Below are 274037 nucleotides of genomic sequence, written 5' to 3'. Positions count from 1 at the left end.
TAGCCCTCTTGTCAACTTTTGCTCATATTCCATATGGCTGCCATCTCCCACTGCTTTCAACAGGAGAGAAACAAGGCTGTCTTCAGTGAAGATTGCTGGCCCCTGTTCTCAATACATGGTGTGAGTGACAGCGAGGGGACAGGGAAGTACTGTAAGTGTGTAGGATGTGGTGATCTGGACAGTGATGGGATAGCAGGAGGGTTAGGGCAATGTGAAAGGCAGAAGAGAAAGAGAGATGAACAGGGAAATGTGGGGAGGAGAAGGACAGTGAGAACAGCAAGAAGGCAGAGGAACATGAGGCGGCACAGAGGGAGGAAGTCCAACAAGAAACAGAATATTATGGGGAGCAAAGACAGAAAATATGAGGGGGCAGAAAAATGAAAAGAAAGGGAGGAAAAATGTGAGGGACATTTGAATCTAAGGGGCAGATGGATGAAAGAGGAGACTGAAGTAGAATGTGTAAAAGGGAAGAGGGCAGGAGGGTGAGAAAGAGCATCAGGGGACAGAGAAGCATGAGAATGATAGGGGAAGAGGATGAGGAGAAAAAGAATGACCATTCCTCCAACTCAGAGTTTAGAAAAGTTGCTTGTGATGGTGAGAGCCAAGGCTCAGCAGCCTCGAGCGTCACTTCCGGTTCATGTCTTACGTTCCTAAGAGCTCATGCTCCAGAGCTTCAGCCAACTGCCTGCAGGGGTCAAGAATAGATTTCCGCCCTCCCGCACCCTCAGTGTATTCTGGGGTTTTTTTGGTCGCCTTCCTCTGAAGCATCCAAGATGGCCTTGGCTGGAGATGGGACATTGGATGGGGTGGGCCAGTGTTCTGAGGTGGGACCAAGCATTCTCTCTCTCAGGTGCTGGCTGGCTGGTTCTTGTTCACATGCTCATGGTCTAACCGATCATCATATGTGAGGTTGGGAAGCAATTTTCCCCAGGTCTGATTGACAGTGACCTTGGGTTTGGATTTTTGTGTGTGCCTTTTTCTGCAGCATGGTATGTGGGTCACTTGCCGATGTTAATCTAATTTAATTAATTCCTTCTCATTGCAGGGGCCTTAAGCACTGGTGCACCTCAGTCCCTCCTATTCTCTCCTTATGGTACAGAACAGTGTTGTCTCCTGTAGGCTGTAATACTTGGTCTAATTTTGGTTATTGGGTTTAGTGTACAGGTGATTGGTGGTGGTGGCCTGTGTAAGTGGGGTCCCTGTCCTGGTTAGGAGTTAAGGAGCTTAAAACTCAGAAGGCAGACCAAAAGACAAAGCAATATTTTTCAGTATGATTCATGATTTTTAAGCATTTTGTAACTGGCAATATTTCACCAGATGCTGGCCCCTGCGGCGACCAGTCTGGCAGCATAAGCCAGCTTTGTGGCTCGTTTAGTTAGCTCTCAAGGATTCATGGCCCTATGCCAGCCCATCCACCATTTCTCTGGCCTGGTGGCATTTTGGGCAGCTCTTGTGGCCACAGGGGAAATTGGAGCAGTTAACTTGTGCTAGCGTATAAAAGGGCCCCCAAACCAGTCCTAGAAATGGAAAGGCATAAAGGGAGCATATCACCTTTGACCACCATTCTCTCTCCCTTGGGTGCTGTACCAAGCAGAGACTGTGGCAATGTAAACAACACAAGGATTCTGCTACACTGCAGTATTCTAGTCTCAGTGTATTTTCTAAAATAAGGAGTGGTCTTAATTAAATCCATAACCATGACACTTGCCATATGAAGCCATACATCACATTTTCATTTCATGGATTATTTTTGTGCCAAACACAATCACATAATTACTAGAGAGGCCCGCAAATAAATAATAAATAACTATTCAGAGCCCAGAAAAGGGGAGGGGAAGGGGAGGAGAGGAAGATACTCACAAGAATGCAGCCTAAGGGGGAAAGGTGCCCATTAGCCAGAACATTTGTAATTTGAAGGTACTATAAATGTGTGTCAGATATCAATAAAAATATTTCACACACATATAATGTAGAATTTGTGCCAAATGTACTGAAGCCGGTGCATGTGTCTCAAAGTGGGAACTGAAAAGATAAGGCACCCAAAAAATTAGCCATTTGAAAAAGAATCTTGGCCCCAATCTTCGGACAGACTTTCTACCACCAGAGTTTATGCCAGTGTAAGGCCTGAGCGAATCTAGCATGTTGTCTTCAGCCTCCAATGTGTGTTACTTCTACTTTAAAGAATAAGTTTAATGTTAAATTATAATGTAATTGCAAACTAATTGTTAAATAACAATTTGTAAAGAAATCACGTGAAACGTGGTTGAGCAGGTGAAGATACCACATACAAAAATAACCCCATTTCGTCCAAAAGGATTTTAAACACAGCAGAAAAAGAAAAATACACCATGCAAGACACCTTTTCATTAGAAATATTAGAAAATGCAGGAGTGTTAGTCAAAAGTATGTGAACAAGAATCCTCCAGTGGCAAAGGAATGTATTTTCCATGTATGATTTCTATGAATCTAGGACAGAAAATCTGTAAAACACAGAGAATTAGATCCACATTAGTCAAGGAAACGTGAAATTGATAATGGACATCTTTCCATCTTAACCATGGATACAAAATAACTCTAATGAAACTGCTTCACGCTTTTGAAAATATCACCTGAAGTTTTAACCTAACTCTGCTCTTTTTGAGTCAATGGAACAACTGTCACTTATTTCAATGGGAACAGAGGAAGGCCAACACTAAGTGGTTTTGAAAACACCCCCCTTAATCTGTAGATTTCAAAGTGCTTTAACAAATGTGAGTATATCATACAGAAAAAGTTAGTGAATTAGGACCCTTTTTCATCTACTCCTGTTTCAAATGGAGTAGATCAAAGCTCGCTAGCAAACTTTTAGTGTGCAACAGAAGGATCCAGATGGACAGTTAGTGCATGGCAGACTAACACAAGGTAGACTTAACTCCCAGTTTGCTGCATGCTGTTTGTCTACACAGGCCCTCAGACAATATCTAATAACTGACCTCCATTTTAAATGCACAAAGTCCAAACCAATTTCAATATTCTGGGGTACACCAGACAGAATCACTGACAGGTGCAGCTATAAGAAACAGCAATTATTTAAAAAATATAAAATATCACTTGAAATGTTGTTATAGGCCATTCTGAGGCCTCAACATTTTGCTTTTGTGAAATGGAGGTTTCTGAAGTGAAGATTGTGAAACTGTGTTTTGATATAAAAATCGATCTTCAGAATAAAATTTCATATGTTGAAATTTTGAAAGCTTTCATTTCACTCAAACATATGATTGTTTTTGACTGAAAGTGAATTTTCACTCAAAAACGGTCCCAAAAACTCATGGCATTTATTGATTTTGTTTGCTTTGCAAAATTATCTCAGTTATCCCCAAGTAAAAAAAAATATGGAAACCACAAACGTAAAGCTTTTTAAAATTTAATCGTGAATATTTCACAGGGTCTTACTGACAAAAACAGCAGCTGGGAGTAATATTTTCAAAAATAAGTAAGTTACTTCGGAGCTCAAGCCCCACTGGCTTTCAGTGCGACTTAGGCTTCTAAGTCACTTAGGCCCTTTTGAAAATGTTACCCTAGGTCCTTAGCTCAGAACTTAATTCGAGCAAACACAGAAAGTCACTTTTGGTGGCTAGAAGGCACAGTGAATAATCAGATTTCTGGTGCCAGCAACAAGTTTCTCCCCATGCTGATACAAGCCATTCTGATTATTCTCATCAGGTTCCCACAAGAAAAAAACTTCACCTCCAAACACCCACTTTAAGTGAAATGCCACAGTGTTACAGGACAAGAGAGAAGAGAAGCAACAGAGGTCCCACGGCCCTGGAAATAAAGACATGCTATACTCCCGAAAAATGCAGCAGTCTCACATTAATTACCCAGAGGACCAGCTGTGCTCTAATAATCAGGCGCATATGGGAAAGTGCTTCCTAAGCACTCCTAGCTCTGTACTCAAACCCTGATGGATGGATTTGTCTCCGTAACAGAGAAATCAGAGTTTGATTGCTGGTGCAACTGGTTTCTCACTGAAGGTTAAGCTATGTTCTCAACTGTAAAACGAAAAAATTAACGAATAAATCTCTACACATTTTTAAAGCATCTGGATGTTTCAAAGAGAGATTGTGATAAAACTCCAGTTTAGCGCTCTGCTATTTTATATCAAAGAATTTTTTTTTTTTTTAAAAACAACAGCATTGATTCACTTAAAACTAAAGGGTGTGCTGTCATCTCAATTCAAGGTAACGTCAATCAACATGCTAATGAGAGGAACAAATGCACCGAGGAGAGAACAGAACCCCAAATGGCCACGTAAAAATATTTCAATGCCTGCATTTTTAATCCTTTCTTCCATCACACACACAAACAAATGGCATAGAAGCATTCTGCTCTATAGTAAACATGGTTTTCCTTCAATTCAGGATTACTTTCATGAGAGCTCTCAGTTTGATATTTAAAACAGCCCTTTTTCGCTCGTTTGAAGCTACACTGAATCTGCCCATACATCCTCCCTCTCATGAGGATAGTTATTGATTAAATGGAATCAAGAATTTATACACCCGCTCCCATGTGCTCCCCCCACTGTGAATGATGAAAAACTATCTGGGTTCAGTGCATTGAGGTTTTGCATATTAATAAGCTTGTTTCCATCACAGATATTCACATGCTTGTATTATTAAATGTTTTCATCTGTAGCACAGAAAACGTAATCATTCAATGGACCTATTTCTCAATGTGTCTCACAGGAGAAGTGGTTTAGTGCACTAGCCTGGCTGAGTTTGCAGGTAAATAGGACTTTGGTATTTCTAAGATTAGCTCCTTTTAGTGCATATTTATCCAGAACCACAAATCACACTATCCCAGGAAGGACCCTGGACTCGTAGAGCACGGATGTTAGAACTCAGGAGCAAGGTAAATTCGCCCAGATGCCCAGGGAATTTTGCAAAGCAGCTGCCTGCTTTCTGCTAGGCTCCAGCAGTATCATCAGTCCTTCACTTTCATAAGCAACAAAATTCATCAACTTCCACAAAAGACAGATATTTTGAAAAAAGGATGGGTTTCTTCAACAAGACAGTTTTACATTGTATTATGCCTTTTAGTGCAATGGAAGTTTTACTTATATAATTTGCTTTAAAAAAAACAACCCGAAAAAAAAACCTGTTTATTTTTTAACCAGGAATGTAGCTATTTAAAAGTATGCCAGTGTGTTTCATCACTTCTGGAGAACACAAAATATTTCTTTAACAGGCCTATTCCTTCAATGGGTTTTTTTCGACTTTCCTTTCCTTTTTCAAAAGGGGGTTCACTTGTATTTATCACCAAAATGAAGGTAATTCACTGGCTGAGAATTTTATACTATCTGCAATGACTCCTTTGATGGAATTCTAATGAGTTTTTCCTCTACTGTTGGGTAACCTCTCTCTCATCTCAAATGACTACCTATCTGGGAAACCTGATTGCTTTCTCCTTCTGTGTGAGAGGTCAATAAGATGATAAAAGGGATCACTTCCCAAAGATACCTGAAGTAAGCCTGTGGAAATTTGACCCCATTCACCGTGTGTCAAAAACATAGCAACCTAGAAATGCATCCACCATAATAATTATTCCATTTTAAAAACTTAGTTTGAGAACATTGAGGCTGCACAGTTATGCACCTAAAGGTCAGAAAATGATAAAGTAAAGTAAAGGTTGCACATGCAAAATTTAAGTGGCTGTGCACATAAAGTTTTCCACAAGAGCTGGGGAGCGCCTGGAACTTACATTTCCCTACATTGTGGAAAACCTAAGGCAGGGCACAAAGTTTTCTGTGCTAACCAGTCTTCTGCCTCAATGGCTCCCACCCAAATCCCCTAGCTTCCCTCAGTTCCTGGGGCTCAATCTCCTCTTTTCTGTTTTTTTCCCCATCAGCTTCTCTTCTGGACCGGAGTAGAAGAAGAGCTTAAACCATTCCCTCCCCACTGATGAGTAGGAAAACTTTATTGGGTCACTGTCATCAATTGCTGCAGAATGTAAGTTTCAATTGGAAAAATAAAAAAAAAAGTTTCTGTGGACTCTGACACAATGACAAACAAATGGGGAACAGGAAAAGGAGAAACAGGTGCAGGAAAGGAGGAAACACACACTGAAAACAAGGCAGGTAGAGATGTACCAAGATCAGTTATAGGGAAAAGAAAAGAATTAAAAATGGAGTGGAGAAAGAAAGGGAAGAAAAGGTGAAAAAAAAAGGAAAAGAGATGTTGTAAGTTAGATTTTAAATATGTATTAAATAGAAGGTTAATTGACTGTTATAATTAAATGCACTAACACAAAAGTAATACAGAACTGCTTTATGCCTTAAAAATTGCAGAGGGCTTGCTGGCACATGTACATTTAACCATGACTTTCAGTTTTAGACCATAGGCTAGTAGGTAAATTATTCAAGTCCTGTGCAGGAACCCTCTTTTCCAAAGGCTGAGACAGTGAAATCCTGGCCCTTTTGAAGTTTTGCCACTGACATCAATAGGCTCAGGATTTCACACAGAGGCTAAGTGACTCCTTGACTCAGATCATATGCACCACAGACTTCCTTAGCTGTGAACTTTACAAGCATAGGAAGACCCCACTCAAAATGTACTATGCACACATTGAGAGTGGTTTTCACTAGTCATAACTGAAATCAAAACCAGTTTTCATCAGAGCACTTAAAGGTGGTACTTCTCAGCGAATGCTGTTTTCCTGCCAAATTTCAGTTTTTATCCTCAGTGATTTGGGGCTGCAAAGCTCTTGATAAGATTATGGAAAAAGTGCATTTTCTTATACACTCAGCTCACTCAAAAACAGGTGACCCATTTTTGCTCAGAACTTTCTGAGAAGAGTCATCTTTGGGCAAGCACTGAAAATGTCATTAAGATATAATGAAAAGAGGCAGAAACCAATTACGCAACCTTAACTACAGAGGTTATTCCCACTATTATCTGTGTATGCATGCATGCATGCATGCGTGTCTATAAAATATGAACTTGCTGTCAATGTTATTCCTTAATGAATCCTAAAACAAATAAAAAACCACCTATAATTTTTTTTTTAAAACAGAGAGCACTTTAAATCCATAACCCTGTGCATTAATTTTCCTGACACATTTACCAATTATAAGACAGCTCTGCCCTCCTCCTACTAGACTCTGCAGTCATAATGTTAATCCTGACTGACCTCAGTCATTGCACACTTTCCATTGAAACCGAAGGGTGTTCCAACACCTAGTGAGAGTGGTATAATGGTCCTTATCTGAGACAGCATTACTGCCAAAATCGGACTCTGATGACTAGTACATGATCAGCGTTTTGGCAAAGCTCTCATTAACTTCAATGGGACCATGTTTTCACTTCATGCCTTAACTTCACAGGGAGGCAGGGACACACACACACACCCCCCCCCTCTGAATACACAAAAAGGAGACAAAATTTGGCAGTGGAATATTCAAAAGATATATGGACGAATGATCCTTCAAATAGCGAGCGATTTGAATGAATCCATACAGGCCTAAATTGGTACATGCAAGAGAGAAAAGCATAGCAAAATCTGGCCGTTCCCACAGGAAGGTAAGCTGGTATCTGGGCCTAGTTAATGACTGGTAATTTCCACATAGATAATATGGTATACACTGTATTCATAGCTACTGAGATCAATATGCAATAACAAGAAAGTGAATTGTACCGGCTGCACTGAATTAGGAGTGAATTGAACTATTTGTAACATACGTGTAAATGTTTCAAAACACAAACTGCACTTAAAATTCCATTTCCCCACTCATTCTAAGTCTATTTTGACTGTAACCAGGGTATAAAATTCCATGGTGGGAAAGGTTACTTCCAGTGATAAGATTTAGCAGCAGAGTCCCTAGAGAACGTGTCACATGCTAACCCTTAATTAAAGGGAATTTAAATTGAAATCCAGGCATCAAATTTAAAAATGACTGCTTAGACCTACTCCTACAGTCTTGTTTTGTTTGTTATAATGCTCATTCAAATGAAAACAGTATGAGTCACCCATCCCTGCTCTGTAGTGCAGAATTGTCAGGATTACAGCTGCGGTGGATAATGCAGTTCCTGGGTTTCATCATGTTTGTACCAACTAGCATTTTTCACAATCGGTTTAAGTTTTACACATTTGCTGGTACTTCAGCCTGCATGCTGATCTGTTTGACAATCCAGACTCGCCCTTCTTGTTGTTACAGTTCAAACGTATGCTCATAAATGCATCTACTGCATCTGATAATCTGCTTAAATTATTTAGAGAAAGTTTAGAAAATACTGGTTTGTTTGAGCAATTTCTCTGTACCTTTGTAAAGTGCAAGCAAAACAGCATGAGGTAGAAAGGGAAGATATATTAAAATCACAGCCATTTTCAAATGTAACAGCTTATTAGAAAGATAGACTCTTCAATGCCTATACAGTTCAACCCTAGCCCCTTTTAATATGAATTTAGAGCAGGTGAAAGGAACCAGATTGGCAACGCCGACTTCACAAGGCAGTATATCAACTTTTAGACATTTAATCATTTTGCAAACCTGCTGTAAGCCTGTGACCAAAAAGAGGCAGCTAAATAAAATGTCCAAAACAGCCGATGCTGGTACAAGTTTGCCAGATCTGAGTAGCTGATTAAACTGTATGCTATGCCAGTGCTTTTTCAGCAGTAAGGTTGCTAGTGAGAGTCAACCTCAGAGACAGAAGCTACATTTTCTATTTGTGCTGTTCTTTTTTTTCTCCCTTTTTGTGTGTGTCTGTCTTGTTTTGTCTTTTTAGGAAACGGGACTGGACTTCAATGACAGCTCCAGAACATCTCAAATTACTGTCAATTGGGGGGGGGGGGGAAATAAGTTGTTACCAACTTCAGTACCATCTAAGACATTGTCAAAGAAGGGATTTTTTTCCTTCTAAAATCTTTCCTGCTAAATGGAAAAGGAACAAGGGATGTTGTTAAAATGAAAGCCTTAATCTGAGCAATAACTATGTTAATGTTATAAAGAAAATAGTATAAAGTTGAATACAATTGGGGTGATCAGTAATAGTTGTGTTCTGTACTTTAAAACAGAGGAAATAAAGGACAATAAGAGGGGAGTGAGGGGATTTCAAGGTTGGAGGAGACTGGAGAAAATAGAAAGGAGAAGTGGAAGAGCCTTTAAGAGTTTTCTGTAAACCCTCTCCTCCCCCTAACTCAAATGACCAGATGGCAATCCATCCCTAACAGAGAGCCTCAAGGTCCCATTGGTGGAGAATGTACCTTGCTTGGACTGCAAGAGAAGCAGTCCAAGTGCTTATGGGGAGAGTACAGGGGTTTGGGGTTCAGCAGAGCACAGTCCTTTGGGGATTGTTTTACATATTATGCTGGTAGTTCATTTGTGGATTTAGAGTAAGGGTAATGCAGAAGAGAGGAAGGGAATTTGGAGGCAAGGGAAGATTAATACAAGAATTACATATGAAAGTTTACAAACAGAAACCAAGCCATATTTTGGTTCAGCTAAAACAAGAAAAAGAGAGTGGGCATAATATTTGCTAAACATGTACCTTTTGACAATAAACATAAATTTAAGGCTAAGGAGAGACAATTTGTATTACTGAAGGGCACAATTGCTGGGTTATTAACAACAGGTGGCTCAGTGCATGCTCCCAACCAAACACAAAACACTTTTTGAAGGACTTCTTTACAGCACTGCAACGCTTTGGGAAAGGGAAAATTATACTTCGAGGAGACTTCAGTTGCACACCAACTCCTTACTGGGACAGATAAAAAAAGACATGGGAGATAGGGAAGCAGGTGCAGCATTGACTTCTCCGTGCCAACAATTCAACCTCTCAGATTGTGGGAGAGAACTACACCCTGAAGAAAGAGATCACACATTTTATTCACACCCTCATCAGTTATATACTAGAATAGATTTAAAGCTGATCTCTAAATCCTTAATGAAGCAGACAGGATCTGCAGAAATTGGCACTATTACAATGTCAGATCACGCACCAGTGGAAGTAATATTCGATAGCTGGGTTGGGTCCCAAAGATTACTTTACTGGAAAATGAAAACATGGTTACTAACCTTCCGTAACTGTTGTTCTCTGAGATGTGTTGCTCATGTCCATTCCATATTAGGTGTGTATGCTCACCGAAAGTTTTTGCCTCAGTACTATCTGTAGACTATCTGTAGGATACTATCCTACTATCTGTAGGACTGGCTCTGGCACCCTCTGGAGTGGCACGCCACCCTCCACTCAGTTCCTTCTTGCCAGAACTCCGACAGAGAGGAAGGACGGCTGGTCATGAAATGGACCTGAGCAACAATCTCGAAGAACAACAGTTACGGAAGATAAGTAACCATTTTTCTTCTTCGAGTGCTTGCTCATGTCCATTCTATGTTAGGTGACTCCCAAGCAGTATCTCCGGAGGCAGGTAGGAGTTCATGGATGTGTTGATTACAACACAGCTCTGCCAAAGCCAGCATCATCCCTGGCCTGTTCGGTGACGGCGTAGTGGATCATGAAGGTGTGCACCGACAACCACATTGCAGCCCTGCAGATATCCTAGATAGGGACTCATGCCAGGAAGGCTGCTGACGACGCCTAAGCTCTGGTTGAATGGGCCGTCACTATCGGTTGAGGTACAACCTACACCAACTAGTAGCAAGTACAGATGCTGGTAGTAATCCAAGATGAAAGCCCCTGAGAGCCTATCTGACATCCAAGGTGTGCAAACTCCTCTCCTCGTTGGACACATGAGGCTTTGGGCAGAACACCAGAAAGAAAATGTCCTGGTTAACATGGAAAGGCAACACCACCTTTGGCAGGAAGACAGGGTGGAGAGACAACTGAAAATTGTCCTTGTAGAACACCATGTACGGGGGCGCCGACGTCAGGACTTTAATCTCAAAGACTCGCCTTGCTGAAATGATAGATCAGAAAAGCAACCTTCCACAACAGATGTGAAAGAGAACAGGAGGCCAGAGGCTCAAAGGGAGGGCCAGTGAGCCTAGAGAGGACTAGGTTAAGGTCCCATTGGGGCACCAGATCCCAGACCGGTGGGAGAAAGCCTTTCAAGGCCCTTAAGAAACCTGATCGTCATTTCATGTGCGATTACCGATCTGCCCTGGACACGGGGATGAAAGGCAGAGATGGCTGCCAGGTGCACCTTGATCGAGGAGAAGACTAGGTCCTGACGTTTCAAGTGAAGCAGGCTGAGATGGGGAGATCCTCCACTCCAAAGCCCAGCAGGAGAAGCGCTTCCACTTTGCCAGGTAAGTCACTCTAGTGGAGGGTTTTGTGCTCTCCACCAGAATGCGCTGGACTTGACCAGAGCAGGCCTGCTAGTCTGGGTTCAGCCATGCACCATCCACGCTGTGAGGTGAGAGAGGTGAGGTTCCTGTGATCAAGAGAGAGTAGATCTGAGCATCTGGGAGGTATCCACGGGAGTGCTGCTGCCAACTCCATGAGCATGCTGAATCAATGCTGGCAAGACCATGCTGGGGCAATCATGACGACATTGGCTTTGTCCCTTTTGATTTTTAGGAGGGTCGGCAGGAAGGTATATATCAGGTCGCCTGCCCAAGACCAGAGAAAAGCATCGGAGAGCGATCCACTGTCAAGCCTCTGGAGGGAGCAGAACCAGTGGCACTTCTTGTTCCGTCTGGTGGCAAAGAGGTCAACTTGGGGCGTTCCCCACCTCTGGAAGATCATTCTGGGGACCTCTAAGTGGAGGGACCACTCGTGGGGAGACCAGAATGACCTGCTGAGGCGATCCGCCAGCGTGTTTCGGACACCAGGGAGATGTAGAGCCTCGATATGTATGGCGTGCAGGATACAGAATTCCCACAGCCGGAGGGCTTCCAGACAGAGGGCTGAGGACCATGCTCCTCCTTACCTGTTGACATAGACTATAGAAGCCATATTGTGTGTCCCACCTGATGGGATAGTTGCAGGAGGAACACTTCGCAAGCCAAATGGATGACCCTGAGCTCCCTTACATTGATATGCGGCAGGGTGGATTTCATTTAAATCAAATTGATTTAAATCACTAGTCAGGAAGACTCAATTTAATCGCGGATTTCTACATAAGAGTGCATTCTTGTTGACTGTTATAACCTTAATACATATTCTTCACAACTCAGAGATAGATGTAGGTTTCATTTTTAGAAGTTACACACTATACATTTTTAAACAGTGATTTGTTTTGAAAACTTTTCAGATTTGTTTTACAGCTATATCAGAAAATGAATGCTTGTTTGGTTATTTCATTTACCAAAGGTAATTGAAGCAGATATTTATGAAATCAGTTCACCTCCCAATATCTCCAATTCAACAGGTTAAGCATTAATATTTCGAGGATTCTCTTGCCATGCTGTATTAGGAGGAGATCATCATCAGACAGACATTTAAATTGGTTTTATTTAACTAAAACAACAACATTATGTATTATGGATTTTTTTCTTCAACAGCAAACATATAACATTTTAACAAAACAAGCTTATGAATTTCTGAATTTAGTTAAATATACAAGTTTTTTAAAATCAAATTTTTTTTTGCTAAAATTGTTTTAACTAAAATAGTTAAATGAAATTTAAAAACAAAACAAAAAAATTAAATAGACTACGTCAGCCAGGTCAACACGAGAAACTTAAAATATTGGCTTCTGCAGCTAACTCCGTTGTCTTCACCTTCATTTTCCTGTTTATCAATAATCTGGAAAAGAAAAACCAGCTTTCCTGCTTTTTTAAGTCCCAAACGATTTCTCAATTTGGAATGAATTAGTCCAAAGGAAGAAAATATTCTTTCTACTCTGGCAGATGAAGGTACTGCTGTTAAAAGTGAGATTATCACTTCAACAGTCTCTGAATCCAAGTGCTTAAGTGACTTCCACCAGTTCACTGGTGTGACTTTCTTTAAAACATCATCAGCAAACATATATTTCTTGAATGGTTCACTCTTAGCTCTGAACTTTATTATAGTTGGCAATATGGAGGAATGATTGCTGGATGTCCATGTCATAGCCAACTCCTCTTCGTCAGCAATTAAGGTTTGACCTTGGTACTGAGTATTGAGAATATTTGCAAGAAAATGAGCTGGAGATAGTGCCTGTCCCATTTGTTTTCTTAATGCTTGTAATTTAACTCTGTCACTGCATATTTCTTTTTAAGATCTCACTCAGTTCCTTCCAAATTTCAACAGCATCAGCAATAAAACCGCTATTTCCCTGCATTTTGTTCAAGGCTACAGAAATAGGCTTCAGGGTACTCAGCATGAGTTCAGCATTTCTCTTAAGCCCAATGTTGAGAACTCTGGCTGTGACAGAGCCATCTATTTTTTCATGATTTTGTTCACAAACCGTCATCAGATTAGGCCAGTTCTTGATACAATGCTCAAAACAGTCCACTACTGAGTTCCATCGCATGTCTTGTGGGAGAGTTAGCTTGGTTCCTCCCACTTTTTTCAGAGCAGCTGCTGCAAAGTGGTTGTTACAGACATATTTTGCAATTTCAACAACGTTAGCCTTTATTTCTGGAACACTGAAGTTTTTGGCTAGGAGGTGCATCAAATGAGCACTGCAACCGTATGTTGTTAGCTTGGGACTCTCTTCTAAATCATTTCTTCTCATCTTGGATACATTTGGAGCATTGTCTGTGACCAAGCTGCGTACTAGACATTTTAATTTTTTTTCACAGTTTGCTATAGCTTTTACTGCTACTTCTTGGAACTGTTCTGCTCTGTGTGCATTTCCTGATGTATCAGTTTTTCTACAAGGAAGACGTTGTCACACAAGCACATACAACAGGATCATTGTGGACATTGCTCCACCCATCAAGACTCAGGTTAACAATTTCACCCTCTAGACCTTTTGCACACTGCTCAATTTCTCTTTCATATACTTTATCCAGCAATTTGCCTGCAGCATCTGCTCTGTTGGGTGGACTGTATCCCGGTCTTAATGACTGACCCATGTAAAGGAAGTGTGGGTTCTCAATCATACGGAAAAGAAAGCTTGTGGCATTAACAAAACCAGACAGTTTTTCATCAGTTTTTCTTATCACAAACTTATCTATGGTTGTTTCTGGATGATGGAGGGTTTTTTTTCTTTTTGCTACAGGTGATAGATATACTGAGATATGTGAGATACATGATGTGACTGAAACATGATCCTTGGCAGATAACTCTGAAACTATAGAAATTGATGATGATCTTCAAGGTGGATAAATCTTCAGAATCCTGTATGTTGAGGATGGATTCTCCTAAACAAAATAAGTCAATGCAGTTATTTAATTATTACCATACTGCTCATTTAGTATTACTCACTGCATTCGCTGACACTCAACAGTACTTTAAAGGTGAAATTGTAAAAGGAAGATCTGCCTATTTCAGCTATTTATTTTTTAATCACAACTGCATCTAAAATGATAGTACCATAGAGTAACAACTATATATTTTGCTCAAACATGAGAATTCATGAATAGCCCAGAAGAAAGACAGGCAGGCCTTAAGAAAGAAGTATGAAATAAAAAAAGTTTACCAACCTGAAGATCCTGCATGTTCAGACATGTTTCTTTCATTATCTTCAACGCAACTTCGTCCTGAGAAGGAACACAGAGCTTGGCAGATTGGCAATGGTATACCTAGAGCTCTGGGATCTCAAAGATCGGTGCCATGAGTCTGGTGATCTGCTTCTCAGCACCAGGTGACCGGTCTCGAGGTCCCGGGGATCGGCATCGTGGTCCTGGTGGACTTCATTACCCTGAAGAGTGATGCTCCTGCTCCGGCGACTGGTGCAATGATTCCAGGGACTGGCGGCGTGCTACGGCTTTGCGCTGACCATGGGAAGAGCGATGCCACACCTCGGGGGACTGGTACCAAGAGTCTGGTGAAAGGTGCCAGGAACTCAGATCGGTATGGGCAGATCGGAAGTGCATCCCCAGGGATCACTGCTTCGACATCAACCCCAGTTCATGAACCCCAGTGCAGGCTTCCCTCTAGAGATGACTGTGTCTTGATGGGGTGTCAGTGGCACTGGCAAAGACATGATGTCTTTTGCAGTCTGGAAGGCCTCCGGCATGGATGGCACCTCCATGTGCCAGGGACCTTTGCCACTACCCGAAGTGGTTGGTGGGTCCCAACGAGGGCTGGATATCTTAGCCAGCAATGGAGGTGCCTGGTTGGGCTCCGGAGATGTACTGTCTTGCACAGGCCTATGCTGCTCTCCAGACGGGGAATGCCCTCTCCCGGTGTACTTCCTTTGCTTTTTAGCAGGTACAGGGGACTGGGATCAGCTTCAGGAGGCCAGTGCCAGAAGTGCATTTCGAACCGATGTCACTGTGCTCAGAGCTCGGAGACTAGTGCGAGGGCCAACTCCATGAGGAGAACTCTTGGTCTTATAACCAGCTCCTTTTTAGATCTTGGCTTCAAGCTCTTGCAGATGTGACACTTATTGCTAATGTGGGTTTCCCCCAGACACTTCAAGCAACTTTGATGAACGATAGGAAGAACTACTGGGTAGGAGCACTTGCCGAAGCAAGGAGATAGTCCCGCACCGTCACTGGCGGTAAGAAGGAACTGAAGGGGGAAAGGGGGTTGCCCCTTATACCAGCGCATATGCGCACCACTCCAGAGGGTGCCAGAGCTGGTCCCCTACAGATCCACTGAGGGAAAAACTTCCAGCACTGGTGCACATGGTGAAAACACACTCCTAACATGGAATGGACACGAACAAGCACTCGTAGAACCACCGCTTCCTTCTCCAAGACAAAGACCAGGTGGGTTGCAGCAGTTAAGACAGACATTATTCAATACTTACAGTTCAATGATATAGACAAACTTCTCTAGAAGGCAGGGAAAGCAGTATTTGGGGGTAAGCAGATGAGCAGAGCCTCTCAATTGAAAAAAGAAAGCTCAAGAATAAATAGAACTAGAACAGGAGATAATACAGGTTCAGAAAAAATATCGACAATTAACTAATATTAGAGAGGAAGTTGAACATGTTGATAACAAACGCCACCGAAAAAGCCCTTACAGGTAACAAAGCAGAAGTTTTAGGAAAAAGGAACTGAAAGTGATAGGCTATTGGTTTGAAAGCTTAAAGAGATTCAAGAGCTATGTACTATTCCACCAATTAAAAATAATCAGCAAAAGATACATGCCCTAATGAAGTATGTGCTACTTTTGCTACGTATTACAAAAATCTCTCTCTACCTCAGATTCTGCAAGCTCTGAAGTTATTCAAAAATATGTGGAAGGAGCAGACTGGCCAAAGATAAGCAAAACTGATAAAGAAACTTTAGAGAAAGAAATAACAGAAGAAGAAATCCTAGAGGCAATAGGAAGTATGAAAAGTGGTAAAACTCTAGCATCCGATGGCTTTTCAACTGAATTTTACAAGCTATTTAAGGAGGTATCAGTGAGTCCCTTGAGAGGTTCCGTCAACGCTATCTAGTAGGAGAGGAACTTCCATAACCTATGAAAGAAGCTACTACTATTGTTCCCCCCTAAAGATGGAAAAAACCTTACATTGTGCAGTTCCTACAGGCCCATATCTGTGTTGACTGTATTTTAGCAAAAACACTAGCTAGCTGATTACAGTCTACGCTCTCAGCTTATATAAATTCAGATCAAACCGGATTCATTAAGGATAGACAAATGTCAGACAATATTTGGAGAGTAACTGGAATCATTCAGATAAAAAAAAAAGCTCAATTTCTCTTGTTATCAATAGGCGCAGAGAAAACCTTTGATAGAATAGAGCATAGCTTTCGGTTTCTAGTCCTGTCCCATATGGACTTTGGCCCCCTGTTCCTTAAATGGATAACCGCGCTTCACACCAGCCCAAAAGCAGCTGTACAAATTAGTGGGGTTAAATCTCCCCTTTCTGAATTACGCAGGCTGGGATGTCTATTGTCTCCTTTACTTTTTGCACTAGTCATGGAGCCTTTTGCATAGAGGAAGAATGGATTCATCAAAAGAATAAAACTTTCACGAACATATCAGAAAATAGCATTATATGCAGATGACATACTATTATTTTCATCTAAATCAGATATTTCCCTAAAATTAATTTGTAAAGAAATCCAAGACTTTGGGAAAGCATCTGGATTTGCACTAAATTATGCCAAATGTGAAATGCTAGCTTTGCCAGACTCTGAAAAGTCACTCCTCCAGAAAACATCTGGATACAAATGAGTGACAAATTCCAAAAAGATACCTGGGAATTCAAATCTCAAACAGCCTAGAAGAGTTCTATGATTTAAGTGTCAAATCACTAATTCAGCAAATGAAAAAAAGATGTGGCGTGCTGGGGGAGGTAAGCAATATTTGGTTGGGAAGAATAGCCACAGTCAAAACAAATATTCTTGCCAATCATGTCTTTCTTATTTCAAAATCTTTCTGTGATTATCCCAGATAAAATCCTGGAAGGAATACAGGAGATGTTGTTAGAAATTATAATGAATAAACAAAGACCAAGAGAGTGAGAGCAGATACTTTGTACAGATCCATTAAACAGCGCGGACTACCTGTTCAAAATATTCTATGGTACTATCAAGCCAGCCAGCTCAAAGCAGTAGTGGATATAACCCAGCCAAACACTGGATCTTTATTGAACAAGAAAATTGCTTTGGTGAGCTATTACCAGCAGGATAGTGAGTTTGTGTGTGTGGTTTTTGGAGGGGGGTGAGGGGGTGAGAGAACCTGGATTTGTGCAGGAAATGGCCCACCTTGATTATCATGCACATTGTGAAGAGAGTTGTCACTTTGGATGGGCTATTACCAGCAGGAGAGTGAGTTTGTGTGTGTGGTGGGGTGGAGGGTGAGAAAACCTGGATTTGTGCTGGAAATGGCCCAACTTGATGATCACTTTAGATAAGCTATTACCAGCAGGACAGTGGGGTGGGAGGAGGTATTGTTTCATGATCTCTGTGTGTATATAATGTCTGCTGCAGTTTCCACGGTATGCATCCGATGAAGTGAGCTGTAGCTCACGAAAGCTCATGCTCAAATAAATTGGTTAGTCTCTAAGGTGCCACAAGTACTCCTTTTCTTTTTGCGAATACAGACTAACACGGCTGTTACTCTGAAACCAGTGTAAACACTGCTAGACGACCACGGATGATTTAAAAAAAAAAAAATCATGCCCTCCAGAAATTTACGCACATCCTTTAGCAAAGACTACTCTATGCATTTGGGATAGAACTAGAGATACGGTCAGTTCTTTTCCCTCACCAACAATACCCATTGCAAACAATCCAGATCTTAACCCAAATCACAAACCAGAGAGCTTCAAAGATTGGGAGAGCTATGGAATACACATGGTTGGTCAGCTATTCAGTAAAGAAGCTTTTCTGGAGATCAAAACTAACTTTAACTGGCCCACTCTCTCTTAGTACCAGTACTTTCAAGTCAGACACTAATGTTTCTCAACTTTCTAGCAAACTTGCTTTACACAGCAAGCTAACCTTAACAGAAGCAATGGCATCTGGCCAATTAGAAAACAAAACAATTATAATGAATTTACATCAATCTTTGCAGATAGCTTTCCTAACAAAATAGGGTCCAAAATAGCGGGAAAGCAGTGGATGTGATATATCTTGACTTTAGCAAAGCTTTAGGTACGGTCTCCCACAGTATTCTTGCCAGCAAGTTAAAAAAGTATGGATTGGATGAATGGACTATAAGGTTGATAGAAAGCTGGCTAGATTGTCGGGCTCAACGGGTAGTGAACAATGTCTGATGTCCAGGGCTCAACGGGTAGTGAACAATGACACTCAATCAAGCGGGGTGTCCCAGCGGTCGGTCCTGGGGCCAGTTTTGTTCAACATCTTTTTCAATGATCTGGATGATGGGATTAATTGCACCCTCAGCAAGTTCGCAGATGACACTAAACTGGGGGGAGAGGTAGATAAGCTGGAGGGTAGGGATAGGGTCCAGAGTGATCTAGACAAATTGGAGGATTGGGCCAAAAGAAATCTGATGAGGTTCAACAAGGACAAGTGCAGAGTCTTGCACTTAGGAAGGAAGAATCCCATGCACCGCTACAGACTGGGGACCGACTGGTTAAGCAGCAGTTCTGCAGGAAAGGACCTGGGGATTACAGTGGACAAGAAGCTGGATATGAGTCAGCAGTGTGCCCTCTCTGCCAAGAAGACCAACGGCAGATTGGGCTGTATTAGTAGCAGCACGGCCAACAGATCGAGGGAAGTGATTATTCCCCTCTATTCGGCACTGGTGAGGCCACACCTGGAGTACTGCGTCAAGTTTTGGTCCCCCCACTACAGAAGGGATATGGACAAATTGGAGAGAGTCCAACGGAGGCCAACGAAAATTATTAGGGGGCTGGGGCACATGATTTACGAGGAGAGGCTGAGGGAACTAGGGTTATTTAGTCTGCAGAAGAGAAGAATTAGGGGGGATTTGATATCAGCCTTCAGCTACCTGAAGCAGGGTTCCAAAGAGGATGGAGCTAGGCTGTTCTCAGTGGTGGCAGATGACAGAACAAGAAGCAATGGTCTCAAGTTGCAGTGGGGGAAGTCTAGGTTGGATATTAGGAAACACAGTTTCACTAGGAGGGTGGTGAAGCACTGGAACTGGTTACCTAGGGAGGTGGTGGAATCTCCATCCTTAGAGGTTTTTAAGGCCTGGCTTGACAAAGCATTGGCTGGGATGATTTAGTTGGTGTTGGTCCTGCTTTGAACAGGGGGTTAGACTAGATGACCTCCTGAGGTCTCTTCCAACCCTAATAGTCTATGATTCTATGATATATGACACGCCGGGAAAAGGACGTGGATAAACAAATTACCACAGTGAAATGGGGTTTGATCTGGAAAAAAAGAGGACCAGACAACCTTACAATAAAAGAAAATTTCTTTAACACACTGTTTCAATAGTACCTCACATCAGTCAGGATAAATGTCGGAGAATTTGTGTTGAAAGAGAAGATTTTATGCATACATGGCGGACATGTCCAGTCATTAGAGAGTACTAAGATGCAATCCATAACCAAATATCACAAACTGTTGGATATTTATTATCAAATGATTCTTTGGTAATCCTCCTGGGGCTTCCTAGTAGAAATGGTTACAGGAAAGGGAGAATTAATCTCTCATCTGCTAGTAGCTGCTCAATTATTGGTAGCCTGTCATTGGAAAAATGCAGACTTTTTAATGGTGACCACTGTATGCAAAAGATAGTGCCTCCTTATATTAATAATAATGAAATACAACCACCACATACATTCATATTGGTTAAAATTGTAATTTCTTCACCCCCATGCCTCTCCACATAAATAATATGCTGGAGAACACTGAGCTCTAAGCGATTCTAAAAGAAACTCTCCACTTTCATTTAGGTGACATTAATGGTCGGGTGAAAGATGTTTTAGTGAAAGCCCTGGACAGCGAAGTCCTGTTTCTACAGGAAAAGTGCACGCCACACCTATGTAGTTTTCTTCATGCTGACCCAACCGTGTACATCAACCCTGATCTGGAGTGATAATAAGAACTGTCTCCTATCTCCATTCTAAGTCTCTGATTTTTCTTCCAAAGCTACCCATAAGACTTCGGTTAGCATCAAAAGTGGAGGCAGACTTATTTGGTCATCTGTCCACTTGGACAGAGACTCTGCCAACTGCATCCATGTCTACCATTGAACAGTCACCATCCAGCAATGATTTTTGGTCACAACTGAACTGGACTACAATTCATCCAGTGACGAATCTATGAGAAACTCTACGTTCTATTATCAAACCCCTGAGCCATTCAGTTCTCCCAATTCTGTACCTTTAACAAAATTACACAGAGAAGGGAAACCCTAAATCAGTAAATAGCGTTAGGGAAAAAATACACACACACAGTCTCATTTTTTGACCAGTTCTATTTGCCAACAGCCAGAGGGAAAGCATGTCTCCCAGGAGTACTCTCTCAGCAAGGGAAATAAAACAGTCCTCCAAGATGAAAAGTAACATCTGAATAGACAACCTGGCTAAAAGCACTATAAAAAAGGAATTTCTCCATAAACAACACAGGCCAGCTGGTTTCTTTAAAAACACCTTCCTCCACTGGTGACTAACCAAGTGCAGGAGGCACCAGAATACAGTTAGTTTTAAGGACATTCTCTCAAAAACATGCAAACCTTGACAGCATCCACGCCACAATCTGTACTAGATACAGAATGTGATAATCTGGTGTCATAAGTGACAAAGACAGATAGCCCTCTGGATGCTGCTAAGACCAAGTCCATAAGCAAAGAAAGCTCTGCCAAAATATGTAAGAAAGAACTTCAGCAGGTGAGTAGTAGAGTGGAAAATTACAATATTAGACTGATCAGGGTCCCTGGGTTGAATGGAATAAGTGGCTCAATGCCATTCTTTGAAAGCTGAGTACCTTACATTTTGCAATTGGGTACAGAGTAGACAATCAAATATACCAACATGTGAATGAGGGAGAGCAAACATGCAATGCAGGGTTAAAAGAACCTTAAGGAGGAGTTCAGGAATTCATTTTTATTTTGTCAGAGACAAAACTTGTGACAATGAAATAATTTTAGCAGTTGTTAGGCAAGTGATACCTTCTGTACAAAATGCGACTGAGTCTTAGCTTTCCCAAAACTTAAATTCAGGAACACAGGCAAAAAGGAGTGAAACTGACCCTGTTAGGAAAGCCTTCGAAGACAGGAACATTGAAACACCAATACATTTCCTTGATACACTCTGGGTCAGACATTCTGTAAAAGAACACCTCTTTCAGGATATTGGTTGAGCATGCGGACTTCATACTAAGTTTAATAAGAGGGGATAGCACAAGGATTCAGACGATTATAAAGGCAATTAAGATCTGATTCTCCTCTCACACCAGTTTAACACCGATTTAATGCCACTAATTAGAGTGGAGTTATTCTTGAATTATTCTGATGAAGCCAATTAAGAAAAGACAAATATAGAACTTCTTTATCTTTTGTGTTTTAGTAAATAGTTAAAATGTCCTATTGCCCGGAAATTCTAATACTCAGATCTACAGAAAAAGACTTTACAACACAATATAACCTTAATCTATGTACTGATACATATGTGACTGCACTTATCCAAGCCATAAAACAAGCCCAAACTCTTAAAGACACTCAACATAAAGAATATTAAAAAAAACAAAATAAAGCCCATTTCAAGGACTTGCTTAAAGCCCAGAAAAACAAGCACCTCAAAATAAAAGTCCAGCCACTCTTATTTTAATTATGTTTACATTTAAGCACATACTCAAAAACACCGTTTTTGTTAATGACTCTTTCTAGAAAGCCCTGAAAGGGCTATGTATGTAGGAGTGTGGAAAATAAAAGTATAAGGGAAAGAAACTGATTAGGGACAAACAAATCAGTTCCTTCCCTTTCTCCCTCACCCTTCAAACAACAAAAGTAACATTTCCTTGTTGTCACAGCTAGAGCTCCTTTTCAAGGATCTGACATATGGTTGGATTTATGTTGCCGAGACCCAGGTTTTAACACTATACGATTTCTCTCTCACTTCAGTGCCAATAAGACTCAAAGGTCTGAGCATGTCTCATCCACTGAAACAACATAGGCAAATGAGAGCATTTATGTTTAGATATTTTTAACCCTTGAAGAGAAAAGATTAGAACTCTGAACTGGAGCCCCAGTCTCTTTATGTAGCTCAATATGTTCATGAACAAAATCTCTCCATTAAAAGCCCAACTAACAACAAAATTAGATTTATAAAAATCGTGTTTTAATAACTACTTTACAGTAGCTTCAAACTCCAAGCTTTCTAGAATTCAGCATTGTTGGGAAGATCTGATTCTGCCTACATAAACTCTCACTCTTAGTGCCCGCCCCCTGGAAGGAACAAAGAATGGGGAACAAAACACTATATGCAAAAAAGGGGAAGGGAGAAGATCAGACTAAAAGGAAGTTACAATGTCTAGCTCCTCTTTATAGTCTCTCCCGCTACTCTTATTGCTGTATTTTATAGTCGAATTTTAGCTGTTATTTCTTTATTTCAGATACACCAATCCAGGTCTAAGGGGATCTGCAGATCAATCTTCTATAACCTCTTCCATCTCAAGGACAAGCTGCTGACTCCGTCTGCATTAGAAACCCCAGATGTGCTGACTGGTTCATGTGACTAACCAAACACTTAAAATGGACCTGATCTCCCCTACTAAATGACAGTTGCACCCCATTCTCAGCTTTGGGGAGAACACACCCACTATAAGCCATGTACAATCTTCCCAAAATGCCATATGAAGTGGTCAGGAAAGAAATTAGCAGCTGAAAACACACTTCATCCATTTCTGCCACAATCTGGCAGCGTAGCTGTCATTTGCAGCATCAGATGCTATGCACCAGCCACCAGTGCACCTAGGATTTTCAACTGCAGGTCAGCAGCAGCAATCTTGTTTCACCTTCATGTACCACATTTTTGCTTGACCCAGGCACCAAACAATAGGATTTTCCCTCAGTGGTTTACTAACAATTAATTTCAGCATCCTGAGTGTAATTCCACAGGTGAAAGGCACATAAACAGGTTCATTTTCAGAACTGATTAGGAGAGGAGACAGAGTTCTTCAAACAAGGACGGAAGTCAATAGATGGGTACATCATCTTTCTCTCGCAATAAGGAGGTTCTTGATCCAGATCTCTTTTTCAATACAAAAACCAGTCGATTTTCTGTTGGTGGAATTGGTTGCTCAGACACAGCTAAACACCAAATCTGTTCTCTCTCTGAAACTAAAACCTTAATGAAGACTGGCATTTTCCACATTTGCAGCTTATACCAGAACTGAACGGTATTACTGAACGTGCTGTGCACAGTCAGGGCACCAGATTCATCACATAGATACCACAGTTTCTTCAAAAGCAGATAGATCAGAGGGAGGGGCTGACAGGTTAATTTGCTCGCGCCCCCCCCGGCCCCGCCCCAACTTCACCCCTTCCCCGCCCCCATTCCAACCCCTTTACCAAAGTCCCCACCCCAACTCCGCCCCCTCCCTGCCCCATTGGACCTCGTCCCCAAATCCCCACCCTGGTCCCACCTCCTCCCCTGAGCCCGCGTTCCCCCTCCCTCCCAGCCGCGCGAAACAGCTGTTTCACAGCGCAAGCACTGGGAGCTAGGGGGAAAAAGCGGGCACTCCCTCGAATGATCAACATTCACTCTCTTTCTTCTTTGGGGAAAAATAATAATGGCAAAATCCTGTACGTTTTTAAACATTTAAAAATTCCTCCCAGACGGCGATTTAAGAACCAAAAAGCCAGACATGTCCGGGAAAATACAGACATATGGTAACCCTAATGTTAGAGAAGCCTCTGGCAGCTCTAACTTGTGCTAGGAGCCAACTGAACCCCAGAATCAAATGACAGAAATTCACCTATTCCCCACCCCCCACATATCATCTGAAGATCTTGCCCAGTGTGTCAGGATTTAACTGGATGTGCACATACATAGATAGAAGTATCACGAAATTTTAGCTTAAGCAAATAGGAGATTGTTGAATATGATTAGGCTTGGAAGAATCTGATTTTTAGTTGGTCAATGTTGGTAAATGGGCACACACAAACTGATGAAAAATATTTCCATTGATGATAAAAGAAATTCACAGATAGGCATAGTAAGAAAAATGCTGCTTGAGATCTTATTAGAGTTTGATTTAAGGATCTTTTCTTTGTATATTTTGACATGTGATGCTGACAATTTGTGTTTTGATGGTTATAAAGCTTTCACTTTTTGAATCTCAATGTCTACTGTCATTAAATAATTATTGCCTGCCATTTTCAGCCTCACAGCGGGAGCCTGAGTCAGTTGACCAAGGCTCTGAGACTCGTTGCTGCAGGGTTTGTTTGTTTTTTATCCTGAGACAAAAAAGGTTTATAAGGTCATCTCCCTGAAAATGCAGGATTCTTTCCTGCAAGACATGTTCCTAGGTTTTGTCCAGGCTAGTTTTAATAATTTTGCACAACTCTGAAAATGTAAATAGATTTCAACTTTTTAAAAGTTTAAGAACAAACAATATTATCCATCAAAATTATTTAAAAAAACCAAAACTATGAAAAAACAGTTTGCCAAGCCTAAATATGATCAAGGTACACACAGAAGTAGCTACCTCTCCAAATTATGAAATTCTGAAAGAAACATAGGCGTGGCAGTGGACAGAAAATTAGACACAAATTTGCAGAAGTAATATTTTCCCTTCTCTCTATGTCACGATCTTTAATTTCTGTTAGCAGGACAATCTGGATTATAAAAACACCTTTATAACAATTTTTAATTTTTACTAAACCTTGAGGTGGATAGTTATAAGGCAAAATATATTTCAAGTGTGAACTTAAATGTTGAATAATATAACCTTGAAATGCTTTACTATTTAACATTAATACCTACATATTTAAATAATTTAAAGATGATAATTGTTTACCTTTTTCCTGATTTTTTGGTTGCAGAAAGGTTCAGAATCAATAGCTACTTTCACAGATCCTCAACAATTATTAATGAGTAGGGCCCTACCTTGTAGGGCTATGAAAAACACGTCACAGACCGTGAAATCTGGTCTTTTGTGTGCTTTTCCCCAGTACTATAGGGGTTTCATGGGGGAGATCAGCATTTTTCAAATTGGGAGTCCTGACTCAAAAGGGAGTTACAGAGGGGTCAGTTGTAAGGGGAGGGGTTCAATGGTTATTGTGGGGGGGGGGGAAACTGCAGTATTGCCACCCTTACTTCTATGCTGCCTTCAGAGCTGGGTGGCCGGAGAGCGGTAGCTGCTGGCCAAGGGCCCAGCTCTGCAGGCAGCAGCACAGAAGTAAAAGTGGCAACACCATACCATGCCATCCTTACTTCTGCACTGCTGCTTGCGGTGGCTCTGCCTGAAGGCAGCGCTGTCCCCAGCAGCAGCACAGAAGTAAGGGTAGCTGTACCACAACAATATCCCCCCAACAATAACCTTGCGACCCACAACTCCTTTTAGGATCAGGACCCCTATAATTACAACACCATGAGATTTCAGATTTAAATAGCTGAAATCATGAAAATTATTATTTTAAAAATCCTACGACCATGAAATTGACCAAAATGGACCGTGAATTTGGTGGGCCCTATTAATAAGCAAACATTTTAAAAGAAACCCATGACCCCTTTTTTCCCTCCAAGAACTGAAAATCTTAATTACTTTGCTTTATTATGTTTCATAAAGAGAAAAAGAAGAAGCCTCTTAACAAGGTTCCATTGAGTCTGGATGAAATGGATATTATGGAACTAGAGAATGGTAAATTTAAGACATTTTACTTCTCTTTTTGTTCTTTTTCCAAGAAAGGATCGTCCTTTCTACCATGCCTCCTTTCTTTCAGTCTCTAAACTTAAACACTGTTGAAACTTTAAATTTGTATTCTCTAGTGGCATTTAAACTCACATGAAAAGCCATGCCTGGCCTCTTCTCTGTATTATATGCAAATCTACCATTCACCCTCTCTTTTAAACATTTAACCTTTGTCCAAGTGTGACTTTATAAAAATTCTTTCATCTGATTCCACCTCTCAGTCTTCTTCCAGTGTATTAAAGCACCTACTCTTTTATTTTTTAATTTTAAGGCAAATTAATGGGGATGTGATGTATGCCCTATGGAAAACTGCTCTTCAATTTATACAGGGATACCATTAAGAGGTTTCTACAGAAATTAAATAGGTTTCTATAGAAGCTGCTCCAAAAAGCTATGAATGTAGTAAGGAATTATGTATTTTCTATGGCTCTTTAACCAACCTAGAGAATTGACTAGAGATTATATCCCTGCTCTCGAATACTATTGTTTGGTTTAAAATTTCTGTAGAAAGGTTACCATTCCTTATTAAATTCTGCAAGTCTTTTCTGTAAGTGTCACGCTTATGAGCGTAAAAGGGCAACTGTTAGAACTAGACAGTGAGCCAAATTTTCGAAGGGCAACCAGGACACAATTTGTACACGTACAAGAGTTGCTTGTGCAATTTTTGAGCTCAAAATAAAACAAATAGAGTTTGTATTTTGAAAATGTAGCCCAATGTGGCAGGCAGATGTTTCAGAGACTTCCCCACTACCCTACACTGCTCTGTTAATGCACAACAGTCATGACCTGGGAACACTCCTGCTACTTCAGCCACATACACTAAGCAGAGACTTTTCGATTTTGATAATTTATGAGCAATCCAGCAGTATGGAAAAGCTAGGCTTACAAGGAAGATTGGATAATGTGCACCCAATATTAGCAACTGACTATTTCCTTCTGCAGTCCAGAACCAATGAAAAAGGATGTCCATAATTGACATTTACAGAAATAAGATAGGAAGAAAAAAATAAATAATATTTGAGGCAGACATGTTTTTGCGTCTGTTGAAATTGTTAACTGAATCCTTCCAACTCTAATTATATTTCTTTCATTGCCTTCAGTATTTTCCAGCCAGAAGCCTGCAATATTCCATTAACCACATTCAAAAGGGGCCACAGCATTAACAGGTTCTTTTTATTAGAACTGTGCCAGCATAATACTTTATTTATGGTTGAGAAGGCACTTTCATTGTTTACTTTATGAACAAAATTACCTTTTGAGCTGAAAGCTCTTATTAACTGAAAGGTAAGCTTTATTGTGCATGTATGCACACAGAGATTTTAAGGCCAGAAGGGACCATTACAGTCATCTAGTCTGACCTTCCACATAATACAGGACAAAGAATTTTACCCAGTAATTCCTGCATTGAGCCCATGTTGAACAAGAGCATATTTTTTAGAAAAAAATCCAGTTTTGAGTGCAAGACTCCACATGATAGAGAATTTATCACACCCCTTGGTCAGATATGGACAAATTACCTTCACTGTTGAAAACAGCCTCACCCAAAAAGTTCTTGAGCTCAATGGGCGTTGGATCCAGCCCATAGTTAGGCTTCTACTGAGAAAGCTGAACATGGGAAACCTAAGTGCTTCTCACTCTTTAGGAAAATTTTAAGACACATTTGTGTGTTTAGAATATTCAAAACCAGCTTCCTTTTTAGAAGGCGTAAATTGCTTGGCTTTGGTACTGAATACTGCTGCAGACCTTTCTACAGGACTAGGCATGCAGAAGTTTGAAGAATCAGGCCCTAGTTCTCCATGGTAATAACTGCCTTTGAACTATTGGAGGAAATGTTTTAGAAATAACTGTGTGTTAGAAAATTTTTTCACAGTACATGCATATGATCCTACATTGTTTGTAATTTGCCCTTTTTAAAGGGTCTGAGCCTTAAAACTTTTAGCAGCAAGCATGGACTGTAAGTCCCTCAAGACAGGTATTGTCTCTTTGTGGAGTGTTTGTAGAGCCCCTGACACAAAGAATCTGTGGCCTAGAACTAGGCTACGGCAAAACAAATAATAAACACACCACCACCACCACCACCATCACCACACAGTGCTTCCTCACAGTGAGACAATTAATGGACAGTAAGCACTACACTCACAGGCAGGGATTTCCCTACACCCCTCCTGAATTTCCCCAATACCCCCCCCAGTGGTCAACCATTACATGCAGTTGCCAATTTAGTCATTGGTTGGAAATTTGAATTGAAATTGAAACATTAAAATGCTTAATAAATTAATAAAACATTTAATAGCATATGCAGTATATGATAAAATACTTGTACCTGAGAAAACATAATGGGTTTGAAAAGTATGAACAAAGACTAGTTTCCTCATAAAGCTGTTGTTTATGACAATGTCGGCACATTTGTTTTGGCTATATTGGCCAACCTAATAATTTCAAATTATGATTTGTAAGCAAGGCCTGAGTGAGCTCTCCCTTGACAGCTAGTGATGAGCCGGGGGTGGATGGAAAGGCTTCAGGACCAGACTGTGTTTACATAAACACACCTACTCTACCTAGGTATCCAGCAGACAGAACTGTGTTGGCCAAGTGTTGGGTTACCAATCACTTTAGTATTGAATATGGGGGTCATGAAATGTTATCTTTATTGCATGAGTAAAGGGCAGCAGAACTGTGCTTAGCCTGCTGGAATGAGGGGGTCTCCCTCAGTGGTTAATTTGTGCTAGGGATTGCCAGGGCTGAGCCCCAGCACCTCTAGGCTTGGCAGTTCATAGCCCTGGAGCCTCTGGGCTTCCCACATCAGTTATGCAAGTAACAGACTTGCTTGAGCCCTGGCATCTCTTTCATTACAAATTATGCACTGGTCACCCTCAACTGAACTGCACTCCCTAAGCAGGAGGTTCAGATGCCAGATCCTAGTGGAGAAAGAGAGAAAGGTGTTTTGCTTGGTGGTGTGGGCTCTGCCTAAGAGGCACAGGCACTATTTGACCTGCCACTCTCCCCTGTTAAAAGATAGAGCTGATAGGCTCCATAGAGAGTCTTTTAGTTTAAGTGACCACTGGAGCTGAAATCACTGATCATCTGGTCTAAGAGCTTAGACCTACTGCGGGACAATTTTTCTGTGGAAGAGACAGCCCAGCCTGCACTAGCAGTGAGGGACCCCCACTGAGAGCTGAAATCACTGAAAGCTCAGTGGAACTTCGAGAGACCGACTCGCAGAGGTCACCGTGGCAAATGGCTGCAGAAGGTGACATTGCAGGGCCACTGGGGATGGAGCGGTGGAGTGAATGGTGGCACAATGAACAACAACAGCCAGAGCGAATGGCCAGAGCAAGCGGCGGGGTGCTGGAAGAACGAGCAAGGTGCCTTCTCCTCCCCCAGCACTCAGGGTGGGAGGTGAACTTATGTGAAAGCTGTGACATTGCACTCCGTATGCCTTATGCAAATATGCTTATGAATGTGAATATGATGTAACTGGAATATGCTTTATGCAAAAAATCTCTTGTAAGGTATCATTACAAAGCTTATACTCTACTGAGTGTGTTTGCATATATTATTTCTATGTCTGGAGTCAGGAGAATAAGATATAGATTTGTATTACTGATGTAAACATATTCAGTGGAAGCAATTAAGGGTGCTTCAGAATCAATGAACTGTAAAGGGCTCTGTTTACTTGCAAACCTTCCTGTGTACATGTAGGTCAGCCCAGGAAGAATGGAGGCTGGGGTCTCAAAGGACATGTGCTGGAGAGGTAACCTGCTGAGCTGTTTTTGGTTAAAGTCTGCAGCTTTGCCAGCATGGTCCAGACCCTGAGTTGGTGTTGCAGCAGGCTAGCGTGTCTGGCTCAACAAGGCAGGGTTCTGGAGTCCCAAGCTGGCAGGGAAAATGGGCTCAGAGGTAATTTCAGCACATCAGGTGACAGTCCCAAGGCAGTCTCTGTGACCGAACTGGTCACAAAAGCATCTCTGTACTCTGGGTCTCCACTGACCGAGGACAACAACTATGAGTGGGGTGCAGTGGAGGGAGAAGAGAATAACGGATTAAAGGAATATTTGTTTGTTGGACTATATTTTGACTTCACTCCAGAATGCTAGATTTGTGACTGAGAAACATATATAAATATATGTTTCCTAATAGACCAACATGTTAAAAATGCATTATTTGCCAAGGTCGTTATCTCACATCATCGCTATCTCGAGAGGTCGTTAATTTGGGGAGTTTCTGTACTAAACTTTATCATAATTTAATTTTTACATAAGAACCACCATACTGGATCAGACCAATGGTCCATCTACCACAGTATCCTGTCTTCTGACAGTGGCCAATGCCAGGTGCTTCAGAAGGAACAAGCAATCATCGAGCGATTCATGCTTCACCCACTCCCAGCTCCTAGCGAACAGAGGCTACGGACGCTCAGAGCATAGTGTTGCATCCCTGCTCATCTTGGCTAATAGCCAGTGATGGACCAAACCTCCATGAATTTATCTAGTTCTTTTTTGAACCCTGCTATAAATTTTGGCCTTCACAACATCCCTGGCAAAAAGTTCCAAGGCTTGACTATGTATTATGTGAAGAAATACTTCCTTTCATTTTAAACCTGCTGCCTATTAATTTAATTGGGTGACCCCTAGTTCTTGTGTTAAGTGAAGGGGTAAATAAAATTTCCTTATTCACTTTCTCCACACCAGTCAAGATTTTATAGGCCTCTATCATATCTTCTCCGAGTCGTCTCTTTTCCAAGCTGAAAAGTCTCACTCTTTTTAATCTCTCCACTTGTACTCCACTATGTTCCATATCCCTAATCAAATTTGTTACCCTTCTCTGTACCTTTTCCAATTTCAATATATATTTTTTTGAGATGGGGTGACCAGAACTGCATGCAGTATTCAAGATGTGGGCATATCATGGATTTATATAGTAAATGTGGAGGAGCTTGGTTTGCCAGACTGATCAGCCAAGCCAATACTGACAACCTACATGAAAAGGCTGCAAGACACCATGCCTCTGGACTGCATCGACATAAAGAAAGCCTTATAAACCAGTCACTGTCAAAGCCAATTTTAGAAGTACTTAATGAGGCTGTTAAGAATGCTAGAGAGACAACACAGTTTATGTGAACCAACATGGCTGTTGCATCATACCTTCTATTTAAGCAAGAGATACCACACACTACAAACTGTAGGCCAATGTTAAGTGCATTGTCACTTGTTAATCCTGAAGTTGGACACTGGTTCTGAACAAAACTGGCAAATGCTCATTATCTTTCTGCAAAAAAATCAGCTGACTGGCTAGAAGCATGTGGTTCAACAGTGAAAGACTCAGTAGTTGAAAAAGTTAAAAACTGCATTCAAAAAATGTGAATACCTGGCTAAATAGGCATCAGATATTAAGTCATTGCGTACGTTATCTTGTAGGCTAGTAGACGCATTCTAGATGTTCAGGTTATAGATGACACACCAGCTGCATCTGTGACATCTTAGAAGAGCTAAATGCTTATAAACTGAACCCCAAACAGATGGCTGCTTGTGCATTTGATGGAGCTGCAAACTTCTCTCAGAGAAGAGCATAACTCTAATCTCTTCTATACACACTGCAGAGGCCATCTACTCCAACTAGCACTAATATGAGCTGCAGAATCTTCAAAAGACATTAAAAAGCCATAAATGTAATGGCTGTTATACTCTTTTTTTCAGAAAGAGTCCAAAAGAACTGAACGTCTTGGAAAAAAAGAGAAGATATTTTTAGTTCAAATTAGTCCAACCTGGGAAAACCTGCTGGCTTTTCTCATGAGCGATCCTTGGCTGTTGTCTTAAAATTACTGCAACCATCATTACTGGCTTTGGAAAGTATCTACGGCGATAGGCCAGCTCTAACTAGTGCAGCTGGCAGACTACTTTTGCTACGGAGTTCAGAGAAGACTATTGCCATTCTCTCTCTTGTAAGTCTACTGTTGAAACCACTTGGGACATTAAACAATGCCATCCAGGAATCTGCTACAACAGTAGTAGATCTTTGTCCAGCAACAGAAGCTACTCTTGGATCAATAAATCAGAGAGATATCCATTGAAAACATACTGGAAGAAGCAAAGACTTCACTACAGAAGTTGACTAATGAAGGTATTTATACTGAATCCTTAAGTGAAGAGGACAAGAAAGTGTTTGTTAAGCCAGCTGAAAAAGTACACTGACTTGATTCTTACAAAAATACAAGAGATTTCTGGCTTCTACTCAACCTCTACGTAGTTTTTACAGATACCTATCTTATAAAACACCTACAGTTGAGAGGAGTGAGGTAATACCAGCAATGAGGCTGCTATGTGATCAGGACAGAATAGAGAATTATGAACCCAGAGTGGAGTATCACATGACAAACGTACCAAGATTTAACTTCAACTTCTTCTTCTTCATCACCACTAGTGGCTCGACCCAATCTTTGTGCTGTTTCCTGGGATGAAAGAAGTAGGAATTCATCTCTTGCCACTCCCAGTCACAACAGCTACAGTTGAGCATTCTTTTTCCTTATTGAATAGGATTTTGAGGTCTGAACGAAGTCGCCTTCTGCCTGATCAGGAGCATATCATGAAGGACTGGAAGTAACGGACACACAAGAAGGCACCAAATATGAATGCACTGCATTCAAGAAGTTCAATAACAGAGTTGTTCAAAATTACAACAAGAAAACAAGAAGGATGTAGATGAAGTGCTTCACAGTAGGCTTGAGTAGCCAACTTTAGTTTCTGTGAGGATTTTAAAACACGAGTTATATATTTAATAAAATGGTCGTGAAACATTTTTCAGTTTTTACTATGATGCCATACACCCTACCTTTGCCTGCATGGTCTCAACCCTCGTCAGCCCTCACCCCCATTTGTGTATATTCAAATACTCCCCCCCAATTTCATTTCTTGGGGAAAACACTACAAGAAAGTGTTCTTAGGAGTAGGAGATTGAACGTAGATTGTCCTTTTTCATTTGTCAAACACTGCCAATTCTGCATTTGCAAAGGGGCTAAAACTGAAATAGATCTGTTTTTTTCTTTCCTTTGTTTGCACACAAGTATCCAGCACATGTTAAAAATGTTAAAAATACCAGCACAGCTCTGTAGATGCAATTTGTTAGTTAACTGGCACTCGCTCTGCTGGCTGCTCTACATAGTAGACCACAACACACTGTAAGCTTTCCCTATATAGATAATGGCTGTATTTTAAATTCTTCATTGACAGAAGAAGGGGGTTCTTTTTAAATTAGATGTTTACAGTGCAGAAGCACTGGAAAGACAAATTAAATACATCTGGCCCTAAGCTATCTAAGAGTCTCCCTTTAATTTCAGTAACAAGTTGGATTCTCAAACTATTTTTCCTTTATTCCTTTCTGATGTTTCCTCCTTACTTACCATGACAACACCTGAACAGCAAAACCAATGTCAGTATTTTCACACTTAAGAAGCACAACAGTGCTGCTCAGTCTATACCTTTCCTTTCTAGGCACTCCATGCACATGACATTGGGTCTTTAGCCTGTACTGACCCTGGGGCCTGCAAAACAGCCTGCTTTTACTTTTCAAAGAACATTACAGGAAATAGATGCCCAATACTGAAACTTGGGTATTATGAACATCACAGTAACTCATCAACCTTTAGGTATGCAATGTGCAGATGTTATGCTGCCTCTTAAGCAATGAAAATAGCTACAGCAATTCATTATGCCAGGATCCCACAGGCTCCACTGATTCCTTATTTGTTGCAGGATACAATGCAAGGTTCTGGTTGTCAGAGCTGACACTAGGCATGAGCAGAATAAGCAATTGCTTTGGGCCCCCTCTTAATATGTTTTGGAGGGAATATTCCTGTGTAGGGCCCCCAGTGGGCTAGCACCAGGAGTGCTGGTTGTAATCTCTAAAAGCTTTTTTGGGCCATGTCAGGGCCATTTAAAAAATGCCTCTCCATCACTCTAAGATAGTTGTGATCAACAGGAATGCTAACACTGACAGTCCAGTCTTAAGCTCTTGTGAGTAAGGGGAAGAGCATCCTTGAACTTGAATTCCTTACTGGGAAAACCAAATTAAACCTGATTGATTTCACAGCACTGTGGGAAACCCATCACTTCCAAAAAACCTCTGGCCAATAATGAACATGGAAGAACTAATTAAAATCATAACTAACACCCACAAAACACAACACGAGTACTTGCAGCTGAACCTAGGAATTGGTGAAGACTACTAAGCTGCATTGCAGACAAATCTAATATTTTAGTCATTGATTTTTACATTTGGCAACTGGACAGGATGACTAATGAGGAGCATTCTCAGAGATGCCTAAAATAGACAGATGTGCCACGCCACCTGGATACCATGAGGTTCAGTCACCAACTGCTAGTGAACACACTCGTGACACATTCTACTCCCACTGAAATCAACATGAAAACTGCTGACGTCAGTGGAAGCAACATCCTGCCCACAATTCACAATCTCTCTCAACTCTTATAGAACCTCAGCTTTTAACTAGCTTAGATAATAATGCAAGCACTTCAAATATATTTACTAATTAATGAATACTTGCATCCTCCAACGATATAGGTGGTGTTATCCTCATTTTACAGATGGGGAAAAAAGAGGTACAAAGAGGCACCAAATGACTTGCTCAGTGCCATATGGTGGGAACCAGTGGCACAGCTGGTATACAACTAGGGAGTTCCTGACTTGGCCCAATCCTGCCATCGGTGAACTTCATCACATTGTTCTCTTCTTTTACTTCAATCATTAACACTTACAATCCCATCAGAACAATTTTACATGCATTAAGGCATTATTTTTTTCACCCAAATTTTATACAGAATCTTTTCTTTGACTTATGTTTTTAATTCTTTAAATCCTTATACAGGATTACTGATGTAGTTTTGGGAAAGCAAGGAGGGGATATTTCCTTACAGATATACAGTAGCCTACTTCTTGTCTCATAAAATCCCAGACAACAAAGATGTGAAAGAAATTAATTGAGAAGTCTTCCCTCGGTAATCACAGAGGAGGGGCAGGATGTTCGTTTCCTGCTAAGGAAAACTCAACCTCCTACTTCTCCACAGTTTTCAGATCTTGAGGCAGAAAGAAAAAAAATTGTAAGAAATTCCCATCACTCCAACGATGTCATTTTCTTTCCTTTTCATGGTACCAAATGCCAGAGGATAGAAAGAGAAAGGCAGGCATTTGAAGAAATGCACCAATATCCAACATAGTCATGCTCACCTTTGAACTAACTGCATAAGCTTCTTCCGGCACTTCAGACCCACACACAGCATTCGGTGGGGAGAAAGGCTCTTGTCACTTCTGCAGCACTGTGCCAAAATCAAATTATTTCCATTATGTCATCATCAGACAAAACTATTTCACTCGTGAAACTTCAGCTCTTTCTTTAAGTATTTTTCCTTTCATTCATCTATCAGTATTTTCTGTCTTTTCTCTTTGTTACTAAGGCAACAGCTGCATGAAAACAGAATCTGTGTGTTGTAAAAATTCACAACTCAATAATCTAAGTGGGATGTCACAAAGAGGCTGTATATTCAGATGTAGATCATACAGGAGCAGATGAGTGCTTAAAGCAAAAATCTCTCAATATTGTCTCAAGCAACTTTATGAAAAATGTGCATACTGTATCAAAAATATCAAAGAATATAGGCAGAAATGAATGGTCTCTAAGTCACATAGGCCAAATTCATGGGTCAGTAAAGCACGAAATTTCCTAGAATACATCAGCAGGGGCTTAAACACAGGACCAGTTACTTTATAGCACTGTGTGATTTTGCGGGGGAGGGTAGGGGCAGGGCACTCTATGTGGGACTTTGAATCATTATTTACCAACTAGTGCAAACATTTTCCTTAAGCGAAGTAAAAACTCAGTTGTTGCCAGCCAGGGTTATAATATTGTTTGACCAGCCAGGATGAACAAGACCAGTGTTCTTGTCTTAAGGGCCAAATCCTGAAGTTCTTTATCAGTTTTTACTTAGCCTCTGACCTTGAGTAGGGACTGAGTAAAAAGTGAGCAGGATCTCAGAATTTGGGCCCTATCTGAGATTAAGCATTTTTCAAAAGCTCTCATAACATTGTATGACTCCATGCACACTAGCTGTTCAAATTGTGTGATAAAGTGTATGGCAATGTATGTGATAAGCATGACAGCTAAACATACCTGAAAGCCCAATGTAGACAGGACCTTAAAACTTATTAAGGATGGAACATGAAGAGGACAGCAAAACTCTGATGCACTGGTTTAAATTCAATTTAGTAGAAACTGCAGATGGTTCCCTGTCTTGGTTATTCCCAAACAGTCAGAAGTAAAGACCGCTGCAACTACTGGTGGTTCTCAGGCTGATGAATAACAATCAATGTGAAGAAAGAAAATCTCTAGATAATCAATTTATTTCTGGTGAAGCTGTGTTTCCTGAATGGTAATCCCAATAATCAAAGGAGAAGATACTCCATGTCAATCTAAAACCATTTATTTGATCTTTAAAAATCGTTATTTTCCTTTGTTGAGAACTTTTATTTATATGGACACATTGCATGCAACCTCATACCAGGTTTCAACACAGACTGTCAACATGATGGTTGAATCCATGGTAACTATGAACACAAAACCATGTTCCAACCAGGACCATATTTGAAAATGGCTTCAAACACAGTTCCAAGCCTCAGTGTGAATCTGGGCAACAAGTCTAAGCTAATTTAGAGGCAAACAAAAAATCCATTGTTGGATACAAAGTGGTTAATGTAATACCACAATAAAATACAAACACATCATCTGCTCTTGGCAGATGTTGGGAAGACACTAATCAATCCATATGACATTAGAAATCTATTTTAAGGAATGAAATGAGAGAAGAGTCCCAACAGCACAACCTGTCTTTATAGATCAGAAAGAGAGTGTGCAGATCAACCTGAGGGCCAGATCTTACCATCCCACAGACCAGCCATCTCAAGAGAGATAGAGATCTCAAAATTTTCCTGTAAACGCTCTCATTATGGGGGAGGAATTTTGGAGGGTGAAGAAACAGCATGGGGTGGAGATGCCAAATTCAAGAGATCCCTAGAATCCACAGGAAAAGGAACTATATATTGCCCTGCCCTTCTGATCTCTTGGCTATTCCTGGAAAGGCCTTGCCACACTTATGCCTTCATGGAGTAGAAAGTTCCCAGCAAGAGTTAATGCTGCTCACAGCCCCAGCTGTGTGAAGTTATTGCGGAAGTGGCAGGTTTGAAACCACTTTCCCCACTGTTCCTTCCAGGACTTTTCCATCCTGTGTCAGTCTTCTTTGCTCCCTTGTATGTCTCGCATCAGAGAGGAGGATATGGCACCAGGTTTTTGCAGTTTCTCTTGCATACTGCCAGAGTAGACAAAGGAGGTGTAGTGATTATTAAACCAAGACTGTCTGGAAGCATGCAGCAATACTTTGCATCAGAGGTATCATCTGAGGTGCAAAGTCATAGAGGAGAAGGCAAATTAGCACACAGACTGAGAATTCTCTCCAGAGAAAAGAGTGTAAAGGTACATGAAAATACTACATGCTTGAAAGAGGTTACATACAGCAACTTGCACAGATCAGTATAGGAATCACAGCTTTTTATCCAGTATATGGGAGGCACAGCAGAACAAGCAAAAGAAACATTGCAGAAAGAAGGATATGTGAATAGCCGGGTGAACAAATTAAAGACAACTTTATGCAGATAAAACATAGGAAAAACTCAGGAGCAAAAACCAAACGGAGGGCATCTGCACTGCATGAAAAGTTGCTACTATGGATTTGAGTCATTATAGAAATCCCTTTGTTTCATGAATATACAGCTGTGAGGAGGCAGGCTTACAGGACACAGAGCTGCTTCTTTGTTCTAGAATATTTAACTCTTTGTTGTTTGGGAATCAGACTTCAGGGAAAAATTATTGGCACATAGCAGGAGGAATGTCAGGCCCACAATGCAGGTAATGAAATATGGTGAGAAGCTAAAAGCCTTATTTACAGTATTTCATAAATAAGACATTTGTAAAACTGACAGTGATAGAAGAAGCATGGAGGAGGGTCTGGCATTGTGTATAAACACATTTTGTAAAGAGAGGTTCATACAGAAAGCTATGCAAAGTAAGATATTATGGTCCACAATAAACAAAAACAGCCAACCTATAATCTCTATTCAAGATATACCAATGCAGACAAAATCATCTGTCAAGATCAAAATCAAAAACAATAATCCACATTCACTGCACATGCTCAAACCAAAGAAAATATGAAAGTGGAAAAAAGAATTAGTTCAGACCCCAAAATAAACTGTAACATTTAAATGAACACAAAAGACAACTAACATCAAAAAGGCTCAGAGCACTGAAGATCTGATGGTGTCTTTGGCTCTAAGCCATCACCAGCATGCTTTAATCCCTACTTCATAAAATCCATATACAACAGAACCTCAGAGCTATGAACCCCTTGGGAATGCAGGTTGCTCATAACTCTGAAATGTTCGTAACTCTGCACAAAACATTATTGTTGTTCTTTCAAAAGTTTACAACTGAACATTGACTTAATACAGCTTTGAAATTTTACTATGCAGAAGAAAAATGCTGCTTTTAGCCATCTTAATTTAAATGAAACAAGCACAGAAAATTTCCTTACCTTGTCAAATCTTTTCTTTTTTTTTGTAGTTTACATTTAACACAATACTGTACTTGCATTGGCTTTTTTATTTTAATTTATTTGTTTATTTTTGTCTCTGCTGCTCCCTGATTGCATATTTCCAATTCCGAATAAGGTGTTGTTGACTGGTCAGTTTGTAACTCTGGTGTTCATAACTCTGAGGTTCTACTGTAGGTCCTACAGGAGCAAATTTCCTCAATGACATTCTATAATATCACATCCCAGGCTGGTTCTTGAATTTCAGCAAATTCAGATGTAGCTTCACTGAACAGAGGAAGACTGGTGGTTTAAAATCCTTCCCTTCCTTCAACCCTATAATTTCTTAATATTACCATCCCAAATACAATTAAACCCTTTGCTGTTTGTTCTGCTGAGATGGACCCATACTCATTTAAAATTAAAAACATTGATTTCCCTTTTCTTGCCAGTCAGTGATACTCCTGACTTTTGGCCAGGTATAAGTGGTGTAAATTTCGCATTTAATGGGCAGGATTTTTTGTGTGTGTCAGATTTTAGGGGCAGTAAATGAAGAAGCCACAGCAACAGCTTACACGGAAAAATATGTAAGTCTTTCATACATTTTTTGTTGTCTCTAATGCAACACAGCAACCGGGGACAGCCAAACTCCTGTGAGCAGCTTACTCCCTGCAGACCAGGGTGGATAAAAATCAATGATTTAAAAAAAGAAAAAAAATCTAAAAAAAAAAAATCTGATTTTTTTTATAAAATGCTTTTTGAGGAAAAAACCCATCTAAAGATAGTTTTAATTAAGACACATTATAGCTCAAAAAGAGATCTCATTATGGAATACGGATTATAAATTCTAATTTTATAGTATGAGACAATATAGTCATGTAATATTTAAGAAACACTTTGTAAATGAGTTCCAACAGTTCATGGATTAGGGACCCAATTTTATGGGGTTCCAGGGGCTTCTGTATAGATTAACCTAAATAATCTTTCTATCTACGCAATGGGACTCAGTGCTCAGTCTAGAAGATACCATCAGAGATGCTTAGTTTTGCAGTTCTCAAACAGCAGATTTGGGTCTCCAGAGAGAACATGTTTGTTAACAGCAAAAATGTTTTTAAATAAATGTATAAAGGTGAGAAATAACAGACCTCAACCTTATTGTCCCTCTGCAAATTAGTGTACACAGAGTCAATCCCTTACCTCTCTCTAAAAGTGGAAAGTTTCAAAAAGTTCAATAAATAGAAGATTGTTGGGGGTAGAACAGATCCGGGCAAGAAGAAGTCTGGAGATAAATGTGTGAAGGGAGGGACAGACAGTAGAAACAAAAGTGAAAAACTGTTTGAGCAGCATATTCCATAAGTCTTGAGGTCTTTCTGAGTGTAGCCTTCATTGATTTGAGATCTACCATACCATTCTCTCACTAAAAGGGAAAACCTGTAATGGCAGCAGGCCCTAAAAGAGACCCAGTTTGGGAATATTTTAATGAAATTCCTCTACCTGCGGGTAAAACAGGCATGCGTGCAAAATGCAAACAGTGCAACAAAGAACTGCAAGGCCTGGTTGTCCAAATGAAACATCACGAGAACTGTTTCTTCTCAGGAGGAAGCTGCGTTGAAGATAATGAAAGGAACATGTCTGAACATGAAGGATCTTCAGGTTGGTAAACTATTTTATTTCATACTTCTTTCTTAAGGACTGCCTATCTTTCTTCTGGGCTATTCATGAATTCTCATGTTTGAGCAAAATATACAGTTGTTACTATCATTTTAGATGCAGTTGTAATAAAAAATAAATAGATGAAACAGGTAGATCTTCCTTTTACAATTTCACCTTTAAAGTACTGCTGAGTGTCAACGAATGCAATGAGTAATACTAAATGAGCAGTATGGTAAGAATAGTTAAATAACTGCATTGACTTATTTTGTTTAGGAGAATCCATCCTCAACATACAGGATTCTGAAGATTTATCCACCTTGAAGATCACCATCAATTTCTATAGTTTCAGAGTTATCTGTCAAGGATCATGTTTCAGTCACACCATGTCTCTCACATAACCACAGTATATCACCTGTAGCAAAAAGAAAAAAAACCCTCCATCATCCAGAAACAACCATAGATAAGTTTGTGATAAGAAAAACTGATGAAAAACTGTCTGGTTTGTTAATGCCACAAACTCTCTTTTCCGTATGATTGAGAACCCACACTTCATTTACATGGGTCAGTCATTAAGACCAGGATACAGTCCACCCAACAGAACAGATATTGCAGGCAAATTGCTGGATTAAGTGTATGAAAGAGAAATTGAGCAGTGTGCAAAAGGTCTAGAGGGTGAAATTGTTAACCTGAGTCTTGATGGGTGGAGCAATGTCCACAATGATCCTGTTGTATGTGCTTGTGTGACAACAGAAGAAGGGAATGTCTTCCTTACAGAAAAACTGATATATCAGGAAATGCACACAGAGCAGAACAGTTCCAAGAAGTAGCAGTAAAAGCTATAGCAAACTGTGAAAAAAAATTCAAATGTCTAGTACGCAGCTTGGTCACAGACAATGCTCCAAATGTATCCAAGATGAGAAGAAATGATTTAGAAGAGAGTCCCAAGCTAACAACATACGGTTGCAGTGCTCATTTGATGAACCTCCTAGCCAAAAACTTCAGTGTTCCAGAAATAAAGGCTAATGTTGTTGAAATTGCAAAATATGTCTGTAACAACCACTTTGCAGCAGCTGCTCTGAAAAAAGTGGGAGGAACCAAGCTAATTCTCCCACAAGACATGCGATGGAACTCAGTAGTGGACTGTTTTGAGCATTGTATCAAGAACTGGCCTAATCTGATGACACGTATAGTGTGTACCTTCTAAAAATAAAACCTACACCTATTTCTGAGTTGTGAAGAATATATATTAAGGTTATAACAACCAACAAGAATGCACTTTTATGTAGAAATCCATGATTAAATCGAGTCTTCCTAACTAGTGATTTAAATAGTGATTTAAATCAATTTGATTTAAATCAAATCCACCCTGATTAGAATGTAGAATTGTTGTTAGAGCCAAATTTGACCTAACTACTTTACCATGTCTCTTTAATAAAACTTAACCATCCAATCTTTTGCTAGATGAATCTTGCCTTTTATTTAAGTGATAAAACCTGATAAGAATAATACAATTTCTGTCAATTACTAAGGAGCTTATATACCAGAGTCCAGTCCAGTTTATGTAATAAGACCAATATTTTTGTGAATTAGTTGTTACTTATCAGTCACTAAGCCAGTCAGAAAGCTACTTTTCATTAACGCTACAGTGAACAGCTGTCACTCTGCTGCACCAGAAACCATGTTAAAGCTTCATATAAACAGGAGCCATTTGATGCACTGAAATAAAATCACTAATAAAATCTTGAAAAATAGACAATGCCCACACTGAAAATTAACACCTCAGCTTCTCGTGCATTTTCAAACAGCTTACACCTTGGCCTTCATTTAACAATCAGACCATTATTCTGGGGCAATTTTATATTTCAGTGACATCATTGCTAGAGCCCTGCGCAGATAAAAAATTTGCAGTCCACAAAAGTGGTCCGTGGATCTCCACATCCACAGATGCAGATATTTGTGGGTATAAAACAAATATGCACAGATTTGCAGGGCTCTAATTATTGCTTCAGTAAGGTGCAGCTGCCAAAACGTAAGTTCTGAGACACCTTATTCAGAATTATACCCTTACAACAGTTGTGGCCCATGTACCATTTCTTCAATGAGCTCTGCGTGGAGGATCCCTGCACTAGTGCAGAGCCCTACTAACCTCAGTGGGGTTCCATGTGGCCACAGCAGTCTGTCAAGGCAGAGCCCATTGCAGGACCAGGGCTCAGGTCTCCACAGCATAAGTTTGCAGAGGAATGAAGAAACTCAAGCCAGTGTCCAGGAAATCTGAAGAGCATCAATTGAAATTAAATTATCTTTGTGTTATCAGTCACAACATGGGATAGGTAACGTTTTCAAAAGCACCTAAGTCATTTAGGACCCTAAAGCTATGTCTACACTGCAATAGGGGGACTACGGAGGTGTGAATTGCAGGGTGCACCAAAGTGCTGCACTGTAACTGCTCCATGTGTACACGGCTGGCATGCACTACAAACACAGAAGAGTTACAGCGCAGCACTTTGATGCGCAATGCAATTCACACTCCCTTAGTCCATACTGTGGGGCCATGTGGACAAGCCCAAAGCCCTACTTTCAAAGGCAATAAGCAGATATAGAATTTACTTGGCTACTGGGACTGATGCAAGTATTAATTAAGGAATTTTGGAATCAACTTTGAAGATGAAACACAAAATTTGTATAAGGTATTCTTAATGACGTAGTATTTTCCCCATGAAATATGATTGGGGAGAGGAAGGGAAGCAGTTAATCTGAAATAAAAGCAATATAACCAGAAGGAAGAGTCACACCATTATTTCCTAAGACTATTTCATTTTTGTAGCAGGGACAAAGTGACTTAAAAGAAGACAGTCTGCTTGAATTTTCAGTTTCGGAATAACAAGATGCCGTCTCCCTAACACCAGTCCTCTTCTGAAGGCAGTCAGGAATTTGTTGGAAATTTATTCTTGGCATATAAGAAAAGCTTGACTACAACAGCAGCAATAATTAAACACCATTCAAGCACCTTAATTATGTGTGATGTAAATTTTTTCATTGCTAGTTAGACACATCATGGTTAATGGAGACACTTTGTCTATATATAGAGACCATGAATTTAACTATAAAACATTCTGTCAAATTCTGTGTCTTTTGTTGTTTTGGCGGGTTTCTTTATTTTTGTTTTAAAAAAACATGGACATCTACTTGAAATCTTGTATGTTTATAAAGTCATGAGAGATGTCAAATGGAAAACAATAATCAGGAGAAAGTTATATGTTGTGACGCAGAGCTGAACACCTCCTAAGTGTCATTATTTTTGAGACCTTGGAGCAAGTTGTAGTGGTATCACTGTTCCTTCTTTAAAAACAATGAGGAGTTCTTGTGGCACCTTAAAGACTAACAAATGTATTTGGGCATAAGCTTTCGCGGGCTATAACCCACTTCATCAGATGCATGGAGTGGAACACACAGTAAGCAGGTATAAATATACAGCACATTAAAAGATGGGAGTTGCCTTACCAAGTGGTGGGTCAGTGCTAACGAGGCCAATTCAATTAGGGTGGATGTGGCCCATTCCCAAAAGTTGACAAGAAGGGGTGAATATCAACAGAGGAAAAATTACTTTTTGCAGTGACCCAGCCACTCCCAGTTTTTATTCAGGCATAATTTGATGGTTTCAAGTTTGCAAATTAATTCCAGTTTTGCAGTTTCTCATTGAAGTCTGTTATTGAAGTTTTTTTGTTGAAGAATGGCGACTTTTAAGTCTGTTATTTAGTATCCAGGGAGATTGAAGTGCTCCCCTACTGGTTTTTGAATGTTACAATTCTTGATGTCCGATTTGTGTTCATTTATTCTTTTGCATAGAGACTGTCCAATTTGGCCAATGTACTTGGCAGAGGGGCATTGCTGGCACATGATGGCATATCTCACATTGGTACATGTGCAGGTGTCGTTTATGTGGCCACACTCATTGGGTAAACGACAAGGCTTCTATGTTCATAGGGCTCCTGGCTATTTCACTGGACCAAATGCAACCCTGACGTAACTCCACAGAAAGGAAAATACAGCAAGTCTCAGGATGGGCATGTTGGTATAAACGCAATTTTTTATATATTATAGGAAAGATTTTCGAAGGTTGAAAGGGCAATTAGGCATTTAATTCCCACTGAAAGCCAATGGGAACTGGGCATCTAAATCATATTTATGCCTTTGAAAATTTACTCCATATTAGGTCCAAATTTTTGGTTTGGCAAGTGTCCTACCCATATCACTTGACATTACCAACACCCTCTTAGAATGGCTGAACCAGGCATCTCTTAGGCTCCAATAACGCACTGAGATCCCTCACTGGCAGTCCCCACAACTTATTCAAAGCCCTACTAAAGTTCATTCAAGCTCCGTCTGAGCGGAGAAACCTGTTTGTACAGAACTCATTGCAGGATCAGGGCATCTGAGTTCCATTAAGAATATCAGTTGTTAGATAAAATGTAGGTGGGACTTTGCCAGTAAACTATCTATAAATTGTATTATTTTTGGAAGCTAAGAGAAGTGATCACTTCTTTTATATAAACAAACAGATTTTGCTTGTGAAATGTTACTAATATGAAAATATTTTTATTCTTGGATTAAAAGATTTAAACAGTGTTTTTAGTTGGGAGAAAAAAAAAAGCAGCATTCAATTTCCCTGTACTAAAAATAATTAAGATGGATCTCATTCTCAAAAAATATACTACACAGAACCAATGTACCCTATGCTGACATCTCCAGTAAGAGATCAGGGTTTCTTTTTAATAAACACTATAGTTTTAGTGCAGTGGTCCCCAAACTGTGGGGCATGCCCCTTAGGAGTGTGGAGGAACGTTCGGGCGGGTGTGGTGGGACCTGGGCCAGCCCCCACAGGGGTGGGGAGGAAGCACCACCCAGCCCTGCTCTGCCCCCAGCTCTGCCCCCCAACCACAGCTCCTGGGGGGAGGAAGGGTAGACAAATTCCATTATGGGTAAGGTGTGTGTGTGTGTGTGTGTGTGTGTGTGTGTGTGTGTGTGTGTGTGTGTGTGTGTGTGTGTGTGTGTGTGTGTGTGTGTGTGTGTGTGTGTGTGTGTGTGTGTGTGTGTGTGAGAGAGAGAGAGAGAGAGAGAGAGAGAGAGATAAAATGTTTGGGGACTACCGTTTTAGTGGCTAGTACTTCTGAATCTCCAGTGAATACAAGATATTTCCATAAACAATAGCAATAGAAGGCTGCTCTGTTCTGAAGGCATACAGGCCAACATAGGGCCTGACCCAAAACCCACTAAGGCTCTGAGTTTTGTCCTGCAGCTACTAGGCATTGAAAAACTCCCAGCATGTGGAGTAGCCAAAGGTTTGGGTCCCAAATGTGATGCTATGCAAGGTGACTTGATGTTTTAAAATGTTTTAAATGCCACACACTACGCATTTTTTCCTTTAGAAAATTACTTTGGAAAATGCTAACACAATCCAGACGAGACTCCTTTTCATTAAATTGGTGTCAATAACAGTGATCTATTAAGACTAATAGTCTATTTAATTTGAATAGGGTAACAAACAAGGAGAAAAGATGATGAGATTGAGATTCCAGTCATAGGATTTGCTTTAAACATCTTGAATAGGGGAAAAATAGTTTTCAAGATGGGACTTCCCAACCCCAAAAATCTCACTAACATTTTAGTTGCCAACCACCAGAGGCCCATTTTACAATTTGAAGGTTATCAGTCCCAGTGTCACCTACCTTAAGAAATATCTAATTTTTTAATCCTTTTCTTTGGATCCTGAAAAATCTATCACTCTCTTTCCAAATAAGGTCTACAGATAAAAATCTATTTCCCAGATACTTGACATAATCCCAGGACACTGGTTTCTGCATATCTGCATATGTCTGCCCCCATTCTTTGTCAACAGGCAAAGTAGAAACTTGTACGAAATTTCTCTCTCTGAAGTTATATTTCCTACCGTGCAAAGTGATTAATACCATGTGTAGGTACCTGCTGAAGGTAATGTGACAACTCAAGGAGCAAGCCAATAGTCAAAGCCAATAGCCAAAGCAGTAATTTGCCTGGTAAGTCTAACGTCAGTACCGGGCAAATTAGTTGAAACAATAGTAAAAAATAAAATTGTCAGACACATAGAAGAACATACATTGTTGTGCAAAAGTCAGCATGGTTTCTGTAAAGGGAGATCATGTCTTACTAATCTATTAGAGCTCTTTGTGGGGGGTCAACAAACATGTGGACAAGGGGGATCTATTGGACGTAGTGTACTTCGATTTCCAGAAAGCCTTTGACAAGGTCGCTCACCAAAGTCTCTTACGTAAATTAAGTTGTCATGGGATAAGAGGGAAGATCCTTTTATGGATTCAGAACTGGTTAAAAAACAGGGAACACAGGGTAGGAATAAATACTAAATTTTCAGAATGGAGAGGGGTAACTAGTGGTGTTCCCCAAGGGTCAGTCCTACGATCAATCCTATTCAACTTATTCATAAATGATCTGGAGAAAGGTGAGGTGGCAAAGTTTGCAGATGATACTAAACTGCTCAAGATAGTTAAGACCAAAGCAGACGGTGAAGAACTTCAAAAAGATCTCACAAAACTAAGTGACTGGGCAACAAAATGGCAAATGAAATTTAATGTGGATAAATGTAAAGTAATGCATATTGGAAAAAATAACCCCAACTATACATACAACATGACGGGGGCTAATTTAGCTACAACTAATCAGGAGAAAGATCTTGGTGTTATCGTGGATAGTTCTCTGAAGATGTCCACGCAGCGTGCAGTGGCAGTCAAAAATGCAAACGAGATGTTAGGAATCATTAAAAAAGGGATAGAGAATAAGACGGAGAATATCTTATTGCCCTTATATAAATCCATGGTAAACCCACGTCTTGAATACTGCGTACAAATGTGATCCTCTCATCTCAAAAAAGATATACTGGCATTAGAAAAGGTTCAGAAAAGGGCAACTAAAATGATTAGGGGTTTGGAATGGGTCCCAAATGAGGAGAGATTAAAAAGGCTAGGACTTTTCAGCTTGGAAAAGAGGAGACTAAGGGGGGATATGATAGAGGTATATAAAATCATGAGTGGTGTGGAGAAAGTGAATAAGGAAAAGTTATTTACTTGTTCCCACAATATAAGAACTAGGGGCCACCAAATGAAATTAATGGGTAGCAAGTTTAAAACAAAAAAAAGGAAGCTCTTCTTCACTTAGTGCACAGTCAACCTGTGGAACTCCTTGCCTGAGGAGGCTGTGAAGGCTAGGACTATAACAGGGTTTAAAAGAGAACTGGATAAATTCATGGAGGTTAAGTCCATTAATGGCTATTAGCCAGGATGGGTAAGGAATGGTGTCCCTAGCCTCTGTTTGTCAGAGGGTGGAGATGGATGGCAGGAGAGAGATCACTTAATCATTACCTGTTAGGTTCACTCCCTCTGGGGCACCTGGCATTGGCCACCAATGGTAGACAGGATACTGGACTGGATGGACCTTTGGTCTGACCCAGTATGGATATTCTTAAGTTCTTGTGTTAAAAGTTAGAAGGATCAAGTTGTGACTCTGTGCCCACATATTCTTCACAGAGATATTGTTATATGAGAATGACATAATTATGATGTATTTTGTGCAAGATAAGGCATGTGAGATATCATTGGAAAGGTTATGATTTACTGAACATGATTATCCTATTTGTATGCATGTATAATTTCTATATCTGAAGTTAGGAATATTGACTATGTATCTATTACAAGTGTGTTTACACCTGGGAAATGCCCACCAGACAGAATGCAATCAGTCTAGATGGCTTGCTGTGCAGAAGAGCCATTAGAGACAACAACAGGTCTTTGAAGATGCTAATCTACCACCTTCCTGGGAAGTCTTCCTGGGGACACTGCAAACAGCCTCTGAGTTATGGCTGCAGGGACATGTGACCAAGCCACCTGGTACAGGACACCATGATAATACTAGTATTTTTCCACTGACTGGCGTGGGAACTAAGTTTGGAAACAAAGGGTTCCCGCCATATGCAAAAACTAAAGCAGGGGAGTGACATCACTGCGGTTCGTTCTTCTCCACTGACTCCCCACCCAAGACGACCACTGTAAATGCCTAAGAAACAAAGTCTGAACTGGGGGAGAAGGGCTGATCCCAGGCTAGAGGGTTGTCTGGCCTGTGAAAGAAATACCTGGAGTTTTAAGCCACAAACAAGTATAGCTTGCCTTCAAGAACCTCTGCAATCTGCCTAAAACATTTAGGGTGAGAATATACTACTTATAACCAGTTTCTTTAGTATATTAAGCTTTGCTTGCGTGTTTGTTTTATTTGCTAGATAATCTGCTTTGATCTGTTTGCTATCCCTTATAATCACTTAAAATCTACCTTTTGTAGTTAATAAACTTGTTTTGTTTTGTCTTGTCTTAAACCAGTGTATGGGGATATCATAACTGGGGCACAAAACTGTTTATATTTCTCTCCACATTGAGGGAGGGGGCGAATTTCAGGACCTTACGCTGTACAGTTCTCTGTGCAGCACAAGATGGTGTAATTTTGGGGTGTGCACTTGAATATCTGGGCAGTTCCTTAGCTGAAGCCTTCCTATGCAGGGGCTAGTTAGAAAGCCTATTTGCATGTTACAACAGCTGGGTGTGTCCCTACCTTTATGTGTGCTGGTGAAAGTGAAAGACCGGGAGTTTGTCTGTAGCTTGTCACAGCATTACAGGGTGAAAGGGAGACCAGGCTGGTGGGTAAGTTCCAAGTGGCACCCCCGGGGGGAAGGGAACCCGTCACACAAGTTCTATATTTCAAATAGAGGGCAGTACAAGGAATAGATGGTTTAGGAATTTAGGGTAACAGCATTCAGAGCTTTCATTTCTAGGCTGCCAGTTAAAATCCAATTCTAGTGGGTAGTGATTAAAATTAACCAAATAATATTCAAATAACTTATTTAACAAATTATGTGATATTTATGAATACCATGTTTGAATCCCTCCTGCTCCCCGCCTCATTCACCCAGTTTACAGCCAGTTGAATAATTCTAAAATATATTAAATTGAATAATTTACTCCATAAATTTCAAAGTTTTTAGGAAAAAAAAAAGTTCTGTCCAGAATTTGACCAACACTAGTCATGACCCAAAACTGTGAGCATTTGATAGTCTCCAGGGTCTTGTATGAAATAAAGTGGTGATCTCAATCCAGTTCCCAGTAGACAGGTGACAGCACCTCAGTGAAACCAGGACAACTAGCATTCTTACTGGCATTCTCAGCAGAAGGGCCAAAAGTGAAATGGATATGGGGATAAGGAGACTGAACTACACTTTCATCTCTAGAGGCGATTATGAGGTAGAGGCATACTATCAGGATACCACAGGAAAGCTTACAACATGGCTGTCTGTGCTATACCTATTTTCCTGGTTTAAAAAAAAAAAAAAGACTTCAGAGTCCAGGACTGTCCATCTCATATCTTTCACAAACACTACATTCACAACAAAAACAAACAGCAAAGTCACAGTCTGACCCATATTCTGACAAGGTAAGGCCCCTAATCCTACAATCCTGCAGGTGGACCACTGTGCCATCTTGGAGCCCTGTGGATTTTAATGAGACTCTGTATCTGCATAAGGATCTACTCACATAAAGTGGATTGAGCATCAGGACCTAAATCTTTAAGAGCCCAATTCTGCCAGCCTTTTGTGAAGTAGTACCTCACTTTGCAAACAGTCCCATTGGGCCTACTCACAGAGCAAGATACTAAACAACGTGAGTGAGGGTGGCAGAATCAGCTCCTAAACTAGTGGGTCCAATTTTAGGCATATCAGTTTCAGCAATGTACCTTTCAAAGACTGATGAGATTGAGGAATACAACTTCTCAGACTGGAATATTTTTTTTAATAAAATACATTTTTAAATGAAGTAACTGAAAAATATCATATTAGTGATGATATAGTCACTGTAAGGTTTTATTTATTTCATATGTTTTACTATTTTTTTGCTTAAAATAATTTTTGATTATGCTGTTTTTTGTTATCACAACAGACGCTGTTTTTCCATTAGGTTGTTTTATTTTTGAGGCACTGGTCTGAAGTTTATAGCCACTGCAACAGAAGATAGCTGAAGATCCAGAGCTCAGACTGCATAGCAGGGGTAGTAAGGATGGAGAGGATAAGAATGTGAAAGGAAACCAGTTACACTAACTATGCAAAAGGGATACGGTCAAGATAAAAATCCTCATTAGATTATTAAAAACACAGAATTAAAAAAGATGGATTTTTCATCATTTATGCTGTTTACTTTTTGCATCTATTTCAGAAATACTTCTACTAAACTTTTAAGCTTGTGCAGCTTGTGAACTGTAGAACCGTATCTGTGTGCTAAGAGGGCAGCACAGCTTACTTGCCTCTGTCTGTTTTGGCAGCTTTGGGTGCATTTATCTGGCTGTGGGAAGGGTTCCGTATCTTTAATTCTTACAAAAATAGGTCAGCGGATAACCAACACCTATGTCTACGTACAGGCATGCTTACTCCTTGCTTTACTCTATAGTACTATGCACGTCATTTTGTTTCTCCAGCCCAGAATGTGCTTCCCAGTCAAACTCTCACAGTAACCAAGATCAGAGCCAAAGAAAATCCAGCATATGAGCAAGCGATACAATTACATAGGATTTCCCTCATTTCTCACACCTTGTCTCATTCTTCATTGTTGTAAACACCATCTAGTACAGCTATATATACCATCTTATAACTAATAACACAGGTTAAACAGAACATACTGCAATATTTTGCAACACATAGTACGTCTCTGCTAGTAAAAGGCATATCTCAAGCTGGCTTTTCAGCTGTCACATGTCACAATTTATCAGGTGTGCCACAAATGAAAATACAGTGTTTTTCAAATGGTAGGCTATTTAATTCACCGAGACACACATCAACATTCCTATACCCACCAATCAAGTACAGCAGGGCTTCTCAAACTTGTAACTACCAACACCCATGTTTTGACTGTCAAAATACTCATGACTCCGATGGAGTCTTATATTTGGAGCAGTGACTATCAAAAACACTGGGCCAAATTCAGGAAGGCTCTCTCAGCCCAGCTAAGCCTAGTGTGCTAGAGTGGAGACTCACTCCTGTACAGAAAGCCTAAATTTTGGGGGATGGAGGTTTATAACTTGTCTTTGTGTACGTGGCTATTCGACAGGTCTGTCTTATAATGTCATCTTATTCTGATGTGTCAGAGCGTATCTAATATTTTGGGTATCCGTTTTCTTTGTAAAACAAGAAATGAAAATCAAATCAATTGGGCAAAACATGAAGCACAATGAAAAACAAAGGTGTGAGGCAGAGTGAAATAGCAGGGGTCATGGTTACAAAAAAGGGCTACCCGTTAGTTAAGGGTGATAGTTAGAAACTGAAGTGCTCATGCTCAGAGCTCGTGGCCATGTTTCCCATTTGGTTCAACTGTCAGCATGACAAAGGTATCCCCCTCACATACATGCTGATATAGCCATAAACACTCAAAAGTCACCACTTACCAACAGTCAACCACTCCATGGTATCTGAGATAGTTCCATGTACAACCATGGGTTGTAAGGAAATGTGGTCTAGATTAAATTACTATAAAGGTGGGCACAAGACTAACTGAAAGATCATACTCAAAGAGTGGTTGTCAATGGTTTGCTGTCTAACTGGGGTCCCATACTATTCAGTATTCTCATTAATAACTTGGATAATGGAGTGGACAGTGTGCTTATAACGTTTGTGGGCGACACCAAGTTGCTAGCACATCAATGGGGTAAGCACCAGGGGAAGCAAAGAGCTATTTAAGCTAAAGAACAATGTATGCACAAGAACAAATGGATATAAACTGGGCATGAACAAATTCAGGCTGGAAATTAGAAGGCATGTAACCATCAGAAGAGTGAGGTCCTGGAACAGCCTCCCTATAGACATTGCATGAACAGGCAATTTAGTTTTAATAGAGAGCTGGATAAACACATCAGTGCAATTGTATGATGGTGTTGCTTGTGATGATGGCGGGCAGGGCTCAGCAGCCTTGGGGCTAACTTCTGGTTTATGTGTTATGTTCCTAAAAGCTCATGCTTCAGGGCTACAGTCAGCCACCCGCAGGAGTCAGGAAGGGGTTCCTCCAGTGTCTTCTGAGGGGGGAAGAGGCTGTCTCAGAGACAGCCATGACTAGAGATAGGACATTGGATGGAATGGGGGCACTGAATATTCTCTCAGGTGCTTGGCTGGCTGGTTCTTGCTCACATGCTCAGGGTCTAACTGATCACCATATGTTGGGTTGGGAAGGAATTTTTCCCCAAGTCAGACTGGCAGTGACCGGGGTTGGTTGTTTTTTTGCCATCCTCGGCATCATGCGGGTGTGGGTCTGTTGCCAGGAATATCTACGTAGATCTGAATCATTTCCCTGCCACTGAAGGGGCCTCAGGCATTGCCACACCTCGGTCTCTCCTAAACTCTCCCGGTGGCATTTAATAGTCTAGTCTCCTAGGGGCTGTAATCTTTTGATCTAATTTCAGTTTTTGGGTTTAATGTGTAAAGTCTGTGTGGTGTTGGGGGCCTGTGATATACAGGAGGTCAAATTAGATCATCTGGCAGTCCGATCCGGCCTTGAACTCTATGACTCTATGACATTTTGAAGGACAGGATTAGAATTCAAAACAACCTCGACAAACTGAAGAATTGATTTGAAATCCACAAGATGAAATTCAATAAAGACAAGTGCAAAGTATTGCACTTACAAGAAAAAAAAAATAAAATGCACAACTACTCAATGGGAAGCAACTGGCTGCACAGTAGTACTACTGAGAAGGACCTGGGGCTTACAGTGGATCACAAATTGAATATGAGTCAACTGCCATGTGACTGGGATGTGGGCAACCCTAGTAGTTGGAGCAGGAATCACTCCCAATGGTCAGAGTGAGAGTCATGCCTAGTGGTTAGAACAGGAGTGGACAGCCATAAATTGCAGCCCAGGATCAGAACTGGAGTCAGAGGCCAGATGCCAAAGACAAGGGTCAGAGCTGAAATCAGAGGTCAAGAATTAGAGCCCAGGGTCATAACCGGGTTACCTGGAATGAGGCAGGGCAGGAGCAGGGCTGGAACAATGTAGGAGCAAGGCTGAGAACAAGCAGGCACTGGAGCTATCATAGCCCTGGGCAAATGCTTTGGGCAGCCACTGAACTTCTGCTGACTCTTCCAACCAATCAGGTAGTGTAGCCTATCAGGCAGCCTACTACAGGCCAGCTGCACTTTTAGGTTGCCAAGAGACAGGCTCTGCTGCAGACCCTGATTCCTGACATCAATGACATGATGCAGTTGCAAAAATTATTATTATTCTGGGATGTATTAACAGGAATGTCCTATATAAGACACCGAAGGTAATTACCAGTGCCAAGCAGAGCAAGACAACGCCTCAGCTGGAATACTGTACCCAGTTCTGGATGCCACATTTTAAGAAAGTTGTGGACAAACTGAAGAGAGTCCAGAGGAGAGCAACAAAAGTGATAAAAGGTTTAGACAATTTGACCTATGAAGAAAATTTAAAAAAAACTGGGCATCTTTAGTCCTGAGAAAAGAAGACAGAGAGAGACCTGACAAGTCTTCAAATATCTTAAGGGCTGTTACAAACAGGACGGTGATCAACTGTTCTCCATGTCTACTGGAGGTAGGCCAAGAAATAATCAGCTTACTCTGCAGCAAGGAAGATTTAGGTTAGATATTAGGAAAAAACTTTCTAATTATAACGATAGTTAAGTATTGGGAAAAGTTTCTAAGGGAGGTTGTGGAACTGCTGTCATTGAAGGTTTTTAAGAACAGACTGGAAAAACATGTGTCAGGGAGGGTCTAAGTTAACTTGGTTCTGCCTCAGTGCAGGAGGCAGAACTAGATGACCTCTCCAGCCCTACAATTTTTAGGATTCTATTATTCTACTGATGTTGAATTTCCAATGGTCATTCACTTTATCTGCATAACTGTGTGTTAGGCTTCTATTCTTTGTGAAAACTGAAAGTATCTCATTTGAAACACTTCCATAATTTTAACTCCATGATCCTCCTGTAAGTTAAAACAACCCTGACACCCAGTTGGAGGCAAGATGTCTCAATACCCAACTTGGGAAACACTGAAGTTCAGCATCTAGAATTGCTGAAAGATACTAAGCATATTGGTTATGAATTAACTCTAAGACAGTCCAACACTACAGAGATGGGCTCAGTTTAAGAACCTGAGTAGAATAGAGCATGTAATTTGTGTCTGAAAACCAGCGCTCAAAACAACGCAATTCACTCTCACTTTCTGCACGCACAATTTCCATTTGAGTTCTCTTACGGAAGCTATTATCAAACAGCTAAATGAAATGAAATTTTTTTTAAACTTCTATTTGTGACATGAATTGAAATATACTGTGATTCTTTACTACTCAGGGATCTGACAGTATTTTGCACTGAACCCAACCTTTTGTAAAATTCTTCATTTCCTCTGTGAATCACCCTGGACATTTTCTGTAATATACAATCATCAAGGAGCAGAAGGTGAGCACAGAACAGAGCTTTGCAGCGGCACCTGAGTCAGTGAGTGACAGTGAAAACAGCCTACAAAGGTTTTTATTTTAAGGCTACATTTTGGGGTTTTGACATTTTAATTTGTAGGAATCTATGCTTTAGTCTTAAACTAAATCACACAACCTGAAGGATTCACAAACAACTGTGAAAAAAGCCAAAATCACAACCCACTGACAGGTTTCAGAGTAACAGCCGTGTTAGTCTGTATTTGCAAAAAGCAAAGGAGTACCTGTGGCACCTTAGAGACTAACCGATTTATTTGAGCATAAGCTTTCATGTAGCTCATGAAAGCTTATGCTCAAATAAATCGGTTAGTCTCTAAGGTGCCACAGGTACTCCTTTTCTTTTTGCAAACCCACTGACAGCAAGCCTGTCCTCTCCCAATCATGCGCCATGTTTCACACCTACACACCAGACTACTTACTTAATAGCCATATTGTATCTGTGTCAGGTGAAAACACTACATATGTGGAGAAGTGAAACTGACTTAGGCTCCCGCAGGGAAGCTCACATAGTTTCATAATGTCCTGGAATTTCATATTTAGATGAAAAACGTATGAAGTCGCATCTCCCTAGAGCCTAGGAATATGAAGACGACGTTTGTATGTGTTATGTTTTCTAGCCAATATAAAAGATGCCTAGCATTCATGAATTAGGCTACAGATAGCAGTTATTTGTACTGTGTATTAGGGTCTAAAATTTACCTATGGAGGGCTTAAAATTTCCACTATTAATCATAACAGACTTTTTTCCAGGCTCCTCAAGTACTTTTGACATGTATGCATGTGTCCTAACTTGCATCTTGGGTATTTCTAAGGCACTTAACATAGTATCTGGGGGCTTGTACATACGTTTAAGTCGCTCAGCAGTGTGAATAAGCCACCCCCGTGAGTGATGCAAGTTACACCACGCTAAGCGCCAGTATGGACAGCGCTATGTCAGCAGGACAGCTTCTCCTGCCAACATACCTACCACCTCCTGCATAGGTGGTTTTACTATGCCAACAGGAGAGCTCTCTCCCATTGGCATAGAGCATCTTCACCAGACATGCTGCAGCCACGCCACTCTAGTGCTTCTAGTGTAGACTAGCCCTAAGTTCTCTGTTGCAGATCAGCACGAGACAGGCACAAGTCTTGGGCAGAGGAAGCTGCTATTCTCTCAAATCCCGGTGTTATTTCAGTCTTTTGTGCTAGGCATGTGCAAACAGGGTGACCAGATGTCCCAATTTTATAGGGACAGGCCCGAAATTTGGGGCTTTGTCTGATATAGACACATATTACCTCCCACCCCTTGTCCCAATTTTTCACACTTGCTGTCTGGTCACCCTATGTGCAGATCACATATCCCAGTCAAGTCCATATGGAGGAAAAAACATCGATCAGGAAGACAAAACGACCAAGAGTTATGCAGTTAGTGATAAATAAGATAGCAACATAGATAGCAGTCCTGTGAACATGCTGTAAAATATTTTGGATTATTATTCATACATTTTAACAAATGGGCTGAATTCAACCCTGCTGTAACTTCACTCAAGTCAATGGAGTTACAACAGGGATTAATTTAATCCAGTGACTATAAACATATGACTCGATAAATCCATAATTAGGTTTGCAATACTGATTATGTGGCAGTTGTTACTCTAAGGGTAAAATAGGTTTCTGTTTGGTATGTTTTGTAGTATTCTTTCCGCAAATGTATTGCTCAACTATAAATCAACTATGTAGATCACATACTAAATTGTTCTTGGGAATCCCCTGGAAATCTAGTGGAGAATGTAAAGTAACTCCTGTGAGAAAGTATTACCATTCATTTAAATCTGAATAAACCATGATCTGAGATCAGCAAGATTTCTAGAGACAGCTTTGGGCATAAAGTGTCCTGACTCACAGTGTGCAATTTAGAGGCAATAATGAGACTGAAAATTAGTTTCCTAACTGGGTCCTAGGTCTCTTGAGTTCTTACAGCGTTTCTCAAACACAGCCTCTCCTAGATTTAGCACCCTCTGCTCTTTTTACCTTGCAGAGCATTCCCACCACACTTCATTCTAGGGACAGTCAACTCCCTTCCCTAATGGAGTTCACCCAAACTTCTCACTAGGCATAAGCACTGAAGAAGAAATTTAAAACAGAATAAAAACTGGTCAACTTTTTTCCGTCAAAAAAATAAAAAAAGCAGGTAAAGAAGCAGAAACAGTGGTTGCTACAATACCCAGGACAAACATACTTACCTATCTTCTATTACACAAGCAGGGAAAAGTCTAGAAGTGTAAATAAACTAATCAATCTTTAAAATAAATCCATCCCTCAACCAGAAGGAGAATGATAGAATTAATTTTGGACACTAATTATCCTTGAAAGATCACAGAAGAAGAATAAAAATGAATAAAGTTATATTGGCAAAATTTTCACACTACTTTAAAAAAAAAAAAACACGCTCTTGAATTACATGATCTCTTCACCTTTATCCTGTGTTTCAAAGTCAACCCTTCAATTCACCATCAACATTATCTTAAACTAGTTAACATCTCTCTAGCTTAATAACAACAACCTTTAAAAACATTAAGTCCTATCAATGTAGGGCATAAGTAAATTCACACAAATTAGATCTGGCCAAATTTGAGAAATCCTATCCTTTAAAACCTCACAAATGCAAATATTTTTGTTTATTATCATAAAGAGAGGATTCGTTACTTTAGTATATAGGAACATTGTTAGGGGGCTTATTCCTTCACCCACTTACTTCCCTGGTCCTTCTCGCATGAACAGAGAGCAACTATACCCAAAGTCCAAAGGTGCAAACAATTCAATGTTTATTGGGGTGAACTTCCAGCAAGCATGATTCTAGTTTCCTTCTTTAGTGTCCCCCTTCCCAGCTCTGACACCACAGAGACTTACACCTGTGTCCCTGTTCCCATTCCTGCCCTTAGCCAAACATGATTCCAATTTCCTTACCCCTATTCCCTGTTCCCATTTCCCCCACACCCACTCACTTCCTGATTGACTGCAGACTATATAGTAAAACTTGAGTTCTGCTCACTATACCTTAACCAATCATTTTCCTGAAATTTAACTAACCAATCCTAACATATTGTAACATGATTATGTAACCAGTTATATCCCACCATCTTAATTAGTTTACACCCAGCAAAACTAATTATACAGCAGACAGGAACAATCACAGAACCAGACAGAGATTATACAGACAAACAATAGCGAAGTGGGAACTATAATGACAAAACAATACAGAAGTGAGGATTTCACATCCCATTATTGATAAGTGAGTTCTTGCCAGACAGGATGCTATCAAACTAAGTTTCCTTTTACATTTTCTAGGCACTTCCCTTTCTCTGGAGTTGATAGGCATTATTAGGACAGGACTGTATTCCTAACTGCCCAATAGCACCTTCTTTCAATGTGACCGGTTGCTTCCCAGCTTATGGCTGCCTCTGCTGCTTAGCCAGAGGCCTTAGCCTAAGACCAAGGCCTGAGCCTGTCACAGTGAGAGAAGGCCCTTACACCGGCAGACAGTGATTTTGATTCTTTTTTTTATAGCCCTAACTAGCCAAGTGATAAGAATACACCTAAATTCTTAAGAGTACAGGCCTTTACAGACAGGCCTGAATATCTATATCCTAACAAAAATTATACAGAAAACAAACACTAATTTATAACTGCTAGCAATACCATCATTAAGCAACCATCCATCAAGACTTATCTGTCAAGGTGAGGCAAAAACATGCATCTTGCATGTGTGTTCTGGTGGTTAACTCAGGCTCTGACAGATTATCTGAGAGAGCATGTTACACAGGTGGGGATCCTCCACTAAGTATACCGTGGGTGAAATCCTGGCCTCATTCAAGTAAGAGGCAAGACTCCCATTAACATCAGTGAGGCCCGGATTTCATTCCTTGGCTCTAGCTCTCAAGAACGGACACCTAGGAATGGTCAACAAATACAGATTTGTTGATCATAGTTTACAGAGAGTTGTCTCTCTACAGTAACCAGGTCCCAGACCACACAGGGCTATACATTTGACAAAAAACGACCTGAACTATACCTGGAAGTAGATGGGAAGATAGTGCAGTGCACGGAACACACGTGTAACATGTTGATACCAACCTGCTCAATCGGTGAGATGTTATTTGTGAAGCAACCTTGTGTGCTAGCTGAAACTTTGGAGCAGTTTAAAGGTATCCCCAAGATTAATGAATTAACATAGTCCAACATGAAAGTCATAAAGTTGTGGATGATTGCAGTAAGGAATGCTTTAGCAAAGGAAAGCCTCAACCGCTTTGTTAAGTACGGATGAAAACAAAATCTAAATAGAGCATATCAAAACATTTCAGATTTTCAAATTTAATGAAAGACACTTTTTAGACAACATTTTCTTGAAAAATTCTTTTTTGACCAACTCTAGGTACAAGCTACTGCTGCTGCCTAGTACTCCAACAACAGCTGCAAGTCCAAAAGCCGCCTGAGAATGCAAATTTATTTGACAAGGGGTGGCACATCAATACTATCAATGCTTTCTTCTCCCTGCCAAAATTATTCTCATCTTATCGGTTCATTTGCTGCCTGGATGGTTGAAAAAGGAGACAATATCAGCAAGCTAATGGTGAAGTAGCCCCTAAATGCATCATAATCCTCACTGTACAGGAGGGATGTGGGACCGAGAACTTAATCAAGAGTAACCCTCAGGATGAATGAGCAGTACCCAACACCACCTTTCCAGAAAAGACGACGCCAATCCACCCTTTCCAAATCCGAACAGGGAATTCAGCAAGACCCCTTGGTAAATGGTATTAAAGGCTTCCCATATCATGCTGATAGGCCCAATACAATCATCATAGACCTCTAAGCTTTGACTGCTGCCAGAAGATCAATTGTATTAATGTAGTCTCCTTATCGTACTACGGCCTCAAACAAGACTAATAGGGGTCTAGGAATGGTACCTGACAAATGACAAGTGGTAACTGACAAGGTCATTAACAACAAATGATGGTTTATTGAGATGACCTATTCACCACTTGGGTAAGAACAGTGGGACACAGCAGCCATTTTGAATAAAGAGGGTGGTAAAGGAGGGCGGAAATCTACAGGTAAACCCAAGTCTTTCTGAGATCACAAGCAGTTTCTTTGTTCTAGATTCATGATGATGTTGCAAAAGTTGGCAAGTTATAGTGTGGATTCACCAAGCTGCTCACCATAGACTTCAGAATGCCTACCCCATTTCGCTGACTGCTGCAATAGAATTAATACTGAATAATTAAGGATTTGTAATCACAATTGCTCATTAACCACTTTTATGGGAACAAGGGCCTGCTCCTGCTCACATATAAGTCAAGGGAAAAATTCCTATTGACTTAACTGGGTACAGGGGATCTTGCCCAATATGTGCGAGCTGGCAGATAGCAATACTGCTTGCAGTAGTAATGCTGTCCTATCCTTTTTATCCTGAGGATACACAACAGGCTATAAATGCAAAAACAAAAACAAAAATAAATCACACCTCTTAAAGAACATTAAGGATGTGATGCAAACCAAACTCATGAAAAAACAAAAATTAAGTCTTAAACTCTGCCCTCAATCTGCCCTGTTGTAATTAGATATCACAGCACTTGGTATAGATCAGACACTGAACTGAAAATTCTGCATTGCCTGTGCAAAACAGGTCAAGACAAAGATGGTACAGAAAGCTAAAAGGTCAAAGTTTCCAGTATAAGTTTCCAGTATAAATATATTCCTATGTTTAAATTACTTCCTCCAAGAAAAATCTTAGGACAGAATTCTTGTAAATTTCACTTTAGAGTTTACATATATCAGAACAGAGAGGCCAGGCGCAGGGAGCAGGAAATGCTGTCATGTATCGTATGAAAGGGGCATTCATGCTGAAATAATATTCACTAGTCTGTTATCTAGGGTGAAAACAATGTAGGCAATAAGATGAATATCGTGAATAAACTGATGTACAGTATTTACTGGACTACCAATCTTGACAGTGAGTTCTGGACTGCCAACTCCATAAAGTAAATAAAATGCAATATAAGCTTATGAGGGGAAGGGGGAAAGACACATGAAGAGCAAAGATGGAACAGATGCAGAAACATGAAGAAGCCCAATCATAGCTGCTCTGGAATGAAACTTGCAGAGACGTCCCTCTTGCCCAGAGTGGTACCCAGGTGGAAATGTAGAAGATAAGGGTAAGGTTTATGGAGCTGGATGATGGATACCATGCATCCCATCTGGCACTGTGCCCAGCCCAGCAATTCCCTTCAACTCCATCCAGTCTCCCTCAACATGAACACCACATGTGCAGAAAGGGCTCTGCTAGGTTCTGTGGAGGAATAGTGCCATGAAGGTAGCAGAGCCTCCCTTAGACACAGAAGAGGAAAGACTTGCCTGTGAAGAACTCCTCTGCACAAGGATCAGGTGAGAACAATCTGATCCAGCAGCAGATAGCCCAGTTATTTACCAAGTTCCATCATCGGGCTTGGTGTGGTACAACCTGAGGAAGACATGGTCACTGCCAAAGAAGCTCACAATCTAAGTGCCAAAGTCAGTAAAGCTGGCACACACTGTGGTGCAGGTCAGAAAGGTACAGTAGCACAATCTCCATTATGCTGAGATGATTGCTGGAGACTGATGCAGCTCAGCAAGCCAGTGGCACAAGCCATGAAGGGGGCACAGCCAGAGACTGTACAGACTTAGGAATTTCACTGGGTCATTCACAGTGAGTGATGGGAGCAGACAAAGTGCTCTCCCTCCAGTGGGAGTCAGAGGAGAGGGCAGTGATGGCTGACATCCTTGGAGTAAAGGTGCAATTAACCACGCTCTGAGCCAGATCTTCTGAATCTGAATTCCATCTTAAAGATTTTGATCATTTCTGAATCTGGCCTGGTATAATATTAAAGGGGAGTTATCGAAAATCTGCTGCTTTATACTCCTGCATGCTCATTTTCTGTATGACTGTTTCATTAGAGAAATACAAGAAAAACAAAAAGGGGTTGGATACTTGAAGTCAATGGAGCTCATCCAATTTTAAACCAATGTAACCGAGATCAGAATTTCACCCATTGCTTTGACACAGCTATGATGGATCTGGGACAGCGGAGGATAAACAATATGAGTGCTGAGAGCAGAGGCACCTCAGTCAACTATACAGCACATTAGGTTATTTGTACACCTTAACCTTACTGATTAAAAGGTTAATTAAAGAGATTTTGTAAAAATGCTAAGCTTGCACTGTTTAAGATGTCTCATCATTTGCAGAATGCAGCATACATCTTACTTTAGAAGCCATTTCTTTCATAAACTACTTCACGGTGTGGCTTTAAATTGAGGATGGCTTCTACTACAGTTCATTATTTCCCAGCTGAAGCTTATAGAGAAACAGCAATGGTACCAAACAAGGGCAAACTGTGTTAAAAACTGTCGGCTAAATGTGGGGCAATTTCATGAAAGCAAGTTTCTAAATAAATAAATGCAATATGGATAGACTTAAAAAGGGACAATTAGTTGATAGCAATTCCTTCCCTATTGACTTGTCATGGCCACCAGTCGGAGTACAAGGTGGGCCAAGGAACAGGACTAAAGATGCACTCCCTGTAATAAACATACAGGATTTGGCTATCTGACAGCCTTATACAATTGCAGGTTTTTACAGTGTTATATTTTACTGGGTAATGTCTTGTCCAGGAAAGAAATAGGGTACATTTTCAGAGACACCTCTACTTGCCCTCCACATGTGCATTCAAATTTGAACACAGAGTTTGGGAGACTGGTGACTGAAAATTTACCCTGCACTATAAGGAAATGGACGTTACACTAGTCCAAGTTTTAGGGCTTGCCAAATTAAATCCCAAACCTATACCAAAAAAGTGCTGCTAGTTCAAGCAACCAGCAACAACTGTAAAGGTCCAGGTGGGGAGGGATAGCTCAGTGGTTTGAGCATTGGCCTGCTAAACCCAGGGTTGTGAGTTCAATCCTTGACGGGGCCATTTAGGGATCTGGGGCAAAAATTGGGGCTTGGTCCTGCTTTGAACAGGGGGTTGGACTAGATGACCTCCTGCGGTCCCTTCCAAACCTGATATTCTATGATTCTGTGATCAGCAGGGCTAGAAACAAATCCTGAAAAAGGTGGGTCTTCTAGTTTTATAACTGTATATAGCGTTTGCTGCCAGTCATGAAGGTCTTAGCTTACAACCTGCTAATTTAAAAAATTTTGATCAGGGTGGATTGATTTAAATCAAGGCAATTTAAATCATGATTTAAATGACCAAGTGGAAAGCCTCCATATAAAACATTGATTTTAATAAATTTTTCCATTTATACTTCAAAGTACATTCTATATAGTATAGTATAACTATTAAAACATGTTGATTTACAACTAAATAGAGCCTTTATACTAGATTTGGTACATCTTTTTGCTACGTATGAGGGTACACTATAACTACATACATTTATTTAAGCAATTATATAACTTAATATTTTCAGATTCTTATTAATTGTACATTTTAGTATGTTAGAAAATGGTGAATTATATACTACTAATTTACTAAATAATTAACTTTTGTTCATGATCTGTTTCAAGCTGCATTAGGGTGGTAACTGGAATTTAATTAAATACACAAAACAGCATATAAAATTTATTTTTATTAAACAAAACAATCTTAAATGTTTTGGATATATAAAAAACTATCCTCATCAAAACATGTTGCACATTTACAACTACATTACAAGTTTAGGCCTTAACATATTTTGTACTGAATTCAGATTTCATTTTAAACTGATTTATTTTTAAAAAGAAAAATGTGTAATTTAAATAACAAAATCAAAAACACTGCATTTTTAATTTTTTTTAAATCATCAATTTTTATCCACCCTGATTTTGATTAAATTCTTGTCTCTATCTCCCATTTCCATCATGATTTTAGCAACCAATGTAACCAACTACTAGAGTTAGAAACTAGTGTGTTAGTTTCGGCCACTGAAAGGCCAACAATCCAGCAATTCACATTCAGGAGATGCTACATAACTTCACTGGGTCCGATGCAAAGAAAATGCCGAACTTGAAGAAAAAAAATGAAGCCCAATATTTTTTCAATATAAAACTTGAACGGGCTCAAATTTTAAATTTAATGTGAGCGTAACAGTTACACTTCTACCTTAGCTCTTGACCCCAGTTAAACAGTCTCATGCTATATCTGAGATTATAAACAGTTCCATTTCCACATTTGAGAGCTGTTACACACACACACACAATGAGATTATGGGGAGCAAATATCACAGTACATAAAAGTAAGAGATGAAAAAGTTATCCAGTCCATTCCTCTGCCAAATGTACAATTATCCCCCTACAATATGTTTTATAGGACTTAATTCTGTCTAGTTAAATGTGCCAAGTGACCATGCTTCCAGAACTTCACTATGTCACAGTCTAACAGATCTCACTTATAAGAACTGCACACTAATACCACTGCCCCTGCCCAACAGACAGCATTTTCTCTTTCGTAATTACATCCACTTTCTCCTAGGCACCTCTGTGCAGGACAAATGTAGCCACTCTAAATAGGAAAAAAGAAAAGGAGTACTTGTGGCACCTTAGAGACTAACAAATTTATTTGAGCATAAGCTTTCGTGAGCTACAGCTCACTTCATCGGATGCATTCAGTGGAAAATACAGTGGGGAGATTTATATACACAGAGAACATGAAACAATGGGTGTTACCATACACACTGTAACGAGAGTGATCAGGTAAGGTGAGCTATTACCAGCAGGAGAGCGGGGAGGGGGGACCTTTTGTATTGACAATCAAGGTGGGCCATTTCCAGCAGTTGACAAGAACGTCTGAGGGGGGGGTGGGGGCAGGGAATAAACATGGGGAAATAGTTTTACTTTGTGTAATGACCCATCCACTCCCAGTCTCTATTCAAGCCTAAGTTAATTGTATCCAGTTTGCAAATTAATTCCAATTCAGCAGTCTCTTGTTGAAATCTGTTTTTGAAGTTTTTTGTTGAAATATTGCCACTTTTAGGTCTGTAATCGAGTGACCAAAGAGATTGAAGTGTTCTCCAACTGGTTTTTGAATGTTATAATTCTTGACATCTGATTTGTGTCCATTTATTCTTTTACATAGAGACTGTCCAGTTTGACCAATGTACATGGCAGAGGGGCACTGCTGGCACATGATAGCATATATCACATTGGTGGATGTGCAGGTGAACGAGCCTCTGATAGCGTGGTTGATGCGATTAGGCCCTATGATGATGTCCCCTGAATAGATACGTGGACACAGTTGGCAACAGGCTTTGTTGCAAGGATAGGTTCCTGGGTTAGTGGTTCTGTTGTGTGGTGTGTGGTTCCTGGTGAGTATTTGCTTCAGGTTGGGGGGCTGTCTGTAAGCAAGGACTGGCCTGTCTCCCAAGATCTGTGAGAGTGATGGGTCGTCCTTCAGGATAGGTTGTAGATCCTTGATGATATGTTGGAGAGGTTTTAGTTGGGGCCTGAAGGTGATGGCTAGTGGCGTTCTGTTATTTTCTTTGTTGGGCCTGCAGTTGTCACAGAGTCCCTGGGCGATGCTCTGGAACTGCTCTCTACGAAGCCAGTCAGGACTCTGGGGAAGTCTCCTTTCTGTGAGCAGACTGTCTACAGGACACACAGCTCACACAACTTCCACCTTCCTGGGTCTGACCTCGGAGCATTCAGCATCCTCTGCCCCTCCATGTGCTTCCCACATCAAGTCCGCGGGAAGCCAGAGGGTCCTGCACCCCAACTTCACAGTCAGACGTGACTCTCAGACAGCCAGTAAAACAGAAGGTTTATTAGACAACAGGAACATGGTCTAAACCACAGCTTGTAGGTGCAGAGAACAGGACCCCTCAGCTGGGTCAATTTTGGGGGGCAATGAGCCAGACAACCCCGTCTGCACTTCACTCCTCGTCCCCAGCCAGCCCCAAACTGAGCCCCTCTCCAGCCCCTCCTCCTCTGGGTTTTGTCCCTTTCCCGGGTCAGGAGGTCACCGGATTCCTTTGTTCTCCAACCCTTTAGCTCTCACCTTGCAGGGGGGAAGGGCCAGGCCATCAGTTGCCAGGAAACAGGGTGTCGGCCATTCTCTGTGTCCAGACCGCTGCACATACCTGCCCTTTAGGGCTCTGCAACGATCATACACCCTTATCCCACCACCTAGATACTTAAGAACTGCGTAGGGGAAACTGAGGCACCCCCACAATATTCAGAGGAAACACTAAGAACAGTCCCACTTCATCAAATCTCTCCCCCCTTCGAGACCAAACTGAGCGAGGTCACTTTAGCCAGTGACCTGGGGAAGTTCAACCCCACCAACGTTTCCATGGATGCCCCAGCATCTCTCCCATTCTTTAGCATCGGCTTGCATCAGCCCCGCACCCAGCCCTGTGTCTGAGGTGTCGGTGAACACTATAAAGGCCTTGACAAAGTTGGGGTTTACCAGATTTACCGGGCCCTGGATTAGAGCCTCCTTCAATGCACAGAGAGCCCTCTGGCACTGCTCGGTCCAGACCAGCTCGTCTGGCTTCCCCTTCTTACATAGCTCAGTGATGGGGGCAGCTAGAGAGCTCAAGTGGGGTACAAACCTCCAGTAGTACCCAGCCATCCCAATAAAGGCCTTGACCTGTTTCTTGGTCTGGGGAACAGGCCACTCTCTGATTATCTCCATCTCACACTTTTCAGCTTTTACCATCAGTCCTGCCTCCTAGAGGCAGCCCAGCACCCTCTTCACCTGGGACACGTACTGTTCACTTACAGAACTAGCATGGAGACATTCCTTTCTCAATAACCTTGTCTCCCCAACAAGCTGGCCAAACACAGCCACTTGGTTATAGGACTGTTTAACTTTCTTAACAGCTTTCACTCCATCTGAGACCTTCTCAAAGCTATCCACACTGGATCTTTCAACAGGAAAGTCAGTGGCTTCATTCACAACCGAAAATTTCTGGCTGTTAGGAACTGAAACTTTCTTGATTAAATCACTTTCACACCCTTCCTTTGCAGTAAACTGCTTGCAAAGACTATCATGAGGATTTCTTTCCCTAAGGGCTTTTCTGTGCAACAATTCACCCTTCACAGAAATTCTGCCCTTGCCCTCTCTCCTAGGGCTTGCTCTAGAGGAACACTTTACTGAGTAACAACAGACTCTTTCTGGGTCTCACTTACATCCAGAATTACCTCTGGCTCATCAGGCAGAATCCTACACAATCCCCTTTCAGGCAAACTTACAGACTTCCTAGATATAAGGTTAGAAGCATTCTCCTTCCCTCTGCCACACACAAGTTCAGGAATCTTTTCCTTCTTGCTACAGGTTTCCACAACCTCAGTAGGTAACACAATCAAATCACCTTTATGCTCTCCTTATGCCCTGGCTAAGATCTCACCCTGATTAGACAGAGTTGCTACAGCCTTTCCCAACAACACACTAGCAACAGGCAAAATACAAGCACCAGAATTATCTGGGCTCTGGGATTTTGCACAGACACTAACTGGATGCGACCTAGTTACAGGGCCATTCTCCCTAGCAGACACAAACTTAGGACCATTCCCTTCCTGGGCTTTAGTTGAATCCAGAACCAACTCTGAGACAACTGCACTACCCTCAACCATCAAAGGCCCCTTCTGTCTGCTCCACAAAGAAGAGCTGGACACACTTTCTCCTTTACCAGACACACAGCTTGGGATCTCATTCCCCTTGTCCCAGCACACAGGGCTGTTCACAGACAACTGCTTGGAGATCAGGGTAGCTCCCTCCATAGGCAAGTCAATACCCCTGACAGACACAGGCACATACTGGAGGAATAGTTCACTGGGCTCTCTAGCAACCATCTTCCCAGACAGAAGAGCTGTGCAAACAAGGCAAGTCTTGCACTGTGCTCTGAACATTCAAGCTCAGCTGATATCATGGCACTGGGAGGTCTACAGCCAAAGACACCCTGCTTAGAATGCTTTGTCACTTGCCCTTGAAAGTTTCACCCCCACAAAACTGCCTTTTTAGGATATTTCCTTGTAAAACTCCTGGTATCTAGAATGTCACAGAAGGATGCATTCCGGGATCTCTTCAGCCAAAGAGAAAGTGTCAATGAATTTCACAGGAAAGGATTTTTTTTTAAAAAAAGATCAATTAAAAGCTTATTTCTGTGCTGAATGCTTTCCCACTGTACATACACAAGAGCTGGTTGAGTGAGAATATTCAGCACATAAATCTGGGTTTAGCACAATTTTCATGTTAGCTTTATAGTTAACCTTTAACTAGGGGGAAAAAAAACATGTTCCTTCAATCTTTAATAATTAAAAATAGCCTCACGGAATTCTGCCAGACTCTCCCAAACTCTCACCATTGGATGGAGAACAAATGCGAGAAGTTCTTTGTTCTTTGATGCACATGTGTTTTTTAAAATGTAAAGGTATTTAAATATACCTTCTCAAAGCAGCAATGGTATACTATATACCTTCTCAACTAGCATAACAGTATAATGAACACCCAAACCGAGAATATTATAAGGTTGGATTTTTATCTCCAAGTTCTGGCAGCACGTACAAAGCTTCTTTCTCATGATGCCTAGGGTTAGCATAAAACAGTTTTCTTGCTGTATGGCTGGGCACAATATATGGCTATAGATCTAAACAGGCTATGGTACGTTCTCTACATTACATAAATGAAGGGGGCAGGTGGGAAAACCCTATATATTTTAGGCACCTCAGAGGCTTTACAAAGATGTTAAAGGATAAGCAAATAAAATAAAATAAAATAACTTAGATAAGTTAGATTTAAATCAAGTGTCTGCAAAACTGAAATTATCTTAAGTAGGAATGGCTAAATCCAAATTATAACGCTTTTCCCCACCTAAGTCCTTATAGATATGATCCAGCTCTAAGTCATATTTTCTACATCCTCCAGAAGATGGTTTGACCTTTGCAGACTGTAATATTAGGCAAGAACAACTTTTAATTGTTTCTAATGGAAATGTTTCAATGTGTTGTTTTTAACCTAGTCCCACTCTTGTCAAAAATCAACAGAAAAACTCCCACTGACTTCAAAGACAGCAGGATAAGAGCCTAACTATACCACACACACTTATAGACATAACAGTAAATGAGAGAGAAAGACCAGTAATAGGGTCATTTTCTCATCTTTGAAAAAGAAAAGAGACAGTTTATAAACAATCCTACTCATGCAGCATAAATTTCTCTTCCCTCATTATTTATTACTAAAGGCATTGGTACTAAATTGCATATTTGGTTCTTAGTTCATCTCTTCCCGCATCTTATACCTCTGCACTTGCGGTCAAAATCCTCTATTTTTGACCCTACAATCCAGAACAAATTGTGATGCCAGAGCTATGGGTCATTTTCTGTTCCCAGTTACATTACTGTAAATCCACAGTGCAGGTCCATTGAGTCATTTGGATTTAAACTTAGAGCAGAATATGGTCCTATGGCTTCAAGTAGAAATGAACTAAGAAACAGATTCTCTTTAAAACCAATGTACTTAAGTAATGAACTACAGGAAAAGAGAAGCCTAGAAAGTGACATAGTGGAATTGTTTCCAAATAGACTACTGTTTCTAAATAGAATATTTTTCAGAGAGATCTTCAATGTCAGTGAAATTTCAATTTAATACCCTAATAAGGTATCTGATAAGCACAGAACAAAGAACATGTATTAAATACTATGGGATATATTATTCTAATGGCTTTGATTGTCAATTGACATAGCTGCAATGAATTCAACATAGCTTTCAGTCACTGACATAATTTCAGGCTGGAGTGCAGGCTCCGGGGTGGGGCTGGGGATGAGGGATTTGGGGTGCAGGAGGGTGCTCCAGGCTGGGACAGAGGGGTTTGGAGGGCGGGAGGGTGGCTCAGGAGTGTAGGCTCCAGGCAGCACTTACCTCAAGAGGCTCCTGGAAGCGCAGCATGTCCCCCCTCTCTGGCTCCTACACAGAGGTGCAGCCAGGCGGCTCTGCTGCGCTCTGCCCTGTCCACAGGCACCGCCCCTACAGCTCCCATTGGCCATGGTTCCCAGCATGCGGAGCGGAGCCCCCTGGCTGCCCCATGCGTAGGAGATGGAGAGGGGACATGTCGCTGTTTCTGGGAGCTGCGCAGGGTGGCCCCCGACCCTGCTCCCCAGTTGAAGCACCGGAGCGGGGCAAGCCCCAGACTCCACTCCCAAGCTGGAGCTCAAGGGTGGGATTAAAATGGCTGGCGAGCCGGATGCGGCCCATGGGCCATAGTCTGGCAACAATGCATTAATGCAGGGGTGGGCAAAGTTTATAAACTTGGGGTCATCAGGAAAGAAATGTTACTTAGGGCAGAGTTAGCTAAATTTAGAACAAATAACATAGATAATGCCCTTCACTTTCACTAATTTCCACCTCAATGCTTCTGGATGTCATTGCTTAAAAGCATAGTCTCCGCTGCTATTCAGAACCCTCTATGATGTTGTGCACTGCTGGCCTGTTCATTACTCTGAAAATACTAATGCATTGAACTCTGTGGGGCATTTCTACCAGAGCTTCTAAAGTAAGCAATTAGTGAAAATGTAAACAGAAAATACGTAATAATTACAGTCCAAAAAAACCTAAATGTTTACATGTGGGACATTACCTTTAATTTCAATTATTTTAAAGCAAAATCAACTAACTGTTTTCCCTAGATGTTAAATCACAATGCATCTTCAACTCATTGCTTATGGGTTTTGCTGCACAAAGAGAAAAATTAGCCAGAGATTCCTTGAAAATTATTTTCATTACCTACATCCAAGGGCTATGTAGTATTCTCACGGTGATACTACATATTCCTCAGACTTTCTGCTTGTAATTTTGAATAGGGATGTAAATAGTGTTTTTAAAAAGTAACCGTTTAAACTATTAAAATTGTATTGGTTAAACGTTTAATTGGTAACAAGTTCACAACACAGGCACAGGAACTACGGGTGCAGGGGGTGCTGCAGCACCCCCACATTTTATGTGGGGCTCCGCTGCCGGCCCGGCACCTGGAATCCCAGCTGGAAGTAGGGCGGTCTTCACAGTAGTCGTACTAGCCTCAGCCCCCTTACCGTTTACTGAATACATTACCAGTAAGACTGATGCTTATCGGTTAACCAGTTAACATTTCACATCCCTAATTTTGAATACACTGAACCTCATTTTTAGACTAATAGACACCATGAATCTGAAATTTAATAAGTTCTAACAAGTGAGTTTCAAATATTGTACCTGGCTGAGTACTCCTGCCAATTTTTGTGGCTTTACAGTCATTTTCCTGTTTTTAAATATGTTTTTCTCTCCACTGTTACTGTGTAAAAGACCTACACAAACAGGTAAAACTGACTATATACAAAGTGCTGTCAAATGCACTAAATAAAACTGAAAAAAAGACCCATGCATATCTTTGAATGATATTAATCTTGGTTGTTATGCATAAACAAACAAACAAAATCAATCATGCATTTTCAGACAGACAGGGTTTTGGAGTTGATAATGTACCCAATGGTGTTTTTCAATCACAAAATACTCATAGAAAAAAATGGCTAATCCTACAGTGCATGATACATGATGGGTTAATATGCATAACCCCTTTAAGATTTCCAGAAGTTGTATACTGAACAAAACTGTAGGCCACACCTTGATTTTCCAGACTTAACTTCCTCAATTATGGACCATAATCTAAGGAAGATATGGCATGTGTGAAATACGACTGAAAGACTTAATATTGTCAATAAATAAAAATATCATATGAAACAAGTTACTGCATTCTCAGTGAACAGACTCCCACATCACAAAAACCACCACCACAACAGGTGGCAAACTTGCTGGCAACCTCAGTGGAGGGGCCCAGGACAGCGTGGGCCAGGGAGACTGAACTATCCTCTCCAACCTAGACGTGATCCCTCCAACGCTACCAATAATGGGGAAAAATTTACCCTACTACTTCTGTCTCCAGTTATTTGGTTTGGCAACCTAAATAATTTCCTACAATGTTTTAAAAGGCAAAAGTGGAGATTTTAAACAACTATTCCTGTGTTATTTGCATACTCCAGATTAATTCTGCTTTGTTCTGAAGTATGCAACATTTCACTCTCTGTTGCCTTGGAACATGCAACACCCTCTTCGGTGCATAAGAAGCAAAAACCTTATCAGAATTTTTGTTAGATTACTACATGCTTGAAGAACAGGGAAGAAAAATCAAGTTGCTCCATTTTTTAAAATGTTTATGGAATTAGCTAATGTAGTAAAATGCTCTAGAACAGTGGTTCTCAAAGCCGGTCCGCCGCTTGTTCAGAGAAAGCCCCTGGCGGGCCGGAACAGTTTGTTTACCTGCCGCATCCACAGGTTCGGCCGATCGCGGCTTCCACTGGCCGCGGTTCGCTGCTCCAGGCCAATGGGGGCTGCGGGAATGGCGACCAGCACGTCCCTTAGCCCGCGCCACTTACTGCAGCCCCCATTGGCCTGGAGCAGCGAACTGCGGCCAGTGGCAGCCGCGATTGGCCGAACCTGCAGACGTGGTAGGTAAACAAACCGGTCCGGCCCACCAGGGGCTTTCCCTGAACAAGCGGCAGACTGCCTTTGAGAACCACTGCTCTAGAACTATTTCCTAATTTTTTACTAGACCTGGTGCCAAGCCAGCAGCTTAGGTGTAGTTCATTACTTTAACACGCAATAGACCTGAGCTTGATGCTTACTAACTATCTTTTAAGCCTGGACTAATAGGGCTGCAATTGCTCCAAAGATAACGTACTCTGCTCCAGGAGCTTAGATACTATGGTGATAGGTAGCTGCAAAACAACCAAAATAGACAGATGGCAGTGGGAAACTGCCACAAGTCACTCAGCGGAGAATCGATCAAGATGATTAGCAAGAGGCAGTGATAGACTCCAAAGAAATCTCCATAAGGCTTGGTTACCTAGAAGACTTGGTCGCCAGAATACCAGAGTTTAAAGGGGTGGGAATAAGAGGAGGTGAGGTGCAGCAGGAAGTGGCAAGGGAGAAACTCAGGGCTCCAACAGAATGACTAAGAACTGTCTGCAGGGATGTGAAAAGACAATTTGGGTTACCTCTCAACATGATGAAATTATTAGAACTACTCAATGTATTAAAAAATTAATGCACAAAACACAAAGACAATAGTGACAAACTGAACATATTTAGTAAAATGTACTGTCCCCACCACCTGAAGAATGCCCATAGGATCAGAGAGGCTAGGGCCAGCAAAGCTCTCAGCTCATCTAATCTGACCCCTTGAGCCCTACAAATCATTTCCCAACATAAACCCTAGTACTGTTTCACCTAATCTAGTTTCATTATAACAATTTCTCCAAGTGTCTAGTATGATACTCTCCCCATTTTCAGCTTTAGGCCATCATTCCTTGTCTTACCACATTCAGAAAACGTGACTAATCCCCTTCCACCCTGGATATTATTTCCTTGAAGGCATTTGTACAGTATTATCATGTCTCCCTTTAATCTCCTTTCATCCAGTCTATGTAAATTAAGCTCCCTTAGTTATTCATTGTATGTCCTCTCCTTATCATTTAAATTGCCTTTCTATAAATTTTAAATTTTCCCATACTTAAAAAAAATGGGGAGGGGGAGGAGACAAGAGGTGCACACAGGACTACATATATGAGGCCAACAGGTGTTTATAAAAATGTTAGCAACACACACACACACCCCGAAGAATGCCACTGATTTTTTTACATCATCATTGCATTGCAAGATCCAAAATCCCCAATTAGATATCTTTCTGACCTATCTGTACTATTGCAATCTCCCTTAGACAGAATGGAAAGTCCTAGTATTTTACAACAACAAAAATAAAACAAATCACATCTGCACTTGGATTCTAGAAGCAAGCAACCAACATTGTTTCAAGAACAAAACTAAAATGGAAAATAATTTACGAGATAACAAAAGGCACGTAATTCATGGAAAAACCCAACAACTGCAACTCTGTATTGATATCTGGTGACAAAGGTCTTATAAAAAACACAGTGAAATCATCCCTGATTACAGACAGCAGAGATGGAAAAGACCTATTAGGTCATTCAGTTGAACACTGTTCTTTATAGTATTTTCTCCAGTGGTCTGTACAGTCTCGTATTAAATTCTCTAGCAAATGTTGCTTCAACCAATTCCCTAGGGAGATTATACCACAGTCTAATACATCTCAGTCAGGATGCTTCTTCCACACCCAAATATTTTTTCTTTTCTGAATTTCATCCCACCATTCCTAATTATTTCTCCCCTAAACATGTCCACAATTAAGTCTTCCAATCCTTTTAGCAGTAGACTGGGACTTGGGGGGAAAGGAGATGTGCCTATTCAGCCTAAACCAGGAGTTCTCAAACTGGGGGTCATGATCCCTCAGGAGGTCAGGAGATTATTACGTGGGGGTCACAAGCTGTCAGCCTCCACCCCAAACTCCACTTTGCCTCCAGCATTTATAATAGTGTTAAATATTTAAAAAGTCGCACTCAGAGGCTTGCTGTGTGAAAGGGGTCACCAATACAAAAGTTTGAGAAACACTGGCCTAAACATTCATTCTTCTCATACATGATTTAGAACCACCCTATCCTCTAAACAGATTTTAGAAGAATATTCCCATACAAAAAAAATGTTATAAAGATACAAACCAAAGGTTATGGATACAAAAGAATACATCCCTTTTAAAAAATTAAGTATTAATAGAATGTTAAAGTTTAATGCAAGACAATTAGAAAGTTTGTTGTTAAAGTTCCAACACCAATTTTAGCTCAGCCCCCTCTACCCTTGGCCACCTTTCATCTACAAGCCAAACACGCCCAACAGTCGATATGTAAAAAGCCCCTAAATTTACCATAAGTCTGATCTATTGCATATCTGAATTAAAAGAGTTGAACAAAACTGCTTCTTTGTTGATGTTCTAACCTAACACCACCTTTCCAGGGGCAGGAGGAACTCCAGCATTACTGGAAGAGCAGTAAGGCCTCATGAGCTAGGTATCTTGTTTATGTAGGGGTTTTGGGAGAAAGTGGTGCTCAACTTGTCTGGAAACATGGGAACTAACCCATTCTGTAAGGGTCAAGAGAACAGAGTTGTGGTTTCCAGCCCATACTGGGAGCATGCACAGTGCAGTGTTTTATTTTTCTCAGCATTTATGCAACACTTACTGCCAAAGTATCACTTTACAAAGATTTAACATAAGCAAAGTAAAAGTCCTTCACATAGTCTGATTTGCTGCTTCTTTGCCCAGAGACACTTAGAGGGCTATTCCCCCCTCCTCCATGCCCTCTCTCTTCCACCTTTCTTTCCAGTTGTTTACACTGATTATTTTGGGAGCACTAAGCTTAAGCAGCAAGTTTTACAATATGCAAAGGCAAGACTCTCTTTGGCCAAACTACTGTCCAACAGGATGGGGCTCAGCATGATAGTCTCTCAGCAGAACTGGAGGAAGGTCCAGCATCTGGGATGTAAACAATCAGTGAATGGCAGTTCATCTGCCAGTATATATGGTCTAAATCATGATAGTCGGAGTCTTTGGATTGAAGTGGAAAGGTAGACAGAGAGAACAGGTGGAAACATGTCAAATGCCTACAGGCAGATTGTTGCCAGGGATCTAGGAGGTGATTGATATTAGAAACTTAAGTACAAATGTTCTGACTTTCCAATATTTAGTTTCTGTTTTAAGCTATATCATTTTGCGACATTATTTTTTGTGAATTTCACTTACGTAAGTAGGAATAATATTCCAAATTCTGCTCATGACCACTATTATTCTCTTCTAAAATAGTACAAAATACCCAAGAGGAAAAAGGAGGTTTAGTAGACATTGATACGTCACCAGAATACTGGTAGCAATCAATAAAATCGTGCCCACTGCAGTATCAAGCACGTACACAACCACAGTAATAACAATGAAGGAACTTCCTTCATTTACCTAATAGTGCAACATGCCACATAGTTAGCATGATTAGACGACAACATTAGAAATGACGTTTATGTTTGTCACAATGGGATTCTCTTTTTCTACAAAGTCACTGAAAAAACGTCCTAACACAGAAAAAGTTCACACCATCTGATTCATCCAACACCCAAATGTGTACACGTGCTGTCCAGCTGGATATATTCCTCATTATACCAAGGAACAGACTCTCTTTTATTTTGGATAGCAAAGCTTTACAGAGTGACAACCGCACGCTGCCAACTCTTTGGCATGAAAAGGGACAAAAACATTCATTTAGACACATTAAGCCAGTGGCTCCCAAATTATAGCCCACGAAGCAGGGCTTTTGTCACCATGGTGAAGTTTCTGCCAATCTTTAAGCACTAATGTTTCTGTTAGCTGTAACCCAGTCCAGGACTCTTATAGGATTTCCAGGAATTTTTTTAAAACCAATTAAATGTAAAAAAACAAAACAAATACAACCAACCACCTCCACACACTTCTCTGAGATCTCTACAGCTTCTTGTGTCTTCCTTTGCCTAACTATTTCTCACATCCCCACTTCCTAACAAACACACTCCACAGGGAAAGTTTCCTACTTAAAAGTGGACATTTCAGGTCACATAGACAAACTAGGAAGAAGTTCAAGAGGCTGGAATGAGGGTAAATGAGGAGAAACAAACATCCTCTCCATGATAAAAAAAGGAAAAAGGAAAAAACAATGACAACGCTTTACAATCTGGGGGTAAAATTCTGGCCCCATTGAAGTCAACGGTCTAAACTCCAATTCTGAGGGTCTCAATACATTATGCAAGCATTTAAGCCTCCGAGAACCCCTGCAAAGTAGGTAAGCAGTACCCCCATTTTACAGATGAGGAAAATAAGGCACAGAGAACTTAGCTGAGTTGCTTAGGTCCCAAACGATATCTGTGCAAAGCCAGGAACAGAACCCCGATGTCCTACCTACCAGTCTGCTGATTTAGCCACTATACCATCCTTACCCTACCAGCAACTTTTTCACACTTTGTTTTGTTCCTGCTCTAATTCATATATAAACTCTAGCCCTAGCACTATACACTACAAATTAATTTTAAGTACTGTTTCTAACTTTCCTGGCTCCATTTAATTCTCTAATTTATCTATCTCCTCTTATATCTGCTGTCCTAATATCTCTGGAGTACCTACAATGATGTTATGGTTCCAAATATAAGAAATGTAGGATAAAATGTGAATCTGTACTGCCTTTCTACCCCTAGTAGGTCACGGGCATTCTGCACATTTAAATGCTGTGATCATGTACAGCAATGGCTAGAAGGACCATTTGAAACATTTCTAACCCATTTCTGAGAAGCAAACTTGACAGCCAGTCCAAAGGAGAATACCGTGAGGAATGAAAAGTCAGATTTTTCATGCCATATCACTGGGTAAGGAGGAATAAAACTAGAGAAATAGAAGCTATGAGTAACAGATTTGTAGCTCTACTTTTGTTTTCTAAATAAAGGCTAAAAATTAAGGGACCAAGACTTCCAACCTTACCGAGCCTACCAAGAAGGGCCCGAGGAGAGTGAAATTCAGAGGGAGGCTTGAAATCACTGCTGGTGGATTCATGAAAACTTTAATCCACCAGAGGGAGGACAAGTTGGAAGGAGGTCAGTAAAAGCTGAGGATCATGCTGCCCCAAGGCTACAGTAGCAGCTGAGAGGCATCTCTCTGTCATAATAGGGAAGATTCCTTTGTGGACGGTTTTAGTGAATGGCAAGTTTACTGTGGCTGTGCACCTAGATGAGGATATAGCCTTAACAAATATCTGGTATATAATGTCTATTTATTACATTATAGCGCTGTGGCTTACAAGCAGAGATGAAATTATGTCAGGCAGAACCTGAAAAAAAAAATAATCAGCTCATCTAAGGCAAGTAGGAACTTTCCCTTCCAGGCATCCGAGTGTGGGAGGAGGGGGAAGAAGAGGAGACATTATTAATTATTATTATTATTATCTTAATCTTGCAAATATGAACCAATTCAGTGCTGTTTTCCTGAGTTTGCAAACAGAACCCTAAACTACTTCTACTGCTGCTCCTATTTTCTCCAGCAGCAGCAGTTTGAAATTGGCAAGTTTCTGGTCAGTTCCACTCCAGCTATTCAAAACAGAGTGGGCACTAGTGAAACAGCTAAGAATCACACGAATTCACTTTCCTGTTGGTTGGTGAAGATGTGAGCATCAGCAAGAACAGGCACTGGAACTATCAATCCAGAGGAGAACCCAAAACACCAGAGGCTTCAGAAAGGTCAGAGTTCCATATTCCTCCCATTATCTGTCTCTTACCACAACACAGATCCTATTTAGCAGACAGAGGAAATAGGAAGAGCTCAAATTTATCTGACACCTGCTAGCCAGGGTTTATCACGAAAGGGGGAGATCTTCATTAGAAAACAATCCAGAACGCTGCAACGGAGACTGGGTTTCAGCTTGGTGCGTTGCCCCTGCATCTCACGGAGAGCCCATCCACTTTATTTGTATACCAGATTCTAACTAGAGGCTTACTCCTTGGCAAGTCAGGGTGTGGGAGAGCTTTTTGCATTCTGATGTTATACCTGCTCAAGATGGCCACAGATTCCATTAATTTCATTTTTAAGAAGTTGTAGCCATGATGTTTGGGATTTTCCCCAGGAGACTCAGTGGGTGAATTCGACGGCAAACAGTTAAACTTCAGAGTTGTAAAGTTCAAGCCTAGGATGTATACTCCATGGGGCAGGGACTGTGTCTTCCCGTATGCTCCAGCACTGGCAGTGTGTCTGGCGCTGTATGATAAACAGGCTTGGCAGATTTGATTTTTTTTATATTTGACAAATTGATAAAAATGCTTAAGAATAAACTATTACATTTTCACAATTGCAGGAAATTACACGGGGTCAAACAATTATTTAATGACAGCAGATACTGAGATTAAAAAAGTTAAATCATTATAACTATTAAGGAAGAAATTGTCATCATGTCAAAATATACAAAGTAAATAACCTTACATCTAACTCATAAGTTCTCAGACAGCATTTTTCTTACTTTCACTACTGGTACTTTTCCATTATCATGGATTAAAAATAAATAAATAAGTCGAATCCTTCCAAGCCTAATGATAAATAGCAGCAAGTGTGGGAGGTAGTAGTTTACCAGAACACCACTATGGCAACCAAAAGGAACAGATAGAGGGGGTTGATTACACAAGGAGACATGACGCTTCTCCTAGCCCCATTTCCAGATAATTTTTATATTTTAACTTGGAGAGCAGGGTTGGATTAAGAGAAGCAGGTCCCAGAGTGGCAATACCTATGCTCAAAACTAAACACAGTTATCAGAGCACAGACACTCTTCTGGTTATTTGTGCTAAAAATTGGGGGAAAGGTTTCAGTGTCTGAAAGATAATGACCTTTGACCTAATATTTAAAATTACTGCTTTGCTAAAACTCTTGGTCTTTTTACCATGATGAACACAGAAATTTTGTATAATGGGATTTAGACAAAATAAGGTTCAATTTTCAATAGCCTATTCCTTTTTTCAGTTTCACTCTTTTCTTTCCTTCAATAATACCCTGAACACAAATGATCTTCAATAGCACTGACCAAGTGAGGGACCCACATCAGTGTTTTATTCCATCTGAATGTAAACATTCTAGTTGCAATGCTATCGGTAAGTACTGTAGAAACACATATAAAGCCTTGAAAGGTCACTGATGTTTTACCCATTAGTAAAGACAAATTCTCTGGGTTCTACCTGCTTACTTTCTTGAAAAGAAAGTAAATGAAGAGATACACCACACAAAATATGTTCTTATGATAGGATTCCCCTCCACAGAATCTGCAAAATACTGTAGCTGGACTGATAAACCCCCAAGCCTAATTTTCTTCCCACCAAACTACATTGGTGCTTTACCTCTTCTTCACTTGGTGACACTAATGGAAAGCCCCTGGGAAACCAGCATAACTAATGGCAGGTTTCAGAGTAGCAGTCGTGTTAGTCTGTATTCGCAAAAAGAAAAGGAGTATGTGTGGCACCTTAGAGACTAACAAATTTATTTGAGCATAAGCTTTCGTGAGCTACAGCTCACTTCATCAGATGCAGTCAGTGGAAAAGGTATTATGCTCAAATAAATTTGTTAGTCTCTAAGGTGCCACACGTACTCCTTTTCCTTTTGCAGCATAACTAAGTTGCTAATGCAATTGTCTAGAGAAGTCTCTTCTTTGTACTATTCATCTTTTCTCCATAAGCAGTATATTCCCTCTTTCCATAAACTCATTAACATTCACTTGTTTCTTTCACGCTGTTCAAACTGAGAGTAAATGACTTTACAGCATGTCACTTAAATTGTTACATTTTTGTACTGATGTACTAAGGGATGCAAATTTAGCATTACTACTTTAGGTAAACTAGGCAATGTTTGTACCCCAGATATTTGAATGCTACTGGGAATCACAAGCATGGGAAATTTAACAGAAGTCTCTTGTCTGATGGGTGCCTAGGGGCACCTCTTCTGACCTGGCTGTATCTACAGTCTTCTGAATTTTTATGTTTTTCCAATGGCTTCCAAACAGGAATTGGACAATCTTCTCTGTTCAAGGGAATGATGGAGCATGTAAAGTATTCAATTCACTAGTTTATAGTGTAAAGATTTACACAACTCACTGAGAAAACCATTTTGGTCCTGGAGATTTGCCATCTGGAAGGTTTCTCATAGCATTTTAAATTTCATCTGTTGATATCTCTACTTCAAACTGTACTTTTGTCCTTTTATAGTCAGCAAGATTTTTAAGTTATCCAAAGAACTGTGTATTTGTGTTACAGTAGGAGTTCATCTGTATATAATACAAATTTTAAAAATGCATTTGACACACAACGATATCCTGGACAAACCTTATTGAGTGAGGTATTTTAGGAGCTCATTGTACAAAAATACCAATGTTTTGAGGGATTGTATGTATTTCCATGGAGGAGTGGGACCACAGCCCTCCAGGAACTAAGAACAGTGAGGGGTGATTAGGCCCATTCACTCAAGTTGTAACACCTCCAGAGAGCTACCGCCACTTCCAGCAAGGCTTGCATATACTGTTTTAAACCAAATTCACTAAGGAACAACAGACAAAGAACGGATTTTTGATTAAACAGCCCGAGTTAAAACTGACTCAGGGCCTTCCTTCTGATCCAGCAAAAAGACAAGACCTCTGGGGGAAAAGAGGGCCCCAATCCTTAGGGAGGAGTTGGAAGTTTTTGGCCCATTGAGACTTCATAGGACTTGCATGCTGGTTCTGAGCTGAAGCGGTGATGAACTTGTGATCACAGAATAAAATCCTTTGTGTGGTCTGAAGGACTAATCACCAACCAGAACTCCTATTGGAGTTTGGGTGATCTCTGGTAAGCTTATTAACATGGACATAGGCTCTTTTATTGTTGTAATAAGTTTTCCTCTGTAATGCTTTCACTTTAAGAATAAATGTGTTTGCTTAGAAAGAGTTGTGTGGTGACTTACCACTGGCACTGTCTTTTGAGGGGAGAAGCAAAAAGGCCAGTTTAGGACAGTCTGTCTTTTGATGGGGAATAACACAGTAAAGGCAGGGAATTGTTCAGTCTGGAAATACCCCAGGCAGAAGGGAGAGAGACGTGTGTCTCCACCCAAAAGAGGTGACGGTTGAAGAGCCTAGAGCCTAGGCTGGGTGTCCTTGCTGGAATATAGAGGGTGAATACAGATGCAGTTGTCCTGAGTTGTGAAAGCATCTATTGTAGCTTTTTTTAAAAGTCAGTTCTTATCTTATATTCCTTTACTACTACAAATACAATGGCCAGGACAGTTTTTTTCCCCCTCCAAAAAAATTTTTTAAAAAAACCTGGGGTGTATGACAGCAGACTGTTCCCTAAAGGCAATAATGTTGTCCTCATGCAACTGAATTTCTTCAGCTTGAGCTTTATTTTATTGGGAAGTACCACTGATCATTTTTTTGCTGCAGAGATTTCAATTTCCTTTTGAAAGATGCCTGCTCTGCTAGAAGGGCTATTTCGGATAGTTTTCATTCCTCTAATGCACACTTTCTACTACAACTGCGTAGCAACTTCCCTACTGTCACTTAATTCAAAATATTGCTTAATATTATCCAAAATGTGTGGATACTTTATCTAATTTGGGCTTTAACACAGCACTAAAATCTCCTTTAAGAAAGAATTCATTGTGTATTAAATAAGAGTAATTAGTGAATAAATCTGATAGAAAAATCAAGATATGCAGGAGGGGCATAGAGATAATGTCCCTTCTCACCAACAATGAGGTAACCACCCCAATGAGAACGAGTTGGTGAAGGGAAGTAGCCATAATAATACATCAAGTAGCATAGTATACAGCAAATACATGTCCCAGACCCACTCAGTCTTTAGGAGGAAATGTAAAGATAAGAAATTCTTAGATTCCCCTCCCACAGTTAAACTGCTGAATAACCAGTATGTTGCCACCTGAATGATTAAATGGAAAAGAGTCTAAATTTAATGTTTTTCACACATTAAAACTGTATACACTACCCTGCTGAGGGTAAAGTAAGAAGACTGGTTATTATAAGGTCATGGTTAAGGACAGAACAGGAGTCCAGGCATTAAAACTATAATAGAACCAATATTATTAAATGTACAGTAATACTTTCTTTGTAGTTCCCAGCCGATTGTCAATAATAAAATGAAGCAAGCTAAAAGACAGCTCTCTTTCTCTCTTCTTTTCCCATATTCTTAGTATATTTCTTGGAAAGGAAGTTTTTCAAGACTTATGAAATGTGCTCACTTTGTTTAACATTAAATAAAATTAACCATGAAAAAAAAATCTGAATTATGTCATTGGAACCTTTTAAATGGTAGGCATTATCAGCAAGGAAAGCCATGTCCTTGAGTGTGAGGAGAAATCTGAGTTTAGTCCTACTTAGCAGTTTTAGTCAGGTAGAAAGATCAACAGTAGGGAACATCAGGACCATAATGAAAGCATAGGATACTGAAAATGTTCACTGAGTTCTATCTACATGAAAAGGATATAAGTGGTATTTTGTATAGATCGCCTTATTCAGTACATAGGCTATATGGACAGCATAGGCTCCTCTCAGGTCAGGACCATAAAAAGTTAGGTACTCATATAAATATTACCAGAGAAGTTCCCTATTAATTAAAATGTAATCACTGAAGCTAAGCATATACCACATAACTAATAGAAGGATTAACTGCTTAAATCCTTCATTTAACAAATAGCATTGTAATTTTAATTTCATACCAGCATTAATTTAATACAAGAAGTTGCCCAAAGACTTTTTTTAACTGAGTTTTTCTGTTCTTAAGTTCTTGCAAAATTCAAAACTTCTTCAGGGTTTTTAAACATGAAAGTTGATGTTTCTTTGAATCATCATGAGGGTTACTGAGACTAAGGTAATAAATCTAATACCCTGAGTACCTTTTTCTGTGTTCTGAATGCAGTCATCCCATTAGTTTAAGAAGGGATTTGCCAGAAGCTGGGATTTGGCAACAAGGGATGGATCACTTTGGCAACAAGGGATGGATCACTTTACCTGTTCTGTTCATTCCCTCTGAAGCACCTGGCATTGGCACTGTCAGAAGACAGGATACTGGGCTAGATGGATCTTTGGTCTGACCCAGTATGGCTGTTCTTATAAAAATCGTGGGGAAATGTTAGCTTTTTCCTTTTGAGTAAGTAAGCTTTTTGTTTCTTTCCCCCTGGCAGCCTGTAAAATAGATGGCTTATCTTTACAGTTTTGTAGGCTGATAATTATAGGTCAGAGGTGAGGGCCACCTCTCACAGCCACATTTAGCACTTTCTGGGCTATATTTTTAAAGCTTTTACTTGTTGTTTTGGAATCCATTCAGAAAAAGCAGATCACTGGTTTGGGATTTTCCATTCCTTCAATGAGGCTCAGAAGTCCTGTATACTGAGGTCTTGGCTACACTTGCGAGTTACAGAGCAATAAAGGAGCCCCAGGCGCACTAGTTCTCTACCCGTCCACACTGGCAAGGCACATAGAGCACTCTGACTCCATGGCTTCAGCGCTGCTGGTACTCCACCTCGGCCAATGGAATAACATTTGCTGCGCCCCCACTGGAGCACCGTGGCGCCAGTGTGAACAAGGCGTTGCATTACTGCGCTCTGATCAGCTTCCCGAAACGTCCCATAATCCCCTTAAGTCAAGTGGCCACTCTTCTCATTGTTTTGAACTCGCTGCAGGAATGCGGATATGCCGTTTGAAAGCTCCATTTCTGACAGCTGGCTGCTTATCTGCCCCGAGACAAAGCAACCATTAGTGTGGAATGCTGTGTGTGAGAGAGAGGGGCATGGGGGGGAGGTGTGGTCTGCTGCTGTCTGAACTTACAGACAGCACGCTGACATGCTCTCAGCCCCCCAAAAACCCACTCTCTCTCCCCCCACATACACACAACACACACCCTGTCACACTCCACCCCACCCACCCCCCATTTGAAAAGCACGTTGCAGTCACTTGCATGCTAGGATAGCTGCCCATAATGCACTGCTCCCAATGCCGCTGCAAGTGTGGCCACGGCAGTGCACTTGAAGCTGTCAGTGTGGACAGACTGCAGCGCTTTCCCTATTGCGCTCTACGAAGGCTGGTTTAACTCAAAGCGCTCTACATCTGCAAGTGTAGCCATGCCCTGAGCGTGTCTTCTATTTTCATTATATTCACCTTTATCTTCAAAGGGTTTATCTAGACTAGGATAAAAGGTGCATTTTAAAAATGTATTAGCAAAAAAGTGTTAACAACCTAGAGTAGACAGTGTGAGTTGTGTTTCCCCCTGCTAGGGCTCACCTTGACCAGATAACACATGTCAAAATAAAACTTGGCTTTCCTACCCTAGGGTTTTAAAACATGTTAAAAATGTAAAATGCTCCTTTTATTCATATCTACACAAAAGCTAAGTAGTTGAATTTGGGTTTTCCATGTATTGTAGGCAGGCATCTATTGTTTTTGAGCTCTTTTATATATTGCTGTTAATTGATTTTAAAATCCTTCTGTTATTCCAGTTAGTTGGTCTAAGGAGGACTGATTATTATTTATATAGCTGTTGCACCTCAGGTCCTATCTGAGATTAGGGCCACTTTGCATCAGGCATTATACAAACCCCAACAACCTTACAACTGAAACAGCAGACCTGATTTAAAAAAAAAAAAAAGTATATTTCATCAAAACAAATTGAAAAAATATGATTTTTTTTTGTTCATTCTAAAATTTCAGTGATATTTTTCTTCCTTTTCTCTTTTTTGACTAGCTGTACCTATGAGCAAACATTCCTAACAGATAAACAAGGAACCAAGGACAACATGGGGAGGGTCAGGGACATGACAGCTACCTACAAGTACTTGAAAGCAGGGCTGGTGTATAGAGTTCCTGGCTATGGAGCTAATGTGATTATATCCTAGTAATGTCATCACATCAGCCTGGAGCCCATGAAGAGCAGACTGCCCTAAAGCAGGACACATCTATTGCAGGACCAGGAGATATCCAGATGGGGCAGCCCTTCCCACAGCAGCTCTGCTCACCTTAGAGAGATGGGGGTGGCTCTGGCTCTTCAGATAGCAGTGGGTGCAAGGCTAACCACCATCATTAATCTTCCGGTGGCTCAACCTTCAGGTAGCCACTACTATTTGGGCAGCAGTGGAAGAGGAACTTCAGCTGCTGCTGCTCCTCCCCCTCCTCTTCAGGCACTGGGGAGAGCAGGCCTGGCTGCCACTGCTGCTGGTAGGGTGGCAATGAAGGGAAGACCCCAGCTACCACAAGGGAAGCCAGAATTGGAAGGGGTCTACCATAACCTCAAAGCAGAGGGCTGTAGGGGGGGACCTCAGCCACCCCATTAGAGGACTCTGATAGGGTGATGGTAGTAGGGTGACCCCCTACTCAGAGCCATCTGTCGAGGAATTCAGATGAGCCACCCATAGAGGGCCTTCTGCTGTGGTGGCAAAAAGTTGGGAGCTCTCCTACACACAGGGAGAGTCCTGTACTTGGGACAGAGGGACTCACATCCTGCATCCTTGGGACAGGGAGTGATAGGCAGGGAATGATGGAGGTTCCAGTCCGTCCAAGGAGCAGCAATGGCAAGCTGTCTGCCCCCAGCAGGTGGTTCTTGTGTAGGTGGGTCCTGTCGCCACCACTTCAAACGGGAACAGGGCCACAGCGGGGACAAGACAACATGGGCCTTGCGAGGGGTCTGTACCTTGGACCTTGGATTGTCTTAACTTAAGTTTCCCTGAAAGGTGTCAACTTCAAGAAGGAAGCAGAATCTTTACTGGCGATAAAAGAAGTTAAGTTAGAGTGGTACAATGGAAGTGAAGCTAAGAGTAATGATGTGAAAGTAGGAGAAAGATCACTTAGGAAGATAGGACTGCAAGACTGGATCTGATTCACAGTCCATCTGTTGCACTATCCTGTCTCTGACAGTGCCTAGCAGCCAATGATTTAGAGGAAGGAGCAAGAAACCCCATTAGGCAGGTGTGAAATAATGTGCTCCCCACCTGAAAACTCTTCCTAAACCAGTCTTTAACCATTAAGGATTAAGCTCTGAAGCAGGAGATTTAGTATCTCTGCCAAAATGTATGTAACCACTAGCTCTGGATACTCTTGTCATCCATATTGATGTTCAATCCTCTTTTTGAATCCTTCTAAGTTTTTCATCTCAATGACGTTCTGCAACGAGTGCAACAGTTCAAATATGCATTGTGGGTAAAATTATTTCTTTTTATCAGTTATAAATTTATCACCTTTTAATCTCACTGAATGTCTCCATGTGCTTTTGTTATGAGACAGGGAGAACATTCTATCATTTATTTTATATATTTTTATCTTGTCCCTTCTGATCAGTTTCCTTTCTGAGTTAAGTCAGATCTGTTGGAAGAGTTAGCCACAGTCAAACAGAAGTGGGGAAAGCCCTTTGACTCAAGACATTCAAAACCAGACTAGATAAAGCACTAGACAATGTATTGTAGGGAACAATCTTGTATTGGCAGCAAGATACACTATGTGATCTACAATGTCTTTTTCCATCCCTCATTTCTATGACTCTATAATGATATTTGTCCTTGTTTCAACTTCAGTAAAATATAGGAAGATCGTTTTAGAATTAGGAGAAATGCCATCACCATCATTCAAGTCTCCATATGAATCACTCATGGAAAATGCAAAAGGAAAATCCTTAATTTCCATTTTAGAAGCAGCACACAAGGACACTTCCCCAGGCCCTTCCAGTAAAAATAACAAACATGCAGCCTTGTATGAGCATAATTTCTCACAGTGAAAATAGAAAAATACTGTTACACTGCTCTTAGCTGCTGGTTCATCAAATCGATCGATACTATGAAGCAAGATTAATCAAACCTTTGTTTTTGAACACTCCTAACCCCCAATACCATCTGCATCACACACAATCTATTTTATTCCACTTTGGAAGTGAATGAACAGACAGTAGCCTACAAATCTCATATTAATTAAAAGACTTGCAACTTTTGTACAATAAAACCACTACCACAAAAATATGCTCCTATAACATTAAGAGTCTAACTTAAATCCAAAAGTAGCTAGGAGCCAGAGTTAAATCTCTCTTAACTAACTACCGTAATACTGACCCTACATACTTCAGTACATAGGATATATATGATCATCCATTGTTTGGATACACATAGTAGGGCCTGGTTCCCATCTCACTTACTCTTGATTTACTCTGGGTTAACTCCATTAAAATCAATGGAGTTAGTCCACTATAAAATATGCATAAGAGAAGGAGAATCTGATCTGCGATACCTGGGTGTATAGATGTGAGTTGAAAGCTTCAGCTTTCATTTTGATTTTCCTTGGTTTTGTCATTTTGAAGACACACTATGAACTTGAAATCTATAATCATTGTAAAAAATTCAGAATTAGTTTCAGGTTCTAAACCTGCCCTCAAACTTACACAGTACCACAGTGAACTTAGTAGGGTTCACTGCCTCCTGTTAACTTTTGTAGTTTTACAATCATATTTTCCTGATTATATCTGTCCTGTTGCTGTGTTAAAGACCCACTCAGACACAAGGGAAAACTAAAACAGTGAAACTGAGTTTACATAAAAACACTGTCAAATACACAAAAAAAAGATGAGAAATAGTTTTCTCCTCTCATCCCTTTCAATTCTAGTACTATTAGGTATTACTTTTAACAACAATAGGTTAAAAATTTTTGAACAGAACTGTAATTTTTCAAGCTGACCAAAAACTTTTTCAAGTTTGTTGTGGGTTTCATGGTAAATATTATTTTATGCTACAGACATGTATTAGAGCCGATATCAGAAAAATCAAAAGCCTACTCCTTGTCCCATTGAAGTCAAAGAGCCCTGAATTAACTAACACCACTTAGAGATAAATCAGACTCTGGGTTTCTCAGAGTTTTCAATCAGGTCCCCACATATTTTAGCCAAGGAGACCAAGGAATAAACAAACATTCTCTTGCTGAGAGTGTTATGGAATCTTTAATATCCACACAGAGCACCCAAGACCACCATTTTTAATGTTTCATCCTAAAGATGCATTCACTGTGAACTACATGTAATTCAATTTATCTGTCTCAGAAGAATGAAGCACTGAACTGAACATTCCAGTCTTTTTCACCTTTGGTTCCAGGGATTCTAGTGATTTCAAACACAACCTGACCACATTACACCATTGCATCAAGTGTCATAGAACATAATGGCTCCTTCAGAGCTATTAATCTATAGCGAAAATACATCCTGAGACCATTTTAAAAACAAATACATTAAACAGATCTCCCCCACATCCTCCTGAAACATGAATTACAAAACCCATTATAGCTAGATATCTGGGGGGGGGAAGTCACTAAGTACAGAATACAGTGGAATTGGTCTTAAGTTAAGTAATTATGAAACAGAAAGAAGGAAGCCTAAAAAAGGATTTCTGCTTCTCCTCCTCCTCCCCTCTCAAAACAGCTCTCATTCCTAGCTAACCAGCACCTTGCAATAAAATCTACTTCTCCCGGCATTCTTTCACTGTATAACCAAAGGGTCAATCTATGGATATTTCTTCTTTAACAGCCTTCTAAAAGGCTGGCCTTTGCATCTGCTAGAAAATGGAATAATAGTCAGAATGGCATTACTTCTATTTTAAGAAAAGACAGCACATTATTGCAAAATAAATGTACTGCTACAAGCTACAATCAAAAAAAAAGGGACAATAACTCAGGCCAGTGAATTACAGGATTTACCACTAGCCTTGCCTACCCATTACTTACCAAATCAATTCAGACTCACAGCTTCCTTACTTGATGCTTTTTTTTCCAGTAAACACAGTGCTGCTCTTCTGTCTTTCAACCAAGTTCTCAGTATACTTTATACTTGCTAATTAGAAATGAATTTTAAAAACTCAAAATGGATGAAAAATGCTTTATTTATTGCATTTGTACAATTTCCCATATTCCTTCATTTCAGTTACTAGAAATGCAACTTCTCAGCATACATACACATACACACACACTAGTTGGTTGGTAAACAATGCTTTAAAAAAAATAGACAGGTTGCTCTTAAGTGGCAAAGAAGAGCTTCAGAAAGGGGAAAAATAATGACTATTTTTTAGATTATAGTTTTAGACAATTCCACAGAACTAGCATAAGAACACAGACCCAACATTTAAAAGATGGCATCTATATAAAATGTATCCCTAAATCTTTGATAATTACACACAGTGACATTTGAAACAAATTCCAAATCAGAATGAAAGAAGCGTAGGAGAGGAAAAATAAAAGTTATGCTATGGATTGACTGGGCAGAGAAAGCCTGATCTGAAGCACTGGAAATTAATGAAATACAAAATGATAATAAGCAGATTTCTGACACCCAGAGTTTCTAAACTGACTCTCAGATTTAAGTACAAATGACCCTCACTTTTGGATATCTATAAAAAGATTTTACCCTTTATTTCTCAAACATTGATGATGACAATATGTTGTGTATTTGTTTCTGGAGGTATGACAGCCACAGGCTGCAAAGATACGGGGACACAGTTCAGATTTTGACAGCAATGCAGTGGAATTTAAAGTATTGTGACTGGAATATTTTCAAAAGCATGTTAATTGAGACTGTATGAAACATGTTAACAAAGAGGTATTAAAATACTTATGGTACTATGTGTTCTCATCACCTGGTATAAAGTAATGTGCAACGAGGGTAGAATTTAATGACATGTCTCATTTTGTCCCACACCCCCTTGTTAGCTCATCCTTAATATATGCAGAGCCAGGCAAACATCAATGCCTTCAGTCCATTTTCTGCACCATTGCTTTAGTTCATGGGCCGTTATGACAATCTTAAAGATCTGTAGTGCACATTATAGTAAGCTGAAATCCCCCATTGTAATAAAACCACAAGAAGTGGAAAGGCAGGTCATTTTTCTGGAAGCTCAGGCCTAAGTCCCCAGTATCCTACCCAAATACAGATTTCCACATGACGACAGCAAAACAAGCCTCAGTGAACTGCTACTGGCAAAACCAAGCCTCCCAGAAAGAAGGTGAAAGATACAGATACAGATCTGCGATGACTGAGAGTGTGATTTAACCAAGCCACAGCCTGACTGCACCAGGATCTATGAAGATACTGCTTAGGACAAGAACAGATCAAGAGGGTTCTGCTCCCTAAAAGTGGTATTCAACAATATCAGTTTGTCATCCCCATCCCGTTTCGGACACAGAGAGCTAGAGAGGCATGTGTCAGACCCTGGGATGCACCAGGGATGGGCTCAATCTCCTATTCCTGGAAACTCCTTACAAAACAGGAGCAGTGAGGAGGAGACCAGCAACACCTTCTGCAGGAGGAGATGTCATCTTCACCCACTGTTCTGCCAAGACCATGTGCTGCCCGTTCAGTTGCTACTGTCTCCTCTGCCCCTCCCCCCCATCTTTTCCCACACTCTCAATCAAAGGAAAGTAATCTAGTAGCTCCAGGAACAACACACACCAACATAAAAGGGTTCATAGAGCAATACATTCCCCTCACACAAAAAAAAAAACCACTTATAATTACTACTGTTATTGACACTGTTTGCAGCAAGACCTGGCCCCTGGGGCATTAATATATCTGTGTAGCTTTCATTGCAGTTTAGGGAGACATGCAAATCTCACTTGCTCTCTCTGACACGCTCTCTCTCTCTCTCTCTCTCACACACACCCCTAAAACCTGCTGTCTCCCATCCCCCCACCCCACTCCCCCTGGTGCATGGTGCACACAGCAAGTGCCTGCCACAACACTCTGCACTTCTGATGCTGGCGGCTGCCACCACCTCATTTTTTCAGTCGCAGCATCCTCAGCTGCCAGCAGATCCCGGGGGGAGGGGAAGTATCATGCCATGGCCCCCTGTCTATCTCACTCAGGTTAGCTCACATCCCCTGCTCCCCACACACACACTGAGCCCTGTGCAGCCCGCCAGGCCCTCCTGCAGCCAGGCTTCTAAGCGAGCCCTCATCCGCAGGCGGGCTCAGCACCTGCCCTCAGCACCAAATGCAAATTCCTTTGGGGCCAGCCGGATTTCTGCCCCTTCCTTTATTTCCCCTCACTTCAGCCCAGCCCCAGCATCCCCCTCCCACAGCCGGCTGGGGAGCTGGCAGGGAGCAGCCCCTTTACCTTGGCTGGAGTCTGCGCAGGCCCCTTCAGCAGGCAGCGCGGTGCAGCGGAGCCCGGGGAGCCGGGCGGGGAGCCGGGCGGGCAGCCGGGGGACGAGCGTTCACTTCAGCGGCTCCTACCTCCAGCTCCACCATCTTCCTCCTCCTCGCTCCTCCTGCCGCGGCTCCCTCCAGCTCTGCAGGCACCGGCACGCAGCGCCGGGGCCAGCCCCATCCTGCTGCTGCTCCGCCCCTGCCCCGCCTCCCCGCGCCGTGATGACTGCCCGGCGGACAGACGGAGGCTCGGGCTGGCCCAGCCAGACAGGGAGCGGGAGGGAGGGAGGCAGGCTGGGGTGCGAGCGGCTACTCCTCCGTCAGCGGCCGATGCGCGGGAGCAGTCCCTCCTGCATCAGCGGCAGGGGTGGGCAGGCAGCTGCTTGCACATCGAGAGCAGAAGCAGCAGATGCATCCGTGTTGCAACCAGGCCCCCTCTCTCATCCACAGCACAAGCATGCACCAGCCCCTCTCATCAACAGGAGCTGCCGATGGAGATAGGAGTAAGATAGGCAGCGAGCCACGTTCATATCAACAGCAACCCCCTACACCAAATTTCCACCTCTTCCCCACCAACACCCTCTCCACAATAACCTAGGTTGCGTTACAGACTAATGGGGGAAATTTACAACTATGGGGCGGATTTGCTTCAAATTTTTTTTCCAAAACTCCATCAATAATTGTGCAACTAGATTTGAGCCTACACTTGCTTGAGTTTGGTGCACAAATCAAGTAAACGTGTCTTCAATTACTTGTAAGAAGCGCCACTAGTTATTTGCATTCACACGTACCGATTTGCACGTTTGCTCACATTTAATTGTGTTTATAAATGTGGCCTGATATTGTGGAAGTGGTGGGAAAAGTGGTGGGAAAAGTGGTATATGCGCATTCATTTTTTCATGTCCAGGTAGGTCTCTGAGACTTTCATTATAAATAGAAGTCTTCCGTTTTTTAAAGGAGGGAGATTTTTAAAGATGCTTGAAATATAGTACAAAATAATAATAATAAATAATTCCCCATCTGCCACATAGGCTATGATAATTAAGTTGTGTTTGTAAAGTGCTTTGAGATACTTGGAAGAAAAGTAAATTAACTACTCAGTACCTATCTAGGAATAGAATAGTTTACTGTGCTAATGTTAATTCAGAATTTAATCATCAGCAGGTATAGAACTTCATTTATCCTGCTCCGATGCATCGACTATTAATGGAGACTCTCTGTTAATTGGTAGTATTGCAGTGCCTATGACACACAGTTGAGCCATTTTGATTCCATCCAGTAAATGGCCATTATAGGTGTCCACCCTAGTCTGTTCACTACAGTATCCTACAAATGTAAAGTGTATAGTAAAATGCGCATAGTGCAAACGTGTATGTTGTACAATAAGGCAAAAGGTCCAATTTTGCAGAGAATGCTTCTAAAACCTCCTGAATACAGCGCTGTGGTGCTTAGATTATCGCTGTCCCAGCTTTTCTCCCCCTCTGCTATGGAGAGCCCTTTTTTTTCCATTTCATTTTTCACTCTTGCTTGCTGTCTTTACTCATCGACTTAATGTGCCTGTTCTTTCTTTCTCTTCCTCCCTCCTGCAGACGTCTACCAGCTCTATGTACTCATAGAGAGAGAAAGAATAACTCCTTATGGCACTGGGCACAGGTTGGAGCAGAAGAAAGATACGCCATTTGGTGGTATACTTCATCTTCTTCTGCTCTTACAACCTAACACTATTCAGCAATGGCAGGGTGTGCACGTAAGAGCCCAAAGCTTAAACTGTTATATCAAATAAAACCATTCAATTCTCACAAAAAAACAAACAAAATGCATTCTTAGATCCCAGCATGAAAAGCAGTATTTCAGTGTTGACTGAACAGCAACCAAAAAAAAAAAAAAGACTCCATATTCTAAATGCCTCCCTCTCCTCTCACAATTAGGACATGAATGGGCCTGTAAGGCTCAGGTTTTCTGTGATACTGAGGAGATGCTGGTACACGCACTTGACAGTAGTAGCACTGCAGTAAACTGCACTGGCATTGTGCTGTAGGCCCCTGGGTCTGACCAAGGCAAGGAGAAAGTAGTGGTAGTGGCAACCAAGTTACTACTGTACCTACCCAGTTCAAGCCATGCAGCTGTACAGCAGAACCCGAGACAGCATTGCGGATTTGCTTGTGTAGCCAGAATGCCACTGCTGCTGTTGTTACTCCACCTCTCTCCCTTGTTTGGTGCACAGGAGAGACATGGGGTGTCCAATAGTACTTCCCATTCTACTACATGAGATTAAATTAAATATTGGACTTTAAACTATCATGATGAGCACTAACAGTAGAAATCTGCAATGGATTCTCAGCCCACATCAGCAGTACTGAGGTTGGGGTGGTATTAATTATTATTATTATATCCATAACAATTGTACCTAGAGAATCAGAAGTATGGGGCCTTTTGTGCTAGGTGCTATACACACATAATGAAAGGACAGTTGACACCCCAAAGAGTTTACCAACTATGCAAGAGATTGAGTCTATACAAAATCTATGTAGTTCCTGCAGAATTGTGTTTGTTTTCTATTCTAGTTGGCCCTATTCTTAGATTTTAATACCAGCTATCACTGGCAGACATATGGAGAAAAATGTTAATATTTTCAGCTGAGAAATAATATGCTTTAAATAAGCAGATTTTTTCCTGCATTACTAATATCAACTTCTTATTTCACATTTAATAATCTTTTATATCTCCAATTTGATTGTCACTATTTATGCCCTTTACTTACTTTTTGAATTTCTCTCAATTAGGACAGTGAAAATCCATTAAGTCAGCTACAATTTTGTTTATAGTCAGTTTCATTTTAGTTTAAGGTGCTCAGGTTCTTCATGCAGCAATGTTTGGGTTTTGTTTACTTATGTAAAAATATTTCCACTAGGTTTTTTTTAAATGTAAAAGCATTTTTTAAGTTTTATAGAGCCTTGCTTCTACAAAATTTAATTTTCTGGACAAATGTAAATTGATATTGTCCCTTTGAACTGAACAGAATGGTATGTAAAAATTGTAAATATAACCAAAGCCAATAGAAATCTGCAAACTTTGCAGAACATTAGATTAACACCTTTGAGCGCTCCCACTTCCTAATTTGCTTTACAGGGAAGTTGGTGAGAAATGCAAATAAAGACACTTGACAAATCTGAAATATTCAAACACTCCTGATCTGTAAATAATGCTAAGCTACTGTGCCCTTCATTTAAACACTTGTATGTTATTTTACTGGTTAAAGCTGCAGCCCTATGCACTTCAATTTAAAAACTGTGTGTACATTGTACGGTCAGTTAACAACATTAAGACTCAGATCCCCAGCTATGGCCTAGGTATGCACTGCTCAGCAGAGGCAAAGGAGCCTTTGCATTCCACAAATCCTAGGCCAGCTGAATACCAAACTGGTCATTTGATGTCACTGTCAGCAGCCTGAAGCGATTATATATTATGCTGGCTGCTAGTGGCCCCAAGGAACCAGTGTGGCAGTTGGGAATTGTCAAGGTGTAAGGAAGCCTGGACACATCTCTTTTCCCCAGCCATGCCTAATACTAATCCTCTGGTGGCACAGAGCAAACATAGCAGCTCCTGGAGCACCCCCATGCCTGCCACAGGGAAGGAGTGCGGTAGAAAAGCTGCTACTACTGCCCTACTAAAGGATCCCTTTATATTGCTAGAGGATCCCTTTAAATTGTGGTGATCTTTTAGGAGCCCGTTATGCCAGCCCATGTTGCACAATTGCATTGCAATGGCTGGGACTGAGGAAAAAAGTAAATTGAAAGCGTTTCTTTTTTCTTTGCGGAAAAATTTATACCCTGTAAAATGTGTTAATTGGATTCAATCTGGCTGTGTTCCACATCTGCTAATACACCCATTAACCTAGATAAAACCTTAGAAATGGCAGTTCAGGCATTTTTTGCTGCTTATATCCACTGAGCTGGCAAATAGGCAACCTGTAGGTAGTTTGGGGGGATTGAAAGTTACACTGCTATTTTTGGGCTTGGACCAATCAACAAAAAAACAAAGAATGGCAAGCCCCGATAGACTGAGGTGACCAGGGTAGACCAGTCACAGTTTTAAGGTCAGATAAGCTCAAGGGACAGAAATGAATGCTTTATACAATCTGAATGATATGGAATTCCAGCTTTCAAATGTCATAAAGTATTAATCTCCAACTCAAGTGGTCTGTGAAATGCCTGCTGCTAGAATTGTGTAGAAAAGACTGTTGCAAAAGTGCTTAGTGGCATACTAGTAAAAATGCTCTCGGAACTAGAAACATTTTCCAAGCTCTGCTATTGGACCAATGAGCTGAGAGCTGTTTTATTAATGAGCCCTCCAGGCCTCAAACCAAAACTACACCTAACTGTTATAGTGTTGTGTTTCAGCCTTTGGCTGCTGCTCAGAAGTAGGGCTGTCAATTAGTCTCAGTTAACTCATGCAATTAACTCAAAAAAATTAATTACGATAAAAAAATAAATATCAATTAATTGCCCTGTTAAACAATAGAATTTCAATCCATTTGAAATTTATTAAATATTTTTGGATTTTTTCCTACATTTTCAAATATATCGGTTTCAATTACAACACAGAAAACAAAGTGTACAGTGCTCACTTTATATTATTTTTATTACAAATATTTGCACTGTAAAAATGATAAACAAAAGAAATAGTGTTTTTCAATTCCCCTCATACAAGTAATGTAGTGCAATCTTTGTTGTGAAAGTGCAACTTACAAATGTAGATTTTTTTTTGTTACATAACTGCACTCAAAAACAAAACAATGTAAAACTTTAGAGCCTACAAGTCCACTCAGTCCTACTTCTTGTTCAGCCAATCGCTACGAGAAACAAGTTTGGTTACATTTACGGGAGATAATGCTGCCCACTTCTTAATTACAATGTCACCTGAAAATGAGAACAGGCGTTCACATGGCACTGTTGTAGCCGGCGTTGCAAGATATTTACGTGCCAGCCTAAAGATTCGTATGCCTCTTCATGCTTTGGCCATTGTTCCAGAGGACATGCCTCCATGCTGATGATGCTCATTAAAAAAAATAATGCATTAATTAAATTTGTGACTGAACTCCTGGGGGGAGAATTGTAGGTCTCTTGCTGTTTTACCTGCACTCGGCCATAGATTTCATGTTATAGCAGTCTTGGATGATGACCCAGCACATGTTCTTCATTTTAAGGACACTTTCACTGTAAATCTGACAAAACGCAAAGAAGATACCAATGTGAAATTTCTAAAAATAGCTACAGCACTCGACCCAAGATTTAAGAAGTTGAATTGCCTTTCAAAATCTGAGAGGGACAAGGTTTGGCATATGCTTTCAGAAGTCTTAAAAGAGAAACACTGATGCAGAAACTACAGAACCCAAACCACCATAAAAGAAAATCAACCTTCTGCTGATGGCATCTGACTCAGATGAAGAAAATGAACATGCGTTGATCCGCACTGCTTTAGATTGTTATCGAGCAAAACCTGTCGTCATCAGCATGGACACATCCTCTGGCATGGTGGTTGAAGCATGAAGGGACATATGAATCTTTACCCCATCTAGCATGTAAATATCTTGCAACACTGGCTACAACAGTCCAATGCAAACGCCTGTTCTCACTTTCAGGTGATATTGTAAACAAGAAGCAGGCATTATCTTTTGCAAATATAAACAAACTTGTTTGTCTGAGCGATTGACTAAACAAGAAGTAGGACTGATTGGACTTGTAGGCTCTAAAGTTTTACATTGTTTTATTTTTGAATGCAGGGTTTTTTTGTACATAATTCTACATTTGTAAGTTCAACTTTTACGATAAAGAGATTGCACTACAGTACTTGTATTAGTGAACTGAAAAAAAATATTTCTTTTGTTTTTTACAGTGCAAATATTTGTAATAAAAAATATAAAGTGAGCACTGTACTCTGTATTGTATTGTATTACAACACTGTATTCTGTGTTGTAATAATTATATTTGAAAAATGTAGAAACATCCAAAAATATTTAAATAAATGGTATTCTATCATTGTTTAACAGCACGATTAATCGTGCGATTACTTTTTTAAAATTGTGCAATTACTTTTTTTAATTGCTTGACAGCCCTAATCAGAAGATTCTTGAGTTCTGACAGAATTCTGCTCAATAACGTCATTTCCAGTAATAGGGATGTGTTCGGACATCGTGCTGGATGTATCCAGACACCCTGGAGAAGTATAGAAGATGGATGTATCGGGTATGGTATTGAGCACTGAATTGGTGTTATCAGTTAAGATGACATTAGAAGACCACAAAAGGTTTGAATTTATTTTTTATTTTTGACAGACTTCTTCCCTGTCCCTCTTCTTGACCTCTCCTGCCATCACCCTCAGAAGGTCCTATGTTAGGATGACCCTTCCTTCTTCAATCAAGCAGCCTGAACCCAAATCCATTTCAAGCCTGTTAGTGTTGCTTCTTGCATTGGCCTGAGAGCAACACAAAATGCTCTTTTTCCCAAGGAGTTGAATGTGCTGCCCCTGCAGGACTTCCACAAAACCCCAATTCGGATCCCAAGTCACCAAGCGGATCCCCAGATCTTGGCTTCCACCAGGCAGGATTCCATTAAAAAGAATGGGACAGCTCACATCTGTCTTATTGCTGTTGTTGCAGTCTGTCTGCCCAAAGCCTGCACAAGGCAGTATGTCCATTTACAGTGTTAGCAACTTGAAGGGGTAGAACTTTCCTAATTTTCCTTTGACGCATTCATGGTGCCTGGAGGGCTAGAAATATTTTCTTTTAAATACATTTTTATTTTGAACAATGTTAGCATAATCCATAGCAACATTGACATATTTTGGCAATGAAGAAGAACTCTGGAGTGTATTAAATGAAAATTGCAGCATAATATAACATAAAATACATCCTAATCACTACATTTAATTACAAAGAAGAGTAAATCACTAAAAACAGTAAATGTCTTAAGTATAATAAAAGAATAAATAATCAGATAGGAATCTGCCACCTTCACAGTTTCATGACATATTTTAGGACTCGGATAATTCAGCTTTGAATTTCAATGCATGGCAAAGAAGGCAGCTTTCAAAGTTGTAGTGAGGTATATTAAAGGGACACAGTCATCTTAAAATTCACACCTAATCTAGTATGCATTTGGCAACCCTTTGTGTATATATGGGTTAATTTTTTTTCTCTTAAATAGTGAATTTGTCTCTTTCCCCAGTAGTTTGTGTCTTTCACACAGCAACAGGGGATAGAAAATCATTTGTAAAAAATAAAATTTAATTGTAAAACCACAAAAATTGGGAGCAGGGAAATCAATGGCAGGAGCAGTAATTTTTAAAAAAAAAATTCTGTTACGTGACTATATTTCAAGTTGACAGTGTTCCTTTAAATGGAATTGCTAAATTAACCAAAGTATTGTCTATGTTTGTTTCTAAAACAAACAAACAAAAACAAAAAAACAATAGCACTTACCTTATATAAGCATCCCTTGTATCGTACTTCAAATTCCCTCCTGAATTCCCAAATACCTCATTTGTAGCTGCGGTAGAGGCAACAAGAGTTATTTCTCCTCGATGATAACACCCAGAAGGACTGTTCTGGTATTCTGAACAAAGCAGTAAGCCCAAAATATCTCCTTTCAGGATCACATTCAAGTACTTATCCCTTTGTTAAATTTGCCACCTACACTATTTTGTAAATAACATTAGCTAGATCCAGACCATTTTGGCGGCTTTTATTGGGAGCAGTGTCGTCTGAACAGGAGGGTGAACTTACTGGGCTAAATTAATTCAGAGATGGTGCCTAAGATGAGAATGTCCTCTTATGCTTACTATGCCCTGCTTAAACTTACTGACACCTGCTCTAGGACCACATACAGTTGTCTAAGTTAGTGTAACTTACATACCAAGGAGCTAGGAGGAAAGGTAAAGTTAAAGTTGGGTGGGTGGTACTTTAACTTACCTTTTCTTCTAACTTCTCAGTGTTAAGTTACTCTGACAGATCCCCTTACACGTGGAAAGAGTGATTGTAAGTAGATCTAACATCAAGGGGTCTAAGTGACTGTGAGTGGGTTTAAACTCCACCTCTGTATCTGGTTGGCTGCCTTCATTGTTGGAGTTTTACTAGGGAGTGCTATAGGCTATGACCTGCAAAATGCCTTGCCCCTGATGACTGCAAGCCTCTCTGGAGGAAAGCAAAATATTGGCCCCCTCTGACAAGCAATCATTAGGTCCTTGTTGTTTGACAATAAATGACCTAACCAATTACTACTTCTCCTTGAAACTTTTCTTTCAGCATAATGTCAATGTTTGGTGGTTGGAAGACAAACAGTTTAATTTGAATTTCTCTAGTTTGCCAGTAGTCTGGTTTTAGGTCTTGGGATGGCATGGAAATTGCACTAACTTCTGTTGTAATAATTGGGCCTACAGATTTACTCTAATTGTGAGCTCAACTGTAAAAAGTATGTGAAAGTTCATAAGATGTTCATAACATAAGGTATGAAAGGGTGACAGAACAACTGAATTAGTCCAAACAAAAAGACCTGCTGATACAACTCAATGACTGTGTGAAGAACATGCTTGGTAAACAAGAAAGGTGTGGACCCACAATTGGTGTTTCGGAAACTAGGCCTAATTGGAGGACAAAATAATAAGAGAATGGGCTATTCGACACATCACTCCCTTTTGGGATCCTTAAAAAAGAGAGTTTGGGGGAAAAATTGACCACTGGAGTGAGCGTCACCATCAGAAAAAGAAGCTACATTTTCTGTCTTTGCTGTTCTTTTCTCTCCCCCTTTTGTGTGTGTTGTCTTATTTTGTCTTCTTAGGAAATGGAAGTGGACTTTAACAAAACAGTCCAGCCCATCTCAACTAACTTCTCTTTGTCCCCCTCCCCACCCCAAAAGGACATTTACTACCATCTTTAATACCATCTAAAAGACTGTCAAACTTGGTGGGTGGGGACCTTCTAAAAATTCTCTCCAGCAAAAGGGAAAGGGAGCAAGGTATATAATTAAATGGAAACCTTACTTTACATTTCAGTGCTTTAACCATTTTTTTCTTTCTTTCCTGTTTCTCTCATAACTAGTGTGACAAAGTTCCTCCTCTGCCTTGGTGGGTTCTGCGCTTTCTGGCAGATTTCCTTGCCTCAGAGGTTCACGGCAGTCCTCAGTTTGGCTCCTTTTGTTAATGGCACAAACCTGCCCTTCACTCAGCTAACCTCATCACTGGCCAGCATGAGGAAATGGAGAAGCACAATCCCCGCAGTCTCTGCTGGCCCACCAAATCAGTCAGGGGACAGGCCAGAGTCCTTCCCCTCTGGTGGGATCCACAGTCCAGCTCAACTCCTCATATCAAATAGGGAGTTAGGGGGAATGGAGGGGAACCTGGGCCCCCACTCTACTCTAATGCATCTGGGCTGGATTGCATCAGTATCTCCTGTAACAGCTGCGTGCAGCTACAATTCCCTGGGCTAATTCCCCATGGCCTCCTCCCAACACCTTCTTTATCCTCACCACAGGACCTTCTTCCTGATGTCTGATAACGCTTGCACTTCTCAGTCCTCCAGCAGTACGCCTTCTCGCTCTCAGCGTCTTGCACGCCTATTGCTCCCAGCTCCTCAAACACATCTCACTAACTGAAGTGAGGTCCTTTTTAAAACCAGGTCCCCTGATTAGCCTTCCTGTCCTAATTGAGTCTAGTAGCTTCTTAATTGGCTTCAGATGTCCTAATTAGCCTGCCTTAATTGGTTCCAGCAACTTCCTGATTGTTCTGGAACAGCCCATTATCTTATTCAGTGAAAAGGGACCTGCTTAGTCTGGGGCTAATATATCTACCTTCTATCACTCTCCTGTAGCCACCTGGCCTGACCCTGTCACAACAGATAAAAGGATTTTCAATGGTGTTTGCCAGGGTAGTAACCAGCTGAAGTCTCTGTATACCAAACCCTGAACCTTGTTTCAGAGTAGCAGCCGTGTTAGTCTGTATCCGTTAGTCTGTACTGTGCCACAACTACTCCTTTTCTTTTTGTGAACCTTGTTTAACACTGTTAAATGTTGGACAGTGACTGGTTTATATTAACACTGTTAACTTCCTGGGCCCATGTATTCCATCTAAATTAAATACAACACTTCCTTGGTGGTAGATCTCCCCACCATCACGCCAAGGTCAGGTGTCCAGGCTCATTTTATTAGCTCTATCAGAGGCTGTTTCACTGTTGATTGTGAGGTGTTGCTGCTGACTTGCCTCTGACATCTGCATGGCCGATGGGATAATTCTCCAATACCTTGGTTTCTTTCTTTCTGAGAGTTGTCAGTGGATAGAGCCGGGCCATGACTCATCCCTCCCCAAGGACCCTCTCGGGTGGGGATCCTGTAGCCTCCAAGTCTACAAGTCTGCTATAAAGGGGAGAGTATAGAGAAGGAAGCAAAGAAGTGACAGTTTGAACCAAGCTGCCTCCAAGAAAACAGCCAGGCAACTGAAGCAGACTGCAAATCCTAAAATTGATAGACCCAATTGGAAGTAAGGGCTTAGGACATGCCCTGGCTGAGAACAAACTAAGGACGACCAGTCAGGAGAAGCAGAGACCCCTTGAAAGACCACACCAGGAGATGATGACAGACCCATTCTGTATAGATCTCTTTTTAATTTGTGGGTGCACAGAACATCTCTATATGTAAGTTGATACATAGACACACACGTACTGTTTTTAAAAAATTCTCAACAAAACAACTATATTTTTCTCTCTTTAAGCAGTTAAATAAGACAACAGGGACAGACATGTTTACAGATATTTAAAAGATTTATTAGTGTGCTGCAGGCAATATAGACAAGAAAAACAAGGTATGAGCAAAACAGTTGTTTTCTTTTTAAAAAATGTTGAGGATAATCCAGGGCCATAACCTGCTGTTAAATGTTTGTTGTATGTACAGCACAAGATTTTAGCTAGAGGTACATGTTGGTATTTGTGGTAGCTTCTGTGATGTGTTATTATAAAGGTGCTGGGATGTGGGCCTATAGGAATAATATTGAAGTATGTATAAGGGGGGCGGGGGGAAGATGAGGAAAAAATATTTTGATTTTTCATATATAGGTTTTCATGAAAATAAAAAGTGTCCTTCAGGCCTATATTGAAAGCATCTGAGTACCCATGGATTATACTCTGCACACATATTTAATGCGAAGTAGTGAAACGCCACTGAGTGAATAAGCACGGAATATTTGACATTAACTGTTCTAATATATAACTAATGCCATGAAAAGGCTAATTGAAAAATGTCATAAATCATTTGACACTTTAACCTTTAAGTGTTAGAGACTTTCTTCAGCCAAGGCTGTCATGCAAATAAAAATGTTCAAAGATTCATCTTGTGGGCAGCGTTAAATAAAAGCAACTTGCATTAGGTGCATATTTTTGCAGTCAAATGCCATTGACCCAATGTCTATGCTTCTATAAGCAACAAATAGTTTCACTCAAATAAAACAGTAAACCTAGATACTATAGTTCACATACAGTAGATCACAAAAATGTAGTGTGAGCAGCTGCTGCAAAGAATTTAGCATACTAGTTAACCTAATAATTGGGGGAAGATTATGTCAACTGTTCAGCCTGTTGCCAATTCACCAACCACCTCTCATTTTCATCTCTGAAAATGGCCATTGACAGAATTAAATCTTTGGTCTTCGATACATTTACATCTTTTTACATCTTTGTATATATTACATTAAGATTACCCAGTCAAGCACCCAGAAGTTAGGAAATGCCAGAATTAAAGTCACTGGTGCAACCTTTATTCAGCCTCCTTGTGCATACACATTATGAGACAGTCTTTAGTTACATGCTCACAGGACCCCATAACATTTAATTTAGTAATATATTTTATTTTGATGTATTTAACTTTCATAAAATTTACAAAAAGGATACGGAGTCATATTTTTTTCCCAATAAGCCACATGGGCCAGAAATATTTAGAATCTGGATGGATATCAGCCAGTTCCCCTAGGAGCTCTCCCTCAACTAACCTTTGGTTCTCACATGAGAATAAAAAAAGAAAAATACTGACAAATTACTTACCCAGTTAGCACAAACCACCCTGTGCACTCAATGAGACAGGGGCCCTGTGGAAAAACTAGTATGGGACCAAGTAATTAAAGATTATATCAATTGCATATGCACAAGAGGGGTAGATGGGAATTAAGGTAGTACACACAACCTTAATTCTGGCATTTCTCAACTTGAGTGCTAGGCTTTGCAACCTTAAATAGCTTTTTGGAAGTTTACACACACTTGGATTCATACATATGTGTATATCATATACATACACATGGTCCGGATCTCAGAGCTATGGATGAAAAGCACTAGAAGTGCTAAATATTATTAAAAACCACATATAGTAGATCTTTGCTATTCACACTTAACTAACCCATAAACTATAATTCATTCACACTAACCCAGCAATCTTGACCTATAAAGCCACAAAGATTCAATAGTACTGTAGAGTGGTATAGGTTTCTTTACCATGACTTCATTACTTTTATAAAGTATTATATAGCGCATCTATTTGTATACTAGAAAATATCACAGTTTAAATTACAATTTAAGATACCATGATAAAAAATGGTAATGTGTTTTTTCACTCACTAATTCACAAAATTCAGTGAATCACACTGGTTTCAGTCAGTGAGTTAGAGAGGCTCTGCTATAACTTCCTACAAATCACTCTCAGTTTTGCTAGGTGGTATTTTTCTCAGTGAATATGTGCTGAACTGCATTAAAGGCCTGATCCATCTCCTATTATAGTAAATGGAAAGATTGCCTCCAAATTCAGCGAGAGTTGGCTCAAATCCTGAATGTCTTTCATGTAAGTTGACTTGTAGGATTGTAAGGTAACCACAAAATTCTAATGTTTCTCTCTTTCTTTGAAGCCAGCATAATTTGTTCTGTGCCTCAGTGATCCAGCAAAAACAAAATAATAATATTGTTCAATATGGTTTTTTACACAATGGGGAACACACACTGTTAATTCCTCCTACTGTAACTATTTTGCAATTAGCTTTTGGTAAAAGCAATGGGGTCTGATAACTCTTTGTGGGTTTTTTAGTGCCAAGTGATAGTATTGAACACAAAGAAAGATTCTCAAAAAAGCCCAGCTCCTATTTAGGAACCTCACTGAAGTGGCCAGATTTTCAGAAGTACTGGGCACCCAGCAGCTCGCAGTGTTCTCCAAGGGACACGAGTCTGGTGACCTGGGCTTGAGCTGCATCCACACTGCAAAATATCTGGGTTTGGCTCCACATCTCATGGGACTTGGATTTGGACCAATGCCCCTGGCTGGGAAAATGGGTCTCAGGGCTTTCTGGGCTGAGTCAGACAGATTTGTATGTGGACAGTAGGAAGGCTGGGAATTCCACTGAGCATGACAATCTGTTGAGCAATGATGGTGCAAATTTTGGTCAAAAACCAAAACCTTTCAGCCTAAATTCACAAGATGTGGAAAAAAATCAGAGTTCAAGAGATGATGCATGTCCAGCCAAAGATGTAAGCTGTAATAAATGCACAAAATATGGAGATTCTGAAGCTAAGTAATCAGGGAATTTAATATTATAGACAATCAAGAGCCACTGTTTCTGGGATCTATCACATGTGATGACACAGATCCTTCCTGGAGAGTGAAACTGAATATTCATGAAAGACTACTGACTTTAAAATTGACTCAGGAGCAGATGTCACAGTCATCTCAGAAGGAACTTACAATAACCTTCACTCCCTCCCACAGCTGAAGTTACCTGAACGGCTGTGACTAGCCCTGGAAGTACTCTGAAATGCGTCGGCCAGTTCACCACAGAAACAACTTATAAAGACAAAATCTATACATTCAGAGAGCATGTGATCAAAGGCTTGCAGACCAACAACCTTCTGAGTTGTAGTGGATGGACCTAGTGAGAAGGGTGGAAGAATTAAATGGAATATTTGGTGATATTGAACTTTAGAAAGGAGACAATGCTGAATCATATAGTGTACATACATCTTGCGGGATTTCCATCCTGTTATTTCATAAAGTGGAAACTGAGTTAAAGAGTGTGGAGCAGATTGGCATAATCAAGAAAATCTCTGAGCCAACAGCAAGGTGCGCCCAAATGGTACGAGTTGTAAACAAAAATGGAAAAATGCAAATCTGTGTGGATATTAAGAGGTAATGAAGTGGTTGTGAGAGAAAAATATATCCTCCCAACACTGGATGACTTCCTCCCCAAAGTGAAAAAGGAGCTATGTTATTCTCCAAGCTGGATGCCTCAAGCAAATTCTGGCAAATTCCTTTAATCAAAGAAAGTGCTAAACTGACTACATGATCACACCCTTTAGGCGATATTGCTTTTGAAGAATACCTTTTGGGATTACCAGTGTATCTGAAATTTTTCAAAGAAAGATGGCAGAACTGTTAATGAACTGTGACAAAGTTCCTGCTCTACTTTGGTGGGTCTTGCGCTTATTGGTGGATTTGCTCGCCTTGGAGCTTCACGGCAGCCCTCAACTTGGCCGTTTTTCTGAATTCACAGTCCAGGTCGACTCCTCCTGTGTCTGACCAGGAGTTGGGAGGATTTGGGGGGAACCCGGGCCCGCCCTCTACTCCGGGTTCCAGCCCATGGCCCTGTGAAATACAGCTGTCTAGAGTGCCTCCTGGAACAGTTATGTGACAGCTACAACTCCCTGGGCTACTTCCCCATGGCCTCCTCCCAACACCTTCTTTATCCTCACCATAGGACCTTTCTCCTGCTGTCTGATAATGCTTGTACACCTCAGTCCTCCAACAGTCCGTGTTCTCACTCTCAGCTCCTAGTGCCTCTTGCTCCCAGCTTCTCACACGCACACCACAAACTGAAGTGAGCTCCTTTTTAAAACCCAGGTGACCTGATTAGCCTGCCTTAATTGATTCTAGCAGCTTCTTGATTGGCTTCAGGTGTTCTAATCAGCCTGTCTTAATTGTCTCCAGAAGGTTCCTGATTGTTCTGGAACCTTCCCTGTTACCTTATCCAGGGAAAAGGGACCTACTTAGCCTGGGGCTAATATATCTGCCTTCTATTACTCTCCTGTAGCCATCTAGCCCGACCCTGTCACAAAACACCAATGGAGCTGTAGTTTTCACACACAATATTTTGATACATGGGTCTTTGATGTACAAGCACAAAAAAAAAAAAAACCACCTCAATGAAGCCTTAAGCTTAATCAGTAAGTCAGGACTGAAGCTAAACAAGAAAAAGTGCATTTTCTGCTTAACAAATTGAGTTTTTGAGACACACAAAGATGGAATCAGTCCTAGCCTTTAGAAAGTAAAATGAGAAAGTAAAATTTGAGAATTGAATGTACGAACTAATGTACCAGAACTGAGATGCATGCTGGAGATGGTAAATTATCTTGGTCAATAGCTATAAGACCTTTCCACAGTGACAAAATCACTGATTGAACAATTCAGAACTAATAGATCATGACTATGGGGGCCAAATTAAGAAATTCCCTTCAAAAAGGTAAAAGAAATAGTCTCAACAGCTCCAGTTCTCAAGTACTGTGATATGAACAAACCCACAATGATCAGTATGGATGAAAGCAATTATGTCCTAGGTCATGTATTGTTGCAACAAAATGGCTTTGAGTGGAAGCCAGTTGCATTTTGCTCTCACACATTCACAGAAGCAGAAAAATAATATGCATTGATTGAAAAGTTATGGGCATGTGAGAACTTTTCAGATATCAGTGAAAACAAAACCAGTCCACACAGATAAGACCATAAATAGCTTATAACCCTCATCAGTGGAAAAAACCTGGATCAAGCACCCCTGAGGTGCCAATGTTTCTTGATTAAGTCAATGTGATTAAACCCAATTGCTAAATATATTCCTGGGAAAAATCTGGTAGTAGCAGACACTCTGGCATGGAGATCAGCATTGCACCCAGCTACTGGTGAGCTCAAAGATGATGTAAAAGCCTATGTGGATGCATACAGACCAGTATCAGAAAAGAAACTACACCGGCTACACCTGATACTGTTACTCACACCTTCTTGTCAACTGTTGGAAATGGGCCATCCTGATTATCACTACAAAAGGTTTTTTTTCTCCTGATGATAATAGCTCACCTTAACTGATCACTCTCATTATAGTGGGTATGGCAACACCCATTTTTTCATGGTGTGTGTGTGTGTGTATCTATCTATATCTCCTCCTACTGTAATTTCCACTGCATGCATCCAATGAAGTGGGTTTTAGCCCACGAAAGCTTATGCTCAAATAAATTTGTTAATCTCTAAGGTGCCACAAGTACTCCTCGTTCTTTTTACCATCATGACTGACACTCCCTCCATCTCCCTATTAGAATGGAATTACTTCATCCTAATCATGAGAAATGTCCTGATCAGGCCAGGCCAGAGTGAGGATGCCAGATGACATCACCACATCCACCAGCTCCAGCTAAATCCCAAACACCATTTGGGATGTGAGTCTCTCTCTCTCTCTCATACACACACACACACACACCCCACATTCTTTTCCTTCCTCACCTTACTACTTCTTATCCTATGCCTCTTCTTTTGCCCTCTGTCTAATAAGAGACTGGCTTAGATGGCCAGACTTTATATTTTTCAAAATTGCTGTGAGTCTGTAAGCCAGAAAGAGGCAGCTAAAAGCAATGTCCTAAACAGCCCAAGGCTGGTATGAATTTGCCAGGTCTTGGAGTGGCTGATAAGACCCTCTAGTTTTCCAGCAGTGAGGTTTCAAGTGTGTCAACAGCAGAGGCAGAAACTATATTTTTTATCTTTGCTGTTCTTTTCTTTCCCTCTTGTGTGTATTGTCTTGTTTTGCCTGCTAGGAAATGGGAGCGGCCTTTAACACCAATAACTCCAGCCAGTGATGAGCTGAGCCGGTTTGCACAAACCGGTTGTTAAATTTTGAAGCCGGTTTAGAACCAGTTGTTAAAGGGGTGGGCAAAATCCGGATGTGGCCCACGGCACCATCCTGTCTGGCCCACCTGAGCTGTCGGCTGGGGAGGCCCCCCGGAGAATCCGGTTTTTAATTTTTACTCACCCGGTGGCGTTCTGGGTCTTTGGCGGCATTTCTGCAGCGGGACCTTCAGTGCCGCCGAAGACCCTGAGCAAGTGAGAGAAGTGCCGCCGAAGACCCAGAGCGACTGAAGGAACCAGTTCTTCAGCTTTTGGCAGCTCATCACTGGCTCCAGCCCCTCTTAACTACTTTCTTCTCTTTTCCCCACCAGGACGGTATTGAAGGTTGTAATTACTATGTAAGAGCCTGCCGGCCAAAGGGGCTCTTCCTTCTAAAGAATCCCTCCAGCTCAAGGAGAAGGGAATGAGGGATATTGTTAAAATGAAAGTCTTACTGAATGCTTTACATTTCAAATGCTTTAACTATTTTTCCTTCTTTTCTGTATCTTTAATAAAAGATTTAAAAAGGTTTTTAATGGTGTTTGTGCCATGGAACTAAGCAGGCTGAAGTGTCTGTGTACCAAACCCTGAACCTTGTTTAATATTGGACAGCTCCAGGCTCATTAACACCCTTTATTCCATCTAAATACAAATAAGTCTCCAGCCTGAGGTCCACTGCCACCTTTAACTCCTACTCCAGCCCCACACCCTGAGTTCCCTCCACACTATCGTGTTTTGCAGACTGAACAATTCAGGGGTTGGCTGACCCATGTCATGGGTGATAAACAATAGTACATGGAATGGTCAGATATACCCTCTGCGTTCCTTCACTCCAGTCTAATCATGGCCCACACATGCAAAACACACTAGAGTCTGATTATTGTGTTGTATGTTTGGATGGCTGCCTTCCTGGTTTTTACATTGTCATTTTGTATTTAAATAGGTTTAAAATGAAGTGCTGAATTTACACACAAGGCTTTATTAGCAAGTTTTGTTATACGTAATAAAATGGAATTTCATCACAATAAACCATAAACTGTGGATTGAAGTACTTGGCCAGTTTTTATAAAGTGCATTAAAAAAATCTCCATACATTTCAGCATAGTCCAGTACACAGTGGATACAAACACAGTAAAAATGTTCACAAAATTCAGAATATATAGTACAAATTCTTTTTAAAATGTCTGCAGAGCTTCCCTGTTCCCAGAAACTCCACACTTACAACTACCATTTCATTCCCCCTCATGCATGGGACCATACAAACCCCATTATGAGGCTACACGAAGCTCTCCTGATTTCTGTTGCAAGTGTGGATCCAGCCCCAGTAATGACAGATACATTTTCTGGTTGTATGTACTGGTTCAGCAATTCAGAAGTGTCTAGAGTCCACTTCTGTCAAAAAGGTTCTCCTTTGTCCTTGCAGAGACTGTGGCTTGCTGTGTTCTGCACAATAATATGGTTGGCATTGACAACACATGCATCCAAATGGCTCAGAAAACCGTGCTAAAGGGATGTCAAGTTGCCAAATGCACAGTCCATCACCCTCTTACAGCTGAGTGTGTAACTGACCCTTCTTTTGGCAGGCCCTCTGAAATTAGGGTATGGTTTCATAAGCCATGGCAAAAAGAGGAACGTGGGTCCCTAGAACAACAGTGGGGACAGTGACTCCATTTGTAACAATGTAATTCAGTGGAAATAATGTCCCAGTCTCCAGAAAACCCTGGCATCATGCAATTTTCTAGTGCATCCCACCTTAGTGTCCACCTCCGTGGTTGACTGGGGCCTGTGTGACAATGGAGTAGTACCCTTTGCAGTTTATGTACTCATATGCTCCTTGCAACATTAAGCATGAGTCCCATCAATAGCCTCAGTGTAGTTTGGAAACCCCATTCTCTCAAAGCAGCAATTAAATCAGGAACATTTGTAAAGCCCTTTGGATAAACTACAGTCCTGATCATCTCAGAAACCTCTGCCACAAGAACCCTCACAGTTGGCTTGCCAACTCCAAACTGGTTAACTATGCACCTGGAGCAGTATGGGATGGCTAGCATCCAGAAAGGTATAGCAACCCACTTCTGGACTGCCCTTGTCTCCTACATGTGTGTATCCTTGCACTGGAGGGTTGGGACAAGCTGATCACAAACCTCCAGGAAGGTCAGCTTCTTCAAGCAAAAGTTCTGGAGCCACTGCTGGTCATCGTAAGTCCATATGATGACTTGATCCCACCAGTCTGTTTGTGACCCTGCAACAGAACCATCAGTCTACATATGGAGAGTAAGCAGTTAGGGCAATAGGCATGAGTAGCATCAGCTGGGTTTCAGAGGGCATGTCCCTATCACCCTCAAGTGGTGCCTTCGGTAGGTCAAATATCACTGCCAAAATGTCCACCAGCATCTCATAGGTGCTCTGACTGATTCCAAAAATAGGAGTGAAAGTGTGAGCTGGGGAAATTCTTCCACCAGGTTTGGTTTCATGTTGATAACTCTGGCTGCTGGTAATGTGTGGACCCAAGAATGGCTTGGCTGCATGTGGTGGTGGGCTCAGACCACTAAAATCCTGCAGGATGGACAAATTCTCCTACACTCCATGATGAACCAAGCCCTGGAGTGGATACAGCTAGGAACCCTGGTAGTATGTTGGGATATGCCCCTAGCAGCAGGTCTGACTCGACTCGGCACAGAGCAGTATTGCATCAGCATGGTTGTGAGGACAGGGTGAGGCCTGGATTTTCAGTGCAGTGTGAACACTCAAGGGCAGACTTGGAAACACCAAGTCTGCAGGTATGGGTGCCATAGATCTGGGTTTACCAGGCAGTGTAGACATAGCCAGATTCTTCTGTTTATCTACAGATCAAGTACAGACTGGGCAGTGACAATGCAGTCCTTCCCACACTCCTCTAACAATTTGTTTTTTCTAACTGTAGGCAATTTGCTTGTTCTGTTTGTAAGAAAGACCTCATATTCTAGGCAACACATTAGACCTAAGTTACCTGATTGATCCATGATGCATAATGTGGGGAGAACCTGAGTTCTGTGTCTCCAAGACCTGTCTCTAGCCCTTCCCAATGTATTGGCACTCTAAGCCCAGGAAAGCATGAGACCCAGGAGAACGCTACTACTGTGCATCTTAGTGGGTGTGCAGTGGGAAGTGTGTGGCTAGTCAACAGACCTTCTGCCACTGTAGAACATGGCACATTCCTACACGGTGCTTGAGGCTACAGCTACACTATGAGCTAGGGGTGCGATTCCTCTGCTCACGTGCACAGTCATGCTAGCTCAGTGAGAGCTATTGTCAATATAAATAGCAACGTAGCCATGGCAGCGCGGATAGTGGCAGTGGAGGCATGGATGAGCTGTGCCGAGTACAAACCTGCCTGAGGTCAGGAACCAGGAGTCACACCAAGCAGAGGAACAGGGCTGGAGCAGGGCAGTAACAAGACTGGAAACAAGGCAGGCCCAGGAACAATTGCAGCTGTGAATGTAAGCATTGAGCACCCACCAGCCAAGTAGTACTGCTGGGTTTAAGATGAGTCCTGGCAATGCTGCTCAGCCACTCAGGCTCATTAGGGGCTTCAGCTGTGGTTAGCTAGCTGATCCCAGGCCTAGCTGTAGGGCTCATTCCTGATAGATGGTACAGGAGTGAGGCCCTCTCTCTCTCTCTCTATGTCCACCGGTGTGCTGCCCTTCTGGAAATTGTATAAACTCAAGTTTTAAAAAGGTGTTTAGCATAGAAAAAAAATGCAATAAGTTTTCATTGTTATTTAGTTTGATATTAATTTCACATTATTTCACACTGCCACCACACTTATTTTCAGTGTGCTAGAGATTTGTGAGCTGAAAATGCTCAGCTGCATTTTGGAAGTTGGAGAGAGGAAAAAACGATTACTTACCTCTTGTAACTGTTGTTCTTCGAGATGTGTTGCCCATCTCCGTTCTTCGAGATGTGTTGCCCATCTCCGTTCTTCGAGATGTGTTGCCCATCTCCGTTCTTCGAGATGTGTTGCCCATCTCCGTTCTTCGAGATGTGTTGCCCATCTCCGTTCTTCGAGATGTATTGCCCATGTCCATTCCAATAGGTATGTGCACGTGCTGCGTGCACGATCGCTGGAAAGCTTTTATCTTAGCAGTACCCGTCGGGTCGGCTGTTGAGACCCCTGGAGTGGTGCCTTCATAGCGGTGTATATATGACCCTGCCGACCTGCCACCTGCTCAGTTCCTTCTTGCTGGAATACTCTGACAGTGGGGAGGCAGACATGATTGGGAATGGACATGAGCAACACATCTCAAAAAGCAACAGTTATGAGAGGTAAGTAACCATTTTTTCTTCTTCGACTGATTGCTCACGTGCATTCCAATAGGTGACTTCCAAGCAGTTGCCCAGGGGGAGAGGTCAGAGTTCACCTGATGGCTGCATGTAGGACTGCCCTACCGAAGGCAGCATCATCCCTCACCTGCTGGGTAATGGCGTAGTGTGAAGTGAAGGTGTGGACGGAAGACCACATTGCGGCCTTGCAGTTATCCTGGATAGGGACCTGCGCCAGGAATGCTGTGGACGCTGCCTGCACTCTGGTAGAGTGTACCGTAACGGAGGGGCTGGAACTTTAGCCATGTCATAGCAAGTTCTGATACAGGATGTGTTCCATGACAAAATGTGCTGTGATGAGATCGGAAGCCCCCTCATTCTTTCTGCGATGGCAATAAAGAGCTGTGGTGATTTACGAAACAGCTTAGTGCATTCAATGTAAAGTGCCAAGGCACGTCTAACGTCCAGGGAATGGAACATGCGCTCCCTGTTAGTGGCATAGGGTTTAGGAAAGAACACAGCTAAAAATATATCTTGGTTCACATGAAACTGGGATGCAACCCTAGGAAGAAACGCAGGATGAGGGCGTAGCTGCACCTTGTCCTCATAGAATACCGTATAAGGAGGTTCGGAGGTCAGTGCTCTGAGCTCGGAGCCCTTCTAGCAGAGGTTATAGCCACCAGAAAGGCCACCTTCCAGGAGAGGTAGGACAGAGGACTCAAAAGGGGGCTCCATGAGAGAGGACAGGACTAGGTTGAGGTCCCACTGGGGAACGGGCTGACGTATAGGGGGATAAAGTCTGTCCAAGCCCTTAAGAAACCTGCCTACCATAGGGTTACCAAACACTGACCCACCCGCCATTCCCGGGTGAAAGGCCAAAATGGTGGTGAGGTGTACCCTCAGGGATATCATCCCTAACCACTGATGCTTGAGATATAACAGATAGTACAAAATAAGGGGAATTGGGGCTTATTGTGGCTCAACTCCTCTTTGTCGAGACCAAATGGAGAAACGCTTCCACTTAGCCAGGTAAGTGGCTCAAGTGGAGGGTTTCCTACTTCCTAACAGGACCTCCCTCACTGAGTCCGAGCACTGAAGCTCAAGAGGGCTCAGCCATGCAGCTTCCATGCCATAAGGTGGAGGGACTCCAGGTTGGGGTGTTGCAGATGGCCGTAGTCCTGTATGATTAGGGTCAGACAGACAGGGAGTGCTACTGGTCTGACCACTGAAAGGTTCAATAGCATGGTGAACCAGTGCTGGTGAGGCCACGCCGGCGCTATGAGGATCAAAGAAGCCCTGTCCTGATGAGTCTTGAGGAGCACCCTATGTATGAGGGGGAATGGCGGGAATGGGTATAGCAGGTGACCTGTCCATGACAGATGAAAGGCGTCCAGGCTGTGGTTCAGGAAGGAGCAAAACCTCTGGCCCTTCCTGTTGTCCCATGTCACGAACAGGTCCATGTGGGGAGAGCCCCACCTCTGGAAAATCGAGCGAGTGATATCCGGTCTGAGGGACCATTTGAGACAGTGGAACGAGCGACCGAGTCGATAGGCTAGCTCGTTTTGCACCCCTGGAAGGTGCAACGCCCGTAGGTGTATAAAGTGGGCAATGCAGAAGTCCCACAGTGCAAGGGCTTCCTGACATATGGGAGAAGAGCGAGCACCACCCTGTTTGTTTATATAGAACATTGCTGCAGTATTGTCTGTAAGCACTGATATGCACGTGCCCTGGAGGTGGGTCTGGAACGCTTGAGATGCTTGGCAAACCACCCTCAGCTGCTTTACGTTGATGTGCAGCGATAGTTCTGTATGAGACCAGAAGCCCTGGGTTCTGATGTTGCCCAGATGTGCTCCCCAACTGAGCGCCGAGGCATCCGAGACCAGGGAGAGTGTAGGCTGGGGTTTGGCAAAGGGTACTCCCACACACACCAGCTGTGGTTGTAGGCACCAGTGGAGAGAGTTGAGAACTCGAGGCAGGAGGGTCACTACTGAGTCCAGTGGGTCTCTGTCCTGTCTGTGCACTTGTGCTAACCATGCCTGGAGGGGTCAAAGGCGCAGCCTGGCATGCTGTACTAGGTATGTACAGGCTGCCATGTGGCCCAATAGTCTCATGCAATTTCTGGCCATAGTTGTGAGAAAGCAGTGCAGGGTCTTGATAATGTCCGTGAGTGCTTCGAAGTGCAGTTCTGGAAGAAACGCCCTCATCTGCGTGGAGTCCAAGAGAGCTCCTATGAACTCAATTCTTTGCGTGGGAGTCAGTGTGGACTTGGGCTCGTTCAACTTAAGTCCCAGCCTGCGAAACATCGCCCTGGTCAGGGACATGTGATCTGCCACCCATTTCTGGGAATCGGCCTTGATGAGCCAGTTGTCCAGATACGGGAATACCTGCACCTGGCGCTTGCGGAGGAAGGCCACCACAACCGCCATACACTTAGTGAACACTCCAGGGGTCGTTGAGAGGCCAAAAAGGAGCACCCTGAACTGATAGTGCCGACCACTGGCTACGAATCTGAGGAAGCGCCTGTGGGCTGGGATAATGGAAATACGCATCCTTCAAGTCGAGGGCAGCGTACCTGGATCCAGGGAGGGAATGATGGCAGCCAGAAAGATCACGCGAAACTTCACCTTCTTTATGAAGGTGTTGAGGTCTCATAGGTCCAGGATAGGCTGAAGCCCGCCCTTGGCCTTGGGGAAAAGGAAATAGTGGGAGTAGAACCCTTTGCCCCTGAATTCCTGAGAAACCTCCTCTATTGCCCCTAGAGCTAGGAGCAACTGCACCTCCTGCAAAAGGAGCGGCTCATGAGAGGGGTCCCTGAAGAGGGACGCGGAAGGGAGGGGGGAGGGAAGGATATCCCGCCCCTACTGTCCTGAGGACCCAGCAGTCTGACATGATCAGAGACCAAGCATGGTAGAAGCGGGAGAGTCAGTTCACAAAGAGTGCGGGGGAAAGATCCAAGATGGCCACTGGTGCATTGTCCTCAGGCGCATCTTCAAAAGCGTGGCTTTGGTTGAACCCTGGCTTTGGCCTGAGGACGACTCTGGAGGGCGCCTCCTATTATTCCTGCCCCTTTTCCTTGGTGGATCTTGCCTAAGGGGCCCCGGGTAGAAACAGGATGGGGGCTGAGGCCTAAAGGGCTTTCTCTGAGGCGCTGGGGTGTGTAGCCCCAGAGACTTCAGAGTTGCCTGCGAGTCCTTCAGGCTATGCAGGTGCGTGTCCATATTTTGGGCAAACGGGCCCTCACTGTCAAAGGGGAGGTTCTGTATTGTGTTTTGGACCTCAGGTGAAATCCCCGAAACCTGAAGCCACGCACTGTGCCTCATAGCGATGGCGGTGGCCATGGTTCTAGCCACAGAGTCTGCCGCGTCCAGGACTGCCTGGAGGGCAGTTCTAGAGACTACTCTACCCTTGTCAAGGAGTGTGGCAAATTCTGCGAGAGTCGACCGCGATTAACTCCTGGAACTTAGCCAACAAGCTCCAGGAATTAAAAGCGTAGCGACTCAGCACTGCCTGCTGGTTCGCTACTCGAAGCTGGAGCGCCCCACTCGAATAAACTTTACAGCCGAAGAGATCCAGCTTCTTGGGGTCCCGTGACTTAGGAGTGGGTCCTGGCTGTCCCTGGCGCTCTTTGTGGTTTGCCGCATCAACCACCAGAGTCCCCGGCTGGGGGTGGGTAAAAAGGTGCTCATAGCCCTTCTGTGACACAAAATAGCATCTCTCGATCCCTTTAGCGGTATAGAGCCTGGGGTTTGCCAGAGCACCCTAGTGTTGTTCTGAATTATCCTTAGGCGGAGCAGGGCCACTCTAGAAGGACCTTCGGGAGTGAGGATGTCCACCATCGGATCCAAGTCCTCCATAACCTCCTCTGCCTGGAGGTTAAGATTTACGGCCACCCTCCTAAGCAGGTGCTGGTGGGTCTTGGTGTCCATTGGTCGTAGGGTGGTGGAGGTGCCTGCCACCATCTCCTCCAGCGAAGAGGAGGAAGAGGCTCCTGGGACAGGGTCTTCCTGCCCTTCCAGTTCTCTGGAGGTTGGGCCGGGTACCTCGGAACTCCCTGCAACCAGAGATGGCTCCAGTGTCACCGACATTGCTGCAGAAGGGGCTGCGCTTGCCTGTGGTTGCTCAGCAGCCCTGTCCCTTATGAGGTCCTCAGGGGCCCTAGGGGTGTAGCATGCCAGTGACGTCGCTGATGGTGGGGCACGGGGTGCCGATACTGGCCTGGATCCCTGACCCTGAGCTTGGTGGTAGGCCTAAGGGGTCCAGAAGGGCCATTGGACTAGGCCCTGCCACTGGGGTGGCCAGGTGATGGCTGGTCCAGTTGCTTCGCTGGCCTACGGTGCCAGAAGCAGTGGTGGCTATGCCAGGAGACAAAAGACTCGGCCTCTGACTCTGATGAGTACTCTGTACCTGACCAAGGGGGCGCGGAGCAAGACGGTGCCGGGGAGCGGTATCGCGGGGACTGCAATCGGCGCCGCACCATCATGGGGTTCCCACGATGATGAATTAACGGTTGTGCCGCCATTGGTGCTGCCGCCATTGGTGCCGCAACGGATGTTGGAGCCGCCTGCAGTGTCAGGCTCGACGCCAGTCAATGCCGTCACCGGTCCCACTGGCAGTGCCTGCGTTTGCGAAGCCGGTCCCTGCTGTGGTGTTCTCTGTTCCTATTACCATTCCTAAGGGGAGGGCCGGGGGGGCGTGTGCAGAATTCAGGTTGCACAGCTGAATATTGTGTAAAGTAGCACTTTAAGTTTGTATTTCCTGTATTTCACAAGGTGGTGTCTCTTTCACTGATGCAATTACATTCTCTCCCTCAGGAAGGGGTTGTTTAAGATTTGAGAGAAAATAACTGAAGGCAATCTGCTTTCCCTGCCATATGTGAAGCCAACTGAGAAAGACGCAAGACCTGCACAAGACAGAAAAGGAAATATTCTGTTTGTTTTGCTCTCCCTTCCCTTTTAGCCCACAGGAAATTACTCACCTCTGCCACCCACCTGCCTCCCTCAGATTTCTCAGCTGGAGCGACACTGCAGTTTCAGTGGCAAGGGAGTGCCACTACAGATGGGGGAGTTTGGAAAGCATATTTTAATTTCTGTATTCATTCAAGTCAAGCACTACTAAGATGACGAGGCCGTGTTTAGGGGGATTGCAGGAACTGAGCTGGAACCAAGAAATCTGTTCCTCTTGAAGGCTTTTGAAAGCTGTCGGATTTTCAGTCACACTGAACAAGGGCTGAGGCTTTACAGAATAAGATATTGTGGGATTCTATAAGCCTTCCCCACCTCTGGGTAACATTTTCTCTTTCTTGGAAACAGCCAACTTGTTTCACCACAAACAAAAAGTTTTTTGGGAAAAAAGTTCACCTGTGGGTGAACATTTTCCACAAAGCGATCACTTTATATCTGACCTATCGGACCAGGGGGATGAGGTGGATGAGGCTTTCTTCCGGCAGCTCGCGGAAGCTACTAGATCGCATGCCCTGGTTCTCATGGGTGACTTTAATTTTCCTGATATCTGCTGGGAGAGCAATACAGCGGTGCATAGACAATCCAGGAAGTTTTTGGAAAGCATAGGGGACAATTTCCTGGTGCAAGTGCTAGAGGAGCCAACTAGGGGGGGAGATTTTCTTGACCTGCTGCTCACAAACCGGGAAGAATTAGTGGGGGAAGCAAAAGTGGATGGGAATCTGGGAGGCAGTGACCATGAGTTGGTTGAGTTCAGGATCCTGACACAGGGAAGAAAGGTAAGCAGCAGGATACAGACCCTGGACTTCAGGAAAGCAGACTTCGACTCCCTCAGGAAACGGATGGGTAGGATCCCCTGGGGGACTAACATGAAGGGGAAAGGAGTCCAGGAGAGCTGGCTGTATTTCAAGGAATCCCTGTTGAGGTTACAGGGACAAACCATCCCGATGTGTCGAAAGAATAGTAAATATGGCAGGCGACCAGCTTGGCTTAACGGTGAAATCCTAGCGGATCTTAAGCATAAAAAAGAAGCTTACAAGAAGTGGAAGGTTGGACATATGACCAGGGAAGAGTATAAAAATATTGCTCGGGCACGTAGGAATGAAATTAGGAGGGCCAAATCGCACCTGGAGCTGCAGCTAGCGAGAGATGTTAAGAGTAACAAGAAGGGTTTCTTCAGGTATGTTGGCAACAAGAAGAAAGCCAAGGAAAGTGTGGGCCCCTTAATGAATGAGGGAGGCAACCTAGTGACAGAGGATGTGGAAAAAGCTAATGTACTCATTTATTGCTTTTTTTGCCTCTGTCTTCACGAACAAGGTCAGCTCCCAGACTGCTGCGCTGGGCATCACAACATGGGGAATAGATGGCCAGCCCTCTGTGGAGATAGAGGTGGTTAGGGACTATTTAGAAAAGCTGGACGTGCACAAGTCCATGGGGCCAGACGAGTTGCATCCGAGAGTGCTAAAGGAACTGGCAGCTGTGATTGCAGAGCCATTGGCCATTATCTTTGAAAACTCGTGGCGAACGGGGGAAGTCCTGGATGACTGGAAAAAGGCTAATGTAGTGCCAATCTTTAAAAAAGGGAAGAAGGAGGATCCTGGGAACTACAGGCCAGTGAGCCTCACTTCAGTCCCCAGAAAAATCATGGAGCAGGTCCTCAAAGAATCAATCCTGAGGCACTTACATGAGAGGAAAGTGATCAGGAACAGTCAGCATGGATTCACCAAGGGAAGGTCATGCCTGACTAATCTAATCGCCTTCTATGATGAGATTACTGGTTCTGTGGATGAAGGGAAAGCAGTGGATGTATTGTTTCTTGACTTTAGCAAAGCTTTTGACACGGTCTCCCACAGTATTCTTGTCAGCAAGTTAAAGAAGTATGGGCTGGATGAATGCACTATAAGGTGGGTAGAAAGTTGGCTAGATTGTCGGGCTCAACGGGTAGTGATCAATGGCTCCATGTCTAGTTGGCAGCTGGTGTCAAGTGGAGTGCCCCAGGGGTCGGTCCTGGGGCTGGTTTTGTTCAATATCTTCATAAATGATCTGGAGGATGGTGTGGATTGCACTCTCAGCAAATTTGTGGATGATACTAAACTGGGAGGAGTGGTAGATACGCTGGAGGGCAGGGATAGGATACAGAGGGACCTAGACAAATTGGAGGATTGGGCCAAAAGAAATCTGATGAGGTTCAATAAGGATAATTGCAGGGTCCTGCACTTAGGACGGAAGAACCCAATGCACAGCTACAGACTAGGGACCAAATGGCTAGGCAGCAGTTCTGCGGAAAAGGACCTAGGGGTGACAGTGGACGAGAAGCTGGATATGAGTCAGTAGTGTGCCCTTGTTGCCAAGAAGGCCAATGGCATTTTGGGATGTATAAGTAGGGGCATAGCGAGCAGATCGAGGGACGTGATCGTCCCCCTCTATTCGACATTGGTGAGGCCTCATCTGGAGTACTGTGTCCAGTTTTGGGCCCCACACTACAAGAAGGATGTGGATAAATTGGAGAGAGTCCAGCGAAGGGCAACAAAAATGATTAGGGGTCTGGAACACATGACTTATGAGGAGAGGCTGAGGGAACTGGGATTATTTAGTCTGTGGAAGAGAAGAATGAGGGGGGATTTGATAGCTGCTTTCAACTACCTGAGAGGAAGTTCCAGAGAGGATGGTTCTAGACTATTCTCAGTGGTGGAAGAGGACAGGACAAGGAGTAATGGTCTCATGTTGCAGTGGGGGAGGTTTAGGTTGGATATTAGGAAAAACTTTTTCACTAGGAGGGTGGTGAAACACTGGAATGCGTTGCCTAGGGAGGTGGTGGAATCTCCTTCCTTAGAAGTTTTTAAGGTCAGGCTTGACAAAGCCCTGGCTGGGATGATTTAATTGGGGATGGGTCCTGCTTTTGAGCAGGGGGTTGGACTAGATGACCTCCTGAGGTCCCCTCCAACCCTGATATTCTATGATTCTATCAGTCCTCATCCTCAAGGGCAATCTGCCTGGGAGCTCAAACTCATAACTTTGCTGGACACTAAAAATCATGGTCTTAATAAAGGCACTGGATTTGTGGCTTTTTACAACATTGTTACCCACTAACTCTCCTTTTTTTCCCCCCTATGGCCACCCTGACTAGTCCCTTAGAATGTGTGCTAACTACTTATGCTAAACTATTGGTTAGACCTTGTATTTAGCTGTGACACACCCAGTACCTTTCCCAGACCTGAGGAAGAGCAGTGTGTAGCTCGAAAGCCTGTCTGTCTCACCAACAGAAGTTGGTCCAGTAAAAGATATTACTTTGTCTGTCTGGGGGAAAAAAAGTCATGTTGCATTGTTTTAAATGAAACAGCAACCCAACTGCTTTGGAAAGGGTAGGCAGGTAGGTGCAACCACTCCACAACTTGTAAAATAAATAAGAGCTAGTTCGCCACCAGTTTATCCCTAAAACAAAGGATCTGTGGGGTCTATTCATTTTTTTATTTTTTTTTTAAGTCAGTGATAAGCATTGTTGGCCATGCCCCTCGCCCTCCTCTCCCCAGCACACCCTCTTTCAGATGATCTTCATAACAACTGAAGAGCCAGAGTTTTCTCTATAGTCTGCTCCCAGAACTGTCTGCTCCCAGAACTGTGTCTATGCCTAGTCTGCAAACAAAAAAGCACCACTTTACCTAAAGGTGTGATTTTAAATCACTACAATTTAATGTTTGGGGACTCGTTAGTTTAAACCAGGTTTAAACTGAGATTTAGTTTGCTTCTGTAATTTATAAACCAGATTTAAATTAATAGAAAAGGGTCTATAGGTTTTAAACCTGGTTTAACTTAAAACTAGGATGACAACTGGGTTTCTGCAAGCCCTACATTGGGGAAGTTTGAACCAGTGTAACTCCAGGTACATCCACACAGCAGTTGGGGGTGTGAATGACAGCTCATGTAGATATACCATGTTACCTGTAATCTAGGTAGCTCACTAAAAACAGCACTGAGGACACCGTGGCAAGTGCTCCAGCACAGGCTGTGCAAGCACACCTGAGCCCTCCGGCTACAGCTAGCTTGTGCAGCCTGCGCTGAAGCAGGTTGTGAGGGTGGTTTAGATGGGCTTGTCAACCAAAACAAAAGACTCTCATAACTCATTTCACACAGGACAAAACAGCTTTCTGCTGCGGATTACTTTTGATCATTGGTAACCTGCACTGGCTTTGAACTAGAGACCGAAAGCTAGAGGATCTACAATCCCTCAAATCATCCAGATTTGCTTTTTTCTGCTTTTTACATGTTTTACTGCTATAGATTATTACACACACAAATGAAGGAATATGCGTTTGGCCTGGTACCATCGTGGTATGGACTTATATCAATACAGTCCAAGGAAACAGCCCTCAAACTGTTGGTCTTAGGAATAGTTTTGGATTTTCAGATGCACTTTTAACTAAATTGAAAATAAAAAGCCCTCTGCTGATAAAGTCAATTACAATCAAATTTGAAAATGCTAAAGTTTGGTGGGTGAACAGAGTTTTAACCTTTTATGTTTGCTGGCAAGGAAAACGGCCTGTCAGGAACTTAGACACCATAAACAGGACCCCATTTTTCTACGTGCTTAGTAGCTGTACCGAGGTAGCAATGAAGGTGTCATCACGTTTATTAGGACCAATCAATGAATCACAAAGCATGGATGTGGGATGTAACCAACAGCCACATCCATTGCATTTAAATCCAATTTATTTGCATTTGTCTATTACTTTTTGATAGTAACGTGGTATGTATTTGACAGTCTTAATACCAAACAAAGGATGATTATTCAAGGGATTGGTACTGGAGGAGAGAAGCATCAGTATTTGAGAATTACTGGCCTCAGGTTATGTGAATTGTAATTTTCTAATTCAAAATGTGATCGCTTATCTTTATGAAAAATCTGTTATATATGTTGTTATACTGGGATTGCCTAATAAAAATCATAGCTTAAAAGAAAAAAGTCCAGGAGATTGTCCAACAAAGTATCCTGCTAATATTAATAGCACATAGGAACTGTGGTAACGTCAGTATAATTGTTACCATACTGGAATGAAAGTATCATTTAAACAGCAATTGAACTGCCCTGATTTGCCAAGGCCTGGAAACTATACTATTGCATCTTTAAATCTAATCTATGAATGGCACTTTAACATAAAGGACAGTATACTTGTGACCCATTTGGGAGACAAAATACATTTTTTTTAAAATCCAAAATTATAATTAAAATTTGATGAGCATTGTAAACATATACCTATAAAACCAGGTTTAAGTGATCCAAGTTTTAATCCATGTGTATTTCTAGAATTACTATGTTAAAAGAGTGATATGCACACCTGAAAATATTTTCATGAAATTCAGATAGTGGGGTCATCTGAAGCCTATTTATCATGTATTTTCATCAAGTTTACGCAGCAGAATGTGTTACATAAAAAGACAATCAAATGGGATCAGGGCACCATACTTTTATATTATTCCCTATCTTTAATCTGAGTGAGGCAAAGCACATTCTTAAAAAGAATTAACTGGTTTCATGTTTTGGATCTGGGAACTGATTTGCATTAGATTATAAACAAATAGAGTTATGGACCCAGTGCTAATTCTTTTGAATGTGGCATAATCTAGCATAGTTGACAGTTTAGATTTAAGAAAGGCCAAAGGCTTCAATAGGAGGCATGTTGCAGATCAAGAAAGAAACACTAGCAGGTCGGAAAGAGGGTATGCGAACAGGTGCTTGTTTTAATTATATACAGTTTCATACATGGCAACTAAACATACTAACTTGAAAGTAAACAACTAAAGTCTCTTTGTTCTTCACCAATCTGTCAGATATTTGGATATGAGGATAGTTTATAGGCTATGTCTGGGCTAGATATGTAACACTGCATTTGAAAATTGCTTGTGTGTAAACAGACTATTTACATAAACTAAACAAGTTTGTTTGACACCATTTACAGATATATGGCAAAATATGGTTCCTACATCACAGAATTTACAGTCTCAATCTAGATTACTACTGATTAGGGAAGACTGTTTATCTCTGAACACAATGAATTTGGACTGCAGTGTGAAATATGTAGTCAAACAACAGATTTTTAAGAGATGAAAAGTTTATTTAAAAACCCGCCAACATTTAGCAAAAAACAATTTTACACTATTTTCAATTTTCTACAGAAATACAATAATTTATAGCTGCGCTTAGTATATTCTCTCGCTAGTACATATAAAAACAAGTCTACAGATAAATACGTGGAAAATTCATTCTGCCAGCCACTACCACTAAAATTGTACCTGTAATTTTGGAAGACATCTGCATAGGATGGGTTAGAATTCCATGGGTGGTATTTAATATATTTTTGTACTACTGCGATAATGTTTAAAAAAAAGTTATATATAATTAGCATGCAATACAAAATAGCTGAGAAAAAGCAAGATATAATTTAGTGTTCAGAACTGGAAAACAATGGTTGGATACTGTCTTATGTTTCTAACCAGACATCATTTTACATAGTTTAGAATTTCAACTTCTCTTCACAACAAAGCTCAATGTATAAGGGATCTGAATTTATAAGGAATTAAAATTTATACCCAATGGGATCCTCTTACATGTAGAACACATGAAGAAGGTGTGTTGGGGCTAACCGCAGTGGAAGAAATTATCCATTACTAGATTCTTACAGTATGATTCAAGTTCTCAAATGAACTTGAAGTAGCTACATTTAAAAAAGAAAATCACCACTGTTACCTAATTGAGTGATTATGAGATGACAAGTACAAAGACATCTGTGCAGTTTATTATTGCACCATAAAATTAAATATTTACTGTGCACTTTAAGAACAGTAAAACTAAAGCCAATCAACATTTGCTAAAATCCCCAGCAGCCAAGATAAAATCAAAGGTATCTAATGCCCAGGACCCTCTATACATCCAACTTCCCACAGCATGCATTTAACATTGAACTCGGATGTCAAGCTTTATGCAGTCCATCAATAATACGGTCTTAAAACTAGGTTTAAGACTCATACTGCATCTTACTCTAAGATTCACACACATGCATACACCACATTTCAGTTTCTTAACACTGATGTCCACAGTGAACTCTACCATATGCCTAGCAGCAGAATGTGACATCAGAGTATCCCTAAAGAAGAAGTTTGGCAAGATGTCAGATACAACTAGCAACTACTGTCCTAAAGATACTTATTACTGTTTTTAGCTCAGATTTTCAAATTACTCCCCTTTCCCTCTTGGCAATCCCAGGGCAATTGTCAAAAACCCTTTCTCTGCTATTAAAAACTAACAAAATTTAGTTGCTTCTACAGCTGTTGCATACGGGAAGCTTCCAGTACCCCAATCCCTCTCCAGTTGTCTTTTAAGAACAATAAGAACTAGCAACCTTAATTTTTTTCCTTAAGGATGATACAAACTGATAAATACCACACCAGGAACAATACTGTTTTCCATGAGAGCCTGGTTTACGAACATGCATAAAACAATTCACTTAAGACAGCTGAGACATTTATAATGCATCACATTAAACATTTTACTGTCACTATCAGGTAATGGTTTATCATCTTTTATCTCCAGTATGGGCCCAACCCTGCACCATTAAAGTCAATGGGAGTTTTGCCATTGGCTTTAAACAGGTACAGGAACAGGCCCTATTTGCAGTAACAGATTAAGGACCAGATCCTGCCATCCGTATTCACATGACTGCAGTTTTGCAGGATCAGGCCTAATATAGCTTTTATCCAGTTATTACGAACCCTTAAAAAGGCCTCAAGTTTAATAATGAACCCAAAAGTTACGTGTACCAACACTGCACTTACACATTTACAATTTCTTTCAGATCCTCCCAGTCTCCCTTTTCAGCAGCCAAGGATGGGAAGTCTCCAAAAAGATTTTCAGAAGGTACTCAACATTTTCGTAAAACCAGGCCCTTTTAAAGGAAGTTCTCAAGCTCAGTACCTAAAAATGGAGGCATCCAAAATCATCGGCACTTTTGAAAATCTTGTCCAATGTGTTTTGTTTTGTTTTTTTTTTTAAAAAAAGCACCCATTAGAAAATAGCAAAAACTAAGAAGTACAGCACCCAAAGATACTGTTTCATGGATGTATTCAATCACTCACAGTAACTACTTAGTTGCCTTTCCTCCACAAGAGGAAGCAGAGGGGATTATGCAAGAGAGTTTGTAACCACAGATCTTGAAGCACCTCATTCACAACATGCCTCTCTTGGAATGCTCTCCAGGCGTGCTCTTTGGGATTCCAGGTCAACAGATGGGGGAGGCTTGCCAAAAGTCCACCAGATTCACCCATCCAAACCTCAGAGCCCAGTCTGCAGTAATTTATGCTCTTTGCCCCTGCCTTCACAGTTTGGAACAATCTCCCAGGGCATCCAAGGTTGGCAGTGCCCTTATAAACAGCTCCTGTAGAAGCTGTGCTGTTCAGGAACTTGTGGAAGTGAGATGGGTTAGACAGCAGTGGCAAAAGAAGGAATCTCTGAGAATGCCCTTTACCTTCAGCAATCCCTGAAGTTGGCAGAGATCTTGGAAGATTTACTGGCATGGTGAAACCCCCAGTTTCTTCTGCAGGGCAGCAAACAGCCCCTATGGAAGAACTGCCATTCACAAAGCCTCAAGTACCTTATCCAAGAATAACCCAAATGTAGGAGAGTTGGGCCCTTCATTACAAGAAGGGATTTATGCTGGGCACAACAGTCTTCTCTTCCTAGTTACTGTAGCGCACATATCATGGATTATTTATTCACAACTGGCTTCTTACTTCTGACCGTGTTCAAGGAATCTCTCTCTTTACTGATCTACAGTGGTATTCTCTTAAAGGAATTTATCTTGTAATAAAAAGGTAAGCGCTGGAGGAAAAATTACTTTTTTACATTTATTATTCTGTGGAACACTAACAATTTATGTGCATTGTTTTATTCCCACCATCATACTATTTAAACTGTTTTGTCACCATGTATTCCTAGTGCCATCAACCTTATTTTTAATCTAATTTATCTGCACCAAACAATCAATGTGCAGAGTATTTAAGACAATGATAGTTGTATATCCAACAAATATGAAAGTTTCTGATAAAATGCAATCTTTTGGCTAAAAGTTGCTTACATAAAAGAACAGTATTTTTTCTAATGATATGACGGAAAAAAATTCACTTTTATGGCTATCTCTGTCTCTTAATTAGGTTAAAATTTTGTGAGATCAAAGTGATCGCTTTGCTTTATAAAATTATACAGCAGTTCACACAGGTACTACAATACTGACCTACATATCTGCAGTACCACGGATTCCATTGTTACCTAAAACCATCTCTCATTTTTCAACATTCCCAAGCACACTGTTACAAAATGGGAACACTGCATTAAATGTAGCCACTTCACAAAGTAAAAACCTGGACAAATGGGAATGGTCGCAATATGTATTTTTTGCCTTGGAAGAAACTTTTTTTCTGATATTTTATGTCACTTATGACACTTGAAATACTAGACAATGAGAATCTATACTATATATTTATCTATTCATAATGCGTCTGTATAGGAAACCAATCCGTAGTATCTAGGCACTAACATTCACATCTCATGTGAATGGTTAACAGTCTTCCAAGAAAACCTACCTTGCCTCACCTTAATCCTATTCATTCAGAAAATTCAATGTGCACAACATACAGATATGTTAGTGTTTGTTTTTTTTTAAACCATCTATTTACTAGGATTATGAGCAGGTTCCATACAGTACAGATAAAAATGCTTGAACAAACAGTTTTCTGTAAAGAGTTCTGCTTTTTAGTCAAGCTGTAAGGTACATAAACATACAATGTCTAACTGATAAATAAAAATCTTTTGCCTCACAAAACAGGTTTGATTCTAGTGTTCAGAGTCAAAGCGGGGTTTAGAAAAGTCAAAATATATATGTCAACAGATACAAAATAGACACATTTACCCTGGTTTTCTAAAGCCTGGCCCTGTGAGGTGCTGAGTGCCTTCAACTCCCATTCACATCAATGGGACATGAGTGCACTTGGGAGCTACACAAGAGGTACCCAGCAACTTTCAGGATCAGGCCCACAGTTTCCTGATAAATCACTACAGCAAGTTAAGATACAGAGTAAAGTTTGTGTACAGAAAGTGAATATTGGGGGCAAATGGGAAAGGCAGGCCTAAAGCAGGTACCTAGCTACAGTTTTAGCTAGTGACTATATACAATACTATTCTAGACTAAAGTGTTAAGAGCTAGTTTTACGTTTATCGCTTATGCTTTTTATTAACCATTGACTATAAACTGTAAAAATGTGCCCTAATTCACAAAAATAATCTATGCCCTGAGAAATAACGTTACACACTAAGTAAAAGCCAAAAGGAAATATCAGGTTTATAATCACTGACTGTAGTAACATTTTGAAAGCATAAACTGACTACAAAGAATTTTCTTGGAAGCACTAGTTTCTTCCATTTGACTGCAATACAGTGCTCTGTCAGAGGAAATAGTTGATGAGAGTCTATGCAAATTATATAGTTTTCCAACTTTCAAAACTACTTGAGTTATTCTATTTTCTCTAGATTTGTTTAGTTAAAAAAACAAACAAACAACCAACCAAAAAAAGCCCCCAAAACTCGTAAGGGAAACTAAATAACCTAACAGATAAAGCTTTTGCTTTTCACCTCTGAAATGAGGATCTGGGTTTAGCCTGAGCTTCTGAATGAGCCTGATGAACACCACTTAAGGGCACTATCAGAGCATTTTGGGAGGTAGTCAAAGTTATCCTTATGTTAAATGAGGCCACCTCCCCATAGCTTCCTTACATTCTTTGTTAGTTGGGGAAAAAGGGACAAGCAGTTCAGAATGAACCATTCTCTGAGCACAATGGGAAAGAGAAGGAAAACCACTGTAGAGAATACAATGGCCTTGTTTTGTTACTAAACTGCATTTTAAGAGCATTTGAAAATGATGGGGGTTTTCTTCTGATAAGACTAAGTTGTAAGGAAAGAACCTCAAATAAAGGGGAAAATAGCAAACATGCTAGTCACATCTGCCTTTCACTCCATTGATCTCAAGGTCTCTATAGAACAGGGGTTCTCAAACTGGGGGTCGTGACCCCACAGGGGGTTGCAAAGTGGTTACATGGGGATCCTGAGCTGTCAGCTCCATGAGGCTGAGAATCCTGAGCCCTCAATAAATTAAATTACCCCCCACCCCCATTCTTAATTTATAAGGGGGGTGTGTCACACCCCGAGGCTTGCTGTGTAAAAAGGGTCACCGATACAAAAAGTTTGAAAACCACTGCTGTAGAAGATGTGAGTCTGACAGTTTATTTTTTAAATTATAGTATAAAGGACCAAAGAGCTCAGGATCACTTCTGTAATGTGGAAGCAGCACTACAGGCTTATAAGGGAAAAAAAGGCCTTGTCCAGAAGTTTGATCATGAAATCCCTGCAACCCAAATGTTAAATTATCCGACAATTGCTGTACTTTGTTCATTTTTAAAATACACATTCTTAAGAGATTTGATTGCTGGATTTGATTGTCTAGACAAGGCCTCTTCAAGACCCTTTGATTCTGGTTGTCAAGATTATACAGTACTGTTTAAAGATTCATTAAATGACTTACTTTAAGGTAAAGAGTGAAAAAGTACTCCTATGCATAAATTTCTAACACTGAAATGCTTTAGCTAGTTTCAGTTGAAAAAACAGAATCCAAACTTTCTTACTGTTAATTCTTCACTATGCTCTTTTATTTTATAAACCAGTGCTATATAAGGTAGCTATACAAGGTAGCTATACAACTAGTCATAAATTACTCATTGGACTGAAAATTCAATTGTCCCCTATTAAAACAATGAAAATATTTCTAAGATTATAAGCATTCAGCCAAGCACTGTAGTCATCCATCACTACAGTCATCAATATGTTTTGCCCTACTGATTACACCAGAAAAAACAATTGCTGATGCAATACTAGGTAATGCACATTACAGCAGAGAACACTACACATCATTTAAAAATGTGATTGTTCATTTTGACTTGATTGAAAATGAAATTAACCACTTTTAGAGTTCCAAATGACATTCATTTCTCAAAGCCTTCAATTCATCTTCAGTGCAAAGATGTTGCTATAAGATTGAGTCAGTGCACGAAAAAGATTTGTACCAATGTAAATGCCATACAATACAATAAAGGACAGAATTAACAGTTACTGAAACTTAAAAAGGACACTGACAGTTTACTGCTGGATAAAGCCGGATTTATCTCTGTATTACTCATTCTTATGATTCTTTTAAAGGGTAAGTGTTTGGTGCTGCATGGCTGCAGTCAGGTGTTTCACCAAGCAAAACCCTCATTAAATTATTGAGTTAGAATGTTCTGACCTATGACACAGTAAATGCCGAATACAGTGTTACTTAATACTGAAGAGCTGTGCTCAGTAACTTTTATGTATGTTAATCACCAATGGCCTGAAGTCTAATAATTTTTACTGCTATTTACTGTATTCCTCCTTCCCCCAATTAGGACTTTAGGGAAACCAGTCAAACTAAATTAAGTGGTCATGTTTGTGAAAGTTCATGGTTATAAGACATCACAAAAGTCTAAATTTGAAAATATACTCCCAAGGAATTACTTTAACCACTTCAGAGAAAAGGCTAAGGGGCACTGACATCTTAAACAAATATTTTTAAAGTGAATATATTTCCTTTTTCTATGTTTTTACCACCACCCTAGGTTTTCAAGATGAAAAGAAGTTTTAAAAATGTATTTTCTTTTCACTGTGAGACTGTTGGTTTAGTTTTTAGATTTCTCTCAACTTGAAAAAAATGCAACCCATTGAAGTCAATTTCACTTTTGCCTATAGTTTCCCCACCCACCAACCCAATGTTGGGTCCTCAATACTGCAAGGTTTGTGTAATGCAAACCTGCAGGAAATGGTTATTTTGTTTACTAATGTAATTGTTTTCTTTGGAATTTTAAAGCAATCATGGAAATATTTTCATCAGACTTACACTTTCTGAAAAAAAAGTTAAAAAAAATCTACAATTTCAGTTGACAGTATCCCTTTAAAACTTTAAAAAAAACCCCACCACAACAAAAAAAACAACAACACTTTACTCCAAGACCTATTGGAGCACCTTTAAGGTGTGAAAATGCATATAGTTCTATAAGGACCAAATTCTGTCTTCATACACATATGCATAATTCCCAGTGACATCAAAAAGGAGTTGCACACAAGTATCAAAGGACAGAGTTTGACCTTAAGTGTTTATGATGATGGAAGGGCTATCAAATTCAAGATCAGAATATTTCCACTATATAGCTCTAGGGAGCTAACTGTGACTTCAGTCCAACATAAATTTATAATGGATTTCAACTTATGTTCTATCACCCACCCTTGATAGTCTCTCCCCCGCCCCCTCAAATCTTACACTATGATACAAGCAGAAGACTGCATTCTCCCCGCAAGATAATAAATTTCTACTTCACAAGGCACAAATTCTCCTTACTTTTCACCCTCCTTCAATACCTTTCTATTAAACAGGTAATCTGTGAAAAGATAAAACTGAAAGAGATAAAATTAAGGACTTTAAATGTAATTTTAGGATTGACAATATAATCTGTAATAAACTACAGGGGTAGGCAGTGTCACACTTTCTGGGCACCCAGCAGTCACCAAGTGTCTCTATGAACTTATTGTAGCCACAGAGTAGCTATGAACAGAAGCTCCAAGTCATAGGAGGCAGCAATCTCTGCAGAGTTTAAAAATACAGGAGGAGTTTAAATTTAGAGACCTTGTTTAAACAATGCTTGCTGTTTCCTGAATGACCATATTGGTTGACCTTTTCTCAGAAGGTCATTAAATTCAATCACATCGCTAAAGCCAAACATACCATACAAGGGGTCTATTTCCCCTTTGACATGCAAGAGTAACTCCAACAATGGGAGACTCAAAAGGGACATGGGACCACAGGAATCCTGTAATATTCCCAGTGCTTTTCTACTGCTCATAGTATTCTTTGAGCAGCAAGAGCAGCAGCATGTTGGGGAAGCACTTGATGCAAGGCAAGACAAACAAACACAGGGATTGTGGCAAAGGATCTCTCCTGAAGCTATGGATCCTCTTAACTAGTCTGCTCTGTTTGAAACAGGGGGTAAAAAGTTGCCTTAGTGCAAAGGTTCACTTTATACTGGCATATGCTTCTACGCGAGGGCTTTGCACTGGCAAGATTACACTGATGTAGCTACACTGGTACAGAAGTCCGTCATGTAGAGTAAAGTTCTGAGAAAATGCCAGTACAAGTATTTATACATAGCTGCATTGGTAGCCAAAAGGAAAGTCAGGATCAAAACTACCCTGAAACTGTTTAAATTGTCCTTCCAGCACACATACACTTGAGGGGTTGAATGGGAAAAGGTCCTCTGACAGAGAAGAAAAATGAAATTGATGCCCTGCTTCGTGGGAGGAAGCAATGCACAAGCATGGAGGGGAAGAGACCCTGCACATTTTAAACAGTACTAAAACTGTCAGCATAACTCCTTTTTATCCCATCATCTAAGATACTCGTATGTTCTTAGTTTTTCTATACTTTTTAAAGTGTGATTTAGTGGGCTTTGTGGGACTCTGTAGTGTACATAATACATTCAGAAATTTAAATAGTGTTTCTAACTCTGGCTTATTGAGGTAAAAAATAAAAAGTATGACATAAGTGAAAGAACTTTGCTAATAAATCCTGCACACTTAGCTTTAACCATACTTCTTCACTGTGTGTGAGAAACATGTTCATTTTCCTGCCTCCTCCAGTGGGTATCTGACTTGACAAGGTAAATTTAGTAGGCTTTGATATCAACCACGTACAACAGATGTATGAGGCAAATAAAAGACCACAGACAATAGCAAAAAGCACAATTCCAGTACTGTAGTAATATTCGCCCTTACAAATAATGAAAAGGGGAACTGAAGGCAGAAACACTGCAGCCTGATCTTTGACAGATAGACAGCAATTCAGAAGTAATAATTCTTATTGAAAAACCTGACTCCACCGTCTTTGCTTAAGAGTCATTACCAGCATTCACTGTGGTAGAGAAGAATAATTTGGAAGGTGGTTCATGTTACAATGAAAAATCCACCTATTTGTTTTCCAGACATTCCATTTGGATCAAAATTTTAAACTTTAAAAAACAAAAGCCCCATTGTTCATAGTTAGGGCCCTAACAAATTCATGGTTCATTTTGGTCACTTTCAGTCATAGGATTTTAAAAATCATAAATTTCATGACTTCAACTGTTTAAATCTGAAATTTCACGGGGTGTTGTAATTGTAGGGGTCCGACCCAAAAAGGAGTTGCAGGGAGGGGACCGCAAGGTTATTGTAGGGGGGTCTGCGGTGCTGCTACCCTTACTTCTGTGCTGCTGCTGGCAGCGGTGCTGCCTTCAGAGCTGAGCAGCTGGAGCGTGGTGGCTGCTGACTAGGAGCCCAGCTCCGAAGGCAGCAGTGCAGAAGAAAGGATGGCATGGTATGGTGTTGCCACCCTTCTGCACTGCTGTTGGCAGGCTGCTGCCTTCAGAGCTGGGCGCCCGGCCAAGACCCACCACTCTCCAGCCGCCCAGCTCTGAAGGCAGCACAGAAGTAAGGGTGGCAATACCGTGATCATCCTAAAATAACCTTGGGACTCCCCTGCAACTCCCTTTTGAGTCAGGACCCCCAATTTGAGAAAAGCTGGTGTCCTCCGTGAAATCTGTATAGTATAGGGTAAAAGCACACAAGAGATCAGATTTCATGGTGTGTGACGCATTTTTCATGGGCGTGAATTTGGTAGGACCCTATTCGTAGTCCATGTTAAAATAAAAAAAAAGTTTAAGTAGGACAATGGTATGATATGAAGATGCCACAAGTAAAAATATAAATTGTTAATTTTTTAAAAAAGGATTAAAGAAAAAAAGCAAACTACATTTGTTTAATAAAAAGCTATGCCAGATTTTTTTTAATAAATAAAATGAAATATTACTTTGTATATGAATTTTAGCACTGACCACAAAGAAAGGTGAGAAGCACATGGGTAGCCAACACTTGCAACCATGACATGCACGTGTTTGATAAGAGAATATTGCACTAAAAGAGGAACCCTGAAGGTTGTAAACTTCCTTCATGGACCTAGAAAAGTAACTAGCCATTTCCTGTATGCAGTAGCAAACCTGGCCTGCTCTACATCTCTGCAAGTTGCTAAAATATTATCAATGAACCTGTATTCCATTTCCAAGCCAAGAGAGTCCTGTATAGGGGCACGCTTCAGGCGTTTGATTTCTTGAGTATAGCCTTGTTTGCCTGAATCATTTAAACCATCAACATCCATGGCATGAGTCACATGACTGACTGCTGTACTGGGGTGTGAATTATTCAAAGTTCCATCACTGCTGTCCACAGATGTCAACCGTACATTTGGAAGAGGAAGTTTGTTGTTTAAATGGTGCTGAAGATAGAACACATGCCGTCTTCAAAGGAAGATCAGGGGAGGGAAAAAAAAAAAAAAAGTTACACACTAAAAAATAAAATAAAATCAAGCTGCTGCCACAACTAAAGATATTAAAGTAATTGAAATTACATTTCAATGTGCCCTCTGAGCAAACCCCACCCCAAAAATCAGCTTATTTTGCAAAGGTGGGAAAAAAGGGATGACTTCCTATTAGGCAATGGAATATGAAGCCTTTCACTTCTCTATGATTGATCTAAATAGTAACCAAAAATTATTACCGTTCAACAGCTGGTACTTGACATACCTCTCAGCTGAGTGGGTAGCTTCACGTCACTTCCTTGTGATGCAAACATCAGAGCACTATAACCACCATCACAATTGACATTTTGAGCAACAAGCTCAGCAGACTTCAAGCACTGAGAATTCAGACTGAGTTCCTTAAGTCCAGGTGGAAATACATGCTTCCTTTCATTGCCCATGCAGTGTTCTGTTGCTGCCCATGTTGTACCCATCCCCAAGTTAAAACAGAAGACTTCTGTCTCCAGGAGACTTCTGTTAATCTAGTATCTTCACTAGCATCACTTACCAAACCCCACAGCAGGTGTGCACTTGTAACCAATTAATCAGTGCACGTGTTCCACTCTGTGCCAGATCCACAGAGGATATGGGTCTCTTACAACTTTCAGCTAGAGATCCCGATTCTTCAGCTCAAGCAATAAAAAGTCATGCTTTCAGGTCAGAGGTTCCCAGCTCAAAACACTAATGTCAGGATGGAGGTTGTCACAAACATAAGCAGGGATTTATTTTGGAGAAATGTCTACACATACACAGTAACTTTTTTCAACAATTTTCCATATTTTCAGTGCAATATGAATGTGATCTCTTCCATTAAATTGATGGAGGAAACTAAATATTTAGGTTTTTTTAAAAACAACGATTTTAGTGTTCATGACAGGTGCCAGATCAGTAGCTGCAGTGCAAGATACCCTAATTGTCCTACCAATGTGCCTCAACAGTGTCTTGTTTCATTTTGTGACTTCTGAGCTTTTAAAATGAGCAGTGCACTACCGATAAGGGGGGGAGGAGGGGACGCCAAAAAATAAATCAGTCAACAACAATTTTTGCTAAACTTTTGAAGCTTTCAGAAAGGTTTTGGTTCTCCTGGGTTTCAAAATAGCAATATTTGAAAAGTGAAAAATTGGTCTATTACCACATTTGTCTGCATTTTCAAAAAATAAGATTTTCTAAAGTAAAATTCTTTAAAGTCCAGCTCTTCAATTTGGAAAAATCGCACGATGACTATGCTGACCTGTCAGCAATAGGTGAAAAGAAAAAAAAAACAACAAAACCCAAAATGAAAGATTTCTTGAAATTTTCTATTCATCCAAGTCAAAACTGCCACAAAAGTTTCCATTAAAAAATGCATACACTTAGTTTAAAAAAAAAAAATCATACCAGCTGTATTCACTTAGTGTTGGAACAACCTGAATGTTGACAGTGTGAAATCCTGGCCCAACTGAGGTCAATGGAAAAATTCTCATGGATTTCAGTGGGGCCAGGATTTCACCCGATGTTTATGGGAACTGACATGTCACTAAATGTCAGGGAAACCATAAAGTGCTGTAATTTGGATTTCTTGAGTAGGTGAAAGCGTTCAAATAAGTTTTTGCTACTTTTTGCTCCTACCAGCCAGCACATTTAAGAAAGAGTGAACTGAATTCCACTCCCTCTTTTGTATCATCGAGAGAATGGTTTACCACATTCTAATTACAGTGCCAATCAGTTACATCTGTACTAACACACTGAAGGCAATGGAGTTGCACAACTGTTACCAAAAGGCAGAATATAGTGATGCTGTGTAAGACGACCCTTTTGGATATTCAGATCCCACATTTAGTCTGCAGGGTTGTAAGTTTAAATAAAGACTTTTTCTAACCTAAAACATTTGATATAAATAATGGAAAGCAAACACTGAACGCTAAGATACCACTTTTACAGTCCCAGATCAGAGTAGAACCAAACTTGAACTTAAGAACAAAGAAAAGGGGCAATGATTCAACTAAAGTTAGTTTTCAGAGACAACTTACTCAGTGTGCCTTTGACTACACTGTTTTTTTATCTAGCCACACGCATTTGGAGACTCTGTGCAGTTAATTCATCTTTTGTCCTTCAAATGTAAGGAGTGAGGAAATGCTGTCCTATGGAAGGATGTGTATAACTTATTTCAACAAGATACTGACGTCCAGTCAGGTTTTCTATTTAATAGCTCTGATGGGTGTGGAAATCAAAAATCAAAGGCTTAGCATAGGGCAGGAAACTAGTCTTTACTAACCAAGATGTGTCTTTAATCAGAATTACAATTTGCCCTTTGACTTCAGTTTCAAAGCAATAAAATCATTCCAAGGGATGTTTTATTTGATAAGCCCTCTTACCTGTAACACCACAGCGTTTCATGCCCAGGGAAGGTATCAATAAGATCAGTGCAGAGCTCCAGCTCTTCCTCTAGAAGATGGGGGAGATCTACTCTCAGTTCTTCTGTACAGACAGCTTCAGATGCTTCATTTTTTTCATCCTTTGGAAGACTGGGGATTGGCTCATTTACCAGCTGATTTTGCACCAGTATAGAATTGTTGATCACAGTTCTGCCAATCAAGGACTTTATTAAGAACTTGCGGTAGTGGAATCCACTATGGTCTGAAACATGCATGGACACCCAATGTTTAGTGGAAGAAAGTTCATCAAGGAGAATCTGAAAATAAGTAGCAGTAAAATTAACCAATCCATAGAAATAAGAAATTTACCAACACTGTTTCTTGTATCAAATTCCCCCCCCCCGCCATAATCCTTCCTTTAAGTTTGCCGCCAACTCTATCATCATCACCACCACCACAGTTCCTCCTATGGAGAAAATGGTAAGTTTAAAAGAACAATGATAAAATGAAAGCATCCATTTAAATAAACACTTTCCCACAATAATTACCTCATTATACACAACTTTCCAATTTAGAATACTAATTCATAGGCAAAAGAAAATGTTTAAATGACATTGTTACATACAAAATAACTCTATTTGTGGACCAGACTTCTGAATCTTGGAGGCTCTTTCGCCAGCCTATAGCAGTAGCAGATGCAGGCCATAATACAGGCCAAAATCCTCTGAGCAGACACTGGGCAACCTTTCATTCTGTCTGCCATTGCAATGAACAACTGTGTTGACTTACGGAACAGCCTTGTTCTATCTATGTGGAAGACCAGCACCCTCCTGACGTCCAGGGTGTGTAGCCCGTGCTCCTCATCTGACGCACAAGACTTTGGAAAGAAAACAGGCAAGTGTGTGTCCTGGCCAGTATGAAACTGGAAACGACCTGGGGCAGAAACGCTGGGTGCGGTCTCAGCTGGACCTTATCCTTGTAGGAGACCATATAGGACGGCTCTGAAATAAGAACCCTGATCTCGGACATCCTGCGGGCCGACATTATCGCGACCAGGAACAAGACCTTCCAGGAGAGAGAGCAGAAAGCCAGAGCTTCGATAAAACGAGATTCAGGTCCTGGGGTGGGGGAGGAAATCCCGGATGTGTGGGTAGAGACACTCCAGACCTTTCAAAAACTGTGACATGACATGAGCAAAGATGGACTGACCTTGGAACAGAGGATGGAAAGCCAAGATAGCAGCCAGGTGGACCTTGATCAATGACAGGGACAAACCTTGGACTTCGAGGTGCAGCAGATAATCTAGGCTCTCCTGCTTGGCCCGAATATGCCATTCCGAGGCCCAGCTCATGAATCTTTTCCATTTGGCCAGGTAAGTTGCTCTGGTGGAGGGTTTCCTGCTACCTTGCTGGATAAGGGCCGAGGATGCCTGTTCATCTGTGCTTTGCCGCGCAGTAGCCAAGCTGTCCAGTGCAGCGCCACCAGGTTCAGATGCAAAAGGCTGTCATGGTTCAGTGACAGCAGATCTGGCCAAGGGGCAGTTGTAGGCAGGCGGCTATGTAAAGGCTTGGCAACGTGCCAAACCAGTACTGGCAAGGCCATGCAGGGGCTATTAGGATAACTTCCACCCTGTCTTGCCTGATCTTCACATGGACTCTGGACCAGCGGCACTGGTGGGAAGGCATACATCAGTGCCCCCGACCATGGAATGAGAAAGGTGTCTGACAGGGAGCCCCTGTCCATTCCCAGGATCGAACCGAACATGTGGCATTTTCTGTTCTGCCTGGACGTGAATAGGTCCACCTGAGGAGTCACCCACCTCTGGAAGATTATGCTGACCACCTCCAGATGGAGTGACCACTCGTGGCAAGAGGAGAAAGTGCTGCTGAGGTGCTCCACCAGGACAGTCCTGGTTCCACGCAGGTGCGCTGCTATCAGATGAACGGCTTGCCGCACACAAAAAATCCCAAAGGCAGAGATCTTCTTGACAAAGGGGTGAAGACCTGGCACCGCCCTGCCTGGCGATGTAATATCATGGCTGCATTGTCCATCAGGACCTGCACCACCTTGCCCTTCAGGTGGGGCAAGAATGCCTGGCAAGCTAGGGAAACTGCTCTGAGCTCCCCGACGTTGATGTGGAGGGCCAGATCCTCCTGCAACCAGCAGCCCTGGAGGTGTTCAGCTCCCCCAGGCGGGCTCCCCGGTCCAGATCCCAAGCATCAGAGACCAGGGTTAGCAACGGGGACGCGAAGGGGACTCCCTCCAACACTGACCTGGGGTCCAACCACCAATCCAGGGACAACCTGATGTGGTCTGTTACCCTAACTACCCAGTCTAGCTCATGCCTGTTAGGAATGTAGACCGATGGCAGCCATGCTTGCAGGCACCAGAGATGGAGCTGAGCATGGGTGACCATATATGTACATGCGGCCATGTGGCCCAACAGCCGCAGGCAGGTGTGAGTCAAGGTGAGCGGGTGGCTCTTTACAAGGGAGATCAGGTCCAACATGGCCTGAAAACGCGCTTCTGGAAGGAAGGCTCTGGCTCGCGTGGAGTTGAGAACCGCCCCAATGACCTCTATTCGCTGGACAGGCGTTAAGGTGGATTTTTTTTTCTTGTTTATTAACAGGCCCAGGTCACGACAAGTGGAATGCACCAGATCGAGGCTCCTCTGCACTTGCTCCCGAGACCTGCCCTTGAGAGCCAGTTGTCGAGATACGAAAAGCCCTGGACTCCTTGGTGTCTTAGGTAAGCAGCCAATGGTGCCATACATTTTGTGAACACCCTGGGGGCCGATGAAAGGCCAAAGGGTAGCGCTGTAAATTGAAAATGGCGCCCACCCACTACGAAATGGAGGAAGCGTCTGTGACCTAGGAATATGGAAATAAGTATCTTTCAAATATAGGGCGGTGTACCAGTCTCCTGGATCCAGGGAGGGGATGATGGAGGCCAGGGAGACCATGCAAAACTTCAACTTTTTGAGACTTGTTGAGGTGATGCAGGTCCAGGATGGGTCTGTGGCCTGCCTTTGCCTTTGGAATTAGGAAGTAGCTGGAATAGAAACCTTCTCCTTTCATGTCCCGAGGGACCTTCTCCACCGCCCGCAGGCACAGGAGGTTTTAGACCTCTTGAATGAGGAGTTGCTCGTGAGAGAGTTCCCTGAAGAGAAGGGTGACCAGATGTCCCGATTTTATAGGGACAGTCCTGATTTTTGAGTCTTTTTCTTATATAGGCTCCTATTACCCCCACCCCTCCTGATTTTTCACACTTGCTGTCTGGTCACTCTACAGAAGAGGGACGGGAAAAAGTAGGAGGGAGAGGTAGCTGAAAATTGCAGGATATAGCCCCGAGATACTATGTCCAGCGCCCAACAGTCTGAGGTGATCCACAACCAGGCCGAATGGTAGAGACAAAGCGGGTCTCACTGCTGGAGACCAGTGCCTGGAGTAATAGGGTGGATCCGGGGAATTGACTGGGATGTCACTCTTGAGCACATCTTCAAAATGAGCGCTTCTGGCCCCCGGGATTGCTTTGCCAGGCCGGGCTGCATGGGTGAGCAGGAGGAAGAAGGGTGGTGACAACTAAAACTCATGTCTCTATCCCTTCTCCTAGCAGATCCCTGATGGGGCTGCCAAAGCCTTCGCAGCTGGGCCGACCAGAACTGCTTCTGTGCAAACTGCAGCATATGCATGCCCAGTGAGTGAAGGGTGGCCCGAGCGTCCTTCAACCCATGCAGCCTCGCATCTGTTTGTTCAGAGAAGAGACCATTCCCAATGAATGGGAGGTTCTGGATCGAAGTCTGCGTCTCTTGGGAAATGCCAGCAGTCTGAAGCCAGGAGCTGCACCGCATAACCACTGCCAATGCGACCATCCAAGCCGCCAAGTCCACCGCGTCCCACGCCATTTGGAGGGAGCAGCTAGCTGCCACGTTGCCTTCCTCCACTAGGGTGCTGAATTCATGAGCCAAACCCTGTGGGAGGGACTCCTTAAACTTATGGAGGGAGTCCAATAAATTAAAATTGTACCTGCCCAAAAGGGCTTGACGGTTCGCCACCTGGAATTGCAGGCTGGCAGTGGAATAAATCTCCCCCCACCCAAAGGTCCAGTCTTTTGGCCTCTTTATTTTTGGGAGTTGAGCTGGTGTGCCCCTGCTTGTCTTTTTTGTTGGCCGCACAGACAACCAGTGAGCCCAGAGCTGGATGGGTATAAAAGATTCTTGAACCCGTTGGCTGGGACAATACTTCTTTTCAGCCCCTTTGGAGGTGAGGGATTGAAGACTGGATTTGCCAGAAGACCATGGCAATTTTGAGGACCCCGTCATGCACTGGTACTGCAACACGTGCTGGGCCGTAGGCTGAGAGGACACTGAACAAGGTGTCTGCCTGCTTGGCCATCTCCTCCACCTATGGGCCCAAGTTCTCTGTCACCTATCGAAGCAGGGCCTGGTGTTCTTTAAAGTCGCCAGGCGGGCTGGCCCTCGAAGGTCCCGTGACCGTCTCGTCTGGAGATGAAGTTGGTGACTGTACCAAGGGGGAAGACCCCAGGGCATCTTCTCCCATGGGAGAGGGAGGTTTAGAAGTGAGTGCAGTCTCCTCTATCTCCAAGTGCGACTCAAACACCAAGCCCGGTGCCGTCAATGCTACCAACTTTTGCTCTGAGGCAGCGGCAGGTGAGTGGTGCGAAAGGGGCATCAACACGACTGGCATGCCCCATGTGCTCCAGTAAGGCCACGCAGCCTCAGGAGTCCAATTGCACTGGTGGAGCCTGGGCGAGGGGCTGAACTGTCCTTCATGCTGGAGGAATCCCCTTCCAGTGACCACAGTGGTGCCATCGATGCCTGCATCTGCCTGCTGGGAGTCGCCGCTGGAGACTGGTGCCTGGAGTGAGAGGATTGGTGTTGATATCAAGGCGACTGGTGCTGGGAGGGACTGGAGTCGCGACAGGGAGTGCTCCCCCAGGGCAGGCAACCAAAATCTGCGCTGAGAGGATGACTGGTGGGAGGGCAAATGGAGCCAGCAATATGGAGATTGGCACCTCCCCTTAGGCAATCTGTGCTGAGTCTGCGGATTCTGTGATTGCGGTGCTGGTGATTGAGGGAAAGCTTCAGAGGATCTGGGCTGCAACTCCGGAGATCTGTGGCAAGGAGGAAAGCGCTGCCTTGCCTCGGGGGAATCGGCAGCACTCTACTACCCCAAGGGGTCTTAGTGGCTGGCTTGCGCTCATGGGGAGCCTTTTCCATTTCCTGCGGCATGCATGGTGGGGACATGGGTGGAGGTCTCTGTTCTCTCGGTGCTGGGAGAGTTTGAAAAGGTGTCGAATGCCGCCAGGAGTTTGGGTCCCCTACCACTCCCAGGAGTCGGTGGTGGATCCTTTAAGGGGCTAAGGGCCCCAACCCGGGAGGCATGCCCACATGGCTGGGCGGCCCTGAACTGAGTCCTTTGCCCGATGGCCCATGGCCCTTCTTGGTCAGTGCTGGGGAGCCATGCTTCTTGGTTTTCTTTTTTGGCACCAGCAACGGGGAGCAGTCCTGCGTGGAGCCTGGTGCCGGTTGTGTGCCGCGCACTGAAGCCGAGTTACTAGGCGAGTCTTGGCGAGATAGCCTGGAAGCTGGACAAAGGGCTGCCTTCATGAGGAGAGCCCGCAAATGAATATCCTGCTCTTTCTGCATCCTGGGTCAAAATTTTTTACAAATATGACACTTGTCCTTCACATGTGATTCCCCCAAGCACTTGAGGGACCTGCTTTGGAGGGTCACTTATAGGCATAGGCCTGTTACAGTCCATGCAGGGCTTAAACACTGGAGACTGGGGTATGCCCTGCCTGGGGTGAAGTCCCTGCTGGAACTCTAACTTCTAACTACACTTAACAACTATTTAACACTAACTACTATAAACAAACTATTTACAAGGTCCGAAGGCTTGAAGTCAGAAGAGATAAAACTGCTAGCCCTTGGTCCAAATAACCACCACAGGCAGTAAGAAGAAACTGAGAGGGCGTAGGGACGACACATGAGCGCGCACATGGGTACACGCACACCTAGAATGGAATCAACTTGAGCAAGTACTCGAAGAACTAAGATTTGCTTATTTACCATCTACTACAAAAGCGTTTGTAGCTTTTCCACTCTTTACAAAGGAAGGAGTCTCAGAGACCTTCCTCAAGGATGTGAAAGAAGTACCTGTGGAAGGGGTCTAGCACAAGATTGAAATCCCATGGGGGCCTAAAGAGGACAGAGTGACAGCTTTAAAAAAAAGTGCTAGTGAAAAGTTGGGAGGGAAAAAAAAAAATCTAGTCTAACAGAGGAGTTGCTTCTACCTACTGGGAGAGTGGCAAACTACTAAACAAAGTCTTCCAAACTCCTTCACAGGAGGAACAACTCCAAATACTTCACATTCATCCTCTGTTCATCTGCTAGAACTTGAAATATGATATGTACTCACTGTCTGGGATAGCATGAAAAAATTGAGAACAACTAGGTTGTACTTAGCCTGTCAAAAACCTTACAGGGCTTGAATGAGGTGTACATGATTATAAAGGATATAGTGAAAAGTCCTTCCTTTTTATCATGCTACCATATAAAAGAGGGACATTGAGTCTTTCAGTGAAATGAATGGCCAGTAAATTTAGAACCAACAGAAATACTATTTAATTCAGGATACAATCAGTCTGTAGTAACACATTACCAGAGAACATCTGAAATACTGCGGCTGGATTGTGATCAGAGGAAGTCCACTGATATTCAATGGGAGGGAGAACATCAGGTGCAGGATTTGAGTAATGAAAATTTAGACTCCTGAGCAGAGGCTGGCCTCTCTTCACCCCTTACTCAGGGGAGTATCATTCTGAAAAAGATGGGAGATATGCTCACCTGCAGATCTTAAAAATAGAATTTGCAATGGAAAGCGTCCTGCCATTTCAACAATGGAGTTACTTCCAAGGTCTCTCATAATATGTTAAAAAGACTTGAGGGCCAAAATACGGGAAGTGCATCATTCCACAAAAAGGAAAAGACATTGTTTGAATGTTTACAGATTGATGGCTATTGATGATTTACAGTGAGAGCTACTGTTAAAAAAGCAAACCACACTGTATAGGAAGATGTTGGTGGAATGTATCTGATTTACTAAGCTACTCATTGATGGATACCAAACACTTTTAAAACGGGATTTAATAACCCTTTTTTCCTGGAAAGAATTTCAACCAATAAAATAATGTTCTAAATACTAGACTATAGATTGTGATAGAAACCAAATAATTAGGGCTGTCAATTAATTGCAGTTAACACAAGTGATTAATGCAAAACAAATGTGACTAGCTTAAAAAAATAGGTGTGATCAGTTTTAATTAAATTTAAATAAAATACCAATTTATATTATAAATATTTTGGATGTTTTTCTACATTTTCAAATATATTGATTTCAATTACAACACAGAATACAAAGTGTACAGTGCTCACTTTATATTTGATTACAAATAATTGCAATATAAAAAAGATTAGAAATAGTATTTTTCAATTCACCTCATACAAGTACTATAGTGCAATCTCAATCATGAAAGTGCAACTTACAAATGTATAATTATTATTTACATAACTGCACTCAAAAATAAAACAATGTAAAACTTTAGAGGCTACAAGTCCACTCAGTCCTACTTCTGGTTCAGCCAATCGATATGACAAACAAGTTTGTTTACATTTGCTTGCTTATTTACAAAGTCACCTGAAAGCAAAAACAGGCGTTCGCATGGCACTGTTGTAGCCGGCACTGCAAGGTATTTATTTACATGCAGGGTGGATAAAAATCAATAGGATTTTTTTGATAAAATGCTTTTTGAGGAAAAAACCTATTATAGCTCAAAGATATCTCATCATGGAATAGAGATTATAAATTCTAATTCTATAGTATGAGACAATATATTCATGTAATTTTTAAGAAAAGTTTTGTAAATGAGTTTCAATAGTTCATGGATTAGCAACCCAATTTTATGGGGTTCCAGGGGCTTCTGTATAGATTTAGGTTAATCTTTCTATCTACCCAATGGGACTCAGTGCTCAGTCTGGAAGATACCATCAAAGATGCTTAGTTTTGCAGTTCTCAAACTGTGGATTTGTGTCTCCAGAGGTAACATGTTTCTTAACAGCAAAAATGTGGTTGGTTGGTAGGTAGGTAGGATGGGGGTGGGAGGGAAGAGAGAAAGAAAGGTGAGAAATAGTTAAATAAAACAATTTAAATGTCTGTCTGGTGATGTTCTCCTCCTAATACAGCATGGCAAAAAAATCCTCCAAATAGTAATGATTAACTTGTTGAATTGGAGATAGTTCACCTCCCAGTGACATAGTGTACCTTCTAAATATGAAACCTATATATATTAAGGTTATAAAAACCAACAAGAATGCACTTTTATGTAGAAATCCATGATTAAATCGAGTCTTCCTGACTAGTGATTTAAATCAAATCCAACCTGTTATATTCCAGATATGCTAAATATTCATATGCCCCTTTATGCTTCAACTTGTCGGCTCTAAAATTTTACATTGTTTTGGTTTTGACTGAAGTAAAAAAAAAAAAAAATCTACATTTGTAGAATGCACTTTCACGATAAAGAGATTACACTATAGTACTTGTATGAGGTGAAACAAAAATAATTTTTCAATTTTTTACAGTGCAGATATTTGTAATAAAAATATAAGGTGACCATTGTACACTTCGTATTCTGTAATTGAAATCAATATATTTAAAAATGTAGAAAAACATCCTAAAATATCTATAATAGAATACCAATGTAAATTTATTATTGTTTAACAGTGCAATTAAAACTGAGATTAATTGCAACTTTTTTTTTAATCATTTGACAGCCCTACAAATAATGTGTTCAATAGCCCAACTATATAATTTAAAGCGGCTAACCAGTGAATTTCCAGACAGGCTTTTTAACTGAACTGTAAGAAATACCTAGAACACTGAAGTTGTACTTACGATATATATAAATTTTTGCCGATACTAATACTGATGTGTTTTCTGTTCAGTCAGAGATGCAATTTTTTGGAAACATTTCTAAATAACTAGAACTGATTTCTGGAGAGATTGGTAAATCTGGCTTCTTCTACTTCAACATCACATAAAAATGCATCTAGAACTACATGATAAGCTTCTTTAAAGGATTTAATCTCTATATTTTCTCCATCTGGAAACTTTAATTTAACTGAAGTCAGTGGGAGCCTTTTCATTTACAACAAAGGTCTCTGGATGTGTCTGTTAGGCATAATCAGAGTTCCTTGCACTAGTCCAGGGGACGGCAGCACGTGAGCTAATTTTCAGTGGCATTCACACTGCCTCAGTCCTGGCCACCGGTCTGGGGGGCTCTGCATTTTAATTTAATTTTAAATGAAGCTTCTTAAACATTTTAAAAACCTTATTTACTTTATATACAACAACAGTTTAGTTATAAATTAAAGGCTTATAGAAAGAGACCTTCTAAAAACATTTCAATGTATTACTGGCATGCAAAACCTTAAATTAGAGGGAATAAATGAAGACTCCGCACACCACTTCTGAAAGGTTGCACCCCTGCCCAAACCAACTCTTCCCCACCTACAGAATCACTACTGTTAAAGTCTCTTCCTCTTCTTCCAGCTCTGATTATTAAAACATGGCTCCTCAGAAGAAAAATCTGTGCACACACTGTGCAGTATGATTCTGTACTACAGACATACTAGAAAACCAGACAGGATAAAAACGCTTCTGTTGTGCTTTCCACCAGAGGATCTCAATGTGCTTTGCCTAGCTCATTTGGAAAAGAGAGTTTACATTCTCATTTTACAGATCAACAAATTTGAAGCACAGAGAGATTAAAATGACTTGCCCACAGTCACACAGGAAAATCTGTGGCAGAGTCAGGAATAGAAGCCTGAACTCCTGACTCCCAGTCCTATGCTTTAACCACAAGACCATCCATCCTTCCTCTCTCTGGCAGATGTAATCTGTAGTTTTAGAAATTTTTGCTAAAAGCAATGGCAGCCTCAAGAGCTGTTTAAGAAAACCCAACCTTTTAAGTAATTTGTGCCTGTGCTGTGCACACTGCATTTGACTAAGTTTTATGAGATGATCAGACTTTTTACTTAAAATGAAAGATTAAAAAAAAAAAAAAGTTCCCCAAGCCTCTTGAGACCTACCTAGAAAACCCACTGTCTGTAGAACATAGCAAGGATCTTCCACTGTTGTGGAGTCTATCTAAGAAGTAATTGGAGGCAACAGAACTCAAGCATTGATGAAGGCTAAACAATCTTTTGTTACCATCCAATTCTCTGAGAGCCCAAGATTATGTCTAGACTGATCACCAAAGACAATTGTGTTTAAAGGTATAATGTTCAATGCATCCTTTACCATTCACCACAAGAGATGAGTTATTCTCCAGCTAACCAAAGTGAGAAGGTATCTGCAGCTCCTTGACTGACTAGCTTTGATGGGGGAAGCTTCTCTTTTTTGTCTTCCATGGTAAGACAAGTACAAGGAGCTTCCATCCTGCTCCAAACAGAGAATAGATACAACAGAAATGGAGTGAGTTTATCCCCATCTTAGCATTTGCCTTTGTTACTATAAACACCACTGCCACCACATAAATCTCAGCTTCCTCCCGTATTTGGTTATTCTGAGAACCTTTCTTTATGCCCCAGAGAGATGCCCCCAACCTCTTTTATATCCTAGGTTGAAGTTAGTAAGACTCACTTGACCAGATGTCAGATAGAGCCAGCAAAAAGAATTCTGCATTTCAGAATTCTAATACCAGACAAAGTTAGTCATTAAGAGAAAGACCTGCATGCAGGGTACTCTACCTCATTACAATGGCCTTTTTGCTGACTAGGTCAATCCATCACAAAGCCAGCCCGCATAACCTAAATCACATATATTCTGTAGGACTGAGCCATTTGAGTTACCATCTCTTACTGTGAGCCATGTGTACAAATGATTTAATTCTGCAAGCAGATAATATATTTAAAGCCTGTAGTAGGGTTATTGGGTAAACTCTAAGCTTTTTTTTTTTTTTAATTTAAAAAATAAAATAAAGTGAGATTTTTAGGATCAAAGACAGACAATATTTACCTTTTAGTGAATGAGACTGAAGCGCTGGTTATAATTTTGTAACATCAACTACATTTACGGCCAAACTGTACCCTGAGATTTTTTTACCCTTCGAAGAATAAAGTATATTAGAATGAGCTTCAAAACGTTCTAGATTTAGAAAAAATATAATTAAAAAACCCAACAGCTTTCTAGGACAGTTTACAATATTGTAAATGTTAATAATAATATTTTTGGGCTAAATTTTTCAAGGAGCCTCAACTTGGATGCAAAACTGCAGGTGCTAGTAGTTGTGAGGGTAACAAACCAACCAAACCAAATATGAAGAGTTCTAGCTACCTAATTTTTGGTCACAATCAGGCAGGTTTACATTTAAATATTATAATTGGCATTCACAGTGAATTAATTACATTTAACTGATCAAAGGTACAAAATTAGAAAAAAACCCTACAAAATTATGGTCCTTTATGGGGAGGAAGGGGGGAGTGTCAGGTCTCCTTTTTTCCCCACTTATCTTTTCTTTTCGTTAATTCTTTTCAGGGTGTTCATGCACAAATACATCAAATTGAAAATGTCCTTTTTACAATTCTATGTATTTACATTCCCTAGATTATAGGTATGTCCTGAGACTTCCAACCTCCCTCGTTCTCTCTCTCCCTCAAGTTTAACAGCCCCCCTAGTTCCCACAAACACCTCTAATGCAGCATGGCAATAATGCCTCTGAAGTGCTGCATCAGCAATTGTCACAAAGGATTCTGGGATCAGCATAAAGATCTTTCCTAAGGATTAAAAGGAGACCAGTAGGGAAACTGGGATGATTGCAAAGATGGATGGAAGGCAAAGGGAAGAGGGAGTTTCAGAACATAAATTTAAAACAAAAAATAAAAATGAGCTGGTGTGTGACCTGCGTTTCCTTCACGGCCATAATTATTTGTGAATTGCCATTGCTCAGTGCAATTCACATAGCTGTACACGAATGGAAACACCAGACAAATTCTAAATCCAAGGAGAGCTACTTGTGTCAAGCTGCAGCCTCTCTCTTTACCTATTTTGATAGTCTACAGCTATGAGAACAGTAGCTGCAAAAGCATTTGAGATGGTGCCCCGTCCTTCAAACAACCTCTGCCACTTAGTTGCACTGAAATTTAAAAAAACAGACACACACACACACAAAATACAGCCATCAAGGGCTTGTCTAAGAGTCCTCAATTCCTGATGAATAAACCCCCCAAATTCCGTAGTTCTGAATTTTGCACACCCACCTTTTATTTGAGAGACAGATGGGAGAGCTGCTGGATGGTCTGACTACCTCACACTTTTCAGGTTATTATGGAATACGTACAGTTTTTTAAAAATGTTCTCAGGTGAAAAAGTATAAGCAAAATGACCTCCCAGGCTGCCAGTGATAGGCCCAGAACAGATTTTGTGGTTCTACACAGTCAGCACTCTCCTCTCAAATAAAAATAAAAATAGAACCCACACAGATGAGGTGATGGTAGTGAAAGAATGCAGAGTCAGGAACAGCTACCACGGAAGGTCAGAGCATCAGCATAATAAAGGCATTGAACTCACCTTACAGCTGAGAAATCACAGTGTAAAAGTAATTAGAAAATTGTACTTTTTATTTTAGATTATGTCACATGTCAACAACTTCACCTTCCTGTAGGCCTTCAGTGCATTCCATTTTTGGATGAACCATATGGACATGCCTGAGGTGCAACTAGAAGATTTTTCACAAGACATCACCACTGAAGTTGATAAGGCATATTTAAGGCCAGTTAGTCTGTTCTGCCCGTTTGATGTATTGCTGATTTATTAAACTCAGCATAAACTGGGATGAAGGGTGTCCTTGAATTTCATGAAAATGCTTATAAGCACCACTTTTCTGTTTCTGAATTGCCTGGTCTCTTTATCCTATACTAGTCCTCTATGCACACATTCTGACATCACAAAATGACATGAAAGAACACTGGTAGTGAAACTAAAAGGGGAATATTAAGAGTATTGGAATGACATCTGTTGCATAATCTCTTTTGTTCTAATGGGCTCTTACAGATTACACCAGCACAGAATTTATGCTCAGGCCTCTGCTTCATCTCCCAGACTCTCATTTACCCTCTATCAATTAAGCACCAACAGATGGGTGAAAGTTATATTGATCAGAACATGACAAAGCAACAGAACAGTCCTTGTCCCTGGAATGCTTATTCTTCTAAAGCATTAATTGTGTACATCAGTTTAACACCACCTCTTTCACAGCACATTGCTTTATGATGATCCAGATTTAAAATGTATAAATTCTGCTTAGGCGTTTATACATTCCAGTATTGTACCTTGACATCCAGCTTTCCCAAACGCTGTAAAATCCAGATACGGTGGGACCAGGCATTGTAGTTGCTTGGGTATCTCCCAGCAGCTTCACAGCAGACATCCATTTCCTCCTGCACTAATCGTTGAATTCTTTCCACAGGCATTGTTCCCAAGTTCCCTTTAGTTACAAGAGTTGGCAAGGAGTTTTCCTGAATTAGTTGTTGCAGCACCCATCGTCTGGTTAAATGGTGTAGAGGGTTAACAATGCAAAAGCAGTTTTAAGAGAAAAAAACATTTTGTTCCTTATTTCACTATATAAATTGACCAAAATATGTGGAGTTTTCCATCATCTTAATTCAGGGTAAACTGGAGGTTGGGGGAAGAAACAGACTAAACATAAAACCTGTGAGTTATTCAGATACAGAAAGTCTTCAGTTAATGGACACATTTAACAGTGTCTAACTTCAGCTCTCTTTTTTATTTATGGTTATTGGTCATATCCAATCTTGAGAATTTGGGGAAGTCAATAAAAAAAAAGTTACCAAAATAACTGAATATGCAAAATTCACCAAAAAAAATCATGGAATATTTAAATAAGATTTTGAAGAATTCCCTTTTCACAAGACATCCATCGTGTTGAGGTTTTATGCTGAAAAGGGATTATGTACAAATACCTTCTTACTCAACAGATCTGCACCCTGTGTGGATTCAGTTATATCTACTGACTTTAGTCACAAAAGAAAAAAAGACTTCACTGCTTTTCACTCGTTAGCCCCGCAGAGTCACTACAGCTAAGAGCAATTGAATGGGATTCTATTTCTTCTTGTGTATCATTAACAGAACTGTTTACTAATTTCCAATCAGTTACACTTGTGCTATCTCACTGAAAGCAATGGACGTACACAGGCATCAATTTCTCCTGCAGAACCCTTTATTACTGGTGATGATATAGAAGGAATAAATAAAAGAAACCCAGCTTAACTCGGAGGTCCCAGGCAGAGATTGCTGGGCTAGCAGTTAGGAAAAAAAACACCTTTTTACTAGGAAATTAGTAAATTGTTGAGACAAACAGATTCCCCCATTGTATTTTATTTGTAATAGGCACTTTAGAGTAGAATTGCATTTTAAGAAAGTCACTGCCTCAAAACTACAATAGATGTACTGACTGCTTAGACAACCTTTGTGTCAAAGTAAAGCTGCTAACAAGTATATTTGTCCTATCAAATTAATTTCAAATATCTTTTATTAAAAAAGGTATTGCAGACATAGGATGGTCAACGACAGCATGTAAACAGACAGTGCTGCAAGAGGGGATTCTATGGAAAGCTGAGTGGAACTCTCGATCAGGACCTACAAGCTTTAACATCTGAGACCGAAAAAGTTACTCCCTTTTATCCACTTTGGTAGCATTTGAAATGACAGTGAGCCAACACAATGTCATTCCATCTGCTTGAAGAAAGGTGAACTTTTTCCTTAATAAAGCTTTAAAAATTAAAGTTAACCAGTCAAAAATAGCTTATTCATAAGATTACAAAATTGTATAAAACTCACTAAGTGACAGCATCAACTTGAAATCTAACTGGTTTAACAAAAGTGGTTTCAGGTACTCCATCTGCTCCACAGTCTTTCTGCCAACTTTTGTTATTTTACATTCTCCTGCCCTGTCCCCCCCGCTTCTTTTTTAAGAATGTCTCTCTCCCCCGATTAGTGTGTGCAAAACCCACGTCAAGAACAGAGGAAACTTGCTGACCAAATACTGTATAGGAGAAACATTAAAAACTAACTATATATAAATATCATTCAGTAACCTTGGCTGTTACTTAGAAAACAATAGTAGATAAAATTTTGAGAGGGGAATGTGATTTTTAAATTGACTGCCTCTCTAATCTGAGATCAAGAACACTGGATCACGCCTGTTATTTGTAAGTTTGCTTCTGATATGACATTCACTGTAGCTGAAGGAGGGCAGCAGGTCAAACCACAATCTTTGATTACTTCATTTAGAAGAGCAGATCCATGTCACAAATGCAGCAAAACCTATGATATCCAAACATGTTTTTTTTGCTGCTCACATACCTCAAAGTGCCAAAATGCAAAAGTGGGACATAGTGAGTGACAAAGACACAAAATGAGAGACAAAATCTGTTTATGCAGGAAAATTAAATGGCCAAAGAGTCATTCCTTTAACATAAATAAAGCATAAAATAACTAACTTCTGATTCTTTATTTCCAGGTAAATAACTTTTAATACTAAATGTGAAGGGCAAAAATGTGTGTGAAGGAACACCTGACTTTTCTTTATTTCTTAAGAATGTCACTGTTTGAGAACGACATACTTGACTTCAGGTACATTATATATTACATGGTGCAGTTAATAGTCCAGCATTGTCTAACATGAAGGAGTTTGAGGCAGCTATCACTAAATCATGGCACTTGCAACTTATTTCTCTCCTCTCCATCACATCTACCTTCCTTTTCATTCTGTATAATATAGTTACATAAAGCAAAGCAGTCAAATAGCGTGAATAAAGTAGAGGTGGTAAAAAGAAATTGCAGGATTAGAAAGTTAAAAACCAGCATAACTACAATTAAATTCTTCAATTCTGGTTCCACACCAACACTATTAAAGCAAAATACCAGAAAGGGATGTGTGCGTGCATGTGTGTAACTAATCCTGGCAGAATTCAATTTTTTTCTATTTTTACTTTTAAGATTTTCTTTTGATTTTCATTTTTACAGCTGTGGTGGGTAGGGTTGGGGACAGGGCAGTATTAACACTACGGTTGCAGGGAACTCTCTGTGTGGCTGAGGACACCAGAGTACAACATGTGGGGGAGGCTGCAGTTGTCCTGGCACAGTGGAGCAGAGACCCCTGGTCAGGACTGTAAGAAGGAGGAGGAGCCCCCACCTCAAAGGGAAGTCCACCCCATTGCTGAACAGTTTCTGCCTGGGAATGGCTCTGACACTCCTAGATAGTGAGTGAGTGGATGAGGCTGTGACAACAGAGCTGCAGAGGGCTCCCTGCATGGTTACAGGGCCAGTGACACTGGATCCCTGAAGGCACAAGGTCTGAGGAAGGCTGGGCTCCCGGTGGGGTGTAGTAGAGACCCCTAGTCAGTGCCATGAGGAGGAACTATCCCTGGCTGCAGGGGACACCACATCACTGCTGAATGGCTTGTGGTCAGGGACAGAGCCATTCAGCAGTGGGGTGACCTCCTCCACAGCCAGGGACAAGGACAACAACTTCTCGCAGATCTGGCTAGGGTCTCTGCTCCACTGGGCCAGAACTACATCCTTCCCCTACCATATGCCTGCAGGCATCAGGCGTCACCAGCCCCAAACACCACCAGGAGTGTGGGAGCCATCCCGAGGCATTTGGGATTTGATGCATTTGACTGAGCACTGGGTTGCTTTTTTATTTTAGAAAAATACCTTTTGTTATTGCTCAGTAAGGGAGACATTGTCATTGCATAATCCCATGGCTGGTGAAAATATAGTCATAAGGAAAAATATCAGAGTACAGTAATGGGATATAACCTAGCTACAATTACAAAATTTATTTTTTAATGTATCCTGGTTCTCTGGCAGGTCTACAATATAAACAGGTTAATGGCAAATAAAAAAAAGTAAAATATGGAAAACCTAGCATTAATTTGATGGCAATTTTCAAGCAGTCACACTGGGAATACAAAACGAAGAAAAAATTACACACCACTCTAGTTATATTAAAAGACATGTAACATGCAGAAACACATATTTGACTTGAACACTAAGTCCTACACATAGTTGATCAGATTCTTAAAAAAAAAAAAAAAAAAAAGCAATGAATTTTACACTAGATTGTTTGGAAATCTGCTGTTTCCAGATGCTTGCCTCCATTCACCAGCTTCCCTACCCCAAACTCAGATAGAAGTATGAAAATATATTGGGGGGGAAGGCGGGGAGGGAAGGGAAGGAAAGGGAAGAGAAAAAAAGAGAAACCTGTGAATCCATGTTTCTGGGCTTTTCGGAAACTTAGTTAATGCCAGTTTTCCAAGATGTAAATCCTTAACTGGACTTAAAGTGCCAGATAATATTAGTTCTTTCCTGCGAAAGAAAAAAACATTCCATTTGTACACCTAATTTAAGGGTGCATGTCATTTTCTTTGAAACATAATACAGCCAACTATGATATCCAGAATATAAACCTTAAAAATTACAAAAACTTCAACAATTGATAAAGCCATTTTACTGTAACAAGATAGAGTGTTTTCAAAGTAAAAATCTGTGTTCTACGTTTTGAATTGGACAAACGGTCTACATTTCTGTCCATGGTAATTCATCCTGAAATGATGACCCAACTTTACAAAGTGGATCTGTTCCTGAGTTGCACAATATTTTGCAGTAGAAAACTTAACATGTGCTATCATTGGCATACAAAACAATTTTTTGACTGATTAAGGTTAATTTTAAACACCCTAGAGCTATCTTCCAAAGCCTTCCCATAAGATATACACATTTCAAAAAGACAGTTATGCACAAGCAAGCTTCACTGATGTCAACAGAAGTTACATATATGTAATTGATAATTAAAAGCTACAAAAGACAAGCACTCATGAAATTACTATTGTGATTCAAGACAGTAGCATCACTATTATTTTACATTTTAAAAGCATCTTAATGAAATAATTCTCTACACAAATATAAACAGATTGAAACAGGGTTTAAGGTTGGTATTAGGAATCACTAACTTAGAGGCCAAAAAAAAAAAATTATATATCTCAATTAAAAGTTACTGTAGGGTTGTTTTTGCTGGTTTTTAAAATCAATTTGGAAAGCCAGACAATTCTAGGTTTAGTTACTCGTTAACATAATATTTAGTAAAAGACTTCCCAAACCTTAATTCTCATCCTGTCTGTCACAACCCCTCCCCTGCACACTTGTGAGACAGACACATTATGGTGAAATCTTTGAGAAGCCTGAAGCTATATGGATTTCATATCAGTCCAGACACCTGCATAGCAATGAGGTGCTGCCGGCACAAAGCTCGATTCTGAGCACTGGGAGACCTGAGCACTGGGAGCACTGAGAACCCTTAAGCATATGCTTAGATAAGAATGAGTAGTTCAATGAAAGTAAAGAAAAAAATGCCTAACGTATTTCCACAGAGGTCTGATTTAATTCCCCCATGCATAACTAAAGAATGAAAGGAGGTTGAAAATTTTCATTCTAAAAGATGTCAATGTGACAGCACTAGTAAATGAAGTCAGTTATTTCTAGAACAACCAGATCTTTTAAATGAGAAACTAGGACAGCTACTTCAGAACAGGATGGAAAAAAGGGGAAAGTATGGCATAGGATGGCTTAACTGATGGGACAGAAAAGAGAGCACCCCTTTCTTTTTTCTCCTTCTTCCCATTACCGTCCCCTGTTTCAGGATTAAAAGCATACCATGTTACAATAAGATGTGGCTGCAAGAAAAACAGTATCCCCTCACTATCCCCTTTACTGTTATCTCCCAGGTCCAAACCTGCAACTGTATTTTTACACTATGGCCCCAATCCAGCAAAGCCTTAAGCATATGATTAACTTTAAGCAAATGAGCATGGTCTCACATTCTAGAATGGAATTACTCATGTCAATGTCCTTAAAGTTGAGCCTGCCTTTAAATGTTTGCTGGATCAGGAGCTATATCTGCGGGCCCAGTTCCATCCACCCACCCACACAACCAACCTCCCCTGCTCTAAGACCAACTTTATTTATTGCTCTTACGGTCCCTCACCTATGTTTCATATTCTTATATTTTCTATCCTTTTGCCTAGCTATCTCAAAGACGACATGACCATTGTGTAGAAGCTAAATGAATTCTTTCCAGCAGTCTTCACTGCAGTTGATGTGAGGGAGATTCCTACACCTAAGCCATTCTTTTTAGGTGACAAATCTGAGGAACTGTCCCAGACTGAGGTGTAAGTAGAGTAAGTTTTGCAACACATTGATAAATTATACCGTAAGTCACTAGAACCAGATGATATTCACCCAAGAGTTCTGAAGGTACTCAAATATGAAACTGCAGAATTATTACCTTTGGTTTGTAACCTATCGCTTACCAGGTGACTGGAGGATAGCTAATGTAATGCAGATTTTTAAAGAAGGCTCCAGAGGCAATCTTGGCAATTACAGGTTGGTAAGCCTAACTTCAGTACCAGGCAAACTAGTTGAAACTACAACAAAGAACAAAATTATCATGTACAGCTATGTATCTGATAAGTTGGGGAAGAGTCAACATAGCTTTTGTAAAGGAAAATCATGCCTCGCCAATCTATTTGAATTCTTTGTGGGTGTCAACAAGCATGTGGGCAAAGGTGATTTAGTTGATATAGAGTACTTGGACTTTCAGAAAACCTTTGACAAGGTACCAGACCAAAGGCTCTTAAGCGAAGTAAGCAGTCCTGGGATAAAAAGGGAAGGTCTTCTCATGCCTAGATAACTGGTTAAAAGATAGGGCACAAAGAGTAGGAATGGTCAATTTTCATGAGAGAGAGGTAATTAGCAGGGTAGTCCAAGAATCCGTACTGGGATCTGTGTGTTGAACATTTTCATACATGATCTGGAAAAAAGGCTTAAGGGTGAGGTGGCAAAGTTTGCAGATGATACAAAATTACTCAAGATAGGTAAGTCCAAAACTGACTGCAAAGAGATCTCACAAAACTGAGTGACTTGACAACAAAATAGTACATAAAATTAAATGCTGATAAGTGCAAAATAATGCACATTGGAAAACAATCTCAACTATACATCCAAAATGCCAAGATCTAAATTAGATGTTACCACTCAAGAAAGATCTTGGAGTCTCTATGGATAGTTCTCTGAAAACATCTACTCACTGTGCAGTGGCAGAAATAAAGCTAACAATATTAGGAACTATTAGTAAGGGGATAGATAAGACAGTAAATATCAAAATGCTACTATATAAATCCATGGTATGCCCACACTTTGAATACTGTGTGAAGTTGTGGCCACCCCATCTCAGAAGAGATATATTATAATTGGAAAAGGTGCAGAGAAAGGCAATGAAAATTATTGGTGTATAGAACAACTTCCATATGAGGAGAGATTAAAAAAAAGACAGGAAAGAGAAAAAGACGACTAAGTGGGGATATGACAGAGGTCTATAAAATCATGAATGGCATGGAGAAAGTGAATAGGAAGTGTTATTTACCCATCACATAACACAATAGGCAGCAGGTTTAAAACTAACACAATGTACGATCAATCTGTTCAGCTCATTGGCAGGGGATGTTGTGAAGGTCAAAAGTATAAATGGGTTAAAAAAAAAGAATGGAGATAAGTTCATGGAGGATTGGTCCCTCAATGGCTATAAACCAAGATGGTCAGATGCAATCCCATGCTTCGTGTGTCCCTAATCCTCTGACTGCCAGAAGCTGGGACTGGACGACACAGGATGGATTACTTGATAACTGCCTTGTTCTGCTCATTCCTTCTGAAGCACCTGGCAACGGCCATTGGTCAGAAGGCAGAATATTGGCCTAGATGGACCATTAGTCTGACCCAGTATGCACATTATGTTCTTGTATACTTCCATTAAAAAAAAAAATGGATTCAACTTTCAACAGCAATACAGCTACAGAGAACATTACTTATAGCAACACCTGAGAAGTTCACATATTGGTTCAATGGTGGTTTTTCTGTTTAAAAGCCTCATGAACTTTATCATTTCAAGAATACCCGAAGATACATTTTTCTCATGATAGCCAACCCTTTACTATGACTGCCACATTTCCCTTTTCTTTAATCAATGACACTTCAAAAATCAGTTCATAGCACCAACCTGGATAATTATATTATAGGCTGGGAAAAAAATACTTGCTTTATCTGGATCTGACAGCTATTCACCACAAATACAGTCTTAATGGGCTGATTTCTTTATTTTTCCAACTGCAAGAAACCTATTGAACTGAGCAAATCTCCATGTCTAAACATTTAAAACCACCTAAATTTAAAGCGGCAATTTCTTGTTTAAAACCCCCCAAACTATTATTTAAAACTGTCCCTGGCCCTTGTGTGCGGGTGGAAAGAATATGGAAAGAGCCTTTCCCCGCTTCTGTGCCCTGGTGCAAGGGGGATCAATTGCTGTCTCTGTGCTTAGGGGAGTGCAATGAACTGCTTCTATTGGGCATTGCCAGGAAGAGGGAGGGAAGTCCTTGCGCCTCCTCTGTGTACACTGGGAAAGTAGGGCTATGCTATGGTCAAGCCTGCACAGTTCCTATGTGGACTGAAAAAATCAGAGGACATGCTTGGGATAGTGCATATCCGCACCCCTTCTCCCATTTAGAGGTATGTCTAAATATCATAGTATGACTCAGTCTGATATTCAGCTTGGACGACCAGCCGTGCCATTAGAAAATGGAATATCGGAGTCTCAAAATAATCAAGGTGTGACACCCTGATGGAGGTAAAATTAAAACAATGACAGCTATGGAGAAGGTCAATCTCACGTTTGCAACAAACGAATCAGGGGGAAGTGTGAAGGCGGTACCAATTACAGAAAAGCTGAGGGAAACCCAGCTTAGATGGTTTGGGCATGTGAAAAGATCAGAAGTATGTAGAGGAAACAGGGCACTAAACTTAGAAGTGGAGGGTAAGAGAAGGGTTGGAAGACCCAGAACTATATGGATGGATGTTATACAAAAAGATTTGATTAGCTGCAGAGTATCTGAGGAACTGGCTCAAGACAGACTAGAATGGAGAAGGACTCAAAAACGCTGACCCCCATATAGAGGGGACTAAGGCTAGAAGCAGCAGCAGCAATGAAGGTCAATCAAGCACCTTCTCTCACAATACTGGAACAAGGAGACATCTAATTAAAAGGCAGAAAACTGCCTTTAATAACTGATAGAAGAAATAGTAACCCTTTCTTTCTCTTTTACACAACATATAATTAACCTGTGGAACTCTTTACCTCAAAACGTTACTGACAGCCAGAGCTTAGGAGAAATTTAAAAGATTAGCAGAACTCAAAAAGGGGTTAAGCACTGACATGGGTAACAACTTCCAGTTTCATAAATGGTGGTATAACTTTAAAAAGGGATGTAGTATTCAGGGCAACCATTACTCACTTGACATTAGGAAAAAACTTCCCTTATGAGGTTATTTTATAATTGTCTATTATGTGTATTTCACACATTCCTGTGAAGTATCCGGTATTAGCAACTGCTGGAGATTGCATAGTTGACTAAATAGACCATTACTCCAATACACTTGGTGAAGTCCTGTGTTGTACAGGGAGTGGAATCAAAGTCCTGAATTCTAATCCTGGCTCTGCCAACAACTTGCTATGTCAGGTTGAGCAAATGGCTTCGCTTTCCTGTCTGAGCTTCCCTAAACTATAAAATGAGCACAATGGCAATTTCAAACCTATATGTAAAACAATATAAAAATGTTAAGTACTATTATGATCTTCCTAGGTGACAAGGAGCCCTCAGTTTCCTCTCTTCCCAGGTGGTTGTAAAGAAGAGAATGTGTACGCGTGTTCATTCTAGTAGCCCCTTTCCTCATGGCTGCAGTGGGTAGGGATCTCAGGGTAGGTCTGCACTCTAAACTTACATCAGCACAACTACGTCACTCAAGGCTGTGAAAAATCCACACCCCTGAGCAATGCAGTTATACTGATCTAACCCCCAAGGTAGACAGCACTAGGTTGATGACAGGGTTTCTGCTGCCGACACAGCTACCGCCTCTCATGGAGCTGAATTAGCTTTCTTGTCAGTGTAGTCACATCTTCACTGAAGCACTACGGCACTGGTGCAGCTCTGCCGCTGCAGCATTTTAATTGTACACCTGTCCTAAGAGCATCAGACTGCTCAGTGCTGCCTAGACTGCCCCAGGAGTCAGGCAAGAGTGGAAATACTCTATAGAGCAAAGCTTCATTTGCATTACCTGTTGTCAGCAAGAGGGAACCAAATGCTGATCAAATGTGAAGTCTGGATGAGTGTGACATCCCTAGCTCTTGAGCAAAATAAAATCTAAGTATTTAACATACTATCTTAATGGATTACACTGAAGGAAGCTACCTATCAATAAATTTTTTGCCAACTACCTTATAGAGTCAGTTTAATACCAATGTGAACAAAAGAATCATAGTTCACATAATTATTCATTGGGGTAACTTCATACAACACATTGACTCGAAATATGCTAGCAAGCGGAGATGCAGTTTTATATTAAATTTGATCTAAGATAAAAATGTTCACCGATACATGAACAGGATCAGTAACCTCGGGTAAAATATATTCTTTATCTTCAGATTAAGGGTTATGCCACTTTATTTGTGCTGAAAATATATATTACTGTACTGTGAAATGCAACAGACTAGCTACAAAGGAAATCAGGAAGGAAAAGATTTTAAAAGTTCTTTCAGCACATCTTATCAAAACAGCAGTGTTAAATCCCACTTAAAACAAAGCTTAACGCGGACTCAGATTTAAGGCGGCTGACCAAGCTCTTTGTGATACCATTTGCTGAGTGCGACATACCTTACATTCCATGCAGTGGTGAAGTCTGGGTTTAGTAGTAGCAGCGTACATGTGATATCTATCAATTCTAAAAGATTTAAAAAAAAATCCATGAATGATTAACAGTGGTGAAATAAAACATCAAAACTTCTCCCCTCTTTATGCCCCCATACTTTTTCAAAGCCTCTTCTCTCTGACTCGTTCTTATTGCAATACACCTCTGGGAAATATTGCTGAGTTCCAGTCCAGAGAAAGAGGTAACTCAAACTGGAAGGATGACACACAGTTGGTTTAGTTTCTTCTCCTTCCATGTTGAGTACTTAAAATAAGTACCCACCTGTTGGGTTCACTGACCTCTACAAACTCCACTATAATGACTTGGAATCATGGTTCTCCTCCCCCTGGACAACTATGATTCAAAAAGACAATATTCTTACGTGAATTAAAAGCTACTGGATAGCTCTGAAACAGAGAGCTTGTATGGGATCTTTGAGCATTCTAGTCCATTTAGTTATTAAAATTGAAACACACTGTGTGACTTAAACACATGCAAAGTTCTTAAAATTGTTGATTGAGATCTTAACACTCAAAACTACAATCATCTCCTGGAACAGCAAAACTCTTTAAGAACTCTGCACTGCAGATAGCAACTCGCTATAGCTATTCTATGCTACATACTTTTACCTGCAACTAAATAACCACTACAAAAATTGCACCTATGGAAGGGGAAAATCCCCTACAACTATGGATTAGTAACAGAGAACATCACAAATTTAGTAAGTTGCACAACTATGTAACAGAAAATATTTTTATAAGACTCTGAATAGGCTGCCTCTCCAAAGATTGAGATACTGTGACTAATCACTAAATAAGAAACAGACATACCCATAAACATTTGTTTTTCTACTCCCCTTTAGACACTGCAGACTCTAAATTTCTACATATATTTAATGATGTAATAAAACTGGAAGCAGCTATGTGGGTGGCTGACAAACAGAAGAGTTATTCTATTCTAGCCTTTCCTTTCCTTTCCCTCCTGTATTTTGCTGCACTAATCAATTAGTTTGATGCCTACCTAGGTAAAAAACACTTAGTGTTATATGCCACCTCTCATAAAACACAGTGATAATTCTCAGTGTCTCAGGTTTGGTTCTTTAACTCTTTCTTCCAAAAGTCACAAAATCAGGTCAATTAAATCTTCCCCGGCATTACAATTCTTAAATATAAATGAGCTGGGTAAGAAGCAGCAGCAGTACACAGATACTCTCCAAAATACAAGCAAAATTATCAGTGCTTTTGCTCGCAAGACTGTTAGTCTGGATTCTTAACTGTTCAATTTAATTTGAATAATATATTCAGAAGGTTGTAACACCAAAGTAATTTGCCAACAAAACAAGTTTTTTCAGTTCAGCTGCATTCTCATGAAGGAGAAGCACTGGATTACAATTTGTTTTAAGAAAAAAGAGCTAGGGATGGGGAGAAAAAGCAAGGGATATATACAGGGAGCTAAATCCATGGATGGTTCAGTTAAGATGACTGGACATACAGAAAACTAGTAATTAACTGACTATATGTAACTACAATGGGGAACATTAATCTCCAAAGGCCCAGGGTGGTCCACAAGCAATTCTCTGCAAGCCTAGCCAGATGCACCCTTCATTTGGGATTTCTGCCAGAGAAAGGTGAATTTAATCACATGAAATTCCATAGCCTTGGCCATCAAGGCTCCTGTCTAGGAGCCTGATGCAGTGAACCAGTGCATCCGTTGGCACCTTATCAATATGCTCAAGTGCAGCCAGCACCACCCACAGTTACATAAAACTTGGAAAAAAATAAATTGCGTATTAGAGATGAGCCAAAGCCCTGTATCTGGATTTTAGGGGTTTGGGCAGACTGGGACCTGAAACCAGCTCATGTAGGCCCCGATCCAGCAAAGTACTTAAGCACATGCTTAATTTTAAGCATGTGAATAGTCCTATTAAAGTACATGGGATTATGCATGTGCTTAAAGTTAAACATGCGATTAAGTACTCTGCTGATTACAGGCCTTATGGTTTTGCTAACCCAAAACTTGACCAACAGGGCTTAGCAAAAGCACTGCTGGTTTTATCCATTACTAGATCACCACAAGCATCAAGGGATGAAACAAAACCAACTCGGGGGCGCGCAGTAAGATGTGGCTGCTTCAGACACACCTTTTTCACAATAGCTTCTGAAAAATAAGAAGCAAATAAGACAATGGAATATTTAAAATAGTGGTTCCCAAACTGGGGTTCATGACCCCTGGGGGTTCATGAAATGTTACAGGGGGTTCTCGGGAAAAAATTCCCTAATGGTGGAAAGAGCTGTCCCTAGGGACCCCGGGCAGCACAGGGCCAGCAGCCCAGAGTTCCTGGACTTCCAAGAGCTAAGCAGATCAAAGCAAGCATATCTATCACACTGAGGAGATTTAAACTTCAAGACTCCCTATAAGAAATGGAAAGGGAGGTGGATATTTTTTGCTGTTTTTAAAATTAAATAGGCAGCTAGTATTGTTTTTAAAATTATTATACAGAAGAAGTTTAAGCTTTGTTGTAACATGCATTGTTTGCCTGGACTGCTCAAGACCTGAATGCTTGTGTAGGACGAACTCTTTGAGTTGGCTTCTTAAATACCTTCATGCTGTTTCACATCTGATACTCCTTGATGAAACATAGGAGCCTGGTCTTATTACAGGCTTATTCAAAGCTTATACAAGCTATGAAAGTGAGATCTTGGAAGAGTGTTGCCATTTTCATAAATGTAATAAAAATACCGTAATGATAAATAATAATTAATAATAAATAGTGTGTAATAAGCATGTCATAAAAACAAATTTTATATTTCGAAGATCACTGCTTTTATTAGTTATGCTCATGTAAAGGAGAAAATCCCTGGAAATATTCGTTTTTAGAAGGGAGTTTGCAAGGCTTGACATCTTAGTGAAAGGGGTTCACAGGTTGTTAAAGTTTGGGAATCACTGATTTGAAATATTTATTTATAGTTACAGACATGATAAAAGGCAAAAACTCAAAAGCTCTGATTACACCACCATTACTTAAAAATCACGTTATACAAACATGTCAGCCTTATCCTCTTTCAAAATAGATCAAGAGAATAGAGGAGATAATGACTCTTCTAAAGTAAATTCACCACAAATGCAAGATTCATCTAAGCAACCTACTAGATGGTAAAATGGTAAGGAAGAAAATACAGAGATGGACATACATCACTGCTAAACATGAACCAGCATAACTCCCCCACTTGGGCAGTTGGGATTTTCATATCATTCCTCTGATGGTTTCTCCAATCTGTGATTATTAAAACAGAAAAATCTCTTGAATGTTCAGTATTATAAACTGCAACCTCCTTTCCTCTCAAGACGAGAAAGAGCCCTGAGCATCTTATTTTGTACATTAATAAATAAATGTTTAACCTAAGGTATTACCAATTCCTGCAATGTGACTCATCACTGGTATGGTATGTTTTCCTCCCTTCGTCCATTCTTTAAGTAATATTGTAGGTGTGGCAGGCAGCACTGCCTATCATTAAGGTTGCCTCACATACCCATTATAAGACCCTATTTTCAGATGCTTGTAACTTGGCCAAACTTTAACCATTTGGGCTGAATTTTCCATGCTGGATAGCTGTGTCAGGCTGAAAGTTTTTGGAAAATTTCACCCAGAACAGTTCAGCTGTTTCTGAGAACAAGGCTAAGAAAAAATACATTTTGCCAATATAAAAAAAATTTAAATTGGAACATTCTCTTTGAAATACTCTAGTGCCCCCATACTCCGGAGCAAAGATTAGAAATTTGCAAGGAGCACCCTTGTGTGTCAGGAATGTGCCTTTTTCCTGTCCTTGTGAAAATCCACCCAAATTTGGCCAAGTTGTAAACCTCTGAAAAAGACTGCAATTTGAACTTGCTCGATAGGTGGGGCCATGCACAGGAACCGAGAATAGAGAGCATGTCTCTCCTGTGCTCTCAGTGCCCCCCTAGCTGGCACTCAGGAGGAGAAAACCATCTGCTTCAAACGCATATGGAACAAAAAACAGACCAAGGGAAGGGAAAGGACTAGTTTAAGACAAGGAGTCTGGTAAGACTGGCACTGGAGGAGGAGAGAGAAACTAGCTTGGAAGCCAGGAGGAGGAGAATGACTGGGAGCCAGTGGGGGATATTGTGGAGGGAGAGCACAGACTGCATGAGGAGCTGAAGGGAGACTGGCACTGACTGGTCAAGGATACTATGTTTCAGTGTGGGGACAGGGAGGAAAACTGGAAGTCAGTGGGGAGATTGGGACTTAGCAAGCCTCAAGGAGGAAAGTAGGATTGGCTGGGCCAGGATACTGGTACTAGGATGCACAGACAACCTTAATTCTGGCTTTTTCCTAGCTTTTGAGTGCTTGACTTTAAAAATCATTGTTAAGGTTGCAATGTTGTTTTTGTGTGTAATTATTACGTAGCATCACTATACAAAGGGTCAACTGTGATAAACAAAATTTTAGCTAAGCTAAATTGGACATTAATTAAGCTAAAATAGTTTAAAAAACAAACTTTGTTTATACTTGATGTGGATGCACTTGCCAAACTAATGTTAATTAATCCTATTAAGAATTACAACCATGTATCAGACAAATTTCCAGGTTAGTGCATCTTATTATGTCAAGGATCAGGAACACCACCAACTTGAAATCTAGTCAGTTTAAATGGAATAATAACTGAAGAGTAAGATTAGTTTCAGACATGACACTTCTGTCCCTCTGTCATTTTTTGTGGTTTTACAATCACATTTTACTATGTTAAAAACATTTCACCCCCTAATGCCACGTGAAAAACCCACAAAAACAAGGGAAGCCAATTGACTATACAGGGAATAGGGTGAAACTATACAAAAATTGTTGTCAAATGCATGAAGAGGACAAACAAAAAAAGTACTTAGAGTCATCTTAGCCATTACTTGCAAAAATAGAAGAAGATTTTTTTCTGTGAGAAGTGAGGGTTTTGAACCTATGGTTCCCTTTATGAATTTTAGGGGCATTTTTTGCCATTCTTTCCATGGAAAGCCATGTGTCAGCTGTAGGACAAAATAGGATTGGTTTCCTGCTGCACCTTTACTTTTCCTGTGACAATACCGCAAAAGTAAGACATGCCTTAGGGTCATATGATTTGTTTACTTTTTAATTCACTCTTAACAGGTCTTTGCTGCTGGGTGAGGTTTATGCAGAATGCAGCAGCATACCTGCTCATTGCACTGGGCTGCTTTCAGAGATGAGAGTCTCTTCAGCTGTAAGAAGTGAGTGCAGCCCTAGATTCTTTGTGTTTGTTTTTATTTGGCTGTACCAGAAAATAAAATAAAAAAAGATGACGCGCATGCTTTTCAGCTCACAACTGTAAAAATGAAACCACAAATCTATAGAAATAGGACATTTTAATTTCAAAAGGTACATCTGTTCAGTGGTGAAAAAAGGATTACAACACTTTTAGAATTATGGTACACTAAGAGTAGGGCTCTGATTTTGCAAAGACGTAAGTGTTTAACTTTGAAACCAACAGGACTTACCCATGTCTATGAGGCTATGCACATGCATAAGTCAATATAGAATCAGGGCCACAGTTACCAAGACCGTTACTGTCCAGTTCTCTAAATAGCTACCTTAAGCTATTCTTCTGCTTTCTTTTGAGCAACAAGCATTCACAGTGAAGACAGTAACCAGTTCCTAACCAGAACCATACTATTGGATGCCCTGTAATGCCTAAACAAGCATCTTGATATCACACTCTACATATTAATGCTCTCAATTGTAAATAAAAATATCAGAGACACTCCTTTTATTCCTTGTTGGAATAAAGAAGACCGTGGAGTATACAATGCTAAATAATATGTGGTAACTGAGCATTTTATATCAAATAGACTGAAGATATTCACAATAACCTCTAGTAATCAGCTGAACAATTTGTGATGACACTACACACAGTATATATTCAGTATACATGCATAAAATCTAAACATTATAGGAGGGATCACAAAGTGTGTAGTAAACCTAGGATATTTTAAAACCTTCAGTTTTCCAAAGAAGTTGGAGAAAGCTGTAGTTTAGTAAGATTCTATGGCAAGGTTGCTTAGTCACGGCCCTATTTTTCTGGATTCCAAAAAACTCTGAATTTCCTTCTCTCTATGTAAGTACGTAACAAGGACCAGCTGTAGATTAAGCACTTGTCTCAATAAATAATCAATAACTCATTACAATGTACTTGCTTCTTATGAGATCCTGCTAGCAAATGATGATTATGTATCATTTACTTGCAAGAATTGATATTTGAAGCAGAGCCATTTATTTTCACTCCTGTATTTAAGATTGTTTACGGAACTTCCAATTACACCAATTGGAAAAGACTAGAATACAATTTCAATTGCCAAACTTTTTCCCACCCAAGAGGCTAATGACTTTAGCACCAATGAGAACCAAATCTATACTTGGCATTATAACCAGAAGAGACCTGCCCACCATGCAAAGTTCTATTAAAAGTGAAAAGGCATTTTGCCTGAGTAAGAAGTGCTGTGTGGGGCTTTAGCATATGAGGATATCACAGTTTAGATTCTAAGTCAAGTAATGTCTACATTTGGAAGATTATGTATAACAATTTACATGAAAACAAATTCCTTTCTGTAACTCAGTCACAGGATTATTGAATTTTTCAGCATTCATCGTCTCCATCATTTCAGCTTATGAATTCTGCCAAACTTCTCTATCTTGACAAAGGCAGTGTTCAGTTAAGGGTAAAGCATGTTATCCAACACTTAAAGCAGAGTTTGGCATATAAAGCAGGTCATTAATATAGCAGAGTCTTGAGAACATACAGATCATCACTTTAAAAGTTGGACAAACCTGAACAATTTTGCAGACCATCTCGCACCAGGCACTTTTTGTTTGCTTTCTGTTAAAAACAATGGAAAAGGGAGTCTCTCTTCAAGAGAAAAAGACAAAAACCTGGATTTCACACTCTTGAAATATTTGTAAGATGACAGTTTTATGGTCTGTATTTTGGGATGAAAGGACTTCAGACAGGCTCTGTCAGAGACAGAATTAAAAGACTTCAACTTCCGCCCTGAACATTGCTAACAAGAGTAATTGAATGAGCAAATTCTGTTTGCAGATCTGAGCCTTACTACAACAAAGCACCTGATTCTATGAGAATAGGACAAATTTAGCTAGTAGGGAGCTGGAGACTAAATAAGAACCAATGGTTGCCTTCTTGCTTACATCCAAAAATGAAACAAGCTTTGCATTATATGTTTAATTTGGACTACAGATGTAGAAAGCATTTTTCTGTCTGCTGAGGCTTTTCTAGGGCAGGACTTTTCTATAACAATCTAGGTCCAATCAGGAAATTCTGCATGTGAAGGAACTGCCAGACAATCCACACACACCTCACCGGTGCCTGTATGATAAGCTAATGTTCTGACTAGTCCATCTAAGTCAGCTATCACTTCAAATTCACATTGGTTTCTGATACCATGTCAGACTTAACTATTTATGTTTTGCATTTAAAAAATTCTTTCTACTGAGGTTTAGAAGAGTTCTCAAACTGAGAATTTGAGATCAGATATGGTCATAGGTTTCTATCAGATCTGAATGCATCAGTAGCAACCAGATGGGATCCTAATGCACCCATGGAAATGATCCAGATCTTGTTATTGTCAAACAGTATTACACTGATGTCACAGTTACAAGGCAAGCTACATTTTAGGCCTTTCAGAGTCCCTTTTGAGTGACTTTTCAAAAGAATGGAACGCTGAAGTCCAACCACTCTGGGACTAGATGTCTGGGTGGGAGCCCCCGTTTCCTAACCAGGTTAACACCGTTGGGGCTTTCACGTTTGGAACCTGTAAGCCCTTTTCCTCCATGATCAGCAAGCTGACTATGATAACCCCCAAACAGCTTCTTCAAAAACAAACCATTTATTATTCTTTCACCCAAACATAAATAGCATGCAGAGCAAAGGGTTAGAACAAAAATCCCTATACACACATATTCCCTTATCTAAACCTTAATCTTTCCTTTCAAACTTTGGAAAGTTCCATTCAGCCCAGTTACCTCCATCTCTGGGTTGGGAAAAAATAGTCTGCTTGCTGAAGTTTGCGTGTCTGTGTGTCTCCTTGCATCCCTGTCATGATTAGCCTACTGCACCAGTGGGAAAGGATCCCCATATCCCTAACTCTGATCAGCTAAAGCCATGATAGTCTCAAACTCAGGAACAAAAGCAGATATTTCTTCATGAAAGCCCATTTTTCAGAAACAAATATAGATCCTTTTACCTGATCCCAACAGCACAGCATGAGAACTGTATTAAATGCCATTGGCTGCTTGGAAGAGAGTTCATTCTGGACAATAACCTGCCAACTGAATTGGGTATCAGTAGTGGGGCTGCAGTTATCCAGCAGCAATGAACTCATTGTGCATCAGGACAGAAAGTGGTCCATGACTGGTGGAAACTGTCAGTGTCTTTCTTAGAAATAGCACATTGACAGTCTTTTTATAGGAGATTATATGGCCTTTAATGAAGAAACCATCACTTTGTTTGGACAATATCAAATCTTCTATTTCTGATCATAGAGTATATAGAAAGTTGTGGCAAGACAACTCCCAGTACTGACATGCCAGGTATGTTACCATGTACCATGCCAAGGGCGGACATGCCAAGTATGTTAACAACAAGGTGGTGGTCAGGGAAAGTGTGGGACCCTTACTGAATGGGGGAAGCAACATAATGACAGATGATGTGGAAAAGCTGAAGTACTCAATGCTTTTTTTGCATTGGTCTTCACAGACAAGGTCAGCTCCCAGACTGCTGCACTGGACAACACAGTATGGAGAGGAGGTGAGCAGCCCTCAGCTGTGAAAGAATAGGTTAAGGACTATTTAGAAAACCTGGACATACACAAGTCCATGGGTCCAGATCTAATGCACCCAAGGGTGCTGAGGGAGTTAGCTGATGTGATTGCAGAGGCATTGGCCATCATTGAAAATTCGTGGCGATCAGGGGAGATCCCAGATGATTAGAAAAAGGCAAATATAGTGCCCATATTTTAAAAAGGGAAGAAAAAGAACCCAGGGAACTATACACAAGTCAGCCTCACTTCATTCCCCAGCAAAATCATGGAGCAGGTCCTCAAGGAATCCATTTTGAAGAGGAGAGGAAAGTGATCAGGAACAGTCAACATGGATTCACCAAGGGCAAGTCATGCCTGACCAACCTGATATCTCATTGTAGAAGGTAAACTGGCTCTGTGGATATGGGGAAAGCAGTGGATGTGATATATATTGACTTTAGCAAAGCTTTGGATACATTCTCACACAGTATTCTTGCTAGCAAATTAAAGAAGTATGGATTGGATGAATGGACTATAAGGTGGATAGAAAGCTTGGCTAGGTTGTTGGGCTCAACTGGTAGTGATCAATGGCTCGATGTCTAGTTGGCAGTCTAGTTGGCAGCCGGTATCAAGCGGAGTTGGTCCTGGGGCCGGTTTTGTTCAACATCTTCATTAATGATGGGATTAACTGTACCTTCAGCAAGTTCGCAGAGGACACTAAGCTGGGGGGAGAGGTAGATAAGTTGGAGGATAGTGATAGGGTCCAGAGTGACCTAAACAAATTGGAGAATTGGGCCAAAAGAAATCTGATGAGGTTCAACAAGGACAAGTGCAGAGTCCTGAACTTTGGAAGGAAGAATCCCAAGCACCGCTACAGACTGGGGACCGACTGGTTAAGCAGCAGTTCTGCAGAAAAGGACCTGGGGATTACAGTGGACGGGAAGCTGGATATGGGTCACCACTGTGCCCTTGTTGCCAAGAAGGCCAACGGCATATTGGGCTGTATTAGTAGGAGCATTGCCAGCAGATTGAGGGAAGCCATTATTCCCCTCTATTCGGCACTGGTGAGGCCAAACCTGGAGTATTGCGTCCAGTTTTGGTCCCCCCACTACAGAAGGGATGTGGACAAATTGGAGAGAGTCCAGTGGAGGGCAACAAAAATTATTAGGGGGCTGGGGCACATGACTTACGAGAAGAAGATGAGGGAACTGGGTTTATTTATTCTGCAGAAGAGAAGAGTGAGGGGATAGAGTGATAGAAGCATTCAACTACCTGAAGGGGGGGTTCCAAAGAGGATGGGGCTACACTGTGCTCAGTGGTGGCAGATGACAGAACAAGAATAAATAGTCTCAAGTTGTAGTGGGGGAAGTCTAGGTTGGATATTAGGAAACACTATATCACTAGGAGGGTGGTGAAGCATTGGAATGGGTTACCAAGGGAGGTTGTGGAATCTCCATCCTTAGAGGTTTTTATGGCCCATCCTGACAAAAACCTAGCTGGGATGATTTAGTTGTGGTTGGTCCTGCTTTGAGGAGGGGATTGGACTAGATGACCTCCTGAGGTCTCTTCCAACCCTAATATTCTATGACTCTTGTCACCCTGCAGATATCACGAAGACTGCACGACAGACATTGGTAGACTGTTACCGACCAGTACAAGATTCCTCTGCACAGTAACCTGGCCTGAAACCTAACAGAGATGGCACCTGCTATTCTGATAGATGTCTCTGGATGGGGGAAGTTAAGGAAAGTACGCTCATACTCATTCTGCTAGATATATTTTTGGCATATAATGCCATTGTTCACAAAATATTCCAGTTCCACCTGCAAGAGACTACGGGTGAACTGAAATAGGTCAGGTTCTCTCCCCCCAAAAATAAACCTGAAGAGTCATTAGAGGTAAGGCTACGATTTAATCACAGGTATTTTTCTGTAAAAGTCATGGACAGGTTATGGGCAAGAAACAAAAAAATCACAGCCCGTGACCTGTCCATGACTTATACTAGAGTGGGCAAACTGTGGCCCGCATCCGGTCCATCAGGGCTTTGAATTCGGCCCGCAGGATTGCCACCCCTTGGCGGTGCAGCCCCGAACCACTCCTGGAAGCGAGCGGCACCACGTCCCTGCGGCTTCTGGGGGAGGGAGGGCAGAGGGCTCCGAGTGCTGCCCTGAGCTGCTCCCCCTACCCCCCACAACTCCCATTGGCCGTGGTTCCCCGTTCCCGGCCAATGGGAGCTGGTGGGGGGGGGTGCATACCAGCGCCTGCTGGCAAGGGCAACATGCAGAGCCCTCTGTGCCCCCTCCTCCAGGGGCCGCAGTGACATGGTGCCAGCCGCTTCCAGGAGTGGCACGGGGTCAGGGCAGGCAGGCAGGGAGTCTGCCCTGGCTCCAACGCGTGCCGCTGCCACCCCAGAGCCACTCCGGGTAAGCAGCACTGGGCCAGAACCCCCACTCCAAACCCCCGCCACACCCCAACCCCCTGCCCTGAGCCCCTGCCACACCCCTCCTGCACCTGAACCCCAACCCCCTTCCCTGAGCCCCCTCCCGCACTCTGCAACCCCTCCTCTGCCCCAACCCCTTGCCCTGAGCCCCTTCCTGCACACCGCACCCCTCCCACACCCCGCACTCCCTCCTGCACCCCAAGCCCCTGCCTCAGCCCTACATTCAAGCCCTGCATGCCATTTTCCCACCCAGATGTGGCCCTCGAGCCAAAAAGTTTGCCGCCCCTGGCACTTATACCATAAATACCCCAATAGAATCATAGTGGGAGGGAACTGTAAGAGGGAGCCCTGGGGGTACCGCTGCTGGGAGGAAGGCCCAGGCGACCAGCGGCTACTCTGGCCGCCGCCGGGGGAGGGAGCCCTGGGAAGCCAACAGCTGCTCCATCTGCTACTCCTCCAGCCAGTCTGACAGCTAACTCCAGGGTCAGCTGCTTGGGCAGTCCTCCGGTCAGCCACAGTGGCCACTGCAGAAGTCATGGAATCCATGATTTCCATGACCTTTGCGACAAACACGGAGCCTAATAATGGGCATCATCCTCCATCTCTAGACTGCTCACAGGCAGAGTTCCAGAAGGCTCAATCATCTTCCTCCATATTATCCAGAATATATATGAAGCTCTTGTGAGAGCTAACAATTCAAAAGTGACTAACATGCCAACATTAGGTTGAAGACAACCAATTCTACACCTCACGTCAAACATAAATTATGGAGCACTTATGGTGGACCTCACCCACCTAAATCAAGATGCGTCTACACTAGTGAAAAATTGGGACTAGTTAATATAGATCTCTTTTCCTAATCTAGGCAAACCCTACTTGGGGATACATCTAAAATCCACCTGGAAACTCACACTGGAGCAGAGTACAGCAGCTCACTTAGTAAGTGGCATATGTCATTAGGATACCCTATTGCATTGTATGATTTGCATCAGCTGCCTACTGATTTCCCAGTGTCGTTTAAAGGTAATGGTTTTAATCTAAAAAAGCCCTAAATATCTCAGAACCTACCTAAGTGAAAGGCTGCCTTTGTGCCCATGTAATCCTGTCACAACTACAATCACCAGGACTGAGAGGGTGCTGACAGCAAGGCACAGTCTGTGAGGGGCCACGGACTTTGGCATCCAACATACTCTTTGGTTTAAAACAGTTCAAATCCATTGACCATGAGGGTAAGCTGCAACGCACTTCTATTTTCCCCAGCTTTGGGGCAGAAAAGGGTGCATCTTATAAGTCTATCTTCATATCATAGGTGATATGATGATAGACTTATAAGATGTTTGAGGGCTACAGTTTGAGTGCCACTGTAGCAAAAGCATTTTCAACACAGTTCTCCTTTCCTTTCTTGTTCACATTTTTAAAGTATATTAGCATGATCCCGTGACTAGAAGGCGATCTGTCCACAATGCAATAGATTTGTGATATAACATCTAAGCTGCTGTACCAACCTACTGAACAGAGTTTTCAGTCCATTTACAAGAGGTATACGGTATTTCAGTTTTTCCACAGAGACACAAATCTATTTTTCAAGGAATAACACTGAGAAATTTCATATTGCTTAGACAGATCTTACCCTTCATCCATAGCTTACAAACACAACTTTCTTTTACAGAGAAACTGAGTGATTTTATCCATAAAAGTCATTTGTCAAATGTCACAGCTATCCCTCCTCTCTAAATCATGCTGACCACCTAGTGACACTCCCACAAACGAAGCAGAACTTCACAGCCCTTTTCCTAAAAAGGTTTTTAAAGTATTCAAAGTCAGCAATATCTTTAGACACTTGCAAAAGTGAGTTAGTAAAGCAAACAAGAGCTCTAGAACATAGATTTGTTTATATAAATGATTTCCCCCTCGGGTCCTATAAACCTTGAAAATCCCTCACTCCTCTTCCACCAAGAGCTATATATCATCAGTCTTCTGACCAAGAAGAGTTAGATAAAATTCCCTCCCAACACAGTAACATTTCTCCTGAATTAGGCAAAGGAATAGCTTCTCTCTCTACACCACTTACAGCATGGGGACAAAAAAATGAGTTGGAATCTCAACTTAGGTAGAAGAAACAACTTACAAGATGGCCATGCTAGCTTGTGCAATAGGTTCCCTTTCTCCTTCCCCATTTCACTAGGTTATTCCAAAACACTACCAAGTATACATTTAAAGTGGACTGCATAGTATCAGAGATGATCAAAAACTACATAGTGGGAAACATACAGGAATTCAGTCAACCAAGTAACTTACCATCTTTGTTCAGCCATTGCTTTCTTTGTCTATAGAGGAGGAGTTTGTTGTGGACATATGGCAAAAGAAGCTTGACACACCAACTCTCCACGCCAAGCTTGTTTTCTATCAGCACAATAGGGCTCCGGTTATACCTGGCTTCAGGACAAGGTATTAACCCAATTTCATCTCTTAAAAATAAACACAAGTAAAATATAATTAGACTACTTATTTTCTTTTACCAATTATTACTCTAAACTTAACAGTCTGCCCACTTCTCCCATTCTACTTAGCCCATATTACCCCCCCCCTCATTTTCTGATTTCTATGTCTTCTACCTCTGCCCACCTTCTTGGTTCTTGAACACACAACCTGGAAACTTCCCAGACATCCCACTTAAATATGCCTTCCTAACTAAATGCCTCATGCAGTAAAATAAACTTCACAAATAAGCTTCTTAAAATCTCTCTGACTCTATGAAGAGGGCAACGCGGTAAATTTTTACCAGCTACATTAAGTAAGAGGCAGTGGTTGCCAATGCGAGGACCTCAGACATCTACAACAGAGCCCATAGCTATTCCCTTATCTTTTAGAAGAAAGTGCTAGGCAGCTCAGATCTTTGAAGCGATCTAGCTAGGGAATTTGATTCAAGATAGAGCTTTGCATCCTAGAGTGTGTAGTCTCCACAGGCTGCATCTCTGTTCCAGTGTATGAAAATTAGATGTGGCCCTTGAGCAAACTTTTGCCAACCTTGCATCGAGGTATATATACTCTTGGTTTCAGCTGGAGACAGAGATATATACTGTATTTATTCATTGGGACAAGATATACTTCATCAACCTTGCAAGCCTGTCATGCAAGTTTACCAGCCCATGCTCAAAAAACCCTATACAACCCTACATGCCCACCCTTTACCATGATGGGGGGGAGGGGGAAAAGACACTCCTATTTATTCACTCAACCTCACAGCCACTCCACAAAACAAAAAAAATTCATCCCAGGCAAACAGAATTGCAAGACTGCTTTATACACCGTTTTTAACAACAAACAGGCAGGGCTTGTTCAGGGACGAATAAGCCAATATGAGACATACCAAGTTTAGAATGCTGACCAGCAAATAAATGCGTAAAATATATAGATGGCAGTATAAAGAAATTGATTTTAAATTGAACTATAGTTTAATTTGTTTGTCCAATAACTATACAAGCTACCTCAAGTTAGAAGAATTAGAATGGTCTTTTGGAAAGCAAGTAGACTAGACTGCTATCAATTTAAGCAGCTGAGTGTTACTGTAGATTATAGCAAGTTTTAAATATTAGAAGGGACATCCAGAGTTTGTGCATGTTTACACTACAGCCCTAAATTGATCTATATTAGGTCGACTTAGCCACTGCAGTAATTATTATGTCCATACTATCCTCCTTCTGTCAGTGGTGTGCATCCTCAGCAGGAGCGCTTCCACCAACTGAACAGGGGCAGTGAGAGCACAGCTTCCTGTTGGGAGCCCAACTGCCCACCCAGGCTCTCGGCTCCCCGCTCCCAGCTGGGAGCAGAGGCCAGCCACCCAGGCTTCTTGGCTCTCTGAGCAGCTAGCCTCCAGGCAGGGATGTAGCTGTCTGGCTTGGAGCCATGAAATTGACAAGACAGCCAACAACCAGGTTAGCAACATAGTGTGTACACAGAACACAGATACTGCACGGCTCTAACTACATTACTAACTACTACATACTGCGTGGCTCTAACTACATAACTAACTACTAACGGACATAAGCCCTATGCCTCTTGTGGAGGTGGAGTTATTATGCTGATATAGTACGGCACTTACATCGATGGGAGAAAGGCTGTAGTGTGTACACTGACAAAAGCTGCCTTATGTCGACCTAACTGTTTATTGTAGACCAGGCCTTTGTGATGGACACTTTTAGTATTTATGTTTTTGAAATCAAAATAAATCTGATGCAAATCAGACTACACTGCACACAACTGAGCTGCTGGATACACAATACCCAAAAAGCAGATTCCCCGCTCCCCGCTCAAACTGCCCCTGAACTAGAAAGTGGTAAAACTAGCGTCTCTTTTCATTAATCCACTGTATTTGTTTAATTTTGGAAATAGAAGACTTTTTATTCTGTTTTAGTGTTTAAAAGAATACGTGAATGTCTGAGTAATTCCCACCTATCTCAACATGCTGAGTTGAATGCTCTTCACAAATACAATTTTTCATACCCGAAAGACATAGCTTGGTCAACTTAACTTTTTGTAGATTGGGGCTCAGCGTGAAGTGACAGAAACAACTATAAGCAAGGTTGGGAGCTCTTTTTGTTAGAATATCACTAGGTTCCACCATCTCTGGGTTCGCAGCCTATTACTGTCCAATTTTTAAGTTAAGTTCCCTGACCCCCCCACCTCCAGGAGCCAGATCTGCTACTGGCCGCTTCCGGGGTGCAGTGCAGTGTCAGAACAGGTAGGATCTAGCCTACCTTAGCCAGGCAGCACTGCTGATGGGACTTTTAATGGCCCGGTCAGCGGTGCTGACCAGAGCCACCGTGACCCAGTGCCTTACATTCTGCGACCCAGCAGTTTGAAAACCACTGTCCTACATCACCAAGATTGCTGGACAGTGCACCTCTTTGTAAAAACTAAGACCCTAATCTTGCAAACACTTAAGTGTATGCATAATTCTGCTGATGTGAGCAACCACATTTGGCTTCAGTGGAACTACTTGCAAGTAATGTTATAGACAAGGTTAAGTGTTCGTATGTCTGAGGCCAAAGATATTTTGCAATACCATTTTACAAGTTATGTAGATGTTCAAAAATAGAACATAATATGCTGAAACAGTCAGCCTCATTTTCTTTAGTGAAATATGACTCAGCAAGACAAGTCAAGTCAAGATGAGTCTTAGGTTGCATTTTTAATTACAAGAGAAATTAAAAGTAAGGTTTTTTAAAAAAAAAAAAGGGCAGAAAGATACAAACTCTTCATCCTAATTAAAAACCCAATATGAGAGACAACAACTCAGTTTTACATTCAGCTTAGAACTTTACTTTTTATTGTCTCTTAGTGACTTTAGTGCCCAAGAAGCCTACCTGAATTCTCAAGGGGGTGGGTGTCGACCTACCCAGATTGAAGGGCCCATCCACTCAACCGTGTAAGGCTCAAAGGTTCAAAAGAAGAGTACTGGATGGGGTCACAAAGCAGACAACCCTGGACAGTGCCACTGCTCTGTGAAGGAGTTGGTGGACACGGTCCAGAGGAACTCTGCCCAAATGTGTGAAAAGGGTAGGAAAAGAAAGAAGACCTCACAATCACCAATCACTCACCCTGTTGAGCATCACCCATCCATCACCCGGTCCAGGGAGTTATCTGGGCCAGTGCCAAGGTTGAACTGAGGTCTTATGACTTGGTCGGGCCACAGACGGAGTATGCAGAGATGCAAAATAAAATGCAGCCAGAATCTCAGGAGAAGGTTCTGGAGGAGTCAGAAGATGGGCTGCAACCTGGCAGATTGGAGGTAGGCATGTTCCAGGGTCTCCTTCTCATGGCAGAAGGGGTACGTGTTGGCAGGGCTTTGGAGCAGAGCACGGAGCAGCTCCGGAGCAGTGGAGCTGCAGGTTTTTGCCTGGAGCTGGAGCAGAACCGGAGCACAGCTCCAAAGCCCTGCGCATTGGGGGCACCTGTGAACCATGTCAGCCATGTGCCCATGTTCAGCTTAAGGAGCCCAGCTTGACAATCTTGGACACAGAAGTCCCTTCTTTATCTACAGAACAGATATAACAGCAGCAGCAGCTTTCCCATACTGTCCCACCAATAAGTATCTACCCTGACCTCCCGGTAGCACACTTAAGCATGCTATGTCAGGTCAGTATCAAAGCACACAAACTTTTACTTCTAACCTACTTTTCTCCATGAAGGAAGTTGGAAACAGCAGCACATTCTTAACAAATAAGTGTTTTAGTCTGGTACCCCTGAAATCAAAGGGAGTTTTGACAGCGTAGAATGTGAAAAGAAGCAAAAGCCCTTCTTTAGGTCGCACACAAACATTGACTGTTTATAGTGCATTAATGTCTCACTATAAATTTTATAAAGAGTTTATGGCTAAATCTAGTTTATGGCTAAATCTAAAAAGCCTTATTTCTGACAGCATCCATATGCTACAGTTTAAAGCCTAGCTACCTGCCAAGGCTGCTAGTCACCTTTTATGTAATCCTAAGGATTTCTGTCACCTAGAGGAGAGTTATTGTAGCCGTGCTGGTTCCAGGACATTGGAGAGACAAGGAGCGTGAGGTAGTATCTTTTACTGGACCAACTTCTGTCGGCGAAAGAGACAGGCTTTTGAGCTACACAGAGCTTAAGCCCCAATCCTACTATAAATGCTACATGAGTGGACCCCTGAGCCAGGTAGAATCCATTACAGGATCGGGGCCTCAAGGAGGCACTGTCATTTCAAAATTTAGATTTCTTTAACATTATTTAAGATTAAAAGGAATATTTCCATGCATTTCCAAAAAAAAAAAAAAATCCAGTGGAAGCCTCCCCACCCCCCCCATACACAAATAAATTCTCCCATATTGTGTTTACAAACAATGTGCAGCACTGGGGTGAAACAGTCCAACAGACCTTGTCAATCCAACAGATTAAAAAACAACAGTGGAAAGATCTATGATTTTTATATCGTGCCTATCATCATGGTATGTCAGAGCCACACACAATCCCAGAACAAAGAGATAATTCTCTACTATCCAAGATGAGAAGGGGGGGAAAAAAACCACCAAAAGAAAATCAAAAAGCATAAAATAGTGAGGCAGAAATTAAATATTTATAATTTGTCCTGTTTCAATAATCAGATTTGTTTTTAATTACTGAGGTTAGACTAATAACTGGTCAGTGTCCCTTTAACCTTACCGACCTCAGGTATGTCGAAATTGATGCCATAAGCCAAGTATACATGACTGCGAAAGAAGTTAACCTAATTAAGGCCGGCGCCTCGGGGAGTCAACAGATCCAGAGGCCGGCCACAGTTGACTTCATCCGTGCGACCTTGGACGAGACTTGTGAGAAGGGGACTACTGGAATCCGGTCCTTACCCCTCTGGAGCCCACTTTCCCCAGCTGCCAGGCTCGGATCACCTCCCTGGCGGGGGCAGGGAGAGGCGTCAGCAGGGGTGTCTGTGAAGCGCTCAGAGACCCTCGCAGAGAAGACAGCCGGGGTGCTGTCCCACACCGGGGCGAGGGGCTGGCGGGAGGGGCGGGTCACCCCCACTTTGCTGAGGGCGCTGTCCCCGGCCGGTGCAGCAGCGGCCCCAGAGCGGAGGGTGCTGCCCCTACCCCGCACGGGACAAGCGGAGACCAACTCGGCGCCGGGGTCTCCGCTTGGCCCCTGTGGGGCTGCCCCGGGGAAGCTGGAGCCCGGCAGCCGCCCCTCTCCCCCGCAGCCCGGCGGGTCCCCGCGCCGCACTCACATGTGGGGGTTCCGCTTGAAGGCGTTGTTAAGGTCCTTCACCACCCGCTGCACCAGCACCGCCACCTCCTCCGGAGACTCGGCCATCTTCGGCCCCCGCCGCCGAGCGAGGCTAGGCGAAAGCGCTTCCGGGTCGGCGGCCTAGCGAGGAGGAACGAGCCGCTCCCTGGCAACGGCGGCCACCCCGGCCGGGCGGCGGCAGCAGCGGGACAGGCCGGCTCGCCGCGCTCAGCCAGGTTACCCCCTCCCCGCGCCCTTCTGCCCCGCGCGTCGTCGCCTCCCGGCTCCAGGGGCCGTAATCCGAGCCACGAGGCTTGAAAAGAGCCGCGGAAGCGCCTGGGCTCTTCCACCAACCGACCTGAGCCTGTGCCCCCCCCCCCCCGCCCCGGGTGTGCCGAGCGTGTCTGGGGTGGAGCTCGCCCTTGCACCAGCCTGACACCGCAATCGCACAGACAAGGGCATGTGGCGGCTTGACGCGGGGATCCGGAGGAGACGGTTACCTGAGAGGATGAGGCCTTATGGTAGCTTGTTCCGACAATTAAAAACCAAATCCCATGTCTCCTCCGAAGGAGGGGTGCGGCGCACCCTGCAGCCCCTGCCCTGCAAACATCTGTGTGCTTATGTTTGCAAACATGAGTAATCCCATCTAAATCGGTGGGATAGCTCGCGTGGGTACGGTTAATGTGCAGAAGCATAAGCGTTTGCAGCAGGCCCCCTAACTCTTGTAACGCCTGCTTCATGCGTGCTGGTTTTTGTTCCACACGCAGGCTTGTGACTTTGGGTCTTCTTCCCCAAACTGTTTAAAGGAGGCTTGAGGAGGATCTTAGGTATATAATCGGCAAACATCTTCGTCACTAAACTGAGACCCTTCTGAAAATGCCCCTAAAATTAGTTCAAAATATGACTTGGCTGGTCTATTTTGCTGACTTTAAATGACCCTGATTATGCTTCTAGTTGAGAATTCTTTTAAATAGCTACGCAGCGGTTCTCAGACTGGCCTAGGACTCAAAAGTGGGTCACCACCCTGTTTTAATGGGGTCGCCAGGGTTGGCATTAGACTTGCTGGGGCCAAAGCCCAGTCCCACTGCCCCGGGGCCAAAGAAGCCCAGGGGCTTCAGCCCTGGGTGGCAATGCTGAGGGTACAGTCTCCCCCACCTGGGGCTGAAGATCAGGCTTTGGTTTTCCCCTGTCCCCCCACCTGGGGCAGTGGGGTTCAGGCAGGCTCAGGCTTTAGTTCCCTCTCCCCCACCCCTTTGGGTCCTGTAGTAATTTTTGTTGTCAGAAGGAGGTTGCAATGCAATGAAGTTTGAGAACCTCTGAGCTAGATAAATCTGTCACTTTAAAATCTTTCTTAGGATATCAAATAGATCAAATAATACTTGTAATCTTTTTTTTTTAAAGTTTGACAATGAAGTTTATTTTCCTATTTTATTCTTAACTTGGAAAATATTAAACATTTTATTGAGAGGTAATAGAAACAAAGGAGTGCCTTTTGTTTACTTCTCTGTGGACTGTAGTGATATAAATTGGATTGCAGATCACCTGATTTTTGTGTCAACGGCTTATATTGGCATCGCAATGACATTTACTCAAGGAAGGAATTCATAGGTTTCTGTAGTAAAAGATATTGAAAATACTAGCTGTTTTATGAAAAAAGAGAAAACCTGTTAATTTTTATAGGATAGAATCTTAATACTGTATATATGCTATGGAAGACATCACCAGAAGGCAACATTACTGTTGGACCTGTTCTGTGCATGACAGACTCAGAATTTGAACTCTCTTCTTGCTGGCCCTGTGCATTAAATATTAAAGGGGCAGGATTTTCTATGGTGTTTTGTCTCTGTTCTTTTTAAAATTTTTGTACTTCAAAAATATTTTATGATTTTTTTTTTCTGTTCAAGGCATGGTGTAAGCAACACTAAGCATTACTTTACCCGTGGTCACTTTGCATGCAGTTCCCATACAATCCATCTTCTCTGTAAGTACAATGTTGAAAAATGTTATAAATTGCATGCATGAAAGAAGTGTTGAATACCTAAAACATTATAATAAAACATATCCTAAACCTAAACCCTACATTTTAAAAAAGTCTCAAAAATATAAATCATTATCCAAAACACAAACCAGAAAAACCAATTTGGTATACATAGGTAAAAAATATTATCACAAAACAGCCGAATAGCGTGAGTTCTGGGGTTCTTAATAAGTAGTCACAGACAAACTTTCTTTACTCCAAGATTTTCATTGGCAAAAACAATTTCTATAGGCAAACAAAAACCACGCAATAAACAAGCAAACTTACACTACCACAGGCATACCAGATGTCATGTTTCAGCCTACTTTTTATTGCCTCTCCAAAAATTTTAGGCTTAAGTGTTGTCATTTTCTGAATTTGAGAATATGTCATTAATATTAATATAAAAGGCATATAAACTTGCTCTTTAATATAGTTCATTTTCACCTCCTGGTCATTTGTCCTCTTGGCATATAAACTTGCTCTTTAATATAGTTCATTTTCACCTCCTGGTCATTTATCCTCTTGTTGCCTTGAGCTGTGTTACATTCCAGGTCATCCTTCCGCTACAGGATACAAGTAACTCGTATTTAGAGTTCTTCAGATCCTGAGAGAGAACATTAGGGCCCTGGCATGAATCAGTTTCACACTTGATCTACAATTCTGACTGCATTGTCCACTTGGAGTTGAGATCACTTGTGACTAAATTTAATTCCCTTCCTTTTCTGCTGGTGTTCAATGGTCAGTCCAGTTGCTCACTCAAGTCAGTAACCCATACAGGTCAGGCATACACACAGACACTATGGGCTACCCTATTTTGGAACTCCAAAAATATTCTTAAATGCCAGGACCTGATCATGCAAACACACGCTTAAAGTTAAGCATGTGTGAATAATCCCATTGCCTTCAAGTTAAAGTTAAACAAGTGCATAAGTATTTACAGGACTAAGGCATTAGGTGTAATGTGCACATAGGAGCTTTAACACAGTTTAATATGCTTTACATTTAAAGCTTTGGTTACTGTTGTTTTAAAATAATTAACTGTTTTTTCCCTTCCCTTCAGTTCTTTTTTTGTCATATAAACGAGCAACAGCCATATTAATGTGCACTTGCTCATTTATATGTAAAACTAGCAATTTATACATTTGTTATTCTAATATCCAATCTAATCCCTAAAACATAAGGACTAAACTGTGCCCCCCGATATACATGTATATCTCTCATGGACTTCAGAGAGAGTTATACTCACTTATCTGAGGGCTAGAACTTGGCTATAAATGAAGATTTTAACCTTAACTCTACACCACAAATCTATTGTATTTTGTTGTCATTTTCCAAAAATTATAACTTACTACTCTTATGTATCCTGTAATGACTAAAACTGAATGTTATGATAAAGAGGACTAAAGTTTAATTTAATCATTTGAAAGCTTGCAATGTCGTCGTCATCATCCTCTTCATCCTCACCATCACCACCACCAAGGCGACCTGGTAGACCCACCATATATTCCCCGTCAGAAAAAAAAAGGAGGAGAAAGAGTCTAGAGAGAAAAAGGGCTCAATCAAGGATATGTATAAGAGAACAAATAGGAAGATGGATGTCACTTAGGGAAACGCTTAATGTCTTCTCACATGCTGAAGTTGCCAAGTTTTTGCTAGACTTGTAAGTAATTCAGATGTCCTACATATTAAATATCGTCATCTAAAGAGAAATGTGAATTTTATTCTGATTGGTTTCTTTTTGATACTTTCATCTTATTTTGTAATATAGATATGACAGTTATGAAAACCGAGATGTGTGCAAGGAATCGGAAGTGAAAGTACAGGCAGTGGATGGAAACTCAACATTAAATGCAGAAGAGGATGTGCCAGAGACCTCTTTAACAGCAGGCACCGAAAGGTGACTTAAAATCCTTTTTAAATTTTTTTCTCTCCGTTTTTTCCATGAAATTGTGTAAAAATAAAAAAGAATTGTCAGTGAAATAACTCCCATTCATGTGATCATTCCTCTAGGCCAGGGGGTCCCAAACTTAGTTTGGAGCTGGTTCAGGGTAAGCCCCTGGCGGGCCATGAGATGCTTTGTTTACCTGAGCGTCCACAGGTACAAGTCCACTTGCAGCTCCCAGTGGCCACAGTTCACCATTTCCGGCCAATGGGAGCTGCAGGAAGCTGTGGCCTGGCCCGTGCTGCTTCCCGTAGCTCCCGTTGGTTGGGAACAGCAAACTGTGGCCACTGGGAGCTGCGAACGGCCGTACCTGTGAAACAGGTAAACAAAGCATGAGTCTCGCAGCTCATTAGGGGCTTACCCTGAACCAGCCCCGAACCAAGTTTTGGAACCCCTGCTCTAGGCCATGGTGCCACCCACCTCGTGGGGCTGCTTTCTTGTGGGCCAAAGCTAGGTTGATGTATATGTGAGTGGTCAGAATTAGGATCTTAGTCCTGCAAGACACTGAGCAACCTAAACTGTAGGATGAGTTCTCTCAATTTCCTTGTAAGCTGAGGGCGCTTACAGGTCTCAGTCCCTAATTTGTACTAATGCAGCCTATGGATAAAGATTCATACAGCTCTGTGAAGATGCAAATAATTACATAAGTACTGAGCATTAGAGTCCTTTTTCTTCTCTCCCACATCTCTAATCTCTCCGTAACTCTCCCTTCTCCATGACTTCCCTAGCAAAATGCCACAGGAGGCCACTCCCTGGAATTCCATCCTTGATCTTAGATAATTAGTCCATTCTGCTGTGTCTTCCAAGAAAGTGGAGGTTGCTCTATCCTTTGCAGTAGGCCTCAACTCAGTAGGACATTTTGCGTGAGAAGAAGAGAAGGACTTTGCCTTCTATGACTCATGTAATTCTGGATAATGTGATATTATTAGTCCTGCCTCATCACAGGGGGATGGGCAAGATGACCTCTTTTGGTCCCTTCCAGACCTACATTTCTATGATATTAGGAATTCTACATAATGTTTTACAAATTTGAGTTAACTATATGGAATTGCATAAATATTCTATATGCTAATTTTAATTTTCAAATAAGACAATGAAATTTAAAGGAGAGGTTATAAGTATACTGGGCAATAGCACATTTACATTCAGTGCAAAAGAGATCAGAATAAATTATCATTTTCTCACTTTTCAGTGATTGACCCACCTATCCCTCAAAGTATTTACGAATGGGACTTCTTTCGTGTATTAGCTTACTACGTACAGTTCTCTTGTCCAAAACTTTAAAATCATGTGTGAATTCACTATGCAAAGTGTCTACACTAAAAGTTCAGTGTTGCAAAATTTGCATTGCAAAAATCCAGTGTTTCCCATCTGAAGGCAAGGTGGGTTTTTTGGATGGTTTGCTTTATTATTTTATATAATGAGATGATGATGTAAGTAGCTGAGACACTTGCATCTTAATTATATGGTATATCCATGGTTTGCTACATGGTGAAGAATCTCAGCAATGTAGAATTTTATTTCCAAGGATAAATTTAAATGTTTATTAAATGTTGCTTCTTTTGGCTAAATTTATTTAACAGATTGCCATGTGAAGATTTAGAGGATGAATCAACAGACAGTTCAGGGGAGGAGTGTACTATTGATAATGACTATGACCTTTCTAAAAGGTAAGTAGTATTTTAAGATACTATATTGTTGAGTTATATTTGGTATAACAGTGTATTAAAACTGGAAGTACGAAATAAAAAGTTTTATATATGCTATTTGCCATCAATCTAAGTTGTTTGCTTCATTGTAAATGTCACACACCTTGTTAGTGACTTAGACTGGTCTGACTCATAATAATTTTTGCTTTCTAATTCTCATGCCCTGAAGCTCTGCAGGGTAGTGTTTTAATGTGTTCCCATTTAAATTTAAAAAAACTAATTCATTTTAGGCTTTCTAAAATCTTTTTTTTTTTCCTTCTTTACATTTACCTTTTTAAAAAAACAGCAACACCTGAACCCAGTTTTTTTCAGGGTCTAAATTACTCAGTGTGTCTTAATTCATGTGTTATATTTATAATGCATTCTAATTGTCTGTATTTGTTTAGTTTTTCTTCAGTTAAACACTTGAAAAATGTGTCTATAGCAGAGGATATATTGGGTATTACAGATGAATGTGATGATGGGTCACAAGGTGACTTTATAGAAACCTTTGAGGAGACAACTCATGATATGACTTTGGATGACACCCAGGATATTTCTCATGAAAAAATTCACATTGTTTATGAACGATCCCTTCTTCAACTAGCCAAAAAAATTGTTGTACCAAAATGTATGTTTTGTGCTGGTGAAGTTGATATTTCTGTACAGCCTGTTTCCTCCTGTGTGCATTTGATATGGGTGAGTAATATATCTTGTAAATATCTCTCTCTCTCTCTCTAACTACTTCACAATATGTTAATAGTAGTTTAATTTTCTATGGTCCTGATCCTGCAATCAGATCCACATGCAGGGGAGGGATAGCTCAGTGGTTTGAGCATTGGCCTGCTAAACCCAGGGTTGTGAGTTCAATCCTTGAGGGGGCCATTTGGGGATCTGGGGCAAAATTTGGGGATTGGTCCTGCTTTGAGCAGGGGGTTGGACTAGATGACCTTCTGAGGTCCCTTCCAACCCTTATAGTTTATGTCTATGTGCAGAGCCCTGTGGAGTTTCACTGACTTAAATGAAACCCCATGGATCCTGCACAGTATCCTTTTGAAAATAATTACTTCCACAAAGGTCAGCCCACATGGGTCTAATTACAGGAGTGAGACCTTAGTGCTTATTTTTAATATCCTCGGGCCTGTTTCTGCATATCCTGATTTGGTCAGTAGTTCTCACTTGCTAAAGTAATCACGTTGAGCCCAATGGGGTTACTCAGATGAGTAAGGACTACTTATGTAAGTAAAGGTGTACAGGATAAGTCCCTATGTTTTCCGATGTGAGCTTTTCTATATCTTTTATTTTATCATATATCATATCCTATCATTGAGTGGACATACTTAAATAGGGTCCAAAATGTATATATTGTAAAGTCAAGCTTTCAAAAAACTGAAGACCAATAAAAATATTTCCAGAATTAAAAAAAACAATGAAATAAGCAAATATTATCCCTGCAGTCTCTTTGAAACCCTGGCATTGTAACACTAAGAACTGGAAAGTGAAGGTGACTGTTTACAAGAAGCTAAACAAATTCATTGATTTTTTTTTTTTATTGTTCCAGTTGAGAGACATGTAAACAGTAAATAAAAAGCATAAATAGTAATGAGTTCATTGGATTTCTAAAATTCTTTAATTTTTAAGGAGTTGATAGTAATATATGTAAGATTCTTTATTATCAGTGTTTTGTTTTGTTTTTTAATTAAAAGTGCCCCTTAAAATTATCCATATAATTCTAGATCTAATTTTTAGTCTTGTGGCTTGTTGTAATGCAAACAATAAGGACACGGCCTCACTTATTTCTTTTTGTTTTATTCTTTTGCTTAACTTTCAACACGTCTAGAAATGTAGTGCAGGACATATAGCATTTGAATGGTCTTCTCAACCCTTGGTAAAAGGACAGACACATGCAGGAGACCTTGCTTTATCTGCTGCAATCATATTGTCAGGAAACAATTTTGGAAAAATTTCACAAATGGCAAACTTTATGAAGTTGACATTCGTAAGTGCAAGTACATTCTTCAGAATGCAACGTCACTTTATTGTTCCAACTATAGAATCCTTCTGGTGTCGAATGAAGCAACACATTTTAGAGGAACTACATGGGAAGGAAGTAGTCATTATGGGTAAATAAAGCCTTTCAAAACTTACTTGTTTTTTGGATACCTCATCCAAATTTGTTCCTTGATTTTTTAAAAATATTCTTAATACATTTATTAAAATAAGTAACCTTGGTTTTATTTCTCTCAGAATAAAACTTTTCTATTTAATTCTTAATGTGCAGGAGATGGACACATGGATGGCCCTGGCCACTCTGCACAGTATTGTGTATACTCATTCATGGATTTAGAAACTAAACAAATTTTAGCTATTGAAATAGTGGATAAACGCAAAACGCAACTGAACTCCCCATTTATGGAGAAGGAAGCCTTTCGAAGAGGATTACAAAAGTTGTTGGATGAACAGCTAATGGTCAAAGAAGTGGTTACTGATTCACACTCTCAAATCTCTGCTTTGATAAGTAATTATCATTCTTAACTTTTTATAAAGGCTCTACAAAACTCTGTAAGTTCAAGGCATACTGTTAGATAGTTTAGGCCCAACATTTTACTTTCCTGAAAAATCATCTCTTTGAAAATAGCTGCTGAATTTTCAATTTGTATTTTTTAAAAAGAAATCCATTATACCAATCTCTGAAGAATTAAAACTGTGGTTCCATTTTTTTGTGTGACTAATGCAAAAAGAATGTTTACTAATGTTGCTGTCCACTATTGGCTTCCAGTAGTTTACTACCTGGAGGTTAAATTTCTTCCCTCAGAACTGGGAGTGCAACTCCCAGTGATGTCAGTTGGAATTGCCCATAGGTATCTGAAGAGAGAGTTTGGTCCTAGCAGCCCAGATTTTGCTTTAAACAAATAAGTAATTATTATTCGAACAAGTAGTCCCATTGACTTCTATAAGACTGTTTCTGAAGGAAAGGATTTCCAGCATTTGGATTTAACACTGTTCACAAAGCACTGCTGAACTAATCAGTGATAGCGCATAAACAAGGAAATAAAAACCAGCATTTTAATGTCAGACTGTTAAATATACAAGGTAGGAAGAATCAGTATTTGCCAGATAGGAAGGACATAAGGAAAGACACTTCACTATCAAGTTTCTAAAAAAGTTTTGCTGGAGCTGGTTGAAAAATGGGGAGGCTTTCTTTGGAAATTTTTGATTTTTTGGCAGAAATTCAAAAATTAAAAATGCTGCTGTACTGTCTCACGGGAGCTGTAGTTTGGGCTCCTCAAGTTCTCATTCTTCTCTATATAGCCATAATCCGACCATTTCACCATCCTATGATGTACTCAGGTCTTCCTACTTGGAGAGAAGAAGTGGATGTATGATATCATAGTAGTCTCTGGCCATGGTGCATCATGTGGTATGGCTGAAAGTGGGGCCCATACAAGAGAATGGGGACATGAGGCAACCTAAGTACATCTCCAAGGAGGCACTGCAGGAGCATTCATAAATCAAGATATTTTGGTTTTCAGCCGAAAAATTGAAATTTTCTGTGAGGGAAAAAAATGTAGTAAAAAATACAATTTTCTGTTGAAAAACATTTTTAACAGAAAGTTTTCAACCAGTTTTAAAACTCTGTAGTTGACAGTGTACTTTTAAGGCTTACTTCTGTATTACTTTTCTACTATACTACTTTAATTATGTAACTAGAATTTCAGCTAAGTCAGATAACACGAAGTATAATGTATTTCAAGCCATACATAAGGGTCAAAATTAGGGCTGTCTGTTTATCGCAGTTAACTCACGTGATTAACTCAAAAAAATCATGATTAATTGCAGTTTTAATTGCACTATTAAACAATAGAATGTTTAATAGAATATAATTAAGCAATTGACATTTATTAAATATTTTGGAAGTTTTTCTACATTTTCAAATATTTTGTTTAAATTTAGAACACAGAACACAAAGTGTATAGTGCTCACTTTATATTATTATTTGCACTGTAAAAATGATAAACAAAAGAAATAGTATTTTTCAGTTCACCTCATATATGTACCATAGTGCAGTCTCTATCGTGGAAGTGTAACTTAACAATGTAGATTTTTTTTTTTTTTGGTTACATAACTGCACTCAAAAACAAAACAATGTAAAACTTTAGAGCCTACAAGTCCACTCAGTCCTACTTCTTGTTCAGCCAATCACTAAGGCAAACAAGTTTGTTTACATTTACGGGAGCTAATGCTGCCCTCTTCTTATTTACAAATGTCACCTGAAAATGAGAACAGGTGTTCGCATGGCACTGTTGTAGCAGGCATTGCTAGGTATTTATGTGCCAAGTATGCTAAACATTCGTATGCCTCTTCATGCTTTGGATACTATTCCAGAGGACATGCTTCCATGCCGATGTTGCTCATTTAAAAAAAAAAATACATTAACTAAATTTGTGACTGAACTCCTTGAGGGAGAATTGTATGTCTCCTGCTCTGTTTTACCTACATTCTGCCATATATTTTGTGTTATGGCAGTCTTGGATGATGACCCTGCACATGTTGTTCGATTTAAGAACGCTTTCACTTCAGATTTGACAAGATGGAAAGAAGGTACCAATGTGAGCTTTCTAAAGATAGCTACAGCACTTGACCCAGGGTATAAAAATCTGAATTGCCTTCCAAAATCTGAGAGGGACGAGGTGTGGAGCATGTTTTCAGAAGTCTTAAAAGAGCAACACTCAGATGTGGAAACTACAGAACCCAAACCACCAAAAAAGAAAATCAATCTTTTGTTGGTGGTATCTGACTCAGATGATGAAAATGAATGTGCATCATTCCACGCTGCTTTGTATTGTTATTGGGCAGAACCCTTCATCAGCATGGAAGCATGTATTCTGGAATGGTGGGTGAAGCATGAAGGGACATATGAATCTTTACCGCATCCGGTATGTAAATATCTTGCAACACTGGCTACAACAGTGCCATGCGAACTCCTGTTCTCACTTTCAAGTGACATTGTAAACAAGAAGAAAAGGAGTACTTGTGGCACCTTGTAAACAAGAAGTGGGCAACATTATCTCCCACATGTAAACAAACTTCTTTGTCTGAATGATTGGCTGAACAAGAAGTAGGACTGATTGGAGTTCTAGGCTCTAAAGTTTTACATTGTTTTATTTTTGAGTGCAGTTATTTTTTTTGTATACAATTCTACATTTGTAAGTTCAACTTTCATGATAAGAGATTGCACTACAGTACTTGTATGAGGTTAATTGAAAAATTCTGTTTTTTTTCTTTTTTACAGTGCAAATATTTGTAATAAAAATAAAGTGAGCACTGTACACTTTTTATTCTGTGTTGTAAATGAAATCAATATAGTTGAAAATGTAGAAAACATCCAAAAATATTTAAATAAATGGTATTCTATTATTGTTTAACAGAGTGATTAATCGTGATTAATTTTTTATAATCACTTGACAGCCCTAGTCAAAATCCATCCAAAGGTTCTGGTGATGTAAATCTTGGAAAAATATCTTAAAATAGTTTGTTAAAGTTGTCAGAACCCCCAAGTGGAATAATAGGTCTAGCTTTTTTCTATAGACATGCCTACGCTGCAAAAAAAAAAAAAAAAAAGTGTGTTTGTTAGCTAACTCAGGTTAAAATAGCAGTGAAGGCACAGCAGCTTGGCTTTTAAATTTGGGTTAGAAACTTAAATTCAAACTCAGGCTCCCCTAGAAACTTGAACTTAAGCTATTAAAAAGCCATGTCTTCACTGCTGTTAGAACCCAAATTAATATTGCACTTTTTTTTTCCAGAGTAGACATATCTTACATTTTTGGGGTACAGTATCTAATGCGGATGGAAATCTGTGATACCCCTAAAAATCACTAGAAGTGCTGACTCATGATAGAGTACTGATGCTTGTAAGTTGCAGGAGCAGTTATGTATAATTATGTAAACAATTTACAACAACTGTTTTTTTTACAATTAAGTTTTCATATTGCTGTCCAAAAAGGACTGAAAACTAAATTGTATTTGCTTTTATTTTAAATGGCATTATAAAATGTACTTTTAAAAAAATATATACGTTTCTGCTATCAGACATTTGTGTTCAGCAGGCTTCCTTTCTTAACATTGTTATTATCCAGGTGTGTTAAACTGCTGTAGTGATCACTGAGCTTTAAGTCAGTTGTCTTCTATATGCTCTGCCAATGTGCATTTGGGGAAAATTCCGATAAATGAATTTTGAAAAAATAAAAGGTTTAATTTCACATAGGAGCTAGGAATAAACTGAACAGCAATGAAAGATAAATCTAATTATTATGTATTTTTTTTATCCACAGCAAAGAAATTCCCCTGTGTAATCCATTCATATGACATATGGGGTGGTGCCAAAAATCTTGGACATAAATTAATTGAGGTAACATTTCTCTGAGTTACAGAATAACTATGTATTTTGTAGTTACTTGTAATGGTATAATACAATTTATCATAGTACATTCAAAACATAGTATTTGACTTAATATCTCAGGGGTTTGATAATAAGATATAGAGTCTTTAACAGGTTCAAATCCAGCCCAGGTCAGTTGTGGTAGAATGCTATCACTAATGGATATGTAGTCAGTTCTGTGAAATATGTATGATGATCTCAGTTAATTTCTATGGGACAGATCCTCAGCTGATGTAACTTGTCATAGCTCTGTTGACTTTTAGTACCACTGAAGTCATTGGAGCTATGGCAATTTACATCAACTTAGGATCTGCCTCTCAGTATCCATAGCAGAAAAACCACCATAATTGATCCTAAGAGGCCTCCATTATCGCAGTCTCAGTATACCGGCAAAGAGTGAATGGTCTGGAGATGAACTAATCTCTCATCATTAGAGGTGTTTTTTTCCACATCAGTCAGGCAATGTGGGAAAGCTTATATTTCCATTATCTGTGCTGTACTATTATTATGATAGTTTATATTATGGCATTGGCCATAATTTGGTAGGTGTTGTACAGAATACAGGAAGACACTCTCTCTGCCTACAGAAGTGTTTACTATATGTCATTTCAGTAGATAAGTAGAGGACACACACAGGCAAGCCTTTTTGTCTTTAATAGTTATGCATATCTTTATTTTTCAGGCTAGCAGACAGAAAGATTGTCGCCGTCTTTTACAATGGTGTTCAGATATTGTCAATTATTTCTGGTTTTGCTGCAAGGAAGCAAATTCATATGAAAAATTTATTGTAAGTTGTAATTTAGAGTTAAATTGTAATATTCCAATACAATATTTTACTGCAGTAAATTACATTTTATTATCATGGTTTCTTAACATTGTAGGGAATGTGGTGTGGCTTAGTTCATCATGTGGTCAATGAACATCAGTGGGCTAGTGGAAACGGCATCATTGAGGGACGGTGCAAACATGGTCCTCAAATGGATGAAAGAGAAAAGGAATGGCTAGAAAAGGGAAGCAAACCTCACACTGAAATGTGCAGAATAATTTTGGATAAAAAGTTTCTGAGAAACATCCCATACTTTCTACAGTTTAGGTATAACGAATTTGAATTGTGGATGTTAGGCTGTCTTTGTTTCCTCCAAATTATTCTCTTCCCTTCCTACTAAAAATGAATGTAGACTGTGTGCCAAAAAAGGTAGTTTTGCATATATACTAAATCATTCAAACTCTCATTTAGTAGTACTAAACCACGTAACACAGTTGAAGCTAAGTGAATTTTAAATGTAACAATTGTAACTTGAGGAAAAGTTACTTGCTAATAAAAGAAAAAGTCTTTCTACACTTCATTAATATTTCTGTGCAAGTTATATAGTGTCTTCCTGATAATTTTAGTAATATGTTAAAAGATGTTCTGAAAAACAAATCATATATTTATTTTTATAAAGATCCACATTTGATCTGGAACAGTTTCAGCAGCATGTGCATATGTATGCTCCCAAAAGTTTTGAATACACCTATCCAGTGTACAGAGCAAGATGTTTTTTGGCTGCTATTGATTACAATATGCATTTGAACCGGCAAACCATGCACAATCAACAGAATCAGTTAATGTAAGTCTGTCATTGCACTAATCTATTGTAGTTGCAGTTAATTGTCATTTGCTCTAAGAAATGAGCTTGTACTGTTACCTACAGCATTACACACACACTATTGACTAAATTTCTTGCTGAATTCAGGGGAGTTATGCCAGCAGAGAATTTGCTTTTTCTTATGTTAATACAAAGTTCAGGATTCTACATAATTTGCATGAGCGAGAGAGAGGGAACACACAGCTAGAGACAATTCAGCACTTGGACAAGTGTGCTCAAAAAGTACATGGTTCAGCCACAGTTTCAGCCTGTAGTAGCTAGTATGAACCTATGATGCTCACTAAGAAGCTACAGAGAAGTACTAAATACAACCAGTTGCTTTTCCACCTCCCTCAGATGGTGTCTTTGTCGGTCAATTTTATGCTGTGTTTGGATCCCCTGCCCACCTCAATCACTCCTTTACTCAATAATTGCTCAGCTGCAGCACAGAGAACCTTTATAAGTTTGACTTTGGAGAATGACCTAAAATTAATCTCCGAAAAGTCACTACACATAGGCCTCACTGAGTTGTGTGAGCATGAATACAAAGAGTGGGGGAATGGGGTATATGTGAATAATCTGCCTTGTATCAGTTGATGTCAATCTTTTCCTCAGTGTAAATTGGTGAAGCTCCATTGACTTCAATTGTAAACAAAAGGATAGAGACTAATTACATTTTTGCAGGCTTTTAGGAGCTGATCTTGTAGCCCTTTTACTACACAAATTTCCCCACAGAAGTTAGTGTGTGAGTAGAGTTTGCAGGACTGAGGCCTTTAATTTATACATACTTATGGATGAAAACATGTATTTCTATAATTATGTTATTATATTCAGCATTTTTTCTCCTAATAAAACATTTCTCCCCCTTTTTTATTTTTCTAATAGATACCGTAGAATTTACCATAGGAAATCTGGGAGATGGACCTTGGTACCCAAGAAAGAAAATAAGCATTATGTATATATTGACGACATAATGGAGGAGATATTTCAACGCCGTTTGGGGATATAGCAAGAGGTCCTGAAGGCGAAACTTCTGAAACCAAATATTTCAAGACCAATTGCAAATTGCCTCCTTTCACAATTAAAAAAAACCCAAACTTCTCCAGGCTTATATTTATTGGAATTACCTATGGTAATGCTTGGTTGTTTAGGAGGATATAGTTATTTAACCTTTTATTCTTGGGGAGTGGGAAGTAAACTATTTGTAGCGGTATTAATATCCATTTCTCGTGGGGCTGGTTTAATAGTCAAGTTATAATAACTTGCTAACCTTTTAATTGTGTGCCTGTGTATATACACACACACACACTGTAACTTTTTAATTTTGGGAACAATGTTTCTCAAAGATGAAAACTACTTTTTGATAAAAGTGATATGCACATTGTTTATGTATGATAAATTGTTTTCAGTATGAGTGATATAATGTCATAGATTACAAACTTTTGTATTTATTTCAAATAATCAGTGTCATTAAATAAAAAAGATACTGTTAGGTCTGTTGGGCCCAAAATTTCATTTACCTTAACATTGTAATAATTTTATAACGATTGTATGAATGTAGTGGTTTTCATTTTTGCATTGTTTTGCTAATATGTCATTAATCCTTACAATTCCTTTGTGGGTTTAGGTGTTGTTCTACTGGTGGGAAGCTGAGAAAGGAGTTATGTGACTTGTCCAAGGTCACAGAGGGACTTGGTGTCAGAACTGGAGCAGTCTGTCAAGAATTCTTGGCTACCAGTCTGGAATTTATACCTTTTCTCTAATGTGGCAATTTCTCAAGATTTAAATTCTGTGTTTTAAATACTTCATTTTGTATGTCTCTCTAAAAATATGTGATCTGCCACTGTACATAGATTACATTAATTTTATTATAGTGTAATTTTTTTAAGTTTTTAAAATTACTTATACAGGGCACTAGGCAGAGATGCTCAGGCAGCACATTTCTCATTTTGATTTTTCTATGAGCTGGTGCCGCATTAATATGAGGGTGGCCCCTTTCATAAATTTTAGTACACGTACACACATTTACTTAACATATTTTCTGTATATGAAACATGTTCTTCCCATATGGGTTTTGAGGCTATAATTGCATGGTCAGCCTAGAAAGGATGTATTTGTTGGGCTTAACTGGGGCCCATGGGAGCTTTGGAATGTCATGCTTTGGTAGGGCTGTGGCAATTTGAGAGATCTGTACAAATAAGTATCCTCAAGACTTCAGAGTAATCAAAAAACCTCCTTGGGGAACTGAAAGTCTTTTTCTTTCTTTTTCTCCCTTTAACTAATATCTAATCTTTATAATCTACCTTAGTCCTCTTGGTACCCTGCTATTTAACACAAAAATAATTTTTTTAAATTAAGTCCATGGAAATGTTATAGTTACAGTGGGAATAGTTAATTGATAGAATCATAAAAATAAAAAAGCCCCACTCCTGCAGTTCACTTTGCAAGGGTACTCTGATAGGTCCCTTGGTTTCAAAACTGAATATGATGGTAAAGATTGACATCCTTGCTCTGTATTTTCAGAGGCACAAGTACCAATGTGCAGTTTCAACAACTGCTCCTATTCTTTATCCTATTTTTTAAAGTTTAATTTTGGTTATATTTGCTGTCCAACAAAAATTTAGTAACAAAGGTGACACAGTTGCTCCAGACACTTTTGCTGTACTATATTATTGCTGTGTATGGTAACTCCTCACTTAACGTTATGTTCCTGAAAAATGTGACTTTAAGCAAAACGATATTAAGCTAATCCAATTTCCCCATAAGAATTAATGTAAATAGGGGGGGTTAGGTTCCAGGGAAACTTTTTTTTTTTTTTGCCAGACAAAAGACTATATTTTACACACACACACACAGTATAAGTTTTAAACAATTTAATACTGTACACAGCAATGATGATTGTGAAGCTTGGTTGAGGTGGTGAACTCGGAGGGTGGGATATTTCCTAGGGAATGCCTTACTGCTAAATGATGAACTAGCAATTGGCTGAAGTCTCACGGATTAACTCGTTAATGTTGCCTCACACTGTACACGACAGCAGGAATGGACGTAGAGGAGACAGCATGGCAGACAGAGACACACACCGTGTTTGTGTGTGCGAGAGAGAGAGATGCACATTTCCCCTTTAAGTACACTCTTAAGAAAGCTGCCTTGTTTAATCAGCAAGCTGAGACCACAGGGAGTATTGCACAACTTTAAATGAGCATGTTCCCTAATTGATCAGCAGTGTAACAACAAAACAACGTTAACCGGGATGACTTTAAGTGGAGTTACTGTACTGTTATTTTCTCTTTTAGTTACATTTAATACATATTATACTAAGTGCTGAGTATTAGGGCTTGTCTACCCTACAAAGTTAAGGCGACATAAGGCAGCTTATGTTGAACTAACTGTGGAGGTATACACACTGCAATGTTCCTCCTGCCAATTTATCTCTCCTGCTACAGCAACATAATAAAATCACCTCGACATGAGGCGCAGTGCTTAGGGCAATGCAGTGTCAGTGTGGACACCGTGTTGCTTATGTCGCCCAAAGCGGCTTCCAGGAGGTGTCCCACAGTGCCCGTTGTGAGTCCTTTGGTCACCAGTTTGAACTCTGCCCTTCTGCCAAGTAGACAGGCATGCGCCTCTCTCCCTTTAAAGCCCTGGGAATTTTTGAAATTGCTCTTCCTGTTTGCTCAGCGTGGACAGCTCAGATAGCATCTGCCCAGCTGAGCATGCCGTTGCCCAGCCGCAAACACACTCCTGCTTGGAGCACACCGGAGGTGGTGGATCTGCTGGGTCTTCGGGGAGAGGAGGCTGTGCCGTCACAGCTTTGCTCTAGCTGTGCGAACTTTGATACCTATGGTCAGATTGCTTGTGGCATGGAGAAGGGGTATGATAGGGTCATGTAGCAGTGCCATGCAAAGATCAAGGAGCAGAGGCACGCGTAGCAGAAGGCAAGGGAGGCCTATGGTTGTGCTGGAACATTGCCAAAGACATGCCGCTTGTACCAGGATCTGCATGCCATCTTCAGCGCTGACCTCACTTCCACTGCCAAGAGCCCTGTTGATACTTCAGGGGGGCTGGAGACAGTTGCTATTGGAGCGAACCCCAAGGATGACATAGTGGACAAGGAAGTGGAGTTGGAGGAGGATGGGAGACAGGCGACAGTAACATCTGGTGGCGTGGTGAGCCAGGATCTCTTTTAAACTCTGGGGAGGTCTAACCAGTCCCAGTACTCCAGCTCTTGCATGACTGATGCAGGAGAGGGAAGCTCTGGTAAGTACTCATTGTTAAGGCTGCAAGTTTGTCACGGATTCCGTGACCTCTGTGACTGGCTCAGGGGCAGCTCAGGCAGCCTCTGCACCAGGTGCACCGCTGCTGCTGGGGCAGTCTTGGGCCACCATGCGCCCCCCCAGCAGAAGAGTTTGGGTGTGAGAGGGGGTTGGGGTAGGAGAGGGGGTGAGGCAGGCTGGGCGGTGCTTACCTGGGGGCCTCCCTGGAAGCGGTGATGTCCCCCTTGCTCAGCTGCTAGGAGGAGGTGTGGCCAGGCAGCTCTGCATGCTGCCTCCACCCAGGGCACTGCCCCTGCAGCTCCCATTGGTTGGGAAGTGGCCAATGGGAGCTGCGGCCAATGGGAGCAGTGCCTGCAGGCAGAAGCAGCATGCAGAGCTGCCTGGCCATGCCTCCACCTAGCAGCTGAGTGAGGGGGATGTCACTGCTTCTGGGGAGTCCTCCAGATAAGCGCCACCCAGAGCCCGCCTCTCCACATCCCATGCCCCAATGCCCTGCCCCCTCCCACACCCAAACATTGCTGTTGGGATGGGGGAAGGCATGGAGCCAGGTATGGGGCCTGCTGGCCCTGTCACACACACCCCAACGCTAGCTGGGGGACCTAGGCCATGCACTGCCGCCCGCTCCCCCCCTGCACCAGTGGGGCTCCTGGGCCGCTTCCCACCCACCCCCAGCACCTGTGGGGGCCCGTGGCAGCCTCGCCCCAAGTTTTAGTCACTACTATTTTTAGTAAAAGTCATGGACAGGTCACGGGCTGTGAATTTTTGTTTACTGCCGGTGACCTGTCCCTGACTTTTACTAAAAATACCTGTGACTAAAACCTAGCCTTACTCATTGTGCTTCGATGCTGCAGAAAGGCATGAGGTAATGCTTTGCTTTTTCAATCAGGGTAGAAGAGGGACTAAAATAACCAACACAATTTGAATCAGCTTCTTATTCTCCTGTTCAGCTTGGCAGAGGAGGCCCTGCATAAAAGTTTGTTTATGAACACTGGAATGTCCCAGGAATCCTCCATACAGCTCTCTAGAAAACTTTCCTGGAGGTATTCTGCAATCCTCTTCTAAAGGCTTCTTTGGAGGGCTGCCTTGTTTCTTCCCCCTGGGGTAGGAAACTTTGCTGTGCCAATTGGCAATTACTTTTGCAGGCACCATAGCAGCACATAGGTGAGCCGCATATGGACCCGATCTGCAGCCTCATGCATTCAGGAACTTCACCTTGCATCCTCCATTACCCTCAGGAGCAAGATATCAGCTGCTATCACTCCTACCTGTGGAAAATGCTGCCAGTATTCAGAATAATAATCCTAGGCACTTGTAGTGATATCCCTCTGAACCACCACCCCTCTCCCCCCCCCCGCCTTTGTCCCATCTTGCCCCCTGCCCCCAGCCAAACTCCTGGGGCTCCTGCTGTGCAGTGTGCCTGCCAAGGGATAGTGAGAAAGTTGTATTTCTAACTTGTTTGGATCAAGTGTGTGAGTGTACTCAGAATAATGCCTCTGCTTATTGTTTTGTTAGCATATGCAGATGTGCCCTTGAGGGTTTCCTCCTGCACACCAACTGAGTGGCTCCATCTGATAAGGAGATGAAATAAGAGGAGTAAGGAAGATATATTCCAGGAGTTGCTACAATGCTTGGGTGCTTCAGAATGTGAGCAGAGATAATGGAGAGCGACTAGCAATGAAAAACTGTGACTGGACAGTCAGGATAGGAAACAGGCAGAAGCAGAAGATAAAGCTGCTCAGGGAGCAAACAGACATGTTGACATCCCTGACTGAACTTTAGGCAGAACACCTCTGTGCTCATTTCCCCTTGCAGCCCTTACAGAACTGCCTTCCATACCCTCCCCATGCTGCCCCCCCCCCCAAGTACACCTGGATGGAGTTGTTTCAGAATGACAGCTAGACTTACACATAGCTGTGAGAGCCTCAATGGCAAATGTGCTCTTGATTTTCATGTTCCTTCCAAAAGATAGAAATGTTTGCATCATCATCCCATACTCACATAATGATACAATCCCACCACTCAGTGCTTGTTTCTTTCACCCAGAACCAACAGTCCACCATGTGCAGCTGCTCCATAAATGCCAACAGCAATCTTGAATTGTTTCTGACCATGGCACACAGCAGGCCAGACACCACAGTGTCATCATCAGATTTACAGTTCATGAAATAGTGCAGGATCAGCCGCATTGTGTTCATAACAGTCACCACAACTTTAGAGAGCAGTTCAGGATCCATGCTTTCTGACAGGGATGGCAGGTACATAGTTTACAGGGTCTGTTGAAAAGTGGTATAAAATGTACTAGGAAGCCAATGGAATGATGGGATGGAGAAAACTGCATCATGGGATACTGAGCACTCTCCCATGAGGCACTGCAAACCCTTTCCAGAACACCAGTGGCAGATGGTGGCAAGTTGCACAGTAGGATAGCTACCCACGGTGCACTGCTCTCTGTGTCCGCAAGTGCACCTACTGCGGATGCACTCCACTGTCCTAGGAGCATTGTGTGGATGTGCAACAGTGGTTTAACTAGAGTGCTAGATGAATGTTGATATAACTTTAAGTCAACTTAACTTTGTAGTGTAGACATAGCCTTAGAGAACACCAACATCAATTAAAGGCTTAATTGTAATTTGTAAAGAGAAGTAAATGGGCAGCTGACTTTAGTCATCCATAAACATTTACAGACATGCTGAAAAGGAAGAAGTGAATGGCAGTTTAAATACACACTTTTCAGTTGTTCAATAGGGCAAACTAAAAGTTAATCAACTCAGTCTGCAACATGTATAAATATTTAAAGTGCAGTTCTAATCTGAAAAGTGAATGAAAATGGAAGCACCTTACTTAACAGATCTGCTCCCTGAATTTATTCAGGGTTTTATTTGCCCACTTTAATGATAAAAAATAAGCTTCCACTACATTTTATTCCTATTATTCCAGCAGAGCTAACATAGCTAAGAGGGTAAAAAAGTTTGAACTAGGTTTCTCTTCCTTCTTGACAATAGAATTCTGTGCCAAGTTCTAGTCTGTTACACCAGTGCTACCCTACTAGTGACAATGTAGTGAATTTACTGGTGAAATCAATGGGTTTGCACAGGTGTTGCCCTTGCCATATTTTGGCCGATAGAATTGTCATTACAGATGCTGATGCACAAGGGGCAGAGTTACTTTCATTTGCAGGGTCAATAGTTAGAAAAACACTTTTTTTTAAAGCTTGTAAACAGAACATATTTAATGTGGAAATAATGGAGACAAAATAGGTATGAAACCCCTTAATGACACTTTTTGCCAACACTTTTCAGAATAAAACCATACTTTATATAGAGAAGGAAATTAAAGCAAAGCATCTTATCTCCAAAGACTTGGACAATATTTAAAAAAAAAAAACTGCAAAAAAGTGAAGTAATACCAGTAATAGCAGAAACAGAAATAACATGATATTGTTAGGTAATGTTACCGTTTTACCATCTGAATCCTGTTATGTAAATGAATATTTAGACTCTCCTTGGAATAATGCAGATTTATTACAAGTCCGATTTGAGGGCATAGAAAGTAAGTGGAACTATATATACTATTTTGGATTTATTTGCTAGAGGTAACTTTAAATCATCTGATGAGCTACAATTATAATCACAATACTTATGCACCTACTTGTCCAAATGGAGTGAAGATTTAAAATATCAATTAAAAAAAAGTCCTAAACTATTTAGACTACTTGTGGGAGTCATGTCCAATCTTGCAAATCTTTAGGGTGAAATCCTGATCCCACTGAAGTCGGTGAGAGTTCTGCCATTGACCTTAATGGGACCAAGATTTCACCCGTAGCTTCTAAGGCCATCTGTATTAGCTGGATGGCACCTCTTGTGACCATAGCAGGAGCAAAACCAAAATTATTTATTCAGCACTGAATGTGCAAAATTGTCTCTGAACCACCCTGCCTGTCTGGTCTCCAGAGCAGGAATACTGTTAACTTAGATTGTAAACTCTTTGGGGCAGGGACTAGGGTGACCAGACAGCAAGTGTGAAAAATTGGGGTGGGGGATAATAGGAGCCTATATAAGAAAAAGACCCCAAAATCGGGACTGTCTGTATAAAGTCTGGTCACCCTAGCAGGGAGTTTGTGCAGGAATCAGCACAGTGGGGGACTAGTCCATGACTGGGTCTGCTGGCAGCTTCCAGACAACACAGATAATGATGAGATACCTGCATGGCCCCCTAGGGAGCTGGAAGACATCACAGCACTGTTTGTTTATCTCTTTGTTGCCTCTTGTGCCCTCCAGGCTGGGCAGATGGGAGAGGTTAGGCAGTGAGGTGCTGCGGTAAATGGGGGAGGAGGGTTCAACTCCCCTCAGTCCCTTTCAAAACGAAGTCACGTTTTTTATCACCGCTTTAATATATGTCCTTCTTTAATGGACTACGTTTCCCATCATGCAATGCGCCGCATTGTCCGTTGTTCGCTCCGGTGAAAGCAGAGCGTTGCATGCTGGAAAATGTAGTCCTCCTCGGGGCGGCCGTTCCGCGCTCCGGGGCCACAGGCTTATAGTCCCGGCCGAAGCGCGGAAAGCTCTCTTCGCTCCACCCCCTTCCTCGTAGCGTCTCTCGTTACCAAGGGGATTAGGCGGCGCCTGCGTAGGAATGTCTCTGTTGTACCTGGGAGACTTGGCGCCTCAAGAAGTAACATCTTGTAGGGGCTATTGCTGTGCTGAGAGGGAGAGCTGGGGGCAGCGTTACCCCAAGGGGTTGGGAGCAAGGAGGCTTCTGTGGGGAAGTGGGGCGGAGCTGCTGGAGGGGGCTAGCCCCTGCGTGTGAACGGCCGCGAGGGGAGGCTCAGTGCTTAGGTCTGGGGGCGGGGGGTCAGTACAGTACAGTGCCGCGCCAGAGGGACCCACCTGAGGATGGACATAGGACCCCCAGACGTGCTGGAGCGCAAGGGGGCTTTGACTCTGCGCTCGCACTGCGTGCAGTATGGGAGACCCACCCTAACGTACCGCTGGTAAGAGGGCACCGCTTTTGGTATCCCTGGGTCTGTGAACATACGTGGTACTCAGCAAAAGGCCCGGGGGAAAAGACACCCGCTCCTCCCTTGTGTACTCCACACCTCCTAGAGATGTGTGTTATGTTCTGCTATATATAGGACACCCTTGCAAAAAGTCACTCCCCTGGGTTTTTACATTATGGTGAGCTTTGGCGAAGGAGGAGTGGGTAGATTTTGGCCTGGTTTGCACACAGTTTTCGTACTATGGTTGGGTTAGGGGTGTGGTTTGTTTGTTCCTTTTGCTGAAATAGTTATAACCGGTAAGGCCTTGAGCATGGAGGAGTTATATCGGTATAAAGGAGCCTTAAAGATAAAGCAGTACAACTGTTGTATGCAGACAGTTGTTCCTTTGTGCCCAAGCTGGTAAATTTTCATTATTATTTTTTTTTTTTGTTTTCTGATTTTTGTTTTAAAAAGTGGATCTTTTTAGGAGCAATTGGCTTTTTTTTTTTTTAAATAGTATTCTAGAACAGAGCTATTTTAAAGAGTATAAATACTGCAATCTCCAAAATCCTGTGCTGTCAAGGCCAAACTCTCAGTAAGCATAGGGGCTATTTAGGACCCAGTGGCTCACCATTTAAATAACTATAGAAATCTAAGGTTGTGTAGATCTGGTTCACCTCATGGAGGGGGTGGAATAAACCCTGTGAACACCTAAGCAGAGGAGAAATAGAAGCAAGATGCACATAGGATCCCTCAGAACTAATTTGCATAAGACTCCTCTCTTCATCCTGGCTTTCCCACAATAATGACTAGCTTAGCTCCCCAAAATGAGTAACTAATACACTAGTGATGATGTGAGGAAGAAGAAGGGGGAGGAATATGGGGACCCCTAAAATGGGGAAAGAATCAAACTTCAAATGTGTTCAGATTACTAGTATTTTTGAAATGTGCTTAGATATGTGGCCATGATGATTGGGTTGTAAATACCTAAATAGATCTCTAGAGAGCGCTAACAATTATGGGCTATATTCTGGTTAGCCCTTAAAGTGGTGTAGCAATTTGCACTTTCCCCTATGTTCCCCCTCAAGTGGTGTGGCTCCATACTACCCCCAACTTGGGCATTGCCTACCAGACACCATAGAGCCCTCAGCTGATTTATACTGAAAGCCCCAATACATATATATCTGCCAGTTTTAACTACTGCCAGCTATTTTGCAGATGGTTTTATTATATTATCCACACTCGTTACTGGTCTGCCTGCCCCTCTCTCTCTCTCCATGTTTGTATTATGATTATTTTTAGTGTATGGTGTCAGATTATTTTTGATTCATGCCTAATTATCTTCACTATGCATATGGGCTCATGTTTAAAATCTGATACATTTTTGCAGTCATAATTGCGTCATGAGTAAATTCAGGAGTGTTTATGCCAGTATTCTTTTCCATATATATATTTTCTGTACTGTGTGGATTTGAGCACAGCACTGTTATTGAAAGCTTTTCTGAAAATCACTGGGATAGTAAATTATGTCCCTGCCTTGATATTTGTCTGGCAGTTTACTTAGCATAGCCAAAGTTAAGCACTGAAAATGTTTGTGAGAGATTCATGCATCTGAGATGTGAAATGTATTGTGAGGAGAGAATGTGTTATTTTGTGGCATTTTTTCCATATCTGAAGTAAAGCAATTTATTGTAAATTTAATATGTTGAAATCATAAACAGAAGCAGTATGTAAGAAGAATAACTAAAGATGGAATTTTAAATGGAAGGTAAACTTTAGAATTAGAGAGTTTTTTCCACCCATTTTATGGGTTCTGCTAACTTCATTATGATTTATGAGCCAACTAATAATTAAAGGTATGGAAAATTTATAAAGATCCATGTGTGTAAAATCACCAAATACCAAAAACTGCTGTATTCTTGGTCACTTCATGTTTGAAAGCAGACAAAGCAGAAGCAGGAAGCCATGTTAGGCAACAATATAAAATCCCCCTATCCAATACACGTATAAGGGCCAGATTTTCAAAGAGAAAAAACAGCATGCCTATTGTGGCTCATGAAGGGAAAAGACGATCCCAAGGATGTTTTCAGTGGGTGGTGCTGAAATGTGCATGGGAGAAGTTTTGCCATCCTTCTTCTCAGTCATCCCTCTTGAGTCCTCAGCCAAGCAAACCTCTCTCCTACATTGAACCCACTGCTCTGGACATGTCATAATTCATGAGTGCTTGTGTCCAATCTGACTGACTGGTGGTAGAGGCTCTCATTTAAAAAAAAAACAGAAATGAAAACAAAACTGAAAGCATCTCCTGCTGGCGGGGTGAAAGTAAGTTAGAGGACTTACTGGTACGCCAGAGTCCTGAGCAGGGGCACGTGGCCTCAACTGGAAGAAGTAAGGCCTTAAATCCCCGGGCCCTTTAAATCTTGGTTTAAAGGGCCAGGGATCCAGCTGCGGTAGTGGTGGCTGGGAGCCCAGGGCCCTTTAAATCACCCCCGAGCTACCAGCTGCAGAAGCAGCTGGGAGCCCCAAGGCTCGGGGGTGATTTAAAGGGCCCAGGGCTCCAGCCACCACTACCGTAGCGGAGCCCCGGGCCCTTTAAATCACTGAGGAGCCCTGGGGGCTCCCGGCTGCCACCGCTACCCCAGGGCTCTGGGCTCTGGCAGAGCTTTAAAGGGCCTGGGGCTCCGCTGTGGTAGCAGCTGCCGGAGCCCCGAGCTACCCCAGGGCTCGGGCAGCAGGGCTCAGGCCGAGATTTAAAGGGCCCCGGGGCAGTAGCAGCAGCTGGAGCTCCGGGGCCGTTTAAATCCCCGCCAGAGCCCTGCCGCTGCTACCCCAGGGCTTGGGTAGCAGGGCTCAGGCTGGGATTTAAAGGGCCCTGGGGGTAGGGGGTAGCAGCGGCTGGAGTTCCGGGACCCTTTAAATCCCCGCCGCAGCCCCAGCCCGCCACTGCTACCCCAGGGCTTTAAATTGCCCTCTCTGAAAGCCGGTCCTGGTATGGCACACCGGCTCTTACCGGTACGCCGTGCCGGGGCGTACCGGCTTACTTTCACCTCTGCCTGCTGGAATGTTTAATGAACCTACCATTCACTCTTCAGTCTCCCTGCTTCTATCTATCCTATCTGTCTGTCTAAATATGTCTATGGCCTTCACTATCTAGCATCTCATTTCCTCACAAAGGTAAAAATCACAGTCATATCTGTCTTTCTTCTTTGCCATGAAGAGGCAGGTTTAGGGTTTTTTAAAATACATGAGAAAGAGATTATTATGCAGGAAAGTATTGGGAGGAAAGGGGGTGAGGGTTGTGTTTAGTTCTGAATGTAGTGAGGTTAATAGTCCATTTCATCTGGCAGTGAGTTCCATAGCTTGGGGCCAGTACCTGTGAAAGCACTGTCTCCTGAGGTTATTAGAGTTGCCAGGCATCCAGTTTTTGACCGGAATGCCTGGTCGAAAAGGTACCCTGGCTGGCAGTGCAACAGGAGCCCAGGGCTAAGGCAGGCTCCCTGCCTGCCCTCGTTCCACACAGCTCCCAGAAGTGGCAGCCAGGTCCCTGCAGCCCCTAGACTCATAGGGGGGGGCGGCTCCACAGTTCTCATTGGCCTTAATTGCCTATCTTTAAAATTTGCCAGGAGGTAGGAATCCTATTTAGCATTAATTGAAATTATAGAGAGATTATGGGTCAAATTCTGCCTTCAGATACTCGGATGTAACTCCCATTGATTTCCTTGTGAACTCTGCATAGGTACAGTAGAAACCCAAAGTTAAAAACACCAGAGTTACAAGCTGACCAGTCAACCACTCACCTCATTTGGAACTAGAAGTACACAATCAGGCAGCAGTAAAGATGAGGGAAAAAAAAAAAAAAAGCAAATACAGTACAGTACTGTGTTACATGTAAATTACTAAAAAAAAAAAAAAAAAAAAAAGGCGGGGGGGAGGAGCAGCATTTTTCTTCTGCATAGTAAAGTTTCAAAGCTGTATGAAGTCAATGTTTAGTTGTAAACTTTTGGAAGAACAACCATAATGTTTTATTCAGAGTCACAAACAACTTCCATTCCCGGGGTGTTTGTAACTGAGGTTCTGCTGTAGATGGGGTCAAGAATTTAGCTCATAGTCTCTAATGATTTCAGAGTGAAAGGCAAATATACAACATTTTTAAAGTTAGAGTTCTGATTCACGTACAAAAAACTTGTTTGTAAAAATACACTTTCGGATGTCTGTGCAAAGAGAGGAATTGCACATGCAAAGGCTAATTAGGTATCAAATGGTTTGTGCATGCATTTACCTGATTTTCCATGTAAACATGGTAACTGTTCATGCAATCACAGATGCACTTTGTCTGTATTTTCTCTATATGGATCTGCATATGTGAAAATTTGGCCCATAATCTCTTGTTGCTCTGGCAAGGAGTATAACAAAAAGATCAGGGAAGGGGACCTCTTACCACTTAATAATTGTATGTATGTATAATGTAAATTTTAAGGCAGATTCTTATTTAAGTAATGCAAAACATGAAATAAAATAACTAGGTCACAGAAACATGGGAGTAGCCTGGGATGTGATGTGCAGAAGTATGATAACAAACCTATTTGTTTTGGTGAGTGATGAGCTAATAAGAAAACCATCCTGATTCTCAAGTTAAATAAAGCAAAAGCATTTTGTTCTTCAAAATGGAAATAGTGAGAAATCCTTTTATTTTTAGAAATAAATCATCAATTTATCTATCCCTTGGCATTTCTATTATTAAACTGAGCTTCAATAAAGTGATTTTTTTATAATCTAAAATACATTAAAAATATGCTCTGTTAATATGGGTCCAATTTTATTTATTTAGTATAAAATAAGGAAACTGTAATAGTTAGATCAGTCTTTCATTTTAAATACATTGTTGTAATATTAGCCTAAGCAAATTAAAGTAACAAATTAGTTAACTACTTAATGTAATCCAATTATTTTTTATAACTGAAATTCAATTTCAGAGCAGAATGATCCAACATATCTTTAATTGCTTTGATGTTGTTTTGGATTTATGCAGTTTCACAAAACAATGTGTGTATTTCACTCTGAGTAATGTAATATTATTCCTATTACGTATCCTTTTTTCAGTATTTTATGATGCATTACTGTGGCCTTACTTGTATGTCCTACACTTCCTCTCCTGTATTCCTATAAGACTATGGTATTTCATAAATACCAGGTGTTTATCTGGTAGCAATCATAAAGGGCATCAGGTTACATTACACAGGATGAAGAGCTATGCCCTCCCAGATATAATTGTACACGGTGTATTCAGCTGTTGCTAAATTAGAATGTTCCTGATTAGAATGTAGAATACCTTCTAGTTTTGATCTATTTAATAAGCTGAGCTGTAAAAAGGTTTTTAATGTTTAATTTTTTATAATCATAGTAGGATTTGGGCATGAGAGTTATGATCTTTCATAGTATGATTACAAGAGGAGCAATATGTCCTGATTTGTCTGTATTGTCAGCTGGCAGGCATCTGTTCTACTAGCAAAAGTCTATATGAGTAGGTTGTATTTATCTTGACTTTTTTACTTTTTTTAAAATTTAAGACTTGATTGTATTTGTATTTCATACAGAAAAAGAAAGTTGTGTCATGAATACAGTATTGAGAAGTGGAGAGGGTGCCATCATATCAGAGAGAGTGTGTACTAGAGTGGACAGTGGCAGATGAATGTCCCTGGTGGAGTGGTGTCATTCTCGTCTAGCTGAAACCCAGGGTCTGTCTACACAGCAAAGAAAAACCTGCCACTGGCCAGGGCCAGCCGACTCTGGCTCAAGAGACTCGGGCTATGGGGCTGTTTCACTACTGCAGCCCGAGCCCAGACATCTACATTGTAATCTACATACTGCAGCCCCATAGCCCGAGCCCGTTGAGCCTAAGCAGGTGTCTAGTTGCTGTGTAGACAAACCCCAGAGGCCATTCTGAGCAGCAACATTACACTACAGTTTTTAAAAGGGTGAAACAAAGAATAACTGATCCAACTTCAACGACAAGGGTAATTCCAAACAGGCAGAATACAAGTACCTGAGTTAGAATTTAGCAAAGAAATCTGGTTTAACATCGAGGAGTCTGGTGGCACCTTAAAGACTAACAGATTTATTTGGGCATAAGCTTTTGTGGGTAAAAAACCCCACTTCTTCAGATGCATGGAGTGAAAATTACAGATACAGGCATAAATATACTGGCACATGAAGAGAAGGGAGTTACCTTACAAATGGAGAACCAGTGCTGACCAGGCCAATTCAGTCAGGGTGGATGTAGTCCTCTCCCAATAATTGAGGAGGAGGTATCAATATCAAGAGAGTGAAAATTGCTTTTGTAGTGAGCCAGCCACTCCCAGTCCCTATTCAAGACCAAATTAATGGTGTTAAGTTTGCAAATGAATTGTAGCTCTTCAGTTTCTCTTTGAAGTCTGCTTTCGAAGTTTTTTTTTGTTGAAGGATGGCTACTTTTAAATCTGTTATTGAATGTCCTGGGAAATTGAAGTGTTCTCCTACTGGCCTTTGTATGTTACCATTCCAGATGTCTGATTTGTGTCTATTTATTCTTTTGTGTAGAGACTGTCCGGTTTGGCAGTGTACATGGCATAGGGGCATTGCTGGCACGTGACGGCTTATATCACATTAGTAGATGTGCAGGTGAATGAGCCCTTGATGGTATGGCTGATATGGTTGGATCCTCTGATGGTGTCGCTAGAGTAGATATGGGGATAAAGTAGGCAACAGGGTTTGTTACAGGGATTGATTCCTGGGTTAGTGTTTCTGTGGTGTTATGTCATGTCACCTGACTTAGGCTATGGGGCTGCAGTGTGTAGTTTACTATGTAGATGTCTGGCCTCGGGCTGCAGTAATGAAACAGCCCCATAGCCTGAGTCCCTTGAGCCAGTGTCGGCTGGCCCTGGCCAGTGGCAGGTTTTTCTTTTCTGTGTAGACAGACTCTCGGTTTCATCTAGACGAGAATGACACCGCTCATTCATCTGCCACTGTCCACTCTAGTACACGCTCTCTCCTGCTGTGGTGTGGTGTGTAGTTGCTGGCTTGCCTCCCAAAGTCTGTGATAATGAGGAATCGTTTTCCAGGATAGGTTGTAGATTGTTGATGATGTGCTGGGGAGGTTTTAGCTGGGGGCTGTATGTGATGGCCGGTGGTCTGTTGTTTTCCTTGTTGGGCCTGTCCTTTAGTAGGTGACTTCTGGGTACCCGTCTTGCTCTGTCAATCTGTTTCCTCACTTCCCCAGGTGGGTATTGTAGTTTTAAGAATGCTTGATAAAGATCTTGTAGGTGTTTGTCTCTGTCTGAGGGATTGGAGCAAATGCGGTTGTATCTTATGGTTTGGCTGTAGACAATGGATCATGTGATGTGTCCTGGATGGAAGCTGGAGGCATGTAGGTAAGTATAGCGGTCAGTAGGTTTCCAGTAGAGTGTGGTGTTTATGTAACCATCACTTATTTGCACTGTAGTGTCCAGGAAGTGGATGTCTTGTGTGGACTGGTCCAGGTTGAGGTTGATGGTGGGGTGGAAATTGTTAAAATCCAGGTGGAATTCTTCAAGGGCCTCTTTCTCATGGGTCCATATGATGAAGAGGTCATCAATGTAGCGCAAGTAGAGGAGGGGTGCTAGAGGACGAGAGCTGAGGAAGTGTTGTTCTAAGTCAGCCATAAAAATGTTAGCATACTGTGGGGCCATGCAAGTACCCATAGCAGTGCTGCTGACTTGAAGGTATAAGTTGTCCCCAAATCTGAAATGGTTGTGACTGAGGACAAAGTCACAAAGCTCAGCCATCAGGTGTGCCATGGCCTTATCAGGGATACTGTTCCTGACAGCTTGTAGTCCATCCTTGTGTGGAATATTGGTGTAAAGAGCTTCTACATCCATGGTGGCCAGGATGGTGTTTTCAGAAAGATCACCAATGCATTGTAGTTTTGTCAGGAAGTCAGTGGTGTCTTGAATATAGCTAGGAGTGCTGGTAGCGTAAGGTCTGAGGAGAGAGTCCAAATAGCCAGATAATCCTGCTGTAAAAGTGCCAGTATCTGAGATGATGGGGGGGGGGGGGTGCAGGATTTCCAGGTTTATGGATCTTGGATAGCAGATAGAATACCCCTGGTCAGGGCTCTAGGGGTGTGTCTGTGTAGATTTGTTCCTGTGCTATAGCAGGGAGTTTCTTGATCAGATGGTATATTTTCTTTTGGTACTCCTCAGTGGGATCGGAGGATAGTGGCCTGTAGAATGTGGTGTTAACATCTTTACTCTCAAAAATAGTGTCATGGGATCTTTAATGATTATGAGTGACCAGGTTGCCTTGCTTTTACAACACATCTCCTTTACAATTGGTCCTGGTTCATGACTAGGGTTACTAGGCACTATGATATTACAAATAATAATGAGTGTCTGAAAGATGAGGTAATGCACGTAAGAGAACTCTCCTGATTTGCTACATACTTTCTCTTTGCACTTTTATATTCTATTCTTTTCTAACTGTAACATTCAAATGCTTTTAAAGTTACCTAGGAAGCCTTGTTGCCAAGAAGAAGCCAAGTTTTCTTTAGTTGAAAAATCTATTGACTTCAAGGAGTTTTTCTCAATTAATGTTTTCAGAATTTTGCCCTGCTAAAATGTGATCACCCCCACACACAAAAGGACTGGAAACCATGCAAGTGTAGATTTTACCATAGTATTTCTAGCATTTCGTGCTTTCAGTCCAGTAAAAATAATTGTGATAATGGTTTTTCTCACAGTAGTTTGATCGGTACTAGAAAGGGTAGAGGTGTGTGAAAAGGGCAACATTAAAACAAAACACACAACCAAACTTTTGCTTTGAATCTCAAAGGTCAAAATTGTAGGAGGGGTAAAGATTACATACATGTCAACTGTCTCTATTTATTGTTTTAGCAATATGTTTGCCATTTCCCACCCTGTGTCCCCCTAAAAGCTCTTATGTTTATTTGTCCTTGCTCTGTTTGTAAAACACTAGGGAGGGATATAATAGTGTGGCCATCCAGTCAATATGGTGTTCTTTAAGTGGGGTTTATAGATGATCACTATCTCTGAATATCAGGTTAAATCTGTTATTTTATCTCAAAAATATCCCCAGAATATAAAACAAATGCCCCTCTCTGGCAATCCAAATATAGTCGTGATGAACATAGAAGAGGGGGAGCAGCACCTTTCCAACATGCACCTGCTATTTTTGGTCACTTTGGAATCCCTCTGCTCCCACTCCACAATTCAGAGCTTGGCAGTCATGAGTATGACAGGGAAGAAGAAGAAATCACCGAACATCATGGTATTATCCCCTCTCAGCCTTATGATAGTGGAATGATGATTAGCACAGAAGTTAATGCTGCTCATAATGTGGTAGCATCAGGGTCTTGTCCATGGTTTGCAGAGTGATGTATTGCTGCTGTGGTGGGAGGTGGCCCATGGCAGTATGGTTCCTTTGCCACAAAGAATGAGGAGCCAGGCCTGCAGATCATTGCAGAGGGAAAGCTTCCTTGTGGAACATTTGGAATCCAGATTGTTTGGAGTAAAGTTTCCCAAAGATCCCCAGGTTCTGTGGGTTTGGAGATCATACCTTCCATCCTGAACCTCTGTTCCCTGAGAGGAGCTTTAGTTTCCTTACCCTCCTTACCCTTTTGCAAACAAAAATAAACAAACAAAATTAAATAAATATGCAGGGGAGGAATAATGCTTCTTTCCATTATTGGCTACAATAGAAGAGTTGTGTAACAGAGATCCCAATATTATTCAAACTTAACCTCTTTCTTCCTGCCCTCTCAAACTGTGCAGGCTCTTGAGTATTTTTATAGCACTGTATAAAAGCCTGAATGGTTCTAAGTTTCTGCCACTCATACACATGTTGAGTAGAATCTTACTCTGTGAATAGGCCTACTGAAATCAATGACATCACTCATGGAATAAGGTTTCAGAGTGGTAGCCATGTTAGTCTGTATCAGCAAAAAGAACAAGGAGTACTTGTGGCACCTTAGATACCTTAAATTTATTTGGGCATAAGCTTTCGTGGGCTAAAACCCATTTCATCAATAAAGACTCGGAGTGGATGAGTCATTACACAAACTAAAAACTATTTCCATGCTAATTTTTCCCCTACTGTTACTCACACCTTCTTGTCAACTGTTTGAAATGAGCCATCCTGATTATCATTACAAAAGTTTTTTTTTCTCCTGCTGATAATAGCTCACCTTAATTGATTAGTTTTGTTAGAGTTGGTATGGCAACGCCCATTTTTTCATGTTCTCTGTGTGTATACATATCTTCATATATATCTTCCTACTGTATTTTCCACTGCATGCATCTGATGAAGTGGGTTTTAGCCCACAAAAGCTTATGCCCAAATCAATTTGTTAGTCTCTAAGGTGCTACAAGTACTCCTCATTCTTTTTACTCATGGAATAAGTTACCAAGTGTAAGGGGGTGGATCAGGCCTGTATGAACCAAATCTTTAGTGATAATTTTTTTTAATATAAATTGATTTTTAATCGTTGTAACTTTTCATCTTTATTTTACTAGATTTTGGTCTTTCAGAGTAGTTAATTTTCAGGAAAACTGACATCTGTCACTGGCAATTAACACAGTATTGTGAACTTGGGTAGCTCAGTGGCTAGCTAGTAGTACTGTCAACACCCTGTGTTTAAAAATCTCAAGTCAAGCCTAGAAAATTATAAGATTGGCTTAAAAATCACGAAAATTTTTAAAAATAAACAATTTGGGGTTCCTTTTCTTTGTCTTCTGGTTTCTGAGCCTTAGGGTACACTCAGCTCATGCTTTCAGGCATTTCTTTGCAACCATGAGGATTAGAAACACTCTTTTCTATGAAAACTGAGACCCCTGTATAATCACTTGACTCCAGGGACTAGGGCTTTAAAGAAACACCAAATATCAGGAGACTTGGCTACAATGCCATTTACATTTAAAAGTCCCTGTTTTCTCCTTTTGATGAGTTACAGTGTTGGTAGACGAAGTATTATACAGTATCAGGATAACAATTATCACTAGAGTTAAGATTGCATAAAGTTTTCTATATGAGTCCTGCTGTTTTCAGCTGCATTTTATTTCTGAAATATTCACTTGGTCTTTGCCCAAAGATAATTTATTTATTTTGAGGGAAAACCAGCTCCAACATTTTTGACCATGGGGTAGGGTTGCCAACTTTCTAATTGCACAAACCTGAACACTCTTGCCCCAAGGATCAGCCCCTTCCCTGCCCCTTCTCCGAGGCTCTGCCACCACTCACTCCATCCCCATCCCTCTGTCGCTTGCTCTCCCCAACCCTCACTCACTCACTCATTTTCACCGGTTAGGGGGTTGGATGAGGGCGTTGGCTGGAGGTGCAAGCTCTGGAGATGAGGGGTTTGGGTTGCAGGAGGGTACTCCAGGCTGGGGCTGAGGGGTTTGGAGTACGGAAGGGGGCTCTGGGCTGGGGCAGGGGGTTGGGGCATGGGAGGAGTTTCGGGGTGTGGGCTCCGGGTGGAGGTTTGGGTGTGGGAGGGGGCTTAGGACTGGGACAGGGAGTAGGGTTGTGGGAGGGGTTTTTGGGGTGTGAGATCCAGGTGGCGTTCACTTTGGGTGGCTACCCGCAAGCAACGACATGTCCCTTAGCTCCTAAGTTGAGGCACAGCCAGGTGACTCTGCACACTGCCTCTGCCCGCAGGTGCTCCCCTGCAATTCCCATTGGTCTCAGTTCCCGACAAATGGAAGCTGCGGAGCTGGCGCTCAGGGTGGGGCGGGGGCAGTGAACAGAGCTCCTGTGGCCCTTCCTCCACCTAGGAGCCATGTGGAGCCAGGTAGGAAGCCTGCCAGCCCCACACCAACTGGATTTCTAATGGCCCTGTAAGCGGAGCTGCCAGGCTCCCTTTTCGACCAGGCGTTCCAGTTGAAAACCGGGTGGTGGGGAAACTCTGTTATCCAAAATTAGTGCAGCATTTTCGTGTTTTAAGATGCTCTTCAGTTGAAAATGCTGGGGGACTAGAGGGTGTAATTTGGTTTAGGAATAGCCCTCATTAATTAGCAGTGCACTTCTTGTTTAAAACAAAGGTATATAAAAGGAAGGCTTTTGGGTGGGTAATTTGCCTGTGCAGTGGAAAATCTAGTCAAATATGTTCCTGCAAATTGACAGGGTCATTTGGGAACTCTGTAAGGTGCATAGAAATTGAGGTCAAAGTTCCAGTTTGCATGTATCGCCTTAGCTTTGTCATTCTGCATGATTTAACCCTTAAAAGCCCCAATTTTAATGTTTTACCATATTATTATCATGGAAATAACAGTTAATTCAGCTCATGTTGTATATCAGTGGTCTCCAACCTTTGTATGCCCAAGATCACTTTTTGAATGTAAGAGCAACCCAGGACCTACTCCATCCCTTCCTGAGGCCATGCCCCGCTCACTCCATTGCCCCCCCTGTCGCTCGCTCTCCCCCCTCACTCACTTTCACTGGGCTGGGGTAGAGGGTTGGGTTTCGGGAGGGGGTGCGGGCTCTGGGCTGGGGCTGAGGTGTTCGCAGTGTGGGAGAGGGCTCCTGGCTGAGCCTGGGGCAAGGGCTTGGGTTGCAGGAGGGGGTGAGGGGTGCAAGTTCTGGGAGGGAGTTTGCATGCAGGAGGGGGCTCTGGGATGGGGCAGAGTGTTGGGGTGCAGGAGAGGGTATGGGGTGCTGGCTGTGGGAGGGGGCTTCGGGTGTGGGCTCCCACTGGGCAGCACTTACCTCAGGCGGCTCCCAGTTGGCGGCACATCGGGGGGCTAAGGCAGGCTGCCAGCCTGCCCCGGCCCTATGCCTCTCCCAGAAGGGGCCAACATGCCCCTGTGGCCCCTGCGGAGGCACTTGGCTCTGTGCACCGCCCCTCTCTGGAGGCACTGCTCCCTCAGCTCCCACTGGCCACCGTTCCCTGTTCCTGGCCAATGGGAACTGCGGGGGTGGTGCTTGCAGACAGGAGCAGTGCACGGAAACAACAACTATGGGACCAGATCAAACTTATATTGAGTGTGGGATTGTTTCCACTGACTCCATTGGGAGTTGGATCAAAATCGTAACATTAAAAAAATAATACCAAGTGTCTGATCTAAAGTAACAAAAGGAAGGATTTCAGAATTTGGTCTGCCTCTCTCTTTATCTCATTGTTCTTAGGCTTGAATATATATGCAGATTATTATTTTGTATGTATTTATACAGAGCCATCAGTGTGCTAGATGCTTTAAAGACAAGTATGAAAGCAAGGTCCCTTTCCTGAAGAACTTAGAATGATCATCACACAATTCTGTAAACACCATGCAATACCACAAGGGGGAAAGTTGTTTGTTTTGTTTTTGTTTTGTTAAAGTCAGACTCTTGAACATTGACATTGTTGGGGTTTTTTTAATACAAAAAAAAAGTTAAAATGACAATTTGACCTCCAGCTTGGACTTCCGCTGAAGAGCTTGTGAGAGGCATGTGTGGATCATCTGTCTTGTCTCTTTGAAAAGAAGGAATCCATTCTAGTAAAAGAATCCTTTAGTACCAAAGCTTGAAAACAACTCGCGAGTCCACAGCCATTAAAAGGAAGACAAACATTCAAATAGAATAGTGTACTGTTCTCCCATAAGAATGTAGGGAGTGACATTTTTCCAATTAAATAAACATGGAATGTTGGGACAGGAATACGTGGGACAGGAATACGTTCCTCGTGTCTTTAAAGTTCTTTTGCATATAGAGAGATTATTTTAAAAGCTGTAAGCAAAATTAATCCCCCCCCCCAAAAAAAAAATATCTTGCCCTGATTTGTATAATTGTTTTTAATGTTATGGCAGTGCCTGCAGGCCCCAATCAGGTTCAGGATCATGGTAGGCCCTATAAAAGCACATAGTGTTTGTCCACATGGAGCAGCAATGTGTACTACAGGGGTGTGATTTCTAAAACATACTAACATTTTGCACACTAATTAGTCCATGTAGACCCTGCTGGTGCACACTAAAAGTTTCCTAATGCACTTTAACTTAGTACTGTTTCAAACAGCACTATGTTTAAGTGTAGGAGAGAATGGTTAGTGTGCACCAGAAGCGTCTACACAGAGAAATTAGTGCACTGCATGTTAGTGCATTTTAGAAATTACATCCCTGTAGTGAGCATTGCTGCTCCGTGTAGACATGGATGGACTCAGGATGGTTTGGAATAACTGTTCCTCCTCATTAAAGCCCTTAGAGTCTCGCAGGCCTCAGTTCTCTCCATCACATTATTCAACATCTGTATAAAGCTAGTGAGAGAGCTACTGTGAGAACACATTTTAAAATGTCATAAATATACAGATGACATCCAGATCTAAATCTCCTTTACATCAACTAAATTCTCTTACACATTCACACAGTGAAATCCTGGCTTTGTTTAAGTCAATGGCAAAACTCCCATTGACTTCAATAAGATCAGGATTTCACTCGCACCGTTATTTCTCTCATCAGGGAAGGAAATGGGGGATGGGGGGAGGAAGAGGATTTGTTTAGGGTTTTCATCCATTCTTGCACTTTGCTGCTGCTATTCAAAGTTGCCTTTTTGTATTCTACAGTTATCCCTTAGCAGTTCTATTGATTATATGTATCCAAAAGGTGTCTCATTAATGTAGTGTCCCTGCATAATCCTTTTCTGTGTAACTAAAATGACAGTGAGGTGAAGACTAGCAATTATATTCCTCCCCCATCTAGAAGAGTTTTCTAGGAATATATAATGTATTTAATATTAAATCCAAGTATCCATTGAACATTTGATACTTCTGAATACTAGTTCCTGACACAAGAATTAAATTCTTCTCCATCATTTGTAACCATGAAGAACTGAAATATTTCTCTTTATAGAGTGCTGTATAGGCTGAACCTTTATAGGTGCTCTGCAAGATGTAAATAAAAATGGATTTTTGACAACAGTGCTTGGCACATAACAGTCTATCTTTGTGACTGAAAATCTCTTCTAATGTATCACACTCACCAGTCTCAGGGGAGCAAATAGAACCCATTTAGACTAGGGATGGAAATTCAGCCTCAGATTTAATTGTTTGCTAATAAATTATTTCAAAGGCATGAGCAGGAGGGAGTTGGCTATTTGTCTGACATTGGTTTTGCCTTAGCTAGTGAATGCTTTTCACCAGCAGGCAGCTTGAGTTCCTTGCCTGGTGTAAACAGACTAGTAAGTAATGCAGGATTATTTGTATAGTTTGCATAGTGTTTATTTCACTAAATATAGAAACTTTCTGGTTTAAATGTTAATTGTTTTGTCAAAAGATAACTCGGCATAAAATTACATTATCCTTTTTTCATGTCATTTTGGATTCTTATAACAGTTTTTTAAAGGGGAAAAGGGGTAGTGATAGGTTAGCTGATATGCCATAGTTTTGTTGCAGTAAAACTTCAATCAACATGTCTATTGCTTTCCTGGTTTCTTTCTGTTATAGATTTTTTCTTTATTTTTTTTTCATTTAATTATATTTAGTAGTACTATTAAATATATTATTTTCAGTGGTAAATCTCACTCTTCACCTCTAGGTGCAACAAGATACTATTGCAGCCAGCAACTGCACTTACGATTATAATAGTAGGATAAAAGAATGGGTGGTACAGTAGTGCCAAGCCTATGATACGCATAAATGTGGAGAGTTTCACTATATCCAGTGAAATTTTGATTTCAAAAAAAGAGATCATGATTACATTTGTCGTCTCACAAATATAAACTTTTTTTTAAAGGCACCAAAACAGAGAGGCTGAACCTAAAGATTATGATATCAATGAAGTTCCTTTAGGTTCAAAGAATTTATGTCAATCTACTTACTCGAGATTTGGAACTGTGGATGGGGTAAATATTTTTTCTTTGTTTTAGCTCAAATTATTCAATATCGTTTATGTATTTATCATGAGGGCTTGCATGTGGTTTTGGTTTTGGAGGCATGTGTTGAATTGGCCTCCAGCATGGACCTTTTGGACAAACATAATAAGAGAATATTTCAATTCCATGCCACTAAATTAACATTTCTTTTCCTTGTCTAAAGCCTGACTTCCTCTAAGATTTTTTTGTGTTTTTTCAAAGTCAGTTATGTTAGACTTCTTCCCCACCCTTCAGCTTTTGTACCCTTCCTGATTACTTATTGTTAAATTAGAAATAAGAAAAACAGAGTAAGAAAAATGAAAAAATGTTTATTTACAAATCTGACAAAATTATGGGATGCATGCAGGCATAAAAAGAAGCTAAGTTTTCACTATAATACAGCAAATATTGCTTTAAAATATATGGACCAGAATTTCTGTTGGCTTAAAAGGGGGTTAAGTTCGGTTAAAATAATCAGGAATGGAGTTATGCCCATCTACACCAGCTAAGGATCTGGCACAGACAAAATAAAACTAAAATCAATTTCTTTCAGTAGTAAACAAAAAAAATTTCTTTAATGAAATCCTATACTTAGATATAAGTTTATTACAGCTTCCTGCTCCAGAAGCCTTTAATCAACCATACCACCACTTCAAGGACAGGAGTCTAGTTAGTGTAGTTAGTACTCTCTTCTTCAGAACATCTTTATTATTATTATTATAATTATGTATTATTATTATTATTATGAGTTAGTCTTCCAAGTTTAGATCCTTCTCTCAGCTTTCAACTCACAAGCCTGGCATCTGCCTTCTCTCAATCTGCACACTCACAGTGGTGAACCCAGATTGCATTAACAGACCAAACTCTAAAATTAAAAGATGTGTTTTGAAACTGCATACTTTGTTATGATGTCATGTGATCAGCTACACATTCCACACTTCATGCTGGAGTTCTTGTACTGAATATGCATCACTGCATATGTTGGATAACAATCAACTATAAGCTGTGGTGGTGTTATGAAACAGAAATTTATTTGTACTTGATGGTAATATGTCCGTGTTATTTAGGACGAATGAAATTTAGAATGTCTTTGGTTTTCAGTTCTTGGGTTTTACAGATGGCATGGTAGATATGTATATTGTTGTCAGTATTCTAATTTTTTTAAAAGCAAATGTTTTGGAATATAACCAGGGGAAACAAATTACAGTTACGGAAGGAGCCATAATTTTTCTTTTCTGACTTTTATGTGTTTAAGAATCCGATACTGCTCATGTTGAAATAAATGGCAAAATTCCTATAGACTTCAATGAGAGCAGGAACAGACCTTAAATTCTCAATCTTTATGTTGTAATAACATGTTTGAATTTACTTAGTCATCTTCACTTAGATTTGTATATAATTTTTAATATTGGTATGATGTCTAAAGGAGCAGAATTAGCATAGAAATGTGTCTCAAAAGTAGCAATAAGCCTGTAATAAGTTTAAAAGTCTCTGTTAGAGGGAGCCAGATTCTTTGTTGTCCTGTACCTGGGGCAGTCATTTATACCACTGCAAAATGGGTGCAAAATACTAACCATTGATACTGTTTTTCACTCACTGTGCACTAAGTGCATGCAACAGTTAATTGGGCCCAGGGTAACTTGCTGTTGATGTATTGCAATAGAAGTTACCTTTTACTGAGAATTTTCTTTTAGGTATCAGGATTATGTTATCATCTTATCCCATCAATGCCATCGAAAGCCTGCCTGTTATGAACCAACTCGACGATGAACCAACTATCGAAGAGCTTAGCTTTGCCATAGATGGACTCCCCAATGGAAAGGCCCCCGGAAAAGACTGAATACTGTCAGAGGTCATAAAATGCGGAAAACCTATTCTACTGCAACATCTTCACAAGTTGCTCTACCTGTGCTGGAAAGAAGGCAAAGTACCACAAGAAATGAGAGACGCCAACATCATCACTCTCTATAAAAACAAGGGAGACAGGAGTGACTGTAATAACTATCCTAGCATTTCCCTTCTTAGCATTATGGAAAAAACCTTTGCCTGAGTTGTCCTGAACAGACGTCAGACGCTTGCAGACAGAGTCTATCCCAAATCACAGTGCGGTTTCAGAGCTAAAAGATCTACTATTGACATGTGACACTGTGACAACTTCTCACTGTGACAACTACAAGAGAAATGCAGAGAACAAAAAAAGCCCCTTCACATAGCCTTCACTGGTCTTACAAAGACTGGATACCCCCCAAAGTCCTTAAGCATGATTCAATCCTTCCATGAAAACATGTACGGAACAGTTCAGTACAACAATTCAGTCTCTGAGGCTTTCCAGGTTTGTAGCAGAGTTAAGTAAGGCTGTGTACTTGCCCCAGCTCTGTTTGTGATCTTCTTCTCCTTGCTACTGAAACAAGGTTTTGGTTCCTCAACTGAAGGAATCTACTTGCACACAAGATCTGATGGAAAGCTATTCAATTTTGCATGACTCAGATCTAAAACCAAGACTCGGTAGGCACTTATCCAACACCTCCTCTTTGCTGATGTCACAGCAGTGACAACCCACAAAGAAGCTCATCTCCAAAACCTTATGGACAGCTTTTCTAAAGCCTGCCAAGATTTTGGGCTTACCATAAGCCTAAGAAAGATGAACATAATGTGCCAAGGAGTTGAGGAAGCACCCTCCTTCAAGATCAACAACTATGAACTTGAAGTGGTGAACGAGTTCACACACCTGGGGTCCACTATTGCAGTCAACTTTTCACTTGGAATGGAACTCAACATTGACACTGGAAAAACCGCCACAACAATGTCTAGACTGAGCAAGAGGGTATGGCAAAAGAACAAACAAACTGACAGAACACACAAAGATCTGTGTATCGTGCATGTGTTATCAGCACACTTTTGTATGGGAGCAAGACATGGACCTTATTCTCTCATCAGGAAAAGAGGCTCAACTGCTTTCATAGGCGTTGCCTTCACTGAATCTTTGGAATCTCCTGGAGGGACAGAGTTACCAACACTGAGGTGATTAAGTGGGCCAGTATACCCAGCATGCAAACTCTCCTCAAACAGAGATGCTTCTGCTAGCTTGGGCATGTGTGCCGAATTAAATGACAGATGCATTCCAAAGGACATCCTTTACGGTGAATTGGCATATGGAAAAAGACACAAAGGATGTCCAAAATTGCATTTCAAGGAAGTGTGCAAGCGAGACCTTAAAGAAATGGACATGGTTGTGGACAACTGGAAGATCACACTTAAGACTAGAGCCTTTGGAAACAAGATCTCTGGAGTTACAAGAGGAAGCCATCCAGCTTAGCAAAGGAGAAAAGAGCTTGCAGAAGGCAGAGCGCAAAGGGTCAAAACATCACCTTTAAATGTGACAGATGTGGCAGAGATTGTCTCTCTCGAGTGCGTCTCTTCAGCCACAGCCACGGTTGCCATAAAACTAACTGAGAAAATTCTTTACTTCTCAGGGGTGCATACCCATGGTCTCTCGAGACTGAAGGATGCCTACTACGAATTCTATTTAAACCTGGACATTCCCAAATATAAGTCAGTTAAATATGGTATTATTATCCTTCATCGTGAATCATTAAACATCTTATCACTCCTGCCTATTGATAAAGAATATATTCATAAGTACAGTAGATTTGGTAAAAATGTGATGACCAAGCCTATTTGTGTCCAGCTTCTTCGTTATTCAAAACTGTGCAGTCTCTGGAAAAATTATGTGGAAGCCTGACTGAGATTTCTTTGGAACGGGTCCTGTCAATCCTATTGGATCAGTAAAATCCTCATGTTCAATGGAATTATTTAAATTTTCATGCAGTGGAGAGGTATGAAAAGTTACAGAAGTACAGTACTCATAGCAATGGTGCAGTTTTCATTTTGAGGAGGCCTTCCCATGTACCACACATTTCTTGTTATTCAAATTCCAGTAAAAGTGCTGTAATTTTAAAAAGAAAAAAACCCTGCTGTTACATTCCACCAGGACCAGAGATTCTTTTTCTAGTTTTTCTACAACAGTAGAAAATTGTTATGAACTTAACAGTGTGGTACAACACTTATTGTAGACTTGTGTGCAATACATATATGCACTGGACTTTTTTTTAGTTATGAATGCTGACTGTTTTATAGGATGTTTTGCCTTGGGGAGACATATCTTTCTTTTACACTTAATTTGATTTACTGCTAGCCATCCAAGGTTTTGATTTTGTAGTAAGAGAGCAAAAAACTATTTTAAACCTCTTTCTGCCAGCTGTACTAGAAAGTATCTTATGGTGAATTGCATTGCTTGCATTGTATACGGCTTGATATGACATTATGAATTCTACTGTAGTTCAAGAGGTGGTAATTTCTGTACCTCCTACAAGGGAACAACTTAAATTGATATAAATGTAGATTAGAAAAACGTGAATGTTGTAGAGCAATTCTCTATAGCACAAGGGGGTGCACAAATACTTTTCTGTCAGTGGGTTAAGAGATCTATTTTAACATATATTAGGTTGGTATTTTAGTTGGAAATAGCACAGAGCTCAGTGGAGGTAACTGTGCCAAGTGTGTGCCATGGCAACCAAAATACATTTCACCCTTCTGGGGGGGTTTCCATTAAAACACTTCCTTGTAGTTTAAAAAGCAGCCAACTTTATGATCCCAACTAAACAAAACTATGCTATAATTACCAATATTTTAACAACACATATTTCTGTCTGCATTTGTCTACACAAATGCTGCTAGATTGCATTCCTTGCCAATAGATGGAGACAGAATATTTGAGATTTTGATGACTTTCTTATTGCACATTTAAGGAGCTGGCCATTACAGAATTCTCAGTTGTCTCCAGCAGGTGGAACAGCTTCTTCAGCTTCTAGTTGATTTTTAAGAGTCTTGGGCTTAGTGGGTCTGATGCTCTCCTCAGCATTCCTGGTGTATTCAGGTGATACGGCTACACAGAGTATAGTGGAGAAATTGGAGACCAAGTCTAGGGGCAGGAGGAGGTGCTTGGATTCAGGGACCACATGCAGATCAGCATCAGGAAGTCCTTCTGCCTAATTGGGTGCAGGGTAACTTGCTGTAGAATCTCCCAGCATAGAGGAGTTCCCAGGAGACACCTTGGCTGTCAGAAGAGTGCCTCAGCTAGCAAGTATTAGAGGGGTAGCCATGTTAGTCTGGATCTGTAAAAGCGGCAAAGAGTCCTGTGGCACCTTATAGACTAACAGACGTATTGGAGCATAAGCTTTCGTGGGTGAATACCCATTTCGTTGGATGCATGTAGCAAGAATCAGCTAGCAAGAATCATTATACCTGGGCCTCAGGCAGCCAGCTCCCCTCTTCAGTTATTCCAGGCCAAATCCTTGCCCCACTGATTTCAAATGACAAAACTCCCACAGACTTCATTGGATTCAGGATTTCAACTGCTGTCTCTACTGTTTCATACTGAAGGTTTCTTGCACCACCATCCAGAAAATGGTCAAGACCCTCTGGATGAGTTGACAACATAGGGTCAGGTACTCCCTTTTTTTTTTCATGATGGGCACCGAGGTGCCCCTTCTCCACTGTAGTTCTCCCCTGAAATGGGGTCATATAGGCTTGGCATTTGGAAGAGCATGGATATGGATGTATCCTTCCTCTCCTAATTCTCAAGCATTGCTTTCTATGCTCATCACATCAAGCTCCTGATGACATACTCCTTCCATGGCAGCTTCCAAAAAAGTCTCCAAAGTAGTGTGGGCTTAGCCCTTCCCTCTCATATTCCATATCCGGGCAGAAATATAAGTCCAACCCCACTCTTTCATCTAGCATTATGCACAGCAGTCCCTAAGTAGCTGAGGCTGGTACTTGCCATAGGCAAGGATCTTACCCCCGACAGAAAAAACAGGCACCACTTACCGCTGCAGCAGGAAAACACAACTATGACTATGGCTGTATGGAATTTCTAGATGCAGCACACTTGGCTTTTAAAGAAAGAGCTACATAGGAGATGGAAAAAGGAAATCAAAGAGAAACAATCACACCTTTCCTTTCTCTGAGAGGAGGCGGGCTTCTATTCAGGGAGGAGTGAAACTGAAGTGTTCACAGTGGTATAGAAGAACTTGAAGAAAGAAAATTAACAGGTACTAAGTTTTCACTTAAATTCATAATGTGAGACTCTAAAGAGAGCATTGTATAAAAGGTGAGTTGAGAGGAACACTCCCTTGATTAAGGCTGTGTGAAAGCACAACGTAGTAAGCGTTTTAAGACTCTGTATTAAGTGTTAGAACATATTTTACTTTTTGCTTCCATATCACAACTAAGTTGTATTTTTCATGGTAGATATGCAATATCTGATGTATAGATTCTTGTGATAATCTTAATGGAATCTGTTTGTTTCCCCACTAATGACGCTGAGACTTGGCCAAGGTAATGATTTTAGATGTGATAGGCCATTATCAAGGCATACATTTCCATTAACAATTTCACTGCGGTACCATACTTCAAAATAGTACAGTACATGAGGTTAAAAAGACCCAAATGCTGAACAGGCATTGGTTTGCTGACTGACTGTAGCGATGACCAAGCAGAATTGTATGGTGCGCATTATTACTTCTAACTATTGAATTAAACAATGAATTTTAAAGAAATAAAATTGAAATTTCAATTAAGATGCTGTCATTTTATTTAATAGATGTTCATGGAAATATCAACACAGCTGAACACTTATGTAAAGAATGCATTATCACTGAACATTTACCCTATGTTTTAGCCAATTACAAATGAAACTAGGAATACAAGTACGATTTCTCTGTATTTTTATTGAACTACTGAGAGTTGATTAAGATGAGATTTTAGACATTTTTCTGCACTTTTATGAATAATATGGTGTTGTATTTTTTATTTATGTTTGTTATAAGGTCACCTATTCATGTAGCTGATTTGAATGAAATGTCATTTGGTAAAATGTAAGAGCGGGCTTTCTTAAAGTATATAAAACAATAACTATGCCATTCCAAGGAAAAAAAAATAAGAATGAAAAAAGTTAATGGGCAGACTGACTGTCAATTTGTCCCTTATTGAATAAGTCTTTGTTTAATAAGGCTTCTTTGATCATTTTAATAAAATCAAGAGCAATTGTGACCAGCTTGTACTCTCTTCTCCCCTATTTACACAATGGAAAAAAAGATCTTTGCAAACTTATTGAAATGTTGGTCCCATGAAGTAAAATAAGTGAGATTTATGTCTTGAATATTCTTGAATACTTGTACAAAGAATGCATTTCAATAATAAAATTTGCAGCCCTTTTCCAGCACTACTATAAGCTCTGTGACCTTGCTCTGAACAGAGTTAAATTATACTTGCATCTTATGAATTTGAGAATTTACAGCATTGGCACTTTTTACGGTTTACAGATACCACTTTTCCTACAGCAAGAGACCTGGCCAGGTGATCAAACCTAGCTGTTGCTTATGTATAGAGCACTATTTTTAGACCTCCTAGCCAGAGCTAAACATTGTGCAACACTTGCAAAGCAAAATAGGGCTATGATGTATAGCATCCATTATAATAATTAATTAGCAAGCAACAAACAATTGTACAGTATTTCAGACTGAAAATAGCCTGTATACTGAGAACTGTTTTTTTTCCCTTTCCCAGTATATTTGTCCTTTTATGCTATTTTCCAGACATGGATCACCACATACCAGGATCATTTGTCTCAACTGTATACAGATAAAGGATATATGGAAATAGAGATTCGTAAATCCATGCTGAATGAAGATAATTTTGAAGATGGTGTTATTGACAGGTATAATTAATATTTATTGTGTACACTATAGAGTTTTGTGTTGGACCATTCATATAGGAATTGCATGACAGAGAATGATAAAATGAGACCATTTCCACATGGACCATTTCCAATGTCCCCCCACATCCACATGCCAAGGGAACTCTCCATGTCCAGGTCTTCCCTTCCCCATGCCAGCACCAGACCCCTGTCCTAGGATCATGTAGAGTGTCCTTTGTGGGATTGGCAATCTGTGGATAAGAGGAGAGTGAGATGGAGTCTGAAGGAATGTACTCTGTCTGTAACACCAATAGACCCCAGTCGTCGGCAGGCGGGCGGGATCGAACCTGGGGCCTCTGGAGCTAATTGTATGAATCTCTACTGCATGAGCTAAAAGCCACGTGGCCTTTAGCTAAGGCTGCAGAGCAGACTCATTAATCTCTCTCTAAGTAGTCTCAGTGCCACTAGTGGGGTGTTCTGTCCCATCACAGAAGGTGTGTGGGTTACACATCCTCCTACCAAACCTCAGGGAATCCACTCCAGAATTAAAGTTTTTTATTAATTTTTGAGTTGAAATTTCTCCATGCTGTGGATCCCCTCTTTTGAGGTTGGGTTCCAGAAGTGGGCTCCAACTGTCATGTGTCCACCTCCAGCTAACAAAGTAGGACCTTTACAATCTAATAAATACTTGAGATGGCTGTATACATTCTAGCCCATAGATGGCAATGGTAAACATACATACAAGCTATAATTTGTATGCTAACATTTGCACCAGCTTCTGCTGTTGCAAAAGGAATTGCATTTTATCATTGGTAAAAAAATATATATATAAAAAAAATAGTGCAAAGCTAATCTCCCCTGCCCCGTGAATCTGGGGAAAATGTGCTATTTGCTGGTTTAATAACCTATGCAAAAGTTTTTAACAGCTCTGAGATGGTTCTTTTTAAATGTTAATCATTCAAACCTTGCTACCAGGTTACATAGAATAAGTTTGAAAAATTGAACTGCTTATGATTATGCTAATTTTCTGAAAATCATCTTTTCTTTTGCAGGGAGACTGGACTGCCCAAAACAGGAGTTGGAGCTGTTTTGCCAAGACACCCTTCAGATCACTTTCAAATGTTAGTAATCCTCCCCAAAAAGCAGCAAATAGTGATGTGCTGTTTAGGGATAAATTATATTTGTTCTCTGTGGCTTGTATTGTGTCTGGGTCTGGAAAGATCCCTAAAACTTTGTTTTTACATTAGCTAATTGAGAATTACTTCTTGAATTATTGTATTTAGTTCATCCATAATATTATGCTTAGTATGTATGGTTTTCACTTCCAGCATAGCTACTGACTCAAGTAACATTATTTAGTAATAGTATATTGGTAAAATAATTACACTAATTTTAATCTAAGGAAAAAGAGCAATACATACAATACACAGGGCTGTAGTACTGCCTATTATTAATGTTGCTGGACACTTTCTATTATTAGACCCTGTTTTTTGTTACCTGTATGTTTGCCAGACTTTAACAATGTGAGAGAATGTTTTCATGCTCGCTGTCTGCTTCAGGCTGTTTTTTTTTTTTTTTCTTAAATTTCAGCCAAAACCATTCAACTGTTTCTGAAAAGGAGGTTAGAGGAAAAAATGTCATTTTTCAGTGTTAAAAAATGTCAGTGGGACCTAATTACCTTTTATGATTTGGGCCTAGAGCACACAATGTAGCCTGTAGGGGAAAAAGTATCATCTCACTTTGCTGGTCTGTGCTGTCCCAATATGACCCCTTGTATGCAGATGCACAGTTAGGGTTATCTAAACAATCGTAATTCTGCTTCTGTAGTGCCAGGAGAATAACCAGAATCTCTGATGCAATTTTATGCATCCATTACAAAGATTCATCTAATTAATGATCACAAAACATCAATACCTTACTCTGAATCATACAGGGTTAGGCAGTCTGTGGGTTGCATCTTATCCCATTTTTCATTTACCTCCATGTCTTTAATTATTCTTTCCTTCAAAATTTGTTCTTGCATATTGTGGTCAGACTAACTGGTCTGTAGTTGCTTAGATTGCGTTTTTTCCCTTTCTTAAATATAGATGTTATATTTGCTATTCTCCAGTCATAGAGTACTACCTCTGATTTGATATATTTATTAAAAATCCTTGCTATCAGACGTGCAATTTCATGTACCAGTTCTTTCAGTATTCTGGGAGGGGGATTATCTGCTCCCCATCCCCCCTGACCCATGATTTGACTGCATTAAGCTCTGTGAGTTTAGCTTCTGCCTTGACTGGTAATTTTCCATTTCTATAAACTCATGATCATTAGCCATTCTGCCTTAACCTAGAACATGGGGGCCATCATCCTTATTGGAAACTGAGCCAAAGTATTCATTTAGGCTAAGGGCATGGCATTTATGACACCTGCATAGCAAGTGCAAAGCTTAATGTGGTAATAAAGCATCAGGTTTAGGATTGGAGTCATGTGCTTATGAAACCAGTTATAAAACCAATGCTCTGTGGTTCTCTTTTTCAGTACTTCACAAGTACAAGCTGTGTAAGTATAATGTCTTCTCCAAATATAAAATCAGAAGTAAGGATTAAAATCTGATGGGGATACAGAGATAGAGTTGAAGTTATGTATTTGCATACCATACTTTAGGGGGGTTATTGTAAAGGAGAACTTCAGCTTAGAATGTCAGTTTGTGATTTTAAAAAATTACAAATATTCCTTAAGGGTTTTCATGCTGAAATGAGTGATACAGTGACATAACTACAGATTAATGAAGATTTTACCCGGGATAGCTTCTGATGTGGAAAAGACACCATGCTTATCAAACATGGAATTCTCTTTAACTCTTAAGTTTTGTTTAAAAGATATAATTGGAAGTCATTCTTGATTTAACAGTGTTAAACTAAAAGTAAAATGTGAAATCAGCCTCTGCTGCCTCAGGGTTAAGCACTGTGGAAACTGTCTGCCTGGCAATATAAGTCTGAGCATTATAAATGAGGTTTGATGTAAGCATAGGATAGAGATTTTGAAACCCAAAGGAACAAGGCAAGTGATCCCAAGTGTAAAGGCAGTGGAGCATTTCATCATATCCGTAGGGCCAAAGCATTTTATTACAAGATCTGTTAGGGTGGACATGAGGACAATGCAGGAGAAGGTGATCTGTCTGGGAGGGGAAAGGCATAGTAGTTTTGGGGGTTTCAATATGTTATAACATTAAAATAATCAAACTGTCATAAGGAAACAGAGATACAGTTGGGTTTTAATTATATCAGATTCCAATCCTCCATGTAATTTTCTTATAACTTTAAGATGTCTCTCATTTACCATACAGAGAGATGTATACGGATAGAATGCTAATTATGGTAAAAACACTTTAATTCCACAGTGTTTCAGAATCTGCTCTCTTGAATGTAAATTTTTTTTTTTTTTTTTTGTTTCTCACTGACTGTGTAGCTGTTAAAATTAAATGCCAACTTAAAAAAGACAATGCAAAAGAATGAGTTTGCTCAATGGACTGAAAAGGAGTGCTTCATGTTATGTGGGAAAGACTGTAATAATAAGATACATTTCAACATCAAATTAACCCTTATGGAAAAATAATATTTTTATAGTAATACTTGAAGTATTCTACTTGCTTGTAAAAAAGAATATTTTGGAAAATTTCCAGACAATGTCAAAGTGACCTCTAACATTCTATATGACTAACTAATATTCAGTGATTGGTCTGTGTACATTTCTTTGTGCTCTTAAAGTTTGATCTTATTCAGAAAAGTGCAGTGTCAATCACATCACATTTTTCTTGTTGGTGTTCAGCCATCCAAAAAAATTAGATTATAGATAGGGTTCATAATAAATAACTTTTAATTATTTTAAGGTATTTTTTTAAAAAAGGAGCTAAGTATTTAAATTTAGTTTTCCAATCTACTGTTACCCATACTCAAGATAGGTGTGCAAATGCTTGATGAATGTACATGTAGCTAAGTTCACGTAGACCAGATAGACTGCTTTCATGGTAGCAGCTCTGTGTCAGGGAGGTGAGTGCAAAGTGTAGATGAGACCTCCTCTGTATTGCGTTTCAGTCAATTTTGCTTACTGAAGTTTTTGAAGTGTTTGAAGAACTTCAGGCTATGACCTATAATTTGGTTACATTCCCTGTACAGCTGTTAAATCTAATGGGTAGACACTGATCCATTAGTGGTAGAGATAGTCTGTGCATCCAAGGGAGTGCAATATGCCAGGATCTCTTAAACAAGCAATTGTTATGTTCTTGGTCAAGAAATCATCTATTGATGCGCTGGAGAGGTTTTAGTTGGGGGCTGAAGGTGACGGCTAGTGGTGTTCTGTTACTTTCTTTGTTGGGCCGGTCACCTTCAGCCCCCAACTAAAACCTCTCCAGTGCATCATCAAGGATCGACAACCTGTCCTGAAGGACGACCCATCACTCACAGATCTTGGGAGACAGGCCAGTCCTTGCCTACAGACAGCCTCCCAACCTGAAGCAAATACTCACCAGCAACCACACACCACCCAACAAAAACACTAACCCAGGAACCTATCCTTGCAACAAAGGCCGTTGCCAACTGTGTCCACATATCTATTCAGGGGACGCCATCATAGGGCCTAATCACTTCAGCCACACTATCAGAGGCTTGTTCACCTGCACATCTACCAATCTGATGTATGCCATCATGTGCCAGCAATGCCCCTCTGCCGTGTACATTGGCCAAACCGGACAGTCTCTGCATAAAAGAATAAATGGACACAAATAATACGTCAAGAATTATAACATTCAAAAACCAGTCGGAGAACACTTCAATCTCTCTGGTCACTCGATTAGAGACCTAAAAGTGGCAATTCTTCAACAAAAAAACTTCAAAAACAGACTCCAACAAGAGACTGCTGAATTGGAATTAATTTGCAAACTGGACACCACTAAATTAGGCTTGAATAAAGACTGGGAGTGGATGTGTCATTACACAAAGAAAAACTATTTCCCCATGTTTATTTTCCCCCCTACTGTTTCTCAAACATTCTTGTCAACTGCTGGAAATGGCCCATCTTGATTATCACTATAAAAGGTTGTGTTTTTTTTTTTCTCTCATGCTGGTAATAGCTCACCTTAACTGATCACTCTCATTATAGTGTGTATGGTAACACCCATTGTTTCATGTTCTCTGTGTATATAAAATCTTCCTACTGTATTTTCCACTGCATGCATCTGATTAAGTGGGCTGTAGCCCACAAAAGCTTATGCTCAAATCAATTTGTTAGTCTCTACTGTGCCACAAGTACTCCTGTTCTTTTTGCAGATACAGACTAACACAGCTGCTACTCTGAAACCAATCATCTCTGTTAATGATCTGCTCATGGCAACTCTTTTGTACCATTGACCATGACATTTGATTGACAGAGATTAATATAGACCCTGGGAGTGTTCCAGAATGGTACTTGAATGGCTGTGTTCCTTACTGTCTGAAAGGACTGAGAAAGTATCGTTGTGTGATTGCTCTTCTGTCTCGATGGTGCTCTCATGAGATGGGCCAAGGTCCTGTTCTGTCACCCTTCTTCACTGTGTAGGCAAGTCACTAGGGATGATATTGTTTTCTTCTCAATGCATCAATATACTGATGGCTAGTGTCGACAGGTACTGATTTAGCCTATATACCTTTTATTGTTTGCTTTCCGGCTACTTTGGAGCCCACTTTTCTGTTTGTATTCTGTCCTGGTAGTTGAGATCTGCTGAGGTGTTGAAGCTAACAATTTGAAGGGGGAAAAATAATTCAAGTGATTTAGGATAGTGAGATATATAACATTTGCAAATGTTATAAACAAATTAGAAAGTAATGGATTAACTTCATAAACAGAGAATTTATTTTTCAGAAAATTTGATTTCTAACCTGATTAGTATTGCTTTCAAGTATATTTTTCTCTGTACTGGCTATTATTAGACTTTACCTGATTTATTGTACTAGATTAAAACAGAGAGTGAAATGAAGTCCTTGTTGAAGTCAAAGGCCTCTTCCTATGCGTCAGTTAATTGAAAAAGAAGAACCTGAACTGGATTCTGGGTACAAATTTTTCAGTAAATCTGTATATGGTGAAGTGACTTTAAATTGTTATGCTGTTCCTTGCCAATCACATTTGAAAAACATCTAGGCCCAGATTTTGGAATTTGGATGCACAAAGCTAGAAACCTATATCCATGTTTAGGTACCTAAATTGGTGGCTTGATTTTTTCAGTTATACTAAACGTCCTCTGGTCTTATTGACTTCAGTGTGAGCTGTAGATTCTTGGCATTGCTGAAAATCAAGTATTTTATTTAGGTATGAAATATGGATTTAGTTGTCTAACTTTAGAGAACTACATTTCTAAATGCTGGCCCTCACTCTTCTGTTTTAAAGAAAGTTGTGTGCAATGTAGTGGAGATGAAAGCAGATAAAAATCTATTCCATTGACCCTAAATCTGTTAGAGGAAGGTGAGGGGAGCCAGTGTAACATTTTTTCAACCCTTTCAGAAGCTCTTTTGAGAGAGCCCTGTGAGAGTGGCATCTTAGGTTAGGGGAGCCTGGTGTCTGGATCCTTGTGTATGGACATTGGTATGGCTCAGCTATATACAGATGGTACCTGACATAATGACCTCTGCATAATAGGTTATGATCCATGACTGGAGCTCCTACATGCTACTGCAATACAAATAGCAATAATCTGAGAGATCTGTGTTTCCAGGTTTCATGTTGAGGGAACAGGGTATAGTGCAGAGGCCCGTACTCCACATGAGGCCTGGAGATACCCAGGATTTCGTTGCTGATCTCTGTAAACTCACGTGGTTGCAGGGCTATATCCCCTCTGTGGACCCATAAGACCCTCCCCATTAAAAATAAGTCAGGAACTTTGTGAGTTACATCTTGTTGAATTTCCTGCATTGCTTTGCCTTGCCTGTGGGTTATTCAAATACATATCAGTTTATTCATGATGAGAAGTGATTCTCTCTCAACAAACTTGTGTATTGCTGGTTTGAGCAAAATGGACACAATTTTCTTTTAAGTGCAAAACAAAAAGAGTAGCTGTGCAGCTGCCGGTATATATATTTTTAAATAGAAGAAAAGGAAATAAAAAATTGAGGCAATGATAGCCCTGTTGAATATAATGGTGGGTAAGCTAGCCAAATCCACAAACTTGATATTTACCGTACAGATTCCTTCTTAAAAGCTACGTAGTCTAAGGGGTTCATTTTAACTGGATCATCTGCTTTTGATGATAGCTTTGAACCCATTTCAAAAAGTTAGTCATTGCCTTGGAGTAGGATCTTCAGAGAGGGTATACTTTAAGACCAACACATAATGTTTGGTGAGGATGATCAAAGGATGTTGCAGTCTTTATTTTATTTATAGAGCCCAAAGTGTCCTTCAAGTAAGTAGGAGAAAATGGAAAAGTAGTCTTTGGACTATATCTTTGAAATGTATAGTTACTGAAGGCCAGGGACAGGAGCTAAATGTAATTTGTTTGGCCACTTCACATAACCATCACATTTTCCTGCCAGTTTTTAGGCATCATTTTAAAAGACCATTTTCCATCAAGAAGAGAAATCATCCAGTGCTAAATCTTCAAAAGTGCTCATTCTAAAATGTGCTTTTACGTTTGAATAAGGCCATTTTATACAAATATGCAAATATGTATAAATTGCAGTAGTTGTGTATCAAAATTAAACATGTACAAGTGCAATTTAGCACTTATACTTTTGGAGATTTGAGCTCAGGCCTTGCTCATTTTTAGCAAAGAACCCTGTTGTGGAATCTGAAATACAAACCACTGTTTACTAAAGATTGAACCAAAATTATCACTAAACCAGTTAACCAACTCTGTTAGAGAAAATCACGATGTCCAAACTGAATAAATCACTCATTATGAATTTTCCATCCCACCAGAGTTAAAATCTTCTCTGCTACATCACTTAAGGCTAACATTTTTCCCATTGCCTTTGTCCTATCCAGCAACATGCATTTAAATATTATGAGTCAGTCTTCCATAGATGCTGTTTAGTGATATAGCTTAGCTAGTAAACTGGACCTTTCTCCTTTTCTTTATCTCTGTCTAGTTGCCTCATGCAATAGCTAGACTGAACTGTACCTGACTCTGGTTGAGGACTGTATGTAGAAGGCAAGGTCCCTGACCTGTCTTCAGGGATTCTACCTCTAGAGACCCCTCCATCTATTGCCGTAACGCCACCAAATTATTAAAGCTGACATCCCTTTCTTCCTCCAAGCTGTTGGAGGCGCTTCATTTAAATTAAAAGATATATGAGCCTGCACTCTGCCATCCAAAAACTGACCAACAGTATTTGGACAGCACTAAACTTCTATTTCACTCTCTTGGCTGTCTGCTCTTAGCTGCACAAATAGGTGACGGACAGAGGAAAGATCTGGGTTACTATTCCCAGGTAACTCTCTGATGACTAATTGTGAGGCAAGTCCTGGATCTGGACACAAGGCAACATTAATCATTGGGATCCCCAGACCAGTGATTCTGAAACTTTTTGTATTGGCAACCCCAGTTAGTATATAGGCTTGTTTGTCAGCCTGAGATAAAATATTGGGTTTGACTTTTTGATACTCTTATATCTTACACTAATATGTGTGAAGAGCAATGAACAAAGACATGGTGTGTAGCATTTCCCACAAGCAGATGGGGCTTTTAGTACAATGAGAAAAGATAAGGGATAGCGCTAAAGTGTTACGGGGTATGGTGGGAGTGTAATATATGAGCATACACGGGAAGGCTGCCTGGCTCCTCTCTCAAGCCAAAGTCAGGCAACCAGTTAGAAGGGTTAAGGGGGTTGGGGAGGAGGCATAAGACACCCTAAAAACCAAAGAAAGGCCTGGCCTTGTCCAGAACACAACCTCACTCCTTACCCCTCCCGTGGGATACAAAAGAGGTGGGATAAAGACCCCAGACTTCCCGTCCTCCAAAACGGAACATGACCATAAGTTGCAAGGGGTGTGACTAGGGCGTGTACTGCAAGTATTTGGGCCTGCTAAGGAGGAGGAGGTGGGAATGGGGGATAGGGACACAAGCAAGGCTGTGCAGTGTCAGAGCTGGAATGGAACACTGGGAAACAGACTGTGTCAGCGTGTAGAGCAATGGATATGCTTGCTTGGAACTAACCCCAATAAACGTTGCATTGCCTGCACTTCGGACTTCCGGTCTTCTGCTTTCTGTCTGCATGACAAGAACCAGGGAAGCCTGGTTTCAAACAGCAAGCCTGAGTGCGACCCTAACCCCTTATAAATTAAAAACACATTTTTTTGTATTAACACTATTTTAAATGCTAAATTTATAACCCTATTGTTTAAAATGAATTTACCATTTCTCACTGTTTTTAAATTAAATCTAAAACACATTTTTATCAAATGATTGTTATAATCAGAAAAGTTATTTTTTAATATTGGGGGAGGGGTGTGAAGAAACTCTGTCAGTATTACTTTTCATAGCAGACTCAGTGTCCCATTGCTACTCTTATTTCTGTGCTGCTGCTGGCAGTGGCACTGCCTTCAGAGCTGGGTGACCAGAAAGTGGTCTGGTCAGCTCTGAAGGAGGTGCTGCCACCAGGAGCAGCGCAGAACTGCAGAAATAAGGGTGGTAATGCTATACCATGCCACCCTTACTCCCTGTATAACACTTGACCTTTGCACTGGGAGGGGTGGCTACAGGGGGGCTAAGGCAAATTTTGGGGTGGCCCAGCGCCACGCCACCAGTATGTCTGACTGTTAAATTATAGATTTGCTTTTTTTGTTGTTGCCAATCTCAGTGTTCTGATTTGTCTGCAGTCTAATACAGCTCTTTAGCTGCTGAACAATCAAGACTTCTAATGTTGTCTCAGTCCCACCTTTTCAGTCTCAAGATAACAAACCTGTGTGCACCATACTACAATCCCCAGAGTCCAATTTCCTTAAAGTGGTGATGATACCAAATATATATTTTGTTTAGGAGCAAGAATCTCTGCATTATACATTTACAATACTTTTTGAAGTAAATACACTGCATTGTGATGGAAAGGTATGTGTAATTTTCTGAAACGCTAGATTTAAATTATATATTTATTTTAGCAGTTGTTCTCGGTTTCATGCATGTGCTCGTGACCCTGATGTAATAACCTTGTGACCCCTTAAGGGGTTGCGACCCCCAGTTTGAGAACTCCTGCCCTAGAAAAATGCATTGACAGCCACCTGAAAAGATCCTACAGCTTTTTTATATTGATCTAGTACTCTCTAACCACTTTCCAATTACCACCAGAGACCTTACAAGAATTGTATATAGAGCCGCTCTCTTCTCATTGTAAGACTCCTCTGAGCATGGTCTGGAGGGTTCCACTTTGCTGGATGTAGTACCTAAATAGTTAAATACCTGCCTAAACTCTGTGCAGCTGAATCTACTATGTTACAGAACAAGTCCTATGTCCTGAACATATTTATTTTCTGCTGCTTATCTACCTATAAGTCTGCTGATAATTTCTCCCCCATTGTACTTTAAGGTGAGTGCTCCTTCCTTTGAACTGACAGGAACAAAGTCTGGGGTGCATTAGCACTGCACCTGGCAGACAGACAGTGGGTGGAGAATGCTCAGTTATTCTAACAGCACTGATAATCCTACAGGCTACAGCACATAAACATAGTTCAACTATAGGAAAAAATGCTGATTTAAACTTTGAATTGGAAGGTTGTAGTAGGAATTGCTCCACTTTGCTCTTGTGAATGATACCTATGGCTAACCTCTCTACTGTTTTCTAACTTACATATCTCTTATGAAACGAAGGATGTTCTTTTAATTCAAGCTATAATAGAGAAAGATTTTGTATTACAGTTACAATATCTTACAAAGGAAGATATCAGGCCATATTTTCAGATATATATGTGCCCAGCTTATAGGTGTAAGTACTTAAAAGTGAAAATGGAGGGCTGTGCATACACATCAGTGTGAGCATGCAAAGCTCTAACTCTGTGTGCACATCTCAGTACTTGCTTATATAGGCGGAGGTATGCAAATAGGTGGGTGAATTTTTGCACACGTATATCTGAAAACGTAGCACTATATGGCTCAGTATAAGGACTGCTCCCAGTTAAATTAATATAAAAATAGTCTGCCTCTGGATTCTGACCTAGAATTTCCTTTTTTCCAAGTAGAAAGAGGGAAGTAAATTGCAGCGTACATTTGCTCAGTCAACCTTATTCACGAAGTGAAGGACAGTCTTTTTGGACTAATTTATTGTGACCAGATTTGACAAGACTTTAAACAGTTAACTGCACTTCTAAAAATGGTTGTTATCCTAATGTTTCCATTATCTATAAAATAAACTGACCTTAATGAAAAGGTATTTGTGATACTGTATACCTTACTTTTTTGTTTTGTGCATCGTAGGTATCTGGATACAACATACCGTATAGACTATGTTCCTCCATATGATTATACGCCATATGTAAGTATATGGAGAAGAAAAGTGCTATTTTACAGTGATGTTTTACATGTAGCTTCATATTGAGAGTATTTAATTAACCTTGGGAAAAGAAGAGGCTGCTTTTGAAATATTGATTTGTTCATATTTGCATAGAGCCATTAGCAATATAACTATGGGAGTCAGTAATTAAGTGAGACCGTTATAACAGCTATAATTTATTTTTAAGTTTATATACTACAGGGACACAGTTCTTCATTTGCTTATAACTTGCTAGCAAACTGTTTATTTAAGATTTCCCTCCACAGCTATTTTCTGTCCTTTCTTGGTTATCTACCACACAAGTTCAGTGTTTTGTGGAAAATAAGATATTTATAACTTTCTTTCCATCTTTGATTAAACTTATTGATGCTTCAGCATGATAAAAGCTTAAAGAATTCATTTCTGTATATCTTCTTTTTTCACCACCACATGCATGAGTATCAGTGTTCTCTTGATACAAGGAGTGAAAGAATTGTGTTATTGTGTGTATAGTAACAAATACAAAACTGGAATTAAATAATAATGAAAATAAAATAAAAACTTAAAGGAATACCAGTTTTTTGGAGGGAAAACCAAAGGTTTTGGGAAAGCTGCTTTTTTTTTTTTTTTTTTTTTTTTGAGCATGGAATTGATTACTGTACCCTCTTAGAGACTCTTCCATATTTTTAAACAAATTTTTATTGTAATCTAAATACATTGTTCATGAAAGATGCTTGCCTGTCAGACATGGAGTCTGAAGTCCGGTGTTTGTATAAAAGATGCAGCATATATATGTGTAAGCTCTCGGACACTGGCCTAGCAAAGTACCTCAGCATTGACTGAGAGGGGACCACTTCTAGAAATAAAAGGTAGAGGTTAAAATGAGGAGGGAACATGAGGGAGTGCTGATTGCTCCATCTCACTGACTGGTGAATTGAGGACTCGCCATCCATGGGAATCTAAAATAGGAGCAGCAGAAGGACCTGACACCTGGCTGTGGAGTTTCTGGGGCTTCTAGTCTTCCCCCCAATATGTGGAACAACATCTGAGGAGAGAAGATGTGTCCCTTAATAGCCTCTTTTACATGAAGATGAGTCCTCTTAACAGCTTTGCCTTCTCTTCAGGGAAAGAGGGGGAGGAATAAGGAATCTCACTGAAAGCTTCAATGGGATAGAAGAAGAGATACTATTTCAGCACCCCTCACCCCAGAGAAAAAAAGCCCAGGAGCAACAAAATGGCTCTGTCTGGTCCCTTGGGTGACATGGTATAAGGAGGAAGCTTGATTCAGCATAGTTTCAGCAATTCTTGTTAGGCCTGACATACTCTCTACATTAACACACTGTTGTCATAATCTGTATCTAAAAGGTGTCATGGAAAAATCATATACAAACTGGTACCAAAATCATTGCATGATGTACAAATGGGGTATGTACAAAGAGTTATAAATATGTGCTAGAATTGTGTTTGTTTGCCAAGCAATGCATAAACCCAGTCTGCCCTAGACAAAGGAATACGTGTTTCTATTTGACCAGCCTGGTCATCAGGCAGAGACAGTGAAGGTACATTTACATATAAGGTAAACAAAGGTAACAAGCAGTGGGGAAGACAGCATGACATCTACAGCCAAGGAGGACAGAGAAACTTTGGGCTTATTTTTCAATGAATACATTTGAAAGATTTACTTTACTGTCAAAGAAGGGGAGAGAGCCATCTAAGTTATCCTTCACCAAAGGAGTCAGAGAAACGAAGTACTTTGAGCTCTGTGTGTTAGGTCCTGGCTAAAGAATGGGCCAGCCATGCTGGGAGAATGACTATGGGGAGAAAACCTTCTTTGAACAAAGGACTCGTTTGTTGAGTTTTTGTCTTAGAAAAATATTTTTACTGTTGTTTGTAGCCATTTCTATTCTTATTCCTTTTCTTGGTATCACTTAAACCTATGTCCCTTTTTTAATAAACTTGTTTTACTTTTACCATTATGCAGCTCAGTGCTTTGACTGAAGTGGAGCGTTAAGTTAATAAGTTAACTACGTTTAGTTAATAAGCTTCACTGTACTGTCTTTAAAGGAGCAGTGAAATAAGATTTTGTGGGTGCTACAGTAAGAGGTGCTCACAACTGTGGAGAAAGACATTGTGGAGGGAGAACTTGGGGCTGAAGGGTTGTTGAGGTCACACTGCAAAGAGTAACTGTATGGTGGAAACTAGGGTGTGACCTGCCTGCTTGTATGCTTGCTATTGGTGTCAGAGCTGTCAGACACAGAAGCATAGCATTGCATTAAGGCACTCAGAGGTGCAAGACAGCTGTCAACTTACCCACTTACTGCCCTGCGTGAACCAAGAGTGTCACATTGCTCTGCTTTTATCTGGTGGGGTGTGTTGGATTTGGCAGCTTTGATGTATGTTGGTTGATAGTTTAATAAAACACAACTTTCCTCTGGCAAGTTTAAAATCTTCTATAATGCAAGGAATTGCATCAAGTGTTTCAAAAATTTTCTAAGGAAGGACCCTAAGCCCTCTCTTTTTATTTGTTGTTTTTAAATCAATACAGATTCTCTGTCTTGATCTAGTCATCTCCTAAATGATGATATTCATAGTAATGCGGGAGGGTAGCACCAGAGAGGTACCCTCCTCCCCTACAGCTCCACACATTGTCCATGTTTATATACATACATACATACATACTTGTGCTTGAGTGGCTAGGGGCCTACTTTGGGACTTGATTAACTTTTAGACACCTCCTCGCCTCTCAACCCCCCATTCTCTTTCCCCTGTTGCATCCTGTCACCATAAGATGATGCAATACCACGTCATTGCATGACTTTGCAATGCATCACAGCAACCACAGTAATTGAATGAAATGCATATCACAGCTATTTAGGGCCCAGATTTGAAAAAAAAGAAAAGAAAAGGGGGGTCTTTGGAATCCATATTTAAGCACCTAAGTAATTTTCTGAGTTTTTCAGAAGCACTGAGCACCTGCAGCTCTCATTGACTGAGACATTTTGCAAATCCTCTGTACCTCCCAGTCCTGGTCTGTCAGTATGCTTAGCTGGTCAGACAACCCAGTGGTTAAAATGCCAGTGGTTGCCTGAAGTTCTGTCTACACTAGATTGCAGCTCAACCAGCGATAGCAGCAATGAGAAATTTTATAGGAAAGAAACTAGTATAAAAAGGGACTATTTACAGCAGAACTTTCCCATCTTTGAACAAAAATTTACTATAAATACCGGGAAAAGTTTCTTTTTATCACAGGCCAAGCATAAGATCCTGAAAGACTTCTGTTTTTGCTTGTTTGTTCTGTTCTAAGGGACAAATTTGTTGAAATTCTATGATATTTTGCTTAGCACATCATGTCCAAACAATGTGAAAAATTGAAATCAGGAAAGAATATACAGTATTCACAACAAAACAATTTCAATAATATCTTATGTGTTCAATAGGAAAAGGATAAGTATAAATCATAATCATGGAGGCATGGAGTTCAAGGCCAGAAGAGACCATCAGATCACCTAGTCTGACATCCAGCATGCCACAGGCCATCACTTCTTCCTGCATTGAACCCAATAACCTGGATTAAAGTATTTATAACCCTCAGGAGACTAAACCTATTATGTACCACAGGCAGAGACCAGGAGGGACCAAGATGCACCAATGCTGGAGGCTCCTGCAATTGGAGACAATTGTTTTCGTGAGACTGACCCAGAGGATTCTAGCAAGTGACCCATGCTCCAGGCTGCAGAGAAATGTGAAAAGCCCCAAGGTCCCTGCTAATCTGACTTGGAGGAAAATTCCTTCCTGACTCCAAAAATGACAATCAGTTTTGACCATGAGAATGTGGGCAAGACTCACCAACAGAGCATCAGAGAAAGAGAATTCTCTGTACCACCTTAAAGCACGAGCCCACCCCATCTGGTGTTCCAGCTCCAGCTGTGGCTATCTCTGGTGCTTCAGAGGAAGGCAGAAAAGGAACAAAAAACAAACAGAATAAATGACACATAAATGAACCTGTTCCCACTGAAGTGAATGGCAAAACTCTCATTGACCCATTGAGAAGTAGGAGCAAGCCTATAGACAAGTAATCTAGCTTGTTTGCATTTTATTATCGTTGGAAACTACTTTGCAACATATATTTATAATAAATGTAGAAACTTTTCACTTGGAAGTGATAGAAATCACATACTGATATAAATAAAAATTAAGGTAAAATTTCTGTTTTTATGCACCAAAAATGGAAAGTTTAATGGAGTACTTAACTTGGGGAAGGAAAAGAGGGTTCATGTTATGGTCTGGATGCCTTACTTTGTGTGCTTTGGTAGGATGAGAATCCTGGCCATCTGCCCTTTAAATGGCATAACTTATTCTGTAAAGTGTTTGCACACAAAGGTCAATTGTCATTTGACTGAGTGTTTTGATAGATCACCCCTAGAATGTTGGCCATGCTTAACTGGCCATTTTTCTTTCATTAGATATATGACAGTTTGCATTACTGTATTTGCCAAGAACATATTAACCTACAGTAGAATGGTATGTGATAGTGAGGCAGTACCTGTACCGCTTATGAATTTTGATTGATATTGTGAAGTTGTGTTATGAAAATTTGTTGTGTCTTGAGTGCTTATATGTGTGTTGGTCCACCATTGCTGACAGGCCCTGTAGCATGTATGCACCAGACCGGTACAATACAAAGGTGCTTAGGACTTAAAGACCCGATTCAGGTGCAAACATCTGGGACAGTGGATGAGCTGCATCCTTAGAAAACAGTTTTAGCTGGCTCCAGAAAGGAGGCAGGAAGGTAGGAGCAATGGAAAGTTACCAGGAGTAGAACAAAAGAGACCAGCTGACCACAAGGAGTTTTAAATAAAGAAGTACACAGGAATAGGGGGAGTGAGGCAGAAAGAGGAAGGATGGGGCAGGAGTGAGCAATGTCACAGAAGCATGAGGGAGAGACCAGCTAGTATGCACTAGCTTGCATTTGGTGGGAACTCTGCCTGCCTCGATCCATCTGGTTTCCCAAGGACTCACAAAGCCAGAGTGGACTAGAAAGTGAGGGTTATTTGTGGTGTCATCTGTTCATTCTTTTGTATGATTCATACTCTCCAGTGCATGACACAATTAAGTATAAAAGAACATAAAGCCATAGGCGCAGACTCTGTCAGTGCTCCAGGGCTGGAGCACCCATGGAAAAAAAAATTGTGGGTGTTCAGCAGCCACTGGCGGCCCCACAGATCAGATCCTCTCCCTTCCCCCTAGTGCCTCCCGCCTGCTGGTGGCCCTGCCGATCAGCATCTCCCCCTCCCTCCCAGGGCCTCCCGCCTACTGCTGTCAGCTGTTCAGTGGTGTGCAGAAGCCACTGGGGTGGAGGCAGAATGGGTGTGATAATAAGGGGTGGGGCCTTGGAAGGGGTGGAGTGGGGGCAGGACCTGGGACCGAGCAGGGGTCAAGCGCCCCTGGGGAAATGAGGAAGCTGGCACCTGTGCATAAAGGTGTTATACTCTGTACAGTCTGTTTATTGACTGCTTCACACGTACTTCATGCCCTGAGAGAGAGTTATTAAACTGTAAACCAGAACCTTCACTCCTTTGGGTAGAATTCTGGGAAAAGGGGGTGTTTTGAGTTACCAGGATATCTCAGGGATCATTCAGTTCTGTTCCTGGGGCCCAGAGCAGTGGGCTGAGAAGCAACCTTTCTAGGAAATGGGAACAGACTGCGAGTCAGTGCCCAGGAAATGTGCCAGAGAAGTCTAGAGAGGAATCAGTACTGGAGCCTGCTGAAGCATTTGGAGCTTGAAACACCCCAGGGATCCAGAGTAGCAAAGGCTTGGATTCCCATTACAGCAGTCCTGGTGGGCAGCTGGAACAGGGTACTTGGTAGGATCTTTGACAAGTATTTACACTCTTTTTGAAAGCTTTTTGTTGATTAAAGGGAGCAGAAAAGCTTTCTTAATTATAATTAAATATATTTGTATCATTTGCTATGTTTTCTACATTTATAAAGAAACAGGTTTAAACAAAAAAATTTGATACAGACCATAGCCTATGAAATACACTTAAAAAACCCATATAGGTGGTTAGTCAAAACATTTTTTAATGATACAGGATAGCAATATCCATCAAACAAGAAATATGACATATGTTAGTTTAACAGTATTCAAAGGAAGTAAACACTTCTTCAGTATTGTTCAAAACAAAGAAACAATGGGGGATGAATTCTCCATAGAGCAAAAAATAGACTTTCAAGAAGTCTTCATTATTTCATGTCTGTTTTGTAATTTTATACAGCAGGAGAGACGCTCAAATAGGATGTCTCTTTTTATGACTTGTAGTTTTATACTTATTGTTTTATACCTTCTCTCAAGCCCTTAGGCAATAACTGCCCATGCATATACCATCTAACCTTCTAGTTCTAATAAAGCTCAGTACTCTGATTCTGTGAGCAAACAAAACATTTTTTTTAATCCCCTTGTTTTGTTCAGCAGCTCTGGTCATCTAATTTTCAGCATCCTTGGCTTGCTGTAAAATTAATAGCTATTCCAAACAAAAATTGGTTCATTAATGTAGGATCTTGTGCTCAATATCCCTGTCAGATATAACCCTGGCCTGTTTCTACAGGAGTAAGCTTCCCTTTGGGATGTGGATAATGATATGGTGCCCTGGTTTATTAAACTAGATGTCCAAGTAAGCTAGAATGCAAATAAATATCCCAAATAGTGCTCCTTTACTAAGGGTATGTCTACACTACGGAATAAGGTCGAATTTATAGAAGTCGGTTTTTTAGAAATCGGTTTTATATATTCGAGTGTGTGTGTCCCCACAGAAAATGCTCTAAGTGCATTAACTTGGCGGAGTGCTTCCACAGTACTGAGGCTAGAGTCCACTTCCGGAGCGTTGCACTGTGGATAGCTATCCCACAGTTCCCGCAGTCTCCGCTGCCCATTGGAATTCTGGGTTGAGATCCCAATGCCTGATGGGGCTAAAACATTGTCGCGGGTGGTTCTGGGTACATATCGTCAGGCCCCCCTTCCCTCCCTCCCTCCGTGAAAGCAAGGGCAGACAATCGTTTCGCGCCTTTTTTCCTGAGTTACCTGTGCAGACGCCATACCACGGCAAGCATGGAGCCCGCTCAGGTAACCGTCACCGTATGTCTCCTGGGTGCTGGCAGACGCGGTACGGCATTGCTACACAGTAGCAGCAACCCATTGCCTTGTGGCAGCAGACGGTGCAATACGACTCGTAGCCATCCTCGTCGTGTCCGAGGTGCTCCTGGCCACGTCGGCCGGGAGCACCTGGGCAGACATGGGCGCAGGGACTAAATTTGGAGTGACTTGACCAGGTCATTCTCTTTAGTCCTGCAGTCAGTCCTATTGAACCTCTTATGGTGAGCAGGCAGGCGATACGGATTGCTAGCAGTCATACTGTACCATCTTCTGCCGGGCAGGCAAGAGATGAGGATGGCTAGCAGTCGTACTGTACCATCTTCTGCCGAGCAGCCATGAGATGTGGATGGCATGCAGTCCTTCTGCACCGTCTGCTGCCAGCCAAAGATGTAAAAGATAGATGGAGTGGATCAAAACAAGAAATAGACCAGATTTGTTTTGTACTCATTTGCTCCCCCCCTCCCCTGTCTAGGGGACTCATTCCTCTAGGTCACACTGCAGTCACTCACAGAGAAGGTGCAGCGAGGTAAATCTAGCCATGTATCAATCAGAGGCCAGGCTAACCTCCTTGTTCCAATAAGAACAATAACTTAGGTGCACCATTTCTTATTGGAACCCTCCGTGAAGTCCTGCCTGAAATACTCCTTGATGTAAAGCCACCCCCTTTGTTGATTTTAGCTCCCTGAAGCCAACCCTATAAGCCATGTCATCAGTCGCCCCTCCCTCCGTCAGAGCAACGGCAGACAATTGTTCCGCGCCTTTTTTCTGTGCGGACACCATACGAAGGCAAGCATGGAGGCCGCTCAGCTCACTTTGGCAATTAGGAGCACATTAAGCACCACACGCATTATCCAGCAGTATATGCAGCACCAGAACCTGGCAAAGCGATATCGGGCAAGGAGGCGACGTCAGCGCGGTCAGGTGAGTGATCAGGACATGGACACAGATTTCTCTGAAAGCATGGGCCCTGCCAATGCATGCATCATGGTGCTAATGGGGCAGGTTCATGCTGTGGAACGCCCATTCTGGGCTCGGGAAACAAGCACAGACTGGTGGGACCGCACAGTGTTGCAGGTCTGGGACGATTCCCAGTGGCTGCAAAACTTTTGCATGCATAAGTGCACTTTCATGGAACTTTGTGACTTGCTTTCCCCTACCCTGAGGCGCATGAATACCAAGATGAGAGCAGCCCTCACAGTTGAGAAGCGAGTGGCGATAGCCCTGTGGAAGCTTGCAACGCCAGACAGCTACCGGTCAGTTGGGAATCAATTTGGAGTGGACAAATCTACTGTTGGGGCTGCTGTGATGCAAGTAGCCCACGCAATCAAAGATCTGCTGATGTTAAGGGTAGTGACCCTGGGAAATGTGCAGGTCATAGTGGATGCCTTTGCTGCAATGGGGTTCCCTAACTGTGGTGGGGCCATAGACGGAACCCATATCCCTATCTTGGCACCAGAGCACCAAGCCGCCGAGTACATAAACCGCAAGGGGTACTTTTCAATAGTGCTGCAAGCTCTGGTGGATCACAAGGGACGTTTCACCAACATCAACGTGGGATGGCCGGGAAAGGTACATGACGCTCGCATCTTCAGGAACTCTGGTCTGTTTCAAAAGCTGCAGGAAGGGAATTTATTCCCAGAAAATAACTGTTGGGGATGTTGAAATTCCTATATGTATCCTTGGGGACCCAGCCTACCCCTTAATGCCATGGCTCATGAAGCCGTACACAGGCAGCCTGGACAGTAGTCAGGAGCTGTTCAACTACAGGCTGAGCAAGTGCAGAATGGTGGTAGAATGTGCATTTGGACGTTTAAAGGTGCGCTGGCACAGTTTACTGACTCGCTTAGACCTCAGCGAAACCAATATTCCCATTGTTATTACTGCTTGCTGTGTGCTCCACAATATCTGTGAGAGTAAGGGGGAGACGTTTATGGCGGGGTGGGAGGTTGAGGCAAATTGCCTGGCTGCTGGTTACGCGCAGCCAGACACCAGGGTGGTTAGAAGAGCACAGGAGGGCGCAGTACGCATCAGAGAAGCTTTGAAAACCAGTTTCATGACTGGCCAGGCTATGGTGTGAAAGTTCTGTTTGTTTCTCCTTGATGAAACCCCCCGCCCCTTGGTTCACTCTACTTCCCTGTAAGCTAACCACCCTCCCCTCCTCCCTTCGATCACCGCTTGCAGAGGCAATAAAGTCATTGTTGCTTCACATTCATGCATTCTTTATTCATTCATCACACAAATAGGGGGATGACTATCAAGGTAGCCCAGGAGGGGTGGTGGAGGAGGGAAGGAAAATGCCACACAGCACTTTAAAAGTTTACAACTTTAAAATTTATTGAATGCCAGCCTTCTTTTTTTTGGGCAATCCTCTGTGGCGGAGTGGCTGGTTGGCCAGTGGCCCCCCCCACCGCGTTCTTGGGTGTCTGGGTGTGGAGGCTATGGAACTTGGGGAGGAGGGCGGTTGGTTACACAGGGGCTGTAGTGGCAGTCTGTGCTCCAGCTGCCTTTGCTGCAGCTCAACCATACACTGGAGCGTACTGGTTTGGTCCTCCAGCAGCCTCAGCATTGAATCCTGCCTCCTCTCATCACGCTGCCACCACATTTGAGCTTTAGCCCGGTGTTCAGCCCGCCACTTACTCCCTTCAGCCCGCCACCTCTCCTCCTGGTCATTTTGTGCTTTCCTGCACTCTGACATTATTTGCCTCCACGCATTCGTCTGTGCTCTGTCAGTGTGGGAGGACAGCATGAGCTCGGAGAACATTTAATCTCGAGTGCGTTTTTTTTCTTTCTAAGCTTCACTAGCCTCTGGGAAGGAGAAGATCCTGTGATCATTGAAACACATGCAGCTGGTGGAGAAAAAAAAAGGGACAGCGGTATTTAAAAAGACACATTTTATAAAACAGTGGCTACACTCTTTCAGGGTAAACCTTGCTGTTAACATTACATACATAGCACATGTGCTTTCGTTACAAGGTCGCATTTTGCCTCCCCCCACCGCGTGGCTACCCCCTCAACCCTCCCCCCTCCCTGTGGCTAACAGCGGGGAACATTTCTGTTTAGCCACAGGCAAACAGCCCAGCAGGAATGGGCTCCTCTGAGTGTCCCTTGAAGAAAAGCACTCTATTTCAACCAGGTGACCATGAATTATATCTCACTCTCCTGAGGATAACACAGAGAGATAAAGAATGGATGTTATTTGAACGCCAGCAAACATACACTGCAATGCTTTGTTGTACAATGATTCCCGAGTACGTGTTACTGGCCTGGAGTGGTAAAGTGTCCTACCATGAAGGACGCAATAAGGCTGCCCTCCCCAGAAACCTTTTGCAAAGGCTTTGGGAGTACATCCAGGAGAGCCGCAAATGCCAGGGCAAAGTAATCCTTTCACATGCTTGCTTTTAAACCATGTATAGTATTTTAAAAGGTACACTCACCGGAGGTCCCTTCTCCGCCTGCTGGATCCAGGAGGCAGCCTTGGGTGGGTTCGGGGGGTACTGGCTCCAGGTCCAGTGTGAGAAACAGTTCCTGGCTGTCGGGAAAACCGGTTTCTCCGCTTGCTTGCTGTGAACTATCTACAACCTCATCATCATCATCATCTTTTTCATCCCCAAAACCTGCTTCCGTATTGCCTCCGTCTCCATTGAAGGAGTCAAACAACACGGCTGGGGTAGTGGTGGCTGAACCTCCTAAAATGGCATGCAGCTCATCATAGAAGCGGCATGTTTGGGGCTCTGACCCGGAGCGGCCATTCGCCTCTCTGGTTTTCTGGTAGGCTTGCCTGAGCTCCTTCAGTTTCATGCGGCACTGCTTCGGGTCCGTGTTATGGCCTCTGTCCTTCATGCCCTGGGAGATTTTGACAAAGGTTTTGGCATTTTGAAAACTGGAATGGAGTTCTGGTAGCGCGGATTCCTCTCCCCATACAGCGATCAGATCCCGTACCTCCCGTTCAGTCCATGCTGGAGCTCTTTTGCGATTCTGGGACTCCATCATGGTCACCTCTGCTGATGAGCTCTGCATGGTCACCTGCAGCTTGCCACGCTGGCCAAACAGGAAATGAGATTCAAAAGTTCGCGGTTCTTTTCCTGTCTACCTGGCCAGTGCATCTGAGTTGAGAGTGCTGTCCACAATGGAGCACTCTGGGATAGTGTCCACAGTACCCCAAATTCGAGCCAGCAAGGCCGATTTAAGCGCTAATCCACTTATCAGGGGTGGAGTAAGGAAATCGATTTTAAGAGCCCTTTAAGTCGAAATAAAGGGCTTCATCGTGTGGACGGGTGCAGGTTTACATCGATTTAATGCTGCTAAATTCGACCTAAAGTCCTAGTGTAGACCAGGGCTAAAGCAAATTCACAGAAGGAATTAATATTGCTCTTATTTTTTTTCTTTCTAACAATTGCCCTGATACATTATGCAGCAAATCCAAGAAATGAAAACATGGTTAGTGATATTACTCCTTTGAATGGATGATATTTATTTTAATAAAAAAAAGACAGTTAAAAAGAAGACCATGGTAATTATTTTTTGTAACACATTGTAAATTCTGAAACACGAAGGTCCTTTGAGTGCTGGTTCCTATAGGTCAGTGGTTCCCAGACTGGGGTTTGCGAACCCCTGGGGGTTTGCAGAAAGTTACAGGGGGTTCACCAGAAAAATTTCACTAATGGCGGCCAGAGGACCCTGGGCACTGGAGGCAGCAGGTGGGACCCAGTTGCAGGGCAGACAGCCCGAGCCCCAGGGAGAGTGGGGCAGGGCAGTTGGGGCTGGCAGCCTGAGCCCTGCCCCCATCAGTGGGGGAGTCAGCAGCCCAAACCCCAGCGCTCCACGTGGGGCTGGAAGCCTGAGCCCCAGGGAGAGCGGGGCCAGGCAGCCCGAGCCCTGCCCCCATCAGCACGGGAGCTGGCTGCCTGAACCCCAGCGCTCCACATGGGGCTGGCAGCCTGAGTCCCAAGGAGAGCGGGGCCGGGCAGTTGGGGCTGGCAGCCCGAGCCCCGGCAGTCAGCAGGACCTGCAGCCCAAGCTCAGTGGAGCTCAGTTGACCAGGGCGGTCAATGGGGTCCAGCAGCAGGAGCCTCTCAGAGTGTGGAGGAAATTTAAACTTAAATCCCTGGAAATATTCATTTTTAGGAGGGGGTTCGTGAGATTTCACAATTTAGTGAAAGGGGTTCGTGGGCTGTTAAAGTTTGGGAACCACTGGTATAGCTATTCACTATGGCTACGCATATGCCCGAGACTGAAAGATTCTTCACTAGTAGTGTCCATTGGTCTTTTCCTGTGCCTTCATGTGCTCCAAACTGAGGCCATATGGGTGACATGAACCAACTGGCTTTCTAGTTCCTTTCTACTGCTCATGGGCCAAGAGCATCCACAGCTTTCCTAGCATTCCTGCCTTCTATTCAGGTTTATTTTTTTTTTGTAAATAGTTTTATTTTATTCTAGTTAGAGTAGTGTTGGGGGTAGGAGTTATCTTCCAGGCCACCCCCACTCTTCAGAGCACCTATTATGCCTCAAATCCTCAGCTTTATGTCCCACCTGGCCTGCCCCAGGTATTCCCAGTTAGTGATCCCTAAGCCTCCTTTTTGTGCTGCCTTGGGGAGTGTCTCATTTAATTCATGTGCAATCTTGAGAATTCTGGGTTAGGAAGCATTTGATGGAACTCTAAGGCCACAGCACAACCCTGGGGTTGCTGACACCCCATGTACATCAGCAGGATCTGCCATTATCACCCTTTTGGACATGGCATTTTGCAGTCATGGACAGTAAGAGTGCAGATTTAAAGACTCTACCAGGTGTGTATAGGAAGAAGGTAAAAGGAAACACTCTTAAGAAGCAGTTGAAATCTGCACTTAAACTCTCTAACATGTCTGCCTCCTCTACCCCTTCTAACTCAGACAAGACTCTATGCCCCAGTATGCATCTGCAGCTCCCAGCAAACATGGGCCAATACTGAGAGACAGGGATACCCACAGCTCAACCAGGGATGGGTCTGGTTCCATCATCAGAGAAGGAAAGGAGAGTGTGATTACCTTCTGCACTGGCGGTTCCACACTTCATGAGGAAGAGGGACTCAGTGGTACTAACAGCTACCTCCTGCACTGTCCAATTCACCTATACATGAGCCCCTTCTCACTCTTCTGCTGGACCTAGCTATGCTATTCTTGAGGAACTAGGGTCTACACCAACTCAGAGTCACTGCTAATCTCTGTTCCAGTGATCTCCAGAGAGGTACTTACACCATCAGTACACCACTCCCTGGTCCCTTCCACCAGCTGGGATGTTGACCTGTGAGCACCAAAAGTGTGCCACTCACCAATTCAATCTACCAATCATGGCTTAAGACATGAGGTACTGACAGCTCTGCCTGTATATGCCAAGGACTCTTATTCCTCCAGCAAGATTGAGGCCGATGCACAGACCACTCCAATGGCCAAGATGTGGCATGGGTGCCCTCTCAGTGCCACAAGACATACCAGCAGGCCTGGGACCAATGGTGCCCTCCACTATGGGGTTGTATACCCGTACAACCCTATATCTGGGCTTTATTGGCACTCGTGGGTCCCATACTTTGGGCCTCCTGACTCCAAGGGATCAGAGCAGGAATATGAACACAACTCTTCTTAGCGGGAAAAGCCTCAGCCCCCCCCCTTTCCACCCAGAAGCACTGTGAAGAGGAGGAACACCCCAACCAGCTGGAACTGCCTGATCCATCTGCAGCTCTGTCTTCCCTGGCTCCTGACAAAGCAGTGATGCTGGTCTCACATTCGCCACCTGATGATTTTAAACAACTTCAGGACCTCTTGAGGATGATTGTGAAGGCTTTACAGATCCCTCTGGAAGAAGTTCAGGACCCTACTCACAAGCTTCTGGGCATCCTTCAAACTATGGGCCCTGGTAAGGTAGCACTTCCCATCAATAGGGTCTTATTAGAATTCGCTCCAGCTGTTTGGCATACTGCAGTTAACTGTGCCCCAACCCCAAAAAAGACTGAGAAGAGATACTTTTGTCTCATCTAAAGAGGCAGTATGTTTTTCCCCCATCCTGTCCCAACTTTGCTAGTAGTTCAAGCCAGTACCAAGCACAACAGATTGAAGTAGCCTTGGTTACCCCATCCAATAGGGAGAAAACTGGACCTTCCTTGAGAGGAAGAGCTTCTCTTTTACTAGCCTACAGTTCCGGATGGCAAATTACCAGGCTCTGGATATTGAAATGACTCATTATAATAAGGTGTCTCCATTTGCTAGCAAGCTTCCCAGGAGCTCAATCTACAATTTCAGGCTGTTCTGGATGGTGGATAGCTTAGTTGTCCCTCCAAACATCTTTCAAAGCTACTGACCCTACTTCCCGCTCCATGGAGACTTCAGTAGTTATAAGGTGGGTTTCTTGGCTTCAGTCATTGAGGTTTCCTACTGAAGTCCAAACAATGGTAGAAAACCTCCTCTTCAAGGGTAACCTTATGTTCAGCAAAAAAAAAAAGACAAATCATTACACTCTCTCAAAGACTCCCAGGTTACCCTCTGCTCGTTGGGGATTTACATCCCAGCCCCTTGGAGGAAGTAATCTAAGCCACTGTCATAAACAGCGTCTCACTCCCCATCCCTTCTTCCATCAATAAGCTTATGAGCCACCCAGGAAACCAGAAGTTACACCATTGCAGGCAGACTGCACCCCATACCATTGCTTCCCCCCCTCACCAGCTATCCCATGCCAAGAAGTCATTTTGATGGGACCTTCAAGAGCTAAAAACCAGTCTTGGTGCATCCATACAATCCCTACCCCCTTCAGTGGCCACATGTTCCATTTCTTTCCAGTGTGGCAACATGTTACTTCAGACAGATGGGTCTTGGAGATTATCTCCACTGGTTACACAATCAAATTCCTTTCCATTCCTACACCAAATGCCCACTCCCTGTCCCTCTTCAGGGATCCCTCTCATGACAGGCTCCTCAGACAGGAGGTAAACGCCCATCTTCAGTTAGGAGCCATAGAACCCATGCCTCCTCAACACAGGGGGAAGGGTTTCCTATTTGAGATACTTCCTCATTCCAAAAAGGAGACCCATTCTAGATCCCAGACAGCTGAATGTCTTCATATTCTGTTTGAGATTCAGGATGACCACTCTGGATTCCATAATCTCTGTTGTATTAATTAAGGAGGAATATATGGGCTAAAGGTGTAAAAATAGTCCAGTCACTGTCCAATATGAAACAGTGTTAAGCAAGATTTGGGTTTTGGTATTCAGAGACCTCAGCCTGATTAATACCATGGCAAACACACCATTGAAAAGCTTTTAAAACTTTTATCAAACACAACAAGAAGGGAAAACAGTCTTTGAAAATATGAAGTATTACATAAGACTTTCATATTAACATCCCGTTTTCCTTTTCCCTGTTAGCTGGAGAGTATTTTTAGAAGGAAAACTCTCCCTTGTCTGACAGTCTGTTAGATTATATTAAAGATTGTAATAACTATCCTTTTGGGGAAAAATAAGAAGTTAGTTGAGATGGGCTGGAGTTGCTGTTGCTGCTGTTGTTAAAGTTCAATCCTTTTTCATCCCAGGTGGTGTTTTGGGATCCAGAAGTGGTAGTGGGTTCCTCTATCTGGCCTGGTCAGGACAGAACATCTCTCAAGATCATGATGTAGGACCCGGGGTCCTAGGAGATGATGGGGGTGGCAGCCATGATGGTGAAGATCATGCCAGTAGTCAATTTTTCTCCCTAAAGTCTGTTTCTTTAAGGACCCCGAAAGGGAGTGATGGATGGAATAGTCCATACCCTCATTAGGCCTAATTCATGGACAAAATAGTTTCCAACACACTGATTTTCATCACTGACTTCTGGTTCCCACTTTTATTGTGTACCAAGCATGATCTTCACACAGTCCTAGAGTTAGATCAGTAGGCATTTGTGTTTGGACTAATTCAGTCTGTCTTCCTTTCCCCATCAATGTTTGTTATAGGTTATTGTGAAATAAACTTTCATTTACTTTTTACAGTTGAGATCACAATTAGGGTAAATTTGTAGGCCCAATTATCACAACATCCCTTTCCTCAACAAAGGTGACTGGTTTGCAGTTCTCAGTTTGAAGGATGTCTCTTTTCATATAGACATTCACCCATCTCACTGGAATTTTCTGTGCTTTTTGGTGGGACTAGAACATTACAAGTACAGGGTTCTTTTTGGCCTCTCGACATCCCAAAGAGTTTTCACAAAGGAATTCGCGGTGGTAGCAACACACTTGCATCGCCAGGGCAGTCCAGTTTTTCCTCTAACCTCTATGACTAGCTGCTCACGGGACAGTATACTCAGTTTCCTGCAATTTGTAGGACTTCAAATGAACCTAGAAATGTCCGGTTTAATCACCATGCAGATTATAGAATTGATTGGAGCAACTCTGGACTTGACTTCACCCAAAGCTTACTTACCTAAAGACAGGGCCTTGCAATCAAGGACCTCCAAAATCACCTAACTCTGACTGAGTCCATAGAAAACAGCTCATTTCTGTCTGGTCCTTCTCATACACATGGCTGCCTGCAGATACAAAACACTCTTCACCAGGCTCCATCTTCATTGCCTTCAGGCATGGCTGTGTATGGTGTGGGTGCTGAATAGAGATACCTTAGTCAAGTTATGATCCCTCAGAGTGTTCTGTCTTCTCATCTGGTGGGGGAAAAAAAGAAATCTGTGTTCGTAGAGGTTACCTATGTGTCCCCTCCACCTACAAAGAATCTAAGCACAGACCGCCCCCTTCCCCCTAAGTTGGGGAGCACATCTGGACATCCAAAGGTTGCAAGGTTCTTGGACCCAACAGGAGTCCCAGTTACATATCAATCTTTGGGCAGTGCATGAGGCTTGAAAAAGGTTTCTGCTTTTCATATGTTCACATCATGTCAGACAACATAACAGCAGTATTCTAAATAAACAAGAGACAAGCTCTGGAATTAGTGCATCTGACACCAGATCACCCTTTCAGCAGTGCACCTTCCCAGAGTAATGAACACTATAACAGACAGCCTCAGCAGAGACCACTTGCACAGAGACTGTGAGTGGGTACTTCACAATTTGGTGGTGCAGAACGTCTTCTGTCAGTGGAGCTCCCTGTCATGGGACCTCTTTGCATCCCAGTAAGAAGAAATGTCCAGCCTATTGCTCCTGTGTTGCTCAAGGGCACAATTCCAGAGGGGATTCATTCACGGTTCAGTGGTCATAGTCACTAGTGTATGCATTCCCACTCATTCCCCTCTTACATCATGTCCTGAACAAGATCAAGCAGGACAAATTGACAGTGATCCTAGTGGTTTCTTGATGGCTCAGACAGTTTTGGTTCACCAGTATCTACCAGATGTCCATGTGTCGCTGAACCTTCCAACTCAGAACAAAGGCAAAACTGTCCATTCCAGCTTGATCTCCCTCCACCGCACAACTTAGCTTTTGGATGGGTGACAAGCATAGAAAAGTCTTGCTGCAAGGAAGTCCAATCCATCCTCAGACACTGCAGAAAGGCTTCCATGAGAAAATACTATGCTGTCAAGTGGAAGAGATTTTTCATCTGGTGCCAGCATTGCCACGTACATCCATTGGATTTTGGCATTTCTACTGTTGGAATATCTCCTTTCCCTGAAGTCTTTGGGTTTATCCATTAGCTCATTGTGTGTGCACCTGGGAGCAATCAACGCTTTCCATTCTCCAACAGATAATTGTGTGATGTATACCCACCCTTTGACCATGACATTTCTGAGGGGTCTTGTCAGAGCCTCCAGTATCAGTGCCAATTCCTAATTGGAACCTTAACCTCCTACTGTCGGCACTTGTGAATCCACCATTGGAGTCTTTGGCCTCCTGTTCCCTTCTCCATGTATTTATGAAATTAGTCTTCCTAACAGCAATCACTTCAGCTAGGAGAGTTGGGGAGCTTGTGGCTTTTATGGCAGACCCTCCCTACATGGTGTTCCATAACAAAGTGTCCCTAAGGTTACATGCCAAATTCATCGCAAAGGTTCCCTCCACATTCCACCTGAATTGGACTCTCCATCTAGCGGTATTCTACCTGAAACCTCTTGACACTAGAGAGGCTAGGAGACAACTCCCTGGCTATTTGTAGAGCTTTGGCTTTTTTACCATCAAAGGATGAAGCCCTTTTGAAAATCCCTGAGATTATTCTTCTCGTTTGCCAAGTGGATGAAAGGGGAGGAAATTTCATTTCAAAGGTTCCCAAATTGGATAGTAGAATACAGCCTGCAGTGTTGTTATATGATCATAGCTCCTCCTCAAGGTGTGAGGGCCCACTCAACTAGAGCACACACTACCTCTGTACCTCAACTAAAGCATATACTAGTCTCTGCAAGGCATACTTTTTGTAGAAATCTGTAGAGCAGTGACATGGAGCTCATTGCACATGTTTACCAGACAATACATATTGGTGCAGGCTTCTTCAGCATCCTTTGGTACGGCAGTCCTGCAATCTGTGGTTTACCCTGGGTCTTCACACCATCCTCCTCAAGGAGTACTGCTTGTGAGTAACCCACAGTGAATATCTACAGGTACCAGCATTAGAAGAAGAAAGGGAGGTTACTTACCTTTATGGTAACTGGAGTTCTTCAAGATGTGTGGTCTTTGTTGGTATTCCACGACCTGTCCTCCTCCTCCTCTGCTCAGTTATTTACTTGATTTACAGTAGAGTAGGAACTGCAGAGACAGTTTGTCTGTGCCACCACTTGTGCCCTTGGTTCGGAGCACAAGGAGGCACAGGGCACAGGTGAACCAACAGATGCTGCTAGTGAAGAATCTTCCAGGCTCAGGTGCATGGAGCACATTAGAACCCACAATGAATATCCATAGGGACCACACATCTCAAAGAATTCCAGTTATTTTAAGGTATGTTACCTTCCCTTTCTTAGAAAAAATTGTTCAAGAACAAATATTTTTTAATTTAATTACAAAAAAAAATAATCTCCAGAAGCCAGGAAATAAATCTGTCTTCCAAGTTCACCAATCTTGGCCACTAAACCATACGTATTCTGTGGTCCACAATTCAGTGCATCAGATATTGTGGCCAGACATTTAATTAGGAGATATAATTATATTCTGTGAAGTGGTTTAATTTCTTGCAAGTTAAATTTTGACCATAATATGAGCAAGATGTTATCAAGCAGCATGTTTTGGAACATTTGTGTTTGCTGAAAAATGAACTACTATAATCTCTCTTGTATCCACAGGTTGGAGCCCAACCAGATGGTTATTCTATAGTTCATAGAAAATGTCACTCTCAGTTTACTGACACAGCAGATTATAGAAGACATGGTATCAACACATGGCAAGATGAGAGTGGTATATATGCCAATGCTGATATAAAGCAAAAGGTCTTCCCAGTAACTAATCCTATACCCTCAAATGTGCATGAAGATAATTTCTAAGCAGTAATAATGGAATCTGAAATAGACACATTGTATGTCATGTATTAACTATTTTCCAAATATTCCAATAAATATTTTTGAAATGCTTGCTACAGTAGATGCATTGTTCTACAAGTGATCTCTTTATATTGGGTTGCACTATTCCTACATTGTATGAAGGTTTCCTATATATGGAGTATTTTTTATGATTAAGCATTTTATGGAGCTTTTACAGATTATATATACGCTGATCTTAGCTGAACACTGTTGCTCTGATGGGAGAGTTTATCATGGGAAGCAATGACTCTGAAAAAGCTTTGGGGGTTGTGGTGGATATGAGCTCCTGTCATGGGGCACATCACTTACTGGCTGGTGCCTTCTCCTGGTCCCTCTGGGGATTAGCTCAAGGCAGACACCCTCCCGGACCGCGGTTTGCATACCATCACTCTGTCTCTGCATCTGCCTGCAGCCCCTCTTGCTGCCTCAGGAACCACAGTGTCCTCTTCATGGCTCTGCCCTCTGGCCATGTCACCATCTATGTTTTCCCCCTATTGGGGGTTAGTATTGTAGTCCAATAATCATGCCACTTCCCCAGTGTTGGTGGTGGTGGTGGTGGGGAGAACCCAGGCCCACCCACTACTCCGGGTCCCAATCCAAGGACTCTGTTGATGGTAACCTCATGCTGCTCTCCTTGGAACTGCTCACTGCTTTTCCCAGAGCCTCTTCCCCATGCCTCTGCACCTACTCCGCCCTTACCTCGGGACCTTCAAGCACTGAGCTGTCCATGGTGCTAGTACTTCTTCCACCTGCTGGGAGCCCAGCCCTTCACTCCATGAGCTCCAAACAGCTACTGACCCTGCTCTACCCTGAAGCTCCTCTTATCTGAGCCTGCCAGGCCCAGCTTGGTTTGCTCCCTGCAACTCCTCCCTGATTGGCTGCGCCTCATACAGCCTCTCAGGGCTGCTCGGAGGTTTCACTTCCACTGCTCCCTGCTGAGATTAATCCTTTCTGCACCTGTGTGGGCAGACACCTCATCACAGCTCCCAGTGCAATGCTCTGGCCTAATGGGCTAATGCACTCCTTGGACATATAAATGGGAATCTTGAGTAGGAACAGAGAGGCTATTTTCCTCTGTATTTGGCACTGGAATTCTGGTGTCACAATTCAGGAAGGATGTTGATAAATTGGAGAGAGTTCAGAGAAGAGCCACAAGAATGATGAAAGGGTTAGAAAACAAGGTGTGTACACTCAAATGCACACTGACCTTTATACATATAATTACTGTGACTGTGTGTGCAGATGGTTATTACGCACTAACGAGTTACCTGAATGCACAGTGACAAATATGAATGTGACTCTGCAGGTTTGTGAGAATTTTTTGCGTGTGGCCCTCAGTCCTCTTTTCAGAATTGGTTCCCTAATCTAGAAACAAAGTGGATAGTTATACAGAATGCATGCAATGAAAACTGCTGAGGCCAGGCACTTGCTGGTGATGAGATGATGTAAGCTCTCTCTTCTGCGGTGGAAGCAAGGAAGGCCAGGAGTAATGCTGCAATAGAATATCATAAAAAAGAGATGTCAAATTCAGTGTAATGTTGCAGAGATGTCTGACCTGACTGTATAGCCTGATTGCCACCTGCTGTGCCACTGATATGGAAAGTCTAAGGCAACTTTAATCACGGCATCAACTAGCTACTATATTTGTCCTTAGATTGAGATTGGACATTAATCCTAATACTAAAACAGTTCAATAGAATAGTTTCCAGATTCAGTAGTAGTAGATAATGAATAAAATGTTCAGCTGTGGAAGTGGAGAGAGAGAGGTAAGGCCTTCAGTCCCATAGGACTTTAACTGGATTTTCCTTCTGTGTGGTAAATCTTGCACAGCCAATCTGTTTCCACACAGTTCATTAACTCTGACTCTGAGGTAGAAATTAAAATCAGCCTTGGTAAATACAATGGCTTTTGTTGATGTTGATTTTAATGAAACAAGCCAGTGAACGTAATTCTGTTGTTTTCCTATTTGTGGGTGTAGATGAGTGACTAGTGATTCTATATGCACTTGAAACCTTTGGCAACATAAGGACTTTTTCTCTCCCCCTTTTGTATCATTTTTCATTAGACAGACAGGGAGGTGTTAGAGGATGCCTTTAGGACATCTCAGAATTTGTGAGATAAAGAACATAAGTTTCTAATAGAACATGATACTCAGTTAACAATACTGTGTATTTCAAGTTTGTTCAAATTAGTCATGAATATCAGCCTGCATTCTACTGAATAAACTAATTCTTCTAGTGCAATGGCTCCAAATACCAGTAAGCATGGGTTACTGACCAAGTACCACAAGTAGCCAAGGAGTACATTTGACATGAATTTAAAGGGTCACACGTACAATCAGCCCTGAATAGTACCCAAAATAAACTGTGCATCCCAGCAGACTTTGTGCTGGAGCCATTCATGCACTGCAGATGTTCAAACTGGCACATGGCAGAGGAAAGCTGCCTGTCAGAGAAATAAACTGAACAGGAAAAAACAAAAGCAAATGTAGGTAAAATTAGGCTAAGAACAGTTCAGAAAGTCCACACAGATCAAAAGGAATCACTTATAAATAGAGAGCTTTGTGGGGTTCAGAGCTGTCCTTTTGTTGCAATACAGTGATTTAATACAAACATTTTCTGCCCATAAAATATATATTGTATCCAAATGACTGTGCTTCGGATAAAGTACCCACATCTAGATTAGAAATTACTTTGTAGATATTAGGTTGAAACTAAAGGCAGCACAGCCAAATATTCGTCACTGCTCTGGATATCAAAACCATATGCAATAGCTGTATGCTGTATTTCTATGCACTGGTGGTTTATTATTAAGTGAGGCAATATCGACTCTTAACACAACACCAATCAAGAAGATAAGAAATTTGAAAATGCTTTTGAAAGATTTTTTTCATTAAGATCAGCGGAAGTCACTAGGAAGTCTTAGAAGTAAAAGGGGGCCTCCCTCAGATAAATTGGTTGAAGCCCATTCTAATGTGTAAATATCTTTCCTGAAGCAATAACACAGAAAAAAAAGATGATGGTATTTCTAATTTCACTGACTAGTTCTAGGATACTGGCCATCTAATAAATTCACAGTATCTCCATATGAACTTTAATGACTGTATTACTGGAAATACGCAAATGACTTAAAAATACACAGGGTAAAGTGAAGATAGGTGATGTGGACAAGGGCCTACATCTAGAATGGATCACCATGCGCTACTATGGAACATGGAAAAGAAATGTCAGCAAGCTCCCTCAAGAACCAGTAGAGCAGATGTTTATAAAGGCCCTAGGATCCCTGCAGGCAAAACAGACAAAGTTGAGACATTGGCTGGAACATGTTGGAGTCAGAGCTTAAGCATCTATGTTTACATGTTAGAGAAGAACAACACTGATTTTATTGATGTCTCCATGTAATCCAATCATTGTTGATGTTCAATGCTCATTAAAATGGCAAAAGAGGAAATGTTCCAGCATTCCAATAACTTCTTATGGAGGTTTTGCTCCACTAAAATAATAATAATAATTAATAATAAAAAGACACCATTTTCACAAATCTGGAGAAGGCAAAGTTCCACCTGCCAATTCCTTGCAGAGTCTTAGAGATGACGTATTTGTAAAGCAACCCAAATACAAGTATACAAGACATTTCTGCAGTGCACAGATGGAGCATTTGAAAAAATTCCCCAGTTATTGCTTCACTCAATAATTTTTGCTTGTGAATTCTCAGGACATCTAACTGGTTACCAAAGTATCAGTCATGGCAATTATCATGGAAATTAGCAGGGGTATAAATCATGGAGTCTCTTGAATATCAGCTTCAATGGAATTATCTCTCTTACTGAAATATTGATATTTCTGCCTTGAAGAGGGCTGCTATTTCTTACTTCCTGTCTCAGTTGATTGACTGACCAGCAGTAATATAGTTTAGTTTGCATCCATTGCCTAATAGCACTGGTCAGCATTAAGTATCATGTCAGTAAACAAATCAGCCAAGTGATAGGCATCTCACACAACTGCTATTGACATGACACATTGAAAAGGTATCATGCGACATGCCTGTCATTTCCCTGCAGATTGTGCTACATGCCACCAAATGATGCAAGTCCCTGTCACATTCTGTATAAGTAATTTCCAGTCTGTGTCCATTCCATCTCACACAGGGTGTTCAGAAATAGTTAAATAAAATGGGCCAAATTCTTTGTGGGCATCACCCCACTGAAGTCAATGGAATTATGACAGGACAGAATTTGACCCAAAGGGTATTTTTACTTACAACACTAGCTTGTTTTGATTATATGTAGATTAGTAAATGAAAATTATTGCCCATGATATTATCACAGATGGAAAAACTACATCCCTGGATAAATGTAATCCATTGGTTAGTTTATGGTTCCACGGTCCTGCAGTGATAGTCACAGGTCTACCTGCTGAATGCTGGATTTGCATTTGAATCTAAATTACTTGTGAGATGTGTTTGTGTTTGGTGAACGTTTATTGGCTACATGCAATGTTTATTTCACTATGTACATGAAGTACCTTACATTCAGGAAATTTATTTTGAAATTCCTGTTTGAATTGCAAGGAAAGGAACCATATCACATAAATAATATCTGATTGGCATAACTAACTTTGTCAGAGCATCAAAGAGACAGAGCCTGAACAAATATTAATTATTTTATTATTTAAAATTGTGAAATATAGTTGAGAAATGTGTCCACATATTACTTGCCCAGTCTATAATTGGGCACACAATGGGGGAAATACAGTTAATTTATATGAAAAAATACCACATATTTCATAACATTTTTTTCAACCAGCCCTACTATGAGTACAGTATCTGCCAGAACTACTTTTGCTTCAAGCATCTGTCCTGTGTTTGGGGTTTTATTACCTCTGGTCATATTTCCATTGACTTGAGTGGAGTTGGATCAGGTTCTTATACTATGGCAGGCTGCTAGATAGCATAAGACCATTTCTACTATCTCTTTCCTGTTTTCAAGAGCTATACAGTTTTGCTTCTTTGTTTTTTGATGAAAAGTCTTTTATCATTTCTTATAATTTGAGAAAGTATCACACCTTAATATCATGGCCAAATGGAGCAGAAAATGTCTCTTGATTTTACTCTGACACATTTTATACTGCTCTAGTCATGAAATCATGACCCCACTGAAGTCAACAGGAATTCTTCCATTGACTTCAAAGGGGCCAGGATTTCACCTTATGTTTCCACTCTATGCTTTGTACTTCCCACTTTTAGTGTCCTCTTTGTGATAGCTGATCCCGTATTTGTTGAATCTACCCGTATTTTGCCTATTTTACTGGGTTAAGACAGTCAGAGTGAAGTTTCTGTTTAGAGATCTGTGGTAGTCTAGCTCAGTGCAGACTGCTTGTTCCCAATGATATATATATTGTTCTCCTAGGGATTTTTCCCCCCAATTATGTAGGATTCCATCATGTCTTTAGGTACTGCTCCATATTGGGATCGGCATGGAGCCACTCCACTCCTGTGAGAATTCTGGGAGGCATTTTGCCTTCACAAGCCCCAGGCATACAGGCGTATGTCCCTATACTACTACCCATAAGCGGGTGCATTGTGTCTTCCTCTTCATGGCTGGCCAACTCCATTGGCTGGTGAGGAAGGAGTCACAGCATCATGGCCACAGCTTCTCCCTGCCTCTTTTTGGGCACTACTGGGGAGCAGTCATTACACTGTCTGAACACAAGGATTATAACTGTGGTTGGCTGCTGCATAGGGTTTACAAGAGTTGGAAGCTCCTTTTGCACCTATGCAGAAGCTGGCTACAATCTGGCCCTTGTAAGTAATATTTTTGGGGTGTGGTTGTTTCCTTCATTGCTCTGGAGGATACTGTTGTTGAAGCCAGCAAGTGCTGCCACATAGAAAGAAAGAAGCTGGGATAGTTTTTAAATCCTTCTTCATTTTGGGAACCATCAAGCACAAATGTAAGAGTCATAGATTGCTATTCAAATACATTTTTTTGGAGAATGCCAAATTCCCAGAGAGCTAGAGTTTAACAGCTACTGGCTGCTGTGTGGGCCTCAGATTGTTCCACATTTGGGTGATACACATTTATGTATCTGAGTTTAGGATTAGGCCAAGAGTAGTCTTATTATACATCGACTTAGTATAAACCATGTATAAACTACATACAATTGCCATTTAAGTTATAATAGTCACCCCAGTTATGAACTCTGGAATGAAGCCCAAATATCATAACAAGTACTATTTCTACATAGTAATTAAAATGAAACTCTTGGAGCTAACTGAGTCATTTGGGTTACTATATTAAATGTAGTCAGAGAAGCAGGCTTTTATTATTGAAAACTCTGTTTTTTAGTTATTAAAGTAGCCCTTAAAATGAATTGCTTAGTAGGATTTGAGGATCCTTTCCTTTTCAATGTACATTTCCCTCTTCTTTCTACAAGGTCTAAACATTTATTTCTGAATATACTACTGTATTCTGAGTCTCGCAAACTCTCCATCAGGATGCCATCCTATTTCTCACCTTCCTCCACATCTCCAGAGCCAACACAAACACAGGTAGGGAGGGATTCACTGCCATCTTGTTTTCCATTCTCAGAAGTGCACTCACATCAATATTCACTTTTGACTCAGTTTCATAATTCCATACTACTTGTGAATTTCTAGTAGCACAGAAATCAGATTTGTATTAAAGGTACTGTATGCTTGTGACTTTTAGCAAAGCAACAAACAAAACAAAACAAAAAACCACCACAGGTAATATTCATACAAGCAAAATGTAAACATTGATTTGAATGTTATTAGTTTTATTATTTATCCAATTGTACTGACTGTTATTTCTGTAGGAGGTCTTTAATGTGTTTTCTTTCTCATTTTCTTTCAATATGTACTGGCTATCCCTTTTGGCTCTAGCAGTTAGCTAACATTCAGGGTCTTGCAGGCTGTTTCAGGGAGGTGTTTCTTTGATGCAATCCTGTTTATTTACAAAGAACGTACAAACTCCTGTTTCCCTGAACACAGGAACCAAATATGAAAAGACAGTTTCTTTGCTCAGAATTCCAAGCCTCTTTCTAGCCAGCACTCTGCCCAAAAGCTCTTTTTTACCTTTTCTAAGGGTCATGCTGCAAGTGCCTCTCAGGCTGGCAGTCAGGCTTTCTTGCTGCTTTCTTTGCATGCTTCTGTGATGTTTATGCTTCTTCGCTCTCTCTTTCTTGCACACATGTGTGCACGTGCACATTCCCCTCCCCCAGAATGAAATCAACCCCCACCCCTATGTTTGTTATCTGACCCCTGGAAAACTCCTTGGGCCTCATGGCTTAGTCACTGCTCAGGCTTGCATGCAGTTTAGTCCTTGGCTGATGGTTTTCCATGGTTTCACCTATCACTAAACAATAGGGCATTTAGTTCCCCCATTTAGCCTGAATGGAAGATGGCTATCACACCCAACAGCTTCAACGAGATGGTGCAATTGCCCAACCCCTACCATAACACACCCATCACAACTGGACATAATTATATGTTAAAATAATATAAAACAAGTTAACAAATGTCAGCTAGGACTTATTTTCAGATATTTCCAAACATAATCTAACAATAAAACCACCCCTTTTCTCCCCTCTACCACATTTCTTTTATCCAGAGCTTCTCAGGAAGGTATTAACCCAGTAGATTTAAAAATCCAGACAGATTAGACTAAATTCTACAAGTAAATGGAATAAATGTAAGTATTTTCTCCCCTCACCCAGAGTTATATGCTGTATATTTCATTTAGGGCTTTTCACACAAACATCTTAGAATTCTTTTTGATCGCTTGGCTTCTTTCTGCCATTGTAACATAAGAAAAAGGAAGAATCTTGCCATTAACAATCAGAACATACAGTAGTTGATTACTGTATATATCTGGGGATATGAAACTACTTTGAAGGTCAATATGGTGCCCTTTTATATTATGATATTTTATATATCTTTTATATATCAAGCATAGGTGCAGTAATATGCCTCGGTGAAATCTGGAAAGATGTAAGTGTGATTATCTCAAATTACTGGAACTTTTCCAAACATTTAGCTTTTAAAACTCAAATGAGATTTAATCAGCAGCTTCCCATTTTACCATCACTGCCACCATCTCTTATTCTGAATGGCACAGAAATCATGCTGAGCTTGAATTAAGATCACACTTCCCAGGCTGTTCCTGAAAGATAAAAGACTAATTGGTTTTGGGTTCTGCAAAGCCTGCAGAACACTTGGAGCTGAAGATTTTTAATCATTTTTGTTGCTGTGTATCATCCTTCCAATTACCACCAAATACGCCCTGTGCATGAGCTACTTCCTTCTACTGATTATGAACCTAGCAAAAGCAAAGTAACATTTCATTTTAAACATCTCATCATTATTAATTAAGTTGGGATTTCTTACTGTCGTACTAATCACAGTGAACTCATTTGGTAAATGTGTGGATGACATATGTATTTCCATGGGTATCAACTGTGTAAAGGTATCATTAAAATAAATTGTTACTGAAAGGAAAGAAACAAAATGTGAATTAATGTAGACAGAACATTTTCTCTTTCTTTCTGATGGCTTTTGCAGTTTGTGTGTTTGGGAAACAATGCTAGTGTTTTGGGAAACAATGCTAGATCCTTTATATTTAATGGATATACTAGAGGTCAACATTGAGAAATGTAAACAACCACTGGTGATTCTCTCTCAGCATTCAAGATTGGCATGAACTGCATTCTAAACTAAGAACTACAAAGAATGGAGAAATGTAGGTGCAGAGTAAGCTGCTTCAGGGAGGAACATGGCATCAGACCCTTGCAAAGTTGGCATGGGGGTAGCCTGCTTACCACCCTATTGTGCTTCTCTGTCTGGAAACTACCACATCAGGAAAACAAAGCAGGCCTGATTGAAGCATATTTGCCAGGGGCATGTTTGAGAAATAAGCCCTTACCTGGAGGATACTGGTATATGTTCTGTATGTTTTTTGGAAAAATATAAAACAATTCAAACAGGCTTTACCAGTGAAACTGTCTCCAAATCCAAACTTTTCCAGAGTTTGGGGTTTTCTGATTCCTGTTTTGGATCCTGTTGGGTTACACTGACATTAGAATTCACATTCTGGTGCCAACTGTACTTTTACTGTCTTGTCCTGCTCCAAGAATTTGTGCGCATTCCAGGGTGTATCCTAATATGTCCAGTTTGGCTACACTGTGCTCTGCTTTGTAAGTAGCATAGAAAGGGGCAGAGTAGGGAGTGAGCTTACACTGTATCTTCTGTATAAACAGAAAAAGACAATATGCATTAGTATGGCTGCTTTTATTTATTTATTTAATTTATTTATCACAAACCTGGATCACAAATACAGAGGTGGGTCTAATCCTGATCCCATTGAAGCACCCCAGCAGCAAACTACCATTGACTTTCACAGGGCAGAATCAGACCCAATAACAGTATCAGCTGGTGTTTTATTTTTACACAGCATCCCTACAAAAATAAAGAGCTGATGTGGTTAGTTATGGCCACTCCTGCTCCCATGTATGTTAATTGCAAATTTCACATGGACTCCAGTGATGCAGGAACAGGTCTGAGGGGTAGAGAAATTCATAAGCACTCAGTGTTGGCTTAACTCAGCTTCCATTAAAGTCAATGAGAGCTTCACCAACAGTTTCACTGGGAGCAGAGCTAGGTCAACGCTAAGCACTTTTGAAAATCCCACCCTAAATGTCCATTCTGACAATTCACAGCTGAAGAAGAAACCCAGCCAGTTAACTTTCTATTAAAGTGGCATGTTTGCAGAGAAGAGCATATTAAAGGGAATTACTGCTTCTTTAATAGCAGTCATTGGTTTATAACAATGACAAGAGTTTTTTTTCAGCTGCCTCCATAATTTCCCTGTACTAATAGCTCAACAACAGTAGCATGGCTAAATGCTTCCTGCAGAAACTCTGTTGTTAGTTTAACACTGACTCTTCCAGTTACTATTGTTTTAGATTACACAGAAGTTATTGACAGTACAAGTTATTTTCTTGCATAGATCATAAGTGAGAGGGTGACAGATATAAAAAGAAGGAAATGCAGCAGAGTTGAGGCAGTATAGCTGATGAGTGACAGCAAGTATTGTTGCTATAAAGTTACATTAATAATTTTGTTTGAATCAGTTCATTCTCATTGGCCTGCCTTTCCTCTAATAATTCACATTTTAATCTAATAGTGGCAGTAAATTATTCTATTTCTCAATTCTTTTATTCTGGTCGACCACATTTCTGTAAATGGCATTTGTGTTTGCAACCATAGTGATTAACTATATTTATTGACTGTAATCACAAATATTATGAGCAGATTTCCATCATAGTTTGATTCACCAAATCAGGATATTTTCCTGATACCAACGAAGAAATCGGACACACTATAGCACAGCTTCAAAGCACAGCAATTTTAGGAATATTTGTTATCTGATATCACAGAGTGTTCTTTCTACAGCTCCAGTGGGAGCACATGTTTTCTTCTCTTTGTTTACTGAGGTCTTCAATCAAAAAATCAACAGGAAAGATCTTTTGAGTGGGTGTATCAGAGAACCTTAGAATTGTTACAGCTGGATGTGACCCACTGTGGGCTATCTAGTAGAGTAGTTATCAACCTTTTTCAATGCAGACCCCAACAAAAAACAAACTACCCACAGTTTCTTCTTGCAACCCAGCTGTGGAGTTGGGGCCCTGACAAAAAGCATTGGTTGGTTTGGGTGCTGGGGATTGTCTCAGAAGTACGAGACAGCTAGAGTGAATATTGACCAGAAAGCTAGAATGAATATTAACCAGAAAGCTAGGGTGAATGTTGATGGACCCATTGTCAGGTCTGAAGCTGAGCAAGCATTTTACTCTCTTTGTTGACATAGTAGATTGGCATCTAGGACAGCTGATGGCAACACACAGGGAATTAGAATAACTTGAGGAGCTACGGCACTTGAGGCAGAAGATCTCATACCAAAACAGAATGGTCAGGATTTAGATAACGTAACAGTGAATATTGTTGAATGAGCTGGATGCCAAGTCTAGACAGATCCTCTCAATAGTATTGCTGTGTACTGCATCAACCTCCATCCTGAGATTACTATTCTGGATCTCAACAAAGATTATTCTGATCTTCACCCAACCTTAAAAAGTTTGGTTTTATTTTGAAAAGCCAATCTAAAATTGTATTTTTTAAAACCCAAAAGACAATGCAACTGTAACTCTTGCTAATGCCTCAGAGGGCAATTGTGAGCTATTTAGAAGGAACTAGTCAGGCCAGAGTACTGGAGGCCATGATTAAAATGATCATTTGGCTGTCACCCATTTGGAACATATTGCAGAACTGAGTCGGGCTGATGTAGGCCAAGTTAGGGGCATTTTTAAGGTGATCAATTAAGCTCAGTAGTTTTGGGGGCACACAATTTTGTGATGGACTTAATCGCTATGATGACTGAAGTATCCTTTTTTTCAAGGAGTTGATCACTCATTTGTAAAAGTTAGAAAGTGCTATGTTAGAACTCATGGCTAGAAAGACAATCCCAACCCTTATGTCTGAAAACATATCTTTAGAGATGGCAAATCTGAAGGGATAAATATTTCCAGGTCTCTAGAGGCAAAGCTGCAGAAAAATCAGACATATCTGCTTGGAACTGCATTTGAACATACGGGTGCTAAATTCTTTGACTGTACTCCCTGGCCTAGTGGTAAGAAAGAACTGGCGCATTATAGCAGTGTACAAACTGACAGTCTGCAAGAGAATTTTACTAAGACGGGTAATTTGTGAATAGGAAAAGAGAGCATCCTACCTCTGTGGCTGCCTCTAAACTTAATCCACCTATTGTTAGATAAGCATATTATAATGGCCAGGCCAACACCTCCTGGACTACTGAATACATTAGGGATATCCTCATGTTCCATTTGAATCTGTGTTGTGTTGCCAAAAAATGTCCCAAAAACTGCACTAAATCTTACTTCTGAACTATGGACCATATGCTCCTCCTGCTCATGCAGCTTGGAGGGGACAGAAAGGACCAAGTATCACAGAAGAGTCTTCACATGAGGATTCATGGTATTTTCTTCTCCACTGAGAGCTATCTGCCTTCCCTTAGCAGTTACTGTAATCGATTTCTGGTGTGCCCAGCCAATGGAGGGGCTGGTACTGGTGCCATAGGAAGGCAAAGTCTAGAAATGACCCACTGTTCATGGTGTATTGCCCTTCAAATCCTTTAAAAGTAACAATGCATAAAACATCTTAAGTTACTATTGATTGGAGCAGTAACTCCCCGGCCATGGATTTAGCCCTGGTGAAGGGGCATGTCCTTATGGAAAGATCCTGCATGACATGTACCCAGGATGATGGCTGGGAGACCTGTGGAAGGTTGGACTTACATGGGATTCTCTGTGGATGGCAGCATGCAGCCTTTTGTTTGCTATTCCCCATCCCACAATGGTTAGGGTGACCATATGTCCTGTTTTGGCCAGGACAGTTTTTAAGCCCTGTCCTGGCCGTCCGACTTTTTTGGCAAAAGTGGGCATTTGTCCCATTTACTCTTTCCAACTTGATCAATTAGTAAGAGCAAATGGGACAAATGCCCATTTTTGTCAAAGAAGTGGGGTGCAGAGGAATGTGGGGGGGTGAGCGGTGACGCCAGTCCCATGAAGGGGGCAGGCAGGGCTCAGGTGAGCAGCAACGCCAGCCCCACGTGGAGTGGGGAGACCCGGATGAGTGACTCAAGCCAGCCCTGCATGGGCGGTGGTGGGGTGGATTGGGCTAGCCCCATACAGTGTCCCGTTTTCCCTTTGGGAAATATGGTCACCCTAACAATTGTGCTTCTGCTATCTAAACATCCAAGAGGGGTTGATTCCACAGCTGACGCTAGCTCAGGAGCTGTAGTCTTTTTGTGCCTTTTAAGTTACACAGTTTGTCAGTAGGTGACCAAACCTATGAGAGATGCGCTCCTTGAGAGCCAAGATTGTTCACAAAATATCAGAGCACTAGAAACACCGATGAGTAAAGAGTCTGATCCCATCATCCCTATGAAATAAACATTTGTTAACACTGCTGGATTACATTTAAGAAGGGATAGTTATTACAGAAACAGGAAACATTGCCCAGAGAGACAAACACACTAAAAGTTTCTGGTTGACAGCAAAGTTCATGTACAGATCTTTCAAAGAGAACACTTAATCCTTACAAGGCTAAAGATATGGGCGGCGATTTCCCCATTGTGAGTGTCATGGGGTAACACTGGCCTTTTAAGAGGGCAGAGGCCAGTGCACCTGTGATTGGGAAGGTGACCCCCCCATTACTCTTAAAAGAGGGCACCTGGGCCCTAGAGGGAGAAAGCTATAGAGGGACTGCAGAGAGTGAAAAGTCTCCTGCAGAAAAGACCCTTAGACATCAGGAGAGTTTTGAGACAGTACCAGGGAGGGGGAGAAGGGACTGTGCCCAGCTTCTAGGGAGAAGACTATTTTTGGATTTTCTTGAACTTTAATCCAGTCAAACCAGACCCTAAGGAGACATATTACTGAATGTAAAGAAAGGGCTTATCTTCACTGTGTTTCACTCCAAACTATGGGGGTGTGAACTGCAGAGCACACCAAAATGTTATGATCTAGCTGTCATATGTGGGTACTGCTGGCGTGAACTAAAAGATTTTCAGTTCACATTAACATAGTAGTGTTTGAAAGAGGACTACGTTAATACAAATGAAATAGGTACCTTTTAGTTTGTGCCAGCAGTGTTCACACAGGGCAACTGAGCACATTTTGGTGCGCTCTGCAGTTCACACCCCCATAGTTCACACTATGGTGCAGTGTACACATAGCCAAAGACTTTTTGGAGGTCTTAAAAGGCCTGAAAGAGGAAACACGCCCCTCCTCCCCTTTCCCCCCATAGCCATAAAAGGACACTAAGATGGTGACTGCCTAGGTTTGCCAGCCCTCCAGGATTTGCCTCGAGTCTCCTGGAATCAGTGTCAATCTTCCAGTGACAACTGAAAGCACTCCGGGAGATTTTAATAGAATATTTTAAGAAAATGACATTACATCATATTTGGGGGGAAAATCTCCCGGAATAGCTTCAGTCAGACTTGGCAACCCTATGACTACCTGTTACAGTGGAACACAATCACCAAATGAGGGAGATTTGACAGCAGTAATTGAAACAAGCCTTAATGACAGAAGAGATAATCAGCACTGCTTTCCAACCGAGCAGAAGACCAAGACTTCACACTTAGTTGTCTAACAAGACAACTGGTCTCTTAAATTTTGGGGTATGGTTTCATTCACAAGTAAATTAAAATGAAATATTGTTTCTGCTATGAATATCTACAGGTAATTTTCTTTTGGGGGTTATTTTGCCAGGGTTTCTCAATCTTATTCTCTTCTTTCATATATTTGACTCTCACTTGGTCTTATATTTAGCTTTGTCCTAGCTTTAATATTCATTAAAATGTCACTGTTACCACCTGTTTGAGACAGAGAGTCAGATGCTATGTAATTTATTTCAGTCAATTAAGAATTCGAGAGCATAAATAATATTATAGATAGTGTCACCTGCCAACACCCAGGAAATCATAGCCAATAGGTAGAAAATAGGCCAATAGGTAGAATAATAAGCCAATAAGTAGTGTGACAAAGTTCCTCCTCTACCTTCGTGGGTCTTGCGCTTCTTGGTGGATTTGCTTGCCTTGGAGCTTCACAACGGCCCTCAGTTTGGCCATTTTCATGAGCCCACAGTCCAGGTCAACTCCTCCTGTGTCTGACCAGGAGTTGGGAGGTTTGGGGGGAACCCGGGCCCGCCCTCTACTCCGGGTTCCAGCCCAGGGCCCTGTGGAATGCAGCTGTCTAGAGTGCCTCCTGGAACAGCTGTGCAACAGCTACAACTCCCTGAGCTACTTCCCCATGGCCTCCTCCAAACACCTTTTTTATCCTCACCACAGGACCTTCCTCCTGGTGTCTGATAATGCTTGTATACCTCAGTCCTCTAACAGTCCGCATTCTCACTCTCAGCTCCTAGCGCCTCTTGCTCCCAGCTCCTTACACACGCACCACAAACTGAAGTGAGTTCCTTTTTAAACCCAGATGCCCTGATTAGCCTGCGTTAATTGATTCTAGCAGCTTCTTGATTGGCTGCAGGTGTTCTAATCAGCCTGTCTGTCTTAACTGTCTCCAGAAGGTTCCTGATTGTTCTGGAACCTTCCCTGTTACCTTACCCAGGGAAAAGGGACCTACTTAACCAGGGGCTAATATATCTGCCTTCTAGTACTTTCCTGTAGCCATCTGGCCCGACTCTGTCACAGTAGAAAATAGAAAATACAATAAAATGCCACCTGCTGGCTCTGATTCTGGGCTACAGCTGTGCTGAGCTCAATGTAGCCCAAGAGCGTAAGGTCAAACGTGGCTTTCAATAAATTCTGTGGCTGCCAGGGACTGGTTTGGCCCCTCAGAAAAAAATAGAATAATCCCAAGGATTTCTCTAATTTACACCCTTGCTGTAATTGCCCCTCGGGATCATCTTATATCCCATAATAGCTAGAGTGCAGGAAAAATGCTTATTTTCCAAGAGGCTCTAATTGCTGTGATGAACATATGCTTTCTTTACCAGAAATAGATCCCTATCACTTGTTCTTTCCAAGTAATGATGCCAGAATCGTATGTTGATCTAACTCTTTTCTCTAGGAATTACTATCTTAACAGGTTGGTACTTCATTGTACAAAGATACAGAAAAAGAGTGCTACAGATGGCCAAAGCGGAGTCAAATCCTGGTCTGAGTTCCATCAGTTACTATTATTATACTGTGTTATTATTTATTATTATTGTTAATCCTTATGAAGGAGGAGAGTGGAAAAAATTTATAAGTAAATATTTCTCCTATCCAGAGCACTGGAGCTGAAAATGAACACAGAAGAAAAACCAAGTTATTTGTTTAAACTGTAGGAGATGTCATCCATAATTTGCTTTTGCATATACTTCATTTCTGCAATCCAAAATGAACACTTGAAGAAAAATGAACAGCTGAAATGACTCTTATTAAGCTGGGAAGTATAAATATTGACAGCTCAACTAGTCAAAATGCAGCTATGGAGGCACAAAAACATTTTTCATAATTTTAAAATTCCCCCCCCCTTATGTTTTCCATATTTCCTTGAAAGCTTGAAACTGAATCTGTTTCCTTAACCCATTCATAGAATAATAGAATTGTAGGACTGGAAGAGACCTTGAGAGGTCTTCTAGTGCAGTCCCCTGCACTGAAGGCAGGACTAAGTATTATCTAGACCATCCCTGACAGGTGTTTGTCTAACCTGCTCTTAAAAATCTCCAATGACGGATATTCCACAACCTCCCTAGGCAATTTATTCCAGGGCTTAACCACCCTGACAGTTCGGAAGATTTTCCTAATTTCCAACCTAAACCTCCCTTGTTGCAATTTAAGCCCATTACTTTTTGTCCTAACCTCAGAGGTTAAGAGAATAATTTCTCTCCCTCCTCCTTGTAACAACCTTTTATGTACTTGAA

The 274037-nt window shown here is 41.3% G+C and overlaps 3 protein-coding genes across 6 annotated transcripts; 2 read left to right on the top strand and 1 right to left on the bottom strand.

The window, feature by feature from the left end:
• Positions 1–124107: 124107 nt before the first annotated feature.
• Positions 124108–179984, bottom strand: PTAR1 (protein prenyltransferase alpha subunit repeat containing 1). Of its 2 annotated transcripts, none has more exons than XM_077817599.1 (7): positions 179887–179984; positions 174447–174616; positions 160840–160906; positions 154289–154393; positions 150331–150544; positions 136920–137236; positions 124108–134506 (listed from the first exon to the last, which is right to left on the bottom strand). In XM_077817599.1, exons 1-7 carry the CDS (start codon positions 179970–179972, stop codon positions 134161–134163), a joined length of 1305 nt encoding a protein of 434 aa, XP_077673725.1. In that variant the 5' UTR covers positions 179973–179984; the 3' UTR covers positions 124108–134160. The 2 variants fall into 2 exon arrangements, with proteins under 2 accessions (XP_077673725.1, XP_077673726.1); XM_077817600.1 differs by lacking the exon at positions 179887–179984 and adding an exon at positions 179335–179403.
• Positions 179985–180030: 46 nt separating this feature from the next.
• Positions 180031–195365, top strand: LOC144265208 (uncharacterized). 3 transcript variants are annotated; one of them, XM_077817597.1, is made up of 13 exons: positions 180031–180121; positions 181790–181866; positions 183333–183565; positions 183674–183802; positions 185431–185517; positions 185943–186234; positions 187376–187658; positions 187817–188053; positions 191868–191944; positions 192657–192761; positions 192856–193067; positions 193420–193584; positions 194488–195365. In XM_077817597.1, exons 3-13 carry the CDS (start codon positions 183339–183341, stop codon positions 194609–194611), a joined length of 1938 nt encoding a protein of 645 aa, XP_077673723.1. In that variant the 5' UTR covers positions 180031–180121; positions 181790–181866; positions 183333–183338; the 3' UTR covers positions 194612–195365. The 3 variants fall into 3 exon arrangements, with proteins under 3 accessions (XP_077673723.1, XP_077673724.1, XP_077673722.1); XM_077817596.1 differs by having other exon boundaries at positions 180043–180406; XM_077817598.1 differs by lacking the exons at positions 192856–193067; positions 194488–195365 and having other exon boundaries at positions 180042–180406; positions 193420–193569.
• A 7377-nt stretch (positions 195366–202742) lies between these two features.
• On the top strand, positions 202743–257486 carry CFAP95 (cilia and flagella associated protein 95). The gene is made up of 6 exons (XM_077816410.1): positions 202743–202869; positions 218583–218691; positions 226359–226480; positions 227512–227580; positions 237876–237933; positions 257289–257486. The coding sequence occupies exons 1-6, from the start codon at positions 202772–202774 to the stop codon at positions 257484–257486; spliced, it is 654 nt and encodes a 217-aa protein (XP_077672536.1). The 5' UTR covers positions 202743–202771.
• Positions 257487–274037: the final 16551 nt, after the last annotated feature.

Source organism: Eretmochelys imbricata, chromosome 5 (genome assembly GCF_965152235.1).
Source record: "Eretmochelys imbricata isolate rEreImb1 chromosome 5, rEreImb1.hap1, whole genome shotgun sequence".
In the NCBI taxonomy this organism is placed as follows: Eukaryota; Metazoa; Chordata; order Testudines; family Cheloniidae; genus Eretmochelys; species Eretmochelys imbricata.
This window is presented reverse-complemented; position numbering and strand designations above follow the sequence as displayed.

What these genes read in the sequence shown, in the direction of transcription:
- PTAR1 (XM_077817599.1), bottom strand. Translation starts at nt 179,972, where the DNA reads ATGGCCGAGTCTCCGGAGGAGGTGGCGGTGCTGGTGCAGCGGGTGGTG. An exon ending in TTCAAGCGGAACCCCCACAT is followed by an intron (nt 174,617 to 179,886) that starts GTGAGTGCGGCG and finishes TTTATTTTTAAG; the next exon opens with AGATGAAATTGGGTTAATAC. An exon ending in TGGGAAAGCTGGATGTCAAG is followed by an intron (nt 137,237 to 150,330) that starts GTACAATACTGG and finishes ACTTATTTTCAG; the next exon opens with ATTCTCCTTGATGAACTTTC.
- LOC144265208 (XM_077817597.1), top strand. Translation starts at nt 183,339, where the DNA reads ATGTCGTCGTCATCATCCTCTTCATCCTCACCATCACCACCACCAAGG. An exon ending in GAAGGAAGTAGTCATTATGG is followed by an intron (nt 187,659 to 187,816) that starts GTAAATAAAGCC and finishes CTTAATGTGCAG; the next exon opens with GAGATGGACACATGGATGGC. An exon ending in TTGGACATAAATTAATTGAG is followed by an intron (nt 191,945 to 192,656) that starts GTAACATTTCTC and finishes TTTATTTTTCAG; the next exon opens with GCTAGCAGACAGAAAGATTG.
- CFAP95 (XM_077816410.1), top strand. Translation starts at nt 202,772, where the DNA reads ATGGACATAGGACCCCCAGACGTGCTGGAGCGCAAGGGGGCTTTGACT. An exon ending in CCCACCCTAACGTACCGCTG is followed by an intron (nt 202,870 to 218,582) that starts GTAAGAGGGCAC and finishes TTTTTTTTAAAG; the next exon opens with GCACCAAAACAGAGAGGCTG. An exon ending in GATTTGGAACTGTGGATGGG is followed by an intron (nt 218,692 to 226,358) that starts GTAAATATTTTT and finishes GCTATTTTCCAG; the next exon opens with ACATGGATCACCACATACCA.